This window comes from Phodopus roborovskii, unplaced genomic scaffold (assembly GCF_943737965.1).
Source record: "Phodopus roborovskii unplaced genomic scaffold, PHOROB, whole genome shotgun sequence".
NCBI classification, from domain to species: domain Eukaryota; kingdom Metazoa; phylum Chordata; class Mammalia; order Rodentia; family Cricetidae; genus Phodopus; species Phodopus roborovskii.
Window position 1 is genome coordinate 26948122 of NW_026126434.1, and position 234369 is coordinate 27182490.

Genomic DNA, 234369 nt, shown 5'->3' on the forward strand with positions numbered 1-234369 from the left:
TCAGCCTGACAGGAAGCAGGTGACTGCTGCAGGACAAAGAGTGACGTGGGACAACATTTAAAGAAGTAGGGAAAGCAGGCTATGAGGCTAGAGACTGAGGGGAAGAGTGGGAGGAAAAGTGGTGGCCGATGGGGGAGAAGTGGGATCCTTTGCTAGAGTCAGGAATGACGGGAATAAAAGCCTGCACCACCTCTCCTTGGTTTGGAAATTTTGGAAATCGATTTTCAAGAGGTAGGAATGTGCCATTTGTGGTGACCCACTCCAGTAATCTCATGACTTGGCAGGCTGAGGCCAGAGGACTTCAAGAGTTCAAGGTTCACCCTCAGCAACAAACTGAGTTTAGTGTTAGCCTGAGCTACCTAAGATTGTCTCAAAAAGAAAAAAATATTAAGATGTCAAAAAAATATAGTAGCAAGGGAAATAATATTCCAGCACAATTTAATTAAAAATCAAGACAGGCTGGAGAGATGACTGAGCTGTTAAAGGTGCAGAGGGCCCAGGTCCAGTCCCCAGTACCCTCAAGGCAGCTAATGACTCCATTTCCAGAGGGTCTGACACCCTCTTGCCCTCTGGGGGCACTGCATGCACGTGGTGTACACACAGACACACAAAATGAAAACCATCAGAGCTGTCCCAGCACCTCACCTCAGTCTTTTGTCCAGGACCAGAAACATACCCACAAGTCAGGCAATAAGTGGTGGAGTTGGTTTTTTCCCTCTACCATCTGTGTCCTGGGGATCGTGTTGTGAAGAATTTGCTTACATTGTGAAGATGTGTCTTTGCCAGGGTGCCTTCTGGTTGGTTTAATAAAAAGCTGAGCAGCCAATAGCTAGGCAGGAAGAGGTTAGGTGGGACTTTTGGGGACAGAGAGGACTCTAAGAAGAAGAAAAGCAAGATGCAAGGAGACACAGAACAAGCAGTATGTGCAGGAGGAGGTAACAGCTACGAGCCTCCTGGCAGAATGCAGATTAATATAAAGGGGTTAATTTAAGTTGTAAGAGCTAGTTAGAAACAAGCCTAAGATATAGGCCGAACTTTCATAATTAATAAGAAATCCTCCCTCTTGGGGAGATCAGGAGGGTGCGGGAACTGAGATTGACATGTAAAATAAGGTTGTTTCAAATTTAAATTAAAAAGAAAAAGAAAAAAGAAATCTTGGCTGGGCAGTGGTGACACAAGCCTTTAGTACCAGTACTTCTGAGGCAGAGGCATGGGATCTCTGTGAGTTCGAGGCCAGCCTGATATACAAAGTGGATGTCCTAGACTCCAGAGAAACCTAGACTCGAGGAAATATAAAAAAGTCTCTGTGTCTGTGTCATTATTTTGGAGCTGCCAGGACAGAGAAAGATTCTTTACAGAACACTGAGTTTAGGGCATCTTGCTTAGTAGGAGGCAACTTATTTATTTGTTGGCAGGGCCTTGTTTTTGTATTATTATTTTGGTTTTTCAAGACAGGGTTTCTATGTATGGTCTTGTCTATCCTGGAAATTGCTCTGTAGACCAGGCCTTGTATTATTATTTTGAGGCAAGGTCTTACTATGTAGCCCAGGCTGGCCTCAAACTCACAGAGATCCACCTGCCTCTGCCTCCAAAGTACTTTTATTAACAGGGTTCACTGCCACACCAGCAGTTTTATATATTATATATTTTATGTGTGTGGGTGTTTTGCCTGCATGTCTATGTATCATGTGTGTGCCTGGTGCCCTCAGAGGACAGAGTGGGCCATGGGTCTCCTGGGACTGAAGTTATAGAAGTCATAGACCTTTGTGTGCTGTTATGTGTACTCGAACCTGGGTCCTCTGGAAAAGCAGCCAGTGCTCCAACCATCTCTTCTCTTCAACCCTGTTTTTGTTTTAGACTAAAGGCAACTTGGCTTTGAAGATGACACAGTCAAGCCTTTTTCAGACCATGAAGGAAACAAAGTGTGGGATTTAATTATTGAAGAAAACCAGATCCTATGGTCTTACCAGTTAGGAGTGAATATGAATGCTTACTACAAAATGTTCAGGGAATGAACAACAGCATGAGGAAGATTCTTCTCTTGCTCCCAGAGGACTCTTTGCAGGGAGGCTGGGATCTTGGGGAAACACTCATCATTGTTTCCAAGAGTTTAGAACTTTGCAATCAAGGGCACCATGTTCAGTTCTCTGGGAGTGAACCAGCGCCTTTAAGGTAAGCTCTGTGCTTACACATTAGACAACGGAGAGGTTTAATGTGAGAGAGCTCACCTGACCCCACGCAAAGCACATTAATCCTTTACAATAATGAAAAATAGGTAGGGCCAAAGGTTCCAACAGACTAAGGCTACAATGATCGGAAGTTAGGGAGGGTGGGGAAATTCTGATTAAATTTCAGAGAATTACAGACACCCTCACATGCCAAACGTTAAATCCCAGTCACGCTCGTTGATTGCATTGGTTTAGCTGATAAAGAGCCAAAGTCAATTTCCGGGTGTTGAGACGTTATATAAGACACCGAGAGAAGCCGGGTGGGTGCTGCCCTTTACGGAACTTCAGTGTTTTTATTTTGTAACTTCTGGTTAGTCTATAATTGTTTCAAAAGAAAAAGAAAGAAACAAAACAAAGGCGAACTAGCCCAGCCCAGCCCAGCCCAACCCAAGTCACCTCGGTGCACGCCCCACACCGCACTCCCCTGGCTTCCTAAAGCCTCCTTGCTTGGGTGCAGCCGGGTGAGGGGTGAAAATGTGGGCGGGGCACCCCGGCGCATGCGCAGTCCTGCCGCCGGGGCAGCGCCGCTGGCGGGTGGCGCATGCGCAGTCCCGGCCGCGGCGGCCCCTCTCCACAGACCGAGGGGTACCAGGGAGCCTTGGCCCCTCCGCGCTGCCGTCTTTTCCGGCAGTTGGGGTCCTTCCTGTTGTCCTCTCTCGTCGCGGCTCTGCGCCCGGCTCCGACGGAGTTCCCGGCGCGTCGCGGTCGCTCTCGGTCCGCCCGCCTGCACGTTGCGTCTGCGCCGTCGCCGTAGCCGCCGGCTCCGCGCCCCCTACCCCCGGGTCTGGTGAGTGTTTCGGGGCGGTCGCCTCGGGCTCGGCGCCTCGCCTGTCGGCTTCCCTGTGCTCCGGGGCTCCCCTTCCCGCCGCGCGCCCGGTCTCCGCGTCCTCTCGGCCTTCTCAGCCTCTTGTCAGCGGTCCCCAGAGCCCCCTGGTCCGTCCCCGCCCAGCGTGCAGCCGGGACAGGCAGCCGCTCCCTCCTTCCCTCGGCGCCAGCTTTGTGTGCCTGCTGCTGCCACTGGCCGGTCCCCTCCGGGACCTCGGTCAGCACCTCTCTTCACCTTGGCCTCCTTCTGCGATGCGTGAACCCGAGGGTGCCTGCAGCTAGTTCCACAGTTCCCCTGGGTAGGTGTGGGACCTCGGAGGCTGGACTCTAGTTTGCGGTTAGCTTTTGGGATACCGTAAGATCGCTGCAAATGGCCCGAGGGCTGTTCAGAAGAACTGTGGAAAGGAACCGAGCTGCAGGACAGGAAAAATTGGCCAAGGAGTCAGGCAAAGTGTGTCAGAAAGCGCGTAACGGCTGCCAGCGTTGCCCTGCAAAGGACCCAAAGACACGGGAGAATCTTGTTCTTGCTCCAGATGAATAGGAAGGTCAGAGTGAGGTAGACTAACTGCTTCCTCTTCCTTCAGCTAACCTTGGCTGTAAATTAGCCTGTACATGCGGTTTCCCTAAACAAAAAAACCACCATCGCTGCAAGAACAGCTCCCTGCCCCACCCCAAACATCAGATACCAGCTTCCTCATAACAAGATAGCTCTGTCCTCCGACTCTGCATACCACATCGCCATACCACATGCAATTTTCATCACACATGTTCTCCACTCGCAGGAGTGGACGCCGCAAATGGAACGTTTTTGTTGGCCTGGAATTTGCTATGTAGAGTAAGGCGGCCTCCACTTCATGGAGATCCACCTGCCTTTGCTCCCCCAGTGTTGGGATTAAAGGCTTTCTCGACACCACACTCTGCTTCCCCAGCAAACGTTTGAAGGTTCTGTGTGCACAGCACAGTTTGAGGGAGATACTGTACCTGGTGTTTGCTATTCCATAATTCAGGAGAGGTTCCCTTTATGACTGTTAAGGGCTAGCCTTGGCCCCTGCTGGAATTGTTCAGTGAAAGATAGATCTTCCGATCACGTAGAAATAAAATGTGTGTGAGATGCTATTTGTAAAGTCAACCAGACAGGCATATTCCTAAAACAGTGGTTGTCATTTGACCTCATTGAATTCACAGCCCTGAGCACTGAGTTTTATGGGGAGTGTATACTTTAATTAAAAAACAATAACCTTGTCAGGCTTCCTTGCCCGCCATTCCCTAACTTTGTAGAGTTGAAGGAGAAAGTAGTGAATAGGATAGGGACTGCAGTGACTTTCGGGTCAGGGCAGGAAGTTAGAATTATAGAAAGCAGGAGGGGAAGCCCTGCCTTGTTATTGGCTGACCCAGTAAACCCTTGAAGTGTTACTGGGCAATATTAATCATATCTCTTGATTAAAGGTTATTAGAATTAGGCTACACCTTTTGAATGGAGGGAGAGAGAATGGTTTGAACAAAGGTCAAAAGGGCAGGGTGTGGGTGTGCATACACCTCCACTGGGGAGGCAGGAGCAGGCCACCCTGGTCTACATAGTAAGCTCAAAGGGGCAGTATAGTGTAGATTTTTTGGCCTAACCTTATTTGTCTTTTTTTTTTTTTTTTTGGAGAGGATCTCACTATGTAGCTCTGCTGTCATGGAACTCACTCTGTAGACCAGACTGGCCTCAAACTCACAGAAATCTGCCCACCTGCCTTGGGATTAAGGGCTTGTGCCATTATACTCAGCTTCCTCTGAGGCATTTTATTTTTATTCATTTATTTGTTGGTTTTTTGTTTTGTTTGTTTTTGAGTTTTTAAAACAGGGTTTCTCTGTGTGGCCCTCACTGTTCTGGAGCTCACTCAGTAGACCAGGCTGCCATCAAACTCAGAGATCCATCTGCCTCTGCCTCCTCCCAAGTGCTGGGACTAAAGGTGAGTGCCAGTTCTGTCACTGGTGAATTTATGGCCTGTTGCCCAGTTCTTTATATACCAATCTGTAAATGTTCTCTCCTTTCCTACAGCTGTGTTGACAACTAAAAATCATTAGCTTGCTCAACTTAGACTTATTAATTACTCATTGTATGGAAGGTATTGTCTGCCTCCATGTCTGTCTTATATTCTAACACTGAGCTGTGTTTTAGTTGTTAACATGTAACTGCATGAGGGCCCAGAGGTAGTGATGCCCATGCTTTTAATTCCAGTATTGGGAGGCAGAGGCAGGTAGATCTTTTGTGAATTTGAGGCCAGCCTTCTCTACATAGCAAATTCCAGTACAGCCAGAGCTAACTGAGAAACCCAGCTGGAAAAAGTGAAAAAAAAAAAAAAAAAAAAAAAAAAAAGTAACTGCCTGTAGACCTGGTTGTGGTGGTTCATGCTTGGAATCCTAGCACTTGAGAAATGGAAGCAGGAGGATTGTCATGAGTTCAAGGCCAGCCTGGTTTACTAAGTGAAATTGTCTCCTACTTCCTGTATGCACATACACAGAGAGAGAGAGAGAGAGAAGAGAGAAAAACTGAGAAACTGTGTCTATGTAGACTCTCCAGAAAGTTTTGGAGAACTCTCACCTTATTTTTAAATTTTATTTATTTTGTGTGTGCTTGGTGTGGGGTGGATAGAGAGAGGCTTGAGGTGGCTTCCTGTGGCAAGTGTGTGGAAATCAGAGGACATCTTGTGGGAATTGGTTCTTTCTGACTACCATGTGGGTCCTAGGCATTCAACACATATCTTCATTTCATGCTTGGTGGCAAACACTTTTACCTGATGCCATTTTTACTACTCTGTTGGTTTTTTTTTTTTTTTAAATATCTGATTTTAAGTATTCTCTCCAAACATACTTTGAATGCATGTGGTTTTCATTGTGGGTGGAGGGTGTACAAGCTGAGAAATAAAAAACCACACCCAAGGTTCATAAACCAGAGGGTTTTTTCTTCTCCCTTTGAGACAGGTTTTCTCTGTGTAGCCATAGCTGTTCCATAGCTCACTCTGTAGACCATGTTTTCCTCAAGCTCATAGAGATCTACTGCCTCTGCCTCCCAATTGCTGGGGTTCAAGGCATGTAACACCAACATCTGGCTCAGAGTTCTTGGTGTTAATCCTCTATTCTAATAATAGAATGCTTAGGTATTGGTAGTTACTTCCCTTTTTTTTTAAGTGATATTTTTCTGGAAGTAGGTTTTAGTAATTCAGTTTTGTGGATTTGTGAATACTTTTGCTGTCATGAATCAAAATGTTTGGCACTGATATAGTACCTTGATTTTAAATCTCTGTTATGAATGCATTATTGTTTATGTAGCTTTTGCCTGAAACAAAAAACAAAAAGCAAACAAAAAAAATGAAACAAGCTACTGCCATTAGCCCAGCATTCAGAAGACAGAGGCAGGTGGATCACTTATTAGGCCAGCCAACCATGTAGACTTATCCAGGCCAGCCAGAGCTGCATAGTGAGAGACTGTCTCAAAGACAAAACAAACACAAACAGCTACTGATGTTAAATTAACCCTTTTTCCCCCTCTTAGTAACAAGTGTTTTTACATTCTCTACAAGCCTTCATTTAATCCACAAAACAGTTTGGAGAGCTGGGAAGGATCAAGGGAGGACCTTTAAATGTTTTTCTTGTTTTGTTTTTCAAGACAGGGTTTCTCTGTGACTTTGTAGGCCATCCTGGAACTAGCTCTTGTAGATCAGGCTGGTCTTGAACTCACAGAGATCCATCTGCCTCTGTCTCCTGAGTACTAGGATCAGAGGCGTGTGCCACCACTGCCTGGCCCTTTAAATGTCATTTAAATGTTTTTTTCATAAAATGTGCCTTCTTTGAAAATAGCTTAATGTGGGAGGGAGGGAGAGGGAACTGGGATCGACATGTAAAATAATAAATTAAATAGAAAAAAAGAAAAAAAAATGGCTTAATATTACTCCTGAGTTTTGTTCTCCTTTCTGTACAATCAAGGACAGAATGAGATCACTAGGCATGGTGGTGCACACTTGTAGTCCCAGCATTTGTGTGGTGAAGGAGAGTGAGTTCCAGGCCAGCTTTGGCTACATTGCCATGCCCTATCAAAGAAATGCAGATGAGAGAGGGAGGTGGAGGAAGGAAGTAAATAGTTATACATTCAAGAAAGAAGGCTAAGGATAAACTGTTGAGCACTATTACCCATGCTGGAGCAGTTCAGTTTGTCTAACATCTGGCCAGGTATGATAATATAAGTTAATTTCAGGAAAAAGGCATTTTATAAACTAGACCTGAAGGTTTGGTTTGGTTTTTTTAAGACAGGGCTTCTCTGTGTAGCCTTGGCTGTCCTGGAACTCACAGAGATCCACCTGCCTCTGCTTCCCCAGTGCTGGGATTAAAGGTTTCGCTACCATGGCACAGCTTTTTTCCTAAGTTTTCTTCTTTGTAGTAGTGGTTTTGTTTTGTTTTTTGTTTTTTTTTAAATTGTTATTTAAGCTTATAAAAGTCAAACAGTAAATATTTATCAGATACCTTAAGATGAGTCAGCAAATAACTATCTGTAGATGAGCATTTTAGTCATAGAGATTCTTTTTTTTTTCTTTCTTTTTTTTTGAGAGAGAGGGTTTCTCTGTGTAGCTTTGGAGCCTGTCCTGGAACTTGCTTTGTAGACCAGCTGGCCTTGAACTCAGAAATCAGCCTGCCTCTGCCTCCTAAGTGCTGGGATTAAAGGTATGTACCACCACCATCCAGCCAGGGGTTTTTCATACTTTCATTTAGTTCTATTGTATATTTATTTATGATATTTTTAGTTTTCATTGGCAGGTAGTAGTGGCTGGGACACACCTTTAATTCCCAACACTGAAGACACAGAAGCAGGTAGATCTCTGAGCTCAAGGCCAGCCTATTCCAGGACAATCAGAGGTACACAGAGAAACCTGTCTTGAAAACAAACAAACAAACAAACAAAAAAAACCAAAAAGTTTTGCCTTGTGCTTTGGTGGCACAAGCCTGTAATCCCAGCACTCAGGAGGCAGAGGCAGGCAGATCTCTGTGAGTTCGAGGTGAGAGAGTTCCAGGACAGATTCTAAAGCTACACAAAGAAACCCTGTCTCAAAAAAAAAAAACAAAAAAAAAAAAAAAAAAAAAAAAAAAGAAAGAAAGAAAGAAAGCAGGTAAGTGCACCATAGAGAGCAAGCCAGGAAGCAGCATTTATCCATACTTTCTGCTTCAGGTCTTGCCTGCAAGTTCCTGCCTTGAGTTCTTGCTGTAGCTTCAGTCAGTGGACTGTGACCTGGGCTACTAAGCATAAACTCTTTATTCTCCAGGTTGCTTTGGTTCGTGGTCTATATCAGAGCAATAGAAAAATAACTTAGGACAGGGTGTCTTGACTGTGCCATCTGAATACTGGAATTACAGGATATGATACCATACCTGGTGCCTTAGTTTTGTTTCCTGTTTCTGTGTTAAAATACCCTGACAAAACCAAGTTGAAGGAGAAAGGTTCATTTGGCTCACAGTGCTGGGGTAGGATCCATCACTGTGAAAGGAAGCAGGTGTTGAAGCAGCTCATCACAGTGGAGGTCACAGTGAGTGAATGCTGTCTTGGAGTGCTCAGCTTCCTTTCCCAATTATGTTTGTGTGTAGAGTGGGCATGTGTGTATGCACCCCAGGTGCAGACCAGCTTCACTCATTTGTCCTCCAGAAAGATTATACCAGTTTATGTTTCTACCAGGGGATGGGGGTGTGCTTCATTGTTGGATTCCAACTGGAAGATGGATGGTAATACCTCTCTTTTCTTCTAGCAGACATGGCAATGACAGGCTCAACACCTTGCTCATCCATGAGTAATCATACAAAAGAAAGGGTGACAATGACCAAAGTGACACTGGAGAATTTTTATAGCAACCTTATTGCTCAACATGAAGAACGAGAAATGAGGTAAAGAATTCTGCTTGAAAACATTGTATTTTAGGGCTGGGGATGTTGCTCAGTGGTAGAGTGAGCACGTATCATATACAAGGCAAACGCAAAACAAAAATTGAAAACTTGCAGTGTTTACATGTCATAGCATGTGTTGTACACAAAAGGAGATCAGGTTGGTAGCAGCCATATTATAGTCCATCTACTGCAGTGGCGTGACAGTGTGACAGATTTCCAGATCCTTTCTATTAAAGCTATATCTACTGGTAAAGACTCAGTTCTGTTGCACTATATATATATAAAAAAATAACGTGGTCATATCACTTACATTCATCACTAAAGCAGTGTGATCTAGTCAAGTAGTCCTTGGGTGTTTGAATCCTTTATCTTCACTAGCAGCTATATGAGGCTGGAGCTAGTTCCTAAAGGTCTCTCTGCTTGTCAGCTTGCTTATCAGAAAGGTGGGATTGATGCTGTTTGTCTTGAAGGATTGCTGTAACATGTGAGTACTTGCCTTCTAAAGACTTAGCTAATGTTGATGGTGATAGCTGTCTTATTTAAAAAACACCCCCAAACCTATTAGGTCTTACTATGTAGTGCTGGCTGGCCTGGGACTCACAGAGATCCACCTGCTTCTGCCTCCCAATGCACTGGGATTAAAGGCATGTTCCACCTGGCTTACTTTATTTTTTGATATGGTCTCACATGTAGTTTTGGCTGGCCCTTTGCCAATCAGGTCTCAGCTTCCAGAGTGCTGCTGTTATAGGTGTGTGCTATCACATCAGCTAAGGTTTTAATTCAGACAAAAGATTTACGGCATGGGGAGATATGTTGAAACTGTGGAGATAAAGAATAAAATTCTTTTGGGAATTGCCTCTTGTGTACAAGTAAAACAGGAGAAATTTGAGCTGATTCATGGAGATGCTATGGCAAGTTCCACAGTTAGGTTGAGAACAGTTCACTTTCTGGGCATGGTGGCTCAGCTCCACTTGGGAGATTGAGGCAAGAGAATCAGGAACTCAAGGACAGCCTTGACCAAATGCTGAGTTTAAGGCTTGTCTGGACTGTATGCAAGAGTTAGCCCCTCAAGTGTATTGTGTCACACCATGCTATAGTGTGCCTCCTAGTTTCTTGGGGCTACCGCTGGCAGACTGTACACATTCTGTAGTTCCTGTAGGCCGTTTGCCTTCTTTAGCCCATTAGCCTCTAATCTGCTTCTCTAGAACAGTGGCTCTTCTCCTGTTCTTTGTGGTACATACCCAAGGTACCCAGTATGTATTAATAGTTACTTATTCATGAAAAATAATGCTTTGGATGGTTTATAGCTGTCAAATTAAAACCAAGGAAACAGGCATTTCCTCTGACAAAATATTATGTATTTTTTTTCTTCCTGAAGACCATTGTGGTGGGTTAATTAAAGCCACAGACTTATTACATAATATTGGTTGCCCTTCCCCCTGAAGTGAAGATGTATACTCTACTGTCTGAAGTGTACATATCCTGCAAATTTTCAAAGATGGTCTTACCCAGGAACTGGCAGTGTAGGTCAGTGGTACCAGTATTTGTTTAGTGTGTGCAAGGCTTAGAGTTCAATCCCCAGGACTGAAAGAGAAGATGAGGAAGAAGACAAAGGGGAGAAATAAGAGGCAGAGGAAAAGGGGAGAAGAACAAGAACTATTCTCTTAGGTCTTAGGTTTTTATTTTGTTTTGTTTTAACTTTGGCTGTCCTGGAACTCATTCTGTCGAACAGGGTGGCCTTGAACTCATAGAGATTCACCTGCCTCTGCCAGAAGGGAGCCTAGTTAGGTATAAAGGTAGTCATGCATGTATCTGCACACTGTTGTGTGTTTGAGCTCTTTAAGTACCCTAAAGGTGTTGGAGAGGTGGCTCTTATAGAGGGCTCTTAAAGAGTTTGGTTCCCAGCATTCACATGGTGGTTCATAAGCATCTGTAACTTAAGTTTCAGGGTACCTGATGCTCTCTTTTGTGTACCAGGCACATATGTAGTACACAAACATACATGCAGGGAAAACGCTAACACAGTGTCTAAGCTCAGGCTGATCTTGAACTTTCTGTGAGATGAGGCTGGCTCTGAATTCCTGATCCTCCTCCTGCTCTCACCTGACTGATATTACAAGCATGTATTACCCTGCCTGGCTTCTTTGTTACTTCAGTAGCTTATACAGTCTTTTTTAAATATTAATTTGAAGGGAGGTGGTTACACACGCCCTTAATCCTAGCAATCAGAAGGCAGAGGCAGAGGGATCTCTGAATTCGAGGCCAGCCTGGTCTACAGAGTGAGTTCCAGGACAGCCAGAGCTACACAGAGAAACCCTATCTTGAAAAACCAAACCAGCCAAACAAACAAAAATGTAAAAATGTATTTCATGAGCTTTTACCTAAATGAATGTTTATTTTCCTAATGAATACCTTACAAGTGGTTAGCAATCATGTTTATGTAGGCTTGGTAGAATAATGCTATTTATATATGTGTGTTTATTTATTTTAGACAGAAGAAGTTAGAAAAAGTGATGGAGGAAGAAGGCCTAAAAGATGAAGAGGTGACGTATGTGGGGTTGTTTTCCTTGGGCCCCAGGATGCACAGTGTGCTTTCTCCATTAGGCTAGTTTTGGTATCAGAGAAGCTATTGGCTCAATGACAGGAATTTGAGTGATGGCATGCTTTCACTCAGTTACTCATTCAGAGGAAGAAGTTAATTAAATACTCAGGAGAGGGAGTATCTTTAGTCACAGTTACAATAATTAATTAGCGTTAGAACTCTAAGAAAGGAAAAGATGAAATTAGTAAAACTAAATTAGAATTTAAAAGAACAAGGTGAGCATTTTTACAAAATTCATGGTGTTTCATGCCTGTAATCCCAGCATTTGGAAATTGAGGCAGGGGAATTGCTGCAAGACTGAGGCTGACCTACACTACGTTCTGTAAATGTATGAATAAATCACTGAAAAGACTCCATAGAAGTAAGGTATATTTCTGATGTCATTATCAAAGCAAAGTATTGTCTCAAATCAGCCTCTCTGTACACTGCCCAGATATGTGAGGCAAAAACCCTGCCCATACGGGATGATGCAGGTAACCAAACAGCACTGGAAATGACTTCAGAAATCCAAGTGACACACCCAGAACAGTGATAGCAACACCCAATACAAGTAGAAAAAATAGGGAGTTCAGATATGGTGATGAATGCTAGTATGTACAAGTCCCAGAGGATCTAGAAAAACACATTTAACCTAAGAAAGGGCTCAAGGCAAATAGATCTGTCTCTCTTCATTAGAAATGTTGGGACAGTGGATTATTGACGTAGTTTAGTCAGAATTCTCAGATCCCCTTCAGTGTGGCTTGCTTGTTGTATCTGATGGCCAGGTCAGGGAGTAGGAACCACTGAGGGATGCTTGTGTGATACAGTCATGTGTGAGAAGGTTATGTATAGACTAGTGTGGCCCTGCTCCCAGCTATGCAAGGCAGATAGGACTTGATTTCAGAATTTCAACTTTCCTTCCTTTCCTTTGTTTAAACATTAGAAACGACTCAGGAGGTCAGCACATGCTCGGAAGGAAACAGAGTTTCTTCGATTAAAGAGAACAAGGCTTGGGCTGGAAGATTTTGAGTCTTTAAAAGTCATAGGTCGAGGAGCATTTGGTGAGGTAAAAAACTATCCCAGAACATCACAACTTCTAACAACAGGAGTTCCCGATTGTGTACACAGCTTGAAGTATACAAATATATGGGGTTCAGTGGGCCGGCATGCAGGGTCACCCCTCACTTCTATCTTCTCTCTTTCCCCAATTTATTGTCTCAGATCACTTCTCTGTCTTTTCAGCTGGCATTGGCTCTGTCTTTAATTGTAGTTTTTTTTGTTTTGTTTTTTTGAGACAGGGTTTCTCTGTGACTTTGGATCCTGTCCTGGATCTCACTGTAGACTAGGCTGGCCTTGAACTCACAAGAGGGCATGTGCCACCAGTGCCCAGTTTGCACTTCCTTTCTTCTTTTTGCACAGAGTCATAATATGTAGCCCAAGTGTGCTTCAACCATATGATCCGCCTGCCTCAAGCCCAGAGTATTGGAGCTATAGGCATGTACCACTGTGTTAGATCCTGATGTCAGGGTACTTTGAAGGATATCAGTATATTCCCTCAACAGTTCTCCTGCAGTCATGACAGTAACCCATTTTATAGATGGTGTCTATAATTAAGACTCTGAAGATGCCACCATCACACAGCTGTTGAGCATGCAGACCAAAGGCTGAGCTGGAGTCTTCTGGTTTAAAGCTATTGTTTTCCCAGTACCACAGTGCTGCTACATAGAAACTGTGTCTCTTTTTTGTTGTGGTTTTTGTTTTTGTTCTTTTTGAGTCAGTGTTTTTCTGTGTAGCCCTGGCTGTCCTGGAACTTGCTCTGTAGACCATGCTGGCCTTGAGCTCACAGAGATCCTCCTGTTTATGCCTCCTGAGTGCTGGAATTAAAGGCATGTGCCACCATCACCTGGTTGATTTTTGTTGTTTGTTTTCAACGTTTAAATATTTTTTCCTTTTATAAGCTTTTACTCTCATGGTTTGTTTTGTTTTGACGAAGGGTCATACCACAGTCCAGACTAGTTTTACACTGGTGGCAGCCATGCCTCAGTCTTAGCACTAAGGTTACTGTACTCAAGTACAAGAAGACCTGTTGTGTTATTTTCACTTTAAATCTTGTCGGTTTTTTTGTTTTGTTTTGTTTTGTTTTTGTTGTAGTTGTTGATTTTCAAGACAGGATTTCTTTGTGGCTTTGGAGCCTGTCCTGGAACTCACTCTGTAGACCAGGCTCGAACTCACAGAGATCTGACTGCCTCTGCCTCCCAAGTGATGGGATCAAAGTTGTGTGCCACCATCACCTGGCAAATGTTGTGGTTATTACTTTGGCTTTCCAAGCTGACTGGCTGATTTTTGTCATGGGCTTAACTAGGTCTTAAATTTGAAACTGAAGGCTTTAAAATTAGTCAGCCAGCAGCTAAAGCATTCAGACGCATTGATTGGTGAAGATCTTTCCAGCATTAACATGGCTGCAAAGTATATTCATTTTTAACATTAAAAAGTATTGTCTGGTGTTTTGGTAGTTATTGCTTATATTCAAATTATAATGATTTTCTAGTATAAATAGTATTTGTGAAGTTCCGGGTTTGATCCCCAGTGCTGGAAATACAAATCCTCAGCTTGGTAGTGTGAACTCAACCTAGCATTGCTTTTGTAACCTTCCAGGTGCGGCTCGTTCAAAAGAAAGACACAGGGCATGTGTATGCCATGAAAATCCTGCGCAAAGCAGACATGCTCGAGAAGGAGCAGGTAATGTTCAGCGTGAGCTGCCGTCAGGTTGCGGATTTGTTACTCAAGTTACTCTTTTTGTTTAGTTGTTCTGTTTATTTTATTACAGTTTCTCTAGTTAGTTCTTTTATGTATATTATACATATGATCCTACTTCTTCTCCCCAAAATATGCACTTATATGTTTAAAAACACAGATAATGCCTGTGAACTGTGAATACTGCTTTCCAGTGGAGGCTGAAAAGTGGGTCTCTCAGCTGTCATAGCCACACTAATAGGAGTGTCTTACCAATCCTGAGAAATAACAAGTTTTTTGTATTTCTTGGGTGGAGAGGTAGAGCTCAGAAGGGTCAGAATACAATGCTCATTAGCACCTAAGAGAAGCCACCATGCCAATTTCTGAATTAGTCTGGAAAAAGTAAATGGGAGAGCAGTGGAAAGTTTCCTTTATGGTTAGGAACACTTGGGCCTGCCCTGGATCTTAGTAGTGAGTGCTTGCCCATGATGTGCATGGCCCTGGGTTCCATCTCTAGTTACACCCTACCCTACCAAATAAAAGTAAGAGTGCAGGCCTTCTGTAGATCTGGCTAAGCTTGGCTGGTTGGCCAGAAACAGATAGCAGTGGGCGATGCTGTAGAATTCCAGTGTAAGATCAGAGATCTTGTGCCAGGCAGAACTTTCCATTTGGAGCCTAGCAGCAAGGATAGAGCCTGGCACCACATCTTGTCTTTTCTGGCTACATTCAAGTGCCACCTCAAAATTTTGTAGTGTGGGGGCTGGAGAGATGGTTTAGTGTTTTAAAAGCACTGGCTGCTCTTCTAGAGGACCTGCATTCAATTCCTAGCACCCACATTGTAGCTAAGAACAGTCTAAGATTCTAGCCCCAGGGAATCTGACACCCTCTACTGGCCTCTTGGGGCATTGCATTCACATGGCACCTATACATGCAGACAAAATAGCCATATGCATAGTGATTATTTAGTTACTGTATTTTCTTTTTCATGGTTTACACAGAAGCTTTGGAATCTTGATTCCAGTTGAAAGCAGGTCTTTAGCAGCTCCTCAGATATTACTACAGTTTAAGCAGACACCGACTTAATGCATTGTGCTTTAGAGGCCTTTTCCGGTGTTACCTAGGGACAGTGCTGTAGATGTGCTGGAGAGAACTGGCTCCCTTGGAATGGAAGCCATCCTCTGACCTCCATTCATACACACAAAGACACATATGTATACAAAACACAACACTTGAAAAGTTAGAAGGAGCATGGTGGTACACACCATTAGTTCCAGCATTGGGGAGGAAGAGGCAGGAGGATCTCTATGAGTCTGAGGCCAGCCTGGTTTACATAGTGGACTCTAGGACAGCTGTGGCTATGTAGAGAGACCTTGTCTCAAAAAAGAGAAAAAGTTAGAAAAAGGAAAGTTATTAAGTAGGTACATTGTGACTGGAAGCTCATATTAGCAGGTGCCAGGTGTGCAGCATAATAGGTGATCTAAACAGAAGTTATACACTTTTTCAAATATAAGGTTACTATATAATTTTCTAAATGAAAGTAAATATGAATTAGAAATTTTAAATAATGCATTAACTTACACATTAAATGGAACACTAACTTAACTATTCAGGGCACCCCTAGTTGATGGACTCAGTTCTGTCTTTAATCCCAGTATGTGGTCAGCTAAGCCCTGAAAGAGCATTCAGTGTTTATGCCAGGTGAGTGTGAGAAGTAGGCCAGTACAGCCTGTCCTCATTTTTGGGGTAGAGCTTACATTGTTTTAGACTGAGAATCGAAGTTGCCATGTTGAACTTACATGTCTGAACTGAGCAGGTGTATAACTACCTGTTGAGAGCGCAGGTTATTCTGCTCCACCAAGGGTATGCTTCTTTTACCTAGAAACGTTTAAAAACACAAGGCATGAGTGTTAGCTGGTGCTAGACAGTTGTGTTTCAGTGCAGTTGATGTGTTGCACTGCCGTGGAAGGACAAGACTGACTGGTCTGTCTGCTTCATTAGTGCCTTAGATACTATGTGTAGGGAAGAGAACCTTCCAGTGTGAGCTGCATCTCTGGCTCTGTATTCAGCTGACTCCACTTCTAGATGACAAGGCTCTGGTTGCCATGCCAGCCTCAGGAGAGAAGGGTAAGGTAAACTCCCAGTGGCTAGCTTTTCCTCTTGACAAACAGGAAATGTTACAGTCACCATTCTGTCCTTCAGGATGAGTGATAAGTGGTAACACTAGTACCTTCTCTTTTCTTTGGGTCTTTGTAGGAAATAGAGACCCAGGAGAACAGAGATCACAGTCTCCTGGCCTTATAGTGACAAGGCCATTGGTACAGCTGCAGGTCAGCAAGCAGCAGTAAATTTTCATAAGCTTTTTGTATTTAAGGCAAGGCAAGGTAAGGTAAATGTTGGACTGGTTTCATAGCAGTGTGCTTATCACCATGTGCCATAAAGAACACTTAGCAAAAACCTACGAATTTTCACACATTGAAGCTATTACAGAGTTTCTCTAGGAACCATGATAATGGAGACTAAAAACTCAGATTTGTAAACTATTATGCTTTCAAGCCCCATAGAGTATGGGAGAATTGGAAGGTTAGATGTGTCAGGAGACAATAGGGTGTGTCTCCTAGCAGATAATGGAAGAGCATCCCAATAAAACAGGCACTGCATGAGCATCATATTATAATAGCACCACAGGAGTGCCAGTTCATGAATCTCTATACATCTTTGACTTTGGAACATATTGTAAGGACTTAAGATCAAACTTTTATCACAGGCTTGGACTAACCTTAATGAACTTAGATTTGATTCAGCCCATCTTTGGATCTTGTGACACCTAAAAAAGCAAGGTGTGTAATTTAAGAATATGCAATAATGTTTTGGTTATTATTACATATTTTAAATAATGTGAATGTGATATACTCATTTTTGAGACAAGGTTTCATGTTGCCATGGCTAGCCTCAGATTTGCTATGTAATGGGGGATGGTCACTTTGAACTGATCCTCCTGCTTCTATCTCTCAGTGCTAGACTTGCAGGAATGTGTCCCTGTCCCCTCCCCTCACACACACACCATCTGCTTTATATGGTATTGGGGATTAAACCCAGGGTTTACCAACTGGGCCACCTCCCCCCCACCCCAAAGCATTATATTTTAACAAAGCAATTGTACCAGTTCCCCTACGCTGCATGAAGCTCGGTCTCTTTTGAGCTAGATGTTGCAGCAAATGTAGAGAACTAGAAATGCCTTGATTTTTGAATCTGTAACCCAATAAAAACTTTGTATTTTTTCATATTGTAGTGTAGCACACAGCAGTAGGCTAAGTGCGGTGGTGTCATGGTGCCTAGAATTGTCACTCAGGGCCATGTTACCTTGATGTCACTGTGCAGGGCATGTAGCTAGGTAATTAGGGAGCATGAGCTCTTGTATAGAGTGTTCTTGTAGCATGAGCAAGGTCCTGGATTCCACCTCAGGCAAAATTAAACCAGAACCAGACAAAAAACCTCAGATAAAAGCATGTTCACCTGGATAATGCAAACTGAGGTGCAGCTATTTATCCTATGAGATCATTAGAACTGTGGGCTGGGGATGCTGGTGGAGTGCTTGCTTATCCCTGGTTCACAAACCCATGTGGCAGTACATGCTTATAATCTTCAGTTGTGGAGATACAGAGGCAGGAGGTCCAATGTAAACCTTGGCTACATAGTGAGTTCAAAGCCATGGAAGATGTGAGACTCTGCCTTAGAAAAAAGATCATTACTATATATATGTATGTATATGTATGTATATATATATATGTGTGTGTGTGTATATATACACACACATATATGTACATACATATATATATGTATATGTGTATATATATATATATATATATATATATATATATATATATAGTGATTTTAACTAATCAGAGGTTTACTTTGTAGCACTGCTACAGTTGCTGTTACATTGAAGGCAGCCGTTCATTTTGGCAGTTTTTCTTAGCAGGTTTCTGTTACTGAATTCCAAAAGTTTCAAGTTGGTTCTGTGATAGCAGAACTTTTGTTCATTACAACTAAATACCCAGAACAGTATTTAAATTGTTTAAGCAGATATGCAGTTTACAGCAGAGCAAGGCTTGTCATTAATGCAATGCGTGTGCCTCCAGGTCGGCCACATCCGTGCGGAGCGTGACATTCTAGTGGAGGCAGACAGTCTGTGGGTTGTGAAAATGTTCTATAGTTTTCAGGATAAGCTAAACCTCTACCTAATCATGGAGTTCCTGCCTGGAGGTAATTACTTCACAACTGGAAGGTCGATTTCCCTTTTGTCCTGTGGTTTTCCTCTCCCATCAACAATTAACCCTCCCTTCTATTTGTAACTGCTCAGAGTTGCTTTCTGTGTGGATTCTAGGTCTAGAAAGGAAGTTAGTGCCTGCTCTGTGCTGTGCCTCTGAGGTCTTAGCTTTTCATTCACTGCCCATTTCAGACAGACAAATCTTCCTGTTTCTTTTCCTTTATAAGAAAGTAGGGAGTTCTGCCTGCTTTCCTGCTTACGGAACCCCAGATGTTGTTTACCTGATTACACTGAAGCCATAGAATGAATAATTTTTCTCTTTATCTATATTAATATCTAGAGCCTACTTCTCCTTTCTGAGATTTCAAGCTTAGACAGCTACAAAGTAAGCCAGAACAGAGTATCCCATCTGTGCTGGGAACAGTTTCTCCTGGTGCACCAGGAACTCTGAACATTTGCAAGTATTTATTTTTGTGTCCCAGCCAGTTTCTCTCCTTCCTCTCCTCCCAGTCCCCATATCTTCTTTTGTTTTTTCGCAAAGCAAATGTAATTTATTGGGACATACTATATTGGTCTTGTGACACCCCTTAGTTTAGACCCAGGTTACCAATAATTTTTACTAACAACAGGTCAAGATTACAGTAGAGTTGGCTTGTAGGATGCCCACCCCCCCCCTTTGTCTTAAGTATTTATATGCCAGCTCTTAAATAGTAAGAAACAGCCTGGCCACCAGGTCCTTACCATGTGTCTCCCTAGCTATCCCTATGCACAGCCATAGACCAGCTGGCCTGAGCTCTCCCATCTGGGCAAATTAACACACACAGTGAGGCCATCAGCTGCACTCCTTGTAGGGAGGCCATTATCTTTGGTCTCAGGGTGTTGCCAGGAATGTTGAGGACTCATGGTTTTCAAGCCTTGGATTTTTATGTAATTTTTGTTTAAGGGAAAAATTATGGCCAAGAATTAAAAAAAAAAAAAAAAAAAAAAAAAGAAAGAAAGAAAGAAAGAAATGTACATGAACTGCCCCTCAGAGTGTGGCATGAGTGAGGCTCTATGCCAGAGGTCTTTCTTTTCCTTGTTCCCTATTGTAAGTAGCTATACATGAGGTAGAAACTGAACCTTCCTGTTTTTAATTAACTTTTTAGCTACTTTACACATTTTCTTTCTTTGCTTTTGTTTAATTGCTGAATTTTAGGACATGAATCTTTTTTTTTTCTTGCTTTATGATGCTGGTACTAAGCTCTACATTCCCACCTTGCAGGAAGCTAAGGAGTTTGTCATTAGGTTAAAAGTTGTATAATGGATAGTGGTGTCCCTTAAATCCCTCTAATGAGGTGTTAGGAGAAGGCCCCATGGTCTTGAGAACTGTCAGTGTGCGCTTATCTGTCAAGTTTAGATTCCAGTGTAGAGTAGTGGGCCAGGATTTGCTGCCTATGCTCATCTGCCCACAGGCCACCTTACTGATGCTTAATAAGGATCAGGAGAAACAAATAGGCTGAATAGATGCTTATTCAGGGAGAAATACCTCACAACATAGACAGATGAACACCAGCAGGTTCCTGGTCCCAAGGATGCCTCCAGATCTATTCCTGTCCCCGTGCTGCAAGCAAGAGAGCTCTCTGTGCCCCCTCCTCAGACTTAGTTTCCCCAGGTCATGTCCGGCCCTGTCTCCACCCCCAATGGGTGTGGTCTATGCCACAGGTGCATAAAAGGTGAATATCTAACTACACCATCTTCCTACTAGTTTGCCTGGCTGTGTTAGTGGAATATCTCATTAAGTCTCCCTAAATATTTACATCTTATTTGGCATTTCATTTCAGTAACAGCAATTCAACGTGTGTGGAATTGCCATTTTCCTCTAGATATAGACAACTTTACAGATAATGGAGCAAACTTAAAAGTAAAGTAGGTCAGTCACTGGGAAGTGTTGGTACCCACCTTTAATCCCAATACTTGGGAGGCAAAGGCAGGCTGATCTCTGTGTGTGCAAGGCCAGCCTGGTCTAGAGAGTGAGTTCCAGGACAGCTAGGACTACTATATAGAGAAACCCTGTCTTGAAAAAAAACAAAAAAGGAAAAGTAAAGTACGTTCCCCGCCTCCCCCTGTCCTCAGTCCAAAATATGGTTGTAAGCAAATACACTGTAACGGTAGGAGAAATTCTCACTCTCCGAAGAAGAAGTTAAATCACAGCGTAGCAGTCCATATTACCTAGTTTAGTTGTGAGATTCATTCTTTAAGTAGTGGAAACCTCTTGCTATTTCCTCCCATGTCAGCACTGTGAATCAGTATCTGGGACACAATATGGTCGGGTTTAGTTGGCTTGTATTCAAAAACTGGTTCTTACATTTTACGTGTGTGTGTGTGTGTGTGTGTGTGTGTGTGTGTGTGTGTGTGTGTACATGCATTGTGTGTGTATGCTGGTGGCTTTGTATTTTTCTGCTTCCAGGGGACATGATGACCTTATTGATGAAAAAAGATACTCTGACAGAAGAGGAGACACAGTTTTACATAGCAGAAACAGTATTAGCCATAGATTCCATTCACCAGCTGGGATTCATCCATAGAGACATCAAGCCAGACAACCTTCTCTTGGACAGCAAGGTATGGGGGCGGGGGGCATGGCACCCTGACCAGTGTGTCTGCCGAGCTAGGCAGCCCTGGCTGCAATGCCTGTTTACATGCAGTGATGACATGGGAACGGTGATTCACCTTGTATGTTTTTCTCCTTTTTACAGGTAAGCTTGCTATGATTCTGTAATGGATTGTTCTTAGTCTCTTTTTATTAGGGGGTGGGTATTGAGACAGGGTTTCTCTGTGTAGCCCTGGCCATACTGGAACTCACTCTGTAGACCAGGCTGGCCCCAAATTCAGAGATCCACCTACCTCTGCTTCCCAAATGCTGGGATTAAAGACATGTGCCACTATACCCAGCTGGACCACTATTTTAGTAGTTTGTTATTATGTGTTTTTCATTAGTAAGATAGGTGAGGAGCAGTGTGTTGACTAGAGGTATAATGGTTGCTGGAAGGGCAACCTACCCAACAGTGTTTGTCCATCCATCACTGTGTTTCTTCTTTCCTCATAGGGCCATGTGAAACTTTCTGACTTTGGCCTTTGCACAGGCCTGAAAAAAGCACATAGGACAGAATTTTATAGGAACCTGAACCACAGTCTCCCCAGTGATTTCAGTAAGTGTAACAGTGATGTTGGTTGCCTTGTTCCTTAATCCAGTGTGTAAGAGTGATTATCCTGGTAACTAAACTGTGCAGGAATCATGGAAAAATCTCACACTATGAGTTTTAGAGAAGAAATGCAGTACTTTTGTATATTTCCTATGCCTCTAACAAGGTGAGATGGGTGCTTCCAGTTCTGGAGAACTCTGCTAGGAAGGTGCTGGGTGTGATCATGGTACAGTAAGGAGTGATAAGAGAAAGCTCTCAGAGAGCTCCAGACTGGATTTGCTCCAGGTGTCTTAGGGTTTTATTGCTGTGACGAGACACCTCAACCACAGCAACTCTTATAAAGGAACATTTAATTGAGGCGGTAGCTACAGTTTCAAAGATTCAGTCCATTGTCATCATGACAAGGTGTATGGTGCTGTGCGTGGTATTGGAGAAGGAGCTGCTACTTGTTGATATGCAGACAACAGGATGTAAACTGCCTCAGTGTGCATGGCTTGAGCATAAATGAGACCCCTCAAAGCCCATCTCCACAGTGACACACTTCCTCCAACAAGACCACACCCATTCCAATGTGGCCACACCTCCTAGTAGTGTCCCTTTGGGGACATTTTCTTTCAAAGCACCACACCAGGTGTTCTTTTTCTGTTTGAGCAGTATCAAAACATGGGAGAGTGTGTAATAACATCACAGGGATGGCTCTGTAGGTAAAGTGCTTGCCCTGCAATCATGAAGACCAGGTTTGATTCCTAAAGTGTACGTAAAAGCCAGGCATGAAGGTACATGGTTGTGGCTTAGCACTGAGGTTGTTGGGGGCAGAAGGGTTCCCAGTGGCCAGTGACCAGCCAGCTTAACCTATTTGGTAAGTTCCAAGCCAATAAGAGATCCTGCTGGTGGCATCTAAGGAATGACACCTGTGCTCTTCAGGCCTCATATATACACGGGTATGGAAACACTACCTGCACACACGTGAACACAGCTCATCCTAGAAAACTCACAGTGTACCCTAACTCCAGGAGTCTACTTGCTGCTCTTGGGTCTTCCGATAAGTTTTAGAAGTTATGAGTGTTGTAGGTCAGCATGCATGGGTCCAGTCCATCTGCAGATTCATTTTGAGTTGATGTGTTTTTCTGGAATGTCACAAACTAGATCTGAGTACATGTGAACACTGAATAAGTATGCAGCATGATTATAGGAGGTGATCATAGAACAAAGTCCACAGAAGGCATGTGGTTGTGGCTCAGGAATAGGCTGCTTGTCCAGCATGTAGAAGGCCCTCTGTTTCTTCAGCAGTGCCACCACCGAAACCCAAAAAACAAAAAGGTAGTTGTACGGTTGATAGACATTTGAGCTTCCTTCTCTCAGTCCTGATATATCAGCCTGCTGTCTTCTCTGGCTTTGTGAGCCACATGAAACTGTTCACAATTCCCTCTGGGACTCTTAGAGCTACTGTGTTTAGAGCTTTGTATTTGAGGTGATAGATGAATGAAAAATGAGTCACTAGAGTTAGTTTGGCTTTGTTTGTTTGTTTGTTTTATTTTATTGTTGTTGTTGCTGTGAGATTGAGGGTCCCTATGTATCCTAGGCTGATCTGGAGCTTACAGAGATCTGCCTCCCACTGGTGTACCTGGCTTCACCCAGAAAGTTTAGTGTGGTATGACTAGTACCAGAGCAACCAAAGCAGTAAACATTCTGATTTTGATTAGGACTTAATTTCTCTACTTTTAGCTTTCCAGAACATGAATTCCAAAAGGAAAGCAGAGACCTGGAAAAGAAACAGACGCCAGTTAGTAAGTAATATTGGAGGCTTCTAAAATAGTACAAACCAGCCTGAGTAAGTTTTAAAATGAATACCAATGGGCTGGGGATGGTGCTCAGTAACTGTGTGTGTGCATTAATCCCTGGGTGCTGTTCCTAGTACTGTCTATCACCAGGAACAATAACACCCAAAAAAAGCGTATGTATGTAGTTGAAACATTTGAGCATCTTCCCCGTTTAATATTTGAGCAGCAGCAGTATTGTCACTGTATTGTTAGCCCCCAAAGGAGTCCTGTGAGGGAGGGTAGATAGCATTAGGCTGTTCTGCTGTTGAGTTTTTGGAGGTGACTTCATTCTGGCCTTCCAGTGGGTAACAAATCTTCCTTCCTGTCCTCCCTTCCAAGGTACAAAGGGTTTAGTTAAGCTGGGGATCGCAAGGTCAGACTAAGTATAAACATCTGCTTTGAGTATTTAAGGCACTACCTATTTATTCATTTGTTTTTTACATAAAGTCAGTCTAGACTGGCTTAGGACTCATTATATACCTGAGGCTGGACTTGAAAGAAACCCCTAATCCTCTTGATTCCAGCAACATAGTAGGATTATGGGTGTAACTCCATGCCCACCTTCAGGAAGCATCTCTTAAACTTGTTAAGCTGTTGACACCCCCCCCCCCCCACACACACACCCTTAGGCAAATCAGGACTCTTGTTCATCTGCCTTACCTTTTCTTTGTGTTAGAAAAAGTACTTGGTAATCAGAATTGGAAAGGGGAATTTAAATTTTTTTATGTGTTTGACTATGCCCACATTTAAAATTGTGCCCCAGTGGTTTTGAGAGATGGCTCAGCAGTTTAGAGCACTGACTATCCTTCCAGAGGACTGAGGTTCACTTTCTCAGCACCTACATGGTAGCTACAGCTCCAGGGGACCTCCTAACACAGGCATACACACAAGACAAAACACTAATGCACATAAAAATAAAAATAAATATTTAAGAAAAGATAGCCTGTTCAACAGATAGTGCAGGGTTTTTACTGCAGAAGTTAAACATGTGTTGTACTTTCAAATGAAATTAGATTCTTATCTTTCGCCTTGTACAAAAAATCAATTCAAGCCGAGCTGCAGTGGCGCTTTAGTACCAGCACTTGGGAGGCAGAGACAGTCAGATCTCTGTGAGTTCAAGACCAGCCTGGTCTAGAGAGTGAGTTCCAGAACAGGCTCCAAAGCTACACAGGGAAACCATGTCTCGAGAAACAAAAAACAAACAAAGAAAAAATTAATTAAAAATGAAATCCAAGACCTTCATTTAAAACCTGAAATAAGGTTGCCCATGTTTTGGAATGCCTTTAATCCCAGCACTCAGGCTAGCAGATGAGAGCAGGGCTGTCATTGTATTTCAGAGGCTGCTTTACACATAGCAAACCCCAAATGGCAGGCTCTGGCCATACGTCCTCCTAGGTTTTGTAGCCTAGTGTATATATGAGAGTAAAGTACTGCCGTTTGGAGACTCCCTCTTGTTTATCACAGAAAGCCTGAGGTATTGAAGACATCGGTCAGTGTTTGGACACTAGAACTTCAGGTCTCACTAACAAGGCTTCACAGTATGTGTTGGAAAGAATTGGTGCAAGACATTTCACCTCTAACCTGGGCTGTTAGTTCTGGGGCTTTGAAAACATGCTTGTATGTTAGGTTTACCTGCATCACTGAGCCAGCCAGCTCTTCCTTGCAGACATCTTGGCAGAATTAGGAAGGCTCATTCTGGGTTTTTTTTTTTTCTTTTTTTTTTTAACTTTTTTCTTTTTAGACATAAATTTAACTTTTTATTTTATATTCATTGGTATCAGATGCCCTGGAACTGGAGTTTCAGACTGTTGTGAGCTGCCATGTGGGTGCTGGGAATTAAACTTGGGTCCTCTGCAAGAGCAGGCAGAGCTCTTAACTGTTGAGCCATCTTTCCACACCCTAGAGTCTGGTTCTTAATGAGTTGTTTATGGTATGGGCTCTGGGTATGTTTGGGAGGGGTCTTCTGCCTTATTAAGAAAGCTTTATTGTTCATTTTAGAAAGTGTTGTAGCAGATGAGTTTGTAGTAGGCTTGTGCTGTCCTGCAGTTTGGGGTGCCCATGGTGGAGCTCAAGGCCCTTGGTCTCTGGAATAGCATTTTAAGCTTGGGGTCTCACTCCTGGCCAGGCCTCCCTAATGTGTGTACCGTATTTCAGGCCTTCTCCACAGTGGGCACTCCTGATTACATTGCTCCTGAGGTCTTTATGCAGACCGGGTACAACAAGCTCTGTGATTGGTGGTCTCTCGGGGTGATCATGTATGAGATGCTTATTGGTAAGTTGCATGCTTCCCTGGGGTTCTCTGTGTGCCTGGGAAAGACTTCCAGTTCTGTTACCCTGTGTCACCTGGAGGCCAACTAGATGCTTTGCTCTCTTGCCTTCAGAGTTTCATTGTTGGACAGTTCTTTCAAGTCACGCATTGTATTCACGGGTTTCCTCACCTCTTGTGTTCCTGTGCTGGTCATTTATTATTTTTCATTTCTTCTCTAACTCTATTCTTTCCATCTGGCCCATTTAGCCACTGTCACTTATCAAGCACTTATTGTGTACAAAGAGCTTAACCAAGGCTGTTTGGTTTGTGAATTGTGACTTGCTTCCTCTCTTGAAGCTTATATCCCATGAAACCTTTCTTTCTCCCTTGTATTTGGATGGTGTGTCTCTCTATTTAGGGAATATCTATGACAGCATGGCCATATGCCATGGAGCACTAGTAGATGAGTCTGTGGATGACAGGGTGGGTTTGGTATCACGTTGTCTTGGGGAATGTTGGATATGAATGTCCTCCATATGGAGGACAGGCTGACAATAGGGAGTGCAAGTGTTTGTCATCTTGCTTGGACTTGTAGTAAACAACAAAAAAGAGGCCATGATGGTCTCTTTGAGACCCATGCTTTTCCCTTACAGCTTTCTTGACACTTTACCCATGTGAGGCCCTCCCTCGAAAGGGTCCTGCTTTTTCACAGTGTGCCCTCTATTATTCTTCTTGAATGCTGATTTCCACACTGCACCTCTGCTTGTCATTTCTTTTCTTCAGCTTCAATGTTAGCTGCTTTCCAGTGGTATCAGAGGTACAACTCTTTACTTTGAGTTGGCAACATGAAAAATGTGTGTAGATAGCTGGTCCGTGGTGGTGCATGCCTTTAAACCCAGCATTCGGGAGGCAAAGGCAGGTGGATCTCTGTGAGTTTGAGGCCAGCATGGAATACAGAGTGAGTTCCAGGACATCCAGGGCAACACAGAGAACCCCTGTCTTGAAAAACAAAACAAAAAAGGGGGTTTAGATATTTTCTAGGGAGAGTGAAAATCCTCCATTATGGTGGGCGAATGAACATGCAGAGGTGGTAAGTCGCTGGACCTGTGCTGACAACTGCCTCAGACTCTGGGTTCTGGGCTGTAAAGCTCTGTACTTCCTGCTTGTTACAGGCTACCCACCTTTCTGCTCTGAGACCCCACAAGAGACATATAAGAAGGTGATGAACTGGAAGGAAACTTTGACCTTTCCCCCAGAAGTTCCCATCTCCGAGAAAGCCAAGGGCCTGATTCTGAGGTAGCAGAGCGCCTCCACGCTCAGCCTTGTGACAGGAATGAATCCTGGGTGCTCCTGCTTCCTCCCTTGGGGGCTGGGGGGGGGGGGAGAGCATGAAGGAGCCTGGCTATCCCTTTTTCTGAAGGAAAATGTTTGGAGTGTGCGGAAAGCCTCTATTTTCCAGGTTCTGCTGTGAGTGGGAACATAGAGTTGGAGGCTCTGGAGTTGAAGAAATAAAAAATAACCCTTTCTTTGAAGGTGTTGACTGGGAACATATCAGGTATGCACCGTGTTAGTTTCCAGGATTTAACATCACTTGTTTTTGGAGGTGGGAGGGTATGCATCCCACAGTGCGAGAGTGAAGTTCAGAGGATAACTTTGGAATTCATTCTTCTCTTTAACTTTGACATGGGCTCCAGGATCAAATCAGGTCACCAGGTTTGTGGAACAAGCACCTTTGCCCACTGAGCCGTCTCACTACCCACAGACTGGGTCCCCTGCAACCCAGCCTGGCCTCCTAGGAGGGCTGTAGCCGACGATGACCAAGAACTCGTGATTCTCCCCCACTCTTGCTCCCAAGTGCTTACATACAAGCATGTGCCACCGTCCCTGCATTGTGATTTCCTTAGTGCCAGTTTGGGAGGAAGAGAGCCCTTGAGACATTTAGAGTCTTTCACTTGTGAAAATGAGGAGTCAGTCAGTGACTGACAGAGTAAAGTGAAGGGTGTCCAGGAAGCTCATGTCTGTGTTCACACCTAACCTCTGCAGTTGAAGACCTCCAGGAGATGGAGGCTGTTTCTGGGAGGTAGAGGACCAGTGAGTGAAGGTGGGAGCGGTGGACAGCAGAGGGCAGGAGCGGGGAAGGAGGGAAGCTTGTTGAGAGGGCAGCGTGGAGGTGTGACTTGGGCACCTAACCCACCTGCTACAGCATCTGTTGTCATTAGCACTCAAGGTTTACTAAGCACAAAGTGTGTTGCCATTTTATAATTGTATTCTGATTTAGAGTCTTGACTTTTGTTGGTTTTTGTTTGTCTTTTGAGACAGGGTTTCTCTGTGTAACAGCTCTGGCAGTCCTGGGACTCCCTTTGTAGACCAGGCTGGCCTCGGGCTCACCTGGGACTCAGTCTACTTTCCTTGTCTCCACTGTGCCCAACACCCTGTTGATTTAATCTTCCCAGTGGGATCACGGAAGTGCCCAATGCAGGCTATTTAGAGGCTCTTTCCTTTCTAGGAGGGGTCCTCCTAAGGGGGCATGGAGCTGTAGCTGTTCTCCTGTCTTCTGTTGGAATGTTTGGTTGGTTGGTTTTTGCTGTTTTTTGAGACAGTGTCTCAGCCCCACACTGGTGGCGAACACCTTTAAACCCAGCACTCAGGAGGCAGAGGCAGAGGCAGGCAGATCTCTTGTGAGTTCAAGGCCAGCCTGATCCACAGAGCTATTTCCAGGACAGCCAGGGCTACACAGAGAAACCCTGTCTCAAAAGGCCAAACAAAAAAGAAACAGGGTCTCCGTATAGCTCCAGCTGTCCTGAAACTCATTAGGTACACCTGGCTGGCCTTGAACTCACAAGAGAGTCACCTGCCTCCTGCTCCTGATTGTTGTGATTAAAGGCGTGTACCATCTTGCTGGCTTGAGTTACCAGTTCTTCATGATAATTTTGCTCAGATGCAGCCAGTTGGCTTACTTAGCATCCAGAGAAAACAAATTCTGCCTATCAGTGACTAGTCCTCCCATGTCAGATGGGTCTTCTGAGAAAGACTTGGTCAGCGTCCTCCACAGGAATACTGCCTGGTGATTTGGTGTATCTGTTCCTGTCAGGGAGAGACCAGCTGCGATATCTATTGAAATCAAGAGCATCGATGATACTTCCAACTTCGATGAATTTCCAGAGTCGGATATTCTTAAACCCACAGGTAATCCCCACCCCACCCCCTCCCCCCAGGCTGTCACTGCAGCCTCAGAGCTGTATCCTCCCCTGCTGTTTTGGGGTGACATTACAGATTCTCCTCAGAATGTGGAGGGGAACTTCAGATCCTGTGTGTTTATCAGTACTGTCAGGGAGTGCTGTGACTACTGAATGGGGCATGAATATAAATCTGTGTTTAGACTTGGAGCTAGCTGAGCAAGTGACAAAACTAACTCAGCTGAGGTAAACTGAGACGATAAGAGCAAAAAAAAAAAAAAAAACTTTAAAATATTTATGTAGGAAAGAAAGTTCAAAGAACATAGGTAAGCAAAACAGAAATTATTTTTTTGTTTTGTTTTTTAGAGTCAGGGTTTCACTGTGTAGCCCTGGCTGTCCCGGAACTTCTCTGTAGACCAGGCTGGCCTTAAACTCACAGAGATCCGCCTGCCTCTGCCTCCCGAGTGCTGGGACTAAAGGCGTGTGCCATCACCTCCCATCGCAAAATAGAAAATTTGCACATTGAAAAACAACCCTTCCTGAATGGGAACTGTGTTGTTCTTCAGGGTGTCATGTCTCTGGGGCTGACCTGTCCTTGAGGGAGGACAGTGACTCAGTCTCACTTGTTTCTTCACCAGTGACCACCAGTAATCACCCTGAGACTGACTACAAGAACAAAGACTGGGTCTTCATCAATTATACCTACAAGCGCTTTGAGGGTCTGACGGCCAGGGGGGCCATTCCTTCCTACATGAAGGCAGCAAAATAAGGTTGTGCTGGGAACCCCAAACTGGGCAGAGTCCCCTGTACAACATTGCGGTTTTCCTCTCACACTCTTGAAAGATTTCCAAGAAGTTTGTAGAACCTGTTAACGTGCATAGTCAAGTCTCTGCAATGTGATTGTAAGCGGCTATGCCTCTATAGTGCACCAGGAAACTGATAGGACAAAGACAAGCATTTCTCCATCCGCCATAAACAGCTGTCTGTCTTGCTTCTCTAGAAGCCCTGCGAGCCAGTTTGCTAGGTGTTTCAAAGAGAATTTGGATTTCCTAAGTTCATCAGAATGAAGGAGAAAAAGAGCCATCATCCACCATTACTGAGATTATATACACTGAGTACCAGCTAATGCCTGTGTTGTGGTGATATGCCACCTGCCAAGCCCATCAAGTATTTCTTTTCTCTTTATAGCTGAAAAATCTATAGTTAAAGAAATAACGCAATAATGAAAGTCTGTGTGAACAGCCAACAGTGTGGCTGAAGGAACAACCTCCATCCTACAGGTGTGGGTGTTTTCTCCTCATACCTCAGCCTGGCAGAGTGGCTTTCCACAGCCTTCATTCATGGTGCACTTTACTTATGGTACTAGGGCAAAGACCCCAACCCACTGACCTATCTCCCCATCCAAAAGCCTCGTGCTGCTCTCCTGAATGTTGATAGGGGAGGCACGAGTGTGACCCTTTGTTGCTGTTAGAAAGCCCGCACAGCCACTGGGCACCGCCAAGGAGTTCTGGACCATGTGAGCAAACCTCACTTTCTCCTCACGGCTATACAAGACGATCTTGAGATACATGGTGCCTACCAGCAATAGCCGGAAGTGCTATAGGACATCTTGAACCTGGTGGAGGCTCAGGTGCTGCCATGCACATCTCACAGCCTCCATGGAAGTCAAGGCAGACCCAGCCCATTGATGAGTCCTCGATCTCATTCCTCAACTCATGGTGCAACTGTGTTTGTCTTGGTCTTTCCCCATCCCAACTTTAAGTAGCCATTTTGCCTTGGAATCATGATTACAAAATTTTCCTTTGCAGATGCCTTCCTGGGGGATACTTGCCCCTGCACCCAAAAGGGTTGCCTGCAAATAGGGCTGCCTTGGCCTCCTCTGTGGCAATCTCTCATGAGAAACACTGAATTAAGCACAAAGTGCCTTGTCTGTCACAGCTGCTGCCACCTTTAGAAAACTTTTTGCTGCGTCAGAAAAATGTGGAGGTTTGATATTAATGCATTAGTAGAGTTTGGTTTCAAGTGTTGATAACTGTCAAAGCATTGTTTGCACCTGTGTGGTAACTTGCAGTGTCATGGCCAGGCTGTGACTGGGACTCACTCTGCCAGTCTTGACACTGTGAAGGTCAACTCTGTCCTAGCTCAGCCATTCAGAGAATAGAATAGAAGACTTAAAATTGTAAGCAAAACTGCTTTGGTTTCCACGTCTTAGGTAAAGAAAATGGAGTATTAGGGAAGTCTTGACTCTGGGTAAGAGTACTGGCTGTGTTAGCTCCTTGATCTGTTATTCAGAGCCTGGTGCAAAGGAGATAAAGGGCCTATGGTTGGCTTTGAGCTCTGTATTACCAAACAGTTGGGGTCCTGAACCCTGTGTGTTTGCAGGAGTGTGTGAGCACGGATGGAGAAATAATAGAGTAGTGGTAGAGCCTGTGTGGTGGGCATGCTTCGTTCTGGGGAGGATGCCCGCATTTTAACGATTCAATGTTTGAATAAACTGTGAAAACAGTAGTGGGACTCGGTGATGGTTTTATTTCATGTGATGTATTTAAAGTATCTGTGGCCCCTTCCGATCTTTGTCCAGAACCATTGGATTATTGCACTGTTCCCTTGATACTAAGTGCTTTCTGTCCTGGAGTTGGTCTTCTGAATTGATATTCATTGAGAGACTTTGGACACTCCTCCTCTGTGTCTGTGGGGACAAAATACTTGCTGAACAGGTGTTGTCACTGGATCATCCAGGAACCACAAACTTAAAATGTGGGACTTCCCAGTCCTAATTTTTTTTTAATTTATAAAAAATTCATTATATTTTATTGTGTGTCACAACTTGTATGTGTGGTGGTCACAGGACAACTCGTAGCAGTCAATTCTTTATGTCAGCTTTAAGGGTTTGGGGGGATCAAACTCGGTCATCGGGCAGTTACTGTTGTTCTTTGCTACAGCTTCAGGTGATGAAACACATCCCCTAAACTCAACCAAACCCACATGGAGTTTATTGGGAAAGGGAGCAAAGGGAAGGGTAGATGTTAACCAATCGGGAGAAATGAAGGGGGGGGGGAGAGAGAGAGGAGAGAGAAGGCTGGAGGTCCTTGCTTATGTAGGGAATGGGATTGGTTTATAATGACACTCAGCTGGGACCGTTGAAACTGGAGTCGTGGAGCTGCCAATGGCCCAGCTCTGCATGGCCCCAGTTCCACATGGTTTCTGCTTGCAGAGTCCTTATGCAGCCACCTAACGAATGCACGATGTAGCCTTGCAACCTTTGACAGCTGTCAGGAGTGATCACCTGTCAAAGATGGATCTCTGGAGTGAGGGAAGGTAGCCTGGAGAAGAGTGTTCCCTGGGTGGGGAGAGACCCCAAGGATTAGAGAGGCCCCCAAGCCAGGAAAGGTTCCCTAAGGAGAAGGCAAAAGGCCCAGGAGAGGGTTGGTTCTGAGAGACAGGCGGATGCTGAGGAGAAACCACGGGGCGAAAGGAGAGGAGTTGGGAGCAGGAGCAGGGCCAGGTTGCCCAGGACCCAGGGAGAGGGAGAAGCCCTCAACAATCCCATCTCTTATTATTAAAAGGTGGGTGATTAAACAGGGGTGTCAGGGCAGGAATATGGGGCGCTGAATAATCAAGACTGCTTCCAGCTGATTTAGGGGGTGTTGACCATCTTTTGGAGGAAGAAAAAGCTGGGTTGCTGCCACACCCTGAGGTAGCTGGTTGTTTCATTGCAGTCCAGGCTGTATGAAACTGTCTGGTACCTCTTAGACCTTTACATTTACTCAGGAGGCACAGATGGTTGATTTGAAGGCACCTAGACAAGCTTGATGGTCTTTGTGTCTCCAGATCCGTGGCTACTGGCTAGCATTCCTGTAACAGCTAATTGATTGGATTAATGAGTTTTGAATGAGTTATTGGGTGATACATAGAGAGGAGATTGAGAAGGGTGTATTCAGTAGAAGCAGGAGAACTCAGATGAGCCTGAGGGGAGGAGAGGTTAGGAAGGAAAGCATATGGTGTTCCCAGTCCAGCACAGTGTGGTTGTAGGGGTGAAGCTTCATTCTTCTGAAATTGGGGACAAGGTAGTTGACCTTGGTGTCCTCGGAAGCTTAAGGGAACTAGGTCCTGTTGCAGTAGCTGTATATGAGGGGTGAGCTTCGGGTGGAGAAGTAAAGGGTTGAGGTGGGATAAGTGAATCCAGTGGGGAGGCCCTCAAGCTTAGCAGCTGTTGGAGTGACAAGAATTACCTCCAAGGGGCCCTGTCATTTCGGGGGGAAGGGGTGAGGGGCGTTGGTCTGGAGGAGAGAGGACCTGGTCACTGATGTTAATTGGGGATGCACAGGGTTGCACACGATTGAGGCAGGGAGTGGTCAGTAAATTCCATAGGAGGGAACGGAGATGATAAAGTAAGGGTGTAAGCAGGTGACCAGGGAGAGGGGAGAGTTTAGGTGAGAGACCGGGTGTTAGAACCAGGCGTTGGTGGCACACACCTTTGATTCCAGCACTCGGGAAGCAGAGGCAGGTGGATCTCTTGAGTTTGAGACCAGCCTGGTCTACAAGAGCTAGTTCTAGGACAGGCTCCAAAGCCACAGAGAAACCCTGTCTCGAAACATTTCCCCATCCCCCCAAAAAAAGGAAAGAAAAAAGAAAAAGAACTGGCAACTCGTACATGAGCTCAAAGAGTGAGATGGAAAGGGGTCATTCATTTGGGGAGAGCCCTAAGCCTAAAAAAAGCCAGAGACAAGAGCTTTATACCCAGTCAAGGTGAAGTTTCTGTGACATTTTAACAGAAAAATTTTTTTTTTTTTTAAAGAACAGTTAGTTTGCTCTACCTTCCCTGAGGACTGGGGGAAATATGGGATATGAAAATGCCAAAAGATGTTGAGAGCTTTAGACAGGGTTTGGGAGATCTGAGATGTGAACTCAGGACCATTGTCTGACTGAAGATAGGCTGGAATTCCAAACCCCAGAATAATTTCCCTGAGAAGGGTGTCCGAGACTGGGCTTTTTAATTAATGGTTGGAAACACTTCTGCCCATCCTGAGAAGGTATCAACTAATACCAGGAGATGTTTGACTCTGACTGTGGGCATGTGGGTAAAGTCAAGTTGCCAGTCAGTCCCTGGGAGAGAGCTCCTGGCCTGGTGGGTAGGAAAAGAGACTGATACCTGAAGTTAGGGTCTGACATCTGACAGGTTTTACAAGAGGCAGTGACAGTTCTTAAGAAATGCAAGTCCTCAGGAGTGGGCTAGAGGTGAGCCTCGACAAAATGAGACAGAGCCTGACTGTTAGGATGAAAGAGCTGGTGTGAATAGGACAGAATTTGTCAAGTGTCAGGAGGTAACTGTGAGGATGTGAGTTGTAGTGTATGAACTCCCTGTGGTGGATGTGGGTCTCAGAGGGCTGCAGCCTTGGCTGCTTCATCAGCCCGGTTGTTTCCCTTAGAGATGGAGCTGTCAAGTCTGATGAGACCAGCAGTGAATACTCCCTATAGCTTTGGGGAGGTGGGAGGCCTTTAGCATGGCCATAATTTGACCTGAGTTAGTTATGGATCCTCCTTTTATAGTAAGTAGCCCATGCTCTTTCCGGATAGCAGCATGGGACAGGAGGACAAGCATATTTGGAGTCTGTATAAACATTTAGGGATTGTCCCTGTGCTGATTGGAAGGCACAGGTGAGAGCTATTAGTTCAGCCTGCTGGATAGTAGTGTGGACAGGGCGTGCCCAGGCCTCCACCACCCTGGTATCTGACATTATGCATAGCCTGCTCTACAGGTCCCCTCATGTAAAAAGGAGCTGCCATCTGTGTACTAGGTATAGGAGGCCTGAGGTAGTGTGCCCTCCCGTATATGTGAAGCATGGGGCAATAGTTCCTCTAGGGTTTCAGTGCAGGAATGGGATGGGGAGTAGTATTAGGTTGAGGTAGAAGATTTGAGATACTGAGGGGTGAGCAGGTTGGTAAGTAAGTGTGGCATATTCTAATAATGCCACGTGGAGAGAAAGAACTCGGGAAGGAGGTAGACTTTGTAAGCCTTTATAAGTTAAGAGATAAGACAGGTTGTAGTGGGAGAAGACAGTGGTGGGTGACCCGAAGGTTAGTTTCTTTGATTTCATGAGGAGCTCAGCAGCTGCTAAAACAGGGTGCCCATCCTTGGGCAGTTAAGTCTAGTTTCTTTGACAGATATGCTACAGGTGCAATGGAAGGTCCCAGGTGATGGCCTAGAACTCCAAGGGCATATCCCTCCTTTTCTGTTAAATAGAGGGATAAAGGACGAGTTAGGTTTGGGAGATGAAGGGCTGGTGCCTGGAGAAGAACCTGAGTTTCTAAAAGGGCTTAGTAACAGGGTTTAGGAGAGGTTCATATGACTAGCCAAGAGCTGCCTCAAATAGGGGGTGAGCAAGGAGAGAGTCAGAGGGGATCCAGGAGCATAAGAAGCCAGCCATTCCTAGAAAGGACAAAATTTCCTCTTTTGTAGAAGGATCTGCAAGAGACTGGATTAGGTTTTTCTGTCTAAGGTAACATCTTTGTGAGTTGGGGTGATGGTTATTCCCAAGTAGGTGACCTGAGGAGTAGACAGTTGGACCTTGGAAGGTGGTACTCTGTAACTCCTGTTAGACAGGAAATTTAGAAGAGCGGAGGTATCAGTTTGGTTAACTTCTCTCTTTTTAAATTTATTTTATTTTTATTTATTTATTTTTTTGGTTAACTTCTAAGGACAGGCTGCAGAGTAAAATATCATCTACATACTGTGTGAGTTTAGATTTGAGGAGAGACAGAGCAGGTCAGATGTTGGAGCCTGACCAAATAGATTTGGGCTGTCCCAGAATCCCTGAGGTAGGATGGTCCAGGTGAGCTGTGTGGAGGCTTGGGTGTCAGGGTCAGTCCAGGTGAAAGCAAAGATACTTTGAGACTGAATGTCAAGAGGGATAGAGAAAAAGGCATCCCTAAGATCCAAATCTGAGAAACGAGAGGTCCCTGAGGGGATAATGGAGAGAAGTGTGTAAGGGTTAGGTACCAGAGGATGGAGAGGGACCACTGCAGAATTAATGAGCGGGAGGTCTTGAACTAGGTGGTAGGTCCCATTAGACTTTAACTGCTAGTATAGGGGTGTTAAAGGGAGAGGATGTGGGACTAAGTAGTTTTTTTTTCTTAGTAGGTCAGAGATGACAGGTTTTAATCCTCCAAGGCTCTGGAGTGGGAGTGGGTACTGGAGTTGAGTGATGTACCTGGAGGGGTCATGTAACTGAATGACAATGGGGGAATGGTGTCTAGCCACAGAAGGGTTTTGGGTGTCCCCCAAATTTGGGGGTTCACCTAAGAGGCTGACAGAGAAAACAACATATTGGAACCAGTAGGGTGAATGGCAAGGAGGAGAGGAGCCACTGACAAGTCTGGGGTAGGCGAATGAGGAGAGCAAAAGAAAGAAAAGCTCCTACCTTGGCTCAAAGATCCGTTCCCAGTAAGAGCACAGGACAGGTGGGTATAACCAGAAATGCATGGGTGAGGGTAATTACCCTGAAAATACAGGTGAGGTCTGATGAGGTAGGTAATGCTGACCCCTACCCTGGCAATAGGGAGGAGAGGAGGAGAGGTGGGTCCCCAAAACTCCCTCAGGACTGAGTATGTAGCACTGGTTTCCCAGAGGAAGGAGATGGACTACCCGATAGCTTGATGTCCACCTGGGGCTCCCTGACAAATGACAGTGATCGGATTGGCCCCTTCTCTCATCATGGCCAGGGCTAGGAAATCCACTAGAGGGTGGTCTGTGTCTGAATCCTCCGGCCACAACTGACATGGGGACAGTTCACCGACCAATGTCCCTCTTTCTGGCATTGTGAACACGGTTTGAGTAGCACACGGGGATAAGGGTAAATTTGAGCCTAATGCCCATCCTGATCATATTTACAACATTGACGCTGTGGTCCTCAAGCCTCAGAAGGGATCCCAGGCAGACTCCAAGGGCTGGTCAGATAGCCTTGGCCAGCATTTGGTATTTGTGTTTAAGGGCTTTCTCATGTCCCTCATGGTATACATTAAAAGCCACCCTTAAGACTTCTGTCTGTGGGGTTAATAGTTCTCTCTCCAGATGCCTAAGCTTAGCCCTAATGTCAGGGGAGCTCTGGGGAGGAAAATGTCATAAGGAGTTGTCTTCCCTCTGGGTTTTCAGAGTCTAGGCCTTTATAAGGCCTTCTAGGAACTGAGAGGGATTTTCCTGTTTGTCTTGATCTCCAGAAGTTTATCAGTTTGCTGACTTGAGGCCAGCCTTACAGAGACCAGCCATGTGATAGGTTATAAACTGATCTCCAACTGGAATGCCCCCTGGGGTATTATAATCCCAGTGGGGCTGCTGATCCCAGGCAGTCTCTGCCCTGGCAGGGTGAGCTGTATTAGTCTGCATGGCCTGCTCCCAAACACATCTTCGTTCCTCAGGTAGTAGGTTGTTGGTCAAAATCACATATATCATAAAAGGTGAGGCTATAAGACTGGGTGATATACTGGAATTCTTTCATGAAAGCAGTGGAGTTAGAGGTATAGGAACCCAGTTTCTTTTTTATTTGAGAAAGTTCTCAGAGTGAGAAGGGGACATGCACTTCAACCAGACCATCCATTCCGGCCACCTCTCGAAAAGGGAGAACTGTGTAGCTCAGTTTGGTTTTGGTAGGTTGGGGGCACATAATGGCATGAGAGTGGGTAATGGGGGAGTGAAAGTAGGTGCAAGAATTGGAAGGCTGGAGCAGTGCAGTGCCGGTGAGAAAGAAGCTGGAGGGGGAGGAGGGTCAGGAGCGGGACCAGGAGCAGGGGTATGGGGATGTTGAAGATGAAATTTTGGTGGTTCATCAGCAGGATCCAAACCAGTGGGGGTTTCCTCTGGTTCAGCTTTCTTAGCTAAATGGAGAAGAGAAAGAGGAAAGAGAATGTTTAGCAAAGAGGTAGAAGGAGGCTTGGACAAATGGTAACTCCTTCCGTTTACCTGTCAGTAGTTGGAAAGGTCCCATAAAATATTGGGACCCAGAGCTGTTTAATCAGCCAATTTGACTTATTATCTAGAGGGTATTTAGGTCATTTCTTTGTACAGAGGTGAGTCTGGGTGCCTTCACAAACAGTATTAAATAAAGGAGTTTTAGAATTTATTTTTTGTTTTTTCAAGACAGGGTTTCTGTGTGGCTTTGAAGGCTGGCCTAGAACTAGCTCTTTTGTAGACCAACCTGGTCTAGAACTCAGATCTGCCTGCCTCTGCCTCCCGAGTGCTGAGATTAAAAGTGTGCGCCCCCACCCCTGGTGGGTTTTAGATTTTCTAATAGGCATCTCAGTGGAGGGGATGGTTTTATTTATATTCTTTGTTGGTCTACTTCTCATGGAGAGGCAGAAAGCAAAATAATGGCATTGGTCATTCTTTTAACTCCTCAGTCCAAGAGCGATGGCCAAGGGCTAAGCCTGATTGATAGGACACCATTGTCCGAGAAAAGGCAGTGATCTGTACTGCCAAAGACATGAAGTCGAAAGTCAAATGCACCACTTTGCTTGTGGGAAGTATAGCACAGGTGGTTGTTGTCAGTGTGACGGATCAGCTGTAGCCTTGAAGGCTGTGGCTGGGGGTACCCCCCACTTCCAAGAACACTAGAAGGGTGCTAGACGATCAATGGTTACTCCCACAAGTTCAAGGAAATGTTTACGCTGACCGGGAGAACAGGGTGCCTTACCAAATCGTAGCCAGTGTTGTTCAGGATCCCATCAGAGGGGTAGATGGAAATTGGGCCATCAGTTCTGGATCAGGATCCCCAAATTTCTCTAGCTGCCTGCTAGTTAATCCAAGCTGGGCACCCCATCAAAACTTGTTTTAAAAAATAATTTTCATGTGTGTCAGTGTTTTGTGTTTGTGTACCATGTGCATACAGTACTCAAGGAGCCTAGAAGAAAATCGGATTCCGTGATTGGAGTTACAGTGTGGGGCCACTGCAAGAGCAGCCAGAACTTCAGGTTACCAGTTCTAGATGCATCTGCGTGACACAATAGGTGACCCCTGCCTTTGGTTACCAAGGGTGCTTCTCATAATCATCTCCCTGGAAAGCACATTTTCCGGGTCCCCTTGTCCCATGTTCCTCCCATGGTCTTTGTGTGTGACCTGTGGTAGTTAGAGTTGAGTTCGTTGGCTCCTCAGTTCCTATTTAGCAGGTTTCTCTTGAAATGTCCAACTATGAAAACTAATGCCAGCTTAAAGTAGGCTACACGGTCCATTTTCACTGGGTTCTCAGAGAACTCTGTACACCCAAAGCATCTAAGCATCCCTCCTACAGAGGTTCATGGTGCATGCTCAGGAGCCTGCAGGACATGGATACTTATTATTTAAGCTTAGCTTAGGCGTATTCCCAACTAGCTTTTAGAAAACTTAACCTATTGATATTAATCTACAGTCTGCTACATGGCTCATTACCATACATCGGACTTCCTCCACATCTGGCTGGTGAATCTCCTACCTGATACTTGCCCAGAGTTCTTATCTCTCTCCTGGAAGTCCTGTCTTTTTCTACTGCCTTAGCTATTGGCCAGCCAGCTTTTTGTTTTTAGAGACAGGTTTCTCCGTATAGCCCTGGTTGTCCTGGAACTCACTGTAGCCCAGGCTGGCGCTGAACTCAGATCTGCCCCATCACCTCCTGTTCTTGGTGGCAGTTACACTAAATAAAGGCTTTTGGAGGGAATGGCCTGTCCTAAGGAGCAGCAGCTGAGGGCGAGCACTACTTCAGGGGGAAAAACCCACCCATCAGGCCGTCTGTCCTCAGGGTGTTAGCCCCTGGATGCCTCGGGGTGGGCCACCTTGTTCCTAACTGGGCCAAGGACTTATAAACTTGATCAGAATGGGGTCAGAATATGATAGCCAGAGGCCCTGCAGGCCCTGACAGTTAGTCCACAGAGGTCTCTGTACTCCTAAGCACTTGGTTTTTTTTTTTTTTTTTTTTTTTACATTTGGTTGACTGTCAGGGTTAGTTAGATTGGAGTGTGGAGTCTCCAATGGCAACTAATTGTGAACTCGAGAAGGCAGCCTTGGATAGCAGGGAGGAAAGCACAGGCAGGCTGCAGGTAAGCCCATGTCCCAAGGAAAGGAACTTATCCTGGCCAGTAGGCGCCACCCCTTTAAATCTGTTAGAGGTTTGTGATTTTCTTTTCTAGTAAATAACAATGGACACAAATAAAAATACTTTATTATAGAAAAAGCATCCCATATACAGGATTCCGTAAACACTAGTAGGTGAACAAGTGCAACTTCAAAAGTAAATACAAAGTTAAGAGGCAAAATCTATAAGCATTTTGCCTTTAGGAGAAAATGTAATTTTCCAGAAGTGATCCCATGCAGACACAAAAGTGGCTCTGCCTCCTGGGAAGAGGCGGCCCTGCTGTGCTCCCTGCACCCACCTCAAACTACAGAGGGCAGCAAGTGATAGCGAGTGCAGCGCTAAAACTCCTGACTTAAAGCAAAGGGAATCACACTGTAAGCTGAAGGCTGTGCTCTGAGCATTTTCATTCTCCCTAAGACACGCCCTCTGTGCTGTTCCCACAGCATTTCTCAGGCCTGTTCACTCTCCTGAGGTGCTGGGTACAGTAATACAGCACTGTACCCACCCCCATCTCCCCATGGAGAGCCATCTAATTTCTGACATTCTAATACTGTGTCCCTATTCTGCACCTCCTTACCGGCAGGTGTTTCCATCCACTACACAGGATACAAGGACATGCTGAACAGTCAAGCCTCAGGTTCAGGTTATCTTCTATCCTGCTTTACTCTGAGTAAAGTCATTTTTCATGAGACTGTCTGGACACACAGCCCGACTTACTTATTCAGGCACTTACAAAAGATGCGTAAGCTCCAAATCCATTCTTTATTAGAGAAGTCCTCTTCCTCATACAGCCAGGAACCAACTCCAAAGATGACTAGAACCCAGTCATTGACCCTGCAAGGAGCATTAAATAATGTGCCCACTCTGGGAACATCAGGCAAGCCTTCAGTGGGGCTCAAGACTGAAATGTAGGTAAGGGTGGGCTGAGAGTACAGAAGCCTCCTCTCCACACGGCCAGCCTGTGTCCCAGGCCTGCCTTCAGTTCCCACCATCCAATGCCACCCATGAGCCTTTACTGCCTCCTACTCAAACTCCATGGGCTGGAGCCACTGCAAGGTAAAAGCGTGGGGTAAGACCTAGTTCATAAAAGGCAGTGAACCAACTCCAAAGGACAAAGAAATGACTGCTCGCACCTCAACACTACACACACAGACACAACACTACACACACAGACACAATCACACTGCAGTGGCCACCGATGGGTCAGCACAGGGAAAGCACCACTGAACCAGGGCCTGGGCTGCTCAGCCGCTAGTGGGCAGACATAGCACCAACAAAATCAGGGCCAAACCTGACCTCAGAAGTGAGCCAGTAAACTCCCAGAAGTAACTTCTGGATGTTGGCCTTCACCTCACCAAGACACCAACAATCGCCACAAAAACCAGGGTTGCTTAGTTACACTTCAGTTCTTTTCTGAGCAAGGTAGATCACCCACAGTGATGCTGCCGTGACACAGAAAACACCCTTCTTCCTAAGAAGAGCCCTTTTCTTCCCAAACCTGATGTCACTGCCATCAAGTAGTATTCTAAACAGTACCCAATGGGAGCAGAATTCAAAAAACCAACCATGTTCTTTACGGAACTTGAAGAAAACAGCTTACATGCACCACCTACGATGGGAAAAGGTCGAGGGTGGAGGACCAATTCAACGTCAACTCTACCAGGAAATAAGGTAATCCCAGACACTGTTTGGCTCTTGACTATGCAAACAGTCATGGAAATGTCAGAGGAAGGTACTGAGGACCTGGACTGCCATCTACCACACATGGAAGAGTGAACAGATCAAACCAAATGACAAGGCCTGGACCTGACCATGTTTCAGCAGCTAATGGGCTATTAAAAAAAGAAAAAAAAAAAAAAAAACCACACACAGAAAAACAAAAACACGAATGTATTGGTGTTGAGAACTCTCGGGCAGTGTCTGCACAGGTAGGTGAGGATTCCTGTCCATTCACCACAACCCTCCTCCCTGGAGCTCACAGGAAGATACCAAGCAAATCTTTTTACCTTCAAGGTACCAAGTCTCCTGCCACACCACACTGTCCCTGGGGGGTAGGTCCCACTGGCCTGATCTGGAGCCATTCTGCCACCTATTTCCAAGTTTTACTTCCAAATGAAGCATCAGTTTGGGCTTTGAATCCCTGAGGCCAAAGGCTGCTGCACTAACATTGCAGGGTCACACTCTTCCTGCTGCAGATCTTGTCTCAGGTGTCTGTTCTGTGTTAATACAAAGCAGAGCTGAGTCTGAGCTCTTGGGGATGCCTTTCAAACTTTCTATCCTGATGTCACCCTGGATGTGCCTTTCACCCACCCTGGCACACCTCAGCAGGGCATACCTGTGCCAGCACACACAAGGTCTCCTTTGACATTTGGTCCTTTTGCTATTAAGCAATTTGTCTGATGCAAAACCCACCCACTGGGTGTAAAGAATGTGACTACTGTGTCCCATGGGGTGACAGGAGTCAACCAACTCTCCTGTAGTTGTACAAGACCCAACCAACAGCACCACACCCAAAATGTTTGTTTACCAGAGCTGACTAGGCTGGACACCTAATTACCACAGAGTTTCTTTACCCAGCCAGAGGCAGACTCAGAAAAGAGTATTATAATAACAACTGAGAGGGGACAGAAATAGATGGGAGGAAGCATCTCCTTAGGGTGAGGAAACACAGGACAGGTTGAGGGTACCCACAAAGAGAAGAGCTCTGGCAAGGGAGGGGCAGGCCCGATTGTCCCTAATCTTGAAAGTCATTAGGAGCCATCTGAGAGAGTGGAGCATTTAACCGGTCAAGTTCATCCACTTGAGGTGGGTGGTGCATTATTATCTCCTGGTCTTCCAAGATGTCCTCTCCAGCAGCCACCAAATTAGTGAGGGACTTGCTGCGAACACACTGGAAATCCACATGGCGACTTTTTCCTTCTTCCTTTTCCCATGACATCTGGATAAAGGGGCGCTGTACATAATTGTAGATAACTTCAGACCTCCCACCAGGTCTCCTCTTAATCTTTTCTTTGCAGGTAGGGTAGCCTGTAAGGGGAAAACACAAGAGCTCACAATACTGGCAGACTGTGCTGGCATCTACTTCCAAATCCAAAGAGAGCAAAAGTTCTGTGGCAGGTGATCAGTGCCCCCAAGGCCCCTGTGCCCTAGAAGGCAGTGGTCTGTGGGAAGTCACAAGAGTTTTCCCCCTTTAGTGGAAAGGGAAGAGAAACAAACCACTTACTAACTTCAAGAGGCTTTAGCTGTTGGAATTAATACTACAGGACAAAATCCCAGCAGGGCATCGATACTCAGTCATCTTATGATGTTGGGTAGAAGGCATGATTAAGTGAAAAAATAAGGAAATGTGCAATGTTAACCTAAAGAGAAAACACAAATGCTGCGGATACCCAGAAAGGGCTCATGGAGACGGACAGATTCCAAGCAGTAAGGGAGAGAAGCAGTAGTTCTGGGCACCTGGAGTGCTTCCAGCCACAGTGGCTGATGCCCAGGGAGGCGAAGAGTTCCTGTCCCCATCCCCAGATGTCAGAAACCAGGCAAAGGCAGTGTGAAAAGTAGAGGCCAATGAAGTGTCTTCAAAGTCTCTGCTAACTTAAAATTTCTGGGTCAGACAGATGCTGTAACAGCTATCTCTGTGGGCAGTGAGGGCATGGCAGCCTGTGCTCAATGCAAACACATCTGATCCAAGACATGGTGCTGAACAGACATCCCTCAAAGGGGAAACCACCTCAACTTCTACCTTCTTTAGTTAAAGAAAAGATGGAGTCTTATTGTATAGCTTTGGCTGGCTTAGAAATTGCTATGCACACCAAGCTGACCTAAAGCTCACAGAAATCCTCCTGCCTCCTGATTGCTGGGATTATACCACTACAGCTGGCAAATCTTAAGTTTTTTCTTGGTTTTTTGAGACAGGGTTTCTCTGTGTTGCTTTGAAGCCTGTCCTGGAACTAGCTCTGTAGACCACCAGGCTGGACTTGAATTCACAGAAATCCACCTGCCTCTGCCTCCAGAGTGCTAGAATTAAAGGCCTACGCCACCAATCTTAAGTTCTTAAGCTGTTTTCCTAAGGATTAACTCTAGATCCCAGAAACATGTTCTTGCTCAGGTGTGCCCAGGTACTCTGAATTCACCCCAGGGGCCTAATGTCCCAAGGAACACTCAGAACTACACCCCACTGCTTCAACTGGAGGAAAGGCAAAGGCAAGGCCTCAGGACAAACAGCAATAAAGCAGGACCCATCACCCATACATGTAGTGTATAAGTATGCATGCTCTCAAGCCCCTGTGAAGCAAGTCAGAGCATAAGCTATGCCCAAAGACCTACCCTATCCCTAGTGGAGACTTTGTTTTGGTTTCCCAAGACAGGGTTTCTCTGTGTAACTCAGAGGTTCACCTGCCCCCATCTCCTGAGTGCTGTGAGATTTTGTAATACCTTCAATTCCAATGCGAATGTTCTTCAGGCCCCGTTCCTTCAACACTGTTTTAGCAACATCCCGATTCTCGATGTATTTGAAGAATCTGTAGAGCTTGGAGCTGTACAGTACTGACAAAAAAAAAGCCCACAAAAGCTGGGGTTAGTCACAGAGGGGGCGTGAGTGAGGTGACAATCAACAGGGAGCTATATAACCCACGATAGCATGAAACCTGTACCACCCTCTCCCACCACCAGCATCCAGCACCCTGGGATTGCTGGCATAGGGCCCTGATTTTGAGAGGCAGGGAAGTGGCATGCTACCTCACAAACTTTTTTTTTTTTTTTTAAATGTTTTTAGAGGCAGGGTCTCTCACGGTGTAGCCCTGGTTGTTCTAGAATTCACTCTGTAGACCACGCTGGCCTCGAACTCTCAGAGATCTCCTGCCTCTGCCTTCCAAATGCTGGGATTAAAGGCGTGCACCACCACTACCTGGCTAAAAACATGGTTTTTAGTATACTGTTTGAGTACAAATTGCTATAACTTTTAGAAAGGATAATTTGATGTGTCAAAATTATAAACATACCAAGCTTTTGACAGAATAGCTTATAGAGATGAAGATGCAAAAAAATGTGCTGGATGGTGGTGTCGCACACCTTTAATCCCAGCATTCGGGAGGCAGAGACAGGAGGATCTAACCCAAGAGCTAGTTCTGGGACAGGCTCCAAAACTACACAGAGAAACCCTATCTCCAAAAAGTGATCATGCATCATTTATGTATATAGCTTCAATGTCCTACAGGGCAAGTGAATTTCAGCTCATTCACTAATGGAGTATTAAGCAGCCTAAGAGGACTGTACAGCTTTTTACACAGAATACAAGCAAAAGGACACTGAGATGGAACAGTGTTGAAACAGCTGAGTGCACATCCTTCTACAATGCATGTGGTGAGTCTATTAGCCTGTGCATGCGTGTGGAGAATGGGATGGATAACCTGGTCCTTCAGTCTTTGCCTGCCAACTTGCTTTGCTATTCACACTCCTGTGCACTGCTGGACTAGCTGGCCCATGCAGTTCCAGGGATTCTGTCTCTCCTCCCATCTCACTCGAGGAGCTCTGGGATGACAGACATGTGCTACCACGTATAGCTTTGCAGAGTGGGTGCAAGGCATCTGAACTCAGGGCCTCACAATTACATGCCAAGTGCTTTTCTCACTGAGTCAACTTCCCAGCCCACTTTTTAAGTTTTGAATTAAAACCAAGTCAACAAGATTTAAATGAAATGAGAATTTAACCCCCAACTTGAGTATCTGACAATGCCATCCAATGGAGGAGAGCAATTGCAGCAGAGGTTAGGCCTGTATTGCTGCTGGCTGCCTTCCAGGCATCTGCCATCACTTGCTGTCAGTGGTATCTGCACAGCTCTAGGGTCTGGATGTTATCTGGGCAGTGTTCCTCCAGCTGAAAACATGCACCCTGAAGGATTCCTACTTTGGGAATACTCTTCCCCCATGGGTGGGGGGTGGTCTTCATCCCAGTCCACAGAGTCCTCGTCTGTCAGCACGACAATGTGACACTCTCGCTCCCCTTTCTTGGCACAGCCCACCATGATGGGAAGAATCAGTTCCTCGAGGTAGTGATCAAACTGCTTGTGGGCACCATCGTTGGACAGCTCATGGAGTAGAGCACCTGGGAGAAAGAAGGCAGGTGAGCCCACTTCCTATGCACATACACACTGCTGAGTGGAGACACTGCTGAGTGGAGACAAGACTGTAGCCATCACAGAGGACATACAGACAAGAAGCATTCTGAGACATAGCTCCTGCCTCAATATGAAACTAGCTTTATACCTAGGCTGTTTGGCTTTACCATGACCCTTCCTCACTGACACTCAGTACTTCTGCTTGTCATGGTTGATGCCATGGTCCTTCCCAAGAGGGAAGCAGCAGCTCAGTGACTAGTTGGCCAAATTAAGATTCATAGCTTTTATTCCTGGCCTCCTCTTCTTAAACACTGATGTCACAGGCATGTCTTACCATGCCTATTTTATTTGGTTCTGAGAATGGAACCCAGGGTCTCACAGTGCTAGGTGAGTACTCTATCACTAAGTGACATCCCCAGCCTTTTCTTTGGAGATAGGGTATCTATCACTCTGTAGCCCATGCTGACCCTGAACTTAGGGTGATCCTCTTGCCTCAGCCTTTTGAGTGCTAGAGTGATGGTTGTGAGCCACACTCCCCAACTGATTTCTCCATTTACTCCACTTCCCCACAAGCCCTTAATACAAGAGAAGCAGATGTCCACCTCTGTGCTGGCTCTCCACCTACACCCGCACTCCTTCACTTGTGAGCACATGGAAAGTGCTCTGGCCATGCATAGCTGGCAGCAGCTCCATACTCACTCAGATCTTGACATCGGATAGTGTTGAAGTCAAAGTTAATACAGAGATAGTCACAAGTGTCTCTCAGATCTGGGATAGAGATGCCATCAGGACAGTTGATGATACCAGTTTTGTAATAATCCTGTGAACAGATTGGGAAGAAGAAATGTAGGCAAAGAAATGCATAGGAATAACTCCTGAACCTATGGTGGTAGGAACTGGGAGTCAACCGGTTGGTGCATTAGAAGACAAAGTGGTCCCATCTACCCAAGTTTAAACAGCCTGACAACGAACTGAGCTCACATAAGCAAGGAATTAGAAGTTACAGGCAGGAACAATAAAGAAGGAAAGGCAATTAAATACCCGAGAGTCAGTCACTCAACTGTGGTGCACTTGAGGGTGCCATATGCAAGCATGCATGCCACGGTAGAGGAAGGAAAAGGAAACAGAACTGCATACCAGCACTGTGCGGAACACAGTGGCACTGATCCCTTCCGCAATCTCATACTCCCCCTTATCATTGGGCCTTGTGAAGTTGTATTCTCTTCCTGGTCCAAACATCCTGAAAGAGAGCAGCAACAGCATCACCTTCTGCAGGAGACTCTTGCCATCTCCTGCACTTTAACCTACTCTCGGGTGGCATACTTTAAAAGCATAGCGTTGGGACCTGATGCCTCTCAGATGAATGCATGCCTCAGGAAAATGTGCAGGACAGGAAGGGGCACCTCTTTGTGCATTCCCTCCTGGCTGTCATTCACCTGTGAGGTCAGTCTGTGTGGGGTAGGGGCAGCTCTTTGTGTATTCCCTCCTGGCTCGTCTTTTCTGAACTACCTACTCCCACAGGTTGCTCTAGCCATGGATTTCAGACAGATGAGGCTCTTCTGCACCCTGACATTTCCATGAGGGCCTGCTCTCACCATGAACTCAGGATCCAGGTTCGATTCCCAGCACCCACACTGTAGTTCACAGCCATCTGTTACTCTAGTCCCAGGGATCTGATACCCTCTCCTGGCCCCTACCGGCACTGAATATATGTACTGCACCAACATACTTGCAGACAAAACACCTACATGTGTTAAATAGTAAATTGGCAATAAGGCAGGGCTTCAGCTCAGTAAAATGTTTGTCTCCTATGCCTGACAGCCTAGGTTCCTAGTTCAATCTCCAATACTGCTACCCACCCCCAAGAAACAAGACCCCCAACTAGAAACGGGTAGGAGGCAAATGTTCTTTTTTCCTAAAATGATGTCACTGTTCTTGTGGATCATGTCTAATACTGTTTCTCACAGAAGGAAAACAAGACTTCAGATTCAACTCGGCATCTCTGATCTGTACAACTCAAAGAGCAATGCAGTGTCTTTAAATAGGGGCGGGACATGGTTCCTTAGTGGACACTCCTCATCTGGCTACAAATGCAACCCTCCCAGCATCAAGGCATCAGGCTCCCACCAACTCTCCTAGCCTTCCCCACAGAAGCTGGAAAGGAGGAAAGTCAGCTGTGTACTGACAAAAGGCTGAACACCTTTACTAGTACAACAGAAGGAAACTGTCATTACCTTCCCAACATGGTATCCGGATGAGCAGTGAAAATCTGAGGGTTTACCACAAAACGTGTGCCATCTACAAGAAGTGTCACTTTCTCTGGGGCTTGGGAGTGAGAGCTACCTCCAAAGCCTATGCCGCTGTTTCCAAATCTCTCTGAAACGATGAAGGGCTCATGGTTCCGCTTGCTTCCACTCTGGAAGCAGGAGCCTTTGCTGTCTTCAGGGAGTGGCATTATGTGAGGGTACTGAAGGCTTGCTGGCTGAGGGGCATAGCCAAGTGCAAAGTCTGAAAGATCAGGCAAATAAAAGTAACTAAAGAGCAAAGGTCTAGAGAGAAAAATGAAACTATGCCTGTCCTAAAACAACAAGAAGCAAAAACAAAAAACCTAAAGCCATAGATGTTCACAGCTAAAATACTAGCTTAGGGGAAAATTAAAAACAAAAGTAGATACTTTAAAGCCAAAGGCAGGCAGATCTCTGTATCTGAGGCTAGCCTGGTCTACAGAGCAATTTCCAGGACAGCCAGGACTGCAAATAAACCCTGTCTTGAGAAACCAAAATCAACCACCCACCCACCTATCCTCTCACAAAACTAGCTGGGTAATTCTTTCCATGTGTGTGATATGGGGTTCATGGAGATTAGAGGCAGAAACACCTACACTTTAAAGCAATTGCAATTCTGGAGTAAATAAAGCGCAGTGAGGCTGGACCTAAGAGCAGGTCGTGCATTGTGGCCCAGCAATCACTTCCTACTTCTGTTTCAGAATATTATTTTAACCAGGCAAAGATGTATTACATTTGTTTGTGCTGTTTTGTTTAATTATAGCCAACAGCTAGGCAGGAGAGGGATAGGTGGGGCTGGCAGGCATAGAGGAGAGAGAAGAAGGGAGAAAGAGAGGGAACATGCCTAGGGCCAGAAGCAGTGAAAGTAGGATATACAGAAAGAAAGAAAGGTAAAATACCCTGAGACAAGACACAGATAAAAGAGAAACAGATTAAAATAAGAGACAAGGGGCTGGAGAGATGGCTCAGAGGTTTAGAGCACTGGCTCTTCTTCCAAAGGCCTGAGTTCAATTCCCAGTAACCACATGATGTCTCACAACCATCGGTAATGAGATCTGGTGCCCTCCTCTGGCCTGCAGTCATACATGCAGACAGGACACTATAGAGATGATAAATCTTTTTAAAAACAAAGACAAAACAAGGCTGAGCATTCATAACTAATATTAAGCCTCAGTGTCTTGCTTTAGAAGCTGGTTGGTTGACCCCCCCCCCCAAAAAAAAGCCTGGCATATACTTCCATTCCATTTCCACTTTTAAGTAACACTTACATCCTCTCGTTGTCTTATTGGAGATTTTTGTGTTTTGGGATTGTGAGTGTGAATGCGTGCAAGTGCCCAGGGAGGCCAGAAGTCATCAGATCCCCAGAACTGGAGTTACAGGTGGTAAGGAGCCACCCAGCATGAGTGCTGGGAACACAAGTCTGGAAGAGCAGGAAGCATTACTAGCTGAGCAATCTGTCCAGCCCCGTATTTATTTTTTTGAGACAGGATCTCATGTAGTCTAGGCTAGCCTTAAACTCTATGTAGCTGAAGATAGCATCTGATTTCTAATCCTCCTTCCTGTACCTCAGGGAGCTGGGATTAGAGCATGTGCCATCATACTTGGTCACACAGGGTCAGGGCCTCATGCATGCCAGGTTCCTGTGTTCCAGACTCAGGAGTCTAGACTGAACTCTAGACTCAGCTACAGCCTAAGCACTGCTGTCTGTATTTTAGGAACTTACTACTACTGTGGACTAAAACTCATTTCAGTCTTCTAAGCTGTTGTTTAATTTGTCAGAAAGAATGAAGTCTTTACCTAAAATCATTACTCTTCCCCGAACTTTACAGAACAAACCATTCTCACTGCCTGCTAGAGAATCCAGTGGCACCCACCCACACCAGCTTTCCCATGAGCAGGACAGCTCACCTCTGGTGGGGCCCCCAGGACAATACATCTCTGGACTGTTAGACAAGTGAGGGCATCCACCTCTTCAGTATGCACCTTTGCTTTTTATCTCGAAAGCACTTGTCACACACCTGACAACCTCAGACTGAGTCCCAGAACCCACAGAAAGGTGGGAGGAGACAACCAACTCCATAAAGTTGCCCTCTGATCACCTGTACATGCCAAGACATGCATAAAAGTTTATTAAAGTATTTGCTTAGCATGCTCAAAGCCCCGTGTTTGACCCCAGCAACACTCCAGCACTGGAGAAGAGGCAGGAGAATCTGAAGTTCAAGGTCAGCTACCTAACAAGCCAGGCCAGCCTGAACTACCTGAGACCACCTCGCAACAAAAACAAAACCCTAAAATCTTAGCAGAAATGAGCTGTAGCCAAACTGAACCATTTTGTAACCTCTGCTCTAAAGAATATACTATGTGCTAGAGAGATGGCTCAATGATTAAGAGCACTGCCTGCTCTTCAGAGGACCTGGGTTTAATGCCCAGGTCCCACATGAAACTTCCAGTTCTAGGTGACCTGATGCCTGTTTCCGGCCTCCATGGACCCCAGACATGCATGCAGGGCAAAACACTCATACATACAAAAAATTAAAATAAATTTTAAAATATATATGTAAAAATTTTTATGTATTTTTTATTCAGTAAATGATGGTTACCTTTTTAAAATTATAGGCTGAAAAATATGAAAAAGTGCATCCAGTTAAGAATTAACGATTGAGCCAGGCATGGTAGTGCATGCCTTTAATCTCAGCACTCAGGAGTCAGAGTCAGACAGGTCTCTGTGAGTTCGAATCCAGTCAGGGCCACACAGAAAAAACAAATTAAAAAAAAAAAAAAAAAAAAGATTCAAACAAACAAAAACCCACCAAAACAAAACAAAGTTCCAGTTAAAATAAAACAAAGTTAATTGTGATTATCGGAGAGTGAGGTATGATAGCATATGCCTGCCTGCCTGCCACCATAGTCCTTAGGAGGCAGAGGCAGAGGCTTCTCTGAGATCAAGAAGAACCTGGGCTACAGTGACTACAAGCCAGCCAACCATAGTCAAGACTTCCTATAAAGCCTACCCACAACAGCTCACAGGAACTGTCCCACCTTTCACACTGATCCATCAGCCCTCCAAGGGTGACTAGGAAAAATTCTGTCACTCCATTAAGAAGCAGAACTCTTGAATGAAGGTCTCATCACATTATAGTTGATAGGGACCACAGCAAGTCAGTTTGTCTCCTGATTCCAAGCATGTCTTACACACTTGTGCCAGGTGGATGGGCCAGGCTGAATGGTCAGCTAGATCCACTGTGAATGTGTGACTATCTGCTCGGGTTGAGACTCTCCATTCCATCTGGGTGGAAGATGTTTGGGTGTGTGCTAGCCCCCATTGCTGTACCTTCATTCCTGGTAGCTAGGGGATAAGTGAGAACATGAAGTCCAGAGGACACCAAACTGCTGCTTTCTTTCTCTCGAGTGGCAGCTAAGGTCTCATCTCCTAGGCAGCTGAGCTCTGGCTGTAATAACCTGTCACCATCACTGCCCTGGTGACCATTCATTCTTAGAGAGGAAGCCTGGAAGACAAGGAATGTGAATGGTTTAGAAATCAGGAAACTGGCTCCCAAGAACTTGTGTGGTTTGTAGTGGTTGGTAAAAGACATCTGTAACATCAGTGGATCTAGATGGCTTTTACAACCACTATGAATTGGTGCAGTTGCTACAGGAATCATTTTTCTGTTTTGAGACAAGGTCTCTCTTCCTAGCCCTGGCTGTCCTCAAACTCAGAGGTCTGACTCCTGAATGCTGACATTAAAATCATGTGCCACCATGTCTGGCTATGAACTATGATTTTTACATATTAAGTGGCAGAACATAATTTGGTGTCACTCACACCACAAATCAAAAGGTGGCAAAGGGAGTTCAACAGCTGAAAGTCTGCCTGTGGTTTTTATTTGTTTTCGTTTACTTGCTTGTAGACAGGGTTTTCTCTGTGTAGCCCGGCTGTCCTGGAACTCGCTCTATAGACCAGGCTGTCCTTGAACTCAGAGATCCACCTGTCTCTGTGTTGTGCGTGCTGGAATTAAAGGCGTGTGGCACCACTACCCAGCTCTGCTAATGTTTTAAAAAAAAGAAAAAAAAAAAATGCAGGGCATTGGTGGTGCACACCCTTGATCCCAGCACTCGGGAGGCAGAGGCAGGTGGATCTCTGTGAATTCAAGGCCAGCTGGTCTACAGAGCAAGTTCCAAGACAGGCTTCAAAGCTACACAGAGAAACCCTGTCTTGAGAAACCAAACCAAATCAAGCCAAACAAAGCAAAACAACAAAAAACTGACAAATGATACCTGCAACTATTAAGCATCCAAAAATCACAACCATAAAGCCACACTAAATTGAGTGGTGGCTAGCAGAGATGCTCAGAACAGCTCAAAGTGCTAAAAACAAGGAATAGCAAGTGCTCATCTGTAGAGAAGACCTCATATCAAACACCCTAAGTAAGGCTCAGGGAACCTCCAAGAAGGTACTGAGAGAAATGTAAGAGCTGGAAGGTGAGGGCCCAGACATGCCTGCTGTACACATGAGCTCACAGCACCTATTGTTACCTGCACAATATCAAAACAGTTAAAAATTCCAGCATGGAGTGGGGAGGTAGCCACAGGTAGAATGTCCATGCACCATGGGTGGCACTATTTAAACTCAAAGGCTTAAAGCTGGGAGGGAGATGTGTTGGGAGGAGCTAGGGGGAAGTTGTAAGGAAAGAATGGGAGTATGGCCAAGGTACATCATATACACAAGGGAATTTTTCAAAAACAACAGCAAAAAAAGAAGCTGGAGAGACACACTGTTAAGAGTGCATGCCACTCCTGCACAGGATGGTCCCTCAGCCCTTGAGCCCACAATGAACACATAGACGCTAAATTAGGTATGAAACTGTTGGCCAATGACTAGGGCTTCTTTTTGGGTAGCTCTGTCTTAATTATTAACCTACTTCTGTATTTCCACGGGTCCTTAGTTTACCAAACAATGTCTGATACATCCTCTCTTCCTGGGCTCACATGACAATTTGCTTTCTGGTGGGTTCTCCTGACACCTTTCTCAGAATCCTCCTTGTCTCCTAGTACCACCTCTCTTCCTGCTTCATTGGCCATTGTCCAGTGTTTATTCATCAACTAATAAGAGGAACAAACAGAAAGTCAACCCCGACCACACTTGTTAACTCTAGCGCCAGGGGATCCAATTCCCTCTTCTGGCACACCCAAAGGCTTCTGCACTTACATACGGTTTAGCCACACACAAACACAAATAAGTACACATAATTTAATTAAGTTAATAAAACAAGAAAACTTTTGACTTGTTCTGCTTAAGTTTTCCTTTTTACCTTTCGTTTTTTCACCTTCTAATTCTTTATTTTAAAAAGATCTACTTATACAGGAGAGAAGCCCTAGTCCCTACTTCAAATGACCTATCAGATCTACATGACCCCACCTGGATGGCATTGCCCTACATATGGAATTGGGGTGGGGGGATGGGAGGGTGGTTAGAGTGCATGTGAGAGGGCAGAGAGGGTAAAAGTGAGGGAGAGAAGGAGGGAGGGAGTGAGGGGGAACTGGGATCGACATGTAAAATAATAAATTTTTAAAAAAATCTACTTATTTATTTTACGTACACCAGTGTTTTGCCTGTGTATACTTTGTGTGAGGGTTCTATCCCCTGGAACTGGAATTACAGACAATTTTGAGTTCCCTGTGGTTGGTGGGAGTTGAACTCAGGTCCTCTGGAAGAGCAGCCAGTGCTCTTAACTGCTAGGCCATCTCTCCAACCCTTACAACTTCTAATTCTTACACCCACCCCTAAATCAAATTGACTATAATGTCACTTTAACCCACAAGCAGCCCAAAATCACGCACGCACATTGTAGTCCTCTAGACTGTTAGGAGTGATTTTTTTTTTTCACTTTCCTCTACCAGAGAGCAGACATTTTAAAAACAACAGCTGAGAGGTTGTAAATAAAATTGAACAGAAAACAACAGCTAGGAGGTGTCAGCATCAAGCAGACATTGTCAGCCTCTCCGTGCCACCCCTGGGGGAGACTGGAAAGGGTTGATGGTGGGAAAGACCCTGTAAAATATTTATAGGGTCCTTTTCCAGTAGCCCAGTTTTCAGCAGGGAGCCTGAAGAAAGAATTCCAACAGGAATGGTAACTTCTTCTGGTAAGGAGTAAGACAGTAAACATCCTAGGTTTTGTAGGCCACAATACTACAGTGAGAAGCAGCCATGAGCAACTCACAAGTGAGTAAATACAGCTGTGTTCTAATAAAGCTGCTTACATGCATGGACACCAGTGAACAATAGCCTGCTATCTGGATACAGATCTGAATAACATGGCCCACAGATCTGACCTAACTGAACCCAGGACTGCAGAGCATCATATTCAAGCACTCTTGGATACTTGGTGAGAGCTGAATATAATCAGGCAGCTGTGGCCTCATACGGCCACTGTGCTGTTCCACACCAGTAACCCAGGCCCGCACTTTGGAGCAGGAAGAGCCAGGCTCCAGGCAAGCCTGGGACACAGTAAGGCTGTCTCAGAGAGAGAACAAAACCTAACAGGTGGGTATGTGGAGGTGCTGTCTGTGGTAGGTAGAGAGCTGACTTAACAGGCCCCAAGCCAGGGTCCTGTTGCCAACTGATAAGTTACAGGACTCAGCAGGTAAAGGCACCTGCCCAAACTAACAACCTGAGTTTGATCCCAGAACCACAGGGAAGAAGGAAAAAACTAACCCTGCAAGCTGTTCTGACACCCACATGCAGGCTATGGCAGAAGCATGTACATGTGTCCCCACAAAAAACAAATGTAATAAATAACTTCATGTAAAAAAAAAAAAAATAGTAAAAGCAGGCTGGGCATTGGTGACGCCTGCCTTTAATCCCAACACTCAGGAGGCAGAGGCAGGCATATCTCTGTGAGTTCGAGGCCAGCCTGGTCTACAGAGTGAGTTCCAGGATAGCCTCCAAAGCAATACAGAGAAACTGTCTCAAAAAACCAAAAAGAGAAAAAAAAAAAAAAAGTGAAAGCAGGAAGTTAGTTTTTTAAAATGTAAGAAAATCTATAAGTGCTCTAAAACACATTAAGAAAAAATAGTTGTTACACAATCTGTGATTACAGTCAAAATCACTGTCAAAAACTGTATTATACTTTACAAGGATGAGGTAAGATATGTAGATTACCTCAATGAAAAATTTTCTAAAGACTCAGTAAAGTGCTAGTCTTTCAAGCATGAGGATTTGAGTCTGATTTCTAGATCCCACACTAAGAAAGGGGCCACTTGCTGGACGGTGATGGCACAGATCTCAGCACTCAGGAGGCAGAGGCAGGGGGATCTCTGAGTTCAGGGCCAGCCTGGTCTACAGAGCGAGTTCCAGGATAGCCATCAATACACACAGAAAAGCCCTGTCTCAAAAAACAAAAACACAAAAGAAAGAAAAAGAAGCAGGGAGGGAGGAAGGGAGGGGAAAGAAAGTGGGCCTGTGATCCCAGTCCTGGGGTGGCAGGGGCAAGCAGATCCCTATCTTATAGACATGCAGACTTACACACAGAAAAGCCAAAACAAAATGAGGTGGAATGCTCTTGATCAACATCCAAGGCTGTCTTATGGCCTCCATATGCATGTGCATACATACATGGCCTCCACACACAGACATACACACAAATAAAAACTGAAAGTATATGATAAAATTACATGCCTGGAATATGGTAAATTCTAAAACGTTTCAAAATCCCCAAATTTTCATCTTAGATATAAAGCCACAGGTAGAAAATTCCACACTATAAGACTTTTGTTTCATATACAGAAGTTTTAAAAATATCACATAAAGGGGCTGGAGAGATGACTCAGGGGTTAAGAACACTGGCTGCTCTTCCAGAGTCCCATTCCCAGCACCCACATGGCAGTTCTAACTGTCTATAACTCCTGTTCTGGGGATCCAACACCCTCACATGGACATATATATATTCAGGCAAAACATCAATGCACATAAAATACATAAAACAAATAAATTTCATGACCTAAGTCATACTCTTAGTATGCAAATACTTCCAAATAAAAACCATCTGAACTCTGTTGCACAGCATTTAGAGTCTGGGACACCAAAGCTGTATTTTTGTGAGTGTGCATGCGTATGCCCGAGTATGTTTGTGGGGTTCAAAGGGTGACACCTGGTGTCTTGCTCTATGTCACTTAAACCGAGCTCACCAACTAACTAGCCTGGCTGGTTAATGTGCCCCTGATCTTGCTGTTCCCACCTCTCAGTGCTGGACTATGGCATAAACTACCACACTTGACTTTACATGGCGCCAGCGATCAGAACTCAGGTCCTCATGTTTGCACAGCAGGCAGTTTACCGAGACATCTCCCTGACCCTCAGCCTGTATCAGGAACACATATATGTCTAGCACCACAAAATTTGAAGATTTGTGGTTATAGCAAAAATTAAATTTTTGGATGAATATATAATTCAGATTAACACAGAAAATAGTCTTAAAAGTCCTAGGAAACAATTACCCACTACCACCACCCCAGACAGGGTTTCTCTGTGTAGCCCTGGCTGACCTAGAACCTGCTCACCAGGCTGGCTTCTGCCTGCCTCTGCCTCTGAGTGCTAGGATTAAAAGTGGTTGCCACCATGCCTGGTTTGAGTCCTAGTAACTTAACCACAACTATCACAAAGAAAACTCCAATGTGTGATTGGCAAAATACTCCATCACTGTGGCTTTCCACTTGCCTCTGCCTCTAGAGAGCTGGGATCAAAGGCACGTGCAACCACCATCCATTCTCCACCCTTTGGTTTGAAGCTAGTGTGAGCTACATAAGACTCTGTCACAGAATAGGCTGAAGAGATGGCTCAGTGGTCAGCAGCCTCTTGCATACCTGGGTTCCAGCCCCAGAATCCACATGGCAGCTCAGTCATCTGTAACTCTAGTCCCAAGGGATCTGACAACATTATCTGGAGGGCATAGCATCGTGTGGTAAAGGCATATATTACCACACCTGACAGACATACATGCAAGCAAACCATCAGACACCCTCCCAGCTATAACCCCAACCTAATACCCAATAAACCCGATCATGACGATAGTGGCTCAAGGCAGCTGCAAGCATTCTGGACACTGCTCATACATGTATCCGGTAAAAACCAATCTTTATTAAATCTTGTCTCAAGTGAACCCTCCCAGTCTTATGTTTCCTTTCACTGCCTTTTCAAGGCTCCCACCAGAGGCTGATTTTCATACTTTAAAGATCTACTGGCTTTGTGGTCAGCACCTTTCCCTTCTGAAGCACTTAAAAAGATAATTTCGTGGGAAGACAGAAGCTAGGAACCAGGACTCTGCCATCCACCTCACCTCTCAGTCTTTTGTGTTGGGGGTAGGGGAGTATTCAAGACACACACAGATGCACATGCCAAGCAGGCACTCTTCCTCTGAGCTACATCCCTAGCCTATCTTGGATTTTTTCCCTGAAAGATGAGAGGACTGTACTAGGTAAATTTATAGTATGGCCCCTTATTCCTTTAAGTTTCATATTTCAAAGTCTGGACTCTTGAGTTTCCCAACTTAAATCATTTAACAATCCAACAGTTCCCATCAATTTCTTACTCCAATTAGCTGTGGAAGCTTGAGGAGGTCAAATTTGGGGCAGGTGGGAAGCACAAAAAAAAAAAAAAAAAAAAAAAAAAAAAATCAAGAAGCTCAAGACAACATTTTGAAAATCATCATCAAGGAAAAAACCATCAGTGACAACAACAAAAAGCATCAGCAAGTGAAGCCAGATAACAAAAAAGACACCAGAGCCAAGAAAAATGCCAAAACTAATGGCTAGCTTTAAGGTCACCTGTGGAGTCTATCTGAAGAGACACTAAGTAGTAGAAAACACCTTTGGCAGATGAGGAAGGCATCCAACACTCATTTCTGCTAGAGAACAAGGGAATTCTGGGCCATATTTGGAATAAATGAGTTCAATGCAGTCGGTCTTGGTGACCCACACCTTTAATCCCAGCACTCTAGAGGCAGAAGCAGATGGATCTCTGTGAGTTCGAGACCTGCCTGGTCTACAAAGCTACACAGAGAAACCTTTCCCCTTCTCCCCCCCCCCCCAAAAAAAAATGACTTCAGTACTTTGCATAACATAGGCGTTACTCAGATATTCGGTAGTGACCGGATGCCCAGAACTATAAAAGCCCATATAAATACTGATGCTGGCACACCCCAGAGAATCCGAGACCTCCAGGCTGTGGGAATTTTACAGCACTGGCTGGTACTACAGGGAGGGAGATCTGACCTAAAGGCACAGCTTAAACTCATTGATGCTTCTAGTAACAGGCTCCGGAAAGGAACAGGGCAAGTTAGCCAGATACAAATGATCTTTCTCCAACAACGGCAAAAACAGGATATGTATGAAAGCCATTTCATATGCAGATGTCAGGTTCTAGAAAACACTATCCTTTCTTACAACTGCCTACCAGAGTCCGAGTTTCTCCTGTCTGATTACGAACTGAACAAAAAGACACTGGACAGGTTTTTTTTCTTTCTTTTTTCTATTTTCAGGCCAACCTAATTATGGTTGTCCAAAGTCTGGTCCCTAGCTTACCACTGATGTCTTTAACCAATTTCTGGAGCTGTGCTAGGGTCCTGCAACCTTTGTAAGGGGCAGGCACGATTAGAACTGCTACTTAGGATTTTGTTTTTGTCCTTTAGGAGTGGGGTTGACGTTCTAAATTCCAGATTCACTACAACTAATATTATTCCAACACCTTGGGAGACATGTAACAAAAACTTCCTGGTAAACAATGGCTTATGGGCAAACGGATACCGTGAAAGGGCTGAGAAATGCATTTTCTTAAGTCGACCAAAGAGTCCCTTGTTGGTCTTGTTCATTTGCTGAATTCTCATTTAAAACAATAGTTCTACTTCAAAACTGTAAATCGGCTCAACCCTGGAATGTTCAGAAAGAATGACAAATTCCCTCTAAGGGGAACTTTTCTGACGGCGCAAGCCACAAAAAGTTCTCGTTTGCAAGAAAACACCCGGTTCTGCGCCCAGCCTGGGATGACGACACAGGGGCGAGACAGGCCCCGACAGAAGGTTCCAGAGTTTCGAGGGAAGCGTGACCAACCTTCCCCAGCCCGGGCTGCGGGTGGCCGTCCCCGTCCAGGTCGGCCCGCTCGCCCGGGTTCTTTCTCTCGGGCCGCGGAGGAGCCCAAGGCCTCCGCTCGGCGCCCGCCGCCATCATCAGCCCGCCCGGCCGCCCGGCCCGCCACTCACCGGCCGTCGCCGCCGCCTTCTCGGCCCCGGAGCCCCGACGCCACCGAGCAGCCGCCGTCGCCGGGACCCGCTGCGCTCCGGACACCGCGCGTCCCCGCCCCTCGCCCGGCCGCGGCCACGCGGCTGAGTCACCGGCCCTCCGCGATAAGAGCCCCACCCCACCCCCGCGCGCGGGGCACGCCGGGAAGGCCGCGCGGGACGCCCCGCCCCCACCGCGTCCTAGGCTGCAAGCCGGGGCCTCTCCTGCTGCGTCTGCTCAGCTAGGTGGAGAGGGAAGCTCGGCTGCCTCAGGACCGATGACGCTCCTAGGACGGCGATCTTCGCCTTCCCAGACGTTTGTGTGTGGCCAATGGGTATGCATTGCAGCCGAAAGGAAGAAAAAAAAAAATCAATAAAGAACAAAAGATACATGGAAAAGAAGAACAACTTTTTCACAACCGTTGAGTTTGATGGCACAATCTGCCATAGTCATGTTCTATTGGTTTCACATTACCTGGGAGCAAACTATTAGAAAGCTGGTTGTGTTATGTGTAAAATGTGTCAATCGCGGGGGAAACCCAAAAGGGTGAAAAGTGTCCTCATCTCTCGATGTCACAGGATCTGGTGGCGTTTGTACTTCAAAATTATCAGACCAGTTGGTTACGCAGTCGGGAGGACTGCACAAACTTCAGTAATTAAAAAGAAAATGTCCCATACTTGTACCCACAGATGGAGGCAATGCCTCAATTGAGGATCCCTTGTCCCAGGTGATTCCAGTTTGTGTCAAGTTGACACCAACCAGCACAGCCATCTAACAAGTTTGAGGCCAGCTTGGGCTACTTGAGACCCTGACAGATTGATGACCTAAAACAATGAACTTCAAATGAACTGAAAAACTCCCACCTCCGCATTCTGATAAAAAGCACCTGCTGGGCAATAGTGGCACACACCTTTAATGCCAGTACTCAGGAGCAAAGGCAGGAGGATCTATCTCTGTGAGTTCCATGCCAACCTGATCTACAGAGCTAGTTGCAGGGCAGCCAGGGATACACAGAGAAACCCAGTATGGAAAAACCAAAAGCAAACAAAAAAAAAAAAAAAAAAAACCCACTTACCTAACAAGAAAGCCAACACAGTACTGAACACAATGAACATTGGCTGGCATCACTGGGCTTTGGAACTATGAGGGACACACCCACTGATAGAGCTTTCTGCCAAAAGTTCCCACTAGGAAAGACTGCTGCCTTCCTTGCTCTGATTACAGGACAAATGGCTTCCTCTGTATTTCCATATCTCCTTTATCAGTCCTCATCTAACACTACCTGTTACCCAGAGAGGACACTCAGTAATACACATTTTAATTCATAGTTAATATGAAAAGGGTTCCTTCTTCATTAAATGTCATAAATCAGCATACCAGACATAGGTGGCATACGAGAAACATATATCTGTGTGGATTTTTATAACTTCATTTTTAATGTAATGCCTCCCCAAATATCAAGCCTCTGAAGTATATTTATTGTCTGAGGCTGAGATTCTTTACAAAGCCAAAATGGCAGGCCTGGAACGTTCACTGTTCATAATAGCTGATTCAAAGTTCACTCAATTAATGGCTTTATTACATTTCCTAAAAATACTGCATCTGCTGCCAGAAACTACTACAGAACAGTCTTCATGATGTTTTACAACCCTTAAAACTTCTAAACAACCAAGAGAGGGAAGTTTTATCATCCAGATTTTCATAATAAACCAGGCGACCTCAGTCCTCACTCGACACACAGTGAATAATTCCGTCTCAGTTGCTTCCTGAGGAACTCCTCCACATTCTCTAACAGACACTTTACTTTTTTGTTATTTAGTTATTTAGAGACAGCCCCACTCTATAACCTGGGTTGTCCTAGAACTCACTTTGTAGCTTAGGCTGGCCTCATATGTGCTGCAATCCTCCTGCCTCAACACTCTTGACCACTGTTATGATGAAGCCCAAGGGGGACCTTGTAGGATCCCAAGGGTGACAGGGGACAAACATGCCAGGCAGATGGAGTTTAGTGAGAAGTTTTATTAGAAAGCAGTAGGAGGGGATGGAAAGAGAACAGAGGTAAAGAGACACAGAGAGGACAGGAGAGGGAGACAGAGAAAGTCCTGTCTGCCAGGGGAACTGTGGGGAAGAGAGCAGGAATGAGGAGCAGAAACGAGCAGAGCATAAGTGGGCAGAGGTCTTTCTTTTAAAGGGGTCCTTTGTACCTGGGCTGACCAGGGTACTGCCTGAGTGCATTCTGCCAGGTGACGGGGCAGCATAATGCCTGAATCCTTACAACCACTAAAATTTCAGATTTTTACCACCATGCTCAGCCAGAAAGTGCTGTCCATGCAAGCATGAGGACCCGAGTCTGGCTCAGTAAAAAACCAGGTGCAGCATGCTTGTATCCCAGCTCGAGAGACACAGGAAGATCCCTGGGGCTTAGGCTTGCTGGGCAGCCTAGTTAGGTTATTTAAAAGGAAAAAGAAATGCCTTAAGAAAAAACAAGCTGGGGTGAGTCAGTAAAAGAGGGGCCACGCTCTGGTCCTTCACATTAACAGACATTTGTGTGGAACCTGGTGCTAAACCAGTTGTAGATGAACAGGGTTTCATATACAACAGAGCAGCTCCATTGCTGTGATCTGGCGGTGGTGGCCTTTAACCCCAGCACTCAAGAGGCAGAGTCAGGCAGATCTTTTGATCTGAAGAGTGAGTTCAGAGCAGCTGGGGCTACAAAGAGAAACCCTGTCTTGAAAAAGAAGGAACACGTTAAGGCCAGTGAAATGTGTCAGCTGGCAAAGGCACTAGCCACCAAGCCTGACATTTGGAACTCAATCCTTGGCACCCATGTGATGGAAGGTGAGGTTCAGTTCTGGAAAACTCTGGTCTCCACACAATGGACACACACAAGAAACAAAGTAAATAATAAGAAACATAACACTAACAATTGAAAGAAAAACTTCTGTCCAAAAGACACTACTACATAGTGCTGTACAAATTTTTAAATTTTAATACTTTATTCATGTGTGGGCTTGTTGCATATGATGTGTGGTGTACATGTGTCATGGCTTGGGTGTGGATCAAACTCACACCATCAGACTTGCTTAATGAGCACTTTTACCACAAAACCATCCCACTGGCCATGCCTTCCAATTTTGTTACTTTATTTGGATATTCTGTCCTTTTGTAAAAAGTGATGGATATTTAGGTGTATTTTGCATATTAGATGGCAGGTTAAAATGGAATGATAAGGTAAAATAAGATTGGTTAGCCAATATGTATGAGGCTAAGGCAAGAATTATCACCAATTCAGGACCAGCCTGGGCTATAAAATGAACTTCTGTGCCAGAAGATAAATGAAGCCAGATGTGGTAGTGTACAACTTTAATCTTATCACTCAGGAATCAGAGGCAAGCAGATCTCTGAATTCAAGGCCAGCTTGGTCTATATAGCAAATTCCAGGACAGCTATGTCTACACAATATGATCCTGTCAAAAAAAAAAAAAAAAATGGTGCTGGAGAGATGGCTCAGTGGTTATGAGCACTGGTTGCTCTTGCAGAAGACCCAGGTTCAATTCCCAGCAACCATGTGGCTAAGCACAAACACTTGTAACTCCAGTTCCGGGGAGTCTGATGGCTCTTCTGACCATTATGGGCTCCTGAATGTACACAGGCCAAACACACAGATAAAATTAAACAAATAAATCTAAATATATAATAAATAAATAATAAAAGATGAGTCACCAGTAATGGATGGTAGCCAGAGAGCAATCTATAAACACTGCAAGTTATATTGTTGAAGAGGGCAGGAGCTCATCTCAGTGTTGACTGTTTAGAAGCCCATGGAGTGCTCAGAACCAATCTAAACTCTGCAAGCCAAAGTCCTGTGGGAAGTTGAAAGGGGAGGCAGGAAATGTGGAACGGGTTACCCCAGGCTTCAGGACGGTAGGATGGTAAGGGTTTATCTTGCCTTACTCTGGTTACTACAAGCACACTGAGTCCCAGGCCATGAGCCAGCTATGATGTTTCATGTTTGTGATATACAGTTTTTATTCTCACACCCAGTATTGGATACTGTTACCTTGAATTAAAAAATATTCATTTTTATTTTATGTGCATTGGTGTTTTTCCATGGGTGTCAGGTCTCCTGGAACTGGAATTACTGACAGTTGTCAGACATTTGTGAGCTGCCGTGTGGGTACTGGGAACTAAACCCAAATCCTCTGGAAGAGCATTCAGTACTCTTAACCACTGAGTAATCTCTCTAGCACAGAGGTTTTCTTTTTAATGTACTCCAGTCAATTGTATTCTTATATGACTTTTAAAATATTTAATTTTTTTTTTCAATTTTATATGCATGGGTGTTTTTGCTTACTTCCTGCAGTGCCTGTAGAGGCCAGAAGAGGGCAGTGGATCCCCTGGAACAAGTGCTCTTAAATGCTGAGCCCTTTCAGCCCTTATTCATGAGTGTTAAAAAGACTTCATCTGAAAAGAAAAACAAATTTGTAAGCCTTGACATATGCATTTGTCAAACTAGGATTAGAAGCAGTGAGTTTCAGGGTTTCAGTGACTCAAAACCAACTCTGTAGCAGGCCATAAAGCTCTTGGCTATATACTGAGTTTGAGGCCACCCTGGGATACCCAAGACCCGGTCCCTAAATAAGTCTGAGTCCTGGAACAACAAAATGTCTTACTAACAGAGAGTCATGGGGAATTGAACAGTCTCAAAAAGCAGCTAGATGGGAGCTCAAGCAGGCTGCAGCTGAGTCTTGGCAGCTGCCCCTCTGCATCCTTGAGTCTACAGAGTGAGGTCTAGGACAGGCTCCAAAGCTACAGAGAAACCCTGTCTCAAAAAGAAAAAATGATATAAATCTTTATGTTTTTGAAATTGAGAATGTAACAAAGGAACAGAGGGGCTGAGGATGTGCTCAGGTTGTAGAGTATTAGCTGATACACCTTTTTCAGATAGTACCTCGTCTCCCCGCTGATGCAGGAAGCCAGATCAAACCAAATTACAAGTATAGCAACAGGTTTATTGAGAACAAAATAACTCCCTCCCGGGCAGGTTAACTGGTCAACTGCTCTCAGAGAATGAGGCCAGAGACACCCCCCCCCCAAAAAAAAATTGAACTAAGGCAGGGAGGTTTTAGATTTTTAGATCTTAGGTGAGGGGTGATGGGGCGCCAGCCATGGGCTGGGACTGTCCTCAAGTATGGTCAGAGGCTAAGCCCAGGGCTGGCTTTTGGGTGGATTGGTCATGTCAGGAAGGAGGTTTGCACCTGCTGCCAGAAGTGTGGACAGTGCAGGTGGGGTTGGGGGTAAAAGGGCAGATGGAGTTCTCCAGCTTGAGCAGAGTGAGCTGAAAGCTCCAGCTGAACATTAGCTAGCACACAGGAGTCCTGGGTTGATCCCTGCCCCTGCATACACTAGTTCTGACAGACCATGCCTATAATCTCAGCATTTGCAGGGGTGAGGGTGGGGGTGGGGTGGGGTGGGGGTGGGAGTAGAGATGGCCTATACCTATAATCCCAGGACTGAGGAGGTGGAGGGCAGGTGGATTGGGAATTCAAGACCAGATCCTAACACAGCAAGTTCAAGACCAGTCTAGGCTAATTGAGATCCTGTCTCAAAACAAACAAAAAAAACCACCATCACTGGGCAGAAGCCTCGCATGCCATTAATCCCAGCACTCAGGAGACAAAGGCAGGCATATCTCTGTGAGTTTGAGGCCAGCCTGGTCTACAAAGCTACACAGAGTAATCCTGCTTTGAAAAATCAAAAAATAAACAAACAAAACCTCACCACCACCAAAGGCAGTTTTCCCCATTGCTAAGCCTGCCTGTTTTTTTTTTTTTTTTTTTTTTTTTTTCTGTTTCTTTCCTTTTTAACTAAAAAGGGTAACTTTTCCAGCCCACCCCTTAATCCCAGCATTTGGAAGACAGAGACTGGTGGATCTCTGTGAGTTCTAAACCAGCCTAGTCTACACAGTGAATCCTAGGACAGTTCCCCTATGAAAGCGGAAGAGGGGAGGGGGAGTATGGGAAGAGGGAGGGAAGAGAAGGATGGGGATGGGGAGGGGAAGTTAGAGGAGGAGGAGGTGGAACTTTCCTCTCCCTGCTTTTTGTGTACCCATACAACCCATAAACATACTTGCTTGCCTTGACACTCCGGGATTCCTCACTGATTTGGTGAAGATGCCTGCTCGAGGATTCCTTTCTACAGCTGCCGCTAGACCACAGCTGACTCTAACTCAAAAGCCATGATTTCCTTCCTCCTTCTTCTCCAGCCCCCTCCTCCCCGCAGTTGCTAAGATTTACATGGCTTGTCTGCCCTGTTATTTTTCTCTCCAACGCTAATAAAACAGACCTGGAGCCACTTTCTGGAGACTTAAGAACTCACAAAAGGAAGCCCCGATTTTCCAATAACGTGCTTAATCCCACTTAGTTCTGCAGAAAGCCACTCAGGGCCACCGCGCCCTCTGCTACACAGCCACAGCGATAGAAAGACCCCAGCGAGAAACAGGAACTGCCATTCCCAAGGTTGGCACTCTATGGGAGCCCTGTGCATTCCTCCAGCTGCCCTCAGCCTCCTTGGCCTTGACCAAGTCCTTGTCCTGGCCCCACACCCTGCGGTATCCGAGCCCTGCCCCTTACCTGTTGGGCCACCCGAAGCCCCGCTTCACAGATACGGGCCACACACAGATCGTGAGGCCTGACACCCCCCCCCCCCCCCCGCTCGTGGAGAGCTGCTGGCTCGGCTGGGTTCCAACACCCAGCAGCGACTCACACCCTGCTGTGTGATCTGCTGTGATTCCCAGCTGCTCCTTTTCCCTGTTGACAAGCAATTCACCTAACAGGACCAATAAATATTACATCTCCCTGAATGAGGATTTGTGCACCTGACTGCTGCAGGCAAGGTGGATTAGCTCACCCTGAGCAAGTGGGAGATGGCTGGCATTGCGGGGTGGGGGTGGAGGGACAGGACAGGGACGGTTCTCGCAGGGAGCATCAAGTGGCTTTTCAAGAGGAGACACTGCTGTATGCAGATCTCCACAAAGCAAGTGTGACCCGACACCCAGACCTGGAGCAGAAATCACCCTGAGGTGCTGGGCCCTGGATTACTACCCCTCGGAGATTGCCCTGACCTGTGGAGGATCTAACTGAGGACATGGAGCTTGTGGAGACCAAGCCTGCTGGGGATGGAAACTTCCAGAAGTGGGCAGCTATGGTGGTGCCTTCTAGAGAAGAGCAGAGATACACATGCCATTTGCAGCAGGAGGGGCTGTGGAAACCCCTCACCCTAAGATGGGAGCCCCCTCCTTCGGCTCCCATCCGTACCCTGGGGATCACTGTCTGGTTCTCTTTGGAGTTTTGGGCCCTGGAGCTGTGGCCGCTGTCATGATGAACAAGAACATGGGTTTCTTACTAGACCTCCCAGGCTGGTTTAGAACTCGAAGTATAATCCTCGAGGGTTAAGCTTTGTTATCACACTGAACTCACACTCTCCCTGGAACCTGGGTATGTCTGTGAGGGTGTTCACACCAACTGGGAAGGAAGACCTATCTTGAATTTGGGTGGAAGCATCCCATCCGATGGGTGGGGGAGGAGAAAGCCTGATGAGTTCTAGCAGTCTTTACCCACTCGTGGTGAGGCAGGGAGCTGAGAATCCCACGACATGCCTTTTCTGCCATGAAGTCCACCAGGTCCTCTGTGCCCTCTGAAGTCACAAATCGAAATAAATTCCTATTAAGAAAAATGGAGAAACTGGAGGTGGTAGTACACAACTTTAATCCCAGCACTCTTGAGGCAGAGGCAGAGGCAGAGTTCGAGGCCAGCCTGGTCTACAGAGCTACACAGAGAAACCCTGTCTAGAAAGATCAAAAAAAAAAAAAAAAAAAAAAAAAAAAAAAGAGGGGTTGGGGGGGAGAAGGCTCAGCAGTTAAGAGGTTAAGAGCACCGGCTGCTCTTCCAGAGCACCCTGATTAATTTCCCAGCACCCACATGGCAGCTCACAACCGTCTGTAAATCCAATTCCAGGGAACCTGACATCCTCACAGCATATATGCAGGCAAAACACCAATGCACATAAAATAAAAATAAGCAAATTAAAAAAAAAAAAAAAGAAGAAGAAGCTGTGTCTCACACCTTTAATCCCAGCACTCTGGATGCAGAGGCAGGTGGTTCTTTGTGAGTTTGAGGCTAGCCTGGTCTTTAGAGCTAGTTCCAGGACAGGCTCAAATGCAATAGAGAAACCCTGTCTCGAAAAACCAAAATAAATAATAAATAAATAAACAAAATAAAAGACCGTGCATCCTAGAAAGATATTTAAGGAAATAAAACACCTTAAGGGGCCAGGCAGGCAACCATGTCACCCACCTTTAATCCCAGCACTCAGGAGGCAGAGGCAGGGAGGTCTCTGTGAGTTTGAGGACAGCCTGATCTACAGAATGAGTTCCAGGACAGCCAAGGGTACACACAAGAAACCCTGTCTCAAAAAACCCAAACCAACAAACAAAAGCACTTTAAGGGCACAGAGATGGCTCAGAGGTTAAGAGCACTGACTGCTCTTCCAGAGTTCAATTCCTAGCAACCACATGGTGGCTCACAAACATGCAGATAGAACATTGTATACATAATAAATAAATCTTAAAAAAAAAAAAAAAAGAAAGCACTTTAAGGCTACTGGAGAGATGGCTCAGCAGTTAAGAGCACTGGCTGCTCTTGAAGAGGACCCAGGTTCAAGTCCTAGCACCTAAGTGGCAGCTCACAAACAGCTGTAACTGCAATTCCAGGGAGGCCTCTGAATGCATGTGGTACACTGGTACACATTCACATACACACAGGCAAAGCACTCGTGTGTATGAGATAAATTTTAAAAGAAAAGAAAAACATTTAAGAGTACCCTTTCTCACTTCCCACCCTTGAACAGGACCCATGTGTTCAAGGAAAATCACTCTTACCAAAACATTAAGATTCATTTAACACACCAAAATATTTACTGGGAACACTGACAATGTGTTTTTCTTTTCTTTCTTTACCTTTGTTTTGTGTGTGTGTTTGTTTGTTTTGAGACAGGGTTCTCTGTGTAACAGCCCTGGAACTCACTTTGTAGATCAGGCTAGACTCAAGTTATAGAGATGTGCTTGTCTCTGCCTCCAGAGAGAGAGAAAGAGAGAGAAAGCTGGGATTAAAGGCATGTGGAACCACCATGGAGCTCAAGGATTTTTTTCCACCAAGAAAGGGTTTCTTTGTGTAGCCCTGGCTGGTCTGAAACTAGGATCTAGCTCTGTAGATCAGCCTGGCCACAGAGATCCCCTTGCCTCTGCCTCCCAAGTGTTGGGATTAAAGGCGTGTGCCACCCCCGCCCAGCCAATGATGTAATTTTTGACAGGGAAAACAACAACAAACCAACCCATATATAGCATGGTTCAGGAACCTAAAGAAGTTCAGAATTCAACTTTCAAAGTAACAAGTTGTTACAGGATCACCCAGAGCAAAACGAACGTCTTTGAGAAGTCCATGATCCAGTTTGTCGGCAGGCAGCCAGTTCCCGCTATGCCAAGCAACACAGGTAAAGGGTTAGCATCAGGCTAAGATAAATATATTTCACTTAATATGTGCTTTTCCTCGGTATTGGGAGCATACATTTGGACATTGAATGTATTGTTTAAGAATGAAGGTGCTGGAGAGGTGGGCTCAGTTGGTGAGAGGCTGGCTGTTCTTTCAGGGAACCTGAGTTGAGCCCCAGCTCCCACATTTTGGCTTTCATGTGATCTCTAAGGGGACCCCCACCCCATGCACACATAAGTAAAACACAAATTACTTATTTTTAGAATTAACTGCAAGAAGACAGGGGTAAACTCATTCATCTCTTTGTAAAACTATCCAATTGCTGCTTCATTGTATTAGTGTCGTGGAGCCACTGGTGAGGAAAACTAAGAACTTCAAATCAACTAAAATAGATAGCATTCATTTTTAAGTATTTTTTAGTTAATTTATTTATTTAGATTTTTCGAGACAGGCTTTTCCCTGTGTAGACCAGGCTGTCCTGGAACTAGCTCTGTAGACCAGGCTAACTCAACTCAGAGATTCCCCTGTCTCCCCGTCCTGAGTGCTGGGATAAAGGAGTGCGACACAACTGCCTGGCTTTTAAATTTTTATTTTATTTTTTATTGGACAGGGTCTCATAGCGTAGCCCTGGCCGACCTGGAATCCCTGTGTAGACCAAGTTGGCCCTGAATTCATAGATTCTCCTGCCCGTGTCTCCTGAGCACTGGGATTAAAGACCACTTTCCCAGGCCATGTCCATCTTTCCACAAAACTTTGTCTTCTCAGAGGCCGCAGAGATGGCTCAGTGGGTAAAGGGACTTGTGTAGTCTAGAGATTAGAAAGATGGCTCAGTGGTTCTACCTAGAGATGGTTTCCAGCATTCAACCAGGTGACTCAGCCATAATTCAAAAGAAAATGAATCTTAAAGAAGGAAACAAGAAACAGAAGGTTAAAAACAAAACAAAACAAACAAACAAAAAAACTGAGAAGGAAAAAGCCGGGCGGTGATGGCTCGCCTTTAATCCCAGCACTTGGGAGGCAGAGACAGGGGGCTTTCTGGGAGTCGAGTTAGCTTGGTCTACAGAGCGAGTGCCAGGACAGCCAGGGCTGTTACACAGAGAAACCCTGTCTCGAGAAAAAAGACTGAAAAATTAAGAAGGGGGGTTTCGATGCTCCCTTTGGTTGGGGAGGGCACGTGACCTCTACCGACAGCTTGTTGGAGCTTCTTCTGAGCGGTTAGGGCTGGACGACGAGGGGGTGTTGAGAGCCCCTGGGCAATGTAAAAACCCAAGTCCTGGCCTTCAGAGCCTGAGACCGAGGTTCCCTCCAGCCAGCCTTTTTAAAACAAAATTCATGTGTGTGAGCGTTTTACCTGCGTCTCTGCCTGTCTGTCTGGGCACTACTATGTGTGTGCCTGGTGCTCGTGCCGGCCAGAAGTAGGCATCGGATCCCCTGGAACTAGAGTTACAGGCAGCTGTGAGATGTATCTGGGTGCTGGAAATTGAACTTAGGTCTTGTGGAAGATCAGCCAGTGCTCTTAACCCCTGAGTTAACCCTCCAGCCCTTACAGCCATAACTTATATCCCTTCCTTCTTCCCTATTCTCGAAGCATTTGGGACTTCTTTATCCACATTTATTTATTGAGTTTCTCTGTGTAGGTTTGTAGACCAGGCTTGCCTCAAACTCACAGAGTTCCCAGTCTCTGCCTCCCAAGTGCTGGGATTAAAGGTGTGCTCCACCACTGCCCAGACCACATTTATTTTTTACAAATATTTTTTACAAAAAAGCACCCTTGAGTCTTTGACACTCTTGCTTAAAAGCTGTCTAAACACTTCCATGGCTTGACCCATACCCTGTTTCATAGAAAGGGAGGAGGAAATAAACACAATCACATCCTACACTCACACACTGCTACAAAGTCAATGGCTGTCTCTTAAACACTTCTGTTTCACAGGTCACAATCAGCCTCCTCAGCCTGAGGAGGGCAGCGCCCGCCAGAGCCAGCAGGAAGAAATCCAGACAGTGATCACGCAACTGAGACAAATTGGGGACAGAGTCCATCGCTGGGTGATTCAAGGGGTGAGACTTCACTGTACCCAGAAGGTTGGGGAGGGAGGGAGAGATAGCAATGGCTGCCAGGTGGCCAGAGTGCCCCAGGATGAGCTGAACTCCTGGATTAATGGTGTTTAAGTCATCAGACATTATACCTACAAAACCAGCATTTGGTCTCATACCTGTCCCCCACACTGGGGTCCAAGGATAGGCGGGCAGCTGATGTGTGATACTCAGCCTGTACCACCAACAGATAATTCTCCTTCCGTGTATTCTGCGGGGGGGGGGGGGGGTTGTGTAGCATTAGCATGAGAGGATGGCACACAGCCCAGTTTTACAGAGGCATTTCCCCACTGGGGTCTCCTCTTCCAGCAGCTGTCAGTGACACATTAAGGGAAACTAGGATGGGCTGAAGAGTGGTATTTGGAACCTTGAGGGTGATGAAGCCCACAGCAAGCATAGTATTCTTCCAGAAGCTCTGCTGGGGAAAATGACCATGGGGGTTCTGTGGTGGGGCGGGGGACCCTCTGCCAGCCCCCCCCAGTGAGTCTCTAGTGGCCCCAACCCCAGTTCTTGAAAAGATTATTTGGTCTACTGAAGTGTTCAGAATGAATTGGCTGTAGATTTGGAGGTTTGCTCCTGGCATTTCAGCCCTGTTCTATCCATGCCTCCATCCTTACTTCTGCCCTGGCTTTGCTTTGCTTGCATTTGGCTGTGACTTGCATAGGTGTCTATCCTGTATGACAGATTTGCTCCATGGAACTCTCCTGTTGCTTTGTTTGTTTGCTGTTTGGTCTTTTGAGACAGAGTTTAACTTCATAACTGAGGCCAGGACCATACTTTGTAGACCTGCCCTGTTTCTGTCTCCCACATACTGGGGCTACAGGGGTGTGCCACCATTATCTGGCTCTGTAGAACGTATTTTAAAAATAATGGAAAGACCAGGTGTGGTGGTGCAAGCCTTTAATCCCAGCGCTCCGGAGGCAGGGGCAGGCGGATCTGTGGACAGCATGGTTTAGAGTTCCTGAACAGCCAGGGCTACACACAGAGAGAAACCCTGTCTAAAAACAACAAACCTCCTAGGTTTGGTTTTAAAATGCTCAAGTCTCTGCTACTTCAATGTTTAAACAACTGCAACCATTTCAAACCTGGCTGATTGGCACATTTATTTGCCTCTGGTATTTATAAATCAAGTGGCCACATGACTATGGAGCTGTTGGGACAAAAAGGTTATTGACACTGCCCAGTAAGGGACTCACAAACCACTTTTTTTCCCCCAAATGATTGATGAACAGGGCTGTGGTGGTCTGCCTTTATCCCAGCAGTTGAGAGGCAGATTGGCAGAGCGCTGAGTTTGGGGCCAGCCTGGTCTACAGAGAGTTCCAGGACAGCCAGGGCTACACAGAGAGAAAACAGAGAAGGGGAAGAGAAGATGAGCTGACAGGTTCTTGAGCAGTTTTCTCACTTCCTTCTTTTTGCTTAAACGAGCGTATTCAAGTGTTTTGTGCTTAAAACAATGTTAATTTTGGGGTTCTGCTTATTTTATATAGTTATATAGTTTTGTCACTATGTCCCACTACCACTCCCAAATCTAAGCCATGTAATTTCTCCACATACAAAGTCTTAAGATATCACACTAAGAAGCCAGGTGTGTTGGCTCAGACCTGTAGTCCTAGAGTACTTAGAGGCAGAGGCAGAAAGATCAGAAGTTCAAGGCTATCCTCAGCTACACACAGAGTCTAGCCTGGGCTACTTGAGATCCAATCTCAAACAAAACACCAATAGCAGCAGACTCCAGCTTCTTAGCTTAGTGGAGACCTTTGTCCCTCTGTGGGTCCCTCCTGGGTGCTGGAAACTGTCCCTCTAGGAACAGGGGCTCTTTACTTAACCACTTTAGCCTGCTTGGGACATTGCGCTGTTCCCTGGGACCTGAGCTACATAGTAATCAACAGAGAGTTTGGAGTTTGCTTCCATTTGGTGAGATCCTCCCAGATTTCCCAGCAGCTGGGAGTTACTCCCATGCTCGTGTCAGGGGAGACATGTGAGTTCCAAGTGACACAGCCTGCCTAAGGCCACAAGCCGAGTGTGAGCGGCCAAACGGTGATGCAGAGACCAAGTGCTCTATGGTTTTTCTCACTGCCACACCGGAGAACATTCAAAAATTTTAAGTGATGTTAGCTTCAGAAAGGGCCAAAACCCTTTGTTTTTCAGCTTCTGTCCACGTTCCTTATCCTGTTGCTGGTGGCTTTCCATTAATTGATCTGGTCACTCGATCATTCCCTCTCCTATGCACTACTTAAACACAGCTACAGCCTTGATAGAAGAGACAAAAATGTGACCTCATGGAGGTTTCTGAAGGAATTAAATAGTAACTGAAGTGTGTACTTACCAGATAGTAGGAAGTGTCTGGGAGCAAAAGACAAAAGGAAAGGGAGACAGAACTTTAGGAGTAACACCTGCTGGGGGCCAAAGAGATGGCTCAGTGGTTAAGAACACTGACTGCTCTTCCAGAGGACCCAGCTTCAATTTCCAGCAACCACATGGCAGCTCACTGTTGGAATTACAGTTTTAAGTGATCTGCCGCCCTCTTCTGGCCTCAGTGGGAATTGCATACAAGTGCTGCACAGCGAGTCTGGCTTAAGGGAAAACAAAGTAGGAGCAGCAGCCATAACACTCAGGAGGCTGAGGTGGGAAGATCACATCCGACCTAGTATGGAGAGTGAGTTCCAGGGCAGCCATGGAGACACAGCGAGGCCCTGTCTCAAAAGACAAAATCAAACCCCAAATAAAAGCATATGTTCAGAGAAAGGTGGGTGATAGCAGCAGATCAAGAGGGATCTTGATGTCACCTGAAGGGCTTGTCCCTCTCCCCAAGCACACTGGGTGGGATTGAACCTAGGGTCTCAGAAATGCCAGGCAGGTGCTCTATGACCAAGCGGTATCCCTAGATCTTTTCTTTTTTTTCTATCTGGTCTTTCAACACAAGGTTCCTGTGTGCAGCCTGACTGTCTTGGAACTTGCTCTGTAGACCAGGCTGGCTTCAAACTCAGATCTACTGGTCTCTGCCTCCCAAATGCTGGTTTCCTGGCTCAGGGGGCTTGCTTGCTTCTCTGAGACCACCAGGAAGGGTTCTGGGATGCCCACCAGAAGCCAGAGGAATGGGGTATCATGCCTAAAGGGTGCCCCGATGACCAGGATGGGATAGTGCCCAAGGGTTGTGGTGGACATGAACTATGGGAGCCAATTTTGTCACCACAGTCACCATTTATATCTGGGCTGCATTGAATTCATGAATTAATATTTTGTAGTATGTCAAATTTGTAATTCATAACTTTTTGTTTACATTAGCCATGGGGGAGGGGCTCAGAAGGGAGAGAGAAACAGCAGAATGGAGGTGGAGCATAACTTGCAGGAGACTGTTCTCTCCTACCACCCTATGCTCCCAGGTTGCTAGGATTGATGGCAAGTTTTCACCTGCAGAGATATCTTGCCCACCCTGGATTAGCAACACTAAACATAAAACAAACTGTCTGTTGTTTACACAGCATTTTCTGCAAGAAGCCAGGGATGAGCTGGCTCCTTTCCTGGTGCTGGAGTTCTTGAGAGGTCACGTGCTGCTACGATTTTTCTGGAACTAAAGAACAAACAGACAAGCCCTGTCTTCTGGCTGCTTCCCAAAGGATCCTGCAGGAGTCTTGGTGCAGTGCCAGACCCTCTCCAGCCTGCCTTCCCCCACTGAATCCGGGTCTGTGCTGGTTTGCTGAACTGCCTTTGGATTTGATGTCCAGAGTTGACAGATAGATGGTGGGGACAGCCCCACCCCCACCCCAGGCCAACTGGTGATGAAACCTGAGTTGAAGGTCTGACCACACAGAGAGCATCACGAGTGTCCCCTTGGGTCATGCCCTCTGACCCTTTTGACCTTGCGGTTGTCACCTGTATCTAGAGCTTCAGAAGCAACTCCCCCTGGTCCTCCTGGGTCCCAGCTCTAATGTTGGTTTGTAATTACAAGTTCTGTGTATGCACAGTTTGGGGTTCTTAGTAGATGTCACTTAAAAAAATGGAATAAACTTTATTTTACTGAGCACACAGCCTCTACGTGTCTCCATAGCAGAGGAGGGATTCCAGGTGTTTCCACTTACAATGGCAGACATACTCATCTTTGACCTTCCAAAGGGAAATGTTCCCCATCTTGTTAATCTTTTGGGTTGACTAGATGGCTTAGCCAGCAAAAGGGCTTGCCAACAAGTCTGATGTCCTGAGTCCAATCCCATGGGCCCACACGAGGAGGGACCTGATCCCAGAAAGTTGTCTTCTGACCCACACATGTGCCCATACTGTATGTGCAGAGGCTACAATACAGTTAAAACATTTTGAAGACCTTTCATTCATGTGGTTTCAAAATCAAAACAACAGGAAAAGAATTATAATGAAAACCCTTATTTTTTTCCTAGATCCCCTTCTACAGAGAAATAGATATACATACTTATGTATATAACATACACACACGTACACACACACACTGTATTCCTCCCGGGGTAGTGGAGAGGAACTGGCTGAGATCCATAGCTACATGGACACTCTGTGTGCCCTCCTGTGTACTTTAAAAGTCTCTGAATTATGTAACAACTTGTTACATCCCAAATGCTACACCACTAGCTGGCACACTGGCTTAGGGAACAATGGCAGGGCAAGTCACTGCACAATTTCTTTTCTAAGCACTGTCCTTTTGGCTTTTAATTTTGTGTGTGTCCATGTGTATGTTTTGTGTGGTGTGCATGGTGTACCTGTGTGTACGAATGTGCATGTTTGTGTGTGAGTGGGTGTGCAGGCTCCTCTAGTGGAAGAGTTAGACTATCACAAGTCCTAGGCCTAAGACTAGCCTCCCTCAGGTTTGCTTGCTTCCGGAATGGCACCGTCACCCCAGTGGGAGCCAGCTCCAGGTTGAGTCCCCCATGTGCAGTGGACAGGGCTTGTGGAGTTTGCTGACTCAGGGCCCCAAGATGCTACTCTGAGAGACACTGAGTGCTAGCTGGGCCCTGGCTGGAACAGCTGTCATGGCTCCTTTTATACCTGAAGCAGTGGGGGCTGGTAAGAGCCCAAGGGTCCCTGTCTATCTGCATCTTGTCTCTTGTACTTTTTCTTATTCTGATTGGAATCAACCAAACCATCCAGGTTGGAGCTAGATGTAGAGTTGTGAAGGCACAGGCATCCCTCAGCAAGACTCCTGGTCTCCTTTTCTCTTTAAAACAAAAACTGAATAAAATAAAATGGCTCCTTGTTTGTTTATATGTTTTTAAAATTCATTTTATGTTATCCTGAATGTGTACCTGTGCACTGAGTGTGTGCAGATGGCATTGGAGGCCAGGAGAGGGCACCAGATCCCCTGGAGCTGGAGTTACAGTTGTGAGCTGTCATGTGGATACTGGGAATTGAACCTGTGTCCTCTAGAAGAGCAACATGAAAGGAAAAATATCGGTTCAGGATGCCCAAAGCCAAATTCTCAGCACAAAGGAGACAGCAGGGCATTGGTGGCATTGGTCTCAGGAGGCAGAGACAGGTGGGTTGCTTGTGAGTTTGAGGCCAGCCTGGTGTACAGCTCAGCCAGAGCTGTGTAGTATCTCAAACAACAGAAAGCAAGCAACAACAAAGTTTGCTTTTGGTTTTTGTTTTGTTTTGTTTTTTGTTTATTTGTTGAGACAAGGTAGATAGGGTTTCTCTGTACCCCTGGCTGTCCTGGAACTTACTCTGTAGACCTGTCTCTCTGGCTCCCCAAGTGGGACTAAAGGATGAACCACTACCACATGGTTACAAATTGATTATTAACTAACAACATAAGGATCGGAATTTTTTTTTTTTCCAGATTCTATTTTTGGGATGGAAAGGTGGCTCAGAGGTCCTAAGCAACCACATGGCAATTCACAACTGTCTGTAATGAGATCTGGTGCCCTCTTGTGGCATGCAAGCATATATGCAGACAGAACACTGTACATAACAATAAATCTAGAAAGATTCTATTTGTATTTTTAATTATGTTTCTGTGTATATTTGTGTGCATGTGTGAACGCAGAACCCATAGAGGCCCATTGGATGTCCTGGAGCTGTGAACCAACTGAGGGAACACTGGGAACAGAACCTAGGTCCTCTGCAAGAGCAGCTAGTGCTCTTAACTGCTGAGCCATCTTCCCAGCCTCACAGGAAATTTAACATGACATCCAAGAATAATAACCCTTGAGGCTGGAGAGATGGCTCAACAGTTAAGAGCACTGGCTGCTCTTCCCGAGGACTAGGGTTCAATTCCCAGCACCCACAAGGCAGTTCACAACTGTAACTCCAAGATGTGACGCCCTCACAAGACATACATGCATGCAAAATACCAATTCAAATGAAATAAAAATAAAAAAGAATAATAATAGTCAAGTTCAAGACCTATATGTCTCCCAGGAGCCCAGGACACCATATTTCCATAAGATCAAACTTCCCTGGCTCAGAGGCCCATTAAACATGGTCGAAGGAATGAATGACTAGCCTGAGGTGTTCCTGGAACTCACCAGAAGCAGCAGGCCCTTGGGAGATGGTCACCAGGCCTCTCGCATCTCTCTGGAGACATGGATTTTTTCTGTTGGGTGGCTGGGTTGAATGTTCTAGAAGCAGGCCTGGAATCGCCAGTGAGGACTGGGACAGAAAGGTGGAGCACAGCGGGGAACGGGAAGACGCTCTTGGATCACCAGGGACTGGACGACTGATCCTCGCTCTGTGGATGGCTGAGAGCATACCCCGGGCGAGGCTGTCAGAACAGGGTGAGAACAGTCTCTTTAAGGCATGGGCATTTCCCCTGGAAGGTGTTCCGTGCTCCCCCAGGTGAGGCGGATAGGAGTGAATCTATTTCAGATCACTCATTACTGCTTGCTGCTGTTACTGGGTTAAAGGTTATGTGTCTCCATGGAAAAGCAGGTGTTTGGCATGTGTGGCTTCTTCTTGTGGTTGTGTGAAACTTGGGCTCCTGAGAACTCTGGGGCTGACTCCTCTTAACCCTCAGAGTGTGACTTGCCTGATGCTCTGAATAAAGCTGGCTACAGCAGAAGAGTCCTCCTCATTTATCAGCTCTATCCTCCCAGGTCCCACCGCCTCTAGAGTGGTGGTGACAACACTACATGGGGCTGTATACACCCGTGGGCCATCCCTGCACAGTTGTGTCCAAGGGTATGTGTGTGTGTGTCCTTGTGCCTGGGGTAGAGGGAGCTACTGGCATTGTAACAGGGCCCCTCAGCCACCAGAAACAAGAGCCTAGGCTGTGGTCGGGGCTTCAGCTGAACCCATGGCCTCAGATTCTATGACTCATGTTTACTGAAACTCTGAGAACATCCAGGCCACACTTGTGACCCTTTGTAAACATGTAACTGTTTTAGAAACGAGGTCACACTGACTGATTCATTGTCCCATCCACATTTAAATAAGTAAGCAAATGGCTGGCACCAGACGGAGACTGGACTATCTGTGGATGGCTGGGGCAGTGCCATCAGCTCCCTCCACTCCCCACACTTGTGATATTCACACCTGCTGCCCACCCTACCCTCACCTGAACCTCCAGCTTCTGCTCCTCCTGCTCCCGTTGTGTGAGTTTGTACATGTGGTGCAATGCCAAACAGAGGCCAGAAGAGGGCGCCTGATCCCTAGAGCTGGAGTTACAGCTGCCCAGTGTGGGCTCTAGGAACCAAACTCAGGTCCTCTTTAAGAATAGTATGGGCTCTTAAGCTGAGCCATCTCTCCAGTGCCCAGAATTCTTGTACCAGTGTGTCCTCCTTGACATCTTGGGAAATATTAAGAAGTATTCTTAATAGTAAGGTATGGGGCTATGCCCATCCTTCCAGACTGGGAAGGACTGTCTGCTATTGAACCAGTGTGTCTGAGTAATACTAATAACAGCTACTATTTTGTGGAATATATATGCTTGGGGGGGGTGTGCAAGGGGGAATGCCAAACTTCTTTCCTTGTAGCACCTTTCTCAAACACCCCACTCACCACACATGGGACATCTTTGTGGAATGACCCACAAGAAAAGGATCATCAAGAAACCCATGGGGACCAGGCCACCAGGGCCTCAGATGACTGTGACACACAAGAAACAAGGGACTGTGGTAACTGATACATAAGAGTCGACAGAGCAGGGGACAGCGCAGGGCAGGGGAGGAGGGACAGCAGAGAAGAGGGAGGAAGCCCCTCATCCAGCCCATCTCTGGGTGCTAGGCAAGGAGGACTCCTTGGGGACGCCCTCCAGCCCTTCTGATCTCATTAACTCCAGCCTCTGCCCAGGCACATCTCAAGAACTGGAAATCCCCAGCTAGCAGGCCACCAAGAACCCTTGAGACAAACAGCAGAGAGGAAGGGGCCTGGGCATGTAGCTCAGATGGCAGAGGGCTCTCCTGGCACTCAGGAGGCAGAGGCAGGAGAGTTTGTGATCACCCTGGGCTTCAGATCTACCTCAGGGTTTTGCCTTGGCCAGGTGACAATTTCACAAGCAACATTTGACCCCACTTAGAGTGTAAACTCAGAGGCAGCGTGACTCGGCACCTTGGCAGAGGTAAACAGCACCACCTGCCTGGTCCCACCCATGGGGAACAGACTGATAACTTAATCCTAAAAATAGAAAGGGCCCCACCCTATAAACCCATCAAAGCAAATCGGGACTGTAGAGACATGGGTGTGTCACAGTCCTATCAGTGAAGCCAGGTCTGTCGACAGCCCCTGAGCACTATGGGGGAGGGCGGCTAACACTGTACCAGTGTGTGTGTCAAGGGACCCAACAGGCAGGAAATTCCCCAGGACCCTGGGCTTGAGCTGTCTATCTTGTCTATCTTGGTCCTTACTTGTTGATGTGGCCTGGCCTGGTTGTCACCCTCTGGCTGCCAGTGAAGCTTGCCTCCCCAGCCTCCACCGTGCTCCACCTCCTCTGGAGCAAGACTGCTGTGCTCCCCCAGCAGCATCTCCACTGGAGCACTTCTCTGGTCCTCCCTCCCCTGACACCTTCTCTTAGAGGGTGGGCAGAGCTATCTTAGTTTTCTTAAGATTTACTGATTTCTGTGTTTGCGTGTGTGTGAGTTTATGCCTTGCATGTGCAGGTGTTTGTAGGGTTAGACGAGGGCATTGGATCCCCTGAAGCTGGAGCGAAAGGTGATTGTGAGCTGCTCTGCCTTGCTGGGAACCGAACTCAGGTCCTCTGCAAGAGCAGCAAGTGCCCTCCCTGCTTGGCAGCTCCACAGCCCCCTGCATCTTCAGTGTGTGAGCTTCCTGCTTCTGCTTCTCAGGGAAGGCTTCTTAACCCGTTGTAGCCCTCCTGCAATCCACATATACATAGATATGTTCTGTACAATGTGTAATGTGTGCTCTGAGAGTTAATACAAGTTGGTAAGATCGGAGAAAGGGTTGGGTGTGGTGGCTCATGCCTTGAATCCTAGAACATAGTCCCAGGGACAGATAGACCTTTGTGAGCCCAAGGCCAGCTTGGTCTACATAGTTCCAGGCCAGCCTGGGCTACTTGGTGAGTTTTAGCACTAACTTAAAAACAAACAAACAAACACAGGGTGTGGGAGTGGGTGGGGGGTTGTGGGCATGCCTTTAACCCCAGCACTTGGGAGGAGGAGGCAGGTGAGTCTCTGTGAGTTTGAGGCCAGCCTGGTCTACAAGAACTAGTTTCAGGACAGCTAGGGCTACACAGAGAAACCCTGTCTTGAAAGAAAAAAAAAAAAAAAAAAAAAAAAAAAGCAAGAAAAAAATGTGAAAAGAAAGTACAGTGTAGAAAAGGTTTGTCACCAGCCAGTGTGGGATGAAACCCCGGGGGTTTTAACTATGAGTAAGGGAGCCCACGTTTGGCTGCTGCTGCAGCTAAGTCCAGGAGTAGACACCTGCCACGGTCCTGGCCACCATTGGCCTTGTCCTTAGCGCACTGGGCCTGTGCCAGGCATTTACAAGCATTGTCTAGTCTGTTTATCTCGGAAAGTACCTTGATGCTGGACACACTGATCTTTAAATTGATGGTGTCACTGCAGCTCATGACAACTCTATGTGACCTCAGTACTTGGCTGTTGTTATCATCCTCATTTTATAGATGGGGCAAACAAAACACAGTTAATTAATTCATATCACTGACAGCTGACCAGGCAGTCACGTTCCTATCCACTGTTTGCTACTATTTCATGTTTTAATTTTAACTTTTTTTTTTTTTTTTTTTTTTTTTTTACATTTTTTTGTGTGTGTAGTGACAAAGGAAAAGACACAAGAATTTCCTGGGTTCTGGAAATTTCTACAGTGGTCCCAGGGTGGGAGAGGGGAGGGCCCCACAAGTGTACACATAGAGTGGCCTGCACTCAAATTATTCTTTAAAAGCAACTAGAAGTAGAGCTGGGTATGGCTTCTCAGATCTGTAATCCCAGGATCCTGGAGACTGAGGCAGGAGAATTGCAGTCAAATGCTAGCCTGAGTTATGAAGCAATAACTTGTCTCAAAAAAAAAAAAGGTTGGGGGGGCTGAAGAGATGGCTCAGCAGTTAAGAGCACTGGCTGCTCTTCGAGAGGTCCTGAGTTCAATTCCCAGCAACCACATGGTGGCTCACAACCGTCTGTAATGAGATCTGGTGCCCACTTCTGGCCCACAGCTGTACATGCACATAGAACACTGTATACACAATAAATAAATAAATATTAAAAAAAAAAAAAGGTGGGGAGGTGGGGAGGAAAGGCACTTGCCAACAAACATGGCAACCTGAGTTCAATCCTTAGGACCCCAAGACAGGAGAGGGGACCCCCCCCCCAGTTCCTGCAAGCTGTCATCGATAGATTTCAGCCAGGTAGAAGAGAGAAACTTTATGTCATGTCCTTATCCTTCCAAACACAACAGAGCTATCACCAACCTTATTTTATTTCAAAACACATGTATATATGGGTCTGTGTTGTGTGGGGAAGTGCACATGGGCGCAGTGTCTGCAGAAGCCAGAAGAGGGCACTGCATTCTGGGCTGGGGTTACAGGCAGTTTTGCTGGGAATAGCATGGGTGCTGGGAATCAAACCAGTCCTCTGCAAGAACAGGGAGCACTCAATGCAGCTGCCTTCATCAGATCGGCCTGTAGGCACATCTTCAGGGGAGACAGGGGAGAGCATTTTCTTTTTCTTTCTTTTTTTCTTTTTCTTTTTTTCTTTCTTTCTTTTTTTTTTTTTTTTTTTTTTTTTTTTTTTTTTGATTAATGATTGATGGGGAGGGCCCAGGGGTGATACTACCCCTGGGCAGGCGGTCCTGGGTACTATAAGAAAGCAGACCGAGTAAGCCATGGAGGGCAGGTCAGTGAGCAACACCCCTCCATGATCTTTTTTTTACTTCATGCCTTGATGTCTTGGCTTCTCCCAACAACAGGGTGACCTGCAATATGTAAGCCATATAAGCCATTCCTCCACAAGTTACTTTCAGTCATGGTCTATAATAGCAACAGAAAATGGAACAGAACATCCCACTCCAACACTGTACTTAGCAACCCCTTAGCAACCTAGGACCCCACCTTCACTGAGCTACAGGCACACCCTCTCTGAGCAGTAGAATTTCTCCTTCCTTCTACTTATTGACTATTGATGTTATATGGATCATATAGGCCCATTTGTGTTCCTCTAAAGAAGATAGGGGACTGCCCCAGCCTGAATTCACTTTTGGATACACACACAATGTGACAACTCTATCTTCAAACAATTTCCCAAATATGGTAAATCCCATACTTACCTTCTTATTCCTATGCACAGTTGTGCTGGTTCATTTTATGTCAACTTGACATATCTGGAAGAAGGGAGTTCCAGTTGAGAAAATGCTCCCATCAGATCCAGCAGTAAAGCATTTAACTAATCAGTGATTGATGTGGGAGGGCCCAGCCAAGTCAAATGAACCCTTTCCTCCCCAACTTGCTTTGGTCATGGTGTTTCATCACAGCAATAGAAAACTCACTGACACAAATTCTGCCTCTTGCTCCCCTAGAAGGTAGAAGGCAGCCTCAAACAGTCCTCTCTGGTGGGCTTCATCACGATGGTGGCCACTGCCGCTCTTGGCAGCATTATTTCTGGTTTGTGCTGCCATTTCTCTTTGAATAATTTCCTTGCTGCTTACAATCTTTTTTTTTTTTTTAGGCTTATTTATTTATTATGTATACAATGTTCTGTCTGCATGTATCCCTGCAGGTCAGAAGAGGGCACCAGATCTCATTGACGGATGGTTGTGAGCCCCCATGTGTTTGCTGGGTATTGAACTCAGGTCCTCTGGAAGAGCAGACAGTTCCCTTAACCTCTGAACCATCTCTCCAGACCCTTGAAAACTTTCCCCCCTTTGAGACAGTTTCTTTGTGTAGCTCTAGCTATCCCAGAACTCACTCTGTAGGCCAGGGTGGCTTTGAACTTACAGAGATCCATCTGCCTCTGCCTCCTGAGTACTGGGACTAAAGGTGTGCTCCACCAACACCCAGCATGTAAACTTACTTCAGTGCTTTAAATGAGATGCTGAAACCCAGCAACACCCAGTCTGGAGACAAGAGGCAAGCAGAAATACACACCAAGCCTCTGGTAGTGGGTGGAAGGGGTCTTCTCAAGCTCAGGTTCCCTCTCCCCTGCTCAGTTATTTGGTGGGATAGTGGGGAGGGGACCCAAATTTAGATGTGGGAAGAGGTGGTGGATCAAGGTGTGTCCTGACAGCAAAGTATTAGCATTTAGGAAACATCTTTTAGCTGGATGGTGGTGGTGTACACCTTTAATCTCAGCACTCGGGAGGCAGAGGCAGGCAGATCTCGGTGAGTCAGCCTGATTTATTGGGTGAGTTCCAAGACAGCCTCCAATGCTACAGAGAAACCCTGCCTCAAAAACAAAAACAAATCTTTTAGATTTAGTTTATTACTTATTTCCTTATGTATGCACTTGAGTGCATGTGTGTGTATGTGCACTCATGCACGTGTGTGCATTTATGCAGGTGCCCCATGAAGCCCAAAGCCCTGGAGATGGAGTTAGAGGGAACTGAGTTCAAGTCCACTGCAAAAATCTTCCGTGACTGCTTTTCACTACTAAACAGTCTCTCCAGGCCTTAAGAACTATTTTAATCATGATGGCTTTGTTTTTAGTTCCCTGAGCTTGCAAGTTAATTTCTCTTACGTTGGGGTGTATGGAGTGATGGCTAGCATACAATCGGCCAGCACCCTGGCTTGGACAGCATTCACATAATAAATAGGAAAACAATGCAGCTGTCCTGGGCCCAGGAAAGGGTCCAGGGCTCCCTGACATGGGGAATGACTGGGTGGTGCGGGAAACTCTGCTTGGGAGGCACAAGGGGAAGGTCCTTAGGGAGGTGTCTTTAGGGGAGTCCCAAGCTTCTCTTCAAGGGAAGGCCTGCAGTTTAAAGTCATGTCCACCAGGAGGCGCAGAGCCCCTTTTGTGTTGGTATGGCGACCTGTGTGGCTCTCTTCTGCCAACAGAGCAGAACTTTTCAATCCAGGCATGCTTTGTAGGACTTTCAGGCCCTGAAGGGACCTCTCAGTGATGGGAAGCTTCTCTGCCCTCTATCCGCAGGCATCAGGAAGATTGAGTCTTCCCTCATTTCCTACTGCTATGTGAAGCCCACCTTCCGGCCTCTGTGAAGCGAGTGGATCCTCCGCCCTGCTGTCATGTGAAATGCGAAGAGAACTTCAAGAGAAAAGATGTGTTCACTGATTTAATGAATATTTCTTCTGCACCTGTTGTACACTATAAAGTAGGCATTGTTCTAGACAGTGAGGACACAGTGGGCATGGCAAGGCATACCTGTGATCCCAGCACTGTGGGGCTGAGGCAGGGGATCAAAAGTTTTAGGCCAGCCGGGGCTACATATGGTGTCCCTAAAACAACAACAGCAACAAAACAATAGCAACAAAGAGGACAGAAAGAAAAAGACCCCAGACTGACAGCTGGGAATCCAGCATGGCACAGACCATGACCCCCTGAACGTGGTCTCAGCTAGAAGGCCTGGGCAGTCTAAGGGACCTCAGACAGTGGAGCCAGGATGTATCCCTGGTGCACAAAACGACTTTGGGAGCACGTTCCCCATGGAGGGCTACTCCCTTAGCCTAGAGGCAGGAGGGAGGGCCTAGTCCCTATGCCAAATAACTTGACAGATTTTGAGGATCCCTCCTGGAAGGCCTCAGTCTCTCTGTGGAGTGGGGGGATGGGATGGGAGCAGGGGTGGGGGAGCATGGGAAGATGGGAGGGAGAGGGAACTGGGATCGATATGTAAAATAAGAAAAACAATACTAATAAAAAGTTTAAATAAAAAAACAGAAAAAAAAATAAAAGAGGAAAAAAAAAGAAAGTGTGGGCCCTAGAGGGGACCAAGAAAGAAGGAATATTCAAGTTTGGTTATAATGCGAACAGTAGTAAGACTGAGCAGGAAATGCCGTGGGGATAAGTGTTGGAGCTAGTCACGTGTCCTCAGAGGCATGGAGCCCTGTGAAAGTCTTAGTGGGTTCCACCAGGACCAAACCCTCCCTGCAGCCTCTGTCCCCTTCCACCTGGCCTGTAGTTCTCAAACAAGTGACAGACACTATTGTTCATGTCCACAGCAAGCAGTCAGATGTGGTCCTATTGAGTGCACACTGTGGTTAGAAAGGTTGGTGTGTGGTGGGGGGGGGGTCCACTGTCCATAGCCACAACTCCCCTCCCCTTCCCAGTGAGAAATCACGGGTCAAGACCCAAAGACCACAAAGTGTCTTGAGCAGAGCTGGACCTTAAAAGCAGTATTTTTTTTTTTTTTTGAGAGCCCGAGGCAGGTGGAGTGCCAGTCTGAAGCCAGCCTGGACTACATACAGAAACAGTTTCAAAAAAAACCCAGTCAGGGGGTGTAACTCACAGAGTCTTGATCTGTATAGCAGATGAATATGCAGCAGAGGTAAACAAAGACAGCTTCCCAGCTCCGGCTGACTGATGTTCCAGTTAAGGAAATAAAGAGCCTGGGGAATAGAGCACCTGGAAAGTCCCCCACTTCTGCTGTGACCCTTTAATCTCAGCATTTCTGAGCAAGAAGCTGTTCCCTTCAGTCACGGGTCACATGCTCCTGGTAAGGCCAAGTTCAGGTTCTCAGCCTGGGGCTGGGATGGGGTGTCTGTCAGAGCTCTGGGGTGGAGGGATGTGGCTGCACAAGGTGTGTGAATCACCAGAAACCCTCTGAGGCACCTGACTAACTGATCAATCCCCCACCCCCAGTCTCAGGGACTCCCCAGAGAGGGGGAAGATCAGAGATACCACTGCAGCTCTAGTGTCCAGCATCATCCTGCCTTCACCCAGCTGCAGCTCTAGGGTCCACTATCATCCTGCCTTCACCCAGCTGCAGCTCTAGGGTCCAGCATCATCCTGTTCACCCAGCTGCAGCTCTAGGGTCCACTATCATCCTGCCTTCACCCAGCTGCAGCTCTAGGGTCCACTATCATCCTGCCTTCACCCAGCTGCAGCTCTAGGGTCCAGCATCATCCTGCCTTCACCCAGGACACTTGCAAACTTCAGAACAGACAACCCTACCCCAGCCAAACTTGAAAGTGATTTGCAGTAAAGGCTATATTTTCTTGACAGATAGTGACTCACCAGCTCAGGTCTTATCAGTCACAAATGAAAGAAAGGGACTTTGATATCAGGTCTGACCTGAGCCAGGGGCAGAAGGTCCCGACAAATGGAGAAACAGAGCTGGATAGGTGGCCTATTTGATAGAATTCTCAGCTAGAACTCAGAGGCCCTGGGTTCAGTCCACGTAAACCAGGCATTGAGGCATAAATCTGTCCCCTAGGACTCAAGGGGAGAAGGCAGGAGGGTCAGAAGCTGCAAGGTATCCTCAGTTAGAAGGCAAGCTTTAGGCAGGCTGGGCTACTGTGCCTTTCTCTGACATGCTCCCTCATCCACCCCACTCTGCAGACAGGGCAACATGCCCACACCAGAACCCCCACTTCCACACTGTCACCCCACGTCAGCTGAGGTCACGCACACTGCTTGTTTCTCAGCCTCATAAAAGCACACTCAGGGCTGCCACGAGCCAGCAGATGGAGGAGAGAACCTGTGAGGACCGAGAGGCTGGGGGGGCGGCTCCATTATCTCTACTCATGTTGGTATCCAGAATGCAGCATGTGACACGACACATACCTCCCTTTTGAGGGGACTTACTGCCTCTCTGTTCACCACCCTTAGCCATTCTTCTGGTGGTCTGTTGTGGGTGGGTGGCAAGAATGCCCTCTGGCTTCTGATGTTCTGATGAGCACTACCCTGGCCAAAGTGTCTTTGTCCAAGCTCCCCTCAATGGCTTCACAGGCTGGCCACATTCCTTTTGTGTTTATTTTATTTATTTATTTATTTATTTACTTACTTACTTATTTGGTTTTTCAAGACAGGGTTTCTCTGTATTGCTTTGGAGCCTGTCCTGGAACTCACTGTGTAGACCAGGCTGTCTTTGAACTCACAGAGAGCTGCGTGCCTCTGCTTCCCAAGTGCTGGGATTAAAGGCGTGTGCCACCAATGCCCCCACGTCCCTTTTATTAAGACTCAGTTTCTTATTAGAAATTGACCTGCCTCAAGGCCCTGCAATACCACTGTTGGGCATATAACCAAAGGAGGCACATTCACACCACAAGGACACTTGCTCAACTATGTTCATAGCAACATTATTTGTAATAGCCAGAACTTGGAAAAAACCTAGATGCCCCTCACCCAAAGAATGGATAAAGGAAACGTGGTATATTTACTAAATGGAGTACTACTCAGAAGTAAGAAACAATGACATCCTGAAATTTGCAGGCAAATGAGCTAGGAAAAAAAAAAAAAAAAAAAAAAAAAAAACATCCTAAGTGAGGTAACCCAGACCCAGAAAAATAAATATAGTATGTACTCACTCATAAGTGAATACCAGACATAAAGCAAAAGATACCCACCCTACATTCCACAACCCCAGAGAAGCTAGAACTCTCTTCCAGAAACAGATGGAAGCTGATGCAGAAATCCACAACTAACCAATGGGCCAAGCTCCTGGAGCACAATCAAAGTGAGGAAGGAGCCATAATATGGACAAGGAGTCAAGACCATGATGGGGAAACTCACAGAATCAGCTGACCCAACCTAGTGAGAGATCACTGACTCCGGTCTGTCAAATGGGGAACCTGCATAAGACCACACTAGACCCCCTTAATATAGGTGACAATGGTGTGACTGGGACAATACATGAGGCCACTGGCAGTGGGTCCTAGATCTAACACTAATGCACAGACTGACTTAGTGGAGCCCATTCTATATGGAGAGATACCTTGCTCAGACTAGACACAGGGGTGTGGGAGTGGAGAGGTGCCTTGGTCCTGCCTCAACGAGATGATGGGACAGACTTAGTAGACTTCCTAGGGGAGGCCTTACTCTCTCCGAGGAGTAGATGGGAAGTGGGGGGGAGTGTGGGGGAACAGGAGGAGAGGAGGGAGGAGGAACTGGGATGGGAATGTAAAAAATAAATTAATAAAAGAAAATATTCAGTTCCTTGCTGGGTGGTGGTGGCTCATGCCTTTAGTCCCAGTACTCAGGAGGCAGAAGCAGGTGGATCTCAGTGAGTTCCTACAGCCTGGTCTACAGAGTGAGTTCCAGGACTACTAGGGCTACACAGAGAAACTCTGTCATGAAAAACCAAATAACCAAAACCAAAGAAAAAAGAAGAAGGAAAAAAAAAAAAAAAAACCTTCCCATCGCCCCATCCATACAATGTTTCCAAGTTTTGTACCTGGTCCTGGACCATTTAGGGGTTGTGACAACTCTTGCTGCATCACTGGCCACTTCCGCACACCCTCTTCCTTTACAAATGTACTTCTTAGTGGAGTCTCTCAGTGCCCACATGAAAGGCCGCCCCTCTCCTGCTGTGACCCACACTGAGGGGGTTGGGAACACAGGCTCAGCTTGTACAGTCCCTTCCCACACAAAGGACATAGACTCTGAAGGCAGTCGATGTCACTGTCTACCAGCTCACAGGTGGCTTGTGTGACCCTGGGCTTTGGTTTCCAGTCTGCCCACGAGGAATCTGTTAACTGACACTCAGAGAGAGACAAACAGTATCTCGCTTCCCTGAGATTTCTGACTGCCCGTCTGTGGACTCAAAAGCAGACTTTCCCCTTCAGGCCCAGGAAACAGCTAATCTGTAGTCTGCAGCCTACCATACATTTCTCAATTTCCCACCCAGCTGTCTTCATCCTGGGCTCCGCCTTTTGAGACTTCTCTTTGACAAGTTAGCCTAATATAGTGTTTTGATGGATGGCCATAACCTGGTTCCCTAAAATCTCCCCCAGCACAGCAAGCTCTTTAAAGAACAAGTCATCTCTTAGCTGGGCAGTGGTGACGCACACGCACACCTTTAATCTCAGCATTCAGGAGGCAGAGGTAGGCAGACCTCTGAGTTCAAAGCCGGCCTGGTCTACAGAGTGTAGCCAGGGCTACACAGGGAAACTCTGTCTTGTAAAACCAAAAACTCAAACAAGCAAACAAAAATTGAGCCATCCTGCTAGGCCCAGTCCTGGGGGAATTTTCTAAGAGAGCTGATAGTGGTTGTCCAGTGCAGGGGGAGAGGTACAGTGCTGATGGCTCTGGTCTCCTCTTTCAGTCCATGAGCCAAACCCCAAGGCCTTCCTGCAGGTCCAGCTGACACATCTTCTCATGTGACTTGGCTGGAGTTGGTGTTTCTCTCCTACAGGATGGAGAGGAGTAGTAATATGTTTAGTCCCAATATTGTTTGATGCCTTGAAAGTTCCCCCCAAGCTATTTCTCCATATAAGTCCTATGACTAGAAGTTCCCAGAAGAAAAGAGGTGCCCTTTGCCTGGGATGAGACAGAGGGATTGCTGCCTTTAAGTCTAGGTTTAACTGGGAGGAGTCAGGTCACCCAGGAATAATTGCAGTTCTTCCTGGCTAAGGTTAAAGGCCTGGCATTCAAATGAGGATCATGTTTTAGTTTTGATCAAGAGTTTAAGAGTTGGGTTATTACAGGTACCCAACTGGTATGGCTCATACCTGTAATCCCATCACTCATGAGGCTGAGGCAGGAGGATTGCTGCCAGCTTCAGATTCTGACTCAAAACAGTAAGAGTTTATGGGTATTCGTGTACCATTGTGCCACAGAAAAACAAAGCACCGGCCACCTCAATAGACATTTAATTAATTGTTTTTCTTTTGTATGTGTGTTTGTCTGTGTCAGCCCATGCCACAACCAGACATTTGCTACCACCGTGGAAGGAGCAGAGACTCCCTCCGCAAGCCACCACATCAGATGCCTCACTCAGGCCAGGGGGTGCTGTGCCTCAGTTGGGTGAAAGGTTGCTTAGCATGCAGAAAGCCCTTGGTTCCATCCAAAGCATGGAATTCCATCAGGTACAGGGATGCTGATCTTTCATCCCAGCACTCGGAAGGAGGCCAAGGAGGGCTCAGGGTGGGGAAACTGCCAGTGTGGATGACTAGGGTAGGGGGCTTTGAAATGTGTAACAAGCACTTGTGAATTGGAACCGAGGGAGCCTAGAGGCAGCATGGGTTTTGACATGCAGCCACAGGGACAATCAATGAAGACCCATCTGTCCCTTCTGCCAGAGACAAGGGAAATGGCCTCTGCAGATGGGAACAGTTTTCAAGTTCCTCCATAGCTAGCTTTTATATAAGCACCAGAAACCCTCCTAGAGTCCAGGTTGAGCTCATTTCTGGACATTTGGATAGTCTGAGAACCAACGGTCAGAAGTTCAAGGTCATCCTCTGCTGTACTCTGAGTTTGAGGTCAACCTGGGCTATTGGAGACCTTGTTTCAAAAAACAACAAAACAAACAAAGACCCCCTCCTAAAGCCAAAACCAAATCAGGTGAGCCTCAAGTCAGGCAGGTCCCTACTGCTGAGCCCCGCTTTCTGCTCTGTAAGATGCAGCATGGCTGGCCAGGCACCAGCACTCGGGGTTTATTCTTTGTGTACTTTGCAGAGAAGAGGCATCTGGTTAAAATATTACTAGAAAATTCACAACAAGCTGAGTCATGGCAGGGTTGCCCGCGGTGCCCCTTTTATCTCAGGGGAAGAGAGTCAACCTTGGTGGCATCAGTTGCTGGAAGTGGACTGGGTTCCAGCTAATCCCACAGGGAGGAGTCTGGCTCCCGAAGTCATGGGATGAACTCCAGGAGGTTTCAGAATGAGGCAGAGTGGCTCAGCAAAGCTGAGTGGGGTGTCCCTGGGCTGGTCCCTGGCACGAGGCTGAGAACCATACAGTTCCAGCAGGAAATGCTCCCATCTTAACTCTTCCTTAGAACACTGTGACAGGGCTGGGAGATGGCTCAGGGGTTAACAGCACTGACTGCTCTTCCAGAGAACCCAGGTTCAATTCCCAGCACCCACGTGGCGGCTCACGACTGTCTGTAATTCCAGTCCCAAAGGATCTGCGATCCTCAGACATATATACAGCAATGCACATAAAATAAAAATAAACAAATCAGTTAAGAGAAAAAAACAGTTAAGAAAGAAAACAGGGCACCTGCACCAGATCCCAAGTCACAACCAAAACTCCAGCTGCAAAGGATTTGGAAAATGGACTCCTCTGCTCTCCAGGCCCTGAGATGGAGGAAGGGAGCTCCACAGAGGCAGGATGGGTTTGACAGAGGCTATTGGTGGAGTGTTTAACATTCACAGAGCCCTGGGTTCCATGGCCAGCATCCCATAAACTGAGCATAGTGTGAGCATCTTCCACATGTGGGGGCAGGAGGACAGGCATACAAGGTCATCCTCAGGAGCGCGGTGAGTTCCCGGCCAGCCTGGGCTACTAAGAGACCCCATACAAACAACAAAACAAACACACAGAATTTACTGTTGACAGCATTTTTATAAGCATGGCTTTATGATTTGTGCTAGTTAAACCTATCATTCATCCCTTGCATGAGGCAAGAACATTCATTACTCACTGAGCCATCTCACCCATCGATCAAGTGCAGAAGGAGGCAGCAAGGTCTCACATAGCCCAGGCTAGCCTTGAACTTCCCACAGCCGAGGCTGGCCTTGAACTTCTGATCTTCCTGTCTCCTTTTCCTGGATGCTGGGATTACAGATGTGTGCTGCCACGTCTGTAAGTTTATATTTTTTGTGCCTCAATTTCTTATGTGTGTTCTAGCAAGGAGCACTTCATATGTTCTACACTATAAGAGTTAAGAGAGCAGTTACTGTTGGGAACCAGGCATTCCTCCAGCCTTCCTTCAGCCCCCTCTCTGTCTTCTGCTCTTTATGTCAGTCTGCCTCTTTTTGTCTCTCTCTTTCTCTCTCTCAGTCTCTTATCTCTGCTCATGGACTTTCACCCCACCCCACCCCCACATACAGTAAACTCTTACTTGGTGTGATTTCTGTGGCTTTCTTTGGTACTAATCCACCAGAAATCCTAATTGTCGTGGTCACCCATGGGGTCACACTCCTTTTTTACTTTTAATAATTGGTTTATTTGTACTTTTTTTTTGGGGGGGGGTTTGGAGGTTGTCCTAGAACTAGCTCTTGTAGACCAGGCTGGTCTTGAACTCACAGAGATCTTCCTGCCTCTGCCTCCCAAGTGCTGGGATGACAGGCATGCGACACCAATGCCCGGCTCCATTTATTTGTACTTTATGTGCATTTGGTGTTTTTCCTGCTTGTGTGTGTGTGTGAGGGTCTCAGATCCCCTGGGACAGGAGTTACAGACAATTGTGAGCTGCCTTGTGGGTGCTGAGTCCTCTGGAAGAACAGTCAGTGCTCTTAACCACTGAGCCATCTCTCCAGCCCAGGGGTCACCTCTTCCAAATCTAGCAATTGGAGGCAGAGATAGGAGGGTCTTTGTGAGTTCAAAATCAGCCTGGTCAATATAGCAAGTTCCAGGCCAGCCATGGCTACATAGAGAGACACTGTCTCAAAAATAAAAAAAAAATAAAAATAAATAAATACAAAGCTGGGCAGTGGTGGTGCATGCCCTCAGTCCCAGAACTTGGGAGGAGAGGCAGGCAGATCTCTGTGAATTTGAGGCCAGCCTGGTCTACAAAGTGAGTTCCAGGACATCCAGAAACCCTGTCCTAATAAAATAAAACAAAAAACCCCCAAATCCAAAACAAAACAGTTGTGAATGGAAAGGCTTGCGGCACGGCCTGACTAATACACCTTGAGCATTTGGCAAATACCTCTTGTTATTCGGACCTGTGGGTCCCCTGGAGGTGAATGTCTGGCTCTGCCCAGCTTGCCAAAGGCCAGGTACCCACAAACAGCCAAGGGAAGGAAATTCTGGAAGCCCTTGCAGGGGAGGGGAAGGCTGGGAGACAGGGGGCCCTGGCAGGGAACTGGGGGGGCAGTGTGGAAGGGACGGACATTCACTCTGAGGACACCCCTGGGCAGGAGTATGTGGTCACTGTCCTTAGGTCTCCTTGCTGAGGACAGGGGGACATTGGATGCTGAAGGTAGGTGGCTTAGAGAGCCCAGTGAGAGCTAGACCTTGAATTTGAGGATTCTAGGAGAAGGATGTGACCCTGGAAGAGGGCATGCTGCCAGTTAGCTCTTTGCTCTGAGGTCATGGAGGGGCCCAGACTCATTTCTATATGCAAATTCCACTGGCAGCCTTATTTCTACATGCAAATTCCTCTGCCCGGGAGGGGACAGCAGCACCAATTGGGAAATTTTTCTTAGCTTTGCTCCCCAGAACTGCTCCCGAGAGACCTCTTCATTTTGCTCAAGACCAAGTTTATTGACTGCCCCACGCCCAGGGTGGCACAGCCATGTCACATAAGAGGGTACTTGTCTACAGGGAGAAAGGAGTTCTATTTGTCACTTATTCATTTTCCTGGCTGTATATTTCAATCGTTTCTAGATTTGGAGTTTTTGGCTATTACAATTAGTGCTGATCACAGCTTCTTGTGGGTGTAGCATGACACCCTTCTTGTGGCACCGTACCTAGCAGTGGACCTACTGTGTCACAGTCACAGCGTTGGTGGTCAACATTAGCATTCAAGGGTACCGGGTTTTCTGAGCTGATACAGTTTCTGTGCCGGGCAGCATCAGCTTCCGGCAGTGCTATTTAAACCCCTGGGGCTGGTCCCCATCTGTGTCCACACTGGTGTGGCAGGCTTCAGGGTGAGAGACCAGGGCTGTAGTTTACAGAGTGAGAAACGCCAGACCAAAAGAAGCCACCCAGCAGAGGAAGAAGGCTCTGGGGCCGTTGCCTCTGCCATCCCTCTGTCCCTCTCCCATTTTCCTCCCTTTCTTTCTCCTTTCTTCCCTCTACTTCCTTCCGGTCAGGTTCAAATTCTGGCTGTAAGACAGAGGCCCGCATTCCTCAGGACCCTGTGAAGCCCTTCCCCTCGACCAAAGGAGCCTGTTCCCTTGTCCCTGGCAGAAGGGACAAATGGCTGCCTATTAGATTACCAAAGTGCATGCTGGACCCCAGGCCCCCTCAGCATCAAAGGACCTGTTACACATCTCAGAGTCCACGCTGGCATCCTGGCACCTCTCACCTCCTCCCCTCTCTAGACCACCCCCTGCTCAGGAGCTCCCCTCCCCGCAGCTAATCAGTCTCCTTATAAGCTGTGCATGACTGTTGTCTTCCTTTCCTAGCCCCCTCTCTGTGCTCTTGCTCCTCGCCGTTGGCCCTCTCTCTCTTTTCCTCTCCTACTCTTAACCCCTTTTCTCATGGCCAAGTCCATTCTGCTGGCCATGTTCAGTCGCCTGCTCTTTCTCTCTGCTCTGGACTCTTTCAGAGCCTCTGGCTGCTCTCTTCCTCTTATCTACATTAAAAACCTTCCGCATCACCATATCTTGGGCCGGTCGTGTTGTCAGTTTACAAAATTCCTACTTTTTTCTCCGTTGTTGGGTGTGGGGTTTGTTATTATTATTGTTGTTTGTTTGTTTGAGACAGGATCTCACCTTGTAGCCCTGGTTGGCCTGGAACTCACAGACACCTGGACCTCTGTAATTAAAGGCACATACCACCACCTCCGGTCCTGTTGTTGGATTTTGAAAGAAGTTCTCACTACTATAGCCCAGGTTAGTTTTGAACTTTTGACCCTGTATCAACCTCTTAAATATGGGATTATAGGAGTATGCCACTTGGCCTGTTCTATTCTGAATATAAGTTAGCAAGCTATATTATTACTTGTGCACTTTTAGATTTTCTTTTTAGAGTTACATGTATTAATATTTGCCTTCATCTATATCTGTATACCACATGCATACCTGGAGCTCATGAAGGTCAGAAAAGGGTGTCAGATAGATCCCCTGGAACCTGAGTTATAGATGGTTGAGCCACCATGTAGGTTCTGGGAATCGAACCATGGTCCTCCGGAAGAGCAGCCAGTGTTGTAAACCTCTGAGCCATCTTTTTTCCACATTACATCTTTTTATTTTTCAGTATTGGGCTGGAATCCAGGTCCTCACACACACATGGTCTCCTATATCTTATATTAAATAAAAATTTCTCAAAATAGTCTCAATCTCCCCTTCCCCCTCCTCTGCCATCTCTCTTCACAGAGTCCCCTTTGGCAGGCTGGCCTGAGCAGCTATGTAGGACCTGCCCTGGGAAGGGCCTCAGCTTGGTGTAGGCTCAGCCCCGCCTTTCTTGAAAAATCTTTTCATTCTTGAGACAGTCTTTTGTAACTTCGGCCAGCCTCAGACTTGTCATGTACCAGATGTTGGCCTTGAACTCTTGGTCCTTCTGTCTCTACCCCTGGCACGCTGGGATTGCCGGTGTGCACGCCCTGACATCCTTTGTACTCACTTTGCATTGTGTTCCAGACACACACCCTGTGGTTGGGTCTGCTCCTCAGACCCCCGACTGTGTCAGCACTGAAGAGGAGGCCTGTCTGGCAGGGTTGCTGAGCTGCAGGAAGATCCTGGCCTGCCCTTCCATTGGCTTCTTTTTGATGTAATAAAGCACACACCAGAAAGTTTATCATCGTAACCATTTTCTGGCTTTCGTGTTTTAGTTTTTCCAAACAGGGTTTCTCTATGTAGTCCTGGTTTTCCTGGAACTCTCTCTGGCCTTGAACGAAGAGATCTGCCTGTCTCTGCCTTCCAAGTGCTGAGATAAAGGTACGCACCATTAAATATGGCCAAAGCTAGTGTATGTTTAAAGCACATAAAACATTTATGTGTATGTGTGTTGTGCTTACATGTATGTATGTGCATATGCACGGTGCCAGTGAAATCAGAAGAGGTCATTAGATCCCTGGAACTGCAATTATGGATGGTTTGCAAGGCACCCTGTGGGGGCTGGGAACTAAACTCCAGTCCTCTGCAAGAGCAGCCAGTGAGGTCAGAAGAGGTCATTAGATCCCTGGAACTGCAATTATGATGGTTTGCAAGGCATCCTGTGGGTGCTGGGGACTAAACTCCAGTCCTCTGCAAGAGCAGCCAGTGAGGTCAGAAGAGGTCATTAGATCCCTTGAACTGCAATTATGATGGTTTGCAAGGCATCCTGTGGGTGCTGGGAACTAAACTCCAGTCCTCTGCAAGAGCAGCCAGTGAGGTCAGAAGAGGTCATTAGATCCCTGGAACTGCAATTATGGATGGTTTGCAAGGCACCCTGTGGGGGCTGGGAACTAAACTCCAGTCCTCTGCAAGAGCAGCCAGTGCTCTTAATCTTGGAGCCATCTTTCCAGTCCCCAGAGCTAGGTGTTTTTGTTTTGTTTTGTTTAATTTTAAAGCAGAATAAAATGATAGGAAAGGGCCAGGTATGATCAGGCAGGCCTTTGTCTCAAAACAAAACAAAACAAAAAACCCCAAACCAAATGACAACAAATCCCTACTGAGGAACTATTGGGAATTAACCAATGGCTGCCAGGGCAGGGGAAGTCATTTTTCTGTGGGTAGTGCTGGTAGCACAAAGGCAGCTCTTTATTGGTCTCAGAGTGTGAGAGGCATAAAATAGTGGGGTCTGGAGGGAGTGCAAGGGGAGATTCGGGCATGAATATGACCAAGATACATTATATATATGAAACTGCCAAAGAGTTAAATATAAATATTGAAAACAGAAAAATCCACGGTGACCCCACTGTCCGTATGAGTGTCTGGACACATGGCTTCCATTGGCAGGGTTGTCTCCAATGAGACACCACAAGCACCCCCTCAATGGTCGGTTCTGTTTCCAGTGATTGTCAGACATGACCAAGGGAGGCTGTGGAGGTGATAACCCCCATACAGGATTTCCCATTAGGCTTTGCTCCCAGTTTGCACTGACCAGACTAAAGTCATTTCTGAGCACTGGTTTCATTCTGGGATTCAGGTATAATAAGGAAGTTGTCAACCGAAACTGCCCTTGTTTTCTCTCTTCTCTCTCCTGGGTAGTTAAACCAGGCTTCCTATCTCTGGCACAGCCCAGAGGAGCGGGAAGCAGCCTGGGCGGTCAGCAACAGGAGGAGCAGTTGGGCCAGCTCTGCCCTCTGGTTGGCTACCTGTGAGTTCAGTTCCTGGGAAACAACGATATATATATCTGAGCCCCTGTGAATATCGTCAGCCACACAGCAGCTTCCTCTCCCGAGGCTTTGGACCTGATCTTTAAGAAACCTCTACTTAACAGGGGGCAATGCCCCGCTCCAGGAATCCCAGCCCAGGGATGTCTCGGGACAGCAGCGACTTCTGTGGTCTGAGGTAGGTTGAATGGTCTTCTTGTGAACCTGGGCATTGGGTGGATATTTCAGGGTCCCGAAAGGAACCCCAGTCCAGGCCTGGCTCTGCTTCTAGCTCGCTGACCCTCCTAGGATCTTTTTTCTTATTTTTAAAAAAGATGAAACAGGGGTCAGCAGGAAGGCTCAGCAGGTACAGGCACTTGCTGCCCGACCTCCAAGCCTGGCAGCCTGAGTTCAGTCCCTGGAACCACGTAAAGGAGGAAAGAAAGGATGACTCCTCTTACCTCCACATGTGTGTAGTGGTACACACTCCCACACATACCTCACACCCTACAAATACACACACCACATACCCAACTCCACACATCATACCCCTACACACCACACACACACACACACACACACACACACACACACCCTGGCTTGCACGCACACAAGAACATATATACATATGTATACACACACACATCCATGCATGTGCCACCACACGAGCACATACATACACATGTAAGAAGAGAAGCCAGGGCAGTCTAGCGACCTACCTCAACGATGTGTGGCTGCTTGGGGGTCACTGAGGACCTTCCTGTGTTTGGGAAGGCACCCTGTGCTGATCCCTCTGCCACCTGCATCTGTCCCTGGCCCCCACAATGTTTAAGTGTACAAGGACCAGCTGGGGGCATCAAAGAAGTGGGCTCAGGTGTGAGGGCCCCAGGAATCACCAACAGATCTGGGGACACTGGGGTCACAGGCCGGAATAGTGAAGGGTTTGGTGGCTTTCTTTCAATTATGTGAAGGAAGGCCACCACAGATGGGTTGAGCCTGAGGTGGGTGTCCCTTCTGACCTGGCCTCTGTGCAGTAAGGGAAACTGCTAACATGGGCCCAGAGGATTCCCACACTACAGACGGTGGGCTCGGCACTCTGCAGGGCCTGTGCACAATAGGAACCCAAGAAAGACCCCACCAAAAATGGTGACCTTGAACTATCACCACTTAACAAGTGAGGACAGGTGTGGTACAGGGCAGGCCCAGTGTTTTGAGAAAATAGGACATGCCAGAGGCTCGGGTTCTCTGAGGGGCACGTCAGTACTCAGCATGTGAGGAGGCAAGAGCTGTGAAAGGGTATGGACCATTGCAGGAGAATGATGGATGTGTGTTTAACTTCTCCTGGCTTTCCCTTGGAGGTTCCAGAGGCTGGCTGACAGCTGTGGCTGGCATAGGCCCATGAGAGACAGCGTGAGCTCATCGTAGCCATTGGCTATAGGGCTGTGAGATCCACTCTGGGTTCCTAATCTCATGTCTGAGGGTTCATACATCCACTGGGCATGTGTGCATGTTTAGATGATATTGCTTGGTGTAGGAGCGAGAAGACAGGATTTGGAATGGAACAGGGAGATGGATGTTCAGGCCCAGCTCTCTGCTCCTAGTGCTGGGACTTTGACCATGTGTCCCCATGCCAGACAATCTGATTCACAGGTCACTGTAACAGTCAATGAGATCACAGAGGTAAAGGGCTCACACTGGGTTTGTGACAATTGCGTATTTATTCCATAAACACTCAGGGCCTGCTTGGCCAGGGGTGAGATCAGCAGGGAAGTTGCTGGCCAGACATCCCTTATGGATCTTATTGATGAGGCCAGCAGCAAGCTCAGCCGTGTGATTTTAGCTTCTTATACTTGAAACAGAGACGGTATTGGACATTCTGAGTTAGGGCAGGCTGACAGTGTGCAAGATGTGTTCCACGGTGTTTGTGAGGCTATGTGTGTGTCAAGTGCCTACAGGCGTGACAGAAGGGGCCACCTTGTGGCCTGAGGGTAACAGGCCAGGCCAATATAATGCTGAGGTCAGAGTTCAGTCTAGAAAATCTGCCACACACAGCCTCATGCTGGGGAAACCATGGAAACTTGGTGTGACTTCTCTGGTGCTTTGTGGCTGTGAAATGAGTCACTGGAACCATTTTCCTACCGTAAGCTCCATGATCTGTGCATCACCCAGGCATATCTGGTGGACTTTGTTCTAAAGGCTACTCTCAGCCATGCAATAAATGTGCTTACACCAATGGTTGGGTTTCCATACAATGTGGCTGCGTTGCTATGGGCTCCTGGTCTGAGCCAGGGCATGATTCCCCTATAATCAGGCCAGACATGGGCACAAAACAAAGAAAAGGGGAAGGAGAGAGTCAGTTTTCCATGATGACTCCTAGATGGGCAAAATTTCACCCTGAGAACACCTAGAAAGATGAGTGGCCATGTAACATGGGGAGGTGGACCACTGTCTTCTCAGGAAAACAGACTATCCACTCTCTAGGGTGACAGGCTCACCCACTCTGACGAGCTACTCTCTCAGCCTCTGACCTCAATCTGGAACAGTGTTTCTAGAACATTCCAAAAAAGAAGGAGCAGGCAGAGGGGTTGTAGGAAGAGTAGAGATGAGTTCAGTTGGTTGAGGCTACCTGGAAAAAGCTGCCAGGAGGTGGTCATGGGCTCAAAGGCCAGGACACCTTGGGCAGAAGGTTGTTGAGGAAGAAGAGGTCAGGAGGTCTTGGGGACCCTGGAGTGGTCCTTCACTGTGGAACTCTGGAAGCACTGTGGCCCTGTGTGGGTGTGGTGAAGGCAAAAGAGGCTGAGCTCATCTCCGCCACTGGGGAATGTTAGGAGCATTAGGGAATGGTTAGGGCCCAGAGCCGCACCAGCCCCAAATAACACACACAGAAACATTGTATTAGATATAAAGCTGGTGGCCAGTTACTAATAATTTTTATTGGCTGGCTCTGTCTTAAATATTGACCCATTTCTATTAATCTAAGTATTTTTACAAAGTCTTATCTTACCAGAGAGAGGGCCTGGTATTTTTCTCTCAGTCCTACAGTTTGAATCTCCTCCCTACTACTCCCTCTCTCCTTCTTGTCTCCTAGTCCCGCCTATCTTGCTTTCCTATTGGCCAACAGTGTTTTATTCATTAACCAATAAGAGAAACATTTACAGAATGACATCTCTTTTGGCTCTGGGATCAGGCTGGCGGGGAAAACCTGCTTATAACAGGGGAAAATTGTTTCCATAGCAACCACCCCTTTCTAAAGATGACTGCTCCTCCTTTTATCTGAGTGGGATGCTCCCACTTGCTGTGTGGGATGGACCACTGGGCCATGCCACCTCAGGGAAGAAGAGGGTCTGGAGCTGAATAATATGTCCTGTGATTGACTGCTTCCATGATTTTGTCGACCACTTATCCTGGATAACGGAAGCTCTGACTCAAATCCCTTTGATCTAATTAAAATAATCAGGGAGTCCAATGGTCTAAATTGGCCTTCTCTTAGGCCTACATGCCTTCTGAGCCCCAGCTTCATCAGTTTAAACACCAGAACATACCGTTTTAGATGTATGCTGCATCTCGCTCATGACTGTATCCTTAGTACCAAGTGGGACTCCAGGTGCATCCAGGTGTAAAAGCCTCTCTTGGCCCAACAGTACCCTCACTTCCTTCAGGATTGTCCATGTGTGACACTGGCAGTGCTGTGGGTCTTCATGGCCGTGATGATGGTGACCTGCTGTGCCGTCCAGCTCTCCCACCCTAGACAGGAGCTTAAGGGAGAGAAGGTGTCCCTGTGTCATCTTCAAGTCTCCCGTGTTCACCCAAAGCTTTCCCACTGTTTATTGTCCTTTCGTATTCTTCACACAGATCCCCCACACAGGGAATTGTAAATCTAGGTGTTTATTTTAAAATTTATTACTTTTTAATTTATTTAGTGGAGTGTGTGCGTGTGCACACGCGCATGTGTGTGCTCATGCTCTGTGTGTGTGTGTGTGTGTGTGTGTGTGTGTGTGTGTGCGCACGCGTGCTCATGCCATGGAACTAGGTGAAACTCAGGGGACAACTTTCCAGAGTCTTTTCTTGCCTTCTACCATGTGGGTCCCATCCCAGGGATTGAAAAGGTCAGCAGGTCTGGCAGCAGTCACCTTTACCCACTGAGCCATCTCACCGGCCCAATTCCAGATTCTTACTTTTGCCTCTGTGCTACACCTATCAGTAGAATACATTTAAGGTAATTTAACTAGTTAGTAGTTGATGAAAATACTACACACTTCAGTTTGCATTTGTGTGTGTGTGTGTGTGTGAGAGAGAGAGAGAGAGGGAGGTCTGCAATAAAGGTGACTATGAAATCAGAAGAGGGCATCAGATCCAGTTGGAGCTGGAGTTATAGACAGTTGTGAGCCATCTGAGGTGGGTGATGGAAACAGAACTTGGGTCCTCTGGAAGAGCAGTGCACTCTTTAAAGTGCTGAGTCACCCTGCCAGTGTGTGTGTGTGTGTGTGTGTGTGTGTGTGTGTGATATATATTACACACACACACACATATATACATATATACACATATACACATATATACATACACTCTCTATGTGTAATATAGCTATATGTGTATCATATAGACTATATATACTCTGTTTATGTAATATATCTATATACAGTATATCGGTATCTATGTCTATAGACAGACACTCACAACAGCCTCCAGCTCCAGAGGGTTCGGCACCCTCTTCTGGACTCTGTAGACATACATATGCACTCACATGTATATATCCACAGATAGACACATATACCCTAATTTGCTGGGCATCGTAACACATACCTTTAGTTCCAGCTCCTAGGTGGACCGATGTGAGTCTGAGGCCAGCCTGGTCTACATATTGAGTTCCAGAACATCCAGGGTCTACATAGAGACCCTGTCTTGAAAAAAATAAACAAAATAAAATAAATGATAGAAAGGGGCCCACAGGAGACCATGTAGGGGTGTGGCCCAGAAGTAGAAAACTTGCCTAGCATATTTAAGGACCTGGGTTCTAGCCCCAGTGCTGAAAACATAAATGTTACATATAGCAAAATGCAGCGATCATATTACACCCTGCTGTTCTGAGGATGAAACAGGCCTGGTCAGGCATGGTGGTATACCTCAGGAGACCGAAGCATGACCAAGAGTTCAAGGCCAGCCTGGTAAGGAGAACTTGTCTCTAAATCAACAATGAAGTAAAGGAAGGAGGGAGGGAGGGAGGCAGCAGTACCCAGAAGCCCCCTTGCTCCCCACATGGCTGTAGCAGCTCAGGTAGTCCTGCTGTTCCGGGGGCCTTAGGGTGTAAACAGGACTCAGGTGTCAGGCGCTTCACGCTTGGTTTTCCTCTGTGAACTGCAGTCCAGGCCTTTGATTCTCAGATCAACCACACCAGTGTGGGCAGAGGAGTTTGAGGGTCCTGTTTCTGCTGGGACAAAGGTCTCCTAACCAGTTACTTATTTTAGAGTCACAAATCCAAAATCTTCTGGGGAGAGAGGTGACCTCAGCAGGGTTGTGTTCCTCCGGGTCACTCTGGTGGTGTCAGGCCAGCCAGAGAATCTGATTCCATTTTCTTTTCTGGAAAACAGGGGTAGTGACCCCCTCCTCTGTCCAGGACTTTAAATAAGACAAACCTTGGAAAGCTTCACCGGGAGAGGGCGGTGTGCATCACCGGGAGAGGGTGGTGTCATAGTGACGGGAGGCGCATGAGTGCAGGTGGGCATGGGTCAGTCTTCAGCTGAGATCTCCTGAGGGAGCTGTTTGTTTTGGTTGTAGCCCAGTGGAGACCCCAAGGGGACAGAGGAAGCCTCCTGCAGATAAGAGAGCCCAGTCCTTGGACCGGCAGGTTCCCAGGAAGGACTCTGAGTCCTTGAACTCCAAGTACCCCTCCGGGCCCACCTACAAGAAGGTGCTTCGCCGGACAGCCAGTGATGGGGCCAGAGACTCTGGGAGCCCATCTCACTTTGCAGAGGCCCAGGGAGCTGTGGCCGCAGCCCTCCCTCTGGGAGAGGGGAGCAAACTTCTTCCCTGTGAGCAGGGGCCCCCAGAAGACACCAAGAAGGAGAAGCCCCCGAAGCAAACCCAGCAGAGCTGGGCCAGTATGTTGCTGAATATTTTTTCCCTGAGGACGGGTCAAGAGGAACCTAGAGAAAAGGCAAGCAGGAAGTCAAAGGGGAAAGGGCAGACCAGCAAGTTCCCAGAGGCAAGGGAGGAGCCAGGCCTCAGGAAGAAATCCCAGGAGAAGAAGACCGGCCGCAAGAAGCATGGTCACAGGAAGCCTGGGGCTGAGGAGCCCACAGGGCCCCAGAGCTCAGAGGCAGACGGCCAAGAAGACACACTGCCCAGCTTGGCTGCCTCACAGTCCGAGGAAGCAGGCCCGGGGCTGATCTGCAGGGGTGAGCAGACTAGGGTAACCCACTGTCCCACCCCAAGGACCAGGGTGCCCTAAGTTTGTCTACTAAATGTCCTCAACCAAGATCAGGTGTGGACAGTGGGGGACATTTCTGAGGTTGAACAGCAGAGCACTTGAGATCAATCCATCAGGGGTGCTACCATTCCACATGCTGTGTGGCTTAGGGCTGGTGACTCCCCTCTGGGCCTTAATGTGCCCCCTCCCATTTACAAAAATAGTTGCTGTCTCATGGGTCAACACAGCTCACACAAAAACAAGTGTTTGGCATGGGTACACACTAACTGGTATCAGTGCAATGAGATTTGGGGAGAGTTGGAAGCAGCTGACCCCCACCCCCTACACACACACACACAGTGGCCTATGGTGCTTGCCAGATGCTCTGCTAGACCCTGCCCTGTTGAGAACAAATCTGCTGTGATGGTTTCTGTAATCACTGCCTCTGGAGGGTTTGATTCCTCCTTGGTAGAAGGAGCGAGCAGGTGTCCAGGGGTCCAGGCATCCCTAAAGTTGGGGGTATGAAGTGAAGTCTCCTCCACTCCCAGAGACCGCAGCTGTGTGCTGGAGCCACACTATAGCCACACTGTGACTCTGATGGGAAGGAGGCTCCATGGAGAGCTTGTGGGAGGGGAGCATAGCCTGAGACATCCCCCTTTTCACTGGGAAATCCTGGCCAGTTTCTGATTTGGGGTGAGGCTTGGGGGTTGCTGCTGCCCAGCCTGTCACTCTGTGGAATCCACGATACCTGTGGGTTAACAAGGTCAGAGGAATGCCACTAACCCAGGCTTCTATCCATGTGACTTCCAGAGAGACCAGGTCCTGAAATTCCCCAGGCCTTGCCCACCCAAGAAGGCCATGCTGAATCCTCACAGAGCTCTGTCCAAGCCGCAGGTCCCCCATTGGAAGAGGACCCCCAGAAGCCTGACCGTGAGTCCGAACGGCTAGGGCCCTTCTTTGCTATGGGTGGGAGACTGCACCAAACTCAGGGTGACCACTGAAACCTCGCAGGGTGAGTCGCAACACACACATCTTTGGTGCCTATTCTGCCGCTTCCGACACTACTTACAACAGAATCTAACAGGAGGGAGGCAGAGGCACCAGAAGGGCAGCTGGCAAGCGCTCCTGCCTCGTGCCTTTGCTTTCAATCTCTTCAAATGTATTAAAAGAGGGACTGGGGCTCATGTGGTAGAGTGCTTGCCTGGCACACACAGCTGTCATTAGATCCCCAATGTCACATAAATGGGGTGTGGTGGTGTACACCTGCAATCCTAGCACGGGGGGGGGGCAAGAAGGTTACAAGTTCAAGCCCACCTGGCAGTAGTGGTGCATGCCTTTGATACCAGCACTCAGGGGTTTGAGGCCAGAGTGGTCTACAAAACAAATTCCAGGACAGCCAGGGATACACAAAGAAACCCTGCCTCAAAACAAAACACAAAAAGAAGTTCAAGGTCATCACTCATAGTGAATGTAGGAGGCCAGCTTGAGCTACATGAGACCTTATTCACTTACCATTTATCTGTCTATCTATCATCCATCTAACATCTAATTAACCATCTATCTATCTATCCATCTATCTATCAGGGACTGGTGGTGTAGTTAGGCAGGGACTGTACTTAGTGTGTCAGAGGCCTTGGGCTCAAATAAATAAAACAGATATACAGAAAAATAGAAAGAACAGTCGTCCAGTGGCCACAGCTAGTAACTGTCAGACTGCTTCGAAGAATTTTCTCTCAGAACACAGGAAATAAGAAGACATTTCAGCTCTATAGACTTAAACAGCAGTACAGCCAGCCTCACACACAATCAGGACACATTCACTGCTCCTAACCAAACCTAACATACCCCCTTCAGCTAATTCTCTAAAACGTCAGGCCATGCAAGAGATAGAGAGAAATGTCTGTGGTCAGTTTGTAAGGTATTCACTTTATAGTTGTCACACTGTAGGCTGTGTCAGGAAACAAGCCGGAGGGACTGGTAAGTGAGAGAGCTGGAGTGAGGGGCAGTGTTAGGATAAAGTGAGGGGAACCTTATCGAGGGTGACCCAGGCGCGGGGGGGGGGGGGGGGCACACGACGACACGGCAAACGCGCTAGACAGACAGAGCTCAAGTGAGTTTCATTAGAAAGGGGAGGGAAGGGGGAAGGAAAGAGAACAGAGGTAAAGAGACACAGAGGACAAAAGAGAAGAGAGAGACAGGAAAAGTCCTGTCTGCCCAGAGGAACAGTGCGAAAGAGAGAGAGCATAAGTGGGCGGGGGTCTGTCTTTTAAAATGGTCCTTTGCACCTGCGTACAGACTACCATGGAACCCTGGGCTGACCAGGGTACTGCCTGAGTGCATTTTGCCAGCTGACCGGCAGGCCAGCACAATGCTGGAATCCTTACAGGCAGAAACCCTGCAGCTAGCCGGGCCACAGAGGCTCTCCTTTGCTGGACCTTTTTGTGCAAACAGACCTTTGGTGTGTGGCTCCTGGAATGTGCACAGCATCGAAGGACAGGTTCTCCTGCATGAGGAGCGGTGGAAGCTGCTATGTGGCAGGTCCTCTCTGAGCCTCAGGCTGTGGATCTACCATTTCTGCAGATCCCCTGCAAATTGCATAGACTGGAAGACTTGGGGTCAGCCTTGGAAAATGTTTCTAAGTCCCAGCCTTTGTTGATGTCCAGACAGACCCCGAGAGAGACAGGGTAAAGATTATGACCCATATTTCACAGGGAAAGCTCTAAACGTCAAAAGAAGGTAAAGATACCCTATGTAGCCACCACCAACCCCAACACTGATGCTCACAGATCTCCGAAGGCCAGTTAGCAGGGTAGGCTGAACTCCCTGACATCTGGCCTTAAATCCCTGCATAAAATGTCATGCTTTGGGCTGTTCCACCAAGGCCGACGACCTGAGTTCGATTCCTGGGACCCACATAATAGGAGAGAACTAATTTCCAAAGGTTGTCCACTGAACTCCACATGTGTCCTTAATAAATAAAATTTAAAAAGCTTAAACAGTCACACTTTGGCTCAAAAGAAAAATGCTGCCCTGTGAATCGGCCAGTTCTCACTCAAGTCAACCCTGTGTGGGTGAGAAGTGGGGGATCCCAAGGGAACCAGCCGGGCCAGCCACACTGGGACCAGATCCGAATACTGTCATTGTTTTGTTTGTTTGTTTGTTTGTTTGTTTTTACAAGCATGGTCCCCGTGTGTTCTCTTGCAGAGGATGAAGTCATCTGGAAGATTGTGGAATTACTCAAGAAAGCCGGGGACCATTTGGAGGAAGAGGTGAGGCGCTTGCATCAGAGAACGCCTGCAGAGCTGCTGCAGCTCCGGGTTCGTGCCCCCTCCCGAATTCCTGAAGCTGCTTCCCGCCCTGGGCGGTCCCTGTTAGGGCTGCCTTTAGGGTCTCCTCAAGGTCAGGGGCCTGACTGCGTTCTCTCTTCTCCCCCACAGCAAGTGCAAGTCCCTCAGCCGGAAGTGGCTCCACAAAAGCCAACGCCGCCCCCCAGGAAGAAATCCCAGGAGAAGAAGTCCAACCTGAAGAGAGTCTTGTCCCTCAAGAAGCCTGCCTCCGAGGAACCCAAGAGAGGGGGTGCAGCCACTGCCTTTGGCCCAGAAACACGGCCCAAGAGGCCCAGCTACCTACCCGTTTGTATCAGTGCCCAGCGACCTTCCACCTCCAGCAGCCACGGTGAGCGGGCTCCGCAGTTGGCATAGCAACTGCAGCTTCCCTCCAGCTCGGGAATCTTCCCAGGGCTGGGATTGGACAGCTCTGTTCTGATGTCCACACCAGGCTTTGAGCGGTGTGGAGGGGGTGGGTGATGGAGAAGGATCTGAAGCTGGTCACCTCCACATGGCCTCACTAGGGTGCAGTCAGCGCACCTGAGCCCTTGATGGTACTGTGTGCAGGGTCCTTGCAGGTTCCGGACAGAACCAGAGACGGGGGTGGGAGGTGGGGGGGCTGGTTCCCAGCTACATTTTTTTTCCTCTTAATGTGTATGGATGTTTTGCCTACACGTGTGTCTGGGTACCATGCCTATGTCTGGTGTCTGAGGCGGCCAGAGGTGAGACTCCGACCCTCTGGAGCTGGAGTTACAGATGATTATGAGCCACCATGTGGGTGCTGGGAGTCAAACCCACATCCTCTGCAAAGAGCACTGGGTGCTCTTAACCCCTGAGAACTCTTCATACACACACCTATTTTGTTATTTTGGGTTTTAGGTTTTTTTTTTTTTTTTTTGTTTTTTTGTTTTTTGGTGTTTTTTGTTTTTGCTTTTTGTTTTTAGGTTTGTTTGTTTGAGACAGAGTCTCACTTAGCCCAGCTGGTCTCAAATGCCCTTGTGTAGCCCTGACATTGGCCCTCCTGCCTCCACCCACTTCCTGAATGCTCGGGTTACTGGCTTGTGCGCCCACCACCTGGTTCTGTGGTACTAGGAATTGAACCCAGGGTCTTCTGCCTGCCAGGCAAACAGTCCCAGCTGGCTGCCCAAGCCCTCCAGGTTTCACTCTTTCTGTCATCTCATCTCTGTCTCAGATTGCTCTCTCTATCTTGATTTGTCTTGGGAGTGAGGAAGCTGGGTGCAGGGGTGAAGTGATGTGGTTATAGTCACATGACTCATCAAAGCTAGAGCCAGAATTATGGGGGGAGGGCTGGGCACCTCGGTTCTTCCTGGGCCTCAGGGTGGATGGGAACCTGCCTCATGGGAGACCATGGCCAGGGGAGTTTCTGGCTTAGAGAGGAAGGATTCAGGGTCATAAAGGGATCAGTTTAGGCCATGGACCTTCATTCATTCCATGGAGCCAGGCATCTTTTGTTCCCTAGTGGACCAACCCAAATGGTGGCTAGGTGGAGACCCCATGGAAAGGGGAAAGGGCAGAGAAACAGGCAGATCAGCTCTGGGGGCTGGACAAGGCCTGATCTGGCCCCAAACAGAGCCCCACACCTAGCACAGTCCCAAAGCTCACTGAACCCAACAGAGGCCCAGGGCAAGGTATACTGGCACCTGCCTGGGCTCAGAGCCAGCAGCTGTGTGTGGCTGACACAGCGCATTTACTTCACCTTTCTGCTTCCCAGACTCAGAGGAGCCCAGATTCCAGGAAGTCCTGTCTGTAGACGGTGGATGCCCACATTCCTCGGAGCTTCACACCCCAACTGAATGTCAGGGACCAGCGGAGAGGCCACCGAGGGACAGAGCCTGGGAATCCCGTTAGTACCTGGCCCCTCAGAGAGAGAACCACTTGAAGGAAATGAAACTAAGTCAGAGAGAGGGACACCTAGGCCTATTCCAACCTCTTTGGGAAGTCACAGCCTGTGGAGATAGCCTGGACTCACAGCACACTTTGTCTGCTATCCTCAGTTTCTTCACTTTGTAAGGGTGGTCATTGCTAGAGGTCTTAACTAAATCACGGCCTGTGAAGCATGGGGTGCAGGCAGGTTGTATCAGCTACTGTGTGCTGTTATTATGTTAGGTGGCCGGCTTGAGGACTGGCTGAGGGCAGGAAGGGACCGAGAACAGAGGAGTGGAGGGAGGTATTGTTATCACTTCATTGTTGGCAGAGCCAGGCCTGGATCTACACATCTGGAGACATCTGGGAGGGGGTGTGGGGGGAGATGGGGAGGCAGCTGACAGTGTGAATGCCTCCTTGGCAAGAGGGCCCAAGTTTGCACTCCAGACCGTCCATGAAAAGAGAAACAACAGAAGGGCTGGAGTGTGTGGACCTGGCCCTAGGAAGCCAGTGCTGGCCACGGCGCTTTGTGAGGAACCCTGCTTTTTCCTTAGGAGAATTCAGGCGGAAGATCCTGGCCCTACTCCGAAGTGCAGAGGAGCAGAATGGAGAGCAGGTGAGGACCACTCCCCCACCGTCCTGCGCTTCGGGCACACCTCCACCCCCTTTGCTTCATTCTAAGCTCTGTACTGGCCTCCCCCAGACCACACTCCCCAGCACCAAATGCCTTTGCCCTCCTGCTGGGTTACACTGGCTAGGCCATGGTTCACCTTTGACCTTCTCAAGGTCAGGGGCCATGCCTCAGTTTCTCTCTTCTTGCCCATAGCAAGCTGAAGTCCAGGAGGCAGAAGATGCTGGAGAAAACCCCGCCCCCGCCTGCAAGGTGAAGTCACAGGGGAAGAAATCCAACCTCAGGCGGGCCTTTTCCCTCAGGAAACATGGCTCCAAGGATTCCAAGAGAACGGAGGCCGCTTCGGGGACTCCAGGTGCTGCCAGCCCAGAGACCCGGCCACCCAAAAGGCACGGCTTCCTGCCCATGTGTGTCAGTGGCCACAGAGCTTCCATCTCCAGCGGCCCAGGTGAGCAGGCCTGGTGTTACCATGGTAACTTCAAGTCTTGATGTTGGCTGTCTGCTGTGGGAAGAGCCTGGAGGCGAAGGGGCCAATTTTCAGCAGGACACCCACCAAAAAGCTCAGAGTTCCCTCTTCTTAAAAACGAAGATGTTGCTAGATCTGGGATTGTCTGTTAGGTGTCACCAGGGAGTACTCTTGGAAACAGACCAGGGGACACTGGAAGGGGACTGCACTAAGGCAGGAGGACCATTGGTACTTATGCAGTGCCTGCTGTCTATACCACTAGCACAGTACATGGGAGATCTGTCTTAGGATTCCCTCTTGATGACTGGGGAAGGTGAAGTTCAGACTGACAGGGTTGAGCCTTGCACATTTAAAGGAATGGTGGTTTTGCTGGGTTGGGCCTCCCCGAGGACTGAGACAGAGGCCAAACTCATATATCTTTCTGCCACTCCATGCAGAAGACCCGGAGTTCCAGAAGTTGGAGGCTGCAGGAGGGGAACCAGCTGGGTCCCCAGAAGTGCCCTTCCAGGCCAGAAGCCACGCACCAGATGAGCAGCCTCTACCAGAGGGAGCCTGGGAATCTAGTCAGTATACCCTGCCCCCACTGGGATAGCTTTTGCCAGTTCCTCTTCTACTGATGCTCCCTAGGAGTGGAGAAGGCAGCTGAACCCTGTCCCTGAGACCCTACAGTGGGGACAGGGACCATGGGTGTGCTCTTTAAACTGGGGCTGCTGGGCAAGGATCAAGACCAGGCTTTGGGGACATTAGTCCATTTCACTGGTGTAAATGGTTCCACCTTGGTCCTATTGGAGCTGCCAATAGTTTGTATTCTCTGTGACTTTCCTGCATACTTTAGTGAACCTGGCCCAAACAGGCACCAAGGGGCTGATAACTCAGCTGAGTGGTCTTCCTGTTGTGGCAGCACCATAGCTGGCCACTCTGAGCGCAAGTCTCCCCATTCCTAACATTAGGAGCCCTCAGTTAGTGTCAGGGCAGCCGAGTGCCCTCACAGGTGGAGAGAATGCTCAGGGTTTATTTGGAGGGCTACTAGCTGCTGTGGCAGTCTGGCAGGGAGGCTGGGTGCCACTGGGGACAGCTTCTCATCCTTCCCTTCCTCCCTCAGAGGAGTCCGTCATCCACAAGTTGGTGGAAGGTCTCCAGGAGGTGGACAGCGACTTAGGGAGGCAGGTGAGTACAGCTCAAACTGTCCAGGTGGATACAGGGGCTTGCACACCCTCCTCTGAGACCTGGGTTCTAGTCCTCCTTCTGAGTGACCTTGGACATATCCCTTAATCCCACTGAGCCTCAGTTCACTCCTTTGCAAGATAGGGATAATCCCCGCTTGACCAAACAGTGCCTATGCAGAGAACACCTAACACATGGCAGGTGAAGAGAATGTTAGTTTAAAATAATAGGATGCAGGCAGACTAGGGAGACAGCTCAGCAGGTAAGAGAGCTTGCTGTGCAAAATGAGAGCCTGAATTCAAATCCCAAGCACACATGTAAAAAAAAAAAGGCATGGCCTCATGTACCTGTAAGCCCAGAGCTGCATGGGTGGGAAGTGGGGGAGTAGGGGGAGGGAGACGAAGACAGGAAGATGCTGGGGCTCAATGGCTGCCAGCCTACTTCCAGGGTCAGTGAGAAACCCTGTCTCAAGGGAATAAATAAGACAGAGTTCTAAAGCAGGACATCCAATATCCTCTGACTTCTAAATGTATATGTACACGTGTGCATATATCGCACACATGCACAACACACACACACACAGCACCCCAAGACCTTGCACCCTCCAATCCTTCAGATTCCACTGCAAGGACACTTTGAACTGTTGCAGCCATGCTGATGGGCCACTTAACTGAATCCAGTTCTTTCAGGCGTGTAGCTTATCTGTCCCCACACAGGCTCCTGCCCTTGAGAGACAGGCAGATCCCATGTGAGGGAGTGAATGTGCCTCAGCTTTCCACCTCTCAACCCCAGCCCGTGGACATGTGCGTCTCACCACCCATCAACCCAGAGGCCCTGCACCATGTGCAGTGGGGGAAATCACTGTGCGATCCCCAGCCTCCACCATGGTGCTGGGAGCGAGAGTATAAAGACCACAGCCATCCCCAAGATGCATCCATATACCCCGCTGTCTGGACCACCTTGTCGTAGGTCCTTACTCCCCATCACTATGCCAGGATCTCAAACCACATTCGACCCAAGTCTGTGTCTTTGGGGCCACCCCAGGAACACCACAGCTGCCATGTTCAGATATGAAGAGAAGGGAACTGACCTTCAGAAGGACTTTAGTGTTCTGCATGAATTATCTGCTTCTACCCCTAACCATTTTGGAGAGGGGATTTGGTCTCCTCCATTTCTATAGCCAATCAGAGGTCATAGTGACGTGTTCTGTGTAGAGCTATACATGTATGTGCGTTCAGCTTTTGCTTTGCCCTGTAGCTGAGCCATACTTGCAGGTGTTGGAGGGACTTAATGAGGGTGCTCACAATGGATACTAGGGGGCAGGCTGGTGTGGGAGGTACTATGCTGGCAGCTCTGACCACCTCTACCTTTCTTCCAGATCCGGCAGTATCCCAGCTTCAAGAAGTTTTTTAATGGGTTCTCAGATGCCTCCCTCAGGAAGCTGGTGGCCGCCTTAGACAGACAGAAGGCCCGCCTCTCAGAGGAAGACAGGAGCCCTGTCAACAGACCGCCACTGTGTGCCTTTGGTTCACTTAAGTTTTCTGTCAACCACAGCTGCGCCATCTGCACCCTCATGCAGTCCAGTGGCCACTACAAGGGACACAGTTATGCCCACTTCTTGTCCAGTAAGGCCCAGCAGGTGAGAGCCAGAGGGGAGGAACACATCAGTGAGGCATAAGGCATGACAAGTGTCCTAGAAGGCTCTTCTGACTTTTCTGATATGCTCAGACTTTAAATTTTTCTTTCAGATTGCATCTGTTTGTTGTGTGTGGGCACACGCATGTGTGTGTGAGTGCCATAGCATATGTGTGGAGGTCAGAGGGCAACTTGTAGGAGTTGGCTCTCTCCTACCATGTGGGTTCAGGCTTAGCAGCAAATGTCTTTACCTGCTGAGCCATCTTCCTGGCCCCTCAGTCAGGATTCTTAGGCTTCAGTTCAAATGCCACTTCCTTGAGACAATTTAAACCACGATGACAGAGTTAAGTGGTAGTCAAATGTCAAAGGACTGGCAGCCATGGCGGGTGGAGCCAGTGGTCCCTGGAGGCCACCAGGAGGTGGCAGACACAATTTGGATGGTGGAACTTTGGAGACTATAGCTGGAGTGGAAGGACTGGGGACAGCCGTGCATGATGCAGGGAGAGGCTGCAAATGTTAGCGGACCTAGCATGGGTGTGGGTGGGGTATAGAAAACGTGCTGTTTGCAGAGTGGGACCTGCTGACTCAGCTGTGGCTTCTCTCCCTCTCAGAACATCACGAGTCTGGCTGGTCAGAGTCCAGACTGAAGGCTGCATCTCATACCCAAGTTCTTTCAGACTAAGAGTTGGAAGCTTTGGCCTAGAGACCCTGAAGACACTGTAGGATGGTCCTGTTCTGTGCTTCCCGACCATGCCTGGAGAATGGACAAAGATGCTCTGTGTAGTCAACACTGTTCTGAGAATGCTTTTCTTCCTGGAAGCTGGGCCCAGAGACCATGTTAGGGGTGGCACTGGGTTAGGGTTAGGAGAGCAGGCTCTATCCACTGAACTTGAGGAGAGGCCGACTGACACCTGCCAGACCCAGCTTCCAATGAGTCTTAGCTGGGTGTGTGTGTGTGTCCATGTGGGGGTGTGTGGGGTGTGGTTATAGATCACAGGTCAGCCTCAGATGTCTGATTCCAGTTCTATCTACCTTGTTTTCTTGAGATAGGATCTGTCACTGGCCTGGGCCTTGCCTCATAGGTTTGTGTAATGTTGAGAGTCCCAGGGATCCACCTGTTTCTGCCTCTCCTCTCTAGTACTGACATAACAAACATGCCACGACACCCCACCATAAATGAGTTGTGATGACACGCTCCCATGCCCGAGGACATGCAGCCTTTGTCCTGTCCTGCATGTTGTGGACATGAATCAAGCTCCCAGCTGGTGGCAGTGAGCGTCTTGAGATGGCTCCTCTTGTGGAAGAGTCTGTTTGTACAACTATGAGGTATGGGTGCAAAAGGCTCTGCCTTCCACCCAACTGGCCAGTGACTCAGATGGGCAGTTTGTCACACTCAGGTGATAGGGCCACTGAGTCCCTGGGCTGTCAGCGGGAAGGTGTGGCCATGGGCTTTAAAGCCTGGATGACAGACGAATCTGGTTAGCCTTGGAGACTATTCTTGGGCACGTCAGGTCCATGGCAAGCGGGCTGGGAGACAGAGTGAGGGTAGGGAGTCCTGGGCTCAGGTGGGGCTGGCTTCAAGACTGAGGTACCCTTGCAGGAAGTTCAACTAAAATCATGCAGGATTTTTTTTTGTTGTTTTTAATTGCTTCAAGGTGTTTTTCTTGGCAATCAGTGACCTCTTTATAGATTTATTTTAGGCAGTATTCAGGGATGTGTCACTGATGTGCAAGAACTAAGTTTTGAAATGAGGGTCAGAAACCTTTGGTACATAATTTATTTTTCTTTATTATTTTTATTAATCTCATGCATAGTCCAGGCTGGCCTTGAACTTCTGGTAATTCTGCTCTGCCTAACAATAGCTGGGATTACAGGTGTGTGACACCACACCAAACTATACACAGATTCTTCTATTTATATAAAGATTTTGTTTTTATTTTAAGTTATTTGTATGTGGGTTTGTGCACATGCATGCAGTGTCCACAGAGGCCAGAAGAGGGCACTGTATCTCATGAAGCAGCTCATGTTGAGTCACCTCTCCAAACCTTGGACATGGTTTCTTATTGACAGTGACGACCTTCTGGATAGTATTTTGTATGAGTTCCCAATGCTGGCATCCAAGTCTCACTTTTGTACTGTGTGTTTGAGCCAATAAAGATGCTGACTTTCTCAGAGTGTGATCTGGATCTTTCCAAGGAAGCTAGAGTACCAACCCCTTGTCCTATCCAGTGGAAACAAAATGGCTGCCCCCCGTGTGATCCAACAAAGGCAAAAAGGCCACCACCCTGCCCCATCTAGGACAGCCAGAACCTGCTCAATAGGGGGGCCTGCCCTGGGTTCTCTCTAGATATTTCTCAGGTGGTCCATACTTGGGGTGACACCGTGCTGACACAGTAACAAAGGGGTCAGAGGCGGGGTGGTCAGGAGCCCCAGGCTACATGTCTGCAATGTTGGAAACAGCACATTGACCACCTGACTGCCACTACAACCCTGGGAATGGCAAGGTTACAGCCACAGAGAGACTGGGCCAGCCATCTTTCTCTTTGTAATAGTCCATGAAGCTGAATGTGACTGCACAGAGGTGTGTGGAGCAAGGAGGCTATGCTCTGCTACATGTCTGAATGAAAACATGAGGGCATGGCTGACAAGGTTTATTGTAGACACGAGGGAGAGAACAGCCTAAGGCATCTGGAAGAGTCCAGAGTGAACATGCCCAGCAGACTGAGGTGGGGCACGAGGCTGGGGGCAGGGTGGAGAGAGGGGTACAATGGCGGAAGCATCAGGTCAAGAGAGGAACACAATGGCTGGGTTATATAGGAGGCAGAGAAGCTGGGTTCGATGCCCAGGACCTGGAGAGGGGCTGTGTGATGGCTGTCAGGATGACTCTGTAACAGGGATGAGTGAGTAGGGTCTAAGGGAAGCCTCCACTTTGATATGTTAAATAAGCACCTCAATTAGCTATCTGTCCCGGGTTTCTTTGAGACCAACACTATCCAGTCTGAGTTCAGCTTGGGCTATGTAAGACCTGGTCTACAAACAAAATTCAGTCCCTGAGCGGCTGATAAAGAAAGGAAGGGCCAGGTGTGCTAGCACGTGCCTATAGTCCCAGCATGAGGAGGCAGAGGCAGGAAGACCTCTGTGACTTGGAGGCCAGCCTGGTTTACAGAGCGTGTTCCTGGACAGGCTCTAAAGCTACACATAGAAACCCTGTCCTGAAAAACAAAACAAAACAAAACAAAACAAAACAAAAAGAAAAAATGAACAGATAAAGAAGAGATTAAAAGGATTAGTTAACAGAGAGAGCAAGTGAAAATACAGGCTGCCCAGCAAATTTGAATTTAATCGAGAACCCTCGAGTTCCAGCCTCAGGGTTCAGGCTGGAGGCCAGACAGCAAGCGGGTAGGGCTGACTGAAAGGATTTCATGACTCTATTCTTCAAAAAAGTTGTTTCCCTAAAGTTCTCTCTTCAAAACTTCTCTCAGATCCCACAAGGTTTCCAGTATATACACCCTCACAGACACAATTAACAGTTCTCTGGCAATATTAAGGATACCAGTCATGCATATCTCAGGCTAGAAGAGTAGGTAAGACCTGAGAAAATGGTCACAGATCAGAGGGGACATGACTTGTAAAACGTCTGGGCACGGCTTAAGATGTGGTGAAAATTAAAGGGCTATGATTTCTAAGAAGGGTGTTAGTACATAAAGCTACATTTGTATGGTTAATTAAGCTAGAAGTTTGTAATTGATACATGTAGAAAAACAGGAACACTATAATTTTATGCTTTCTAGGAACTGAGTTTTGCTTTTGCTTTCTCGGTAGCTGGCAACAGAGTCAGGGAACCCATGGCTACTGGCATAAGTTTCAGGAGGAAAGAGGGTGGCATTTAATCCCCACTAGCGTATTGCCAAATGTTAGTTGATTAAAGGGAACTTCTCAGTGCTATTTCAAAGGGAGTGTGAGGTCCCAAAGCTGCAGCTCTTATGGCTGATGCCCTGGTGAAAAGCAATTCCTTTCTCTGGGGCCTATTTGAGAATATATTCTACATATCAAGAATATACAGCCAAGTGAAATAACCCTGACTTCCCACAGATGTATGTATCCAGTAGACGGAATATTTTCATGAGATAAACACACACAAGCAGTGAGAATCACCCAAAGCTGTCCTTAGGGAAGAGATGAAGTGGGTCATTGGCCTCGGCAGGTGGTGCTTATCCTTAGGGAAGAGATGAAGTGGGTCCATGGCCTCGGCAGGTGGTGCTTATTGCTCATGTGGTAGGGTTAGGGTTTGGATGTTAGTTATTCTGCTGTATTCCTCATGGCCCTTGACAGAATTTCAGGTACATTATTGTAATTTTGGGCACATCATGCCAAGAAAACAATTGTTCCGTGTTTACCTGAGATTTCTAGTCACACAGTATCCTGTGTTGTATCCTAGAACTAGTACAAAGACTTCTCTTCACTAGGCCATGGTGGTGCACACCTTTTTAATCCCAGCATTCTGGAGGCAGAGGCAGGCAAGTCTGCGAACTCCAGACCAACTTGGTCTTAAGTAAGAGCTAGTTCCAGGACAGCCTCCAAAGCCACAGAGAAATCCTGTCTCGAAAAAAACAAAACAAAACAAAACAAAACAACCAAAAAGATCTCTCTTCATTAGCTGGAAACAGGAGAAATTAATACAAGCCAAGAGAATCTGCAAGGGGCTCAGGACCTTTGGGACAATGGTGACATTGGAAGCAACTAGGCTTCATATACTTGCTGTGAAGGAAGACAATGGTTAATGAGTGCCTCATACTGCTGTGCCAGCGAATTGGCATTTCTGGGCTGAGATGGACTCTCCTATAGATGAAGGTCCTCATACAGATGGAAGCTGTACCTTGGGGACTGCAGCCATGTGCCAAACTCCAAGTGCTGCCCCTCATGGCTTACAGTACTGGATAAGCCAGGGTATCCCTGCCAGACACAGAGGATCTTGATTTTATGTTGGCAGTGGGTGGTAAGGAGGCTATCATGTTTGAGACAGAGTCTTATGTAGCCCAAGCTAGTCCCTACCTCACTACGTAGCTAGGATGACCTTGAACTCCTGCTGCTTTAGATAAGAGTCACCCCAGCCTTGCAAAAGCACTGACTACTCTTCCAGAGGTCCTGAGTTCAATTCCCAGCAACCACATAGTGGCTCAGTGCCATCTATCATGAGATCTGGCGCCCTCTTCTGGCCTGCAGACAGAACATTATATATGTAATAAAAATATGTTTAAAAAAAAAAAAAAAGCCCATTTTGTTCTCTGAAACCACTATTAAGTTAAGGCCTCCTTGCCTCAGGGGCCCCCTCTCTCGGCTTACATTTATCCCCAGGTCCTCAGTGGCCAAGTCTGGCTTGCAGTCGAGCACCAATCAGCCTTGGCTTTAGGTTTTGCATTTGAATATTTGTTAAGCAAATGCTGCTGGAGCCTGCGGGCAGCCTGGGCCTCCTTGCTGGGCCTGGCTGGGGTGATTTCCTTTCTAGGGAGCCATGGGCACATCTGCTGAACAGGGTGGGAATGCTGAGGCTTATAGTGAGACCCCCGTACTATGAATCCTAACCAGAGTGACTCCACCTTGCAGCCAGCGGCAGGACAGTCTTTCTTCACAGCAGACTTCGGTAAACCTTCCCATGGCCAGTGTTTGAAGAGACTAAGAGATTCGGAGAAGGGCAAGTGTAGGGCACAGGCAAGCATGGACCCCAACCTGCCCAGAGTCTGGTGCATTTGTGCTTAGTATCAGTTGAGCCTGGGGTCTTCTGGACTGCTTCAACTCAAGGTAGTGCTTCTTTGGTCTCAAACCCAGACAAAGGGCTGAGATGCCTATTAACATATCAAAGCAGATCTGGCCACCAGGATCTCCTAGCATCCCTCAGTCTCTGCAGGGTCCTCCTGGCTGGCATACCCCATCCCTACCCTGAACATGCCAGCCCCTGGGCTGGGCTGCCCTTCCCTATATCACCCAGTCATTTGGGCTTCCTGGTCTTTTTACCCTTTTACCTCTTGGCCTCCTAACCTCTTGGCTCCTGGCTCCTCCCTCATCTCCTCTCATGGCTTGGATCAAGGTCTTGTTCACTTTGGACTCTTCCAGATGCCTCTGGCTGTTTTGTCCCGTGTATCTACTATAAACCTTCTCCACCATACCTAGGAGCAGTTTTGTCCTCCTTTTATTTTTCTTTCACAGGATCTGCCGGAAACTTAGGGTGCAAGGGCTAATGTTATGTTTTAAGTTTAAATTACCATGCTTAATTCGTCTATAAAACAAAAATGTCCCACTTGCCCAAAGACAGATGGTTTTCTGGAATGCTGGGGCTGTTGCTCACATAAGAAAACAAGCCATGTGTTTTCACTTCTGTAAACGAGCTTGGTTGCCCCAGCTGCACAGGATATGCTTGGTCACATGTAGGTGGGAGGTACTTAAGCAGGAATTACATCAATGCCGCATGCTTGCCCCTGATAGGATGAAGGCAGGAAGCACATAGCCTTGTGGGGTTTGCCTTTATAAGCACTGGACTAAGGTAATTCACGGCCAGTCTCTGGAAATCCCAGGTAAGGACCTGGCAAGTGTCCATCGTCCTGGCCTGTTTTTATTTAATAAAGCTTGCTTCAAGTTTAGCTCAATAGTGGCAGTGGTCTCATTCTTACCTGGAGGGATTGACAAGAGCCACACACAACAGAAGCTTGGCTGGTGCCCACAGGAAGGCAGCTGTCCAAGTAACCCTTTTCTAAACTCATCTTCAAGAAGAACTTGAACAAGCCATTTTGGGGGTGCTGTCCCATGCCAGCTTGAGAACAAATGTTTAATTTTACATGTCCCCCAAAGTATCACCCAATGAGGCTGAAGATGTCTTCCTTGTGGATTACTGTTATTGTCACAGCAGTGTGAATGACATTCTGCTCTCACTGGGGCTGGGGGAAGGGACAGTTGGTCCTTGACATCTTCCACTACTACCCCAGGATTGAGAAAGCCCATAGCCGCTGATCTGCATGGCTGAGCCGCATAATTCCAGGGGGTAGGAGTAAAAAAAAAAAAAAACAAACAAAAAAAAAAAAAAAAAAAAAAAAAAAAACTGAAGCCCAGAATGCTGGTCAGGTCCTCTCCTTGGGGGATGGATTCTAGGGAACAGTTTCAGAAGGAGTCCTGGTGATTGTAAATGGAGACTTTGGTGGGCAGGAGATTCTTCAGACAAGGGAACACATACCGGGGGAGCAGACCTTCTACAGTGTTGGATGGCTGAGGGCATCCCCTGCTCCCGACTGACCACCAGGCTCCAGGTCACTGGGGTGTCTCCTGCTTCAGCCTAGGAGTTCTGTACACCCACCTCCTAAGAAAGGACAAAGAGTTGAAACTTGGAGTGCATCCTGATCTGAGTTCCACCCAGACCGCCTTTCCGGTGTTCCCTCTGTTGCGCTTGACCAAAACCGGGGATCTAGGATTGTCCCAAAAGCCAGTTTAGGGGTTCACTTTATTATCCCAGACCCCTTAGGTGCCCCAGGAGGAAGTGATTTAAAAGGTATTTAAAATACTATTCAGTCTATAAAGATGAGTTGGTACTTGTTTTCCAGGGAATGGGAGTGGTCTCCAGGCTGCTCAGTTCAGCTGTGCGGTTAGTGTACTATGCCAGGTACCAGTGCAGGTGGGTCATAGACATTTGGGTACAATTCAGAGGTTAGCTGTGCACTTCTCTGCAGCTCTCTCTCTTTGTTTTATTTTTATTTTCTTTTGTTTTTTGAGACAGGATCTTGCTATGTAGCCTTGGCTGTCTCAGAACTTGATCTGTAGACCAGGCTGACCTGGGAATCACAGAGATCCACCTGCCTCTGCTTCCTGGGTGCTGGGATTAAAGTTGTATGCCACCATCTCCTCCAGCATCTCAGCTTGCCCTCCCTCCCCCTGACTCTCTCTCCCTTTTTCTGTGTCTGCCTCTCTCTGTGTCTCTTTCTCTCTCTCCCTTTTTTGGTTTTTGAGACAGGGTCTCACTATGTAGTATTGGCTAGTCTTGAACTCACTCTGTAGACCAGGCTGGCCTTGAACTCATAGAGATCCACCTGCTTCTGCTTCACAAGGGCTGGGATTAAATGTGTGCACAACACCTGGCTCCCAGATGTACTCTTAATACACAATACACTAGCGCTGACTACGGCTGTGTCAGGAAAGGAGGGGAGGACAGAAATGAAGTTAGAGGGCATGCTCAGGATCAATACCATCTGGGACAGGGGAGGCAGGGTCACTGCTGGGAGACACCCACAGGGATTCCATACCTCAGGGCAGCTGTATTCTTGGATCCGGTTGGGATGAGGCTTGTAGGTGACCCAAACTGTCTTAGAAGTGGAGAGTACAGGAAAGTCGAGTGGGCAAGGAGTGGGCCTGTATTCCAGAAGCCAAGAACACATTTATGAGGGAAATAGGAGCCGCTGTCGTTCCAAGCCCTACTTTCACTTGTCATGGACCCCTGAGCAGCCGCTTGCTCTCTCTGGAAAGTGGCTGGTGGCTCCTGATGCCCTCCTCTCCTTGATCTCTTGCTCTCTTCTTCCTCCTCTCTCCTATTTATCCTCTCTGCCTGCCAGTCCCACCTATGCTTTCTCCTGCCTCACTATTGGCTATTCGGCTCTCTATTAGGCCATCAGGTGTTTTTAGACAGGCACAGAAACACAGCTTCACAATGTTAAACACATGCATAAACAAAAGTCACACACCTTAAAACAATATTCTACCACCCCCAACCCCTCACCTCCCGTTTTGCAGGTCAGAAAATGCAGACTCAGAGAGCCCAGATGTCCTAACCATAAGCTCCGAGCTTGCCTGGCATAGTAGGACTTTCCGTCCATTAACCATGAGTATTAGATACTTACTGTAGTTTGCTAGCTGGCTTCTTGGACCGAAGGTTTCTCTGGAAACACTCTCTGGTAGCATTTGTTTTCTGTTTCTTCTTGAACATCTTGTTTGCCCTGTTTGAATCTACAGCAGGATGGTTCCTGGGCAAAAAACCCAAGGAGGTGGTTGGTTATGGCCTGAGCAGTATCTGCCACCACCAGTGTCCTACCCCAGCTCAGGAGATCCAGCCGTACTGGTCAAGGCTGGAGTTGCCTAGCAAACATTTCTGATTATTGTTAATTATTTATTTGGACGATACCTGGCCAAGGAGACAAAGCCCCACCTTATACCTACTAAAGGTAGATGCAAAGAGGCTAAAGTCACACAAACAAATACTGTCAAAGGGTTTTTAAGAATTTTTTAATGTTTGTGTGTCTATATGTAAGTATGCATTGATGGAGACCAAAAGAGGGCATCAGATCCCCTGGAGTTGGAGCTGCAGGCTGCTGTGAGCTGCCCAGTGTGGGTGCTGGGAACTGAATTTGGGTCAGGTTCTCTGTAAGAACAGTTTTATCCTTAATCACTGAGTCATCTCTCCAGCCACACACACCCCCAGCTGTAGAGTTAAAATCATATGTAATGGGGGATATAGGTACATCTTGATAAACTCGATGTGAAACAAAATACAAATGTCTAAGGAAGAATGCCCAAGGCCATGATAGCACACACCTATAGTCTCAGGACTCGGAACGCAGAGGCAGGGCTGCCAGCTCACTGTTAGCCATGGCTATGGAGTGAGACCCAGATCCAAGGATAGAATAAAAGAACAGAAGGTTCCAACCCTGCTTTTCTAAAAGACAAAGATGAAAGGGGAGATGGTGCCTTTCACTGGTCAAACCAACTGCTACCCAATCAGAAGGGAGCCTGAGAAATGCAGTTCCCAGGGATCCTTAGGCCTGTCATGCCTGCAGAGATAATGGAGAGTGTGGGTTACAAAACCCAGACAACTGAGGCATTCTCTCTTGCTGTGTTCCTGCCAGCGTGGTAAACACCCTGACAAAGGCAACCGAAGGCAGGAAGGGTTTATTTGGCTCACAATTCCGGGTTACCGTCCATCACTGAGAGGAAGTGAAGGCAGTGGGGACTTGAAACAGCTGGTCTCATTGCAGCCAAGGTCAAGAGCATCGAGCAATGAATGCAGACACGCCCGCGCTCATCCCACTCAGTCCTCATCTACTGGGTTAAAGCCACGCACCGCCACGCCAGCTTCAAAAGAGGGCTACCTAAGGCTAGGACGATGTGCCTGTTAGACCTTTCCAACTGTGGCTTCACCCAAAATAAGACCCTGGAGCATTGCCCTAGAACAGGGTGCACCCAGTGTGTGCAGGAGGGAGGCAGAGGGATGACATCACCCCATCAACAGGCATGTTTTATATAGTGCCTCCCTGAGGGAGGGGAGAGCGAGGGAAGGGTGAACCATTACCCCACAGACTAGAAGAGCTGGGTGGTATCCAGGCAGCCATAAGGGTGGAAACCTCACTTAGCTGGGCCTTCCCTGAGCAAAGGCAAGAACGTGTCCCAAGGAAGGAGAAACTTACACCAGAGGCTTGTGAGGGGCTGGCTTCCTGGTGTCTGGTGCTGCTGAGTTTGTCAGCTGTGAAGAGGCTGCAGGCCCTGCAGAGGGAGTGAACACACAGATGGGGGGGGTAAGGGGGTGGCAGGGAGGGGGTACTGGGTTATTCTGCAAATAACAAATAAGAGCAAAGCTGCCAGACATTGTGGCACAACCCTTTAACCCCAGCACTAGGGAGGCAAAGGCAGGTGGATCTCTGTGAGTTCGAGGCCAGCCTGGTCTACAGAGTGCATTCCAGACCAGTCAGAGGCACAATAGTACAATAGAGTTTCTTCTCTCTCTCTCTCTCTCTCTCTCTCTGTGTGTGTGTGTGTGTGTGTCCTAGAACTCGACTAGCTATGTAGATATTTAAATAGCTACTTATTTTTATTTTGTGTGCATTGGTGTTTTGCCTGAATGTATATCTGTGTGAGGGTGTCAGATCCCCCCTGCAACTACAGTTATAGACAGCCATGAGCTGCCATGTGGGTGCTAGGAATTGAACCCTGGTCCCCTGGAAGGGCAGCCAGTGCTCTTAACCACTGAGCATCTCTCCAGCCCCTCAATTGCATTATTTAGAGAGAATTTCTCACTAATCTGCCTAAGCTCACCAGCCAGTGAGCTCCAGGGCTCTGCCTGTCTTCATGGCCCTAGTGTTAGAGTATACAGACATGCTGTACCCAGACTTCATGTATGTTCTGGGGGATCAAACTTGGGTCCTTGTGTGTTTATTTTTGTGTGTAAAACACTTGTGTAAATTGTGTGAGTTCTAAATATAGATGCCTTATTATAGTGAATACTTCAATAATCAATATAAAATTATTTATTTATTTGATCTTTCAAGACAGGGTTTCTCTGTATAGTGCTGGCTGTCCTGGAACTTGCTCTGTGGATCAGGCTGGCCTTGAACTCAGAGATTTTCCTGCTTCTGCCTCTTGAGTGCTGAGATTAAAGGATTAAAGCTATGTACCAACAACAACTGTGTTTTGTATTTTAACCAGTCAGTGGTGGTACATGCCTTTAATCCAACCAACTGGTGTTTCTCAGTTCCACATAGCTAACTGCTTGCCTGAGGGCCAGAGCTGAGAGAATCATATACCTGTGGGCTGCTCTGGGCCCAGCTCCTCCACAGGTGGCAGGGCAGATGGTGTTGAAGGACTTGAGGGCAAAAGTCTGGGGGCTGTCCTGGATGCTGTGGCTGCCTGGGAGTGTCTGAGCAGCAATCCCGAATGGTGAAGGGATTCAGGTGTTGAGGATCCAGCCTCTGAGCTGTGTGTGTCTGCAGATGAGATCGAGGCGTGCAACACGCTGTTTGTGCCTGGGTCGTCGTCAGTGGCCAGGTTCAGTTGACCACCATCCTTCACTCCTTGCTTCAGGTTTGCAGTTTGAAGATTTATTGGGCAAATGTCAGTGGGGCCAGTGGCCAGCTCGGCACTCATTACTGGGCCTGGCTGGGGCGGGGCCCATGGCGATGACTGCTCAGACGACAAGCCCGGTGGTGACTCCACAACCCTCCTGCCCTTGGATTCAGGTGTCTGCACTGGTGGGGAAGCTGGGGACTGGCTGTCCTTTCTGTCCTCTTTGGGAGACCCCTGTACATGGGATTGAGAGGAATCTTCATGGTGGTCCCACTGAGCTGGGGGCTTGTGGCCAAGGGCGACCTCTATCTGGCAGTACACTTCTACCCTTGGGAAAATCACTCTCTTGCTGGGAGAGTCAAGGTAAGCAGCATCTAGGAGAAACCACAACACAGCAGGTTTGATGTGCACAGAGTCTATTATGAGGGTGTGTGCAAAATCTACATAAATATGATACTTGGCTCGAAGTGTTGTCCCAGTGCTTGGCAGCTGAGGCAAGAAGACTATAATGGCAGAGAACAGATTAAGGGGGATTTGGCGATGAGGAAGTCAGGAGGTGGGGATCATGAAAGGGCTCCAGGAAACTTTTCTTTTTAGAGACAAGGTGTCTCTAAAGGTTGAGGGTCTAGCCTCAACCTTATTACATACCAAGGATGACCTTGAACTTCTGATCCCCAGTTCTGGGATTACCTCATATACCACACTGCTAGGTTTATGAAGTTCTGGAAATTAAGCCTAAGTTTTCACAAATGCTAGGCCAGCACTAACAGAGTGTAGCCTCTTCTGAAAACCGTGGGGGTAAGCGATGGTGTATGTGTAGGAGGACCTTATCTGAGGGAGTGGGGAGGGGAGCGGGGGAGGGGGGTCAGTGGCTTCCCAGCTACAGGAGCATCTGGTGGATGAGAGCTTTTGCAATGGAGGGAGGAGAAAACGGGAGTGGGGTCCAGGTGGCACCATTCTGTGTGGGAGGGACTGCTTCCCCTGAAGCGAACAGAGAACAATCGTAGCGTGGCTCTGGGTACCAGCAGGAATTTCCCAGTAGCTCCATGGGAAATCCAAGAGGCCTTGCATGAGGAAGTGACTGGTGGGTGTGCACTGGCACCATCTGGCGGACGATACGCACATCACACGGCACCTGGGAAGAACCCTGGCTTCCTTGGCAAGAGGACAGACACCTTCGAAGGTAGTTAGGCTGTGACCCAGGTGCGGCAGGTATGGGGAAAGGGAGTCGCCTCCAAAAACCTAAATATCAAATCATAGGATCTTCCTGACCTCAAGCCCCTGACAAGCACCAACCATCACCCAGAGAGAGGAGGACTCCCAGGTGGTGGCCAAAGGCTCCAGGCTCTGGGAGAAACAGGTGCGGGACTCTGATGAGAAATCATCCATGTGCCTTTTGTACTCAACAGTGAAACAACCACTGCCATTGCTTCCCCCACCTTTACAGATGGGGAAACTGAGGCCATAGCATGAAGGTGTGAGGAGCTAGGTACAAGTCCTTCTTTACAAAACTGGCAAGACTCTGACACAGGAAGTGCCCCCCCAGGGGTGGGCTTACACAGCTTGAGGGCGGGTCTGGGAACTTCTCTCTCTCTCTCTCTCTCCCCTCCCTCCCATCATTCTGTTTTCTCAAGTCCCTGGATGCCTGGATGGGAGTAAGGAGGACACAGGACAAAGTAAGTAAGAGGATAGGGGGCTGGAGAAGCAGGAAGCAAATCTGGAGAAAGAATATATTTCTAGTATACATTCTAGATATATTATAGAAACTACCATTCAACCCTTAGTTTCACTCCAAAGTATTTTTTTTCAAAGACTTTTTTTTTTTCTTTTTCTTTTTGGAGTCAGGGTTTCTCTGTGTAGCTCTGGCTGTCCTGGAACTCACTCTGTAGACCAGGCTGGCCTCGAACTCACAGAGATTCTCCCACCTCTGCTGGGATTAAAGATGTATGTCACCAATCAGCCCCAAGGTTTTGTTTTGTTTTTTTAAGTCACAGAGATGTATAGTCTTGTCAGAATAAGGAATACTTGGAACTCAAAGGCATGAAGCCAAGTGTTCCATGAGACTATGATTTAAAAAAAAATTATACAACTACCCCCAAAGATCACACGGAGAAAGGGAAAGGCTGGGCCAGAGTTAGGTAAGCCCCCTTTTCCCTGGACTCTCTCCATCTGAAACTGCACTCTAAGGAGTTCACCCTGAGTACAGACAGGTCTTTTGTCTCTCTCCCCAATGATGCTCTCCACACCTTCATGGCCTTTGAGCATTGAGTCCCTGTACTTACTCTATTCATCTGATAAAAACTACAGGAGACATGGGTTGGGTCCAGACCAGCAAAGGACAATGGTTCTTCCCTTTGGTTTCCTGATCAGTATATCTAACTAGTCACACACAGGGTCCTGAGAAACCCAGGCTGGTCTGGAAGAAGCTATATAGCCAAGGATGACCTTGAACTTCTGATCCTCCAGCCTTCTGGGTGCCAGCATCAACCATCAACTCATGAGCCACCCCTGTCTTATTTGGTGCTGGGGATTGAACCCAGGGCTTTGGGCATGCCAGGCAAACACTCTACCAACTGAGAGCTGCATCTCCAACCCTGGCTTTGTTTGTAATTTCACAGATATGTGTTGAGAAATATCCTAAACACTGTCTCATATGTCAACCGGCAGCCACAGTGGCCTGTCTTTGACAGGGCAGACTGCTGGGTCTCTTCCATTCCCACCCCTGCCACACCCATTGCCCTCCCTTCCTTGGGCTTCAGCTACTCACTCAGCCTCCGAAGGTATGAAACCGCATCATCATATCCCCGATAGTAGTAACCCTGCAGGATCTAGGTGGTGACACAGGAAAATGAACGAGGCTGCAGCCACCAAGAGAGTCACTGCCCCACCCACAGCCATGCTCTACATGCTGCCGTCTCCCCCCCAACCCCTCCAAGGCCATATCAGCAAGCCCTGGGCTGTACTCCTCAGTCTACCCAGGAGAGGAGCTGGGAAGCAATTGTTGCATGGTGGGAGTGATGGCATGTCAATCACCAACCTCCCCAGTAGGAAACAGGCGGGGCATTTCTGGAGAACCAGAGGTCACACATCTGGGTCATAGGAAGGATAGAATCTGGGGTCTGGGTTCAAGTCCTAGCGCTACCCTTCATTGGCTATGTAGTTGTAACCCCTCACGGTCTTACTTTCTCCATCTGTCAAATGGGGATAGTGATGGTATCTTTGCAGAGGGTGTTGAGAGGGGTGCGTGAGAAGTCCCCACTACAAAGCTCTTTCTGAGGAGGACTGAATTGGGAACATTTTGTCTTTGCTGATCACAGACTGCCCCAGGATTTTGTTTGTCTTGAAACAGGGTGGCATGTAGCTCAGGCTAACCTCAAACTCCATAAGCAGCTAAGGATGATTTAAACTACTGATCCACCTGCCTCCATTCCCAGTACTGGGATTACAGATGGGCACCATTGTTCTAGGTTTACACCGCACTGGGATCACACCCAGAGCTTCAAGCATGGTAGGCAAGCCCTCTACCACTTAAGCTCTGTTTGTTTGTTTTTGGCAACCCTTTAAACATGGCAAAACCCTGACCCTTTGTGGGGAGAGACACAGAACCAAGGGTTCCCTCTATTCTAGGTCCCATGCCAACCCTCCTGTCTCTCACCACCAGGTCTGGGGGGAACAGCGCGTGTGTCATGCGGGTGATGTTCTCCAAGGAGAACTGGAAGGAGAAGTTGAACATTCGGAAGTCGTGGAAGATGGCAGGGCAATCTCTTGGACAGATATCCTGCTGGCTGCTGAAGGTGGAGATGGTGATAGAGTCTGTCCAGAATGCACAGGGCTGCATGCTTGTGAAGCCTCCATCAATATACCTCTGCAGGGAAGAAGACAGACGCTCCATCAGAGAGGACACGGAGGGACCAGGGCTATGGGATAGCAGGGCCACAAGACGGTCTGGGACCAGCCTTAAGGCTGAGGTTCCCAAGATAAATGAAGGGTGGTGTGGAGCAAGGTCTCTTGCTGTGTCCAAAGTGGCCTTGGGGTGTGTCACCACCGCCCGACCTGGCCTCAAAAACTTCTTTATTTTATTTTATTTTTGATTTTTTTTTTTTTAAACAGAGTTTCTCTGTGTTGATTTGGAGCCTGTCCTAGAACTCACTCTGTAGACTAGGCTGGTCTCAAAGCCACAGAGATCCACCTACCTCTGCCCCCACCCCCAGTGCTGGGATTAAAGGCGTACACCACCACTGCCCTGCAAGCTTTGAAACTTCTAATCTAAAGCTCTGACCCTGGACTCTTCTCCCTCTATTGTCCAGGTGCTGCTGGCCTCGGTGTGGTGTTCATCGCCCTGAAACTCAGGAGACCATGGCCCTCCTGCAGCTCACAGCACACCCACCTCCAACCCCTTTCTTTTGGTGGTGGGGGTGGGGACCCTGTTGGCTTCCTCACCTATGAACTGAGCAAGAGATGACCAGTACAGTAACCACTCACAGCCTCACTTTCTCCAGGGAGTCTCTGTATCCCACGGGAGCCTGAAAAAGACTTGCTGGCAGAGCATAATGTCTGAACCAGGGGATACATCCCCACTCCTCAGACTAGCCAGGAGACTGGTCACCCTGAGGCCAGCCAGAGGTGCAGAATCTTGGCCTGCCCAGATCTACTGAAGCAGAGTCCCCATTAATGTAGGACCTTACCTCAGAGTTCATCACGGGCACATGGCAGCCTGTGACCACTGGCCCAGATGGCCCTGAGGGTCTCCTCGGTCAGAGTCTCATGTCCCTGTTTTCTGGGGTCTGTATTCTGCACACTGCCTTCTGTGAGAACCTGGCAAGCCTTGGAACTCTGACTTGCTTGGACCTCTGCAGGGTGGGTGGGTCTAGAGAGGACCCTGAACCAACTAGAGGAGGCTCCCCTTAAAAGCCCAGGCATCTATCTACATTAGGAATTCTGAGTAGAAAATGTTCCTCCCATTAAGATGCCCCAGGGTCTCAGCTTACCTAATCACTTACCTCACCTCGGTATGTTGGGGGGATGAAGCCACAGTAGACAGGAACGAAGCAGCTGCAATACAGGGCCTAGGGAGAGACAGGGATGAGATACCACAGGCCCTGGAGTGGGTGGCAAGGACACACAGGTGACCCCTGACCTCTACTAGTCCCCAGTTCCTTAAAGTAAGGGTACAGGCCTGGGAAACAGTCTACATTCAATTCTCATGCTATCCTTAGTAGGGTTCTTGGTGGTGTACTGGGTTAGTCAGACCCAGTATCCTAAAGAGGGGGTGGCCTTGACATATCCAGGGTCCTCGGCTAACCTGGGGCTGTCCTGGACCAGGCCCTGGCCTCAAAGGAGGCTGAGAAACCATCTTTGGGAGTGCGCAATAGCAGACAGGTGAGGCGGGTGGGCATGGCTGCTGTGGCCCCAGAGGAGACCAGGTAGGGTGGGATGAAGGGACAGGAGTCTGGTCAAGTGGAGGACACTGGGCTGGAAGTGAGAAGTAATAGCTCACAGCAGATGTGGCCTGGTTCGGGTGTGGTCGGTCTGTGGTCTCATGGTAAGAGTGGAAGTTGGGAAAGGCTGGGAGGGAGGCAGCAGCCATGGGCGTGAGGGGCACCCCTCCAAGAGTGGAGAACTAGTCATCCAAGGGACCTGCTGCTTGTTCACCCCAACTCCAGGGCTGGGCTAGGCTTGGGGAGGCTGGGAGGTAGGCACAGGACTGGGGAGAGGAAGAGAGTGGCGACAGCAGATGGAAAGTCTCATGAAGGAAAGCTGAGCAGAGCGAAGCAAGGATCCATTCAGGGGTCATGAATTGTCACTAAAATCTATATCCAAGAGCTCGACCCTGTCACAGTGCGTGTGAACTTTGCTACGTGGGAAACCGTGGAGGGAAAATTCAACCATTTGTTTATTTACTTATTTTTGGTGTTTTTGAGACAGGGTTTCTCTGTGTAGCCTGTTTGTCCTTGAACTCATTCTGTAGATCAGGCTGACCTGGAACTCACTCTGAAGATCAGGATAGCTTCAAACTCACAGAGATTGGCCTGCCTCTGCCTCCTCAGTGCTGGGACTAAAGGCGTGCACCACTGCAGCCTGGCTTTTTATTTTTAAAGATTTATTTTATGTGTAAGAATGTTTTACCAACATTTATATTTGGGTGCAACTTGCATGCCTGGTGCCTGTGGAGGGGGGATAGATGCCCTGGAACTGGAGTTACAGATGGTTGTGAGCCACCATGTGGGCACTGGGAACTGAACCCAGGTCCTCTGGAAGAGCAGCTAGTGCTCTTTAACACTGAGCCATCTCTTCAGCCTTATTAATCCTATTAAAAAGTATTTGTTTCATGCAGAGGTGGTGCACACCTTTAATCCCAGCACGAGGAGGCAGAGACAGGCTGATTTCTGAGTTTGAGGCCAGCCTGGTCTACAGAGTGAGTTCTAGGGTAGGGTAGCCAAGGCTACACAGAGAAACCCTGTCTTAAAAAACAAAACAAAATAAAATAAAAATTATATTTATTTATGTGGGGGGGGGGGCGCACACGCCCTGTGTATGAGGCCTCATAGACATGGGGCCAGAAAAGGTCAGATCCCTTGGAATTCTCTGGAGCTAGAGTTACAGATGGTGATGAGCTGCCCAATGTGGATTTGATGACAAACTTGGGTCCTCTTCAACAACAGGTGTTCTTAAAACAGCCCCCACCTTTCTAGACAGGGTCTCCTGTAGCTCAGGCTGGCCTCAGCCTTGCTGTGTAGAGTGGGTGGACCTTCACCACCTCTGCTTATATGTGGGGTTGGTACCCAGGGCCTCCTGCAAGCTAGGCAGACACTAGCAACTGAGACAGCCCCGGCCGGCTGGTAATCCAATCTCTGTCAAGGCTCCTGAGGACAGAGTGGGGGCATAGGTACTGTTCCTCATCCTTTCTAAAACTGGGGTACACTGAGATCCAGGTCTGGAGGTCTCCGGACTGTGTGTGTGTGGGGGGGTGGTCACCACTAGGTTTCCAAAGCCCCAGATTCATCCCAGAGGGTAAAGAGGGGAAGGGGACATTGTGTAGAAGTCGCTGGGCTGGTGGCAAGCTCTGGCTGGGTGTGGGCCTCTCTGTGTTACCTCTTGGGGAACTACTTCTGGCAGAGATGCAGGCATGAAGGAAGCGAAGGGCCAGGCAACAGAGAAGGGAAGAAGGGGGAAGGCTGGGACAGAGCTGCTGCTCAGGGCTGTCCAGGTTCTCCCCCCCCCCCCCGCCCCAGGGTGGCACATCCAGGGCCTTGCCTCGATGAGTTCTTCCTTGGACGTGTACTCGGAAACCACCACGTTCTCTCCATCTGTGACTCGGGTGAGGCTTACATGCAGCTTCCCGGTAGCGAACTTGTAGGAGTCCTCGGGCAGCACGTTGTATAAAAACTGTCGCATCATCTGAACCATCTTGCAGGATGGGGACAGAGGTCCCAGGAATGACTTCTTCACCTCAGCCAGGCCCATATTCAGCACCCTGAGGTACTCCTCTGTGGAGGGGAACAGAGGGGAGACACCTTTAGCCAGCGGGGCGGGAGTAACAGGGACCTCAGCAACATCACTGTTTCACCCCACAGCTCTCAGTGATGACATCTGGGATCCAGAAACCCGGGGGACTCAGGAACAGTCCTGCCATTGTGGATAAGACAGAGCCATGAAGGAGGAATCCCAGGCCCCCACAACTAGGGACCTGGGTGTCCTGCTTCTGACCATGTGTAGCCACACAACAGAAACTTTCAGTGGCTAAAAATAATTTTCTCCCTGCAGAGTTTCCCCAGCCTCCTGTACCTGTGCCTGGGCTCTGCTACCAGGCTGTGTTTTGAGAGTCCTCTATGCGATTCCTACACTCAGAGGCCACATATCCTTGGCAAGCCTCACCCTCACTGAGTAGCAAAGGATGACCTCAAACTCTTCATTGTACTGTCCCCTCAATAGTGCTAGGATTACAGCCTATGCCACCATGCTGGTTTATACTGTGCTGGGAAGAGAAGCCAGGGTTTCATCCATGCTGGGCACGAACTCTGACAACTTAGCCATATGTGTATGTATGTGCACATACCTGTGCCCACTGAAGCTGGAAGAAGGCTCCCCTAGAGCTTGGAGCCTTCTGACATGACTGCTGGGAACTGGAGTTACGTCCTCTGCAAAAGCAGCAAGTGCTCTTAACCAACGAAATCATCTCTCCAGTCCCGAAAATATCCTTTTTTTCTTGGTGCCAGGGATTGAACTCAGGGCTCTGCACAGTTACGCCTGTGCTTGACCACCGAGCTACACCACCAGTCCTTAAATGTCTCATATGGAAAATTTTGCTTCGGAGTTAGTGTCATGAATATGTAACAGGGACTTGAGCAGTCATGAGCTCTCTGTGGTGGGAGGCAGCTAGTGGAGGTTGCATAAGCGCTTCTGTCAACAAGATCGGTGTGCGTGGGCGGGAAGGGCCAAGGCTTTCCAGCTTGGAGAGTCTGCATTCTGAGTGCCTTGCAATCCATCCATAGCAGACACACCGAGAAGGTAACTGATTTGCCAAAATCACACACAACAATTTGGAGACAAAACAAGAGGATAGTTTATTCCTGTCACATTTTATAGTTCTCAGATTATACATTACTGGCCTGATCCTGGAGACCACGATACCTAGTGTTGGAGTACCATTGTATAGATATGGAAACCGAGGCAGGGAATGTGTCTTGCCTGAAGGCAAACAGGCAGGAAATGTTAGTTTAATGTTGTTGTTTCAGTTTTTTTTTTCTGACTCCAAACTATCCCTAACACCCAGACCACATCTGCATTAAGTAGTAGGGACCCCATACTTCTCCATAAACACAAATCTCTCATGCCCCTTCCTGGGAATAGGAAGCCTGGCAATTTTCAACCTTAGCATGCTTAGGCATGAGCAAAGAGCATCTTCCCTTGAGGAGGGTGGTGGCCAGCTGGCAAGGTGTTGCTGGCAAGTGGTTACGAAGTTCAGGCCTCTGAACTGAAGTCTCATCTGGAAGACAGGTTAGAATGGAGACGTGTGCTTTGGGGAATTGGTTTCACATGGCCCAGGCTGGTCTCCAACTCACACACCATGCAGCCGATAATGACCTTAAACTCCCCATCCCCCTTCACCTAATTTCCTCAGGTGAACTGTTTCAAAACTGTTTGCTCGTTATGTATGCATGTGCCTGCACAAGTTAGCATGCACCATGTGTTTGCAGATTCCCTCAGAGGTCAGAGTGGTGATAGATCCCCTGGAACTGGAGTTACAGGTAGTTGTGAGCCCCCAGGGGACACTGGGAATCAAACCTAGGGCGACCGGGAGAGCAGCCAGTGCTTTTAACCGCTGCCATCTCTCCAGTCCTGTTTTTAAACTCATGACAGGCTGAAGGGAAGGACCTCCTCTTCAGCCCTGCTTCAGCCTGTTCTACATGTCCGGAGAATAGCTGGAGTAGCTGGAGCAGCTGGAGCAGCTGGAGCAGCTGGAGCAGCTGGAGTAGCTGGCGGTGCCAGGGGATGAGACAAGGAAATGTGCTCTGTCACAGGAAGCACACCTGATCATGTGAGAACACACACTAAACAAGTCAGATAACAGGCAGGTATGTAGCCACAAGTCTACTGCCAACCCAGTACTCAGGAGGTGGAGGCAAGAGGGTCAGGAGTTCGAGGATAGCTTGAGCTACACAACACTGCCTCAAAAACAAAACAAAACAAAAAACAAACAAACAAACAAACAAAAAACCAAAACAAAACAGAAATGCAGAAACATAGAAAGAAAAAGAAAAATCTCAGAATTCCTCTACCTAGAAATTAATGTTTGGCCTATTTCCTTAGACCATCTATTTTGTTTTCACTCTCACAGGGAGTTGTGCTATGTATCACTGAATGTACTTGAAGCTTACTTTTTAAACATAATATATGTACGTGCCTTGCCAATGAACACCTACTTATTACTGTTTACTTGTGAGTGTGTGTGGTGTGTAGATCCCTCCCTTCTCATGTGCACATAGAGGCCACGATCTCTCACTGAACCTGGAGCTCACAGTCTGCACCAGACTAGCTGGCCATGCAGCCCCGGCCGGGATCCTCTTCTCTTTGTCTCCCTGCCCCCCACACCCAGTGCCCAGTTACAAGTTCACACCACCATCCTTAGCTTGAACCCAGGTCCTCAAGCCTACACAGCAAGCTTTTTACCCACAGAACCATCCATCCCCTATCCCTGTTTTTTAGTGTATGTGTGTGAGTGTGTGTGTGTGTGTGAGTGAGTGAGTCGGTGTGAGAGTCTGTGTGTGTGTGTGTGAAATCATTCTGACCAAGGCAACACATGGAAGGAAGGGTTTGATTGGGCTTGCAGTGGAGGGATAAGAATATGTCATGACATGGGAACACGGCGTGGCAGCAAGTAGCAGAAATGGTGGCTGGGGCAGAGCAGACAGCAGAGAGAGAGCTCACTGGGAGTGGTCAGGCTTTAGAAACCTCACACCAATCCCTGTGATATGTGTCCTCCAGCAAGGCCAGCTTACACCTCCGGAACCTACCCAAAAAAACAGTTCAAACAACCTGGGACCAAGTATTCAAACATCTGGTTCTATAGGGAACATTCTCATTCAAGCCACACACACACACACACATACCACATACATACACCACATATACCACATACATACACGTACACACACAACACATACATACACACACAACATACATACATACAAATACCACACACACAGCACATACATACATACATACACACACCACACACCACATAAACACACACACCACATACATATACACACACCACATACATACACACACACACCACATACATAATACACACACACACCACATACATACATACCACGCACAGACATACATGCAGGCAAATACCCCTAAAACACAAAAAGATGAATTAAAATATATATACTAGGAGGAACAATTCACGCTAAGTTCTCTGCCCATGCCCTGGATTCTTCTTTTTAGGACAAATTCCTAGAAGTGGGAATGAGAGATCAAGGGTCTGCAAGTCTCAAGCACAAAGTGCTTTTATAACTGTGGCTTTAGAACTAGAACAGGATTCATCCCGAGTCGGTGCCCACCCACCCCATAGGGAGGGGTGTCTCAGGGATGAAAATAGTATTGACATTTCCTGGGTCCTTACATCTGAAAACGGTTCAGTCTGGGAATCAGCTGTACACCACCCAGACACACAGCCAGGGATGGAGGGGGAGGCTGTCTGGTTTCTCTCAGCCTGGCATTTGGTTCAAAATTCATCCTTGCTGCTCAGTGTTGGTCCTCGGGGACAGACTGTCTCTCCCTCGTCTGGCGCTCATTTTCTATCTGCCTGGTGATGGGAAGACAGAGGGACAGCTAACCCTGACAAGTCTCCTGTGGTGGAGAATCAAGCACCCGCAGGTGTGATGGTTCACGCCTGTCACCCCAGAGCTCAAGAGGCACAAGCAGGAGGACTGCTTCTAAGGCCAAAGTGAATATGCTGTACGCAGCGAGTTTTCCAGCCGTGCTCACATGGTGAGACCCTGTCTCAGACGATGAAAGAGAGAGAGAGAAAGAGAGAGAGGTTTTTCAGTGTAGCTCTGCTATCTTGGAACTCTGTCTCAAAACAGAGTTTTGTTCAAAAAACAAAAAAACAAAACAAGACAATAACAAAAAACAACAACAAACCCCCTAATGTGTTGAGTTATGAGACAGTTTGAAAGCTACCTGCATACAGAATGCACTCAGTATTGGAGTTGCCAGGAATTGCCCAAATGGTCAGGCACCAGGCTCCCACTGAACATGGCCTTCCCTGTATCCTTACTAGATGTAACAAAGCGGGGGCTGGTGAGATGGCTCGGTGCTTAAGAGAACTGGCTGTTCTTCCAGAGGTCCCAGATTCCATACCCAGCACCCATATGGTAGCTCACAACCATCTGGAATCTCTGTTCCAGTGTATCTGACGCCCCCTCCTGGCCTCCATGGGCAGTTCCCATGTGTGGTGCACAGACACACATGCAGACAAAACACCCATACAGGTGAAAATCCATACATTTACAATAAAATAAATTAAAATACAGGGGCACAGTATAAGCATGACTGAGAAGGTGTGCTCACAGAGTGTCAAGGCACAGGGCCAATCTGGCAACATGCCTCTTTTATGGGGAAAAGCTACAGGATTAGCTTGAAAAAACTTGGGGGCTAGAAAAATCACTGAAGGGGAAGATAAAAAGATAATTTGATGCACGTGTATGTTATTTTATTAAGTGGGAAATATTTACCCCCTTCCCAGGAGCAAAGAGGTCTTACTAATCCTCAGTATTCCACACAGTGTCTGGAATCCAGGCAGACACTATTAACTGAATGCATACATAGATAATGAATGAATTAGTGAACTCCAGAAATCAAAAAGGGACATTGAGGCCCAAAGAGATGAATAACTATTCAAGATGACTCAGAGTTAAAACTTAGGTCTGTCTTCCTTTCCCCACACAGAGGAGTAGAGGCACTGGAGATAGACCCTTTAAGTGGCTGGATCCTTTCCTGGGTGTGCAAGAATTAGGCCTGCTGTGTGGGATGGATCTAGGGTGGAGGATGGGGTTGCGCACACATACTCATGCACCCAGTTTCAGTGGATTGGTAACCTAGCAACTGCCTCCATCCTAGCCAATCACAGTTGGCCAGGCAGCTCTCCCTTCTATTGAGATGACTGCTCAGGGGAAGATGAGGTGAGGTGGTCTCTGGGGAGGCATGGGTGAGCAAATTCCCAGCGAAGTCCTAGCAAGGTTCCTAATCCCTGCAAGGGGAACCTGCAGACCTGAGACTCCTGTCTGGCTCTAAACTGCAGGCAGAAATCCCAGCTGTGTTTTCCCATGGGTCTATCCTGACTACCTAACCACATTCTAATAATAACTGCTATTATTGTCTTAATGAAAGCAGTTCACCCAAACAGGCTTTTCCATCTCTAGTCTGTTTTTCTTCACACTGACAGCTGGACCTTAGGGGCGGTGACCCTGGTTTATGCAACACACTGAAGAGGCATTTTGCTTTAAAGCTACCCTGCTACTGATAGAAAGCCCGTGGGGACGCTCTGGTACTGCCAATTTTCAGCCAGAGGAGACTTCATTCCAGGCAAATCTAAAGTGGAAATTTAGTATATAAAACAACTAACTAAACGCGTGGCTTGTGAGGGTTGAAGCCGATCGGTCTTGAAGCCTGTGAGACTGCCTGGTGCCATCTTAGGCAGGGAACCCTTCAAAATTCCTGGAAATGGATGTTAAGATCCTGGGTCAAAAATCCTAGATGCAGGGAGGGTGGCTCAGGGGATGAAATGCTTGCCAGGAAGCCATGGGATCCCCAGTTTGGTCCCTAGAACAGCACAAAAGCTGAGTGTACTGATGGATGCACATGGAAGCCCAGTGCTGGGCAGGGCTCAGCTAGGCCCCTGAGGCTCACTAGCCAGCCAGTCAAGCCTCATTGGAGAGCCCCAGGTCCCAAATGGATGGCTCTTGAGGAAAGGCATCTGAGGTTGACTTCTGACACCCCCCAGGTTCATGTGTACCCGCACACATATGACCACACACATACATGCACACAGATGCATGTAAACCAGCACACATAGGACCACACACAGGTGCACACAGATGCATGTGCACTGGCACACATGACACACACACAGGTGCACACAGATGCATGTGCACCTGCACACATATGACACACACACACAGAGGTGCATGTGCACCATCACACTATGCACTGATAGGCAGTTCCTTACCCACAAATACCAGCCCAGACCCCATTTGTCTCTTTTTACAGGTAGGAATTCCAGCCCAGGATAAAGTTGAAGTTGAGTAGATGAGTGGATGGACAGATGGGTGTCTAAGTGTGTTGGTGGGTTGATGGATAAATGAGTGATGGGTGGGATGAATGGGTGGGTGGACAAAAGTTGGTAGACACACACTCCAATCCGCACACCGCATGTGAGCAGGATTAGACTTTATAGGAAAATGTACAGCCTTCTACCTCTGCTCTGGACGTACTCAGGCAGAAGCAAAAGCTCTGACCTGTTCAGCACTTATGACAAAGTGAGGCAAAAGCATCAATTTCTGGGTGGTGACAACCCACTGAGCAGACCCCTTCCTAACCTCACCCTTCCAGAAAACTGAGTTTAAAAGCTTATATTGGGGCAGCAAGACTGCTTAGCAGGTAAAGACACCTGACATTAAGAGTTGGATCTCCAGGACCCAGGACCCATTCAGTGAAAGAAGAGAAGAGATGCCTACAAGTTGTCCTCTGATACAGGCACACACATACAAATGTAATTTTTAAAAATCCTGCCTAGTAGAATTTTTTTAAAGTTTATACTGACATGAGACAGGAATCTGAATGAATTAGGGTAGTGCCAGAACAGGGGTGAGGGCAATGGGCAGATTGCAGACCGGAGGGGAGGGGGAGCTGGGAAAGAGGGCATTTGTGCCTCAGGAGAACGAATCTCCAGGGAGCAGCAAATCAGGTGAGTCTAGGCGTGGGGCTCAGTGCAGGCACTGCCCAGGCCTCTGTAAGCCCAGGCCAGCACAGACATCTCTCTTCAGCCAACACAGCCTTATGACCTGGTGAAGCTCCAGCCCCAGCTCGGTGTCAGGCAGGGGGTGCTTTCCCTATTCTTTTTCTTTTTGGTGGTGCTGGGGTTGGAATTGGGGCCTCATGTACTCTAGACAAACACCCTGCCACTTCATGTCACCAAGAAACAGTCATTGCCAAGACTGCTCCCCATCGTCTCCTGTTCCTCAGCCATTGGATCTCCATTCCTTGCCTACATGTGGGGCCTCCTGAAAGCAAGTCCACATTTCCCAGCCTCAGCCTCCTTTGCTACCAGGCAAGGCCATGTGACTAAGTTCTGATCCACAAGATGAGTGTCACCCCCAAGTCCTACCCCAGGGTAGAGGAGTGTGTCTGCCTCCTCTTCTGACTAGATGTGGACATGGACACTGCACGAGACAACACCTGTGTGTACCTTAATGGCGCTTTCACACTCTTGGGAATGCCACACAGACCTCAGGGGACCTAGAACCCAAGATATAGAGCAGCCCTCTTCTGCCACCTCCAATCAATACAGCTCTTCCTGGGTTTCCAGAAGGCTCCAGAGCTCTGACTCCAAGAGGCACCATGCCAACAGGGAGGCCGAGACTGTCATACAGTCACACGATGGCCAGATAACATCTGGAACCAGAGTGGAGGGGGCTGGGAAGAGAGTGGATCTTGGAATCAGACCAGCGTTGGCCTGAAACCTTTTCCCTTCTTGCTAAACTCCATCCAGAAAGGCCCTGGAGTGAGTCACCCAACTGCAGAGACTTCTGCAGCTCCTGTTCTTGGGGTTGGAAAAGCTGCGACCCTGATCAGCATTCAATGATTCTCAGCTCTGCCGATACCTATCTGAAAGCAGGCTAGGAGCAGCAAGAACTGAGTGCCTGGTCATGCTGTGCTGAGGATGGAACTCATCTCCAGCCCTACAGGCCTTCTGCAGTAACAAAGCAATGTGAGGGCTGAGGTGGCATGCCTTGGCCTTTGCTGCAATCAAATAGTGAGGACATGAGGGCTTGTAACATCATCCTGTAAACGTGCTCAATCTTCCATGTTAAAACACTTCTTTAAATGACAGGTATGTTCGCAGATGCACTCTTCACCATAGCTCAAAGTAAAATTAACCCAGAAGTCCATCATCAAATGAATGGATAAATAGATACGCCACATCTGCCCAGTAGAATGTTATCCATCCAACCATTAAAAGAGCATGCCACATCATGCTGAGGGAAAGAAGGCCGGATGTAAATTAGTACATACATTACATGTCTCCTTTATGTTAAATGTGGAGAATCATGTTCTGTTAAATGTGCTCATCTGAAGAGATGAAAGTGGATACAACGGCCTCTGGGGACTTGAGGGAGCAGAGGAACTGAGGAGAAGCTTCCTTTGGGGGTAATTAGAGCGTTCTGAGATTGACTGTGGGGCTTGTTGCATAACTGATAAACCAAACAAACGTTAAGTGGGGGTGAGCTGCACGGTAAGTAAACTACGTGTCAGTAAAGCTAAAGGCTTTGCTTGTTATTGGGGGTGGGTGGTAAAAGGAAAAAAGAAAAACGTCCCTGCTGTAGACTTTGGGCAACACAGGCAGCTTCTCGAAGGAGGGCAAGCTGGGTTTGTGCTGAAGGACAGTGCCTTAGCCATGGGCAGCCTTCTGTATTGTGGCTCAGAGAGAGGAAGTAGGTGTAAATACAGCCTGCACTGCTGCAGGGAAGTTATTATTCATTCAGACTGATGTAACATGGCACCAGACCTTAGCACAACTGACTCCATGACCTGAGTACTATTTGTGCTGTAAAACTCCACAGCAACCATCGGCCAAAACTAAAACAAAAACCTAATCCACCAAACTTCATAGTTCTGGGAAGGTCTCTAAATGTACTAACATTGCCTTTTGGCTTCTGTAGCTCGGCTACTGACTAACTGTTCTTGTTAACTGAAGTATGTCAACCCAGAACATGGTTTTTGTGCTTAGAAGCTCACCCTGAGAAAGGCCCAGGGTTACACTACAGTGTAGTCCCCAGCTGACTAAAAAGGACTTTATTGGCCTAAACCCAGGTCTGAGCAGTCTTCTCTGTTGAACACCCCACAACACAGTCTCCAAAAAGCCAGGCTGACTGCAAATGCACTATGGAGCAGAGGCTATCTTTGAACTCCGTGATCATCCTGCCTCCAATCCTGGGGCTATAGGCGCGTTACACCATACCAAGATTTTCTCTTACTTTTTCTTTCTGTAAACTGGGTCATAACATCAAGGCACACGTCTTTCTTCCTTTTACATTGGTGGTGGGGGAGGGTCACAGGACTGCTCCTGGGGGGGTGTGTCTCTACTACCAAGTCCTTCTGGAGGTAGAATTCTGGTCATCAGGCTCAGCAGGACACACCTTTCCGGGATGAGTCACCTCTCCAGCCCAGCTCATCTTTCTTACTGTGGTTTTGACTCAATGATGTCAGTTATAGGTCAGTAAGGCAGGGGACACCAAGGCGGCCACCAGCTGGGTGGCCAGCAGCCCTCTGGGCCTTCCCAAAGCCAATCGTTCCCTTTCCTCAGCTTGACCTTTCCCACCTGAAAAGCCCTTGTGAACTGAAGCTGTGATGTCAGCTGGCCTGTGCCAGCCATCTTCTGGACATACAGGTTTCTCCACTCTGTCACTCTGCCCTCCCACATCCTTGCTTGAGGCCTCAAACCCTGCCCAGCCAGGTCTCTGCTGGCCCCACCCCTCCTTGCCTTGGAAGCACCAGCCGCTCCCTCAGGCAATCCTGACTGGAAGGGCTGGCCTCACTGTCTTTCTAGGAGCCAGGTGGCATTTCCTTTCCTGTTAGAACTACAAAGAGGCAAGCCGGCGTGGTGAGACTGTGGTCCCAGAACTTGGGAGGTGCAGACAGGAGGAGCTTAAGTTCAAGGCCAGCCTTGGCTACATAGAGGCCAGCCTGGCCTACATGAGACCCTGTCTCAAGGAGAGTGTGAAAGAGGGAAGGAAGCACAGACAGTAGGACAGACAGAAGGAGGGAAGGCTTGGTCTTTTGGGGTGGAAGTTCTTCCTTTAGAAGCAGTTGAAGTGGGTGGGGCTGCCAGACTACTTTATACTTCACTAAGAAAAAGAAATTATTTGGGGGGCCTGGAGAGATGGCTCAGTGGTTAAGAACACTGCCTGTTCTTCCAGAGGACCCAGGTTCAATTCCCAGGGCCCACATGGCTGTGTGTAACTACTATTCCAGGGGATCCAATACCATCACACAGACATATGTGCAGGCAAAACACCAATGTACATAAAATGCAAATAAACTTTCAAAAATAAATCATTTTTGGTTTGGTGAGGTGGGATTTCATGTGTAAAGGCTCTTGGTGCTAAGCCCAAAGTCCTGAGTTTGATTCCTAGAACCAACCTGGTAGGAAGGATAGACAACTAAAAGCTGTCCTCTGACCTCCACAGGTATGCCATGGTGTAACCAAACCCACCCACCCACACACTAAAGGGATGAATAAATGCAATTTAAAATACACTATAAAGAAATTATTTTCAAACCGGGCAGTGCTGACGCACACCTTTAATCCCAGCACTGGGAAGACAGAGACAGGCAGGTCTCTGTGAGTTCGAGGCCAGCCTGATCTACAAAGCTACAAAGAGAAAACCTGTCTCAAAAAAAAAAAAATACAATTATTTTCAAAATACAGGAAATACGACTCTATGAGAAAGTGCCCCACTTATGGCCACATCAGAAATTCTGGAACCCCGCTGGTTGTCATGGAGACTGCCTCTCCTCAAATAAACTGAATCGCGAATGGTGACGTCATCAGAGATCAGGCAGGGTGTTAAGTGCTTTTGGGAGCTCTTCAAACAGGGTGAGACAAACCCGATCGTAAGGTGGGCCCTCTGCTTCCCCTGTTTCCCCTGCTTCCCCAGGCATGAAGCAGTGTCTGGTCAGAGAAACCCTGGGTGAAAGCAGCTTTGAGCAGAGAAGTGTGGCTGGGCTTAATAACCACAAACAAACAAACAAAAACCAGGGCACCAGTGGGCTGGCTCAGCAGGTAAGGATGCTTGCTGCCAAGCCTGGTGGCCTGAGTTTGATCCTCAAGACCATGGGGAGCAGACGAAGTACTGGGTGAACAAAGCACTAAATGTGTGCTGTTGGCCTGGGCACCGCCATGTCAAGGACCCAAAGCCTCAGCCATACAGGAATGGCATAGCCTTCTCTAGTTTAGTGTGTGCAAAAATGTCCACCATAACTTGCTCCTCCTGGCATATCCAGCCTGCACACTGCCTCCCTGCAAAGACACGATTAACTTAACCTGTCCTTGTCCAGCTGTATACAATAACCTGCCTCCCTGTCCAGCTGTATATAATAACCTGCCTCCCTGTCCAGCTGTGTGTAATAACCTGCCTCCCTGTCCAGCTGTATGTAATAACCCTGCCTCCCTGTCCAGCTGTATGTAATAACCTGCCTCCCTGTCCAGCTGTGTGTAATAACCTGCCTCCCTGTCCAGCTGTATGTAATAACCCTGCCTCCCTGTCCAGCTGTATGTAATAACCTGCCTCCTGGTTTATCTATGCAATTGCTCTGCCTCTGTGTTCAACTGTATATAGCAAACACACTGAGATTGCAAGATGCCGAGGTTTCTCCATCAGAAAGTCCAGCCCACACTATCCTAGCCCCTTCTGTCTGTGCATGTCTGTCGTTTCTTCATTCCCTTGATGCCCCTAGTCAGGGTCTGAGGACCCAAGCTGTGCAAGGACACCGCAGAAGGAGAGAACCAACTCCTGAAAGTTGTCCTCTGACCACATGCTCACCCTGGCACTTGTGTGCCTGCACATGATCACACACTCATTTATGCACGTACATATATGCTACAGATGATAAATACATGCAAAAAAGGTAATTTCAAGCCAGGCAGTGGTGGAGCATGCCTTTAATCCCAGCACTCGGGAGGCAGAGGCAGGCAGATCTCTATGAGTTTGAGGCCAGCCTGGTCTACAGAGTGAGTTCTAGGACAGCCAGGACTACACAGAGAAACTCTATCTCAAAACAAACAAAGTAATTTCAAACAGGAACAGATCTCCAGTTATACACAGTGATTACACATAAAATAAAGGTAACGAACGCACTTTTACAGCTTCGGGATGCCTGCCAAATCCCTGAGATCAAGAGCAGCAGGGAAAACCCTCAGACCCTCCTATGTTACTGCTGAGCCACCAGGAGATGCAATGGGAAGGAAATCCCCTCCCAGCAGTAAAAACCATAAGAGCCTTAGAAATAAATCTAGTACAGGAGGCTGAGGCAGGAGATTCACCATGAGTTCCAGGCTAGCCTGGTCTACAGGGTAAGACAATACCAAAAGAAAACAAAAACTCTTAAATCTATAAACCTGATAAATGATACTCAGTGTCTTTATTACAGCACATAATGAGTACAGAGATGCGTTATATTTATCACGGGAAGGTATAATTTCAGATACAATCTCAGCTTTTCATGTTAGACCGAGGAAATGGGATGAGAATAACTGAGGCACAGTTTGAAGGGAAAAAGAGGAGGAGGGGGGAGGAGGGAGGAAGAGGAGGAGGGAAGCAATTCCGTGGGCACCAGACAGGCACGTGGCGTACAGACATACATGCAGGCCAAACTCCCACATCCATAAAAATAAAAGTAAATGCAGGACATGGTGGCACATGTGTGCACGTACATGCTTGAAACTGCCACAGGAGAGGCAGAGACAGGAGGGCTCCTGGGGCTCCCTGCCCAGACTCTAGTCTAATTGGTGAGTTCCAGGCCACTGAGAGACCAACTCAGTGGAGGCAGACAGTGTTTCGGTGTGTCACACCCGAGCCTGTCCTCTGGCCTCCACATGTGGGAACAGACAGACACACACACTCCTGTGTGTTTCTAGGGATTAAACTGTGCAGTCACTTCAGTGACTCCTCTAACATAGAACCCATGACAGAACGGCTTGCAGGCATTATGAGCGAGCCAGACAGCCAGCAGCCTGCTCACTGCAGCACTGTTTACAAGCATAGCACTCGGGGAGTCCATCAACAAAGCAAGAGCAGGGGTCTGGTGTTACTGGCACATGAAGACTTGGGTCCAGGCCCCCACTGAGCGAGCTTCTGATAATGAGTTCACACCCTAGTCCTTCTGTACATAAAATGCTCTCCCCAGGGTATTTCTTCCTTCCTTCCTTCCTTCCTTCCTTCCTTCCTTCCTTCCTTCCTTCCCTTCCCTTCCTGTCTTCCTTCCTCCCTTCTTCTCCTCCCTCCCTTTATTCCTTCCTTCTTTCCTTCCTTTCTTTACAAAGTTTTCTTTGTTTTTGGTGTTTTGTTTTGATACACAGTCTCTCTACATAGCCCTGGCTGGTCCTAGAACTCTACATAGACCAGGCTGCCCAGGCCCATGATATTTTCTACCCCATCCTCTCACTGCATCAGGTCTGTGTAAAAGCTCTCCCTCCCCCATTGCTAACCTTCAGCCACAAAGACAGCATCCCACGGGAGCGCCATCCCACCACAGGAGGGATCAGCATGCATGGGAGCAGTGTCCACGGGAGCACACCCCCACGTGAGCAGCGTCCACAGGAGCAGAGCATTCAGCGTCCACGGGAACAGCATTCATGGGAGTCCACTCTACTCAATGGCGGCATGGTTTAAGGCATTAAAGTGTTCACTCTGGCCAGATTAGGTTCAGGTTGTGCCTTCCCAAGCACTGTTTGTATCACCTCAGGCAAGTTGTATAAGTGTCTGTGACTCAGTTTCTCCTTTGTGTCATGGGAGGTAATAATAGTTTTCACTTCAGCAGGGATTGTGAAGCCTGGATGAGTTAATGTGCTAAACACTCAGAATGGGGTCTGGTACAAAGGACATGCTGCTTATCAGGAAATCACAGGGCTGAAAATGACAGAGCTGGGTTGGTCAGCACACCTGCCCCTGCTTACATCCTGTCATGCACAGGGCATAAGCCATGCTGGGGCTGGGCCTTGATCCCTCACAGAGGCCTCTTCCCTACCTCCTCCATTTCTGTGTTCCATGGCCTCCGGCTGGCTAAGCAGACTTCCTATGTCTCCAACTGAATAAACTGAATTGAATCTATAGTCTTGCCATAAACTCACTGGGATGATATCTTTTTTAGAACTCCATATAAAGGTAGCAGGGACTGAGGCTGGGAGGTGGCTCACTGAGCAGAGCGCTTGCCCAGCATATGCAAAGCCCTGGGTTCAATTCCCAGTACCACAGAAATAGGCATGGTACTGCACACCTGTAACCCTGGGAGGAGGAGGAGTCAGGGTCTCAGCTGAAGTTAGGGTTATCCTCAGCTACACAGAGAGTGCAAGGCTAGCCTGTGCTGCAGGAGACCCTGCCTAAAATGAAGGGAGGGTGGAGTGATGGTGTACCGACCAGTTAAAGCCAGGGCAGGGAGTCTGCAACCCTAGGAGGAGCCAACTCTTTCCCCAGGCCCCTTCCTGAAGTCTGAAGGCCTGATACCCAACCCGCTGGGCTGGAAGGCACTGAGTACAGAGGGCACCCACAGAGGGCCATTGCCTAGGAGAGATCCAGGAAGATCTTTGCTCCTCTCTTTGCCCTGGCTTAGGGAGAAAGAGTGGGTCGGGGCTGGCTGTAGATATTTTAACACTATTTTCCTACTGTTTCTTACAAGCTATTAGAGAGAAAGAGGCACCTATTGTATATGTGGTACTTGGTGACCCTTTCCTCCTACCCCTACCCCCAGTGCAGAGGCCCAGGCAGCAGGGTGGGTGCTGCCTACCCAGAAGTCTAAAGAGCTGGTCTCATCAGCTCTACCTTCCAGCACATTCTAAACCCATCCTCACACTCATCTCCTACCTGGTTTCTACCTCCAACCCAAGCTGCCCAGCAGCAGGGGATCCTTAAAAGCCCAGAGCAGATAGCTGGCAGTTTCCAGCATTTCTGGGTCTGGCCACCAAGCAGTGGCTCCTCTGACAACCCCAGGTCAGGCCATCACTGGAACTGCCCTGAAGGAGGAAACCGAGGCACAGGGTGCTCAGCATCTGGCTCTGTTTCTACAGAATGGAGTGCCACGGCTAGGACTCAGCTTGGGGGCACAGTCTTGGCACCCTGAAGGTGTCGGCGCCAGGTTGGAGCTGGGTGCTGTAGTCTTAGGTCATGTCTCACACACACACACACACACACACACACACACACACACACACACGATCTGCCTCAGGTCCATCGCGACAGGCCCCAGAAAGGTTTTCTCTGAAGTCGCCTTACTTTATACGACCTCCGCTTGGATGCCATCTCCTCAGCAAGGCCCTCCCTGAACATCTTTTGAACGCCGTCCCCCTTTCTCTCTTCATCCCCAGCGAGTTGCACTTTGTTCACAGACCCCTGTCCCTTCCCATCATGACAGTAGAGACATCCCTATTTAAGCTTGTCTTTTCTTTCTAAAATGTTCTAGAACTTCAGCTCCAGGGCACTGAGCAGATGGGGGTGGTTGGGCCTGTGGGCTACGCTGTTGCTCACAGCACTGAGGCTCTGGCCCACCAGGTCACAGGCGAAGCTGTTACACTGTGCACTGCTTCTGTTCCTGGCTTTTCCTGCCAGTCCTCAAACCCCAGGACTTGCATCTTTTTGGTGGGAATCCCCTCCACACTAAGACAGTCAGAAGCCCTGTCCTTCCCTGGGTGCATTTTAAAAGAAGCCTCACCCATGACAGGACTGAGGGAGGAGGAGGAATGTGTGTGTGTGTGTGTGTGTGAGAGAGAGAGAGAGAGAGAGAGAGTGTATGATGTATATGTGTGTGTGTATGAGTGTGTGTATGAGTGTGTATCTGTGTGTGTGAGAGAGAGTGTGTGTATGAGTGCGTGTGTGAGTGTATAAGTTCGTGTGTCTGTCTGTGTGTGTCAGGAGGGGGCCTGTACTTCCTTCCTTCTGGCTTGGGGCACAGGCAGCTCACAGGTAAGGGCACTGTAGAAGGTCTGTGTCACCAATGGGTTCTCTGGCACACCTTGAGGCCGATCACGATCTACTGAACATCTATCTCATTTCCTTCCTGCTAGACCTGGCTTTGTTCCCCAAAGCACTTCCAAAGTCCCCCCTCAGAGACCCCAGTCTTACCCATTTCAATCCCACAGGTGACTAAGGCGGCTATCACTGCGCCTGCTGAAGTCCCCGCAAAGCGATGGGCTGTGTCCAGCATCCTTGGGGCCAGATCTCGTAGAGCATCCACGACCCCAGCCTGGTAGTAGGAAAGGAACCCGCTCCCGGAGAAGGAGATGGAGTGAGGGGTGTCTGGGTCCCCCTTGAACACCTGTTCTTCCATCTTCGGGGCCTCTGGCCTCCCAGAGGAGGAACCCGCACCCGTCTGCCTTAGCTCAGTTGTCTCCTTCCCCGCCAGCCACGAGCCTGGAATGTGGTGACTCTACTGGCCCAGCCAGGCACCCACAGGTGGTTCACCCAGCCACTGCCTGGGCCTGTTTAGCTCTGCTGAGAGGCACCTGAAAGACTGGTAAGGGACCCCAGGCCTGGATGAAAGGCCGATGGCTCTCAGAGTCATGAACAGGGTCTTGGTCCTAGAGACCCCATGCTGGCTTCACCTCGAATTAACCGGCACGGTTCCTCAGCTCTCTGCACACATCCCGAGTGCACCTAGAAGTGGGCATTCCCTGTTCCCTACGGAGGCGGTGCCTCTCAGCCCTCAGCATCCAGTTGCAAAATCTCTGCAAGCGCAGCCTCGCCCTGTGCCTCACTCACTAGCAGGCCGCTGCAGGGCCAGAGTTACCAGCCACCCTCCCAGGGTCCCTGTGTGCCCCTGAACCGCTCCCCCATCCCTGACTTTCAAAGGGGAGGTGTAACTTTCACCTGTGCTCCTCCCCACTCCCCAGACTGGAAACATTCATACGTAAGTGCCTCTCTGTTTATTCTGATGTTAGGATTGGCTCTGGGCAACACTGTCCAGAGAAGTTTGGCTCCGAGGGTTTACCCTATTTTGCTTTCTATTGCTAACTCGGCATGGGGGAGGGGATATTTCAGTTTACAGCTTATGGTCCATTGTGAAGGAAAGTCAGGGCGGTGAGAACTGAGCAGACAGCATGGAGAAATGCTGCTTACTGGCTTGCTTTCTTATACAACCCATGACCACCTGCCCAGAGGTGGGACTCTCCACAGTGGGCTGGGCCCTGTCACATCAATCATTAACCAAGAAAATGCCCCAAGCGGCCTTTTCCAGCCTCCTACCCACCTCCCTTGCCATGTCCTTTGCTCTGGCCTTGTCGGGGATCTGTCCTGTACCGGCTCTATCGCCTGCAGTGGCCAGAGGAGGGCATCACAAGCCCTGGAGCTGAAGTCACAGGCAGTTGTGAGCTGCCTGGTGTAGGTGCTGGGACCTGAATCCGGGTCCTCAGGGAAAGCATCAAGCATTGAGCCATCTCTCCAGCCAGTGTGTCTCTCAAGTGTATAGGAAAGAAGGAATAGAAAGCTGGGTCATCCCAAGATGATCACATAGATGAGCAGGTTGTGGGTGGGAGGGGGGGTCATGGGGTCCCATGTGGGGACATCAGGGTCAGGGCAGAGAGAAGGTGTGAGAAGTGGGGAGGAGGCTGGAAACAGCTTAGTATTTCATCAATTTGACACAAGCTGATAAAAGGGAGCCTCATTTGAGGGTTCGCCTCCATCAGATTGGCCTATGAGCAAGTCCTTGAGGCATTTTCATGGGACTTGGGGGCCAGGGTTAGCTCTAGGGCTGCCCAGCATGCCTCCCGGAAGGGGGAATTTTCCTCACAGCCCCCAAATGGCGCTGCAGATCACTAAGGCAGCAAAAGCTTCCCTACTCCCCCTCCTAATCTCCCCCATCTTCCTCCTCACCTCCCTCCTCTCCCCTCCTCATCTCCCCCATGCTCAGTTCTCCTCCCCTTCCTCCTCCATAATCACAGGTATCATTGTGGTCACTATCACCACAAGGCAGCAGGACCAGAATTAGAACTGAGACACCAAATCGTCCCCCTCCAAATCACAATAGACCCCAGCCTCTCTGGAGGTGGTGACTTCAAGTCTTTCCTGGTCCTAGGAGCTCCCACCATCCAAGCTGGGGTTACACAGTAAGGGCTCCCACCATCCAAGCTGGGGTTACACAGAAAGGGCTCCCACCATGCAAGCTGGGGTTACACAGTAAGGGCTCCCACCATCCAAGCTGCGGTTACACAGGAAGGGCTCCCACCATCCAAGCTGGGGTTACACAGTAAGGGCTCCCACCATCCAAGCTGCGGTTACACAGGAAGGGCTCCCACCATCCAAGCTGGGGTTACACAGAAAGGGCTCCCACCATCCAAGCTGCGGTTACACAGTAAGGGCTCCCACCATCCAAGCTGCGGTTACACAGTAAGGGCTCCCAATGTGTAGCAACCACTAAGGTGGGAGTGATCCAGGGTTTGGTCTTAAGCAGATAGCTTCAAACATCTAATTGTCAGATTTGGAAGGCAGCTTTTGATTAAGTGTGTGTGTGCTCACGTGCATTCGAGTGTGCAACCATGTGAACATGCTAAAGAGGCTGGGGGTGGGTGGGTGTGATAAGGATGGAGCCAATGGCTTTTGGCAATGGGAATAAGCAGGGGTGCCCCCCTCCCAAGCTTCCCCAAACCAGATACTAACAGGTTTCCTGGGAGTCTGACAGGCAAATGTGAAATAACTGGAGACTCACCCAAGACACTGTAATTAACAACTAAATTGTGCAAGGCTAGATCGCCTCCGGAGGAGTTAAGAGGCAGGGGGAACATCAGAGAAGCTGAGGACTAGAGACTGGAGAGGATGTGGGGAAACAGGATTTAAGGCAGGGGACAGCTGTGGCTTCCTTAGGAGGGGAGGCCTTATGGGTTCAGAGGCACAGGTCTGCTGTTTACACACAGTTTAACCCTCACAATGCATTGGCTATTTTCCCTCTTTACAAAACAGGCAGCAATTCCCCAGCTGAACTGGAGTTATAAAGGCCACAGATAATGGCTGTGAGTGCCTGGCAAGTGGCATTCCTATCATTATGAGAAGGCAATAAAGTCCAAGGCAGATGTAGTTTGGAGTGTATGGAAGAGAAAGAGGCAAGGGCCGAAGGGAAACACGTGACCTCCATGTGGACCAGGAAACAGAGAGCACAACAGGGCTTGAAGGGCACTCCAGCTGGAGAGTTGTGGACGGGAAGTGAGGTCAAGGCTGGTGACCCAGGCACACAGGGTGGCCAGGCTGAGTGACAACTAGTCAGCAAAGCTATTGCCACAGACAGCCCTGGGTGTGGGACCGGTTGGATGAGCAAAGTGATTCATAGGTCGATAATGCCTGGTTTTCAGCTTGAGGGTAGGGAGAGGCAGGATACCTTTGGCAAACCAAGAAACTGGGACACAGCTGACAAAACTGGGTGAAGGGAGGTTTTATTTATTTATTTATTTACTTACTTACTTACTTACTTACTTTAATATCTGGGAGCTAGAAAAACAGCTGAGCGGTTAAAAAGATCACTGGCTTCTCTTGCAGAGGACCTGGGCTTGAATTCCAGCACCAACACCGGGGACATCAACCATCTGCAACTCCAGTTTCAAGGAATCTGGTGGCCTCTTCTGGCCTCTAGAGGTACTGCATGCACATGTTACATAAGCCATACATGCAAACAAAATAGCTATATTCATAAAATAAAAATGAATTAAAAATAATATACTTTTAGTCTGGCGGTAGTAGTGCATCACTTTGGAGGTAGAGGCAGGTAGATCTCTGAGTTCAAAGCCAGCCTGGTCTACAGAGTGAGTTCCAGGACAGCCAGGGCTGCACAGAGAAACCCTGTCTTTGAAAAAAAAAAAAATTTTTTTTAAACTGGGCATGTTGGTACAGTGCCTTTAATATCAGCAGTCAGGAGATACAAGCAGGCAAATCTCTAGGCAGACTGGTGTACATAGTGAGTTCTAGGCCAAACAGTGCTACACAGCCACATCTTGTCTCAAAATGTATGTGTGTGTGTGTGTGTGTGTGAGTTGTGGTGTGCATGTGAAGATCAGAGGATAATTTCTGGAGTAGACTCTTGTCATAGTTAGCTTCAGCTGTCTACTTGCCTGGGAAGAAAACACCTCAATTAAGGAATTGCCCCATCATACTGGCCTGTGGGTATTTCCTGAATTACTAACTGATACAGGAGAGCCCAGTGTGGTCCCTAGGCAGGTGGCCTGAGGTATAAGAAAGGAAGCTGGATGTAAGTGTGGGAACAAGCCCGTAGAAAGTCCTGTCTCTATGTTCCTGCCTGGGCTTCCTCCATGAAGGACTGGTAACCCTTTCCTCCCCAAACTGCTTTGGTTATGGTATCATCAGAGCAACAAAAAAGCAAACTAGAACAGCATCTCATTCCACCATGTGGGACCCAGGAATTGAACTCCGGTCTTTGGATTTGGCTGCGAGTATTTTTACCCACAAGTCCATCTCACTGGCTCACAAATTATCTAACACTGCTGTGCCTAGTTTAAGCCTAACAAATGAGAAATAGGATGTTGTCATGGTACATGGTACACTGTATCAGTGGCTTCTCATGTTGCTGTGTCAACATACTGGAGAAAAGCAGCTTAGGAAGGGCGTTTAGGCTCGTGGGTTGAGGGTATGGTCTATCACAATGATGATGGCAGGAATGATGGGGAATGGTCTTCTGTACATGTTTATCTTATTGGTTGATGATTAAAACACTGGCCAGTAGGGCAGCAAGATAGGCGGGTCTAGGAGATGAGGAGGATTCTGGGAAAGATAGGCAGAGTGAGCCCATCAGACAGAGTCCTGATGCTTCCGGAGGAGTAACATCATGCCGGGCATTACCGGGTAAGCCACAGCCTCGTGGCAATATACAGATTGATAGATAGGTCAATAATTAAGACAGAACTAGTCAAAGAGAAGCCCAAGCCATCAGCCAACAATTTCATAATTAACATAGCATCTGTGTGTTCATTTGGGGCTCAAGGGCCACGGGACCTGCTGGGCTAGAAACTTTCACGTTACATGTCATACTGTATGGGCACTCAGGAATCAGGGAGATGGTGCTGGCACTCAGCTCACTTGCTCGTTTGTGCTCAGCTGGGGACCCTGACCCATGGGTTTGTGTCACCACATTCCACTTGGGTCTCCCCTGCTTAGTTAACTCTCTATGGAAATGCCCACAGCCAGGTCCAGAGATGAGTCTCCCAGGTAACTCCAGATCCAGCCAAGCCAAATGGAGATGAGCAGCACAGGACTTGTGGGGAGTAGACGCTGTTATTCTTAATTTATTGTGCTTGGTACATGGACATTGACTCAGTTCGTGGAGAAGTGAGTTAGGCAGGATGTGGTAGTGTCTGTCCGTGATCTGAACACTAGGGGGCTGAGACAGGAGGACTCTGAGTTCCAGACGACCAGACTGGGTTGTCTGCACGAACTTTGTAGGCTTTTGATTAAAACGTTAAGTAATTTTTAAAATGTGCTACATTAAAGCAGGGTAGTGTGCACACCTTTAATCCCAGCACTCGGGAGGCAGGCGGATCTCTGTGAGCTCATGGACTGTAACAAAAAAGTTGCATTTATTTACTCATTTATCTTGTGTAGGGTGGGCACACATGCCACCTTGCCTGCAAAGGTCAGAGGACAACCTGAAGGATCTGGTCCTTTCCTTCTACCATGTGCACTCCAGGAAATGAATTCAGGTCCCCAGGCTAATCAAAGCATGATTACCCACTGAGCCATCTCCATGGCTCTCAAAAAGCCAATAATTTAAAGCTGGGAATAATGGGACATACAGAGGCAATCAGATCTCCTTGAGCTCCAGGCTAACCTCATCAATAGAGCAAGGTCCAGGCCAGTCAAGACTACCTAATGAAACCCTATCTTAAAATTTTTTAAAATAATTTTAAACAATGTTTTATTTTGTTTTAGATTTTGAAGTTTTTATGTGTGGGAGCATCTCACCTGAGTATGGCATGTGCACTGCTTTGCGTGCCAGCTGCCTGTGGAGGTGGGGAAAAGAATGGGAGTTATGGGTGGTTGTGAACCACCACATGGATGCTGGGACCTGAACATGTGTCCTCTGAAAGAATAGTATATGAACTATTCTCAACCAATGAACCATCTCTCCACACCCCCAATTTTTGGTTTTAAAACGAATATGCCTCTTAGAATGTGTAAGGCCCTTGGTTTGATATATAATACAACAGATGGTATTCCAATGGCAAATGTTCTATCCCTTTAAGACATCTTCAATACCACAGTTCAAGTTTACATTTGGGAAAGAGTCTCATAGTATAAGAAGAACCATATGGGGTTCAGGTTGCTGAAGAGATGGCTTGGGGTTCTCTTGATCTTGCAGAGAACTTGGGTTTGGCTCCCAGCACCCACACGGCAGCTCACAATCATTTGTAACTCTACCTCCAAGGGATCTGATGCCTTCTTCTGGCACCAATGGTACACAGACATCCCCACAGGCAAAACACCACACACACACACACACACACACACACACACACACACACACAAATTACAAATAAAAGAGGACCCACAATGGAAGAGAGTCATTGTCATGAAAAGTAGACCTGATCATTACCAGGCTGAGGTTGGACCATCTTCCTTCCCATAGGTCTCAAAGCTGCCACCCAAGACACTGAGCTGGCCAGGGAAGCGGCTCTGTCTTGCTGCTCTCACACCTGCATGATGGGGACAGGGGTGGCTTCTGCCTGCTCTGCTTCTAAGAAACAGATGAACTCCGACAACTGCAGGGGAGGTTCCTCCAGACCCTGGCCCCCATGTTTTCTGATCTTTGCAGGCAAACAAACAACCCTTAGCATGTCTGTGTATAGAATTACTCTCCCTCTCCTAGCTGCCTTTAGGCTGCCACTGGGAGGCAGTGTGGTCACTGGAGTCAGAGGTCCTGGGTTTCTACCATGGCATAGGAGGCCACGAAAGGACAAATAGGCAAAGGCACACCAGGGCATCGCAAGCCTCGGCTATTCACCTTGGCAGTGGGACTGAGCTCTCTACAGCCCTGGCAAGGTTTTGAGGGTGCCATAAAGAGGCGTTTCGTTTGATTTCCCTGAAACAAGGTTTCATCCACTCTAGGCTAGCCTCAAACTTGCAAAGGGTGACCTTGAACTTCTGCTCCTCAGGCCTCTGCCTCCCCAGTGTTGGGTTTTCAGTGGTGCTGAGGAAGGACACCAGGGCCCCATACACGCCAGGCAAACACTGCCAGCCAAATACATCCTGAGCCCCCTCAAGAAGGAATGAAAAGGAAAGAGCGTGCCAAGCTCACCCAGGTGAGCACCTGCTGTCCTACTGTGTGCCAGGCACAGAGGTGATTGCCACATGCCCTTTCCCCAAAAGCATCCAGAAGCTGGACCTGCCAGGACAGCCAGAGTGTGAGGGAGGAAGGGCTGCAAAAGGAACCTAACTGAGGAGTCAGGACACAGGACCACGGAGTGCTGTGGTCCTCTTCTTGGGTGTCACAGAGAGCTTATTAAGGGGGAAAAAGAAAGACAATGTCCCTGGTGGGGAGAGGGAGGGAAATGGAGCTCAGCACTCTAGACTCAAATTTAAAAATCCCAGCTCTGCCACTTCCTGGCTGTGTGACTTTGACCAAGTTGCTTACCCTCTCTGCAGTATAAAGAAGGGATAATGGTGTAACCCTTCCTGGCAGTGAGAACCACTCTAGCCAGGGTGGGGAGGACCCATCATGTCAAGTCAACATCTTATCTAGATGAGTGCAGAAAACACAAACATTGATCCACAGGAAACTCCTGGCAGGTATGGGAATGGTTGCAACCACATGGGGCAAACAGTGCATTCCCCAGGACTCTGCCTGGGCCCTAGGGGAATCCTTATGCAGGCTCCACAGACACCCTAGAGAAACAAGCACAGCACTCACAGCAGTGCTGTCCCTACACCAGAAGCCCTCAATCCACAGTGAGGAAGCAATTATGATGCCTCCCTAGAGTGGGACACTGGAGTGGACACTCCATGTCACAGCCAGACCACCCACTGCACTGACTCAAAACCATTGCTGTGGGTGCAATAAAAGCAAGCTATAACTGGGCATGGTGGCGCATACCCATAATCCCAGAATGTGGGAGGCAGAGGCAGGAGAATCAGGAGTTCAAAGTTAGCCTTGACCACATGAGATCCAGTCTCAAAAAAAAAGTGTGAGTGTGGGATTAGCAGAAGGCTGGGGTAGAAGTAAATTATGTGTGTTGCAGGTGTGAGGACCCGAGTTTCAATCCCAGAAGCTACAAAGGTCCAGGTGCAGTGGCACAGACCTGTAATTCCGAGGCCCCGGAAGTGAGATGGGGAGTAAAAACAAGAGAACAAAGAGGCTTTCCTGGACTTGGAGTTCTGAATCACATGATCACAAATTTAAAATCCTAAAAGCTAAGGTGGAAAGACAGAGGAGACATGCAGGTGAGGGAAGGGAGGAGCAGTTGAAGGTGTGAGGGGTGGAACCAGGAGAGGGAGGGCCCACAGCCAATCCCTGAGCACACCACAGGTGTGTCAGGTCCAAAGGGCACCTCATCTCCCTCCAAAAGGACAGACACACTGGCTCGGTCCAAAATTGAGTTACCTGGTAAACACTCAGCATTGCTTAGAAACCATGCAAAGTGGCTCCTGTTTGCCAGGAAAAGCTGTGACTTTCTTATCCACTCCTACAGCACTCAGTCTCCAGAGAGAGCTTCTAGTCCCATTAAACTCAAGCCTCCCGCAGGTCAGAGCCCATGTTACTTTCTACACCTTTGCAGATAACCTGCCCCTCCAGCAGCAGCATAACCCCTGTAACTGGCAGGACCACTTTTGCGGTCTTTGCTCCCACAGCCCCAGCAATTGCCTGTCTTCTCTCCCTGTTCCCTGAGAGACAGCCACAGCAGACTCCCCCAGATGCCTCTGGCTGCTCTCTTATCTCCAATAAAAACCTTCCCCTTAATCATAGAGGGCCTGTTTCAATGTTTTTGTTGCTGTTTTTGTTTGTTTTTACAATTAATCTATCCCAGACTAACCTGGTGAACCAATGATTTTTGTTGTTGGTGGTTTTCTCTGTAGTTTTGGAACCTGTCCTGGAACTGGCTCTGTAGATCAGGCTGGTCTCTAACTCACAGAGATCTGCTTGTCTCTGCCTCCCCAAGTGCTGGGATTGAAGGTGTGAGACACCATCACCTGGCCATTTCAGTGTTTCCCCCCCCCAACCCCTTGAAAACAAGAGGCATGGGGAAGGGGCCAACTGTGGCCAACCCAGGACAGTCCATGTGTTCTCTCTCCTTAGGTTACACCTCAGCTCTAGCTCCAGGAGAGTCTGCAATCTTGTCTGAGAACTTGGCTTCCACACAAAGCCTCTACTCACAAAGCCTCTGTCTCCCTGACCCTTATCGTCTCTGATAACAGCCTCCCCTGGAGCTGACAGAGTCATTTGAAGTAACTTCAGTGTCTTCTGTGGCTTCCTCATCCAGGGTCCGTCTGTAGACCAAGGCCAGCGGACAGCAAGTGGGCTCTTCTGGTCCCTTTTAATCTCGGAGTCAGTGACCTTGCTCTGTTGTTGCATCAGAGCCTGCTGTGTTCAATCGAAAGGGACATTAGGGACAGAATGTAGTGGCTTAGTAGCAGAGCACATGCCTGGCTTATACAGGGTCCCAGGTCTCACCCCAGCCTAGCACTGCAATAGACAGACAGAAAGATAGAAGAGACCTGTTCTACAGGGTTACTAGCCTTGTGATGTAAAAGCGTGGCTGGTGTGGCTAGGGGTGGGTAAAAGCACTTGCCTCTGACCTCCACATTCATGTCATGGCACACACATGCCTGCAAAAGCGCCACACATGTACACAAATAATTTTAAAAAGAGTTAGGTTCACTAAGATGGCTCAGTGGGTAAAGGTATTTGCCAACAAACCTGAGGACCTGAGTTCGATCCCTGGGACCCACATGGTGGAAGGAGGGAGCCAACTCCCTAAAGTTGTCCCTCTGACCAGCTAATACACACAGTGGTTTGAATGGGAACGCCTCCCCCCACCCCCAGGCTTAGATATCTGAATGCTTAGTCACCAGCTAGTTGAGCTGTTTGGGAAGAATGAGGAAATGTGGCCTTGTTGGAGATGTGTCACTGGGAGTATGTCTCTCTGCCTGCTGCCTACAGATCAGTATGTGAGTCTGTGAGCTACTGCTCCAGCGCTGTGCCTGTCTGCTTCCTGCCACAATTATGGGCTAATTCTCTTAAACTGTAAGTAAATCCCCTCCACCCAATTAATTTAACCTCCCCACCCCCAGACAGGGTTTCTCTGTGTAGCTTTGTAGAAAGATCTGCCTGCCTCTACCTCCCGAGTGCTGGGATCAAAGGCGTGTGTCACCACTGCCTGCCATGTTGATTGTTTTTAATTATGTGTGTGTGTGTGTGTGTGTGTGTGTATGGATATGTGCATGGTTGTACAGTACTCTTGGAGGCCAGAAGAAGGCAATGGATTCCTAGAAGCTGGACTTAAGAGTGTATGTTTTCTCTCATACATGGAATTTGCTCCCCACCCTCACCCCAGTCCCCAGAGACAGGGTTTCTCTGGGTTGTCCTGGAACTCACTCTGTAGACCAGGCTGGCCTCAAACCCACAGAGATGTGCTTGTCTCTGCCTCCCAAATGCTGGGACTAAAGGTGTGCACCACCACCACCTGGCTATCCCAATTTTTTGTTTGTTTGTTTGTTTGTTTTTTGTATATAAGTGCTTTGTCTGAATGTATATCTGTGCACCATGTATGTGCCTGGTAACCTTGGAGGCCAGTTTGGATCCCCTGGAACTGGGGTTAGAGGTGGCTGGCTGCAAGCTGGCATGTTAGTTGAGGGACCTGAAACCAGGTTCTCTGGAAGGGTAAGCATCAATTGCTCTAACCCCTGAGCCATTGATGCAGCCCCTGGATGCTGCTTTTAAGCTTAAACATTTGTGTTTTGTGGGGTGTGGTGGTGCAAGTCTTTAATCCCACACTCAGGAGGTAGAGGAAGGTAGACCTCTGAGTTTGAGGCCAGCCTGGTCTATAGAGTGAGTTCTAGGACAGCCAGGGAAACAGAAATTTTGTTATAAAAAACAAAACCAAGAAGATTTGGGGCTGGAGAGATGGCTCGGTGGTTAAGAGCACTGGCTGGTCTTCCAGAGGACCCAAGATCAATTCCAAGCATCCATGTGGCAACTCACATCTGTCTGCAACTCTAGTTCCAGGGGACCCAATACCCTCACAGATATACATGCACATAAAAGAGATTTATGTGCTTCATTTAAAATATTCACAGAAGGCAGGTGTAGGTGTGGTGACACATGCCTTTAAACCTGGCACTTGGGAGGCAGAGATAGGCCAATATCTGAGTTGGAGGAACTGTGTGCTAGAATACCTCCCTCTTTGCTTTTTTTTTTTTTTTTTTTTTTTTTTGAGACAGAGTTTCTCTGTGTAGCACTGGCTGTCCTGGAACTTGCTTTATAAATCAGGCCTTGAACTCAGAGATCCACCTGCTTCTGCCTCCCAAGTGCTGGGATTTGTAGATGGATTGCGTCACTATGTCCAGCTATAAACCCTTCTTTACTTAAACTGTCAGATATTCTGTCAAAGCAATAAAAAAAAAGTAACTGACACACCCTCTACATTTTTACAGTTACCTTTGTATTTCAAAATACAATCCATAAATATGGATTTTTAAACCCAGTTCTCAAGGCTTAAACTAACTGCTTCCTTCTTTTGAAACTTAACTATTGGCTAAGCAAACTTATCTTTTCACACCCTCTCTGCCTCAGGCCCCTTGCATTGGCCTCAGAGCTGTGGGTAGTGGCTTACAAGCCAGGGTACCTTTGCATTATCCTTAGAGCACAAGGTTATCTGAACACTGGAAGCACTTCATCCATGTCATACAAATCAGGCTCTAGAAAGGTGATGAAGAGCTGTGTCTTCAACCATATCACAAACACAGAGGGTGCTCGCAGGAAGGACACTAGGACATTCCCCCAGGGTCTTCAGAGGCAAGTTGCCCCTGAGCATCTCTCCCTCATGTCTGTACTACAGGATGTTCCTCTCTGGGCTAAGGAGATGGCAAAGTTGGCAAAATACTTGCCATATAAACACGAAGACCTGAATCACGGCGGGGTGGGGGTGGGGGAGAGCCCTGTGACAGACACTTGTAATCGCATGGGGAAGGTGGAGATAGAAGGAATCTGGGGCTTGATGGCCAGTCAGAGCAACTGAGGAGACACCCAACATCAGCCTCCAGCTGCCACGTGTACCACACACAATGTCCCTTCCCAAACACAGAAATCACTGCCAGATCATCAAGCCCAGGAAGCTGCTAGACCCAGGCTCGGGTCCCACTTCTAGCTTACTGACCTTGATCATATCTTTTAATCTTGCTGGTCTGAGTACTCATTTCTGTAAAATGAAGACCAGGCCAGTTGCAAGGATCCTTCCAGGTCTAAGATGGTGACACCAATCTCTGTGTCCCAGCTGCCCATCTGCTGAAGGGACAGCAAAGGAAGCTAGATCTTTCTAGTCTCCAGACTGGTGCCAGGATGCTAATGGAGCCCCAGAACTTCCCCAGAACAGCTCAAAAAAGGTCTTGGCCAGAGATGGAAACAGTAGAGGTGTGGGAACCCCCAGAACCATCTTCAGCCTCCCCACCCCTGCCAGTGAGAACCCCCAGGACCATCCTCAATCCCCTGCCCCCAGTCTGAGATGCTCCTCACACCCACCTGTGAGATCCAAAGGACAGGCAAGCCCATTCTTAATGACTCTGCCTTCAGAGGAGCGAATGGGTGGAGTTAAAACAGGATGCCCCACCAAGGATACCAAATACAGCACAGCAAGCTATTGCCCATTGGAACATTTATTTCTCAGAGAGAAAATAAGACATCATATTATAGTAGGTAAAATTAACTCTCGTATTCTTTACAGGCATAGATTTTTCTGTTTATTACCTCTCTTATAACCATCTGTTATAAACAATTCTAGAAGGCAAATAAAGTCACTTTCTACAATAAATAGAGCATCGTGTGCTTCACAGCGGACGCGACAGAGACATGAGGCCCCGTGCCACAGCAGGATCTGAGCCGCATCCTGTTCTAAAAGAGCAGGTTTTCAAATGGGACTCAGAGACTGAAAAATACAAGATAAAGTGTTGGGGGAGGGGAGGAGAAAGCCCCGAGATCTTACAACACAGGTTTAGACAAGGGTCACAGAGTCCACAGCTGACCAACTACCTGGGGAGAGGGGGCCGCATGGGCTTCTTTAACTAGACCACACTGCGTGGCTGCACAGTGGAGGGTTCTGATAATGGAGAGTATAGGCCTGAATAACTTATGACGGTATCTTACAGTTATATACACCACGTCCTGTCCCAGCTGTTGCTGCACTGTTTACTGGACAGAATCCTGGCCTCTCTGTGAGTTTTGTTGGTTCCCTTTTAAACTCTGGCTCATGTCCCAAATGTGTAAGAAGTTGGTGGTCGGTTGGTAGTATTTTAAAAGTCTGAGTATGTAAAAATGGCAGTGATCTCCCCAGGGACTTTGTTTTGCCCAAAACTCCCCTATGAAAAATTTAAAACAATTAAAAATAACATCAAGGTATAAGTCAAAATGGCAATCAGCGGTCTGCAAACCCGCCTGTGGCTTTGGTGCTTAGGAGGTGAAAAGAAACGTCAAGAGCAGAAGCCTCTGAAGGTTGCGTTGGTTTATCAGCCAGCATTCCTCATTCACAGTTTGTTTTCCTTCCTTTTGGAGGTGAGGGAGGAGGTTGGAGGGGTGAAGGTGGGGAGGCTGAAGACAGGGTATGAAAGAAAAAGGCTGTGTTTCTTGCTCTGGGAAGCAGGAGCAGCAGAGTCAGGGGAGGGCGCTGGAGGGGCAGCCCATGCCCCCTCAGTGACGGGACACAACAGTAAGGCTTAAGTTTGTTGCAGGAGAAGGGAAGAGGAACAGGCAGCATGCCAGTTGGTCGGCATGCGCCATCCTCAACATCCATTAAGCCTTGTGTAGGGACGGGGCCCTCCCTCGGCAAGATGGGGGACAGGAAGCCCACTCCACCCACAGGGCAAGTGCATGCAGCTGGGTTGGACATGTCAGCAGCACAAGTGGTGAAGTCTGCAGGTGAGGGAAAGGTCCTTACAAGTGGGTTAGCTTCTATCTACCTGCGGCTCAGGTGCCTGGCGGACACCTATCTAACATAGCAGCTGGCCAGGAAGGAAATGGGCATCAAAGAAAAAGATCAATTTGGTGATGTTGCTGTCAGTTTGGCACGAGGGAGAAAGGAGAGCAATGTGGGAAGGGAGAGCCTGGGCTAGGTATGGAGGATGAGAAGACGAGGTGTGAGTGGGTGATGTGGGAAGGGGAGGGAGCTCAGTGGGTTTCTGAGGGACCCTGGCACATCTCTGGGATCAGTATCAGAACCTTGCCTGCCCTGAGGTATGGTTAGCTTGGAGAGGCATGGAGGGAGCAGTTGGCCCCAGAAAAGCAGTTTAGGACCTCTTGCCCTGTGGGCTAGGTCCACCTCCCTGGCTGGCCAAGACTCTCAGCTGTTTCTACTTCTAAGTGGTTCTTCAGTGGGATATCCCCAGGGACCTCGGGTGGGAGTTTTTGGCACACAGCGGGCCTCCAGGGGAACCACATGATTGGTCAATACTGGGCCTTGCCCTTGGAGACCCAGTCCAGTCAGGGTCTGCCATGAGAAAGAAGCTGCCGGCCAGACATTTGGCAGGGGCAGAAGAGGCTTCTTGTGCCTCAGGGACAGAGGAGAGGCAAAGCAGGCAGACAGGCCCAGTTCCACTCTTACAGGTAGGCAGAGGTGACGAAGGAGTGGGGTCCCCGGACTCGGCTCAGGTGAATCATTGCACGGTCATAGGCCACCTGTACCGACTTTCGGATGCTAGTCTTTCGGCCTTCCAACATCTTGAGTTTGTCCACAGTATCCTCCACACCCAGAGGCAGAACTTTGTCCCTTGGAAGCCACTGCCTGAAATGCAAGCACAGCTGAGATGCGGCTCAGGAGAACCTACAGAGGCTCATCTGGACCCAGCTACGCTACCAGGTCAAGCAAGGCATAGGGGAAAGCAGGCAGACTGGAGAGCCCCAGCTGTTATCCAGCAGGCGGCTTGGTAACCCTGCAGGCCTGAGCCTTGCTCTTGGGCGTCTGTTACCAGCAATTCTACCTCCTTTTCACACAGAGCCAGGGGTGACAGCACTTTGTTAGCCACAGGCCACCAAGCCCCTCATAAAGGACAACACATTGCCCAGACTCCCTCAGGACTGGGACATACTTTCCCTCAGCTGTGGGGAGTGCTCTGTTTGGCTTTCAGCTCAGTCTCTTTCTGGTAACTAGCTGCCTACCCAAGGTCATGCCTATCTCAAGGAACAGGTGAAATTTTGTGACTGTCAGCTTAAGGGTGCACAGAGATCCCCAATTCCCAACAACTCTCCCAAGATCTCCAGACAAAAGCTGAGCCCTCTGCTCAAAAGTGTGCTATCACTAGACTTTTCCTTCTACCTGGGACTGTGGTCCCTCTCCTACGGCTTTCTGGGTTACCTGATGAAAGACTCCTCTTGAAGAACCACCCAATGAGGTCCACTCCACCCTTACTCTAAGCACCATTAGCTAGTGTCATTACGACTAGCTATCACAAGCAGCATGGGCCAGCTGAAGTATCCTCCTCATACGGGGTGGAGCCAGCACCCTGGCATGGGTCCTACAGCAGCTGCGCCACTCACCAGGTGCGCTTGTTGTCAAAGAAGAGGACAAGGAAGAGCTTCTCTCCAACCTCGGCCTGCTTCTGCTCGCCCAGCTTCAGCACGTCCAGTGGAGGGACAGGGATGGGGACACCATTGTGCAGGAGGCCCTCTCGGGGCATCTTGGGATCGATGATCTGGAGGCAGAAAAGGAAACAGGCTCTGAGCAGGAGAGAAAGGGAAAAGCTACAGAACCAAGCACCAAGGCACTGAAAACCTAAGCATGCAAGGGTTCAGTTCTACAAATAACCAGGTGATGGAGGGGCTGGCATGCGACCCTTCACACCCCAAAACGAAAGCCTTGACTCTGTTTCCCCAGTCTACTGTCCTGCCCTCTCCCCCGCCTAGTTCAAGCAATCTTCTGGATGAAAGAACTTGATCCAGACTGAGTAGGACTGAGGAGGCAATTCCATGTCCCAGCCTGAGAGGCAAACCCTCTCCTCAGTGTCTGTTAGAAAAGGACTATGGGATGCTTCTGTGTTGCTTTCCCTTTACCACCTTTGCAGTTCACTCCAATACTCAGGGCTTTGCCCCAGGGGGCACCCAGGCTGGGACTATGCAGAAAGCTCAACCTGGCAGCAGGGGCAACACCTTTGATTCTGGGTAACAGCTTCTGGCTACCCACCCCCAAGGGGCATGGGGTCAGATACCTCTGTGGTTAAGATTGGAAAAGAGGCAAAAAGACAGCTGAAAGGGTCAGGGTTTGAGGAAAAACCAAAGCCAACCTTCCAGGAGCAAGCTCCAGAAGGGCAGAGCCATCTTATCACAGGGAGCTCATCACAGACAGCAGCTCCCCAGTGAGCAGGAGAGCGATTCTCCATGTCTGTGGAGCACTTTCTGTTCCCAGAGCTCATAACCATCCATGTGCCATCTCACTTCAGTCTGACAGGTGTCAGCGGACAGGGGAAGCACCAGCACAGAGAATGGGCGATAAACCACAGCTGGGACTGAAACCAGATGATGCTGGCAAAGGCAGTTAGACCTGCGCTGCAGGCAGCCTCCAACACCGCCCCCACTTCCAGAGCAGCTGGCTTATAACCTCTGCGCACAAAGGCCAGAGAGGCTGGAAACCAGCAGAGGAAGCAGCCATCTCTAGAGACAGAGAAATCTTAATTCCTATGTCCTGACCCAGGGGACCTCCTCTCATAACAAACTGCTCTCATACCTTTGGGCATATGCCAGTACCCCATGTCCCCCAAGACAAGCAGCTGAAACCTGATACTTCCTGTCCTCCCCAGGTACCAGTCATGTATATGGTGCACATATATACATACATATAGGCAAAATATATAGCATTAATAAATATAAAATGAAAAATGTACAGACTCTAATGACAACTGACCCCTAGACCACCCACCAGCTATGTAATGGTCAAAACTATCTCCTAGCCTGTCACTCTTCCTGGTACTGAAGCTGAAGGTAACAAGAACAACAGAAACAGCCCTAAGCTTCCTCAGCTACCAGTGAGAGAGTGGGGTTGCTCTGTTGTCTCCACTTGTACACGCTGGCTATCAAGAACGGACAATGGACTGTGGGAGACCTGGGGGAGCAAGAACAAGGAGGGTGAGTCAACACCCGAGGACAGCTTTCACACCCCAAAAAGAAAACAGTCCATTCACTCAATGGACACGATGCAGGTTTACAGACCATGGACATGAAACTTGTGGGAAGTCAACACACCACACAGTCAATTCACACACACAACTACCACAACAGCAACACATGAATAAAGGAGCAATACAAATATTTAGTCAACATGCTAGAATGGAGTGGCTTGCAATGTTTTTTTTTCTCCTGTTTTTTCAAAACACCCCCACACATTTATTTTTAAAATATTAAAATATAGTATAACATGCAAAATCTACATGCACAGGAAAAGGACTGCAGGGCATGCACCAAAATAAAAACACAGGTTGTGTTCAGATGGTGACTGATTCTTCTTTGTAGTCCTTCTATTGTTTTGTTTTTTTAGACAGGGTCTCACTATATAAACGTAGCTGGCCTCGAACTATGTAGAACAGATTGGCCTCAAATGCAATGAAATATACCTGCCTATGCTGGGATTAATGGCATGTGCCATCATGTCTCAATGTTTTGTTTGTTTGTATTGTAAAGACTAGTTTTGGATGTCATTCTTGCATTGTGAGATTTAAGAACAACAACAAAAAACCCACTCCAAACCTGCCAGCATTGATCACTTCCTTAATGACTAAGCTGGACCCTGTGGTCTCATTCTTACAAGGGTTTCAGCTCAGTTTTCCCAGCTACTCATCAGTGTGAATTTCCCATACTTGCCATTGTAAGGGGGAACACAGCAGGCAAAAACGAGCCAATACAGCTCCAGGAAGTGGTATGACATCACTGAGACAGGGGTTCCTCATCGTCTCAAACAGGATCAGAGTCCCTGCCTTATCTTAGGAAGCTGCTGTTGGGCTCAAAAGACAGAGAGGCAGGACTGGGGAAAGCCCAGAGTTGTGCATGTGAGAGATTGTGGGGTGGTCCCCACCAGTGCTACAGACCCTAAGAAACATCTGAGAACGCTGATGCCTTGGCCCAGTCTCAAGAGGACTCATCTGGTGCTATCGGGTGGAGCCGACTTTGTACAACTTAAAATGTCACAGATGATTCTCACAAGACCCAAAGGTGCTGCCTTCCTGAGCCCGTGGTCGTTTCCTCCCTACCTGGGAGAGCCTTAGGAGACTGCACCCAAGGTGGTAAATAGTTGTTAGCCACTACTAGCGGAAGCATAAACCAGAATTAACTGCCAGGCAACTTGTGCCAGAATTCTGTATGGATGCTGGCTCTAGTGGGCACTCTAAAACCAACCGCGATTGTGTACCAAGATACAGCTAGGAAGCTCATTGCAACAGTGAAAAAGTACATCTCAGTGTAGAACTGGAAACCATCAAAGTGTGGGACATAAGGGCAACTGAAGAGTGATGTCATCATTACAAATGACATGATGAAAGCCTCGTCATGTGAGATGGACATGTTCACGGTATGCTGTGCAGTGAAAAGGCTAAAAAGGTGGTACTGCCTCATGTGACAGGCTTATACTGACTTCAGTCCTGAGAGGACAGCACAGGGGACAATCTTTAGTGCAGTGGCTCAAAACGAAGGCTTTACGTCACAGTGGCTAACAGACCCTGCTCTCTTCTCCCCCTGGCATTTCAAGGATTTAGTACAGCAGATGTTTAGTAACACAGCTAAGCATCATTAGTAGCATTTTAAAACAACAGTGAGCAATGTTCCTCCTACGCAGAAGCAAAAGAACATTGCTACAAGAGCCCTAAGAATCTCCCTCGTCTCTGGACACCTGGAGCCTTCTGTGTGTGGGAGGGGGGGGTTTGCTGGTTTGCCCCAGGAAGGCTATGGTAAAGCCCCCCACCCCTCTGCAGCTAAAGGTGCCCTGACTCCCATCACACTCTGCCGGCTGATCCAATCAGATAATCTCCCAAGGCAAGGCAGGGGCCAAAGCCGCCAGGGGGAAAAGGGGACAGAGGGTGCCGTCTGGGGCAGACTCACCAAGGCAGGGTAGGAGGGGTAGCCTCGGCACTTGGCCCACACCAGCTCCAGGGGCTCCAGGTCTCCGCGGTCTTCAAAGGGCATCAGGAGGCTTCTGCCTGGGGGTGGGGGAGGGGAGGAGACAGAGCCCAAAGGGGACTTGGCATGGTGCCCCACAGCCTGCCTGTGGCTTCCATCTAACTGGGGCAGCCCAGGACTGAACCAGCAACACCCCTCCACCCTTCCTATTCCTTGCCCTTTCCTTAGGAGTTCTCAGGCTGGGTCAGGTATTAGCAAACTAACCCTCTAAATGATACAAGAGTAAATATTTTGTCCTTTTAGGAGCCATGGGATCCTAAATGAGTATGTTGACTCACCAACAAAACTAGTGTTTCTGACACTGAAATTTGAATTTCATACAATTTTCGTGTTATAAAATTCCATCCTTCTCCTAACTTAAGATGTAAAACCATTCCTAGCTCATGAGACATATAAAAGCAGACAGCTATAGTTTACAAACCTCTGAACCTGAATTCTGGGACAAGTCCCCTGAGAAAATATAAGGGCTTCACCTCCAGGGCCTCTTAGGGAGAAGGGCCATCCCTCAGCTTGAGCAGACACTGCTGTCTGCACCTGAGTGGGGAGTGCTCCATGGAGGAAGTCCTGAGAAGAACACCCCAGTGGAACCATCTGTTAATTGTCTTTCCGACCAGGTCACAAGGGGCCATCCAAATACCCGGTCACACCACAAACCAGCAAAGTCAAGCAGGTTGGTGGGTCTTTGGTGACCTGAGGTGTCCAGCCTGGGACAGGAGCTGCACCTCCTCAGCCTCTCTAAGGAAGGCTCTGAGCACCACAGAAGCCTCTCCTTCCCCACACCTGCAAACTGTCAACAGAGAGGAAGGTGACCAGCTAAGGAAAAGGGCTCAAATCTGAGAGGACAGATGTAAAATTCTTAACTGACAGGAAAAAAGGTGCTGTTTCGACACCAGTGGGTGAAGAACATAAACAATGAACAGATAGATATAAGCCTAACACTGGGTGCAGCCATGCACCAATGAAACCACAGTCCAGTCCGGCCCCTTTGCAACACGATTCCGTGCAGTGTCCCAGGAGCACTGAAATAAATGGATGAGCCATCTGCTCAGTAAACTCCCTCTTTGACAACTTATTATAAGAAAGGTAATAAAAGGATTTTGGGCAAAAGTGTGCATTCATTATATTGTGTATGCTGAAAGCTGGAGTTAATCCAGTGTCCACTAGAACATATAAGCCAATCACAAAGCATTGGTTGTTAGTAGATGGTTCCAATAATAGTTTCAGCACAAAGAGCTCATGAGCCAACGAGGAAAAAGTATCCGAGTGAAAACTGTTGCGTATAAAAGTGTGCATATCAGATCTGCACTTGTTAAAATGTGCCTAAAAGAAACGGAAGCCACACAGAAACGGAGACAGCTGTGCTCAGATGGTGGAGCTATGGGAGTGCAATTCTTTTTAAATATCCTTTGGCATCGTTTTTTAGTATGCAGGTTTTAAAAGTAAGGGGGAAAAAATGTCATCACCAGAAGCACAAAGTGTGTCAGATCTACTTCCTGGCTTCAAGCTTAGATGGTCAAATTCATCTGGACCTGAGACCCGCCATCTGAGTGCAGACAGTCACAAATCACAAAGTAATGGAGCTTAAAGGCATGCATCCATCAACACACACTGGGAAAGGGGATGACACCAAAACAGGAGGGAGTGGCTGGACAGGGCAAGAGCCCTGTGCATTAGAGGGAAACTTCAAAGACAGGCCATGCAGAGCGCATGTGACCGACAACCGTGGTTAAGAAGCAGGCTGCTCTAGCCCTGCTCCATCTGGGATTAGCCCCAGCCTCATCCCATTGCTCCTACCTTGTCCTCATTGTCCATTAGGCTAAATAGGCACAATCTACAAAGCTAGAGGTTGAGTGACACACGTTATCACTGATGACCCTAGAGAGCACAGCCAGGTGACACCAACCAAAACAGCAACTACGCCCTCCCTTCAACCTAACAGTTCCAAGGATGGAACGACCTCCACACACAAAGGCTGTGTAATGCAGCCCTGATGATGAAGGCATTTTAAATGTCTGTCTCTGGAGAGCTACAGTAAAGCCAATGAAGAAAGAGTCCTCTGATACAACAGGCCACTGGGAAGCTGAGAGAAAGCAAAGGATTTCCAGGGTATACTATGAAGGAATGGTGGGCCCTCCACACTTCTCTCCAACATGCACATAGGTTTCAGCTTGGATATACATTAAGTAGTTCTGAATGCAGGCTTTCATAAGAGCCTTCTGGGTTTCTGTTACCATGGGCACGAGTTAACCATTCAAATTGTGCCGGCAGCTAGTTTGTTTTGTTTGGGAGGTTCTGTTTTATTTTGTTTTTTGGGTCAACTTAAACACAAACTAGGGTCATCTGGGAAGAGGGAATCTTGATTGAGAAAATGCTTCTATCGCAATGGCCTGTGGGCAAGCCTGTGGGACATTTCCTTGACTGGCCACTGATATATGGGAGGGCACAATCCATTGTGGTGGATGCCACCCCTGGGCATGTGGTCTTGGGCTGTGTAAGAAAGCGAGCTAACAAATTGTGGGGAGCAAACCAGTACACAGCACTCCTCAATGGCCTCTGCTTCAGTTCTGGCCGAGTTCCCTTCATGATGGACCTCAAGCTGTAAGGAGAAGAAAATCTTCCCCTCAAGTTGCTTTGGGTCATGATCATCATCACCACAGGAATATAAACTCACACTACAAAATGAAGATGGTTTAAAAAAAAAGAAAGTGATCCACGAGTGAAGGCCATCTCTCTAGCAGTGTCTGTGTGGGGCCCCTCACAGGCTGATAGCGAGACTGGGAGCCCCTGCATTGTACCAGTTCAAAAAGCCTGCCCCTCAGAACACCTGTTTCCCCAGCTCCTCACCTGAGCCACTGTGGTCTGAGTCTCCATTCACACCTTCCAGGAAGGGCACTCGAGTCAGGGCTGGCTTCCCTCTGCTGCGCTTGGGAGGTGTCAGACCACTGCACACGAGCAGAGAGGTGAAGTGAGCAGTTTTAATTGTAACAAACCCAGTCCTGCTTTTCCATCTGTAAAGACTCTATCTGCATTTCCTCTACAGGCCAATAGTCACCCATGGCACATGTGTCTACCAGAAACTGGTTCATCCTTGTGGAGGGATGGAAGGACTGCTTCCCCTATGCAGAGGAGCATTCTATTCAGAGGGAAGGCTGTGGGGCTGGGCATGGTGACACACACCTTTAATCCCAGAAGCAGAAGCAGGCAGATCTCGTGAGTTCCAAGACAGCCTGGTCTACTCTGTCTCAAAAGCCCCAAACAGTATAAGAACTCCCACACAGTCTCAACTCAGCCTCTCAGAGGACAGTCCAGCCACAAGGAGGCCCCCTCTCTCACTTGTCCAAATCTGCACTCTGTGCTCCACAAGCTTCATCTGGAGAAACCAATTTATTTTTGAGGTCCAAAATTTTGCCTCTTTTCCAAATGTTCTAAATCGGGCACATTTTCTTTCCAGAGTTAGCAAAGACATTTTTAAATTGAAAAACAAAACAAAAAACCCAAAAAAGTCTCACTTCCAAATGGTTTGTGTATGAAGTTTTTTTTGGGGGGGACAGGGATTTTTTTGTTTTGTTTTCTTTTTACCAACTAAAAAGGAGACCAATTTCTTTCTTTAAATAATGCTATTCAGAGAAGTAAAATCTGGTGGGTGAGATGGGTTAGTGGGTAAAGGTACTCGCTGCCATGCCTGACTTTGATCCCCCAGACCTACATGATGAATGAGTATAAATTCTACAAGTTGATTCTTTGATCTCTACAAACATGGTGGCACACATAAAAACACACAAATGCAATAAAACACCTTTAAAAAAAAGAAGTTAAATCCTGGGCATGGTGGCCCATGCCTTTAATCCCAGCACTGGAGAGACAGAGACAGGCACATCTCTGTGAGCCTGAGGCCGGCCTGGTCTACAGAGCGAGTTCTAGGCCAGCCAGGGATATACAATGAGAACATGTCTTAAAGGGGGGGGGGGGGGGGGGTAAACTGTATATTAAACAAGGAAAAGAAGCGATAACCAAAGACAGACCCAGGCCACTAAGGCACTGGCATTTTAAATAGCTTATGCAGTTTTAATGCATAATCTAGATCTGGGAGTTTCTGGGAAAAAATCATGCAACTGGAAACCCCCATCCCCATCAAACTTTAACAACCACTATTGCTGCTGGGTCTGGTGGCACATATTAATCCCAGTACTAGGGAGGCAGAGGCAGATGGATCTCTGATTTTTGAGGCTAGACAATCTACAGAGTGAGTTTCAAACCAGATGAGCTACATAGTAAGACTTTGTCTCAGAAATAAATAAAAATATTGCTGGTCTGCAATTTTTCAACCAGAAAAAATGGTTAAAAGATGAGTTAATTATAGGCAGATGTTTCTTTATCAATCCCAGTCACTAATCCCAAATAACTTACACAGAGGCTTAATATTACACATAAATGCTCAGATGATAGCTCAGACTTGTTACTAGCTAACTCTTCTACTTAAATTAACTCATATGTATGTATGTATGTATGTATATGTATGTATGTATATATATATATGTATATATATATTTTTCTTTTTTTTTTTTAATCTATGTTTTGTCACATACATGGCTCATGGCTACCTTTTTACCTCATTTTCTTTTCTTTTTTGGTTTTTTAAGACAGGGTTTCTCTGTATTGCTTTGGAACCTGTCCTGGAACTAGCTCTGTAAAACAGGCTGGCCTCAAACTCAGAGACCCACCTGCCTCTCCAGTGCTGGGATTAAAGGCATGTGCCAATGCCCAGTTTTACCTCATTTTCTACACATCCTGCTTCCTTGGGGGCTGGCTTGCATCTCCCTTGAGTCTTTTTTTTTTTTTTTGGGTTTGGTTTGGTTTTGTTTTTTAAGAAAAAAAAAAAAAAAAAGCCAAAATGCTTAGAAAACTCTGGATGGGATAAGACACAGGAAGGGATGGGGATGGGAATGGCACTGGATTTCACTGAGTCAGAACTGCATTATGATACGAAAACTCAGTTTAACCAAAACCATGATTCACAGTCCTTCAGTTGTGAAGTTGGCACTTGTTTGGGATACAATACCAGCAATACCCAATTCACACAGAGGATCCAGGGCACTCACCCTACAAAACCTGTCACAGGAGGAAAAAAAAGCAGGGCAAGGCAGCTGAGAGATGAGTAAAAGCCTGCTTGTCTCATCACCTCGGTGACCCTAACCAGTGACTATCCCAAGTGGTGCTGTGGAAAAGCCAGAGTTCACACACACACACCATGCACTCTGGATATCACAGACCACTACTGTACTACTGCCCCAATATGGGCAGGGAAGGCATGGGAAACTAGGCTACAGCAGAACAAGTTCTTCATGGCTCTAATGAGGTAGATGTACACCACTGAGGCTTGCTTTACAGACTGCCCCAAAGACCCAGGCCAATGCAAGATAGTCAGTCTACAGTTGTATATGTATAATTTCCATCTACCTCCTCTACAAGATAAGTTATGGGAACTGACATGTAACTTAACAACAGTGACTCACACTATAGGTGTTCAATTATCAGCATGGATATGCTGACCCACAAAGGAGGGTACAGCTGGGCGTGGTGGGGCATGAATGTCATCCTAGCACCTGAGAGGTGGTGCTGGGGGGGATCAGGAATCCAAGGGCCAGTCTCAGTCACAGTGAGTTCACAGTCTGGGGTATGTGAGACTATCACAGGGTGCAACAATGAGTGGAAAGGTGCTCAGAAAACCACTGGAAGAGACTAGCCATGGAGCAGGTAGACAAGAGGGGCTGGGGGTTGGGTTAGCAATCAGTGCACGCCTTTAATCCCAGCCCTCAGGAGGCAGAGGTCAACCTGGTACCCACAGTGAATTCCAGGGCAGCCAGAGCTGAGAGACCCCTTTTCAAATAAAAACAGATCAGAACAACAAGGTAATGTGACTTCCCCGTATAACAGATAAAAGCTTCCTTTATATTCTTCCTAGCAAACTAGAGAGGAAGCAGGCTGGGAAGGGGACAGAGAACTCTGTAGTCAGAACCCCTGAATTCAATTTTACTTCTATTTCTTTTAAAGTTTGTGTGTGCATGTGCGCTCTCGTGTATGTGTGTGTGTGTGGGGGGGGGGTGCACGCGCACATGATGGCATGCACCTGTGTGTGTGGAGGTCAGAGGGCAGCCTGTGGGGCTGGCTCTCTATTTCTACTATGTGGCACTAGGGACTGAACTCACACCATCAGGCTTGGCAGCCACACCTTCAGCTGTGAGGTCCCAGTCTCTCAGTTTAAAATCTGAGAAGCAGATTGAAAGAGGAAATACTTTTCGGGGGCAGCTCCTCTATCAAGCAGAAGCTCAGGAGAAAGCAGGTAGTGGCAGCTGGCTGGAGTTCTTCACAAAAGCAAACATTACCCGAACCAGCCGGCTGGCCTGGCCTGCTTCTTGTGACCTATAGCTGGGATGTGTGCCCTTTATGAGGGAAAACAGTATCCTTTGCACCTCAGCCAAGGGCTGATAGGGGACCGATGGTTGACCTCACTCCTACCACCTCCAGTAAAGTGAACTTCCAGGCACTTACATATTTGCTTAGCTTTAGCAGTTGTTTTTGTTTGAGACAGGGTTTCTCTGTGAAACAGTCCTGGCTGTCCTGGAACTCACTCTGTAAACCAGAAATCTGCCTGCCTCTGCCTCCTGAGTGCTGGGGTTAAAGGCATGCATCACCACTACCAGCCTTGTTTTTGTTTTTTAAACAAGGCTTGCTATACAGCCTAGGCTGGTCTTGAGCTCTTACCTCAGTTGCCTAAGTGTTGGGGATATGAGTATGGGCCACCATGCCCGGCTGAAGTGCCTGTTTTTGAAGGAAGCCAGGAACTCCAAACTGAGAGCAAGCAAGAAGCATGTTCTAACATTTTTGAAGCCTGTCTTCTCTAGCTTTGGTAAACTGTCTCTACAGCACGGGGCCGATGTGTAACTGAAGGCCCACACAGCTTCACCAGGAAACTCAGCAAGTCATGTCAGTGAAGGCTGCTTTGGAAGCCTTCAGGCACACACCAGCCTTCAGTGGACTCTCCCAGCAGTCACCTCTCCCTGTGGCACCAAGGCCCTCTCATCCAAGCAGCCTTATCTAAGCAGAGTCTTGAAAGCATAGAACAATGAGCTCAGTAAACTCTTAGACTTGGGAGAAACGGAAGGCTGCCTCAGAAATCCTCCCTTCAGGTTCAACAATAGAAGCCCATCCCTTCTCAACAACAACGGATAACCTAGAGCCTTTGGAAAAGGGGTCTTTAAAACTTCAACTTGCTCATCCCTACACAGTATCTCTGAAAAGGCCAGTGCTATACACACTGGGTGTGGCTGACAAGTGTCTATAAGCCCAGCACCTGGGAATTGGGTGGGAGTGGGTACAAGGACTGAGAGTTAGAGGCTAGTTTGAGCTACTTAGTTCAATCCTATTTCAAAAACCAAAGGCTAAATCCAGACATAGTGGTATCTATGCCTGTAATCTCAGCACCCGGGAGACAAAGGCAATAAAACTGCTCTGAATTCCAGTCCAGCCAAGGCTATACAGCAAAATCCTATGTCAAGAGACAAAACAAAACCAAAAAAGGCTTGGGTTGTAACTTACTAGTAGAGCACTTGCCTAGCATGTGTGAGGCCCTCAGCATCACAGAACAGAAGCTCAAACAAACTGAAGAGACCAACCCTATGAAACCCTAGAGGCTTAGTCAAAACCATATCTGCAAGAAGCTGTGTTATCTGTGTGTGTATGTACCAGGTGTGTGTGTCTCAAATGGGAGCTTCATTGGGCAACAGGGGACAGAGCCCAACAAACTCATCAACACTAATCTTCTATTAGAGCAGATCTGACAATCAAGGTCAACCTCTTTCTCTCAGGGCTCCCAGGTACAGACCAGAGCCTGAGGAAATGGTAGTGAGAACAAAATAAGGAAGCCCAGCCTGTCACCGAATGGAGAATTAAGAAAAAGGTGGTTTCGAGGCTGCCCAAGCTTTGTGGGTAAATATCCTTACCTGCCAGTTTCAAACGCCAGTCCTCCACTGAGACCCAAACTACATTCCGAGTCAGACCCGCTTTCGGTGTGTTTTCCAAAGCCGTTAGTCACTCCTGCCAAGGACACACAGAGTGAGCCCTGAGAGCAGAACCTCCCTTCCCTGACACATGCCTCGGTGTCAGAACCTGTCTCAGAAGAGTGGAGTGGGTGGCAGGCTGCTCCTCCCCGTAAGGACTGCATCTTAGGTGGCAGAGGGACCCTCATGGAGAATGTTAGCCAGTGAGCAGATGGTATTACCTGAGCAGTACGCAAAAGAATACCAAGGTAAGACTTTTCTACCTGGGAAAGCTCACAGGCCCTTGGCCTGCTCTAATTTTAAACCTCAGTTAGCAGGGAGTTCCTTTGCCTGGAAGAGTCACCACCTCTGCTGATAAACACTCACCAGCCCTCCCCTTCCGTCCCTTTGGGTTGATGGCAGAAGGGCTCAGGGTCAACCACACCCAGAGATATCTCACAGAGCTAGTGAGAGTTGGAAGAGGGTAAACAGACAGCCCAGATCATTGCAGAATGAAGCCTGGCTCCAGGCTGAGCTTGGCCCCTGCCTTTTGTGAAGTAGAGGATGCTGTTTGGTATGGATCCTCTTTCAACAAGGCAACTCAGGTAGATAGAACAGTTTCATCGTCCTAGGATCACCTTCCATGAAGGATTCCTTTTTCAAATGTATTGAATTCTAACTTCAGAGTCCTACATAACTCTGACCATTGAACCAAGACTGAAGGTGGATCAGGCCTGATTTGAGAACTGTGACAGACACCTTGGCCAAAAAAATCATGAGGCTAGCAGGTTCCTGAGCCAAGATTTGGCTTTCCTAACCTGGCCCTTCTTCTAATATGATGACCTCAATGTGAGCTGCAGAACCCCACTGTGCACTGCCTGCAAAGGATCAATGCCTGCTTTCTGAGCTCCAAAGACGGTTGTAAACACGTGTTCCCAAGTGCCAGCATGTGGGGGCTAGGAAAGGGAAACTGTTTTAGCATCCCCAAGCAGCAGGGCTCCAGGTCGATTGGCCTGATGTCCCTACCAGCAAAGGCTTTCATTTTTGGCACAGTGTTCTCCACGCTGTTTGGCTGAGATACACAGCTGAAAAGATGACAACAGCTGCTATGTTGACTGCTATCTGCTGTGTTCCTAATCTGTTCCAACCGTAGCCCTCCACATCAGTAAGACCAAACAGGCTCAGGGAGATCAACTCCCTCCAGGCCACACAGCCAATGGGAAGTCAGATCCAAACTTCAAGCTCTTGCTCTAATATCCTAAACATCTAGTCTACACAGCCCAGCTGACCGACAGGGAGGGGAGGGAAGGAGTCGGGGAGGGGAGGAGAGGGGAGGGAAGGGCAGGGAAGGGGAGAGAGCACTGGTAAAAGGGAAGAGAGAAAAAGCAAGAGCTGGCCCCACAAGTCAGAGACAGTGCACAAATGACAAGTGACAGGAGGAGCAAAAGTGAGCAGCAGATGCTCTACCCCACCAGGGCCCCACCTGTGCTTAAGTGCCTGAGGCCACAGTGAATGCCCACTGAGCTGTCCTTGAGAGGATGTCTTCCCACCTGGGGTCACATGCCCAGAAGGCCTAGGCCCTTCACAACAGCTACCCTCACCTTCAGGGCCAGCTCAGGTACCACCTTCAAGATTAGTCTTCCTAACTCCGGGTCAAGTTCCCTGAAATGGCTCTGGCTGTTACCTAACAGCCAATTACACACTTTGGGCTCTTTGATTTCTCAACTACTTAGAGGAGCTGGGACTGGGCCTGACTTATTAGCCCCTGTGGTCTGCTCTGTGACTTTCCCTCCCACCCATGGCTGCAGCTGGCTCCTTTGCTGCTCTGCGGACATGCAAGTGTGTTCACACCTCCAAGGCATCTGCTCATTTGTCCTTAAAATATTCTTACCCTAGATACAAACAGCTCATACCTTCAGTTCCTTCAAATCTTTGCTCAAATGCTCCCTTCCCTCTAGGCTCTGTCTCATGCCATGCCACCCAACTTTCTGCCCTCTTCTGTGAAGGTTTGACATGGTTTTTTTTTTTTTTTGGTGTTTTTTTTTTTGTTTTGTTTTGTTCTGTTTTTTGTCTCCAAAGTTGCTAATACAAGGGCCCTCATTTGCTTTTAGTCTATTTCTTCTGTAAGAGATTTTTTGTGTTTTGTTCACTAATTTTCCTCCAGTGCCTAACACAGTGTCTGATAAAAGCATCCCAAGAGCAAACTGATGTGACAGTATGGCTGATTTTACCACATAAAGTCTTACATTCCCCTCAAGGCCAGTGATAGTCCGATATGCAACCTGGCCCTCTGAAAACAACTGCTCTAAGCCTGCTTTCTCAGAGGCCATTGGAGATGGCTGACAGGGGAGGGTGCCTCTGGCAAGGCAAAGCATGAAAGCAGATTAGAAATAGCAAAAGAAGTCACAGGCAGGATCACCTGTCTCTTCCTCCTGCTGAGGGAACCTCTCCCCTTCACTGTCACTACAGCTCCCGCTCCTTGGCCGCTTCCTTGAACAGTGCTCATCTTCTGTGCTGGCTGGAGAAGCAGGAGAGCCCACTGTGCCACTGTCCTCGCCATTCTCCAGGGTCCCATCTGGACCCCTCTGCAGCTTAACCCCATTCTTGGCCTTCTTGAAGATGACTGATGTATGGTGACCCGCCCCACTGAGAGGGGTGCCAGGAGGGCTGTCAGGGTTTATGAGAGACAGTCTATCAATGCCATTGTCACCAAGCAAACATTGCAAGGGCTCACTCCCCAGCTGAAGGGCTGATTTCTCCAAGAGCTCCTCCTCTTCCACCTTCCGGGACTTCAGGGACCGGCTTGAAGGCTTACTGTCACTGATGGGTTTCAGGGTGGGGGGATCTGGAGGGGACTCCTGTTCAGACAAGGACGGTGCAGGCCCTGTAGGCTCCAGGGTTGGTGGGGCAGGCAATTTGGAATCATCTGTTAGAGAAAAAGAGAACCTGCTTGAACATTCTAGCAACAGTCTACTCCTACAAGCCAGATATCGAATCTGATAAGCAGGGGCCTAAAGCATGAGCTCTTTCATGGCTTTGATACCTTAGACCTAAGATCTAAGCAAAAGTTAGAAGGAGAGTGAGCTTAGTTCACATGTAATAGTGTTAGAATCAGCTAGGAAGTTTTCTAAAGAATTTTAAACCTACAGTATATTACAGAACAAATGAAGGCAAATCACACAGGAAAGACATACGCCCTGTAAAGAGCTTACAAAGTGGCCTTAATAGTGTGTGTTGCAAATGTCACTCATACCCAAGGAAGCCACCTGCTTAGTCAGTAATTAGGTGAGGTTTCAGCTGCACAGACTGGAGGATTTTGATTCTCACCTGTCCTCAGCTTTGTTTTGTGAGGGCACACAGCAGACAGAAACGGTGTTTGCAGATATAGGGACTCAGACCAAGGGCATTAAGTCAGAGGTTCCCAAACAGTCTGCTCTACTTGGAATTTTACTTCCGAGCCATAGCCCAGACCTCCCCAATGTGAACCTTTGTCTTTACCTTGAAACCCCCATGTCAATACTAGGGCAACTGGTCACTGTGCATGAGTAGAATTCAGGTGACTGCTCTACAAAAATTATGAAGAGCCTTCTGATGTCCTATGTAGCTTCTCAATCCTGCCCCTGACCTACAATAAAATGGGCCAGTCTCTTCAACTTGAGCCTTACCAACTAGAGGCAAGGACCATGTTTAAACTATGTGAGTGGCAGGCCTCCCCAAACCTTGGGCTCAGGGCAAGGGCACCAGTGAGATAACTGTCCTCACCAAAGGGAAGGCACGGGAAGCAGCTCAGCTCATAAATGGCTCCTGGGCTTTTGAGAATCATGCCCTTAAATTACTAAGGTAGGGGACAGTTTAGACGGCTTACCAGGTAACTACTCTCATAGCACAGCTGAAAATGTCACTTTACACTTGAGAAAGCCACCTGCTTAAATCAATTAGGCCTTTTATAGTCTGACACAGCTGTCCAGGATGGCCTACAGCCTTGGCCAGCTGGGATCAAAACCAAGAGTCAAGCTGGGCAGCGGTGGTGGTGTACACCACTTTTCCTAGCACTGTGGATCCCAGGATCCTAGGCAGGTGGATCTCTGTGAGTTCGAGGCCAGCCTGGTCTACAGAGTGAGTTCCAGGACAGCCAGAGCTACACAGAAAAACCTTGTCAAAAAAAAAAAAAAAGGGGGGGGGGAGGGTTGGGAGGGATGAAGAGATGGCTCAGTGGTTAAGAGCACTGACTGCTCTTCCAGAGGACCAGGGTTCAATTCCCAGCACCCCATGGTATCTCACAATTGCCTATAACTCCAATTCCAGAGGATCTGACACCCTCACAGAGGCATTTATGCAAGCAAAATAACAATACACACAAAATTGAAAAGAGTCCAGGCCAAAAGAAGGGTTTTAACATCCCTTCCCTTAACCTCTCACATTCCAGTCTAACCTGTTCTCAGAAAGTCTCCAGAGTGGTGGAGTGAGCTATTGAGCTGTAATGTACAGTGCCACTGTATCAGGTGCAAAATTGCTTCATACTTAACAAGTACATAGCTACTGGGCTCTAGCACCCTAATCTCTATGACCCTCCCTCAACCCTGTACCTAACCATTCTAGAAGCCCTGGGTCCCCTGAGAGCCCAGACCAATACGAGACCCAAATTCTACTTTGATAAATAGTGTTCTCCACTATTGTTAAACATCTGTAATAGCATCACAAAGATGATTTGAGGGGAGACCCTTTCCAAGGGCTTTGCTTACCTGCAGGGTCAGACCTATACTCAGGGAAAGACACTCTCAAGAGATGTTGGCCTCTTATTCCTCCTTACTAACCCACCCACCCCAGTACCCTGCCTGTGACCCTCTCTCACCTCTGTCCCCATCGTCTTCTGGCTCCTCCTGTAGGGCCTGTTCCAGCACAGCTGTGTCCCCCCGAGGTCCTGCTACCAGCTCCCCATTGGACACTGTCTTGTTCAGTGACAGTAGCTGTGGTGGCGCTGGCTGCGCTAGCTTTTGCCGAAGGGCATTGATCTCCCTGCGTAGCATGCGGACACGACGGGTGCGGGCCCCACTAGACCGCATAGCGCTCACCAGATCCAGTTTCTCCAGCAGCTCCTTCAGCTGCACCTCTGGGGACAGATGGGCCCGGTTCTCTGGGATGAGGATATTGTCCACTGTCAGGGAAAAAGGGAGGAAAGAAGAGGCTGAAGCATGGGCCCCATGCAGGGCCAGAGAAACCTTCTAGACACAAAATGAGCTCCTGGAATGGCCAGGCCAGTGACTTCCAGCAGTGTCAGTGTGGGGTTTGGCCCTACAATGCTGCTTACTTGAAATGATAGGTTAGAATGTGGAAAACAACTACAGGAAGCAATTCAGTTACATCTGTGGCCATACAGCAGGCATGCAGTGGCTGAGCAGTCCCTGGCCTGGGTGACTATGCAACAGCAGGGACAGGCAGGGTAGTGTGGTGCTCACAGGCGGTCTACTTTCTGGTCCTCCCACTCCATGCCCCAGGACTACACTTCTCCAGGAGAAGATGCCTGGAGAGGCCTTGGCTTTCTAAACACACAGCTATGCCTTTCCTACCACTCAGCAGGCACTCAGTGTACCAGTTGAAGCCTCAGAATTATTCCAGTCCCACACTGAGCACATCCATTGGTTCCCAATGAGTGTTTCGCACCTCTGAGGCCCACCCTGACTCTGGACTTTCTGGGCCTCTCTGTCTTGTGCCTTTCTTCCTCGTCCTTCTCCTCCCTACCCATCCAAGCTTCTCACCATCCTCCCAGGAGAATCGGTAAAAGTCTTCCAATTTGGGTGACTCGGGCAAGTGGGTGCCCCTCTCAGGATCATAGCCGATGTTCTCTGCCTGCCGACGGGCATGTCGCAGGATGGCCCCTCCTAGGTCCCGCAGGCGGACAGCTGCTCGGTGGAAAATTGTGTCTTTAGCATTATACTTCATGCAGTTGGCAACTATAAGGTTAAAGTCCTCCTCAAACTCCTCCAAGGTGTGGTACAGGTGAGATTCCAGCTTCCGCCTCATAGTAGAAAAATCCATTGGCTTGGATATGAATTCCAGGTAATCTGGAACCTAAACATATAAAACCTGTACAATTACAACAACTATTTATGGGCCACACAGGCACACCCAACTTTCTGCTGTGGCCATGTCAGGCTCACTGAGAGCCTCGGGGTGTGGTTTACCCAGACACCACCCCACCCTCAGTTCTGGATGCCCTGTGGCCCAACCCCTTCCTTGGCCTACTCAGAGGCTATTTCCAGGACAGGCAACTTGCCTCACTCAGGCTGACAGGTTCAGCAAAGATGTGTGCAGGGTCCTTCTCCTGCAGCAGGTCCAGGGTTGTCCTCAGAAGGACTGTGAATGGCATCAGCTCCAGCTCCATGGCAGCCTGTTGCACCCTGACCTGTAATGACAGTAGGAGTGACCAGAGTGCCTCAACAAAGACGCACCAAACCTTTAACCTGGTTGTCATCAATCATGTGCAACAAATCTTCACAAGGTTTTAAGACATGGTTTCTCAAAACAAAACAAAACGAACCATACCAAAACTTACAGAAGTAATTATAATTATTGATTATAATAATTAATACTTTTATAACCCATGCTAGCTCCCAAGTAATGGCCTAAGAATGCTTTGTTAAGATTTACTTTATTTTTAGTTATGTACATATGTTATGGGGGGGGAATATGTGAGGGCCAGTCTAGGCATTTTGTGTGACATTAAGTGAGTGTGCCAGGCAGGTACAGACTGACATTTCACAAAGAAGTGGGGACAGAGAAACCAGGTAATTGGCTCCAGGTCACACAGTTAATGGGGCAAAATTAGCATGAAGCTTTATTTGGCTTCCACAGAGTACTCCAGACCATCATGCCACACTGCTCTTCTCTCTATATTATTACCTCAATTAATGACCCAGTAACTAAAGCAGAAATTAATAGTTCAGTTTATAACTATGATACACAAAGTGTGGTGACAACATAATTGAAAGTCATGGGTTACCTGATTGGAAAAAGACCGAGAAAGCATGTGAGCCTGGGCCTGAGTGCCAGCACACGGATGAACCTGCACATGTGTGTCTCACAAGCACTGAGAGCTCTCGCTGAGAACGTTTGTGCAGGCCCAGAATGACCAGGGAATCCAGGTTCACCACTCAAGCAGCACCTGCAGTGGTACCCTGTGCAATGTTATTTTACATGTGTGCCCTGACATGAAACATGACAATGCCATGGGTGAGACAGACAAGCTCCTTCCTGCCTCTTGTCCACATCAACATAAACCTGCCTACCTAACCAGAACCAGGGAGACAATCTAAGCTACAGAACCAAGACAAATTAAGACAACTTAAGAGTTTGACCTGTGGAGATCTTGAGAGATCCTCCTTGGCCACACATGCACACATGCATCACCCAGGATGCAGCATTGAACTCAAGCTGCTGACTGAGGAGAAAAGGGTTTCTACTTGAACTGAATGAAAGAAGAACAGTTTTAACCCAGTCCTTGAAAGCATGCAAGTAACAGCTGCTATTCTTGGACTAGAGAGAACAGTTTGGGCTTGTCATCCATTCAGTTAATAATATTTGCTCTGTGCCATGTGCGGAGTACTCCAGCAGACACTCAAGCAGGGCAGAACATCGGTACTACTGTTATAATAACGGCAGTTACCACCTTGCCAGCCCTGAATATGTGCCAGGCACTATTCTCAACTTTTACATACATGAGTCCATCTCTACAATGTCAGCTCTGCTGTTATCTCTATACTGAAGATGAGGAAGCAGAGGTATTCAGAGAGTAAGCGGTTTGTTTAGTGCTAAAGAAGTAGAAAGTAAGAGAGACAGGCTTTAGCCCCAGTCTGACAACACACCTTGTGCCCCTAAACCATGTGTTATACCACCAACCTTCTTGTTCCCTGTGGTCAGAGACTCATAGCATGTTTTTGAACTGAGGCTAGACATTTTAAATGACTCCAAGTCCATAAATGCCTAAGGCCCAGGAGAATCTCAGGCTGGAGATTGTCATCTTATAGTGCCATGCCAAGGCTCCAGAAGCTTTTTAAAACATTCAGGTCAATCTCCCTCCAAAAACTGAATCAGAAACTGCAGTCATGGGCTCAGGCATGAGGGACTTAGTAAGCTTAGGCTCTAGCCCAAAGGAGCTGAACCACAAAACATAGACGCCACCAGAAGCACTCTACCCAATTTCAAGTGGGCAGACCGCAGAGCCCACAGTGCTCAGCACCAGAGAGTTGCCCCGAGTCCCCTGATGCCACAGACAGAAAGGTATGGAGAGCGGAGCTAGGTTCTGCTCACCTGTTCCCGCTTGAGCTTCTCCCTTTTTCGAATGAGCTCGATCAGCAGCCGTGCCCGCTCCAGGTCGTGCCGGAGTTTCTGCCAGTACTTCAGCTCTTCCTTCACTGCACTTGTCTTCTCATCCTGCTCCCTCTGAGCAAGGCAAGAACAGGGGGGCTGTGGCCTCCTTCCTTCCCACAGTCCCTGCTTCAGCCTCGGAGGGCTTCAACATTTAGGAACATTTAGGAACACCGCCTTTTCCCGACCCAAGGCTGCTAAGAGCCCTTCCTCCAACACCACCCAGGACCTTTCCTCCAAGTGTCCTGGTGCTGCACAAGAACAGTGAAGGGTCACCAAGGACTGCTTCACCGGCCCCAGACACATGGTTGCTCAGCTATGGCCCTCAGAGCTAGTAAGGATTTCAGGACACAGGGTTGAAAGAATCTCACCTTGGAGCTTTGCCTTGGCTAGAAAACAAAGTGAAGTTCTCACTAGTGGCTTGAGGTTTGAAAATACTTTGGTAAAACACCAAAATCCAGTGACTCCAGGGCTAGAGAAATGGTTCAGGGGTTAAGACCTGCAGAGGACAACTTCCTGTAACTCCAGCTCCAGGGGAATCTGCCTCTAGTCTCTACAGCACACCTGCACTACTGTAAAAATACATGTGCATGCAAACGCAGGCTCCTCCTGTGTTTACTTAAAAAGTAAAAAAACAAAAAACAAAACAAACAAAAAAAACCAAACCAGTCCTGGAAGAGGTCACCATGGCTGAGGGGGAGGAAGCTCAGCATTTGAAGCATAAGAATGTAACAGCTTAAAGCAAATAAAAATTGGTAACATAAACTGAAATCTATCAACCATAAGTCAAGGTGAAGACTGGGGGTGTGGAGTGTGTGAGTGTGTGTGTATGTTAGTTTGTTAATGCTACAGCACAGATTTTGGGAAACCAGAGGTGCAAGAGGGACCAGATAGCACTGGGGGTGGGGTGGGGGTGCACACTTTTAAACCCAGCACTGGAAGGGGGGCAGAGGCAGATGGATCTCTGTGATTTCGAGGCCAGCCTCGAGCCAGAGCGAGTTCCAGGACAGGCTCCAAAGTTACAAAGAGAAACCCTGCCTTGAATACACAAACAAACAAACAAACAAACAAATAAATAAATAGGATTATATACTCAGTCTGCTGTCCTACTGTGTACTCAGACTGCTTAAGTTTAACCTGCCTTTAAAAGAACAGTATAACCAATCTTATTGGCTTTGGATTTCCTGTGCAATCACCTTTTACAACCTAAACATAGCTTTCATTTTGTTCTGCTCCCTCATGTCTATGACTCAGGGGTGTGTGGGTGTGTGTGTGTGTGTGTGTGTGTGTGTGTGTGTGTACACTTGCAAGACAGTGCCTGAGTTGTGATAATCATTTGCTAAAAGTAAACAACATATTATAAGTGACCTTAAAACCAATCAATATCCACCATAAATTTTGGAAACAACATGTGGCTATATCTTGTTAAGGTTTCTTTGTAGTATTGAGTGTCTCTGGGTCAGCAGGGGTAAAAGGACTTCTTCCTTGTAAACTGAGGAACTTTATGTAAGGAGTTTGGGCTGGAGAGATGGTACAGCAGTTAAGAATACTGGCTGCTCTTGCAGAGGACCAGGGTTCAGCTCCCAACAAGCAAGTGGTGGCTAATAACCATTTATAACTTCAGCCCCAGGTCATCCAACTCCCTCTCTTTTCTGGTCTTTGTAGACAACAGATGCCCACAGGGTACACAGACATCCATGCAGGCAAAACATCCATGCTCATAAAATAAATCTAAAACAAACAAAATCTACAACCCCTCATTTGGTCCCCATGCCATGTTTTGTGGGCTGTCCAAATAGAAGAAAGTCCTCTGTTAGGTACAGGCACAACAGACATCATACACAGGCACGGCACAACTCAGAGGCATGACAGACCCCCCAACACACACACACACACAGCAGCAAACAAACTACAGATAGGTCAGACAGATGGAAGACACAGAGAGAGAAGCAGAGAACTGATTTGGTCAAATCAATCAGAGAGGAACGGCTTCTCTGAAGCTCATTAGTACATGAACCAATGCAAAGCATCTCACTCCAGGAGCTGCTGTCGGGTCTGAGGTGATCCCTATAGGCCAAGGCTACATGGAAGGTTCACGGAGGAGGAGGGCCACCCACCTCCACATCATTCCTTCTCTACCCTCACCCTCCTCTAGGACTCTCCACCATCATCACTGTACCTACCTGATCAGCATTTCTCTGGGACTGCAGGTGGGAGTGCAGGCGCCTGATGAGGGGGACACCATTCCGAGCCTGCCTTTTCAACAGCCAGTAGTTGTGAAGCCTCTGCATGAACTGGGTTTTCCTCTGAAAGGACAGACCACTACAGATCTTGTTCAACCTTGAGCAGGGGTACAGGGGAAGTGAGAGACAGGTCAGTGGGAAGCTCAGGCTACACACAGCTGCACATCCTACCCAGATCTCAGCTCACTTCCAAACCTTAGAGAGGAAGACAGATTGGTGACCAAATGTCTCACCTCGGGTGAGAGCTGAGAAAAGGCAGCAGAGTCAAAGCAGCTCAGACTGAATGAGGGTCGTGTTTCACTTGCTTTTCCATCCTGCCCTGCAGTCCTGTGCTGCCAAAGGAGCCCTCTCAAAGAAGCCCTGCTGCCTGGTGTCCCATGCTCTCAGTCCAGGGACTGAGAGCCTCCTCTTGATGAACGCAACAAGAAGAAAACAGGAATTTGGGTAAGCTGTGTGCTATGTGGCCAGTTTCCTGCTTTTTGTGCCTGAGGATCTCACCAGACCCTGGGGTAGCCCACAGCCAAGCTCAAAGAAAGTATGCCAGGTTACTGCTTTCCGTATCCAAATGTAACTCCTCAGAGTAATCTGACATCTGAGGGGTTTTGTGTGTGTGTGCATGTGTGTGAGAGATGGGGTCTCGATATAGTACCCAGTCTGTCAGGGTACTTAATGATCCTCCTGCCTCAGCCTCCCAAGTAACTGGAAATTACAGGCATGTACCCAGCTGACCTTTTATTTTTCACTTAAAAAAAAAAAAAAAATCCTAAAAAAAAAAAAAAGCCTAATTTTTAACCAAATGGAAAAAGGAAAAAAACAATAACAAAAATCTAAACATATAAGAAGATACAAGCTCTCAAATTATAGCCAGTAAAGTCTTAGGATCTGGGTTTAAACTTATAAGTCTTGTGAGGAGAGCAGAAGATGGTCCAGTGAACACCTTCCAGAGCAGCACCGTCCCCACATCACAAAGCATGGGCAGCACCGGAGGAACACAAGTTGGATAGACCATTGTTCCTATTGCAGCTAAGATGGTGGCCCCTGGTGGGATCTGAACCCATGACCCCTTCACCGCTACAGTACGCACCCACAGTAAGCAAGGCCCCAGTGCTCTTGAACTTTCTTCTGCTTAATCTCTTGGCCCCATTCCACAGGAAGAGAACCAAGAGAAACGTAAGAGATGGGCATGTTGGGCAGGCACTGCCCAACAATGCTGTCTCCATCTCCAGTCAGATGTTCTTGCCCCAAAGCCAAGCTTACCTAGGCCTTTCCCCCAAAGGACAGATCCCCACCAACACCCATGCCAAGCACACCTGCCCACCTGCAGGCCAGCTCTTCCCCCTGCCTCTTGGCCATGGTGAGGTGAACAGCATTTGTGCAGGTAGGGGAGGAATACCAATAACAGCAGCAGCAGCAGCCACCATTTATTGAGCGCTTACTACCTGCCAGGTACTGTGCTAAGTATTTGACTCATATTGCCTCATTTATTTCTCACAACTCTGTCTGGTGAGTTTGCTCACAAACCCATGCTTAGTGCAATTAAGCAACTTACCAAAGGTCACACAAAGTATTAAATAGTATGTTTGTTCTTAGCCAGTACAGCAGCTCCTCAAATAGCAGCTATAACAACCAAAAGCTAGCCCCAGGGCACAGACACCATACAAACGGGGACTAAGCACTGACCCAGTTACCTCAAGAAAGATAAGCAAGGCCAGCTCTGTGTCTAGAAGACACACTCAGGAAGTGCTCTCTGTCCTCATCTTGTTCTGGTATCCTCCCAGTGCAGCAAACTGCCAGTACTGCTTTATCCCTAACCTTCTCATTGAGACTGGGGCAGAAGACAGCCTAACACTTAGAGCCCAGAATCTGTCCCTTTCCACCTAGCCCCACCCCTTAGAACAGGATGTGGCATGTAGTAAGTGCTCAATAAATACCTCGTTGACTGAACAAAGTAGCAAACAACATTACCTCCTGTGGCTGTGGTTCTTCATCTGGGAATATGGGAGAAGGTGCAAGGACTACATTAGATGAATAGCCTCCAAGATTCCTTCCTTCCTTCTCTAATGCTATAGACTTTTTTTTTTTTTTTTTTTTTTTGGCCTAGACTTTAACTATGTAGAACTATGTAGAGTTAGGTTTAAACTCCCTGGAATTCAACTGACTCTGCCTCCCAAGTGCTGGGACTAAAGGCATATATCAACATACCCAGCTACTATGGTATATGTTTTAAAGGAATCACCTTGAGATGGCGTCTGCTGAAAAATCTTCCCTGCTGAGCTCCCAACCCTCCAGCAGCCCCAGCTACCGCACCTGACAGTTTAACACAGGCACAGTGATCTCTTTGCAGACTCTCAGGGAGGTCCATGTGGCTTGGTTATAAAGCTGAACTTTCCCCTGAATCTAAAGCTTCTCAAGGAGGACCATCCCTCCCATGTCCCCTGTAAATAAAAAGTCCCCACCTTTCCCAGGGCAGAGCTTTTTAGAAGGCAGGTATTGAACCCTTAACACAGTAGCTCCCCATTTTGCAAGAGTTCTGTCCCCACATGGATTTTGGGGAACGCTGTGCGAGAGCCCTTGGGTTGTCACAAAGATGAGGTAATGCAAAGGACCCAGCTTGCATGTAGGAAGACCAGAAACGATAACCACCTAGAAATCAGTGGAGGATTACCCTGTTCACAATGCTATTTACTGCCACTGTGAAAACTACCACCTCGGTTGATACATTGTCACCCAAGTTTCTAAGCAATATAAGTGATTTATGTCACTGTGAACCAGAGGAAACACATTACTCAGAAGGCATCGACAAAAGCACAAAACAGGCCCTGGTTCTGAAGGACAAGCTTGAATTTGGGAGCCCAGAGGAGGTCAGATATCCATCAACCACATTTGGAGAAGACCTGGCCTAGGGTGAAGACCAAACCAAGAGTCCCTCAAGAGCCCTCCTGACGAGGCTCACCTGTAAGAGGGTATCTGTGGGACAGTGACCATGGGGACAGTGGTGGAGTGTGTCTCTCGGCCAGCTTCCTCTGGCTCCTTCTTGATCTTCTGCTTTAAACTCATCTTGTTCTTCTTGGACACCCCCTTGAGGGGGCTGCCCACCCCACCTTGGCCTTCCTGGTCTTCCTCCTCTGCTTCTTCCTCTTCATCCTCCCCACCACCCTCTTTTAGACCATCCTCATCCCCCACCTCGCTGAGGCTTCTGGGCGAGTCACCCTTCCTCCTGGCAGAGGCAATAGTTGGAGAGTGGGCCTCACAGTAGGCGGTCTTTCGCACAGTAAAGATGGTGCCATTGAGGCTCGTTTCTCTCATGGGCTCAATCTTCATGAAGAGTCCAGCCCGCTGCGCACATGTCACATGGAAGGCAGTGTAGCAGTTCACCTTATGGCACTGGATAGCTGCACCCAGCCCTTTCTGCTTGCAGATATAACAGGTTAGCTTCCAGCGGGCAGGTGGAATGTTGTCAATGCCCTCAATAGGCTCCAGGAACACGGTATTAGCAAAGCACACCTCAGGGATCCAGATGGCACAGACTACATGGGCCCAATGGCCATCGCTGGTCTGTTTGAAGGCTCCACCTTTATTAGGGCAGAGGACACAATCCACCGGCCGAGAGGGAGACTGCAGGCAGCAGCGACATAGCCACTGGCCCTCTGGGATGTAGGGGACACCATAACACTCCTGGTGCACAGCTAAGTTGCAGATGTCACAGAACAGGATGACATTGCTGTTGTGGCATTCATCATCCAGGCACACGCAGCAGAAGGCATCCTCATCGATTAGTGACTGCTGGGCCCCGCTACTGCGACTTTCGAGGTATGATTCTTTCTCAAGCCGATCCACCAGCAGCTCGAAGGTATCTGCTGACACTGAACTGTGCCCATCTACTCGACGCTTCTCATTTACCATGTCTAGCCAGGCAAGGTCCTCCTCATCCATGTCATATTCTACCTCTGCGTCCAGTTCTTCTGGAGGCTTCTCAATGTAGCGGTAATAAGCAGCAGGCAACGGGGGTGCTTCAGGCTGGCTACCTGTATCCACCACACGAAAGCTGGGCTGTGGGAGATGAAAGGAGGTGCCAGATGCATGTTTGGAACAGGACTCCTTCTTCTTGCCTTTAGATGAGGATTTCTTGGACTTGGCAGGGAATTGAGGCTGCTCACTATTTTCCTTGTTACTGTTGCACTCAGTGATGTCCTGAGCAGTGAGCTCATCTTCAGTAATGATCTTGAGTGGGTCATAAATGCTGATACGATGGAGGCGGCCATCAATGTCCACCTCGACAATCCTCTGGGCTTGAGCATATGTTAAGGTCTCTCGTGTGGGTGAACACTTAAGACTGTATGGGGATGGGGATCTCCGGCCCTCGGCATTCGGCCGTGACTTTCGTCGAGGCTTCCTCATGGCAACTGGAAACTGCAAAGACAAGCCTAAAGAGAGAGACACAAAAGTGTAAGCTGGGTATTCGTTGCTATGTGCACTCATTCATCCTTCTACCAAATGGACACCATGATATCCGTCTGTTCCCTCCACACAACGGCCCTCTAAAGCATCCAAGAGGCATTGCTTTCTTTAAGTCTTTTTATAAACACCACTTATCAGTGCAACCTTTTTTTTTTTTTTTTTTTTTTTTTTTAAACTTTAAAGTTGCAAATTCCTGCTAGGCAGTGGTGGCACACACCTTTAATCCCAGCACTGAGAAGGCAGAGGCAGGCATCCCCCAATACTGGAGGAGTTATAGACCTATTCTGCATGACATTTAGGTGGGTGCTGGAAATCAAACTCAGGTCTTCATGCTTACACAGTAAGCCCTTCCCCAGCCCTGAAATTCAACACTATGATCTCTGTCCTTAAGGAGTCCTATCCAATGAAAAGGAAAGAACATAGATGGGTCCTTATAAGTACAAGATGAGATCTAATATCTAATGATACTTGTAATGCTGTGAGATGGTTGATTATGGGAAAAGATGATGGTAAAGGATTCTGAAAACAAGAACTAAATTAGAAGGACTGCTTAAGCCCAGGAGCTCAAAGCCAGTAACAAAGCAAGACTATGTCTTGTTTGTTTGTTGGAGACAAGATTTTTCTTCATAGCCCTGGCTGTCCTAAAATTCTGCTAGATGATGTTTGTTTGTGTTTATTTTGTTTTAAATAGGGGAAGCAAAACAATAATTGTGACCAGAGACTATCCTCTACTTTCTAACAACAACAACAAAAAAACACCAAAAAAAAAAAAAAACACACACACACACAAAAGCACAAGACAAGGCCAGGCAGTGGTGGCATGCACCTTTAGTACCAGCACTGAGGAGGCAGAGGCAGGCAGATCTCTGTGAGTTCAAGGCCAGTCTGGTCTACAGAGTGAGATTCCAGGACAACCAGGACTATATAGTGAGACCCTGTCTCTCAATAAATAAATATTCAAAATAAAATCACAGGTCTAAGGCCTTGCCCAAGACATCTTACCATGGTTAGAAACTCTATCTCTTGGCCCTGTCAAGAGTAAAAACATCTGAAATGCTTTAAACTATAGTACCCAGGGTACTTCCTGTAGAAGGCAGCACACAAGATAACTTTGCTTAGGGCATTTCCAACCACAAACCTTGCAAAGTCTGGGAATGCTTCTAAGAAATCTTTTAAATTTTAAGAAGCCTTCTGAGATTTTCACTGTATTCAAGGACAAGTAGTCTGGGGTAGTAGCTGAGGTGAACTTTCAATGTACTATTACCTCAGAAATCTCTATCCCATGATATTATATCTGATCCACCCTTGGGTAGCAGAGAAAGCCCTATGCTTCCCACAGCACTCTCTGGATGTAGGGAACTATGCCAAGCCCCTAAGGAGCAGTTCCAGGCAGTTACCAAGGCCATCACGACCAGGAAGACTTCTGAGATACGACGATGATAGTTCAGCATACTTTAACAGACTACAATGGCCTTTTCTTCTCACCATTTCTCACTACAACCTCAGGAGGTTGTGCACACATTATTATCTCCATCTCAGACATAAGAAACAGAAGCTCAGAAAACTGTGGCTCAGCCAAAGCTGATGTGACTCCGGATCTCCTGTGTTCAAGCTGGGAGGTTAAGAACACCAGTGTGGTGCCGAGATCTTTACAAAGATGTTCTGCACCAATCTAGGTTCTAATCTTAGTCCCACATAACCTGGACAAAGTTTTAATGCCCCTGTGTCTGCACACTTCATCAATAAATCAAGGGCTGTGCTGGGTGTAGTGGTTTTCTTTTAATCCCAGCATATGGGACTGAGAAGCAGACCAATCTCTGTGCAGTCAGAGGTCAGCCACATCTACAGTTTTTCAGACCAGCCATAGCGCATAGTGAGACTCTGCCTTAAAAAATAAATATATACGTGCTGGAAAGATAGCTCAGCAGAGGACCTAGGTTTGATTCCCTGCACTCACATTATGGATCACAAGTGTCTGTAACTCCAGTTCCAGGGTATTAATGTCTGGACTCCCAGGGAAACCAAGAATATATCAGCCAAAATACCCATACACATAAAAATAAAAACAAAAAAAAATTAAAAATAGATAAAATCATGAACAAAAATATCTACTGTTTGTTGTTTGAGACAGGGTTTCTCTGTGTAGCTCTGGCGGTACTGGAACTTACTTTGTAGACCAGGCTAGCCTTGAATTCTGAGATCTGCCTGTCTCTGCCTCTACAGTTCTGGGATTTAAAGTGTTTGCCACCATCAACCTGGCAAATATTTTCTTAAGAACAATCGATAAATTATCGTTGACAACCACAGTCCACAGTGATAAGGCCTTTAAATCCCAAGGTGTGACTTAAACCTGGCTGAGGAGCAATATGTGGCAGGCATACACCACTTGGAGCCAAAGAACCATGACAGTAACTGTGTTCAGGGTCCTGAAGCCCTGGGGGGCACTAGATCATTTACAAATGTCAAGGGTAACGGCAGTGGTGGTGCACACCTTTCATTCCTGCACTCAGGAGGCAGAGACAGGATGATCTCAGAGTTTGAGGCCAGCCAGGTGTACAGAGCGATTTCCAGGACAGACTCCAACGCTACAGAGAAACCCTCTCTCTCTCCCTCTCTCTCCTGGGATATGTTAGACCCTGCGTGTTTCTCTCTCTGTCTCTCTTTCTGTCTCTCTCTCTCTCTCTCTCTCTCTGTGTGTGTGTGTGTGTGTGTGTGTGTGTGTGTGTGTGTGTGTGTGTGAAGGTCTTCTCAGAAGCAGCCCCAGACTTGGGCACGTCACATTCCCCAATCCTCTGAAGAGAGAATACATACTTCAGTATCAATTTTGAAGAGTCAACAGTACCCCTCTCTGCCCATCTGCAGTCTCAGAAGTCGTCTCTCAACCCGCCCCCAAGTTCCAGTCCCTAACCCCACTCGGGGCTCCTGCTGTCACCGAGGGCAAACAGAGCCAGGGCTGCTGCTGAGGAAAGCCAAGCGTTTTCACCTACAAGGAGCTAACATCCAGACCGGATTATTTTTGGCGGGAGTTTCCTCGCGTACACAAGTCTCACTATACACACACCCCCTAGTATCTCCAACACTCCGTCAAGTGGCGTCCCTCGCTGCCCCTGAGCCCCAATTCGACTCGCCCACCTCACCCTGGCCCCCGAACGAGGAGTTTGAACAATTGGACCGAACACGCCCTGCACGCCACACGGAGTCTCAGGAGACCAGAGAAGACCTCAGACAAGGCCCCTGCCCCTTTAAAGGAGCGCCTCTCCCGGGAGAGCCTTCACGGGCCCGACCCCCGAAGGAGGAAGGAAACATGTCCCGAAAAACCGGGGTAAGCGCACCACAGACTGACGCCGAGTCCGACCCTTACAGAGAAAGCGAGCGCCAGCCGACGAGGGGGGCGGGGGCAGAGATGCGAGCACTCATTGGCCGCCCGGTCTGCCCGTCAAGAGGGAGCCCGGGCGCCAAGAGCGGCCCCAGAAGGCGGAACTCTCGTCTACACCTGGCCAATAGGAGAGCACGGGGAGGGCGGGGCCTAGCCGCTCGGCTGCCAGGACCGGGGAGAAACAAGATGGCGGGTGCGGGAGGGGGTCCTCGCTTTGCAGCTCCCCCTCGCGCGCCCTGCCCGGCTCCGTCGCCGCCCTCGCTCCGGGAGAGAGCGCGCGCGTCGCCCCCGCGCCCCACCGGGATGCCCCCGTGCGCCCCGGCTGCCCCCCCACGCGCAGCGCTCGGTCCCCGTCGGCCCCCGCCGTCCCCCCGCTCGCTCGGGCCCCGCCGCCGCCCCCATTTTACCTCAGCCGCCGGCCGGGCCCCTCGCTTCGGGGGCCCCCTGGGCGCGGGCGGGCGGGCGAGCGGGCGAGCGGGCCGGGCCACCGAGCAGGTTCGCGCGCGGCCCGGCTGAGGGAGCGCGGCCTCCTCCTCCTCCCGCGCCGGCCCTCCGCTCCGTCTCCCCCGGCCCGGCCGCCGCTCCCGGGGGAGGAGGGGGAATGGAGCAGCCGCCGCCACCGCTGCCGCCACGGAGCCCGGCCGAGGGGAGGGAGGGATCAGCCCCCAGGCAGGATCCGCCCCTCGGCCTCCCCCCCGCCACCTCCACCCCTTCCCTCGCTCCCTCCCCGGCTCGAGCCGCCGCACGCGAAGCGGGAGCGCGAAAGCGCGGGGAGACCGAAGCGGACGCCCCCGCCCGAGCCCGGCGCGGCGGCGGCGGGGAGACGGAGCGCGGAGCGGCGGCGCCACCGTCCCCGGCTCGGCCTCGCGGTGGCGGTGCGGACGCGGCAGGGCCGAGCGCAGGCAGTCCGGCTCGCCGCCGCGCTTCACCCCGGGCCTGCCCCAGAGCAGCTCTAGACGGGGTTCCCGCTCTGAATTCGGGGGGCCGTGGCCTTCCCCCACCCCAGCTAGAGCGTGGAGTCGCCAGCCGCCCCCAAGGTGGAGCCCCTGCCCCCCTCCATACACACACAGAGGTGTCGCCAGGCGACCTCTGAGGTCCCGGCGGTGTGTGATTTGCACCGGCCACCTGCGCAGGTGGCCGCGCGGACCCCAGAATGTCGCCCCTGCCCAGGTCCCCAGGACAAAGGTCTAGCGATGTCCACCCCTCCCCTCCCCCAGTGAGGACAGCCCGGGAAAGACCGGCGTCTGTTGTGTGTCCAGGTGAGCCTCTTGTCCCACACAAGGCTTCAGCTACAGACCTGACTTTTTCATCTGTGTGGGTTGTGGTTTTGTTTTTTAAGTAAACATAAAAGTTTGACAGTCTGTTTAAGCGTGCCTCGTAGTTCCGTTTGTCACTCTAGGCATGGGAAATACTTTTCTCCCCGAATCCGATTTGACAAGGAGTCGGTTAATTTAATGCACTACGCGGCTTTCTCAAAGACGCCTGCCTGACAAGTAACAACTCCAGACTTGGAGGTGTACTCAAACTGCCTTTTGTTCTAATAAAAGAAAAAAAATAAGAGAAAAGGTCTCTTTGCCAACCCCCTTGTGCCTATAAATTTGAAAACTTACCTCTCATGACTGAGGTCTTAAACACCAATACTTAAAATGGTGCTTATAAAGGATATATGGATAAGCTGCCACCGAGCATGAAGATGAATGATATATTTTGAAAGCGTTGCCTCAGCTCGCAGGGCTCAAGAAACTTTCACAATTGCTTGCTTGGCTCTGACACCCAGGACATGGGTGCTACCCTTGGAAGGATACAAAATAAACTCTTAGGGTCTAAACATGGAAGGATAGGAGTTCGGCACCCTAAATAAATAAATAATTACCAGCTCAGGGAAGCAAGCAAGTTTTCGTTACAGTGGTGTTTTCTCGATAGTTGGGAATAACGTACTACAAAAATAACCAATTTTTAAGAAGGAAAGGGCGTGGCTTGTGGAGCTGAGCAAGACCAGGGCAGTGTTTTGTAAGCTCTGAAGCTGAAGTACTGTGAATCTTAAGCTTTCTAAAGCTTGGGGGAATAGTCACTGGGGATGTGTGTGGAAAGAGTAATTGTGGAGGGGAAAGCCCTGGGGGAAGAGAATTTTGCAATCACTGTAGGTTTTTAAAAAATCTCAAGGAACAGAAATAGGAATTTCGAGTCTTGTTCTATAATTTGAAATATAAACATTTATATATGACATGTTTCTTTTTTATCTTTTATTCTTCAACAGTTTCAAACCTATGTACATCTTGCACTTGTTTCTTGAATGATGTTCTTGAAGTTATTTAGCATGACCTCGTTTGCATGATTGCGAGGGATCATTTCCCACTAAAATGAACAAATAAATACCCTGAGAAGCTATCCCAGTTTGCACTTGTAGTGATTTAAGTGCTGTTGAAAACACATGGCAGCCTAATCATGCAATCACCCACCTTCCCTTGTTCATTTCCATAAGACTTCGCTCATGTTTCTCCACCCTCACCCCATGCTTAAAGTGGTAACATTACAGCCACCCTTATTTGCCTTGGACATGGGAAATTGGTTTCCTGTAGCATAACCTCACACACAACCAGTTCTCTGGGATGTAATCTCAGATGTAACATGCAACAATTATGTCATTAAAAACAAATTTGGATCAGACATCCCAGAGGCACTAAATTTAATTCCCTTTAATCTTCAGCTATTTTAAAGAATTTGAATTCATCAGTCCCTAGCCTATCCATTAAACAGTGCTACAATTAAGTTCAACAAAGCAAGCAAGAGCTCTGCCTTTGACTCTAAATATTTGGTTTTTTTTTTTATTTTTCTTCTTTTTTATTAAAACTATTGTGAGCCCTACACAGATACCTTTAATCCTAGCACTCAGGAGGTAGATCTCTGTTTTCCAGGCCATCTTGGTCTACCTAGCAAGTTCCAGGCCAGCCAGGGCTGTACTGTGAGAGCCTGTCTCAACTAAACAAAGCAAAAAAAAAAAAAAAAAAAAAAAAAACATGTAATTACACATACACACACCAAAATCTATCACCATCAAATATATATTTAATTCATTTATCCCCATAAGAAAGGGGAAAAAAAATCCATGAGAGCTGAAACTAGAAAAATAGTTCTCTGTGGTGGCCTTTATGACTCCTGTCCTTTGCTTGTCCTTCCTCATCACCTATTGTCTCCTTTCTACAATGCTATCTATCCTGTACCCACATGTACTCTCGCTAAAGGCTAGGTTCATAATATTAGGGAAAACAATTGCTCTTTTTCTTTCTGAGACTCTGTCATCTACATATATTCTAAATCTTTCCATTCTACAGTTTTACTTCATGTTTGCAATTTTTTCTTTAGTTGTATTTATTTAGCACACTCATACCACAGTGCCCAGGATGGAGGTCGGAGGTCAACATGTATGAGTTGGTTATCTCCTACAGTCTGAGTTCAAAGGGTTTAATGTTTCAGGCTTTGGTAGCAAGTTCCTTTACTCACTGAGCCATACCAGCACCCCACCAATACTTGTTTTTAAGAATCAAAGCAGGGGCTGGAGAGATGGCTCAGAGGTTAAGAGCACTGGCCACTCTTCCAGAGGACCTGGGATCAATTCCCAGCATTCATATCAGTGCAGATACAATAAAGTTAAATAAACTATTAAAAAAAAAAAAGAGTCAAAGCAGGCCAAGCTGTGGCGGTGCCTTGAACCCCAGCTGGGGAGGGCAGAGGCGGATGGATCGATCTCTCTGAGTTCAAGGTCAGCTTGGTCTACTGGGAGAGTTCCAGGATGATCAGAGTTACACAGAGAAATCCTGTCTACAAATAATAGTAATAATAATAAAAAATAATAATGTTTAAAAAAAAGACAAGGCCACATGAGATTTGATGTAGAAAATATTTATACATGTATTAATATTAGCTTTGGGTAACTCTGTCCTTGCAGGGTACAGGAGTGTCCCATTAGCTTTTTTCAATTGGACATCATAAAGAGCAGAATGAGCAACAGCCAAGTCCCCCATACCCCACCCCATCCCCATCACTGTGAAGCAGCAACTTTCTTCCTAATAAACAAGATTAGCCAGTATCTCATCCTAGTCAACACTGGGACCCTCTTTTCTCCCCCTTATCATGTGATAAAGGACTCAACACTGTGGCTGGAGTTAGAAGCAATAGCTGCTCTTCCGGAGGACCTGAGTTCAGTTCCACCATCCACTTTGGATGCCTCAAAACTGCCAGTAACTCCAGTTCTGGGAGGGAGTGGGATCACATGTCCCTGTCTAGCTACTATGTGCACATGGTGCACATACCTACATATATATGTAAATAAAAACAAAAATACAGCTGGACGGTGGTGGTGACATCTTTAAACCCAGCACTTGGGAGGCAGAGGCAGGTGGGTCTCTGAGTCTACAGGGTGAATTCCAGGGCAGGTTCCAAAGCTACACAGAGAAACCCTGTCTCAAAAAACAACAAACAAACAAAAAACTCTTTAAAAAATTAAAGTCTTAGGCTGTCCAGTGGGGAAAACAGCGTTCCGCCTTTTTCTAGAGGCAGTCCTCACTGCATCCCAAGCAGACAAGCCCAAGTCATGGAGATGAGAGCACTCATTTGGTGAGTAAGTCACTAGGCTTAATCATGAAAGGTGATGTCCCTCTTCAGTCCCTTTGTCTCCATACCTATCTACTCTAATTACAGAAGCAGCTGCCACCATGTATTCATTGCTTTGTGACTCAGAGAGCACTTAATGTATCCTGAATGCCAGCACCCCAGCCTCACAAGGTGTTGTCCCTGCCGCTGGTTGGAACCCCAGCTCTCCTCACTAGGATTTTCTTCAGTGCTCTGAGGCCAGCTGTTAGACTGGAATGGAGGGGTATGAGTAAGGCATTCCTATGACCTGCTGTGTTTTTAGGAATGGCTTTACTCTGGTAGGCAGCTTTATTGCTAAGTGGCTCAGAAAAAGCATAGAGGGTAGCATGGGCACCAGGGCTTGTGTGTCCCCAGGACCTAGGCACAAGGCAAGAACAGGTCTTCCTGATAAAAATAACAATAATCATGTGTCATAATCGTTGAGCCTGTGGCTTTGATTCAGCTGTGGTCTGTAGTTGCTGGTAAGGCCAGCCACAGACTCCATATTGAGATCCCAGTGGCCACCCATCCCAGGAATATCACTGGACCAGCAGGACAGATCAAGGACTCCCTGAAGGCTGCGCACATGTCACTTGGCTCTACTGCCCCAACTTCATCCCGGGATCACAGGATGCTTCTGCGACCAGAAAATTTCCACCTCAGATATCCATGAATGACATAAAAGCTACAACATGGGGGCTGGAGAGGTGGGCTCAGCAGTTAGGAGTTCTGGCTGCTCTTACAGAGGACCTGAGCTTGGTTTCTAGCAACCACATTGGCCAGTTTACAACTGCCTATAACTCCAGCTCCGGGAGGGTTCAAGGCCCCTGGCCTCCAGGGGCACCTGCACTCACACCCGTGTGCTCACACATACACATCATTTAAAGTAATAAAAATATATCTTTGCAGGCTGTAGACATGGCTCAGTAGTTAAGAGCACCGGCTGCTCTTCCAGAACACGTGAGTGAGATTCCCAGCACCCACGAGGTAGCTCACAACTGTTTGTAAATCAATTTCTAGAGCAGTGGTTCTCAACGTGTGGGTCATAACTCTTTTGTGGGGCCAAATGACCCCTTCACACAGTTCAAATATCAGATATTTACATTACAATTCATAACAGTAGCATAATTACAGTTATGAAGTAGCAACGAAAATAGTTTTATGATTGGGGTCAGCACAACATGAGGAACTGTGTTAAAGGGTCACAGTATCAGGAAGGTTGAGAACTGCTGAACTAGAGGATCCAACGCCCTCTTCTGATATACAAAGGTACTGCATGCACATGGCACACAGACATACATGCAAGCAAAAACAATGGCACATATAAAAGTTTAAAAAGAGATGTTAAAAAATAATCTCTTTAAAGCTCCAATATTGTGGATTGGAAAGATAGAAGGGTGGATTGTACATTCACTGTAATGAAGAGGTCAGTACATGTGTGTATATGTCACTCACATGGGTGTAGGTACCCTTATTGGCCAGAAGAAGGTGACTGGTTCCCCTGCGACTGACTGGAGTTACAGAAAGTTATGAGCTGCCACGTGTGTATTGGGAATTGAACCTGGGGCCTCTGCTGGAACAGCAGTATTCTTAACTGCTGAGCAATCTCTCTAGCTCTATGCAAGTAGGTTCTTTATGCTGTTCTCCCTTCTCTCTGTTGGATGGCCTTCCTCTCAGGCTTGCCTCCCTCAGTCACAAATGACTGCAACAAAGTTACTGATGACAATGACTTCAGTCATTTAGTGTCACAGACATCATAATGTCTATAGGAAGAAGAGAAGTTCCTCCCTCCACCCAACTCTCTGGATGGCTGTGAGTAGCTTTAAGACTGAGTGACATCGCCTAGAAGCCTCTAGAAAAATCCCTTTAAGAGCTTCCTGTCTGGAAGTGATGACGTCTTCATTACTAAGTCAGTTGATAACCAAAAAAAAAAAAAAAAAAAAAAAAAAAACACGGTTGAGTGGAGACAGTTTCTAGTGTTTGTCAACTCGACACACTAGGGACAACCTCAGTGGAGGAATTGCCTCCATCAGATTGGCTTTTGAGCATGCCTGTACTCAAATTTTTTTAACATAAAATTATTTTTATGTTTATTTTTATTTTATGCATATAGCTGTTTTGCCCTGCTGTGTACCACATTCAAGTCTGGGTCTTACAGAGGACCAGAAGAGGGCATCAGATCCTCTGGAACTGCAGTTTCAGGCTGTTGTGAGTCACCATGTGGGTGCTGGGAAGAGCAGCCAGTGCTCCTAAACCACGGAGTTGTCTCTCCAGCCCCACCCATTTTCTTGATTAATAATTGATATGGAAGACCCAGCTCATTGTGGGTGGTGCCTGTCTTGGGCAGATGGTCCTGGGGAGTATAAGGAAGCAAGGCATGGCAAACAAGTCAGTAAGTAACATTCCTCCACGGTCTCTGCTTCAGTTCCTGCCTTGAGTTCCTGCCCTGGCTTCCCTCCATGATGGACTGGCACTTGACAGTGTAAGATGAAACCAACACATTCCTCCCCAAGTTGCTTCTAATCAGGATTGTTCTTACAGCAACAGAGAAGCAACTCAGATGGCCATCATTCGAGCTGGGGCAGGTGCTGGAAGACGTGGTCACACCACACCACCCTTGCTGTTTTCATTGTGTTTTGTGTCTTGTGTCTTTAGTCTTGTTCATTTGCAGCTGATGTCTTCTAGTTTCCAGGCCCTAAAAATAACACTGACTACAGAAAGCAACCTTTGACCATGTGCTCATACAAAGGCAGGATCACTCCCAGTCCCTGGCCCTGGACATCATACATCCCACCATGCCTTAGTATGAACCCCAAGGTTAGAACCCATCTGGCTGATGCCCCTTTTCATCTAGAAGTAGCCAAAGCAGTTTTCACGCCATACCCCAGTATATTGGGCCCAAATCCCTGAGGAAGAAACATTATGGCAAAAACAAATGTCTGAGTTAAAAATCTTTTAAGACATTAGTGTGAAAGGATAAATGATGGCAGGAAATTGTGGTACCCACCTTTAATCCCAGCACTCAGGAGGCCAGGGCAGGCCAATGAGTTTGAAGCCAGCCCAGGGACACAGTGAAAAGTAAGCAAAAGTCTTGCAGTGGGTTTGGGTGTGAGATGGCTGGTTAAGAGGAAGAGAAGGGGAAATATAACTCAGATGATGGGATCTGAAGACAGATCCCAGTAGACCCTGAGGCACAAGGAGAGCTCACGTGAGACCATGACTGCTTACTTGGCGACGGATTGTATCTAAACTCGACTCTTGGCATCCCTTTCCAAGCGAAGTCTTCAACTGGTTGGTCTTCCCAGCAAGCCTGCTTTACTTTTCATTTTGAGTACTTCCAGGGAAATAGGATTTAATGCTAGACAGATGCATCACTTAGTAATTGATTGGAATTTGACAGATTGCACCCCTCCCTCCTTGTAGATTGATTTATGTTACTTTGTGTGTATGTATGAGTATTTCATACTGTATGTGTGCAGAGAGAGGGCATCAGGTCCTGAACGGCTGTCACAGATAGTTGTAAAGTGTCACGTGGGTACAGGCAATTGAACCAAGGTCCTCAAGAAGAGCAGCCAGTGTTCTTAACAGCCAAGTTGTCTCTTTAGCACCAAGGAAGTTACATTCCAACAAGTCTGCTGAGATTAGAGAGCTCTTACTGACCTTGAACAGTAAATTATCTTCTAAGCAAGAAGGCTGAAGCTGCCAATAAACAGAGAGCCAAGGTGTTGAGCCCAGCACTGCAGGTTTTGCTGTACCCTGCACTGTTCTAATGGTCCACCTGTAAGGGTTGAGGCTTTCCATCATCAGCCTTCAGCTCATCCCATTGCCGCCTCATAGCTCCTGATTCAGTTTCTCTAACTGTCGCTGTCAGGATCCTTCAGGTGATGCCAGCTAATGCTGCTAGATGGAGAAGATCTGCAGTAGCTGTCCTCTCAGATTTGAATGAGTGAGGTTATTGTGTACCAAGCAAAAGCAAAACTGAGTAGCAGTTAGAGACGACACATCATCGAAGCAGGAGTTTGCTACATCTGGCAAGGATGACTGGAGTGGCGGGATTGAGAGAGCAAACAAAGCGATGGGAGCTCACAAACATTCAGCAGAGATGGACTGGTCACAAACAGCCATGCTGGCTTTGGAGGTTCAGAGCTGTGAGTGAGCTTTCCCACAAGTATTTTCATATGGTGGGGTAAGCCATAGTAACCTCTTGGGGGAAATAGAAGTACCTGTATAAAAGCTTTTTTTGGAAAAGACTTTATTTGGAATGGAGATGATTCAGCAGCTAAGAGCACTTGTTGCTCTCACAGAGGACCCAGGTTCAGAGTCTAGCACCTAAATTAGGTGGCTCTCAACCACCTGTAACTCTAGCTCCAGGAGATGCAATGTCCACTTCTGGTTTCTGAGGGTACCTGTTCACATGCTGAGTGTGTGTGCGCATGCACACACACACACACACACACACACACACACACACACACACAGGGTGGGGGTGGGGTTTAAAATGAAAATAATCATTACTATTTTATTTGTATTTTATGAGTATGAGTATTTGCCTGCACAGGTTTTTGTGCACGTGCATCCAGTGCCCACAGAGACCAGAAGAAAGAATCAGTTTCTCAGAACTGGGGTTATGGATGGCTGTGAGCCTCCATGCAGATACTGGGAACCAAACCCGAGTCCTCTGGAAGAGGAACTTGAGCTCCTCACCACGGAGCCATAAGACAACTTACTTTTTAGCTGTTTTCTCGGTCACAGGTTCAAAGATCTGCCCACCTCTGCCTCCTGAGTGGTGGGATTAAAGGCGTATGCCACTATACTGGCTTAAAAAAGTAAATCCTTACCCAGGCATTGGTAACACACACCTTTAGTGCCAGCACTCGGGAAGGCAGAGGCAGGCGGATCTCTGTGAGTTCAAGGCCAGCCTGGTCTACAGAGTGACTTCCAGGACAGGTTCCAAAGCCATAGAGAAACCCTGTCTAGAAAAACAAAACAACATCAAAACAACAAAAAAGTAAATCCTTAAAAACTTGAGAAAAAATTTTAAATTCTGAAGTAATCAGAGATTTGTATTATGTGGCAAAGGTCCTGGGTAGCCTTTACTCAGTCCGTCCTTTCTCCAGTGATTGTAGATTGATTGTAACTGGCTGATTTACAGCACAAAGGAAAGTCAGGAGCCTCCAGTGAGCAGCCCCAGTTGACACTCAGGCCCAGCTGCCAAGAGCAAAAACAGCTGCTCACTGACCCTCCCCTTCTTCAGGGCCTCCACCTGGAGCCTGCACAGTGACTGTGGCCATGAACTCCTTGGATATTCTGTTCTACTGGTGGCCTTGAGCCTCAGCTACCTTCTGAGGTTGGGGTACCCAGCTTCTTCCTTCCCTGAACCAGACAGAGACAAAAGCCTCATGGCTAAGATCCCATGGCAAAGCACAGGAAGGGCAGAGGGAACATACCCCAGGGGATGTCACAGACTGCAAGGACACAGAGGCCAAGAGCAGAGCAGGAGGAAAACCCTCCTTCCCAGACTGCAGTTGCAGGGCTGCTGGGATCCCTCTCCCTATGGTGACAGCTGTGTGAGCTGCAGTTCTGCACAGTGGGCTCCCTCTACTGCAGCAGCTCCTCCGGGACTCATTATAACCCGACAAAGACAGCTTCCACACACCCAACACCAAGCCAGAGGAGGCCTGCCCTGGGACAACCTGGACCTGAGGTCCATCTGGGCAGAGGAGCTGTGATGCTGCAGGGACAGCTTTCAGTGGCATGAGAGGGAGGATAGAGCTGTTGTTAGGGGCCTGACCCTGGCTCAGAGTGAGGCTTGCTTGTCTCTGCTTGTTTTCTGAGTCACCCTCCACCCAGGCAAAGCTCAGCTCACCCACCAAGGTCAGGGTCACAGGGCCTGCCAGCGCTCACTTCACTCCCTCCAGATAGCCAACAGGGCCCCAGTGAATGATACCCAAGGACACACAGCCCTCTGTACTGTCAATCACCCTCCCAGTTTCACTGGAGAAACAACCTTGGTTTGAGATGCTGGGTTTTGCGGTTTGGTTGTTGTTGAGGGGCTGCTGTTTCGGGACGGGGAGTTTTCTCGGGGGTGCAGGATGGTGCCACCTCTTCTACACCTCCCCTGTCTCTCTGTGGTCCTCATTACCACAGCACTGGCTGAATAGAGAAACAGTCTTTGGGACTTGGGGACATCAGTAATGCCTTCATTCACTTGCCCACAGGTATTTGTTCCCAGCAGGGGCTCACAGTTAAAGGGGAGGGGAGAGCAAGCAAGGCACATGCATATATTATCTGCTTGGGAAACAGTGTGGGTCCCCTGCACTGGGCAGAGGGCTGTGTGACAGACACTGTCAGGAGAAAATGGGTTCCTGTGGGTAAGTATGTTTAGGAAGGTCTGGGTTAAATATAAAACAGAACTCTTGCGGGGTGTATGGTATATGCCTTTAATCCCAGCATGCAATCAGGAGGGAAGCAGAGGCAGAAGGATCTCTGTGAGCTCAAGGACAGCATGGTTGGTCTACAGAGAGAGCTCCAGACAGCCAATGCTGCATAGTGAAACCTTATCTCAAAATAAAGAAATACTTTTGCTTTAGGACTGGAGCTTCTATGCTGATAATGCGCACAGTAAGCCTTATGGCTGGCAGCCCTGGCAGAAGGACTATGAAAAGCAGGGACACTGGAAAAATCTGAGAAGATGGCTGAGGTGTGAATGGAAGGTAGAAGACTGAACCTCTTACCTGAGACCAAAATGGAGACTCAGGGGAGGGATTTAAAATGAGGAACCCCGGGAAAAACAAAACAAATAAAAAAGCCCACATGGTAGTGCACACCTTTAATCACAACACTCAGAAATCAGAGGCAGAGGCAGGCAGATCTCTGTGAGTTCAAGGCCAGCCTGAACTACGAGCAAGCTACAGGACTGCCAAGGCCACACAGAGAAATCTTGCATCAGAAGAATAAAAAAGAAAGAAAGAATAAAGAACCACCCTGACTCAGCCTTGTGATGACAGGTTATCCACCAGCCAGGCTTAGCCAAGGCCTCCTCCTGATGTGACAACAGTATTGCTCAAATGGGGAGGGGGCAGGGTACAGGCACAACCAGCGGTGAGGGACAGGGCTTGGGGAGCCAGTGCTGAAGAGGGCAGGGGCAGCCCAGGCATCCAGGGTTAGCTGAAGCCTGGCATCAAGCCTCCAAGGTTCCAATCCTGCCTCCAGCCACGCCGGCTGTGACATCTAATGCCAGTTCTCTGAAGCCTTGGAGTTTATTTTGAGGATGTTTTAGGTTTAGAGAAAGTGTAGAGTATCCTTGACACTGGCCCCACCTCCAAGTCCCTTGCATTGGTTACACAAGGTGGCCTAACACCAATACATTCTGGGTAACTTGCAAGTGTACTTTTTTAAAATAATTTATTTATTTTCACTTTATGTGTATTGGTATTTTGCCTGCATAAGGGTTCTGGATCCTCTGGAACTAGAGTTACATACAGTTGTGAACTGCCATGTGGGTGCTGGGAATTAAACCAGGGTCCTCTGGAAGAGCAGTCAATGCTCTTAATCACTGAGCCAAGTCTCCAGTCCTGAAAGTTTACATTTTTTTTTTTCCCCAAGACGGGTTTTTCTATATTGTTTTGGAGCCTGTCCTGGAACTAGCTCTGTAAACCAGGCTGGCCTCCAACTCACAGAGATTTGCCTGCCTCTGCCTCCCGAGTGCTGGGATTAAAGGCATATTGCCACCAACACCTGTCTGCAAGTTTACTTTTAAAGGGCACTGATTCTAACAAAATACCTGTCCCCAGAAGACTTTCACTGCTCTAAAAATACTCTGAAAGTGAAGCCACGCTGTAAAGTTCTAGAATGAATAATATGGCACAGAGCTCTTTTTCTGCAGGATTGTCAGAGCCTTTAGCCTGATAATACATAGGGTCAGCCTCACGGTGGATCCTAGGACTATGGTCCACAGCAGGCCACCCAGCAAAGAGGGAACACAGACAGGAAGGAGTAAGGGTCTAGTTTGGCCTCCTGATACATTGTAACATTGTAACTGAAGTCAGGCTCCTCCCTTAGTGTGTCTACATTAGGTGAGAAGTTGTTTACCTGTTCAGACCTGGAAACCAATATTTTAACAAGTTCCTTTAGTGCAGATGATACCAGGTGTCAGAAACCCAAGGCAGGAAGCCAGACCAGGCTGCCCACTGCCCTGTATAGGTGACTTTGTTCAACCAAAGCAGAGGGAGGAATCAAGCCATTACTGGCTGTCCAGCTCTGAGATGCCTCTTAGTGGAAAAACAATGTGGGAAGAACAGAGGTTTGCTGTCTTAGCCAAGAAAAGCCCACGTCTGCCTGCTGCAGCACTCCCTTGCCGGCCCATGCTGTCTCACGCTATCAGGCACCCAAAATATGCTGCCAGCCACAGCCGGCCACCTGCAGCTCCTGGCGCTCAGTGGCCTAACACACTTGCCTTACCAACAGAGCAGAGGGCCCAAAGGTGGCCTCCTTTGTGCTCATCTGTAGCAAGTAACTATCCCCCTGGAACCTCAGGATGAGACTATTTGGAAAGCTTTTGCTACCGGAAGTAAGATGGCATCGTGCTAGAAGGGACCTAACTCCAAACCCTGCCACTCTTTTGTTGTTTTAGGTCCACCCCGGTTGTTGTTTGAGACAGGGTCTCACTGTGTAGCCCAGGCTGCCCTGAATTGTAACTTGAGAGCTTCAGTTTCCTGGGATTGCAGCCGTGGGCCATGCCTGGCATCTTGAGAAAATGCTGAAGGAAGAGTTTCTCATACATGGGAAATGATGCAGCTTGCAGAAGGCCGCAAGCGCAGAGACTGGAGAGAAGGCACCACAAGCTAAGAACAGTCACGGATGGATCTCCAGTCCCAGAACTTGGGAAGCTGAGGTAGGAAGAATGCTGTGTTCAAGGACAGCCTGAGCTAGAAGGTGAGATGCTGTCTCAGAATAAAAAAGGGAATTCAGCTGGGTGGTGGTGGCGCTCACCTTAATCGTAGCACACTGGAGGCAGAGGCAGGTGGATCTCTGAGTTCCAGACCAGCCAGGGCTATATAGTGAGAACCTGCCTCAAAAAGGGAGAGGGGAGGGCTTAAAGCCTTTCTGTGCTACATGTCGCCAGTCTTAAAAAATGTATGTGTGTGTGTGTCCAGCACTTGGGAGGCAGAGGCAGGCAGATCTCTGAGTTCAAAGCCAGCCTGGTCTACAGAGCGAATTCCAGGACAAGTTCCAAAGCTACAGAGAAATCCAGTCTTGAAAAAACAACAAAACAAAGAAATACTGAGGATGGCTTTGGTTCTTTAGCCAGCAGAGCTAAAAAGAAGGAAGGACGAAGGGAAGGAGGAAGGATGGATTGACTCTTTCCTGCAGCCTCTGAGGGAGCACGCCCTTCCAGGAACCCTGGTCTTACTCTTCTGACCTCCAGCAATGTGAGGGAAGACATCTCTGTTGCTTTAAGCCCGTCCTGGTTTCTGTGCTGCATCTACCTCAGAAGCAGACCTGTTGTGGCCCTCAGCCTGGCTCACACATCCTCAGTCCCATTCCTCCAGGAAGGAGAGGACCCCATATCCAGCTTCTCCCCACATTTGAGTTTTAATACAGCTGCTGCGATCACAATTCCCCCACCCCAAGCCAGCAGGCTGGAAATCTGCTTCCTCTGGAAGACACTTTTGTCTGCTCAGGAGGCTACATTCCCATAAGCCCTGAGACATAAGTAGTGACAAGAAATATTGGTCCTGAGGCAGAGTGTGGGTCTGTCACAGTCCTCAGGTTCAGCTGTGTGTCACAGCCCATGGTCACTGCAGCTTCATGCCACTCCGTCGCCGAGAGTCCTTCCTGGCGATGGGACTGAAGTTGGAGACCTCTTTGTAGATGTGCTCTGTGAAAAGTGGGGCTTTATGTGTGTGGGGGGAAGCAGAGAGAGCCCACCCATCAGACAGTGGAGCCGGAACCTGCTCCAGAAGAAAACCGTGTTGGAGATGGATTGGGCTGGAGGACAGGAGTGCCCGTCACCTTAGGCCAGAAAGGAGGGCAGGTGGGACTTCTCTTACGTTTCCACTCATCCACAGTGAGCTTCTCCTGTTCTAAGACATCAGCAAAAGGCTGCTGGGCCTCTGTCTCCTCCTCCGGGTCGCGGATGGGTTCGAAAAAGGGGTGAGCAAGTGCCTGAGCGGCTGTCAGACGTTTGTCCACATCCAGCTCCAGCATCTTATCCAGCAGGTCCGCAGCTGCAGGGGCATGACTGTGAGCATCAGGCCTGGCCTGGGGTAGATGGCTGCTGGGATGGGAAGCAAGCACTCGGGGAGAGGTCCGGGACTCACCTTGGGGACTGGCACGCGGGAACAGCTGAGTGAAATCCTTCTTGGGGCTCTGAGGCAGAGACTGGATGTAGGATTTGGCCTGGAAGAGAGAAAAACATAGAATTCTACATGCTCTGGCCTGAGGGGAGACAGACTGGCTGAAGGCCTGTTGGAGTCCAAGACAGGATGAGGACAGGAGGGTCTGCCAGGGCACAGGGACCCCCATGGGAAGGTGCCACCCACCGCCTTGTCTTTCAGCTTCTGCACAAACTCAGCTCCTGGCACCCCGGTCACTTTCAGGATCTGGGTCAGCTGGTCCAGGTCTTGGCAGATAATTAAGGCACAGACTTGCTCTCGGTGCTCTGAGCCTGCCTTCCCCACCCCCAGTCTTGCTCTAGCCAGCTTGGCAGATACACCTGGCTCCGGGCCCATCTAACCATGGCCAGTGCTTGAGACAGTTGGAGCAGGTCTCTGGAGGACTTCCCAAAAGCCCATGTCAGGAGAAGGTTGCCCAGGGTGTCTCTCCCTGAGACTCACCCTGCCAAACCAATCCCACTTCTCTCTTCATTTCGAGCTGGGTGGGCAGCCCCTTGGCTCTTCACCTGCCAAGCCCATGAGGGCTCACCATCTGCTTATGAGGGATTTCCTAACAGAGTTGGGGACAGGATAGGACTCGTTTTTATCATATGATTATCTGCATTTTCAAACTGTTCTAGGGAGTTGGAGAGTGCTTCCTGCTTTTCCAGAGGACCCAAGTCCAGTTGCCAGAACCCATGCTAAGTGCCTTATAACCAACCACCTGCAACTCCAGCTCCAGGGTATCTGACACTCCCTTCTGGCCTCTCAGAGCACCTGCACACATGCAGATATACTCACATAGACACACATACACACACACAAAATTAAATCTCTAAAACCATTCTAGGGGCTGGGCCTCAGAAGCCTGCTTACCTACCATGCATGAAAACCTTGGTTCCATCCCCAGCATGGTGACCGCATCTGTGACCCTAGCACTGTGACCCTAGCACTTGGGAGGTGGCAGGAAGAGAAACAGATCAAGGTCACCTCTGGCTACATAATGAGTTTGAGGACCTGAGATACAGGAGATCCTTTTTCAAAATTAAAAATAAAGTAAGTCAGATGTGGTGGCACATGCCTTTAATCCCAGCACTCGGGAGGCAGAGGCAGGCAGACCCTATCCCTGTGAGTTTGAGACCAGCTTGAACTACTTAGCAAGTCCTAGGCCAATCAGAGCTACACAATGAGATCTTGCCTGAAAAATAAAATATATGATTTTTGAGGAAGTCCATCTTGCTCCCATACTGAGACACATTTAAATATTGTTGCTGAGAGAATGGGTCCCCAGACAGACATCATCTGCTCTGACAAAGGATACAGTCCTTCCCCTTGAAAAGCGTCCTTCCGGTCAGCATTTCTCCCATGATGCAGCCTACAGACCAGATGTCCACTGCAAGGAAGGAGGGGTGTGGACATCTGATGCTCCCTAGAGCAGGCCACCAGGGCCACCCCGGACAACTGACCACTGACCTGTCTGGTTGTAATGCATCCAACTGAGAATCACCTCAGGGGCCCGGTACCAGCGCGTCACCACATAGCCGGTCATCTCGGGGTCTGCATGCCGTGCCAGCCCAAAGTCTAGGATCTACGGCTCAAGGGACACAGGAAGAACGAGCTGGCTGAGGAGAAGGGTTCCCAGGAACAAAACCCACCTCACCCAAAGTTCCATCCCCCTGCCCACCCGTGGTGGACCTGCTGTTACCCACTCACCTTCAGTTCACAGTCTTCATTCACCGCCAGGTTGCCTGGTTTCAGATCCTGTGAGGGAGGACAGAGAGGGAGCACCAGGCTGAACCAGAGCTAGCCGGCGCTGGATCTGACACATGCACACACACGTGCACGCTGCACTACAACAGCAGCTGGGTCGCTTCACTCTTCCCCTCCAGGCCCGTTTCCTCGTGTGTAAAATGACATTGGATTCTACATCCTTTTCCACCATGTTCCTGTCCTTAGGGATGTCCTAAAGTGCCAGCACAGGGCTCAGTGGGCAGCAACTCCCCAAAGTGTCTCTGCTACCCCTCAACACAGCCATTCTACCATATTCACTTTCTCAAGGCTGATATATCCACAGCCCATGTCCCTGAGAGTTGTCACTTCACTGCTTCCAATTGACTGGCCACCAGAGCACCCAGTTCCTACCCCCACCCACCCACCCACACACACTGCAGAAGGGCTCTAGGGTCCCAGAAAACCATGAGAAAGCACTCACCCTGTGGATGACACCAGCTGAGTGGATGTACTGAGGGGGTGAGAGAGAGAAAGAGAGAGAGAGGTGAACCGGAGGCACAAGCTTCCATGCCAGCATCAAACCCTCCTCTTTCCCACCACGGGGCTGGGTCTCAGCACTGAGCATGCAGGCCACACTCACCTTTAGCCCTTTGAGTACCTGGTACACCAAGTACTGGACCTTATCCTCACTGAATTCCATCCCCATGATCTTCTGCAGATCTGTCTGCATGAAGGGCATCACCAGGTAGCTGGAAGGCAGGAGGCTTTTTAGCACAGTTCCCAGCCTCCCACAGGCCCAGGTGTGACCCCAGAGCGACAGAAGTGGGGCACAACACCACGCAAGAAGGCATAAGAAGAGTCAGGTGTGATGGTTCATGCCGGTAATCCCAGCACTTTGCAGAGCCAAAGTGGGAGGATTTACCACATGTTAAATAAAGTTCAGCCTTCATTACATGGTGAGTCCCAGGGCAGGCTGGTCTACATACACAACCTGACCTTGTCTCAGAAAAACAATGATGACAACAGAAAACAGGGCTGGAGAGATGGTTCAGCTGGCACGGTGCTCACTCACATGAGGACCCAAGCTCAAGCTGCAGCACACACATACAGAAACTGGGTGTGATGGGGGTCGGTTATAATTCCAGTGTGGGAAGGTGGAGACGGGCTCATTAGCCTGCCAGCCTTGCTTAATTGCCAAAGCAGTGAGAGACCCTGCCTCAAAAGACAAGGAGGGGTTCTGAAGAAATTGCTCAGCAGTAAAGAGTGTGTCCAGTTCTTGCAGAGGACTCAGGTTCAGTTCCCAGCACCCACATCAGGAGGCTCACAGCCACCCGTAACTACAGTTCAGAGTGCCCTCTTCTGGCCCCTGTGAGCACCTGCATGCATGTGGTGCACACACACTCATGTAGGGGCACACACACACCTGTAAACAATCATACGGAAAGAAGAAGACAAGGTAGATAGTGCTTGAGGAACAACATTAGAGGTTGACCTCTGACATCTGACCAAATGCGTGCGCGCGCGCGCACACACACACACACACACACACACACACACACACACACACACACAGGGGCATGTATACACATATAAGGCTCCATACACATGAACAAGCCAGGAGTTATCCAGCCTGAGCTCCCGGCACCTCTGCCACAGCATCCTGGCTGGCAGAGCTCAGGGTGAACACCAGCATTGGAGCATGCTCAGTAAAACCAGATGGCTGTGTTCACACTCTTCAAAGGTATCCTGGCTCTGCCCTTCTCCATGCGCCGCACCCCGAAGCAGACCAGCTGTGAGGTAGCAGCATCTGCCAGCATTTCCTTCTGCTCCCAACCCAAAGTTTCCCCTGAAGGAGGGTCACGCCCAGCCCAGCAGGCTCTGCTAACTATAAAATGTCTGCTCTTCCAGGAAGGAAACAGGAAACAATCTTCAGCAGGCAGAGGAAATAGGGGCCTGTGCTATTAAGCACGCAAGTGGGATTTTGAAACAGGTCAGTGTCAACAACTCGGAACTGTGACTCAAGTGGTAACGGCAAAGTGCAGAACAAAAAGCAATAGATTATAAAAGGTGAGTGTATAACACACACACACCACACACACATCACACATATACCACAATGCCAGTGTGTGTGTGTGTGTGTGTATTATTTTTTTTTTTTCTTCTCTTGAGACAGGATCTCAAGTATCCCAGACTTGTCTCTAGTTCACTATGAGGCTGAGGATAGTCTTGAACTTTATATCCTCCTGCCTTTGTTTCTCCAATGCTGGCATTACTGGCATACACCACCATCCCCAATTTATTCAGTTAGGGATGGAGCCAGGGCAGGGCTGTGCATGCTAGGTAAGTACTCTGTCCACTGAGCTACTCCCCTAGCCCCCTAAAGTGAATGAACACACACATAGAGTTTCTTTGATTCTGAGACAGGGTCTCATTCTGTAGCCCTGTTTGGCCTGCAACTGAAAATGTAGAAAAGGCGGACTGGGAGCTCACAGGCCTCTAGCTGCCTCCTGAGTGCTGGGTACACGTACACCGCCTTGCCTGCTTCTTCTGTATACTATTACTGAGTACTAGAGGGGTCACTCAGCAGTTAAGAGCTCTTGCCTCAGCTGGGCAGTGGTGGTGAATGCCTCTAATCACAGCACTCGGGAGGCAGAGACAGGATTTCTGAGTTTGAGGCCAGCCTGGTCTACAGAGTGAGTTCCAGGACAGGCTCCAAAGCTACAGAGAAACTGTATTTTGAAAAACTGAAGGGGAAATAAAAAAAGAAAAGAACATTGGCTGCTTTTCCTAGAGGACCCAAGTTTGAGATCTAGTACCTTCATAAGGCAACTCACAACTGCCTGTAATTTCAGGGGCACCTTCACTCATCACGTACACAGGCACGCACACACACACACACACACACACACACACACAGAGAGAGAGAGAGGGGGGGGGGCATAGGCACAGGCACACACACACATACACACAACTTTAAATAAAACAAATCTTTAAGCCTTTCTTCATTCTCCAACCTCGGAGAAACCGTTCACTCCATTGCCTCCACATACTATCTCTCATAACCTTGTCATGCTTTCTGCTTCTGTCCTACACTGCTGGGATTAGGGTCCCCAGTGACCACCTGGGGAACAAAGACTCCTTTTTTTTTTTTTCCCAGTGTGTCCTTTTGCTAAGGGTCAGCTCCTTCATGGTTACTTACCAGCCCTCCTCCCATCTGCTCACCCTTACACCTTCTAGTAAATGTGGACTCTGGATCAACATCATTGTGTCCCATTTCTCCATGACCTGTCTCCAGGCTTCAGCTGTCACCCATGGAGAAGGTTCTAGCGGTCTACATGCCTATTCCCCTCTCCTATGGTTTCAAAGGCTCTGTAGGAGGCAAGGACCCGAGGTGGAGTTCATCATCTTTCCCTCCAGGTCTGTCCTTCCACCTGGGCTTCCTGAATTGGGACTCATGATCACCTGCACCAACCTCCCTCAGCCACCATGTCCAAACCCGTCAGTGTTGTTTGAGTGGGTCTCAGATCAGCCCTCTGTATCCCACACTATTACACATCAAAGTTGGGGTCTGGTCCCCAACACAGCTACTCCTCCCCAGGTGCTCCTGCTCCTGGCTCCTTTCTTATAGTTGCTGGTCACATCCCCCAAATTTGGCAGACAGTATCAACATCCTGCTTAAAACCTTCATAGTTGACGGGCTGGGAATATGGCTCAGTTAGTAGAGCATGACAAAACCTTAAGTTCAATTCCTGGCACCAATGCCTGAAATTTGAACATTTGGGAATTGGAGGCAGCAGGATCACAAGTTCAAGGTTATCCTTGGCTACATAGGCAGTTGGGGGCCAGCCTGTGATACACAGAGATCCTGTCTAAACACAAGACACCAAAACACTCCCACAGCCTCTATGGCACTGAGGTAGGGTGAGAAGCAGCTCAATGGAGGCTGCTTTCAGCTGCCCCTCACCCCAAGTTCTCAGTATCATCCAAACAGTTCATCCATGCCCAGGCACACGCAGGCAAAACCTGACACTTCACAACCAAATGTCCTGCTTGTTTATAGCAGCCAAACTCTATTAGCCAGACTGTCCAAGCCCACCCGATCCTCACCGTCACTTCCTGTGAGGTCCAAAGTCACACCCGGCCCCCAGGAATTGGTGAGGGGGCTGGGGTACCTCTCCAGGGAGAGCCTCAGTGTAACAGCACAGAGGCATGACATGCCCTCTCCACCCAACCCTGGAGCCTGCCCTCCCCCCAAAGGATCCCCAAGCCGCCATTAAGATCTGACAATACCCCAGACACAGTGAAGCAGACTCACAAATCATGGAAGTTTCGAAGGGAAGAGGCAGGGGTGAAGACATCCAGGAGCCCGATGACCTGGGGAAAGGGACCCGTGAGGCTGGACTGTCACCACCTGTCTTCCTACTCCCTGGGGCCTCAGCCACCCAGGGCCACCACCCCGTCACCCTCTGCTACAGAAGGTGTCCCCAGCTGGCACAGAAACCACATGGGGGCCCAGGCAGAGAGGGAAGTCATGCTGAGAACATGGTCGGCCCATTGCTCCCACATTTGGGGCTTGGGGTGAACAAACCCACTCACAACTAACAAATCATGAGGGTCAATGGGGAGAAAAGGAGGGGAGGATGGAGGGCCTTGGGACCTTTGACCTCAGCTCCAGCCTAGGACCTTGGGTCTCCAGTTTTGTCTCTTAGTCTGTCCTTGCCTGCCACAGGGCTGGTTCAGAGCCAGGGACAAGCCTCTCTGCTACTCCCAACCCCCCCACCGGAGGCCAATGGGGAGAGGCTGGCTCACAGGGTTCAGGGCTCACCATGTACAAGGCTCTGAAATGACTATTTGAAATGGACGCCAGTCCCTCTGCCTAATCCAGAGCTGGGTCACTGGCTGTCTCCATCAGACAGGATGGTCAAATGGCCGCTGATAAGACCGCATAACTGTGCCTCGGTTTCCCCATATGTGCTGTGGGTTATATAAGCTGGCCAGTATTTGTATAAACAGCCTGGCATGCATGGAGTCCCAGTACGGAGACAGCAGTAGCTGAAGTCTCCAGGCCCAGCAGGACTAGAGTTCTCAAGAAAACAATTACAGTTTCCAGTGCCTACTCCTCCTCACAATTGAGATAAGGTAGTGCTTTTTCTGGGAAGTGAGCCTGGCAGGCCCTGGCACCTTCTCTTTGGGCTAAGGAGCTGAGAAGCTAGGGTGGAGCAAGGAAGATTCTTTCTCCTGGCCCTGCACGCAGGACCAGGACCCCGGGGCAGGCCACTCCTGGGCCTCTCTCACTAACCCCTGATCCCCAACACATCCACGCCCCTGCCGCATCCTACGTTTTCATGGTTCATGTGCTTCAGAAGAAGGAGCTCGCGGTAAGCGCGCTTGGCAAAGATCTCGGACTGGAAGGGCCGGCTTAGCTTCTTGATGGCCACCTTCTCCCCTGTCCGCTTGTCAATGGCCGAGCTGCGGGGTCACAGGCAGGTGAGGGGGAGGGGCGGCGCAAAGAGCCCAGACTCGGGATCCCTCTCTCTGTGTCCTAGGCCACCCCCATTCTGTATTCCCCAGGCTGGCTGGAGACCAAGAATTTGGCGGCCAGCAGAGTGTGTGTCGCGGAGTGGGGAGCTGGGGAGACAACACTGAGAAAGGGGCATCAGGACAGGGTCAGGAACAAGTCATGCTGACAGGAAGCGAAGCAGGCCCGGAGTCCCTACTCTGCGATTTGGCAAGTTCCCCTCTTGGGGCCTCATCTGCAACTGCTGGGATCTGTCCCACGAACTCCGAGGTCCCTTTTAAAAGTTACAGCCTTGGAGAACCAGATTCGGCAGCGACTCAACCCACAGGGGCCCCGATGCCACCGGGTGAGCCCGGGGAGACTGCCAAGGGGTGACCTGCGGCTTCTCTGTCTCTCGGGGTCCCCGGGTCTCACCACACAGCTCCGTAGGCCCCGCTGCCGACGTGCGTCGGCGCCAGGTAGGTCTTGGGCAGCTCCCAGGCGGTCTTGTTGATGTCCTGCTTGTAGAAACCCCTTTTCCGGATGAGGCTCATCCCGCACCCCGTGGTGGCGGCCCTGCGCGGCGGCTGCGGTGGCTGCCCGCGGGCTCCGCGCCCGGGTGTCCCGCCGCGGTCCCCTCCCGCCCCGCGCCCGCTCCTCCCCCGTGGGGCGGCGCACCTGCCGCCTCGCCCAGGTGCGTCCCCGCCCCGGCTCGCCCAGCCGCCCGCGCTCGGGACTCCGCCCATCCCCAGCAGAGGCCACAGGTCCCAGCAGCCACCTGCTGCAGGTGCGGGAAGGGGTGCCTGCGAGGCTGCCTGGGTCCCTGCAGCCCTGTAGGAAGAGCTGGGGGTGGGCGGCGGTGTTGGTAGTTTGCGAAATAAAACTCCACAGATGCAAGGCATGGTGGCTCGGGTCGGTACTCTGCATAGGGGAGGCAAAGGCAGGAGGGTTGCTATGAGTTCGAGTCCAGTTCATTCAGTACATAGTGAATTCAAAGCCAGACTGGGTGAGGCCCTGAGGAAGGAGGGAGAGAAGGAAAGGAGAGAAGGCATGGGGAGAGAATAAAGATGGAAGAGAGGGAGGAAGGGAGGGAGGGAGGGAAGGAGGGAGGAAGGGAAACAATGGCCTCGAACTCAGAGATCTGCCTCCCAAGTGCTGGGAATAAAGTCATGTGACACCACTGCCCAGTTGTTATTTTTTAATTAAATTTGTTTCATTAATTTATACACCAGCCACAGTTTCCCCTCTCTCCTCTCATCCCCTTACCCTCCCTCGCCTACCTTCTAACTCTCCCCCATTTTTTTTTTTTTTTTCTTTTCTTCTTCCTTTTGTTTGTTTTCTCTGTGTGGCTTTGGAGCCTGTCCTGGAACTCCCTCTGTAGACCAGGCTGGCCTGGAACTCACAGAGACCCGCCTGCTCTGCCTCCTGAGTGCTGGGATTAAAGGCATGTGCTACCAATGCCTGGCGATTTTTTTTTTTAAGAAATAATTTATGATTCCCAGATCCCAAGGTTCATCTTTGGCCAGGGCTCAGAATCTATCCCTTTTCCCCCATTTTTCTGAAACAAAGTCCAGACATCAAATCATTCTTCCCATGAAGAGTCTGATGTTTTACACCCAGAGTCAACAGCAGCCAACTCCATTGTCCCCAGTATTTACAAAGATTCAAATGACCAGGAGAAGGTCGTTTATTTGTCATTGGTGGTGGCAGTTTTTGAGACAGAGGCTCACTATGTAGCCCTTAACTGGCCTAGAACTTTCTGTGTAGACCAGGCTGGTCTCTAACTCATAGACATTCCCCTGCCTCCACCTTCAGAGTAGATATCCGATTCTGAGTGTAGATTCTTGCTTGATTTCTAAAGCCACATTAATGGCACTGTCTTGTGTGGTCCCAGGGCGATCTTGTTCTCAATGTGAGTCATGAACGCTCTGACAGAACAGCTCTCAAACGCCCTGTGGATGTGTCTCACCCTCCCTGGCAAAAGGAGTGGGAGCCAGCTTGCTTCATTGTCAGAGAAGGGAGGCTTCCAGGAGACCCCACCAGGCTCTTTGCAGACCCCAAACTACCCAACTGCTTTTCCCACATGGTCTGCAGATCATGGGTGAACAACCCCAAGAAACATTCAACATGTGTTTGTGGGCAGGGCATCTGTCTTCAAGAACATATCAAAGCTTGTATAAGAGTGAGGCAGTCAGCCCTTTGGGTGTGAAAAAATTATCTAATAAACATGCGTGCTTGACATGTGCCTGCCATTAGTGTTTTACATATTCCACTCCAGGGCAGAAGATTGTGAGTCAGGCCGAACATCCTCACCAGAGACGTGGCAAACAGGCATAGAGGGGTTAAGTAATTAGCTAAAGGTCACGAGGCTGGAGAAGGGCAGAGATGGGTGAAGAAGGGAGCATATGGTGCCCCGGAGCCCAGGCTCGTGCCAGCAATGCTCAGTGGTGTCTCCAAACCACCTAGGATGGTCTAAGGCTGGGCTCTCTCAGTGCAGCCCATTTCCTGTCCCTTTCATTGGTCCTGAGACAAAGAAAGGGCTGGCAGTGAGACTCGAGACCCTTTGGGTCTGTGGTTCTGGTTTAAGGAACTCTTGTTTCTGGAAGCCAGATGCTAGGGCCAGACATAGGCTATGTCCTGAGACACAGGGTTCCCTTCGGGGTTCAGAGAAGAAAATGGGGCTCTGTCTCTCCAGTGTGGTAGAGCTGTGCCCAGAAAGGTAAGGAACCCCAGGAAAACCCTCCAGGCCCAGGGGCACCCTCCTCCTAGCACAACTGGCCACTCTGGACTCTGCTTGAGCAAGGGTCAGGAAGTGACTCAGGCCTTAGACTCAGCTGACAATAACCCTCACCTTGGGCCTTGCTGGGCTGGGGTTTACTAAGCAGCCTGGCAGCCTTGGAGGGAACTGCCTTCAATCCAGGGAGGGGACTCACTGGGGAGTGAGGGGGAAGAGAGAGGAGAAGAGGGGGTAACCAATGTCATCATGGGTAGCTGGACTCTTCTTCCCTATCTCCAAGGACCTCAGTCTCCCTCCTTCTTAGATCATAACACACTGCAGTACTGGGGGCACAGGGGGCAGGGCAGGGCAGGGGCAGGAAGTCAGGGACCCAGCTCTGGCACTGCCCCCATGTGTGACTCTAGACCAGAGTCTTAGCCGGTTCTGACTTGAGTGCCCTTGTAAAACAGGTGATGCATACAAGTTTGCAGCAGTTCCTTGGCTTCTGAGGCTATGTCCAGACAAACTTACCTTTCCCTCCCTGCACTTAAAAATATTTTAATCCCAGCACTTGGGAAGCAGATCTCAGTGAGTTTGAGGCCAGTGTGATCTACAAAGCCAGTTCCAGGACAACCAGGACTATTACACAGAGAAACCCTGTCTTGAAAGAAAAAAAACAAAATATAAATAAATAATTTGAATATTAAAAAAAGATGTGCTTATTTTTATTTTATGTGTATGTCTTGCCTGAATGCACTGTGCTCATGCCTGGTGTCCACAGGGACCAGAGGAGAGTACTGGCCCCTGGAACTGCAGTTACCAGCAGTTACAAGCACCAAGAACCAAACCCAGGCCCTCTGCAAGAGCAGTTGGTGCTCTTAACTCTGAGCCACATCTCTAGCTCCTTTCTAAAAAATTATATGTGTATGTGCGTGTATGTTTGTGGGTATGTGTACACGTATGTAAGTACCTTCAGAGGCCAGATGTGAGTCATAATATCTGGGTTTTAAGAGAGAGTTATTTGTTTTTGTTTTTTATTTGTGTGTGTATGAATAGCATGTGTGTGCAGGTGCATTTGTGGGCTTTGGAGGACACTGACTCCCAGGAGCTGGAGCTACAGGAAGCTGTGAACTATGAAAGTGCTGAACCCGCACTGTCTGTAACAACAGTGAACACTCTTAACCACCAAGCAACAGCGAACACTCTTAACCACTGAGCATCTCCCCAGCTCTGAGCAGCACCGCCCAGGCTTTGCAACCAGCCTTCTCTGGTTTCCAGACATTAGGCTGTCAGGCTTTTGCAGCAAGCATCTTTGCTCACTGAGATGTCTCCCTGACCTTCTTGTTTCTTTCCACTTTGAAACAGCTTTTATTTTACTTGGACTTTTTATATTAGCATACAAAGCAATGGGTTTCATTACAGCATTTCATACATAGTATGCTCTTCTTGGTTCTCTATATCCCTCCCTCTTCCTGGGCCCTCCTCTTCCCCTTCTGGCTTCCCCTCCCCCATACACCCCTTCTGCTTTCTTGGCAATAATCCTGCTCTCCCTGCTTCCCTAAGATCTCTCCCTTTCACTCTCAATGGCCTCCTTCTAGAAGTGTATTCCTACCCTCCCCTTCCACCATACACGTTAGATACAGCTTAGCATCTGGGCGCCTCAGTTAGAGAAATGTGTGGTATTTGCATTTCTGGGCCTGGCTTCCTTCAGTTGGTATAATGACCTTCAGTTCTATCCACTGTCCTGCCAATGTCATGACTTCATTCTTCTTCATGGCTGCATGAAATTCCACTGTGCATATGTAACACATTTTCTTTATCATTCATCTGATGAACAGGGAAGCTGACCACATTTCCTGGCTACTGTAACTAGAGTAGCAATGACCATGGATGCTCAGGTGTCTCTGTGGTGTGCTAGCTTAGAGTGCTCAGGGAATGCACTTGTTTAAATTTTTTAATTTTTTTTGTTTTCTGAGACAGGGTTTCACTATGTATCCTTGTGTAAACACTATGTATCACTATGTATCTCTGTGTAGACAGCTAGTCACAGTATGAGCTGGATGTCTGAAGTTCAGTCACCTGGCTGAGGGTGAGGAGTGGGGGGGGCCTGCTACTTCTAACATATCATCAATCAAGAGCATCATCCATTCTCACCCACCTCACTGGCTCTCTGTGAAAGTGCTACCAAACATGGTTCACTTTGGCTCCATTACAGAGCAGGCAAATAGTTAAGTGGACTACTTTCCAGGTGTTGAGGGGAGCATTGTAAATATCTTAGGAACATATCAGTCCAAACACAGACAAACTAGATTCTCACAGCAAGCCGGTAGGGCAGGATTTCAACTCTGCAGATTGAATTTATTCCTCACTGAAGGAGAGCATTCACCAGTGGGGTATGGGAAAGGGAGGTTAAGGACTTAGGGGAAGTTCTGGGCTAGGTTAGGTAATTTGGGGGCAGGGTTACAGAAACCAGCTCTGTTCCCAGAGAATAACAGTGAAAGACAACGTGAGACATGCTGAACTTGGGGCCTGGTGCACAGTAGGCACCATCCAGACTCCCCCCACCCCACCCCCTACCAGGGGACAGTGAGGAAATGCAGTTCTGTCCAGCCCCTTGGCCCATCCAGTGTCACAAGTGGGCTCCAGTCCAACTCACATCCAACTCCTCAGTTAAACGCAAGGATTTGTTCACAGATTCATTCAACACTGTTTTTGTTTGTTTGTTGTTTGTTTTGAGGAGCCCTGAGGTGGCTCTGTGGGCAATATGCTTGTCATGTGTGGTGGTTTAAAAGAAAATGGCCCCCAAAGGGCGTGGCACTATTAGGAGGTGTGGCCTTGTTGGAGGAAGTGTGTCTCTGTGGGGACATGCTTTGAGGTCTCCTTCTCCTGTGCGCTCAAGCCACACCCAGTGTGGCAGACTCGTGCTGTCTGTGACAGGGGAAGATACAGAACTCTCAGCTCCTTCTCCAGCACCGTGCCTGCCTGCACACTGTGTCTCATCATAATGGACTAAACCTCTGCAGAGGAAGCCACCCCAATTAAATGTTTTCCTTTATAAAAGTTGTAGTGGCCATGGTGTCTCTTCACAACAATAGGAACCCTAACTAGGACACTATATAAGCATAAGGTCCTGAGAACAAATCCCAGGCACACGTCTGTAGTCCCAGCCCTGAGGACTGGAGGCTCTCTGGGACTTGCTGGCCAAACTCTGGAGATTCAGGTTCAGTGAGAGACCCTGCCTCAAAATAAAGATGTTTCAATGCTAAAGGCTCCTGCCAACATGACCTGGATCCTAGGACCCACACAGTGAGAAAAGAGAACACACTCAAAAGTTGTCCTCTAACTTCTATGTGGTGTCAAGTGCCTTTCTGCCATAGACAGACAGACAGACCCAAGTTCATTCCCTAGCACCCACATCAAACTGTTCATAACTGCTTATGACTTCAGTTTCAGGGGATCTGCCCCCGTCTTCCACCTTCTTGGGCACCTGCATATTGTGGAGCACATAAACACAAGAATGACATACTCTCAAAGTTTTAAAAATTATTAAAAAATAATAAAGGAGAGTTGAACTGAGGAAGACAGGCCTCATTGACTTCTAGTCTTCCCAGGTATATACACAAACACATGCAGACATATGCACTTTAAAAAGCCCAAAATCCCAGCCTGGCTCCAGAGGGGAGCTGGGCATTGGTGATGCACACCTTTAATCCCAGCACTCAGGAGGCAGAGGCAGGAGGATCTCTATGAGTTCGAGACCAGCCTGGTCTACAGAATGAGTTCAGAACAGATCCCAAAGCTACACAGAGAAACCCTGTCTTGAAAAACAAACAAGCAAACAAAAAACCCATTCTAGAGGGGAAACAGATGGAAACCAAGCAAACAGCCATATGAAACTGCTGATATTTAACAACTGGGTTCAGCCAGATGTTGTGAATCACTAGGAGTGGACTAGGGTGACAAGTGAGGCCCTGTCCAGTCTGTTTGGATATGGCGCCCCCTGGTGGTGAAATCTGATAATGACTGTTCGTCTGAGAATTGCTTCTCAGCCATCTCCATTCCAAACTCACAGACCTCCACCCAGTTCTGGAAAAGTGGTCCGAGGTAGGTCTGACTTATTGTCATTTTTAGCAGCTCCGTCCCCTGTGAGGGTCTGGATACTGTCCTCATCGCTGTTGGTCCCCAGACACCCTGCCTGTTCCCTCTGGCTATTCCGTAAATTCTTTTTCTTTTTAAAGATTTATTCATCTTTATTTTATGTGTATGGGTGTTTTGTACACCATATGTGTGCAGCACCTGAAGAGACCAGAAGAGGGAGTTAGATCATCTGCAATTGGAATTACAGGTGACTATGAGCTACCTTGTGGGTACTGGAAACTGAATTGGGTCCTTTGAAAGGTAGCCTGTGCTCTCAACCACTGTGTCAGATCTCCATCCCTTCCTTAAATTCTCGGTGCATGAATAGCCAGAAATTACTCTGGAAGTGGAAAGGAAGGGGGTGTCATTTGAAGACCCAGATGATTGGATTGGAGGCAGTAGTGTGTTTTTAGAATGGGGTCCACCAGGGAGCATCTAGGGGTGACATCACTATTCAGTGGCATTAGTTTGTCCTGGGATGTGTCTGCATATTGGCAAGATCTCATGCAGCCCAGGCTGTTTTCATACTCATTATATAACCAAGGGTGTCCTTGAACTTCTGATCTTCCTGCTTCTGCTTCTCCAGTCCTTAAATTCCAAGAGTGGGTCACCAAGCCCAATTATGCCTTGCTGGGGATGGAGTGCCAGAGCTTCATGCATGCAAAGTGGGTTCACTATCAACTAATCCACATCCCTGGCCCTCTGCCCCTTTCTTCCAGTTCCTGAAATAGGTGGTGTTCACAAAATTCCCCCTAGTGTGATAAAGAGCCTGGCTGGAACTGGGGTCCTCTCTTTTCTCTGTGCAGTCACTGCAAGGCTTCTATTCTGTGTGGTTGTTGTTTCCTCCAGGAATAACCTGCCATCAACTTGGTGGAACAGCAAACACCATGCTTACCTTCAGAATTCCCTGGCCCCAAATCAGGACAAGGAAATGAACAAAACTGTGACATGGTGATGTGGTTGTGGGGGTCCTGGCCTTCTCAAGTGGCACTCTCTACCCTGATTCCCCCCCCAGGGGGACTTCAGCCAGGTGGTGGTGGTGTATGCCTTTAATCCCAGGCAGGTGGATCTCAGTGAGTTCCAGGCCAGCCTGGTCTAAAAAGTGAGTTCTAGGACAGCCAGGAATGTTACACAGAGAAACTCTGTCCTAAAAAAAAAAGGGGGGGGGGCTTCAGATGTACAGCCTTCATGAGTCATCCCCCATGCTGGGACAGACTTGTGGTGATGTGCCTGCATCACCCACACTCCTGCAAGTAACCCCAATAAATTCTGCCAAGCTGGATGTGGGATGGGACCCTTACTTTGTTGGTCTGTGCCCTGCCCAGGGGTACAGACATTTCTCTATATTTCCCCAAGAAAAGTCACAAAGCACATTGGAAAACAGAGCTCAGCAGATAAAGGTGCTGCATCTAAACCTGATGGCCTGGACCCATGTGGACAAGGGAGAATATCAGCTCCCACCAGTTGTCCTCTGACTCACACACTATGGAGTAAACACACTTGTACACATAAAAAGTAAATACAATGCAATTAAAAAAAAAACGCATAAGGGGCTAGAGAGATGGCTGAGCCATTAAGGGTGTGAAGGAGTCTTCCAGAGGACCCATGTTTTGTTTCCAGCAACTATGTCTAGTGTTCACAGTTGCCTGTAACTCCAGCTCAGGAGGTCATATCCCTCCTTGGTTACCTGTACTCACTTGTATAGACCCACACACAGACAAACACATACATGTAATTTTAAGTTCTTTAAAAAGCCACCTTAGCCAGGGGGTAGTGGTGCATTTTTTTTTAGTTCCTGCACTCAGGAGGCAGAGGCAGGAGGATCTCTGTGAATGTGAGGCCAGCCTGGTCTACAGAGCAAGTTCCAGGACAGCCAAGGTTACACAGAAAAACCTATCTCCAAAAACAAAAACTAAAACAAAACAAAACAAAAAGGCAGCTTAAAGCTCTGGACTCCATGGCCCCACTGAACTGGCAGGACATCCACATCCTTTGGCCATGCTCCTGTAGGTCAGTGTCAAGGACCAGGTCACAGCTGAGCTTGAATCTCACCCTTCATAACTGTGTGACCTTGAGCAGATAAGTGCATGTCTCTGGGCTTTATTACCTGTTAGTTGGGACAGCACCATCCACATGGCTAGGGACCAAGGAAGTTGAGATGATTGACACATGGCCTACAGAATTTCAGGCCTTGCTTGAAGTACTCCTTCCCTCCCTGCAGAACCGGACACAGCCACAATCCACCGGCCTTGCCTGGCCTCACCGTCCCCGAGCCTTTCTGTGACAATCCTTAGTGTGCTGTTTATCCCTCTGGGCTAGAACATGGAGTTCAGGAGGGCCAGGGCTTTGTCTGTCTGATGCCAATTCTGAGAACCCTAGTAGCACCCATTGGTGGTGGTGGAGGGAATGGCAGGTGTGGGTGGGGCTTCCTCACAGGAGCTCTTGGTACCACTGTGTAGCTGTCATTTTGCATCTGATGTATAGCCAGCTTATCTTCCTGCCTGAGGCTGTGCCAGCTGTGCCAACAGGGTCATGACCCTGCCCAGACTCCCATGTACCCTGCCAGTCACCTCAGGGACAACATGCATCTCCAGGATGGAAGTCATTGGTTCTTGCTGCGCCCTCCTTCTAGGTAAATATCTGTGTCTCTGATCAGGGTCAAAGAGACCAAGCAGGCTTAACCTGGCAGCTGTGACCCTGACTGCAGCTCTGAAATCATGTACTTGAATATGTGTGTGTGTGTGAGAGAGAGTATAAATATATATATATATATGTGAATATACATGTATATGTGTGTGTGTGTGTGCGTGCGCGCGCTTAACAAACATTAACAGAGCAGTATTAACATGTATTAATTAACTGCCAAAATTGTCCCAGGAAGCTTCTCCCGTCTGTGGGGAGCAGTTAACGCAGAGACTGGTCAAAGTGCCAAGAGTGACTGTTGAGTGCTCAGCCCTAAACTGGGCATCTACACCAACCACCCCCCCTCCCAAGGCTCGGGATCGTGGAGGGCAGGAGAGGAAGTGCCAAGAAATGCTGTCCTCTGGACAGCACATGACGGTTGCAGCTCATGAGCACAGCAGCTACGGCTGCCTGCACACTATGAACCCAGCGAGATGGGCCAACATTCCAGCATGCAGCACTGACTGGATTCAACAGGTTACAAAAACATATGGAGAGGGCGTGGAGGCGGAGGGGGACATGTTGGGAGTAGGAAGGGAAGAAGAGAGACCTGGGGGGATACAACCAAGATACATTCTATGTACACACACACTTGCATGTCCACACATGGGTGTACAGATATAGGAAATTGTCAATGAGTAAAAGAAAGGTATTCTAGTTACAAAACATTCTAGAGGCTGGAGAGGTGAGTCATCAGTTGGGAGCACCTGCCACTCTTCCGGAGGACCCCAGGTTGGGTCCCAGCACCCATACAAGATAGTGCCTGTAACTCCATCAGATGCCTCTGGCCTCTTGTGACACCTGCGTATATCCTTCCCCAATACACCACAGATAGTTAGAAATAAAATAAATCTTTTAAAAAGTTTATTATGTGAGTATGTGTGTATGTGTGTGGGGAGGGGTGGGGTGCCCACAAAGGAGCATGCTGGGTCACCCAGAGTTGGAGTTATAGGCAGTTGTGGGCCACCTAATGTGGGTGCTCAGAACTGAACTCAGAAGTCCCCCGGTGGAGGTGCACACCTTTCATCCCAGCATTCTGAGAAGAAGCAGAAGATCTCTGATCTGGAGACCTGCCTGGTCTACAGAGTGAGTTCCAGGACAGCCAGGGCCACATAGAGAAACCCTGCCTGGGAAAAGTAAAAACAAGAAAGAATTGAACTTGAGTCCTCAGGAAGAGCTAGTAACCACACAGGGTCAGTGTTCGGACAGGGTCCAGCCCAGTCATCCTTGCCCACAGGTCCCTCCCTGTGACCCTGCTTAGCCATGCTTGGGAAGGGCCACCTTGCCCCCCTTTGGGAATCCAAAAGTAGCTCTCTTGACTTCATCCAGCCCTGCACTCACTTTCCATAAAAAGTCCCATGTGGCTTCACAATCATGGGCCCCCTTTCATCACTATTCATCTCTCATGACTGCACCCTTTTCCCCCGGGGACAGCCAGTGCTGGGGCTGGGAGGCAGCTCTGGGCTAGAGGAGTGGAGGCACAGTGTATGTCACTGGCTGTGGTGAAAACACCTCACCTCGCCAGCTCCACCAGATCAGGTCCTGGATGTAAGAAAGAAAAGCAACGAGAGAATCTGCAAGAAGGCTCAGCAGATAAAGGCACTTGCCACCAAGCCTGGCAACCTGAGTCTATTCCCCAGGGCCCACAAGAAAGGAAAGAACTGACTGTCCCCACCCCACACACACAACACACACACTTCTCCCACCTACTCACATACACAAAAGCATGTACAACATATACACTTCCCCCACCCACCCCACATACCACACACACTCCTTCCCCCCCAAGCCCCCCACCTCTGCTACTAAATATATGTATTTTTAGAGAAGCACTTTAGAAGAGACAGAAAGAACATCTCATAGCAGGCAAGGTGGCACATGCCTGCCGTCTCAGCAAGCAGAAGATGGAGACAGGAGAACCAGGATGTCCAGGGCCAGCCTGGGCTACACAGTGAGTTTGAGACAGGTGGGGCAAGCAAGTACATCTCAAAAATAAGCTTGCTCAGTGGTTAACACACCCAAGCATGTGGCTGCACTTGAGATCTCCAGAACTCACATGGCATTCCGACATGGCAGCCTGTATTCCAGAAGGTGGAGAATCTCCAGAGTAAACTGGCTGGGGTGGTGTGTGTGTGTGTGTGTGTGTGTGTGAGTGGATGGGGGGGCGGATTAGCCAGAGCAGCATTTGGTTGAGAGCCTTCCTCAATCCTAACAATAAGAGGCAAGTTGGGTTATGGATGAGTCCTGATACAGGACATAAGCCTTGGACATCCACCTGCAGACACCCCCATACTCCCGGTACCCCCACACAAACAACACATACATATGCATGTGAAAATGAGAAAGGAAAATGAATAGCATCTTGATTGACAGGGAATAGTCCCTCCTGTTACAATAAAAGCTTTCCCTCAGCCCCTGGCATCCATATACCAGGAATGTTATGGTGGAAATTCCACCCAAGCCCCCTCCCCATCTCCCTCTAAACCCTGCTGCATCTCAGAAAGACCCACAAATGATGACCCCTCCCCCAGAGATGCTCAAGACCACTCCCACAGGGTATGTAAACTGTTCCCCAGAGAACAGACTCCTTTCCCATCTCCTCTCTGGGGGGGTGGGGGTGGGCTGGAAGGCTATCATGGAGTGCTGTATCCATTAAACTCAGGCTTTTTCTAATTCAGTTTGCTTTGGTCTGATTTGGATTGCTGTGTCAGCGGAGAGGCTTATCTGGGTGTAGAAACCACCTCCCTCCTAGCATAACCTGTCATTCCCTGTCGCAACCAGAGGCCACCTCACCTAACTCTGGGCCCCTGGGAGGAGGCTCCAGAGCAGCCTGGCTCAGTGTGAAGAGCAGTCTGGTGTGATTAATGGCTTGCCAGATGATACCCACCCTGCACCTCCCAGATGCCTCAAGGCAAGTTCCCACCTTCATCCATCCTTAGTGAGGAGCTTCTGCCTTTCGGGCCCTGGCTTCCTGAGCACCCACTCCCTCCACCCCCAACCCCTTCTTACTCAACCTGGAGCACCTCCTTACACGGTCACCACTTCTGGGTGTTTGCTCCTGTCCGACTTCCTTTGCTTTGCTAAGGCCATGACACCTCTAGCTCCCCCAGTCTGGCTCAACAGCCAGAGTCTGCTAGAGTCCCTAGAGCCTACACACACAGCTTCTCCCCTCCCCCCACTCCTGGAAGATTTAGGGCACAGCAGACCCAGACTTAAAAAATAATCTGTTAAAACAAGAAAATAAATAAATAAAAAAAAACTTTTAAGAAAAGTATCTGTGATCTGTGAGTTGTTGGTTTTTTTTTTTTTTTTTTTTTTTTTTTTTTTTTTTTGAGACAGGAGGTGTAACAGCTCTGATTGTCCTGGAACTTGCTTTGTAGACCAAGTTGGCCTCAAACTCACAGAGCTGCACCTGTCTCTGCCTCCCTGGTGCTGGGAATGAAGGTGTGTGCCACCGCCAAATGGCTTGATCTGTCCCTAACTACTTAGCAATAAGTAAAGAAGCTTTGTGTTGTTTACTCAGAGATGTGGGGACAAGTGTAGTACACTTGTCCTCAAGAAAACAGAAGAGGCAAGTAAATAGTGATATGCTGTATTTCAGGGGGCCTTGAGGACAACCTGCAGGAAGTTTGCTCCTTCCTTCCATCCTGTGGGTCCCAGGGATTGAACTCAGGTCCTCAGGCTTAGCAGCAAGCACCTTTACCTACTGAACCATCTTTCTGGCCCTTACCTCCATGTCCAATTACTGGCTCCTCAGCCTGGACACCACTGTATGTTGAGTTAGGTGACCCCTCGGCAGGAGGGACTGCCTTCGAACTGCGGGATATTTAACTTATTCCCGGGATATTTAACTTATTCCCTGGCTTCTCCCCTTTCCCCATATGCAAGGATTGTGTCAAATCCAAAGAGTTTTCAGATGCTGCCAATAGTCTCTGGTTCATCTTAGGTAACATGGAGCAAAAAAAGGCAAAATCCTTTGAGTTACTATGATTTATGTGTGTGTGAGATCAGAGGACAAACTTTTGGGAGTTGGTTCTCTCCTTCCACCTTGTAGGTTCTTCTGGGGAATCAAACTCAGGTTGTCAGTCTTGGCAGCAAGTCCCCTTACCCACTGAGCCATTTCACCAGCCCTGATACATTCTCTGTGTGTATTTCAGATAATGTCTCTACACGTTGCCTAGGCTAGCCCTGAACATCTGATCCTCCTGCCTCAGCCTCCCAACGCTAGTGTTCCAGCATGTGACCTTGCGCTCCACTGGCCACAGCGCGTTTGTTTTCTTGGCTATGAAATAATTCTGTCTGAACACACAGCTGTTGTTTCCTGCTCTGGTGTCCATTGTCACCTTTCTCTACAGGTGATGCTGTCTGTCAGTACCAGAGCAGTCACACTGGAAGAGGATGACAGGTTTGGCTCCTGGAGGCAACCAGCCTCACCAAATCCTGCAGTTTCATCCTCTACTAATCCATTAACCTGGTGGTTTCTGGGTTTCAGTTCCTTCTCCATTTACGTTTTCCCTCTGTCTGGAAATGACTGTAGCTCCCAGGGCGGAAGCAGCTACTACTCAGTCATTCTGACATCATAACATCACCCATTTATGATCCCAACTACCTTTTTTTAAAATTACGTTTAGTTGTTTATTCTGTGGTGTGGTGTGCACGAGAGCCACAGCACGTGTGCACGAGTCTAAGGGCAGCTTTTCAAGAGCCAGTTCTCTCCTTCCATCCTGTGAGTCCCAGGAATCAAACTCAGGTCTTCAGCCTTGGAGGCAAGTACTTTTACCTGTTGAGCCATCTCAGCAGCCCTTACAGTTTTGGGTGGGGAGTTGCTTGCCTGTTTGGTTGGTTTTGTTTTTTGAGATAGGGTTTCTGTGAAACCCTGGCTGTCCTGGAACTCGCTCTGTAGATCAGGCTAGCCTCTCACTCAGAGATTCACTTGCCTCTGCCTCCTGAATGCTGGGATTAAAGGTGTGTACCATTGACTTACCTTGCTTTTTTGAGCCTGGATCTCTCAGTGGATCTTGGGACTTGTCCCCAAAGCTACAGTTTCAAGCGCAGTCAACACTTTTTTACATGAGAGCTGGGGATCAAACTCAAGTATTTGTGTGACACCCCCTAGACTTTGAATCTTAATTAATTTGTTTATTAATTTCTTATTCTGGTTTGATGCACAGAGTCTCATCGCATTATGTAGCTCTGGCTAGCCTAGAACTTGCTACATAGACTAGGCTGGACTAAAACTCACAGGGATCTAAGGCTGGAGAGATGTCTTAAGGGTTGTGGCTGATCTCTTCCAGAGGTTCCAAGTTCAATTCCCAGCACCCACATGGTGGCTCACACCCATCTGTAATGAGATTTGGTGCCTGTATTTGGCATGCAGGCAAACATACAGGCAGAAAACCATGCATAATAAATAAATAAATAAATAAATAAATAAATAAATAAATCTTTAAGAAAAAACTTACAGAGATCTGCCTGCCTCTCTGCCTCCCAAATGTTGAGACTAAAAGCGTGTGCCACCATGCCCAGCTAAGAAATTATTTTTAAATGGATGCTGGAGGTTGGGTGGTAGTAGGAAACACACCCAAAATGATAGACTGAAGAGATACTTATCTGTTAAGAGCACTGACTGTTACAGAAGATCCAAGTTTGATTCTTGGAACCTATATCAGGCAGCTTGCAACTGCCTGTAATCCCAGCTTCAGGGATCCAACACTTGCTTCTGACTTCCTTGGGTACCCACCCACTCATGTGACAATCCCTCCACAGAGACACATACATGCATACACACATACATAAAAATGGTAAAAAAACATACACATATATTTTTGACAGGGTTTCTCTGTGTTACCCTGTAGATTCACTCTGTAGACAAGGCTGGCCTTGAACTCAAGAGATCTGCCTGTCTTTGCCTCCAAAGTGCTAGGAATAAAGGTGTGCACTAGCACACCTGGCTTAATAAAAATACATTTTTAGAAACCAGGAGAAGTCATATGGCAGTTCTCTGTATCAGTAATCTCCAACAAGCCACAGAAACCCAGGGACCAAGCAGGGATGGCCAGAGCCTGGAAAGCGGTGGTCTCTGAGAGCAGGATGGGTTATGAGTGGACCAAGTCCCCCCATGCCCATCCTGCATCTGTAGGTGGGGACACTACCCACACAGTGCTGTCACAGCATTATCAGACAGTCATTGGGTGACAAGTCTTCCATGGAGGCTCCATCATGCCTGAGCAATAGCCCAGAGGAAGTGGGTCTTGGTATCACCCTGCAGATGATCACCAGACTCCACAGTGGGAAAGGCAGAGCCAGCTCAGCAGGTCCAGGGAACACCCAGGACACACAGTGAGTCAGGGAGCTATCCAAAGGTGCATTTAGCCTGGAAATGACCTCCAGCAATGGGCACTGGGAGGCTCTGCAGGGGCCACCAGGTAGGTGGTAGCCATTGCACACAATTGCCTTCTCCCACATCCAAGTGGGCATCACAGTAGGGGGTGAGATTTGAAGTGAAATATGACTTTTTCAAAGACTTAGAGGTATGTGTACATGTGTGAATCTGTGTGTGGGTATGTACACAGGAGTACAGAGGCCCTTCGATACCAGAGGCCAGTGGCACTGGATCACCTGGAGCTGGAGTACAGGCAGTTGTGAGCCACCTAGCATGAGTGTTGGTGATCAAATTTGGGTCCTTTGTCTCCAGAGTGCTGGCACTAAAGGCGTGTGCCACCACACACCTCCACCCCCAGTCCCCCCAAGCTTTAATTTCATTTTAAAATTTTATTTAAAACAGAAGTTGGTTGTGGTGGCTCAAGCCTTTAGTCAAAACATTTGGGAGGCAGATCTCTGTGAGTTCCAGGCCAGCCTGGTCTACAGAGTAAGTTCCAGGACAGCCAGGGCTACACAGAGAAATCCTGTCTTGACAACACCCCCCTTCCCCCCCCAAAAAAAAGGGAGTGGTAGGGGGTCCTTACGTGACTGACAGAAATCCTCTGGTCTCCAGGCCTCTCTCCACACTCAGAGCGGTCTCAGCAGCAGTCCAGTCTTAGCTCAGGATGCTGATACAACCCTAGGTGTTTACGCACACTGGGCATGCTGGGAACCACTTCATCTTGCTAGTCATTTGAATGTTAGCAACTGCTCTGTCCAGGTCGAGGCTGAGGTGAACTTTAAACCCAGGTCCTTGGCTGTGAAACCAGTTGTCCAGTGTGCTACACTAAAGGTCCTGTGGAGAAAACTGTGGAGACAAACTCACTTAATGACTGGACTTCCTGTCCATGGCTGATGGCTTTTGCTTCTGAACTGACTCAGTCCCGTCCATTCCACCTCCATGGTTTACTTTTGGGAAATGTCCTTCATCTGTGGGCAGGTTAGCTGTCGTCAACAAACTAGGGTGACCCATGAAGGAGGAGCCTCAGCTGATCAGTGGCCTCCATGAAACTGGGTTACATCTGAAGGGCGTTTTCTTGATTGGTGGGTGATGTGGGAAGGCCTAGCTCCTGTGGGCGGGGCCACCCTGGGTAGGTGGTCCTGGCTTATACTTGAAAGCAGTTTGAGTGAGCCATGGAAAGCAAGCCAGTAACCAGCATTTCTGCATTGCCTCCCCTTCAGTTGTGCCTCCAGATTCTCTTGATCTCCTTCCGTGGTGGGCTGTATTTGTAACCATCAAGACAGACAAGCCCTTTCCTCCCCCAAGTTACTTTTGTTTGTCACAGCAACATAGAAATAACTAATACAGTTTGGTACCAAACATACTTTATTCTTTTATTGAAGAGAAGTGACTAAAAGATTAATTTTATGAGTATTCAGGTTTTGCTTGTGTATATCTTAGAGTGTATGTCTTTATACCATGTTCATGCAATGTGGGCAGAGGCCAGAAGAGGGCTTCATATCCCCTAGAACTGGAGTTCAGACAGCTGTGTGCTGTCATGTGTGTGAGCACTGGGGTCACAGGTGTCAAGCATGCCTCAGGACTTCCTTCTGAAATACTTGACTCTTTTTAAGACATGTGAATCTTTAAAAGCACCATTTATTTTATTTTGTTTTCCCCAAGACAGGGTCTCACTATGCAGCTCTGACCATCCTGAAACTCACTGTATAGGCCAGGCTGGCCTCGAATTCAGAGGTCTGCCTGCCTGCCTCTGCCTCACAAGTGCCCTCACAAGTGCTGGAACTACCACTGCCCAGCTATTTTTTTTAATTA

The 234369-nt window shown here is 48.0% G+C and overlaps 6 protein-coding genes across 12 annotated transcripts; 2 read left to right on the forward strand and 4 right to left on the reverse strand.

The window, feature by feature from the left end:
• Nucleotides 1–8830: 8830 nt before the first annotated feature.
• Stk38 (serine/threonine kinase 38) lies at nt 8831–31478 on the forward strand. The gene is made up of 13 exons (XM_051187099.1): nt 8831–8963; nt 11455–11506; nt 12488–12610; nt 14200–14283; nt 18417–18540; nt 20991–21145; nt 21630–21732; nt 23452–23513; nt 25701–25818; nt 26967–27090; nt 27254–27349; nt 28886–28980; nt 29609–31478. The coding sequence occupies exons 1-13, from the start codon at nt 8833–8835 to the stop codon at nt 29737–29739; spliced, it is 1398 nt and encodes a 465-aa protein (XP_051043056.1). The 5' UTR covers nt 8831–8832; the 3' UTR covers nt 29740–31478.
• Nucleotides 31479–40135: 8657 nt separating this feature from the next.
• On the reverse strand, nt 40136–59837 carry Kctd20 (potassium channel tetramerization domain containing 20). 3 transcript variants are annotated; one of them, XM_051187100.1, is made up of 8 exons: nt 59713–59759; nt 51795–51969; nt 48413–48686; nt 47316–47418; nt 46878–46998; nt 45968–46165; nt 44498–44608; nt 40136–43093 (listed from the first exon to the last, which is right to left on the reverse strand). In XM_051187100.1, exons 2-8 carry the CDS (start codon nt 51952–51954, stop codon nt 42801–42803), a joined length of 1260 nt encoding a protein of 419 aa, XP_051043057.1. In that variant the 5' UTR covers nt 51955–51969; nt 59713–59759; the 3' UTR covers nt 40136–42800. The 3 variants fall into 3 exon arrangements, with proteins under 3 accessions (XP_051043057.1, XP_051043058.1, XP_051043059.1); XM_051187101.1 differs by lacking the exon at nt 59713–59759 and adding an exon at nt 52739–52813; XM_051187102.1 differs by lacking the exon at nt 51795–51969 and having other exon boundaries at nt 59713–59837.
• A 9295-nt stretch (nt 59838–69132) lies between these two features.
• On the forward strand, nt 69133–113958 carry Bnip5 (BCL2 interacting protein 5). The gene is made up of 13 exons (XM_051186590.1): nt 69133–69280; nt 71213–71337; nt 103607–104156; nt 104978–105097; nt 107372–107484; nt 107605–107842; nt 109226–109357; nt 109932–109993; nt 110204–110456; nt 110912–111037; nt 111577–111641; nt 113017–113277; nt 113885–113958. Exons 1-13 carry the CDS (start codon nt 69133–69135, stop codon nt 113918–113920), a joined length of 2229 nt encoding a protein of 742 aa, XP_051042547.1. The 3' UTR covers nt 113921–113958.
• On the reverse strand, nt 110842–194956 carry Brpf3 (bromodomain and PHD finger containing 3). Of its 5 annotated transcripts, XR_007834685.1 has the most exons (14): nt 194815–194956; nt 189527–190997; nt 186514–186670; nt 184274–184405; nt 182241–182369; nt 181723–182035; nt 180819–181121; nt 178386–178892; nt 175931–176024; nt 170775–170872; nt 167853–167950; nt 164310–164464; nt 162665–163557; nt 110842–110854 (listed from the first exon to the last, which is right to left on the reverse strand). XR_007834685.1 is itself a non-coding variant. In XM_051187103.1 (13 exons), exons 2-13 carry the CDS (start codon nt 190969–190971, stop codon nt 163374–163376), a joined length of 3615 nt encoding a protein of 1204 aa, XP_051043060.1. In that variant the 5' UTR covers nt 190972–190997; nt 194815–194956; the 3' UTR covers nt 161423–163373. The 5 variants fall into 5 exon arrangements, 4 of the variants coding, with proteins under 4 accessions (XP_051043060.1, XP_051043061.1, XP_051043062.1 ...); XM_051187103.1 differs by lacking the exon at nt 110842–110854 and having other exon boundaries at nt 161423–163557; XM_051187104.1 differs by lacking the exons at nt 110842–110854; nt 194815–194956 and adding an exon at nt 194364–194443 and having other exon boundaries at nt 161423–163557.
• Pnpla1 (patatin like phospholipase domain containing 1) lies at nt 120423–149189 on the reverse strand. Its single transcript, XM_051186592.1, has 10 exons — nt 148706–149189; nt 132333–132565; nt 130079–130144; nt 128734–128943; nt 127846–127906; nt 124820–125452; nt 123707–123782; nt 122147–122269; nt 121499–121661; nt 120423–120473 (listed from the first exon to the last, which is right to left on the reverse strand). Exons 1-10 carry the CDS (start codon nt 148908–148910, stop codon nt 120423–120425), a joined length of 1821 nt encoding a protein of 606 aa, XP_051042549.1. The 5' UTR covers nt 148911–149189.
• A 13649-nt stretch (nt 194957–208605) lies between the features above and the next one.
• On the reverse strand, nt 208606–217282 carry Mapk13 (mitogen-activated protein kinase 13). Its single transcript, XM_051187107.1, has 12 exons — nt 217076–217282; nt 216483–216612; nt 215459–215517; nt 211784–211892; nt 211625–211654; nt 211126–211173; nt 210886–211000; nt 210734–210805; nt 209581–209660; nt 209359–209437; nt 209089–209265; nt 208606–208916 (listed from the first exon to the last, which is right to left on the reverse strand). Exons 1-12 carry the CDS (start codon nt 217192–217194, stop codon nt 208834–208836), a joined length of 1101 nt encoding a protein of 366 aa, XP_051043064.1. The 5' UTR covers nt 217195–217282; the 3' UTR covers nt 208606–208833.
• Between the last annotated feature and the right edge of the window lie 17087 nt (nt 217283–234369).

What these genes read in the sequence shown, in the direction of transcription:
- Bnip5 (XM_051186590.1), top strand. Translation starts at nt 69,133, where the DNA reads ATGGTTCAGGAACCTAAAGAAGTTCAGAATTCAACTTTCAAAGTAACA. An exon ending in CCCGGGGCTGATCTGCAGGG is followed by an intron (nt 104,157 to 104,977) that starts GTGAGCAGACTA and finishes TGTGACTTCCAG; the next exon opens with AGAGACCAGGTCCTGAAATT. An exon ending in GGACAGAGCCTGGGAATCCC is followed by an intron (nt 109,358 to 109,931) that starts GTTAGTACCTGG and finishes CTTTTTCCTTAG; the next exon opens with GAGAATTCAGGCGGAAGATC.
- Brpf3 (XM_051187103.1), bottom strand. Translation starts at nt 190,971, where the DNA reads ATGAGGAAGCCTCGACGAAAGTCACGGCCGAATGCCGAGGGCCGGAGA. An exon ending in CCACAGATACCCTCTTACAG is followed by an intron (nt 186,671 to 189,526) that starts GTGAGCCTCGTC and finishes CCCCTGCTCAAG; the next exon opens with GTTGAACAAGATCTGTAGTG. An exon ending in CTCAGACCACAGTGGCTCAG is followed by an intron (nt 167,951 to 170,774) that starts GTGAGGAGCTGG and finishes CCCCACCCCCAG; the next exon opens with GCAGAAGCCTCCTGATGCCC.
- Kctd20 (XM_051187100.1), bottom strand. Translation starts at nt 51,954, where the DNA reads ATGAATGGTCACCAGGGCAGTGATGGTGACAGGTTATTACAGCCAGAG. An exon ending in CCTAGCTACCAGGAATGAAG is followed by an intron (nt 48,687 to 51,794) that starts GTACAGCAATGG and finishes CTGATCTTTCAG; the next exon opens with ACTTTGCACTTGGCTATGCC. An exon ending in CCGGATACCATGTTGGGAAG is followed by an intron (nt 47,419 to 48,412) that starts GTAATGACAGTT and finishes GCTCTCTTTCAG; the next exon opens with GATGTTTGGACCAGGAAGAG.
- Stk38 (XM_051187099.1), top strand. Translation starts at nt 8,833, where the DNA reads ATGGCAATGACAGGCTCAACACCTTGCTCATCCATGAGTAATCATACA. An exon ending in GTCGAGGAGCATTTGGTGAG is followed by an intron (nt 12,611 to 14,199) that starts GTAAAAAACTAT and finishes GTAACCTTCCAG; the next exon opens with GTGCGGCTCGTTCAAAAGAA. An exon ending in AAAGAAACAGACGCCAGTTA is followed by an intron (nt 23,514 to 25,700) that starts GTAAGTAATATT and finishes ACCGTATTTCAG; the next exon opens with GCCTTCTCCACAGTGGGCAC.
- Pnpla1 (XM_051186592.1), bottom strand. Translation starts at nt 148,910, where the DNA reads ATGGAAGAACAGGTGTTCAAGGGGGACCCAGACACCCCTCACTCCATC. An exon ending in CACCTGTGGGATTGAAATGG is followed by an intron (nt 132,566 to 148,705) that starts GTAAGACTGGGG and finishes TCCCCTCCACAG; the next exon opens with AGGAGTACCTCAGGGTGCTG. An exon ending in GCCCCTCACAAGCCTCTGGT is followed by an intron (nt 122,270 to 123,706) that starts GTAAGTTTCTCC and finishes TTTTTTGCCCAG; the next exon opens with GAACCATCCTGCTGTAGATT.
- Mapk13 (XM_051187107.1), bottom strand. Translation starts at nt 217,194, where the DNA reads ATGAGCCTCATCCGGAAAAGGGGTTTCTACAAGCAGGACATCAACAAG. An exon ending in CAGCTGGTGTCATCCACAGG is followed by an intron (nt 211,174 to 211,624) that starts GTGAGTGCTTTC and finishes CCTCCCTCACAG; the next exon opens with GATCTGAAACCAGGCAACCT. An exon ending in ATGAAGACTGTGAACTGAAG is followed by an intron (nt 211,001 to 211,125) that starts GTGAGTGGGTAA and finishes CTTGAGCCGTAG; the next exon opens with ATCCTAGACTTTGGGCTGGC.